Genomic DNA, 288,358 nt, shown 5'->3' with positions numbered 1-288,358 from the left:
TCACGGCCGAGGAAGGGAATTCCCGGCCAAAGAGCAGTCACTGGAAGTTTTAACTTCCGAATGGAGCGAGAGTAGGACCGGACGACATGGCCAACTTCGGGTGCGTGAGGGAATTTGACACCCACCATCCGGAGCGATGGCAGTCACACCTGGGGCAGGTCGAGGGCTTCCTCCTCGTCAGTAAAATTACCGACGACCGAGCAAAGGCCGCAGCCCTCCTGTACATCAGTGGGCCCCCGGTATACGACGACGCCGTCGGGCTGTTCAGCCCGGTGCCCATCACCGAAGTCTCCTACGTGGACCTGGTCGACCAGCTCAGCAAACATTATATGCCAGCCCGCTCAGAGCTGTATTGGCGAGTTCAATTCGCCCAAAAGAAGCAGCGGCCAGACGAGCCCGCAAACGACTTTATCGCAGGGGTCTGGCACGCCGCCCGCAACTGCAGCTTCCCAGATTTGGAAGACCGCATCCGGGACCAAGTGGTAATAGGCTTAAAGGATGAACGCCTCCAGAAAAAACTCACATCGAAGCCCGATATGAGCCTAGCCGAACTTACCCAAGAAATAATGGCCTACGAATACAACCATAAGAAAAAATCGACCACATCTACACCGGAAAGTCAAGCAACCGTGTACCAGGAAAACGCAACCTTTAGTGACGACGACGAGTCCGTAGACTTCACCGACGGGGACGCCCTACAACGCAGGATGGAGCGACGACAACACCAAAGAAATGACGCCTCAGACTGCCAAAAAACCAGAAACCCCCTGCCACCACGACACGATCAACGGCCCACCTGTGCCAGCTGCGGGGGCAACCATGCCAGGGGCAGCTGCCGGTTCAGAAACGCAAAATGCCACAATTGCGGTAAAACCGGCCACATCAAGCCAGTATGCCAAAGCCGTCCCCGCGACAACGTACACGAACTGGAGGCCAACCCCCCAGGTAGGAACACCACCCACGACAACAGGGGAGGAACACCGGGGGGCCTAGTGGAAACCATAGACAAAGTGCACAGTTTAAGCCCGAAAGTAAAAATCAGGGTAAAAATACAAGGAGTCACCTGCAACATGGAGGTTGACTCTGGGTCAGCAGTCTCCTTAATATCGTTTAAAACGTATCAGGAAATCTGCCAATGGAGTAACAGGGAAATCCCTCTTAAAAAAAACTAGGTCCACCTAGCAGACTTCCAAAAAAACCCCATTCCACTGGAAGGGAAGGCTAAGGTCACAGTAGAATACAAAAAATTTAAGGGACCCCTAGAAGTCCTAGTGACTCCAGGGAACCGCACCAATCTAATTGGGCTGAACTGGTTCAGCCCCCTGGGCATTGCCATTACCGGGGTAAACTTAGTGCAAGCCACAAGCCTCGAAGCCGTCTGCAACAAGTATGCAGACGTCTTTGACAGCACACTAGGGAAATACACCGGCCCACCCATCTCCCTAAAATTAAATCCAACCATCCAACCCATCAAGATAAGGGCTAGGAGGGTTCCATTCGCCCTCAAGGAAAAAATTGAGGACGAACTGGAACGCCTCGTAAAACTAGGGGTGCTGGAACCTACCGAAGGGGGAAGCTGGGAGACCCCAATAGTCACCCCGGTAAAGCCTAATGGGGAAATTAGACTATGTGCGGACTATAAAGCGACCCTTAACCTAGCTCTAAGCCCCCACGCTTACCCGGTTCCAGCGGTGAGAGACGTCCTCGCTTCCATCCGCTCCGGCGCCATCTTCGCAAAACTTGACCTCACGCAGGCGTACTTGCAATTGCCTGTAACCAATGAGACCGCGGAAGCCCAAACAATTGTCACGCACCGCGGGGCTTTTAAAGTAAAAAGACTTCAATTTGGCATTTCGGCAGCCCCGGGTATCTTCCAAGGTATCATGGAGAAAACCTTAAAGGGAATACCCGGGGTCTGCCCCTATTTCGACGATGTCCTCATCGCCGGAGAAAACGAGGCAAACTTAGCTGACAGACTGTCAGCTGTGCTGAACCGGCTCAGGGAAGCCGGTCTCAAATTAAAACGAGAAAAGTGCTCCATCGGAGTCACTTCCACAGAATTCCTAGGCTATAAAATAGATGCCCAGGGCATCCACCCCACTACAGAAAAATTAAAAGCTATTCAAACAGCCCCCAGTCCAAAAAATAAACAAGAACTCCAAGCCTTTTTGGGATTGCTAAACTTCTATCACGCCTTCCTCCCCCACAAAGCCACTATAGCAGAACCCCTCCACAGGCTCCTGGACAAGGGCACCGCCTGGTCTTGGACCAGGACGCACGAAAACAGTTTTCAGTCATTGAAAAAAATTATTTGTAACAGCTCAACTGTCACACTCTTTAGAGAAGACACACCAGTGTGCATCGCTTGCGATGCATCACCCTACGGAATTGGGGCGGTACTAAGCCACCTGTACAAGGATGGCACCCAAAGACCCATAGCCTTCTATTCCCGCACACTTTCAAAAGCTGAAAGAAACTACGCGCAGATTGACAGAGAAGCACTAGCAATAGTCGCAGGGGTAAAAAAGTTCCACGACTATCTCTATGGGAGACCCTTTACCATATTCACTGATCACAAGCCCCTGCTAGGAATATTCACCTGGGACAAAACAACCCCCCAAATTCTATCGCCAAGAATATTGCGCTGGTCCACCTTCTTGTCAGCGTATTCATACAAATTAATACACAAACCAGGGAAAGAATTGGGACACGCAGACTGCCTCAGCAGACTGCCCATTCAAACCAACGACACAGACCCAGCTCCTGCAGGGCTCATACTAGCAATATCCCAACTTCCAGACTGCCCCCTTTCCGCCAAAATCATAGCAAAAAATTCAGCCAAGGACAAAGTCCTAAGCAGGGTTCTCAGGTGGACAACCACGGGATGGCCAGCCAAAAACCCACACCCACATTTTCAGCCATTCTATAACAGACAAAACGAAATGTCATCACACTTGGGGTGCCTTCTGTGGGGGAACAGGGTAGTAATACCAGATAATAACATAGAACAAACCCTAGACACCCTCCATGAAGGACATCCAGGCATAGTTAAAATGAAAGCACTAGCCAGAAGTTATGTATGGTGGCCAGGGATAGATAAGGATATAGAAAGACATGTGGGAGGTTGCTACCCCTGCCAAGCAACAAGAAGCGAACTACCCCAGGCCCCAGTACATAGATGGTAAACAACAAAAAACCCATGGTCACGCATACACCTAGATTTTGCAGGACCAATCCAGGGACAAAGCTTCCTATTAATAGTTGACAGCTACTCAAAATGGCTAGAAGTACTTCCCCTTAGGAAAACCACTTCAGGAGCCACCATACAAGCCCTTAGAAAAGTCTTCGCCACCCATGGCCTTCCAGACACCATAGTCTCAGATAACGGACCACAATTCACTTCTCGTGAATTTCAGATGTTCGCTACGAGGAACTGTATTAGGCTGGTCACTTCAGCACCGTTCCACCCATCGACGAACGGGATGGCTGAAATCATGGTGCGCTCAACCAAAGAAGCATTAAAAAAGTTTGTAAAAGGGAACTGGCAGCGGCGACTCAGCCAGTTCCTGATGGCACAACACACAACACCTTGTACGGCGACCGGCAAAACACCAGTGGAGCTAAGGTGGGGAAGGAGGCTGATAACGTGGCTCGACAGACTGCATCCCGACACTTATACAGCAGAACCGGATCACCCCCCCCCACCCCGCAAATTTAAACCTGGGCAAATGGTCTGGGCCCGATCATACACGTCCAAAAACAAATGGGTCCAAGGGACAGTTTTACAGCAAACAGGACCCATTTCCTATTTAATACATACGGCAACGGAAGGCAACTTACAACGCCACATAGACCAGCTCAGACCAAGTCAACCAGAACACCACCCAGACCTTCCCCCACCAAACAGCCAACCCCCACCCCCCCTGGACATACTACCTGCACCACCACGGGAGGAAGGGGAACAAGAAAACATACCGCCCCTGGAACACGAAAACGCACCGCCCCCAAGACGATCTACCCGGAACAGAAGAGCACCAGCATACTTACAGGACTATGAATGGGCCGGCTCCAACAACCAACAACAAGGGGATAGAAACAATCCGGGGGAGGGGTGAGGGGTGTAATGTATATAAACATGTATGTATAAATGTTATTAACCAGTTATAACCGTTTAATACTGTGAGGTAACACCGCTGACAGGAGAACACACGGGAACTTTGACAGCTGTCAAAGTTCCCCGCCAGAGCGCAGGCGGCTTACCACGCGGAGAGAAGAGCTGTCAAGACGCAACGGCGGTGATTGGACCAACAAGACGCGGCACCAAAAGACACGAACCTGATTGGTCTAACCTGACAGCTATAAAAGCCGAACAAGTTGTACTGTTCTTTGCCTTTGCTCTAAATAAATCCCAGTTGGTAACCCTGTCGTCCTGCGTGGTCCTTCAGCCACTTCAGGGACCTTATACCATCCCACAGAAATGAAGGTCCAATCTTTTCCTGAAAATCTCCAGCCATGGAGCGCCCAGGATTCCAGGAGGCAAGTTGTCCCACTGATTAATTGTTCTCACAATCAGGAAATTCCTCCTTATTTCCAGGTTGGCTCCAATGAGCTTCCATCTGTTGCTTCTTGTCCTGCCCTCAGGTGCTTTGGAGAATAAGTTAACCATCTCATCTCAAGTGATGGAAGACAGCAGAATAACAGAATAGCAGAGTTGGAAGGGACCTTGGAGGTCTTCTAGTCCAACCCCCTGCTCTGGCAGGAGATCTTATACCCTTTCAGACAAATGATTGTCCAATCTCTTCCTAAAAACGTCCAGGGTTGGACCAGCCACAGTTTCAGGAGGCAAGTTATTTCCACTGATAATTGTTCTCAGGAGGTTTCTCCTTAATTCTAGGTTGCTCCTCTCCTTGATTAGTTTCCCTCCATTGCTTCTTGTCCTGCCTTCAGGTGCTTTGGAGAATAGGTTGACACCTTCCTCTTCTTTGTGGCAGTCCCTCAAATACTGAAAGACTGCTATCATGTCACCCCTGATCCTTCTTGTTATTATGCTAGATTACCAGAGATCTCACTATCTGTGTGTTGGGGGTCTCCCGATACTCCCATGTTACACCTCTGCTCCGTGAGCTGCATTGGATTCCAGTTGCCCTCCGGGTGAGATTCAAGGTGCTGGTGATGACCTATAAAGCCCTACATGGCATGGGTCCGGATTACCTACGGGAGCACCTGCTGCCGGCGTCAACCTCCCTTCATCCAGTGCGCTCCCACAGAGAGGGCCTCCTCAGGGTGCCACCGGTCAGAGAATGTCGACTGGTGACCCCCAGGGGGAGGGCGTTCTCTGTGGGTGCGCCAAACCTTTGGAACCGCTTACCGGTTGAGCTCCGGATGGCTCCCAACCTTCGCTCCTTCCGCCGTGATCTGAAAACTTATTTATTCGAACAAGCCGGCCGGGTCTGATGGGTTTGGGGTTTTAATATTGATTTTAATTATCTATTGCACTGGGCATAATTATTTAATTTTCTTTTAACTTTTGTACCTTGTATTTTCGATATTTATTGCCCTGTACACCGCCCTGAATCCTTCGGGAGAAGGGCGGTATATAAATCAAATAAATATATAAATAATATAAATATATATCTCCATGCCCCACATTTCAGAAGACCACCTCAGTTTGAAGGTATCCACTGTTTGAAGAGCAGTTCAGTCCAAACATGGTTTCAAGATCATTAATAAAGACTTCATCCATAATTAACTGTTCAAACCTAGAAAATGGATAAGATGAACATCTGGTCAAAGTTATCCTGTCACCCTGAGATGTAGTGCATTTCCTTCTAAGCATAACAAACCAATCTGTTTCGTACATATTCCAGAAACTAGTGGACATATTGTTGAAGATAAAATCATCAAACAGAAAAAAGTCCAAGTTTTTCTGCGGAACGAGAATCTACATGTTCTCCCTCCAATCCCAAAAGAAGTATCTGTCCTGCTCAACTGTGGAAGAGTTTGAATAGAACAGAGCTGGAAGGGACCTTGGAGGTCTTCTAGTCCGGCCCCCTGCGTTTAGTACAGGGGTCTTCCAACTTGGCTCTTTGATGACTTGTGGACTTCAACTCCCAGAATTCCTCAGCTGGGCACACTGGCTGAGGAATTCTGGGTGTTGAAGTCCACAAGTCATCAAAGGGCCAAGTTTGAAGACCCCAGCTTGTGGACTTCAACTCCCAGAATTCTTCAGCCAGGCCTGCTGGCTGAGGAATTCTGGGTGTTGAAGTCCACAAGTCATCAAAGGGCCAAGTTTGAAGACCCCAGCTTCTGGACTTCAACTTTCAGAATTCTTCAGCTAGTCCCGCTGGCTGAGGAATTCTGGGAGTTGAAGTCCACGAGTCATCAAAGGGCCAAGTTTGAAGACCCCTGGTTTAGTACATAGAACTGGTTCTATAAAGGTTGGTATGCTAAGTTTTCAATAGTTGAATACTATTGACCAAGACATTTGAGTAATCATGAGAGCTATGGAACGGAATTTTTTCCCAACTTGTTAAAATTTAAATAGGAGCAACCAGAGAATAGAATACAGAATAATAGAGTTGGAAGGGACCTTAGAGGTCATCTAGTCCAACCCCCTGCTCAGGCAGGAAACCCTATATCATTTCAGGCAAATGGCTGACCAGTCTCTTCTTAAAAACTTCCAGTGTTGGAGCATTCACAGCTTCTGGAGGCAGCTTGTTCCACTGGTTAATTCTTCTGACTGTCAGGAAATTTCTCCTTAGTTCTAGGTTGCTTCTCTCCTTGATCAGTTTCCATCCGTTGTTTCTTGCCAATTGCTGCTGCAACTGAAAGGAGAGATCTCAGGAAAAACAGAATGCAGAGGAGGCCTCAGATAGGATGTGTGAGTTTACTATCCGAATAAGAAACTGCGGAACAGAATCAACATTTTTATTATTATTATTTTCATTATCAAGGAAAGAGAGAAGGAAACGGAGTAATAAATATCCCTCTGGCACCTTGATAATTGAGTCAAAGTCCTTGAAGTGTGAGAAGAGACACATCACCAGAAGGAAAAAAAATAAGGATGGTGAAAGGCCTGTAATGAAACCACTTGCTTTGAATCATGCAAGGATTTTACTTCGTGGGAAGAAAATTACAGTAAAGCAAATGTGATGGGTGGCTATTTTTTTAAAAAAATGTTATAATCATTTAATGGCCCAACTATTGCTGATTTTCTCCAGATCTTGTTTCCCTCTTGAGTGGATCAAAGGGCAATGTTAGCAGCATGTTGGCTGGTGGTAACTATTGTACTCCAATCATAAGCCTTGGTGGAGCAGTGGGCTAATGCCTTCTTAAGTAACACCAGCTGCCTGCAATTAGTGCAGGTTCGAGTCCCACCAGGCTCAAGGTTGACTCAGCCTTCCATCCTTCCGAGGTAGGTAAAATGAGGACCCAGATTGTTGGGGGCAATTAAGATGACTTTGTAATAATGCCGCTTGGGGTGTGTGTGAAAGCCCTAATAAGCAGGCATATACATAGAATGAAGGCTACTGCTAAGCTTGTAAGCCGCCCTGAGTCTTCGGAGAAGGGCGGGATATAAATGGAATTTTTAAAAAAAGTAGTACTAAGGCTTCACATGATCTTGCTTCTATCCTTTGGTTAATGCACAGTCTAGGATTGCATTGGTTTGTTTGGGTTTTTTTGGCAGCTGCAGCACACACACAAAAATGTCAATGCAATTCCATCACAGACCCACCTGTTCTGCTGCCACAAAGAAGAGGGGGGGGACTTATTTTCCAAAACACCAGAAGGCAGGGGGGAAAAAAGAATGGATGGAAACACATCAAGGAGAGAAGCAACCTGAAATTAAGGAGAAACTTCCTTACAATGAGAACAATTAACCAGTGGAACAGCTGGCTACCAGAAGTTGCGGGTGCTTTCAACACTGGAAGTTTTTAAGGAATGACTGGACAGTCACTTGTCAGAAATGGCAAAGGGGTTGGACTAGAAGACCTCCAAGGTCCCTTCCAGCTCTGTTCTATTCTAAATCAATCTGCTGCTGATTTGATAGCTGTCGTCAACATGATGGACGAAATCTTCTGAATAGTTTCACCGTCCATCCTCAGCGCAGTTTATGTAGACGATCCATAAATAACATTTCCTACCTCTAGATGTGGGCAGAATGAGTTGGCAGCATGTTCCACCTGTTTCTAACAAAACCCAGAATACCATCACCTGCCCCAGGGTACCATCACGTACAGATTGCAAATTACATGTAGTCCTTGACTTATGACCATTTGTTTCATGACATTCAAACTTGTGTGCTTGTCTGTGAGTGCCTGAATGCCACAAGAGATGAGATGACAAACCTCAGTCAGTTGCTATGGTTATGACGGTTGTGAAGCAGCAAAATCTCTCTTCACATCTAATAGTTGTTTGCTTGCCTTTTCAGGACCCTGTTGTTTAATTTTATTATTATTATTATTATTTTCTTTCCAGCTCCGATGCACCATTTTAACAGAATAACAGAGTTGGAAGGGACCTTGGAGGTCATCTAGTCCAACCCCCTGCTCAGGCAGGAAACCCTATACCATTTGAGACAAATGGCTGTCCAGTCTCTTCTTGAAAACCTCCGGTGTTGGAGCATTCACAGCTTCTGGAGGCAGGTTGTTCCACTGGTTAATTCTTCTGACCATGAGGAAATTTCTCCTTAGTTCTAGATTGCCTATCTCTTTGATTATTTTCCATCTGTTGTTTCTTGTGCTTGCTTTCTGGTGCTTTGGAAAATAGGTTGACCCCCCACCCCCCTTCTTTGTGGCAGCCCCTCAAATATTGGAAGACTGCTATTTTGCCGCATTTAGACCTGCTCTTTGTTAGACTAAATATTCCCAGTTCCTGCAACCATTCCTCTTATGTTTTAGCCTCCAGTCCCCTAATCATCTTTGTTGCTCTTCTCTGCACCCTTTCTAGAATAAGAATAAGAATAACAGTAACAGTAACAGTAACAGCAACAGCAACAATAACAAGAACAGTGCTAGGCTGCATTAACAGATGGATAGAATCAAGATCACGTGAAGTGTTAATATCACTTTACAAAGCCTTGGTAAGGCCACCCTTGGAATACGGCATCCAGTTGTGGTCACCACGATGTAAAAAAAGATGTTGAGACTCTAGAAAGAGTGCAGAGAAGAGCTACAAAGATGATTAGGGGACTGGAGGCTAAAACATATAAGGAACGTTTGCTGGAAGTGGGTATGTGTAGTTTAATGAAAAGAAAGACGAAGGGGGACAGGATAGTAGTGTTCCAATGTCCCTCCCTATCTTTCTATCTCTCTCTCTCTTTAACTCCCTCTCTCTCCCTCTTTCCATCCATCCCTCTCTCTCTTCCTCCTCCCCCTCTCCCTCCCTCCAGCTCTCTCACTTCTTCCTCTCTCTCTCCCTTACTCTATCTCTATTTCCCTCTTTATCTCCCTCTCTCTCTCCATCTTTACATCCTTCCTTTTTTTCTCCCTCCTCCCTCTTTCCCTCTCTCCACTCTCCCTCTTTCTCTCCCTCTCTCTCTCTCTCTCTCTCTCTCTCGTCTTCCCTCTCTCTCCCCGTCCCTCTATATCCCTCTCTCCCTCCTTTTCTCTCTTCCTCTTTATCTCCCTCACTCTCTCCCTCTTTGCATCCCTCCCTTTCTCCCTCCTCCCTCTCTCTCTCCACTCTCCCTCTCTCCCTCTCTCTCATCTTCCCTCTCTCTCCCCCTCCCTCTCTATTTCCCTCTCTCGCTCCTCCCTCCCTCTCTCTCTCCCTCTTTGCATCCCTCCCTTTTTCCATCATCCCCCTCTGTTTCCCTCCACTCTCCCACCCTCTCTCTCTTTCTCTCCCTCTCTCCCTCTCTCTCATCTTCCATCTCTCCCCCTCCCTATTTCCCTCTCTCCCTCCTCCCTCCCTCTCTCTCTCTCCACTCTCCCTCTCTCCCTCTCTCTCATCTTCCCACTCTCTCCCCCTCCCTCTCTATTTCTCTCTCTCCCTCCTCCCTCCCTCTCTCTCTCTCTCCACTCTCCCTCCCGCTCTCTCTCCTTCTTTGCATCCCTCCCTTTCTCCCTCCTCCCTCTCTCTTTCTCTCCACTCTCTCTCCCTCTCTCTCTTTCTCTCCCTCTCTCCCTCTCTCATCTTCCCTCTCTCTCCCCCTCCCTCTCTATTTCCCTCTCCCCCTCCTCCCTCCCTCTCTCTCTTTCTCCACTCTCCCTCCCACTCTCTCTCCCTCTTTGCATCCCTCCCTTTCTCCCTCCTCCCCCTCTGTTTCTCTCCACTCTCCCTCCCTCTCTCTCTCTTTCTCTCCCTCTCTCCCTCTCTCTCATCTTCCATCTCTCCCCCTCCCTATTTCCCTCTCTCCCTCCTTTTCTCCCTTCCTCTTTATCCCCCTCCCTCTTTCTCTCTCTTTCTCTCCCACTATCCCTCTCTCCCTCCCTCTCCTTCACTTTCTTTTTTTGTACAAGATCCAGTCTTCCACTTTGGTTTTCTGCCTCCTCTATCACCGGTGGCTTTTATCTCCATCTGGATGTTGGAAGAGGCGGCATGATCCATTAAGAGGAAGTGCCGGGGTGCCAATGTGCATGTTTGTATCTGAGTTCCCTCCCAATGACGGTTATTAATGGCGGCTCTGCCCAAGCGGGCAAACAAGTCTGTCGCCCAGAAATTTGGAAGGATCACATGTTGTCACAGCCTAAGATAAGCTGTGCAAGGCCCCTGCAGGATGGTGACCTTTCCGTTCTTCTTCCAAAACGACTTGCTTTAGAAAAGTCTCCCAGCTCATAAATCACCGTCACTCAATTCCACTCGGAGAAAGCTGGATCCTTTTGCAGCATTTATCATGGTTTAAAGAATTTTGACACAGCGTTCTCTTCTGAACTTAAAGGTTCTTCAAGGCTTCCCTCCTCCGCCCACCCACCCAATCCCCAGAGGTCACATCTTCTCTTCCTCTGCTTTCCACCCCCCAAAAAAAAAAAAACTTTGCAGATAAGCGACACTTATCCCCAGATGCTTATGTGTGGATGGGAGGAACAGACCGTCCATCTTCCTGGCAGTAAAAACAGGCAGAGACATTCAGAAATCCTGATGTGGGCTTGTCGTGTTATGGTGGAGGACTATCGTGTTTGGCTGCCAGGAGAGGCAAGAAGCAATTTATTTCCCATGAAGTTCTGAGTTTTCCGGAGAGGAAAGATTGTCACTTAATGATGATTTATTGGGGGAAAAAAGCAAACCCATTTGCCATATTAAGAGGATTAGGACTCCTGCAACACTAAAAACTGGCACAGATGTGTCTTGATGCCTTGGAAAAATTCACTGGGTGACTTAGGGTGGCATGGAGAGTTCTTTATTTTCCAGGATTATTGCTTTGAAGTTAAAATGAAGGGAGCACCCCAGTTTGTAACGCCTGGAGAAAAGGCAAGACATGAATCCAAATTATGGTAGTCTAATCATAACAATAAGGGATGCGGTGGCTCAGTGGGTTAGGACGCTGAGCTTGTCGATCAGAAGGTCGGCAGTTTGCTGGGTCGAATCCCAAGTGCCGCGTAGCAGAGTGAGCGCCTGTTACTTGTCCCAGCTTCTGCCAACCTAGCAGTTCGAAAGCACGTAAAAATGCAAGTAGAAAAATAGGGACCACTACAGTGGGAAGGTAACAGCGTTCCGTGCGCCTTTGGCGTCTAGTCATGCCAGCCACATGACCACGGAGACGTCCTCGGACAAGCGCTGGCTCTTCGGCTTTGAAACGGAGATGAGCACCGGCCCCTAGAGTTGGAAACGACTAGCACGCATGTGCAGGGGAAACTTTACCTTTTTAATCATAACAATAACTCCGGCAAAAGAAATCAAAATAAAGGATAGGCGTCTTGGGAACAATCCCCAAACACCTGGAGCACCACTTGAATATCTTCAGCATTGACAAAGTCACCATCTGTCAGTTGCAAAAGGCAGCCTTATATTCAGAGGTATGTAACAGAATAACAGAGATGGAAGGGACCTTGGAGGTTGTCCAGTCCAGCCCCCCAGCTCAAGCAGGAGATCCTTTTCCATTTCAGAGAAATGGTTGTCCAATCTCTTCTTTAAAACATCCAGTGATGGAGCACCCACAACTTCTGGAGGCAAGCAGTTCCACTGATTAATTGTTCTAACCATCAGGAAGTTTCTCCTTAGTTCTAGGTTGCTTCTCTCCTTGACTAGTTTCCATCCGTTGCTTCTTGACCTGCTTTCAGGTGCTTTGGAGAATAGCTTGACTCCCTCTTGTCTATGGAAATTCTCAGTGATCCAGATCATGGTTTTTCCCAAGGGGCTTTTTCAGGAGGCAACCGGACTTTCGAAGACGTTTCGCTTCTCCTCCAAGAAGCTTCTTCAGCTCTGACTGAATGGTGGGGGGAATGGAAGGTTTTATACTCCTTGCAAAAAGCTGGTCATTTGCCTTCTTTGAGAGAATCCTTGCAGGTTTACCTGTGTCCTCGGGGTCACCTGAGTGGTGCAAATGGGTGTGGAGCCTTCTTGGAACTGATGAAAGGACGGTGCTGTCGACTGGAGATACATGGTGCATCTCCCCCCCCTCTGTTGAGGGAGGGCTGTTCAATTTTGACACGGGTGGCCTCTTTGACCCCTCTTTCAAACCAAACTTCCCGGGATGAGAAGCGAAACAAACAAGAAAGTCCAGCTGCCTTGTGAAAAAGCACCTTTGTGCTCTAATCGGTGACAGCTCCTTAAATGTTGGAAGACGGCTATCATGTCACCCCCTACTCCTTTGTTTCACTAGACTAAAAGGTAAAGGTAAAGGTTCCCCCACACATGCGTGCTAGTCATTTCCGACTCTAGGGGCTGGTGCTCATCTGCGTTTCAAAGCCAAAGAGCCAGCGCTTGTCCGAGGAAGTCTCTGTGGTCATGTGGCCGGCATGACTAGATGCCAAAGGCGCACAGAACGCTGTTACCTTCCCACCGTAGTGGTCCCTATTTTTCTACTTGCATTTTTTACGTGCTTTCGAACTGCTAGGTTGGCAGAAGCTGGGACGAGTAACAGGCGCTTACTCTGCTACGCAGCACTCGGGATTCGACCCGCCAAACTGCCGACCTTCTGATCGACAAGCTCAGCATCTTAACCCACTGAGCCACCGCGTCCCTTGGTTCACTAGACTAAACCAACCCAATTCCAGCAACCAGTCTTTTCCTATCTTTTAGCCTCCAGCGACAGTACTTTTAACACCATCAAACAACAACAGATTCGAGGGGAAGGCTCAATCGCTGGGCAAAATGGATAATTCCAGCCAGAACATCTGGCTGATTGTGTAACCAGCCACGGTAATAAAGCATCAGGAGCACAACCTGAACACCATTGACAAAATCCCCATCAATCCATTGCAAAAAGCAGTTTTACTCGGAACAGCTGACATTCTGCTAAGATACATTTAGCACCATCAAACAACAACATCTGCCTAGCCCAGATTCTTGGGAAGAGCTGGATGCACAGTTAAAATTTCAAATCCAGTCTGAACATCTGGCTATCTGTGCAACCAACAGTAAGAGCAACAACAGCCACCTCTGCCATTATCTGCAGCGCATCCGAAAGCAGAAGAGAAGAGAAAGCACGGGAGAAGATAACAAAGCACAAAGACCTGCAAATAGAAATAGAACGACTGGAGTTGTTGTTGTTGTTGTTGTTGTTGTTGTTGTTGTTGTTGTTGTTACAGATCTATGTTTGACATAGTCAAATATTTGGTTCTTATACTGAACATTAGATTAATTTGTGGGTCACTCCACCTCTTTTCTCAGGTGACATTGCAAGATCTCCCCTGTAATTTACCTATTTCAGTTATTAAATCTCTTTATTTTATGCTATTGTTTTTCAGGGTTCCACCCCCCCACCCCCCGAAATCTGCTTACCCTGATTATGGCTGTATCTAAGAAAATTAGCCTTTGCCTTTCAATTATTATTCATCATTCATTGGCTAGCACTGATGATGTTACTTAGTTGGGTAATGAAACGTCTGCAAGAAAACAGCCAAGCTCAGAGAGCACCAAGGACCCCACAGTCCTCCCCCCTCCTCCTCCTCCTCCTCCTCCTCCTCCTCCTCCCCCTCCTCCTCCTCCTCCTCCTCCTCCATAAACCCCACTCCCTTCTAGCATTGATTTATTTATTTATTTAATTAATTAAATTTTTATACCGCCCTTCTCCCGAAGGACTCAGGGCGGTGAACAGGGCATATCTTAAAACTACAAAAGTACAAAAGCTAAAAAAGAATTAAATTATTGCCCACAATAAAAACAATAAAAAATATATATAAATATTAAAACCCTAAGTAATTCCCCATCAGGCCAGGCCAGCTTGTTCAAATAAATGGGTCTTTAACCCGCGCCGGAAGGAGCGGAGATCCGGTGCCATCCGGAGCTCAACCGGCAGCTGATTCCACAAAGCCGGAGTGCCCACAGAGAAGGCCCTCCCCCTGGGGGCCACCAGTCGACATTCTCTGACTGGAGGCACCCTGAGGAGGCCCTCTCTGTGGGAACGCACGGGGCGGAGGGGAGTCGACGCCGGCAGCAGGTGGTCCCCGAGGTATTCCGGACCCATGCCATGTAAGGACTTAAAAACCATCACTAAGACCTTGAACCTCACCCGGAAGACAACTGGTAACCAATGCAGCTCGCGGAGCAAAGGTGTAACATGGGAGTACCGGGAAACTCCCAAGACAACTCTCGCGGCCGCATTCTGTACCAGTTGGAGCCTCCGAGTGGTCTTCAAGGGAAGCCCCATGTAGAGAGCATTGCAATAGTCAAGACGAGAGGTCACGAGCGCATGAGTGACCGTACACAGGGCATCCCGGTCTAGATAGGGCCGCAACTGCCGCACCAGGCGAACCTGTGCGAAAGCCCCCCTGGTCACGGCTACTACATGATCTTCTAAGGTAAGCCGTGCATCCAGGAGGACTCCCAAGTTGCGAGCCCTATCTACGGGGGGTAAAAACTCACCCCCCATAGAAAGTGATGGAACGTTTTGAATGTCCCGGGATGCCGGAATGTACAGCCACTCAGTCTTGAGGGTTGAGTTGAAGTCTGTTCCTCCCCATCCAGACCCGAACCGCCTCCAGGCAACGGGACATCACAGCGAGGGCATCACTGGGGTGGTTTGGGGTTGAAATGAAAAGTTGGGTATCATCAGCATATTGATGATACCCAACTCCAAAACCACGAATGATCTCACCCAGCGGTTTCATGTAGATGTTGAACAGGAGAGGCGAGAGAACCGAACCCTGAGGAACTCCACAAACGAGAGACCTAGGGGCCGATCTCTGCCCCCCTGCCAACACCGACTGCGAACGTCCCAGGAGATAGGAGGAGAACCACCGAAGAACTGTGCCTCCCACTCCCAATCCCCTGAGACGCCGCAGCAGGATACCATGGTCGATGGTATCGAAAGCCGCCGAGAGGTCTAATAGGACCAGGACAGAGGAATATCCCCTATCCCGGGCCCTCCAGAGATCATTCACCAGAGCGACCAATGCCGTCTCCGTGCTGTACCCGGGCCTGAAACCCGATTGGTACGGGTCTAGATAATCCGCTTCATCCAGGACGATGAAGATGTTACCTAGTTGGGTAATGAAACATCTGCAAGAAAAAACCAAGCTCAGAGAGCACCAAGGAACCCACAGTCCTCCCCCCCCTCCTCCTCCTCCTCCTCCTCTCCATAAACCCCACACCCTTCTAGCATTGATGATGTTCCCTAGTTGGGTCATGAAACATCTTCAAGAAAGCAACCCAGCTCAGAGAGCACCAAGGATCCCACAGTCCTCCCCCTCCTCCTCCTCCTCCTCCTCCTCTTCCTCCTCCTCTCCATAAACCCCACTCCCTTCTAGCATTGATGATGTTACCTAGTTGGGTAATGAAATATCTGCAAGAAAAAACCAAGCTCAGAGAGCACCAAGGATCCTACAGTCCTTCTTCTTCTCTTCCTCCTCCTCCTCCTCCTCCTCCTCCTCCTCCTCCTCCTCCTCCTCCTCCTCCTTTTTCTCCCCCCTTCCTCCCGGCAAATCCCACTCCCTTCCAATACTGATGATGGAATCTAGTTGGGTAATGAAACGTCTGCAAGAAAACAAACAAGCTCAGAGACCACCAAAGCCTACACAGTCTCCTCCTTCTCCCCCTTCTCCTTCTCCCCCCCCCACTTCTCCGCAGACCCCACTCCCTTCTAACACTGATGGTGTTGCCTAGTTGGGCAAGGAAACATCTGCAAGAAAACCATCTAGCTCAGAGAACACCAAAGATCCCACAATTGTATCATTCTATCCATTGTGTTGTATCATGCAAGTTGAACATTATTATTTCCAACTTTCTCAATTTTGTGATCCTGCCATATTTGGGAAACTTGGAGATTAAAGCTTTTGCACAGAAGCTAATGCATCAGTCACGGCATTATTTATAGTCAGTTTAAGCAATTTTGTCGCCTCCACTAATTATGGGGTCCATGGTTTCATTTTTTTTCCCCTTTATGAAGTCCATTTCAGCTGCTAAATCCTTGATCTCCTCACATTTGAGTTTTCTGCTGCCTCTTGAAGTGAAAAATTAATTCTACTCCTTCTTCCATCTGGTGCATGCCAGCTTGCAATGATTACTAGTTTTTGGTCTTGTCCATTTTATTTTTCAGCTTCCTGGCTTGTTAAATAATAATCTTTTGTTTTGGCATATATATATATACACACATATATATATATACACACATATATATATACACACATATATATATACACACACACATATATACCTAGCAAGGTAATCTAAATAGTTAACAAGCATTTAACACATACTGTATCTCCCTTGCTTCTCAGCTAACAAAGTGAGATAGAGCTTGTGGCCTAGAGGTTAAAACAACTGCCTAATGTGCAATCAGCCCAGGTTCATCAGGCTGACTGATGAAAACAAATAGAAGAAGAAGAAGAAGAAGAAGAAGAAGAAGAAGAAGAAGAAGAAGAAGAAGAAGAAGAAGAAGAAGAAGAAGAAGAAGAAGAAGAAGAAGAGGAAGAAGAAGAGGAAGAAGTTGGAAGGGACCTTGGAGGTCATCTAGTCCAACCCCCTGCTCAGGCAGGAAACCCTATACCATTTCAGACAGATGGCTGGCCAGTCTCTTCTTAAAAACTTCCAGTGTTGGAGCATTCACCACTTCTGGAAGCAGGTGGTTCCACTGGTTAATTGTTCTAACTGTCAGGAAGATTCTCCTTAGTTCTAGGTTGCTTCTCTCCTTGATCAGTTTCCATCCGTTGCTTCTTGTCCTGCCTTCAGGTGCTTTGGAGAATAGCTTGACTCCCTCTTCTTTGGGGCAGCCCCTGAGATACTGGAACACTGCTATCATGTCACCCCTCACCCTTCTCTTCATTAAACTAGACATACCCAATTCCAGCAACCGTTCCCTATATATTTTAGCCTCCAGTCCCCCAATCATCTTTGTTGCTCTTCTCTGTACTCTTTCTAGAGTCTCGACATCTTTTTTACATCGTGGTGACCAAAACTGGATGCCGTATTCCAAGTGTGGCCTTACCAAAGCATTGTAAAATGGTATTAGTACTTCACGCGATCTTGATTCTCTCCCTCTGTTAATGCAGCCTAGCACTGTGTTGGCTTTTTTGGCAGCTGCAGCACACAGCTGGCTCATATTTAAGTGATTGTCCACTAGGACTCTGAGATCTCTCTCACAGTTACTACTACTACAGTTACTTGTACTAAAGATACTTGCGTGTCACTGAATTGTCGATTAACTCAGCCGCCACGTTGCTTTTTAAATACTTACTGTAAATGTACAATTAGACAATCAATAAAACATTAAAAAAAAACAACAACAACAAACGAACAGGTATGCAAGCCCAGCTCTTACCCAGTCCATCACTTCTGCCTTCCAGCGAGGGAAGGAATTAAAGTCATCATCAATTCAAGGAGGAGGAAATGAAGGGGTCCCATCCAGGAGCCAGAAGCAAAGTCCTCTTAAGCGTGTTAGATCTGTGCTTTGCCCTAGCAAAATTCTCCTAGGAGAAGCCACTATGGAAAAGAAACATAAACTTTCCCGACACTCAGAAGCAGCCGTAAAGCACTAAGCAAAGGTCGACATTTCTGCCTCGGGCCCAAGGGTAAGCTTCAACGGTACATAAAACAAACAGCTTTATCTCCTGTTGCTTTCCAGATCCTCCTGAGAAAATTAAGCTGTCATCGTAAATCCGGAGGAACCGGACACGGAGTTAACTTTGAGAGGTGTTTGTTTAATGTTCGCTTCCTGCTTTCTCTGCTGCCATGGCGTATTCTGGTCCTCTCGGGTGGCTTGAGCCGAGCTCTGCAGATCCATTCAACTTTTCAAGCGAGGTGGTAGGCTGCTGAGATGTCTTAACAGAATAACAGAGTTGGAAGGGACCTTGGAGGTCTTCTAGTCCAACCCCCTGCTCAAGCAGGAGGCCCTGTTCCATGGCTATCTAGTCTCTTCTTGAAAACTCCCAGTGTATTATGAGCCAGGTCGTCAAAGCAAGGCAGGCTTCATTGCTTTATTTATCCTCTGTTGCTGTAAGGGAATGTTCCAAGAGACCGCCTTCCACCACAGGCTATCCTGAAGGCAGATGCCCTCCCCCAAACAACAGCCCGCACATAACAATGGAAGTCCACCAAGTAGGAGCATGCTCACAGGGCAAGGAGACACATGTGTCTACCTGCTATAGAAAAAACAGACCCAAGCAGAAGCCTAAAGTCTTTAGAAATGGAGATTTTGTAATCCATTCAGAAAGACTGGGCCACCCTATTCAAAATGCCTTCAGCCACAGCCCCCACAGAAGGCTGGAGCTGATAGGATTAGAAAAACAAAGACTCCTAAGATTCCCCACCCAGCTCCAAAGACAGGACAGGACATCCCTGCCACAATGGGAGTCAGGCAACAATAACTAGTACAGGGTTTTTCAACCAGTGGTACGGGTACCACCTGTGGTACATTGGCACCTGGCAGGTGGTATGCAACCATCCTAGAGAAGTGGTAGCGGGGGAGGGGAATGAGCTGAACCGGTGGCAGCACCGCACAAGCCTGAGCGAGAGACGGCTGGAGCTGCAGGGCTGTCGGGGCTCAGCGGAAGCGCCAGGATCAGCGCCAGGATCCAGCTGGAGCTCAATGCTGATCCCGGCACGTCTTCTGAGCCCAGAAGAAGCGCCGATCAGCTGGAATGTTGCAGCATCTCCAGGGTCTTGTGATTTACATTCAGACGCTTGGCAACTGATTCATATTTATGACGGTCACAGTGTCCCAGGGTCATGTGAAGTGACCAAAACCTGCTGCAACCACCCAGTGGGGGGGTAATAAAAACCAAACACCCCCCACCCCACCCCTACCCATCCTCAACAGAAATGCTGTCAACAATGAAAATCTCTGACAGGAGGAAGAGCGCCGCCGGGCGGGCAAGCAAGCAGGTGTCTTGCTCGGCTGTGGCTTGGGAGGGCACGTTTTTCAGTGCCACTGTAACTTCAAATACTCACTAAGTGAACTGCTGTAAGTCGAAGACTACCTGTACTTCATCACTTTTTTTCCTTTTTTCCCCCCCTTTGGTCATAGGTTTTGACACCTTGCTAGGCGACTGGTGGTACTCGGATGTTGCCAGAAAGTGGTAGAATGGGTGGGAAAGGTTGAAAAGCCCCTGAACTAGAATACCAAAAGGACACACTCAAGCACAGGCCAAAGTACATTTCACAGCAAACAGGCATCCCAATCCCAAAGCCCCCCCAAATGTATAAAAGCCCATCTATTCTCAACTCCATATTGTCGGCTTTCCCAGAACCACATGCTGCTCATCAGAACTGGGGTACTTGCGAGACCACCTGCTGCCAATGTCAACCTCCCATTGCCCGGTCCGCTCCCACAGAGTCGGCCTCCTCAGGGTTCCATCGGCCAGGCAATGCCGGCTGGCGACTCCCAGGGGGAAAGCCTTCTCTGTGGGCGCGCCGACCCTCTGGAATGAGTTGCCTCCGGAGCTGCGGATGGCCCCTGACCTTCGGTCCTTCCGCCGTGACCTGAAGACGTGGTTGTTCCAACAAGCGGGCCTGGACTGACTACGATTTTTAATTAGGCTTTTTATTGGGTTACTTTGAACTATGGTGCTGGAGAAGACTCCTGCGAGTCCCTTGGACTGCAAGGCGATCAAACTGGTCAGTCCTAGAGGAGATCAACCCTGACTGCTCCTTAGAAGGCCAGATCCTGAAGCTAAAACTCAAATACTTTGGCCACCTAATGAGAAGGAAGGACTCCCTGGAGAAGAGCCTAATGCTGGGAAAGATTGAGGGCGAGAGAAGAAGGGGACGACAGAGAAGGAGATGGTTGGATGGAGTCACTGAAGCAGGAGGCGTGAGCTTAAAGGGACTCCAGAAGATGGTAGAGGACAGGAAAGCCTGGAGGAACATTGTCCATAGGGTCGCGATGGGTCGGACATGACTTCGCAGCTAACAACAACAACAACAACATTGGGTTAAATTGTTTTGTAATTTTGCATTTATTGTTTAATTCTCTTTTAAATTTTTTACTCTATGTTTTTTTTAATTTTTATTGTTGTGAGCCGCCCTGAGTCCTCAGGGAGAAGGACAGCGTATAAATTTAATAAAATGAAATGAAATGAAATTAGCAGAGATCTTCTTTCCTAAGCAGCTAGACTCCATTTTATTGTTCAGCGTCTTTCTCCCGGCTTAGAACCGGACCTGGTTCTGATTCCCACACAAGCCTTCATGGCCAGGCTTCATTATCACTCCTGCACTATCAGACTGGTATAGCGTCTCCTGCTTGAGCTGGGGTTCGACTAGAGGACCTCCAAGGTTCCTTCCAGCTCTTTTATTCGGTAATTTTGTACTACTCCTAATTCCAACATGTAGGAAGCCCCTTCCGCTAGCCTTTGCAACGCCTCATAAAAATTCCCCGCTCCATTCTTGGCTCTGCTAATTAGACGGCTCAACCTCCAGAGAGCTCGTTAGTTGGATGGTTTGAACAGGAACGGAGGAAAACCGCTCCCTTCCCAAAGATGGAAATTCAGAGGCACTAAAGCATCTCATTAAAGTGTTTTCATCTGTTTGACCCAATACATCACAAGGAGCGTTTAAGGGCATTTAACAGCTGGCAAAGCTCTGTCTTGAACTCTAGAGCATCTTGAATGCACCCCCAATCCTAGGCTTTAAAGGATATTTTTATTATAATTTGCTCCCCAAGCGCTTACCTTTCAGCACCGCTATTAATGACAAAGCAGAGATCTTTTTTTAAAATGTTGTCTTCCATCCCAGGGCAGAAATGCCTTCTTTAGCCTCTTGTTTAGTACCTGTAAAGGGAGGGGAATGATATTGTCATGTTAATCTTGTTGGAAATCCATGAAGAAAGGAGCTGTAACAACCTTTGTGCCATCTGGACTGATAAAACACAACGGGGAGCGTTCAGCTCTGCTTTCTGGAAGGCATCAAAGCCATCGAAACAAGCAAACAAGACTTTTTTTTTTGGGGGGGGGGAAACAATTGAATACAGAACATAGAATCAAACGGTTGGAAGGGACCTTGGATATCTTTTGTCCAACTCCCTGTTCAAACATCAGACCCTATTCCATTCTGCACAGATGATTGCCCAATATCTTCTTAAAAACCACTAGTAATGGAGCACCCACAACTTCTGGAGGCAAGCTGTTCCACTGATCATCTCTTCTCACTATCAGGAAAGTTCTCCTTAATTTTAGGTTGGTTTTCTCTTTGATAAGCTTCCATCTGTTGCTTCTTGTCCTGCCCTCAGGGGCTTTGGAGAATAGGTTGACCCCTTCTTGTTTGTGACAGCCCCTCAAATACTGGAAGACTGCTATTAAATCACCCCCTAGTCCTTCTTTTCACTAGACTAGATATGGTTTATGTAGAAAAAGAAGAAGAAGAAGAAGAAGAAGAAGAAGAAGAAGAAGAAGAAGCTTGAACAATCCCTAATTAAAGTACAGTCCTTCTACTTGACCCATGGCTGCACACCCAAGAATTAGATCTGTCATGGGAGAAAAATGTTGTCTTTTCCTTCCAGGACCTTTTCTGACCTGTCACTGAGACCCAGAAGAAAAATCCCAGTACATATCAAGCTACAAAATAAACTACCAAATAGGTTTGCAAAAGGTGGTAGAATCTCATCTGTAGGAAATGTCAAAGGAGATAGTAAGGGCAAGGAGTGATGGATATAGTCCATCAACAGGGAGAGAAAAATAAGAAGCATGCTGACAATTGTCCATTTTATTTAGATTTGGGAGAGAGTTTTTTGAAATGAGTCCCTCAACTTCAGGAAAAGAAGAAAAAAAATCAAGACTCTGGGAGGCTCCCAAAACCAAGAAAACACACTGTGATTCTTCCAAGCAGTTTACTTTGTTGAAAGAAAAATCATCATCAGGGTCCAGTCCAAGCCGGGAATAAACAAAATGGAGACTGCTTTAGAAAGAAGGTTGTAGTTTATTGAAGATCAGAGCCGGACAGAAAGATGGCTGTGGGAAAAACAACTGACCACATGTAGCCGGGAGTGGTGGGTTTTTATACCTTCTTGGGCTTTTGTGTTTTGAGTTGTTTCCTGTTCCTCTGGCATGAACTTTGACCTGAGCTTTTGAGTGTGTCCTTTGGGGAATTCTGATGGTGGTGGGTTAATCCTACTACTATGTCCTAAAGGCCATGTCTTAAAAGTTTTTTGAGGGGGGATATAGATTTTAGGGGGGGGGTCTGTCTTTCTAATTTCATCAGCTCCAAGCTTCCTGGCCCCAGGTCTTCCTGAATGAATCACCAAATCTGCATTTCTACAAAGCTGGTTTCTGGCTGGAGGGAGGGAGGGGTTTCTGCCTGTTTAAAGATCTTCTCCATTATTCCTTTGGGGAAATATAACATTCTGCTTTTTAATATTCCCCAAAATATTTCTTTCTCTGGGGTGGGGGGGGTGCTGTCCTCATACGCTTTATTGCCCCTCACCTATAGACAGAATCTTGCCAAACTTAGGCAGACTACCATCTCCATAAAGCATATACCGGAGAGCCGGTTGGGAGCAGCAATTTAAATGCTAGCCTAGAAATCAAAAGACAGTACGCCCCTAGTCCTGCCTTAAGCATGAAACCCAGCTGGGTGATTTTGGGCCAATCACCAGGAGACAGGGAGTTCTAGTCCAGCCTTAGACATGAAAGTCAACTGGGTTGTTTTGGGCCCATCGTTGCTAAATTAATCAACAAGGTTTAAATTAGATAAACTGTATCAATTGTTCCTAGTCTTTGATTAGGGCCTAGAGCAGTGATGGCAAACCTTTTAAAGACTAAGTCCCCAAACGGCGACCCAAAACCCACTTATTTATCATTGGGTGCTGGCTGGGCATGGCCGATTGGGTGGGTGTGGCCCATAGGGTGGGTGTTGCCAATTGGGTGGGCGTGGCTGCGGTGGTAACGGCAGACTGGTGGGACTAAAAAGTTCAATCAATCAATTCCAACTTTGCGAGAAGTTGAAATTGATTAATTGATTGAACCTTTTTCTTTTTTTCTTTGCACATGGCGGCGGAGGCCTAAAGCAAAAAAGGGGGTTATAAAACCCAGCTGAAGGCGTAGGACTGGAGCGACGGTGCACGTGCCCACAGATAGGGCTCTGCGTGCCACCTGTGGCACGCGTGCCATAGGTTCGCCATCACGGACCTAGAGCCACTGCATACCTTGGATTGTCTGAATTGTTTCAGCTTTGGAGGGTCAACCAAAGAGGCACATTTTGTTATGGGGGAATTAAATGAGATTAAATTCTGAGATAATTTCCTAGAGAGACTGGGGAAATTTACAAGTGGTGAGCAAGAAAGTTATCCTTCCTTTGGCACCAACAAAATGTGTACAAATCTTTGCAAGTGCAGTCTCCCCGTTAGGAAGAGACAATTTAAAGATTCTGGGTCTCAGTGAGACTAGCGATGTGATTCTGCTAAAATGTGCCTCCTCGTGGATTTGCATAGGAAATTAGCTGTCCTATTATAAACTCCTTCCAAGCTAGCAGCACTTTGGAAATTAACAGTCCGAAGAACTCATTTGGGGCCATCACATTTAAAATGAAGAGGATCTACACAGCAACTTGGCTGTGAGTGTGTGTGTGTGTGTGTGTGTGTGTGTGTGCAGATCCTGCTGTTGGTTCAACCTGATATTTATTATTAATAAATTGTTCTCAGTTGTTGTAGACTTGCAAAATGTCATTTTATAACGAATTGGGCATAAACGCAACTGGACGTCAATGCCTCTCTCTGCCTTCTGTGCAGATAAGAATCTAGGAAAAATCTGCTGCCAGAGTCTATTTCTGCATCCAATTAAGTAGCACCAGGAAGCCCATTAAGTGGACATGAATGCAATAGCAAATTACACCAGAGGAACTATATAGCCATCATGGTTAATAGCTATGACTAACCTGATCACTCCATAAGTACTATTGTGACAATTGACAGAATAACAGAGCTGGAAGGGACCTTGGAGGTCTTCTAGTCCAGCCCAGCGCTCAAGCGGGCGGCCCTATACCATTTTAGATAAATAGCTGTCCAATCTCTTCTTGACAACTTCCGGTGTTGGAGCACCCACAACTTCTGAAGGCATTGTCTTCACTGGACCCAGTCCATGAGATTTGAGCTACTTCACTTTCAACGTTTTTCTCCCAAATAGAATTCTTCAGTTATGAACAAGAGAAATAAAATGGTTGGGGAAAGAAAAATAAAAGATGTTAATGTGTTTTAATCGTGACCACCCCCGCTAAATCGAGCTTCCAGCCTTAATCTGCACAGACTTCTTCTCACATTCTACTTCTTGGTCACGTTGTGGGGTAACTAGATCTTTCTCCTTTAAAATATTATATTTATTTGACCAGATGTCCCAAACGTGATTTTTTTTCAGGAGGCAACTGGACTTTCTTGTTTTTCCTTTGAAGACGTTTCCCTTCTCATCCAAGAAGCTTCTTCAGCTCTGACTGGATGGTGGGGAAGGGAAGGATTTATACTCCTTGCAGACAGCTGGTCATTTGCCTTCTTTGAGAGAGTCCTTGAGGCCAACTGGAGGTTTATCTGTGTCCTCAGGGTCACCTGAGTGGTGAAAATGGGTGTGGAGCCTTCATGGAACTGCTGAAAGGGCTGTGTTGTAGACTGGAGATAGACGGTGTCATATCCCTCCCCCTCTGTTGAGGGAGGGGTGTTCAATTTTGACAGAGTTGGCCTCTTTGACCCCTCTTTCAAACCAGCGGTCCTCTCTGTCCAGAATGTGGACTTTGCTGTCTTCGAAAGAGCGGCCTTTGTCTTTGAAAGGCAGATGGACGGCTGACTCTTGTCCTGATGGGTTTGTTCTGCTATGGTGTGCGATGCGCTTATGAAGTGGTTGTTTTGTTTCCCCAATGTACAGATCTGCATGTGGCTCACTGCGTTGTACAGCATATACCACGTTGCTCACTTTGCGGCCAGTCTCTCCGTCATTTTACCAGATGATATTATTTAAGGCTGAGATAAGTGCTGTCTCCAAGGACTCTCAAAAAATGTCCTAGTGGAGAAGAACACGTCCTCTTGTCAAGCTTGTCAGAGATGGTTCTCCTACACCCTTGGATTTCCCATCCTGTTTCTTTCCCCCCTCCCCCCTCTGGAAGCTTTCTCAGAAGACTGCTAGATGAATAAAACAAATAAAATTGCTGAGAAAAGATTGCCAGATGCTGTCACTGCAGTTGTGGATTAAACATTAGGAGAACCTTCCTAATATTGAAGGCTGCCTGAGGAGATGCGAGTTGTTCTTCCGTGAACATGTTGGAACCCATCTGTTAGGGATGTTTGAGTAGCACGCAGCCCTGCCCAAGGGATGTTGAAACAGAGCGGTCAATCAGTCCAAAGAATCGACAAGAAAATCTGAAGAGGACCAAGCAGTCAGAGGAAGTCAAGCGTGAAATGTAGCCAGGGGTTTGTTTAGCAATGATGAAGAAGTCGGGAGACAATCAACTCAGCAGGTAGGCAAAAGAATGGTTGGTCTGAGGAACAACAAGGCAGATGGATGTCAGTGTGGCTTTATTTAATTAATTTATACTCTGTGAGGTGGTGGATTGGGAGGGTTAGAGAGAGAGAGACGGAGGGAGGGAGGGAGGAACGTGAACAGGGCTGCTAGGGCCACACCAGTGTGCGTGGCTCTGTGTGCACACGTGTGCACCAATTTTAAATTTGCTCTTTTTTCCTCCGGTCCTCCAGCCTGGAAAGGTCGGGGACCTCTGCGGTAGAGAATACATCAAAGCAAATAGGAGAAATGTACTATGTGCTCTACAAGCCCTTGATCTCCTCACCCCAGGAGACTGTCGGAACCCGAACAGTGTAAGCCCAGAGAATGTGCGTGATTAATAATCAGTAATGAATAATCGAGGGTTCTGACACTAACTGCTGCCAATCACCTCATGACTAGTGCTATGAGCTCCACAGGACCTGGCCTTGTAATGATATTTTTCCTTTCCAGTCAATGCACCCGATCTTCATCTAAAGGCCCGGCCATCTTTTGCCAAGGATAGCTCAGATCCGTCGAACAGAGGGAAAAACTGGATTTCAGCTCCATACACAAACCCGGGTCTGTGGGAGCCAGGTTTTTTTTAACCCCACCCCACCCCCCCCTGCCCCACCCCCACCCCCAGTTCCGGTTTCCTCTCCTCTGAGTCTGGAGATCCCTGGCTGGCTATATTTTTGTGTGTTTGTGTGGGTTTTTATTTTCCTTCTCGTAATTCAATTTAATCTAATCTAAGGGAGATGGGAGGTTGAGAAATTGGATGGATGGATGGATGGATGGATGGATAAAGAAAGAAAGAAAGAAAGAAAGAAAGAAAGAAAGAAAGAAAGAAAGAAAGAAAGAAAGAAAGAAAGAAAGAAAGAAAGAAAGAAAGAAAGAAAGAAAGAAAGAAAGAAAGAAAGAAAGAAAATAAATCTTGATTTGCCTATAATAATTATTTGTAAGTCCTGCACACAGACATGGATAAGAAAAAAATTAATTCCTTCCTTCCTTTTTTTATTTCCTTCCTTCCTTCCTTCCTTCCTTTTTTCCTTCCTTCCTTCCCTTTCTCACTTTCTTTCTTTCTTCTTCCTCCCTTCCTGCCCTCCTTCCTTTTTTCCTTCTTTTTCCTTTTTTCCTTCCTTCCCTTTCTCTTTTTTTCTTTCTTCTTCCTCACTTTCTTCCTTCCCTCTCTCTCCTCTCCCCCTCTCCTCTTTTCCTCCTTCTCTTATCCTTCCTTCCCCCTCCCTCCTTTCCTCCCCTTCCTTCTTTCCTTTCTTCCTGCCCTCCTCCCTCCCTCCCTCCCTTTCCTGCCTTCCTTCTCTTTCCTTCTTTCCCTTCTCTCTCTCTCTCTTTCTCTTTTTTTCTTTCTTTCTGACTCAACTCTTTTTTTCAACACATGGAGAGTTTAAACTCTCCATCCCGCGCAGACCTTGTCTGCCTCTTGAATTCTATTTCTTTTCAGAATGCCACGTCTTAGAACTCATTAGAGACTCGTTAAAACTTAAACCTAGTCTGGATTTGCACTGGGCAATTGGATGGTGAAACGAAATCTCTTTGGCCAATGTCTATCATTATCCAAAAAAAGAAAAGAAAAGAAAAGAAAAAAGCAACAGTTTTGCTTTGACGAAGTCTATAGATTGCGGCGACAAATAAAATGGAAGAGGTGGAGATGGATTATTGTTATTATTGGTTGTTGTTGGGTTTTTTTGCAGTTAGAGCGTACAAATAGCCAGGACGTTGAGCCCCATCAATGGCACGTGTGGAATCGCTGGGAATTCTAGCAAACCCTATCAGGATGGCTCGGCTGCCAACAAGCCTTGATCAATATTTTCCGACAGTTGAAGTGTCACTTGAAAAGGCCTCTGGCAATTCCTCTTTAATATTGCAACGGATCCATGGTGTTACAAAGGAAAAGTAAAAGAGCCATTTGTTCCTTCAGATCTGATGAATGAGCTGGTCCCCTTGCGTGCAACTTACATATTGCTTTTCCCCGGCTGCATCATTTGCTATTAGGGTCTGAAGCGAGCGAGTAAAAAAACTGCTCTGTCAAGTAGAGCTGCGGAGATGTTTGCAAGACAAAATCTACTCAGAACCGAGCTTGTGCCCAGACAATCCAGCTTATTGCAATTGGGGGGGGGGGGTGGTGGTGGGGATTCTTCCATCCAAAGTAATTTAGAAGCTAACCCAGTGGTGGGATTCAGCCGGTTCGCACCACTTTGGCAGAACCGGTAGCTAATTTTTTGTTGCCCAGGCCCAGAATGGATTTCCGGAAGTGGCATTCATGCAGAGAACCGGTTGTTCACATACAGTATTTGAATCCCACCACTGTATCTATCTATCTATCCATCCATCCATCCATCCAGTGGTGGGATTCAGCCGGTTCGCACCACTTTGGCAGAACTGGTAGCTAATTTTTTGTCGCCCAGGCCCAGAATGGACTTCCAGAAGCAGCATCTACACAGAGTACCGGTTGTTCACATATTTGAATCACACCACTGAGGTCAACCTGCCAACAATCTCTCTCTGTGGCGGGGGGTTTCTATCATAAATAAGAAAGCACTTTGCCTTCACGCTTGTTTTGATTACTAGATACGAGTTCTGTCCTTGTGGGCTTCACAGTTGAATTTCTCTTGCCAAGTCCTAGTGGACAATCAACTATGAGCCAGCCGTGTGCGGCAACGGCCAAAAAAAGCCAGCACAGTCCTAGGCTGCATTGACAGAGGGACAGAATCAAGACATGGGGGACTTTTAAGAAGAGACTGGACAGCCACTTGTCTGGAATGGCATAGGCCCAAACTACAACCCCAAACCCACTTATGTATCGTCGGGTGCCGGGTAGACGTGGCCCATTGGGTGGGTGTGGCCTATTGGGTGGACGTGGCTGCGGTGGTACCAGCAGACTGGGTGGGACTAAAAAGTTCAATCAATCAATTCCAACTTTGCGAGATCTTTTTTTTCCCGCGAGAAGTTGAAATTGATTGATTGATTGAACCTTTTTTTTTTTTGCGCACAGCGGCGGAGGCCTAAAGTGAAAAGGTTTTATAAAACCCAGCTGAAGGCCTAGGACTGGGGCGACGGCGCGCGTGCCCACAGAGAGGGCTCTGCGTGCCACTCGTGGCATGCATGCCATAGGTTTGCCACCACGAGTATAGGGTTTCCTTCCTGAGCAGGTGGTTGGACTAGATGACCTCTGAGATCCCTTCCAACTTTATTATTATTATTATTATTATTATTATTATTATTATTATTATTATTATTATTATTATTGTTGTTGTTGTTGTTGTTGTTGTTGTTGTTGTTGTTGTTGTTTCTAAGATATGAGCAAATCTCCTTGTACCAGCAAACATATAACAAGCAGATACTGTAAACCAAAACTGTTCTCACAAGCATAAATAAAAATATAGTCAATAATAGATAATAATAATAATAATAATAATAATAATAATAATAATAATAAGAAGAAGAAGAAGAAGAAGAAGAAGAAGAAGAAGAAGAAGAAGAAGAAGAAGAAGAAGAAGAAGAAGAAGAAGAAGAAGAAGAAGAAGAAGAAGAAGAAGAAGTTGGAAGGGACCTTGGAGGTCATCTAGTCCAACCCCCTGCTCAGACAGGAAACCTTATACCATTTCAGACAAATGAGTGTCCAGTCTCTTCTTAAAAATGTCCAGTGTTGGAGCATTCACCACCTCTGGAGGCAGGTTGTTCCACTGGTCATCATTCTCACCTCCAGTTTGGGAGAACTTCTTTCCTTGCTATGTTTTTCAAGAGAAGGGGGAAAAAGCTAATGTAAAAGATAAATTATGATGTAATAGCTGGAGTTTTTCCACAGTGAATTCTTTCGTCATCTTAGTGTCATGGTGGTTAAGATCAGTTGCCTATGACTGAAGCTCAGGAGTGTCAGTGAAGAGATCATAAAAGGCAAAATAGTAGCCACGTGTCCACCTGATCAACCTCCTCCTTTTTTTTTAACATGTGATGGATGATTCTGGTGGCCATCTTGACTCTTGTGATGCCCCCTGTTGGCCAGACTCTACAGGTCTTTAGCCAGTGAAACAGGCTGTCCATGAAACGGTGAGATCTCCTTCACTAGAGATCCTGAAAGAAGAGAATCAGAATCAGAATAGAGCTGGAAGGGATCTTGGAGGTCTTCCAGTCCAACCCCCTGCTGAGGCAGGAAACCCTATACCATTTCAGACAAATGGCTGTCCAGTCTCTTCTTAAAAACTTCCAGTGACGAAGCACACAAAACCTCTTGTGGCAAGCTGTTCCACTGGTTAATTGTCCTCACTGTTAGGAACTTTCTCCTTAATTCCAGGTGGCTTCTCTCCTTGGTCAGTTTCCAACTGTTGTTTCTTATCCTGCCTTCTGGTGCTTCGGAAAATAAACTGACCACCACCACCCCCTCCTCTTTGTGGCACCCTCTCAAATACTGGAATACTGTTTGATTGAACAATCAGACGCCATAAATGCTGTACCAGATCCTGCATCAAGCAGGACTTAGAAGAAGAGGGAAGTAGGAAGGAAAGGAGAAAGAAAGTAGAGAAGAGGGAAGAGAGAGAAGGAGGGTGGATACAGTGAAAGGGAAAATAGACGAGCAGCACCCAAACTTACGAGTATGTATTTATGTATTGTGGTATATGTGTTGATTTGTTTGTGGAAGAAATGGAAAAATAAAAATGAGAAGAAAGAAAGAAAGAAAGAAAGAAAGAAAGAAAGAAAGAAAGAAAGAAAGAAAGAAAGAAAGAAAGAAAGAAAGAAAGAAAGAAGGAAGGAAGGAAGGACTTAGACTAGATCAGGGAGGTCCAATCTTGGCAAGTTTAAGACTTGTGGACTGCAGTTCCCAGAATTCCCCAGTCAACCAATTCTCTCAACCAATTCTGGAGGATGGCTGGCTGAGGAATTCTGGGAGTTGAAGGCCAGAGGTCCTAAAGTTGCCAAAGTTAGTTGGACACCCCTGGACTAGATGGTCTTTAAGCTTAATTTGAACTCTATGACTACATGATTCTGGACCTTACTTGAAGGGCGCCAAGCTAAAGAAAGCTGTGTGACAACTAGAATTTGCAACCCGAATGATTTAAACTTTTCACAAACAAGCACCTAAGGCAGAGGTCTTCAAACTCAGCCCTTTTATGACTTGTGGACTTCAACTCCCAGAATTCCTCAGCCAGAGTGCTGGCTGAGGAATTCTGGGAGTTGAAGTCCACAAGTCATAAAAGGGCCGAGTTTGAAGACCCCTGACCTAAGGCATGGGTAGGCAACCTCGGCTCTTTAATGACTCATGGACTTCAACTCCCAGAATTCCTGAGTCAGCATAGCCGAGGTTGCCTACCCCTGACCTAAGGAGACAAAATGGAAAAAAAAACCACATCTTCTTCTGAATGCTACTTTGTTTAAGCACTAGCGGTCTCCGAGTGTCTGGAGATTATTGGGTAGATTAGAATTTTATGCCCCTGCTCAATCCATCACTTGGTTAATGTCTTCCAAATTGTCGCCAGTAATGCGGTTTCTTTTCCGAAGGCACTCATCGCTCTGAATAACCTCTCAGCACGCGAACAAGGTCGCTGTGAGCGTTTCAGATGAACTAGAAAGTCAAGTATCTTTCCTTGATGCTGGCTGGTTATATCAACAGCAGTAAGTTCCCTCTCCGGAGCACTGGCTGAAAAACCCCATTATCGCAAATAATTGAATTGGAGAGCTGAACAGGAGGATGCTGAGAACTTAAAGTCCTCTAAAGCAACGGCTATTCAGGAATCCCTGGAGTCTGGAGTGCAAAGTTCACAAACTGACCTACTCAGTAACAAATTGAGATGTCCTTCTCTCAGTGTTTGAGGCTGTCCAGAAAGCAAGAAAAGATGGGGAAAGGAAAGCCTGTGGCTTCTTGGTTGAACCGTGGAGTCCTTGGTGCTCTCTGAACTTGGTTGTTTGCTTGCAGACTGAGTGTTTGGCTAGTCTAAAGAAAAGAAGACACAGGGGAGACACGATAGCAGTGTTCCAGTATTTGAGAGGCAGCCACAAAGAAGAGGAGGGGGTCACGTTATTCACCAAAGCACCAGACGGAAGGACAAGGAACAATGGTTGGAAACTGATCAAAGAGAGAAGCAACCCGGAATTAAGGAGAAACTTCCTGACAGTGAGAACAATTAACCAGTGGAACAGCCTGCCTCCAGAAGCTGTGAATGCTCCAACACTAGAAGATTTCAAGAGGAGATTGGACAGCCATTTGTCTGAAATGGTATAGGGTTTCCTGCCTGTGAGGACAATTAACTAGTGGAACAGCTTGCCTCCAGAAATTGTGGGTGCTCCATCACTGGAGATTTTCAAGAAGAGACTAGAGTCTAGACAATCACCTGTCTGAGATGGAATAGGTTCTTCTGCTTGAGCAGGGGGCTGGACTAGAAGACCTCCAAGGTCCCTTCCAGCTCTATTCTATTCTATTCTATTCTATTCTATTCTATTCTATTCTATTCTATTCTATTCTATTCTATTCTATTCTATTCTATTCTATTCTATTCTATTCTAGTTCTGTTCTACTCTGTTCTACTCTGTTCTACTCTGTTCTGTTCTATTTCAATATTATTCAGTTAAGTTGAGTTTGCGGGTTGGTTTCTGAACATTTCATTGCCAGGCTAAGTAATATCTTCAGTGGAGTTGAGGAGATGTCCACGTTGGTGTTCTTCTGCTTATAAGGGCTTTGGGTGTGGGTGTGTCAAGTGCGGGTCTTGTGATGGGTCAGGTGTGAGTCCTCAGTGGCAGGCTTGGGATGGGTCTTGGGATGGGGAAGGTCAGGGCCATTGGCAGGTGAACTGCTGGTTGGGGGGGGGGGTTGTGTGGGATGGCCGAGGGGCCAGTGTTGACCCTGGTGGGCTGTGGGGTTCATTTGGATCCTGAGGGGTTCATAGGCCAGTTGTGGGTCGATGTGTCTGTTGATAGAATTGTTGGTGGAGGGCCAGACTTCGAGGAAGTCACGAGTGTGGCGGGTGGTGGCGTGGCCGATGATTTTAGTGTTGCTCCAATCCAACTGGTCTTGTTTGGTGTCGGTGTGGGTCGAGCGTATTGTGTATTGTGCAGGACTGCTGCCATGGGTTCTTTCACCAGTTCTCCTTAATCTCACAACACATGGACAGACACAATCAGACACACCTAGAGGACGATTCCCTAGCTTCTGCCTGAAGTTATACAGGTAGTCCTCAACTCATGACCACAATGGAACCCAAAATTTCTGCTGCTAAGCGAGACATCGCTTAAGTGAGTTTCGCTCCACTTTGCGACCTTTCTTCCCACAGTTGTTCAGTGACTCACTGCCGTTGTGAAGTTAGTAACCCGGTTGTTAAGTGCATCAGGCTTCCCCTTTGACTTTGCTTGTCAGATGTTCACAAAAGGGGATCACATGACCCTGCAACCATCATAAGTACTAGTCAGTTTCCAAGCATCTGAACTTTGATCACGTGACCCTGGGGAGGCTGCAACGGACGTAAGCATGAAAAATGGTCATAAGCCAGTTTTTTCAGTGCCGTTGTCATTTCAAATGGCCACTAAGCAGAACTGTCATGTGATCTCCTTTTTGTGACCTTCTGACAAGCAAAATCCATGGGGAAGCCAGATTCACTTAACAACCCCGTGACTAGCCTAACGACGGCAGTGATTCATTTAGCAACTGTGGCAAGAAAGATTGTCAAAGGGGGCAAAACTCACTAATTTTTTTGTTGCCCAGGCCCAGAACAGACTTCCCGGAAGTGGCATCCACGCAGAGAACCGGTTGTTCACATATTTGAATCCCACCACTGCTTGCTTAAAGTGCGTATAGTCAAGGCCATGGTCTTCCCAGTTGCAATGTATGGCAGTGAAAGCTGGACCATAAGAAAGGCTGAGCGCCAAAGAATGGAGGCCTTTGAACTCTGGTGCTGGAGAAGACTCCTGCGAGTCCCTTGGACTGCAAGGCGATCAAACCGGTCAGTCCTAGAGGAGATCAACCCTGACTGCTCTTTAGAAGGCCAGATCCTGAAGCTAAAACTCAAATACTTTGGCCACCTAATGAGAAGGAGGGACTCACTGGAGAAGAGCCTAATGCTGGGAAAGATTGAGGGCAAGAGAAGAAGGGGACGACAGAGAAAGAGGTGGCTGGATGGAGTCACTGAAGCAGGAGGCGTGAGCTTAAATGGACTCCAGCAGATGGTAGAGGACAGGAAGGCCTGGAGGAACATTGTCCATAGGGTCGCGATGGGTCGGACACGACTTCGCAGCTAACAACAACAACTGCTTGCTTGCTTGCTTCTTTCCTTCCTTCCTTCCTTCCTTCCTTCCTTCCTTCCTTCCTTCCTTCCTTCCTTCCTTCTTTCCTTCCTTCCTTCTTTTCTCCTCTCCCTTACATCCATGCTCTCCTTTCTTCCTTCCTTCCAGTGGTGGGATTCAGCCAGTTCACACCACTTCGGCAGAACCGATAGCTAATTTTTTGTTGCCCAGGCCCAGAACGGACTTCCGGAAGTGACATCCATGCAGAGAACTGGTTGTTCACCTATCTGAATCCCACCACTGGCTCCATTGTGGTCATAAGCCAAGGATTACCCGTACTATGAAGGCAAAGTAGCTGTTATCAACTGGAAGGCCCTCATTTCGAAGGAAGATGGAATAAAAGGTTTTCCAATGTCTTGCAGATGTTTCTTACCAACTCGTGCCCTGGCCTCATAAGCCGAATTCTTCCAGACAACAAACCTCTCTCTCTGCAATCCATTTTCCGAAAATTGGTTGCAGCTGGCGCTATTGTGAAGCTGGGAGATAACCGAAAGCTACCAAAAACTATCATCCATTTAATTGGTTACATTAAAGAAACAAATTGACAGCAATCAAGCCGACATCTAAAAGGTAGAAGAACAACAAAGATGAAACATTGTGGAGAGCTAGATTAATTTTCACCGAGTGGAGGTGGGGGGGTAACAAAAGCCAGCCCCTCCTGTGATAGGCTCCTGATGAATTATGCATTCTTCATCAACTTTAATCAATTTAAAACTCATTTTCAATGGATTAAACTTTACTTGCTCGTTAATGACTGGAAATTATTCCACACGTCGGCTGCGCCAAAGAGACGAAAAATGTCACGCACCGATAAAAGTGGAAAGTGCTGCTCGAAAAGTGACTCTTTTACGATCAAGCTAATTCATTTTGTCTGTTTTCTTTGACCATGCTGAGAAGTTTAGTTTGGTCCTAAATACATCTGCCTAAGTGCAGGCTCTTAGTAAACTCTTCGTGTATTTTTATTTCAGGTAAATGTGTATGGAACTGAAGCCGTAACATCGCATTTAATAAACCTAGTTTGTTTGCATTTGAAACATGGTTTCTACCATCCAGATTATTCCGGGGGGAAAAAAAGAGTTTCAGGGCATGAAATGAATTCTGGGTGCTTTCTGAGCTTGGTTGTTTTCCTATGTACATTTTATTCCCAGTACAAGTAACACATTATCAGTGTGTTAAATTTAAATTTGCCGACAAAGAATTAAAGGGAGACTAGTATAGCTATTTTGAGCTCTCTAAGTTTATTGAAATTAGCTCTTTTCAAGTCCAAGACTCTAGTTTGGCTGTATTCTATTGCTTGTGCTTCCATAATGTTGAATTCCAATATTGCATGATCACTTCACCCCAAGGTTCCTGTGGCTTCAACACCTTCTATCATTTCATCTCTGTTAGTGAGAATTAAATCCAATATGGCTAATCCCCTAGTTCCCTTCTCTACTTTTGGGGAGACAAAGTTGTCTGCTAGGTTTGTCAGGAATCTGTCTGATCTTCCACTTGGTGCAGAGTTTGTCTCCCGGTTGATATCAGGGTAATTAAAGTCCCCCATTACTATTGTGATGCGCTTCCTACATACCTTAGTTAACTGACTAGCAAAAAGTTCATCTATTTCCTCTGCTTGGTTGGGCAGCCTATAGTATACACCTATGGCAATGTCATTTTTCCCCCTTTTATATTGACCCAAATACATTCAAGTTTACAGTTTTCATCATTGTTGTGCTCTATTTCTGTAGAGATAAAGTTATTTCTTATATATAGAGCGACTCCACCTCCTCTTTTGTTTAGTCTGTTTCTTTTAAATAATTTAAATCCCTCTAGCTGTGTGTTCCATTTGTGGGTTTTGTCCCACCATGTTTCCGTAATGGCAACAATATCATATCATGAGAGCTATTTAGCTCTCATCAGCTAGCCATACCCTTCATGAGATTCGAACCCAGGCCACTTGAGAGTGAAGTTTCCTGATTGTGTAATATGTAACAGCTTACCCTGCCTGTTTTAGCTGGAGTGTGCCTTCTTTCTTGATGAAGATATTGTCTCTTCCCTGATTGTTTGTCTGGTTTTAATCCCTGCTTATCTGGATGTTGGCTGATAAGAGTGGATTTACTTTTAGGTCAGGATCTCCGTCGTCGGCCTGGTACCTCGCTGGTGTCCTGCCATCAAAGGGGAAGGGAGGGTGGGCAGGCATTTGGAGAAATCCACGCCTGTGTATCTAATGGTGGGAAATGGGGAGGGGCAGCTGACATGTGAAGAAGACCAGAGCTGGTTACACTGGGCTCTGAAATTCCAGCAGCCTAAACAACCCAGAGTTTCCCACCACATGGGAAACTGGGATTGGGTGGCAGTGAACTGGACATTGGGGGGAGGGGGGAGGGGGAATGTTGGGTTTGGCTCTTTGTATTGGTGAACAGGAACTTCAGTTTCCGCCTTACCTTCCTGCAACCAACAACTTTAGTAAAAGTCCTTTTCACTTTAATCAATTGGAGTCGAGAGTCTGCTTTCCTAAATGATTGTTCTGGGGCAGCTCTGACATTGTCCCATTTAAATAGCGTGCAAACACGACCGATCTCTATGTGTCTGTTGGTATCTGCTCTGCTGAATGCCAAGCTTTCAGGAATTCCCCATCATTTTTGGATTTAGCTTGGTCTAAAATATTCAAAGTTTCCAAGTTGAAATTATGGTTGAGTCTGCCCCTAGACTGCAAGATTAAGACATTTTTGGCATAGAACATAGAGTAATAGAATTGGAAGGGACTCGGGGGTCATCTAGTCCAACCCACTTAAAAGGAGACCCTGTATACCATTTCAGGCAAATGGCTGTCCAGTCTCTTCTTAAAAACTTCCAGTGAGGGAGCATCCACAACTTCTGAAGGCAGGTTGTTCCTTTAGTTGATTGTTCTCACCGTTAGGAAATTTCTCCTTAGTTCCAGGTTGCTTCTCTCCTTGGTTAGTTTCCATCCATTGTTTCCTGTCTTGCCTTTTGGTGCTTCGGAAAATAGTTTCTTTGGGGAAAATAGTATGTTTTCTAACCCCCAGTTGGTATCCATAAATTGCAATAGGTCAGTCTTCTACTGTCTGTCCTATATAGTCCTTATATTGTGGATGAGTCCTAATTTTTCTTTTTTTAGCTATGGGATATTTTGGTGAACTTGTGATGCTCTTAGAGAACTTGGGTGTTTTGTTTGGGGAATGGTTGAAGTAGTATGTAGTTTCACCAAAATCTCAGAGATGTTTTTGGATATTTTGTTTAGACCTCTGGAAATTATGGTCAACCAAGAGAGATCTTCTCCATTTCAGTGACAATTTCTGTCAGGTAGACACTTTATACACACCTCTTTGTACTTATTGGTTAAATTGAATCAGATCAGATTAGTCCAAAGGTTTGAAAGGAGCCACCCTATTTTCTTAAGATATGCAGAAGACAATGGGTCTCTCTCATATTTCTTTATTAAAAAAAACATACCCAATTACAAACCTGGGACCTTTGAAGAATACAGGTGCTTTCCCTGACCCATAGCAGAATAAATGTGGTGATTATGTGGTGTTTAAAAAGAGTAGACTTTCCTATCATTTAAAGTAATGCGAGAAACTTTTTGCCACGTCGTCCATTTTAGAAAATTAAGCTCTCCCACTTTTTTTCGTCACGAGAGGATGTGTTTGAGGGTGGAAGAAGAAATAATTACACATTCTTAGTGTATTAAACCCATCGATGGTAGGAACAATGGTGGAGTCCTTGGTGCTCTCTGAGGTTGGTTGCTTTCTTGCAGACATTTCGTTGCCAAGCTAGGTAACATCATCAGTGCTAGAAGGGAGTGAGGTTTGTGGAGAGGAGGAGGAGGACAAGGACAAGGAGGACGATGAGGAGGAGGAGGAGGAGGAGGACGGTGGGGTCCTTGTTGGTCTCTGAGCTTGGTTGTTTTCTTGCAGACGTTTCATTGCCAAACTAGGTAACATCATCAGTGCTAGAAGGGAATGGGATTTGTGGAGAGGAGGAGGAGCAGGAGGAGCAGGAGCAGGAGGAGGAGGAGGAGGAGGAGGAGGAGGAGGAGGAGTAATGTGGGGTCCTTGGTGCTCTCTGAGCTTGGTTGTTTTCTTGCAGACGTTTCATTGCCAAACTAGGTAACATCATCAGTGCTAGAAGGGAGTGGGGTTTGCAGAGAGGAAGAGGAGGCCACCTGTGGGGTCCTTGGTGCTCTCTGAGCGTGGTGGTTTTCTTGAAGACATTTTGTGACCCAACTAGGTTACATCACCACTGCTAGATGGGAGTGGTTTGCAGGGAGGAGGAGGAGGAGGAGGAGGAGGAGGAGGAGTCTTTGTTGCTCTCTGAGTTGTTTGTTTATTTTTTCTGATAGACATTTCATTACCCAACTAGGTAACATCATCAGTGCTAGAAGGGAGTGGGGTTTGCTCTCTGTTTATTGGAGGGAGAGTTGGTGGGAATGGTCTCAGTGTTTCCTTTATTAGACTGTGGCTTACTGTTAGCTTGTTTGTCTGAGTTGGTAGTTCCTTGATTGGTGTACTGTTTCCTCCTGATTGTTGGTCCAGTGTTAATCTTGGTGTGAATCTCTGCTCATCTGGGTACTGTTTGCTGGTTAGGAGGTGTTTTGGTCTTTTTTGTTTCCTTTTTAATTTTTTGCTTAACTCTTTGGAATGGCATGTACATGTTTATCTCTATGTGCCTGTTGATGGCCAATTTGTCTGAGTGCCTGGCTTCCAGGAAGTCTCTAATGTTAACCTTAGACCAACAATCAAGAAGTAAATAATACTTCGTCAAGGAACTATCAAGTTAGACAAATAAGCTTACAGTAAAAAAAAAACAGCTTAATCAAGGAAGCACCAAGAATACTCCCACCAACACTGGCAGGGCAAGCCATAGTATATAAAAAAGAAAGCAAACCCCACTCTCTTCTAGCACTGATATTGTTAGCTAGTTGGGTAATGAAATGTCTGCAAGAAAACAACCAAACTCAGAGAACAACAAAAATTCCACATTTTCAACCTTGAACTAAAAATATTCTTTTTCATTGGTACAATATAATTGTCAGGCTGTACAATAGAATAGAATAGAATTGAATTGAATTGAATACAATGGAATAGAATTAGAATTAGAATTAGAATTAGAATTAGAATTAGAATTAGAATTAGAATTAGAATTAGAATTAGAATTAGAATTAGAATTAGAATTAGAATTAGAATTAGAATTAGAATTAGAATTAGAATTAGAATTAGAATTAGAATTAGAATTAGAATTAGAATTAGAATTAGAATTAGAATTAGAATTAGAATTAGAATGAATTAGAATTAGGAATAGAACAGAACAGTACAGTATAGAACAGAACAGAACAGAACAGAACAGAACAGAACAGAACAGAACAGAACAGAACAGAACAGAACAGAATAGAATAGAATAGAATAGAATAGAATAGAATAGAATAGAATAGAATAGAATAGAATAGAATAGAGCTGGAAGGGACCGTGGAGGTCTTCTAGTTCTGCTCAAGCAGAAAAACCTATACCATTTCAGACAAGTGACTGTCTAATCTCTTCTTAAAAACCTCCAGTGATGGAGCGCCCACAATTTCTGGTGGCAAGCTGTTCCACTGGTTGATTGTCCTCTGTCATGATTAAGGAAGTTTCTCCTTAATTCCAGGTTGCTTCTCTCCTTGACCAGTTTCCAACCATTATTTCTCGTCCTTCCCTCTGGTGCTCTGGTGAACAACCTGGCCCCCTCTGCCTTGTGGCAGCCCCTCAGATACCAGAATATTGGTATCATGTCTCCCCTTTTTCTTCTTTTCTTTAGAATAGCCAAACCCAAGTCCCACAGCCGTTCTTGGTACGTTTTGGTTTCCAGGCCTTTGATCATTTTAGTTGCTCTTCTCTGAACATCTTTTTCATAGTATAGTGACCAAAATTGGTTGCAGTATTCCAGGTGTGGTCTTACTAGGCTTTCATAAAGCGGTACTAATACTTAAAGTTGTGTAGATTATATCCAGCATCAAGGAATCCCATTAAAGACATCATTTCTTTCTTCTAGGGGCACATAGTACCTACAAGGTCCTGAGTAATTTTTTTTTTATCCAAAATTGTCTAAGGCTGTATCTTTTCCCAGATCAGAGTGTTGTACTTGATTACAATTCCCGTATGTTCTCTAGGTTTTATACAAGAGAAACTCACCGTAGAAATAATACAAATGTTATATTCAACCGAATCAAGTGGTAATTATTTTTCAACACGATTTGTGTAATGAGGGTGGAGAATTTAACTTCAAAAACTCATCTGCGCATTGCATCGTATACATCTGAGCACGTATTATTTCTGAGGTTTCTTTTTTTTAAAAAAAATAGCGTAACAAACTGATCTTTGGGGAAATAACAAACTGAGCAGAGTTAAAATTGACAAATTAGCTCGCGATGTCCCACAGAAGGTCCCATAAACGAATCCAGCATTCTGCGGGGGGGGGAGGGGGGAAGCTGGAGGGTTGAATTCTGCTATTGGTTTAAAATAAACAGCATGGGCCTGGCATGGACACTGTTTTCTGTCCCAGACTACGTGGGTCCTTGTTCTGCTCACAAGGAGAAAGCCCTCTTCCAAGAAACAGGCAGGGACCGCAAGAAAAAACCAACCCCTTTTATTCTCACAGACCTGAGTCAATGTCCAAGGCCAACAAACACAGTCCACAGAACCTCGATCCTCAACACCAACAGTTGCCTTCGACAACCAGCACCTCCTACACCTTCCCCTTTTATAATTCAGCCAAGGCGTGGCTTCCTAATGCCTTCTCCTTTGCCTTTGGAGCCGCCCCATTGTATTCCTCTGTCCTCCTCGCTTCTCTTGCTGGTGCTTTCATGCATGCTGGATATTTCTCAGCTGTTCTTCATCACTGTCCAACTCAGGCTCCCAGCACAGCTGTGTCTCAGCTTGAGCGCGAGTAGAGGGGCCAGGCTCCTCGTCCGACTGTAAGTCTTGGAGCTCCTCAGAGCCTTCCTCTGGCTCTGATGTCACTCCAGGCCCCTCCTCCTCCTCCTCCTCCTCTGATTCCTCAGGCTCAGCTGCCGGATCCACTGGTTGGTGAGGAATCGCAACAGAACCAGTGACAAGCAAGTGACTTGTAGTTAAGTGAAACTGGCTTTCCCCATTGACTTTGCTTGGTCAGAAGATCACAGGAGAGGAATCACGTGGGCCCGGAACACTGCAACCATCATAAATGTGAGTCAGTTGCCAAGGGTCTGAACTTTGATCAGGTGACCATGGGGTCATAAGTGTGAAAACTGTAACTTGAGACGGTCACTGTTGTAAGTCAAGAACTACAATACCTGTAAAAAAAAACTGGAAAGGAAGAGAACCGAGGAGGGCTATCTGAGCCTGAACAATGCATTAAAAGCCCAAGGTGAACAGAGATGGAAATATGGGCTCCTTATAAAGATTGCTCCATTTGTGCCAGGGGGCAACAAGAATGTCATCTTTTTATGCACTCTAATAAAAGCCTAGCCATAATTCTCTCTCGGCCGTCCTAGGGGTACCAGCCGGTCCGGAAGGCCTGTCCTCACAGTCGCCTTTAAGGAAGAGTGGAAGGAATTATGGCTGCTTTCTCGCATGTCCTTGGAGAGGCGTAAAGCTCACCGTGTCTAGAGGCTTTGGACAAGAGGAGATTTAAAGACCCACAAGGGCCAGTGTGTGTGTGTGTGTGTGCGTGTGCGGTGCCATTGTGTGGCCACTGAGAAGAGCTTGCCAGGAGCAACTGAAGGGGACATAATTGTGGGGCTTGGAAGTGAATCAGTAAAAGGATCCCCATCCTTTTAGACTCTCTCTCTCTCTCTCTCTCTCTCTCTCTTTTAGACTCTCTCTCTCTCTCTCTCTCTCTCTCTCTCTCTCTCTCTCTCTCTCTCTCTGTCTCCCTCTCTCTCTCTCTCTCTCTCTCTCTCTCTCTCTGTCTCCCTCTCTCTCTCTCCCCTTTCCCTTTCCCTTTCTTTCTCTTTCTGTATCTATCTATCCTCTATCTATCTGTCTATCTATCTACTGTATCTATCTACTATCATCTATCAACTATCTCCTATCTCTATCTCTCGTCTATCATCTATCTATCTATCATCTGTCATCTATCTATCTATCTATCTATCTATCTATCTATCTATCTATCTATCTATCTATCTATCACCTAACTAGCTACCTACCTATATTAGTGTATGTATGTATGTGTGTATATCTATCTATCTATCTGTCTGTCTGTCTGTCCGTCCGTCCGTCCGTCCACCCACCCACCCACCCACCAATCCATCCATCCATCCATCCATCCATCCATCCATCACCTACCTACCTACCTATATTGGTGTATGTATGTATGCGTGTATATCTATCTATCTATCTATCTATCTATCTATCTATCTATCTATCTATCTATCTTTTATCTATTATTTATCTATATCTTCTTAACCACCCATCTCCCACACAATGGGGCTCTGAGTGGCTTGATGATGGAATATATGTTGGAAGCTTAATTGGGGTGCCAGCTGTTCAGTGCTCATGCTTTTAATCGATTTGATACGGTATTCTGTAGTTTTAGGAGCGATGTGGTTTTCATCATTGATTGAGAGCTGTCCAGAGTTTGATATAAGATGAGTGGCTATACAAATGTTTTTTTAAAAAAAAGATGAAAGAAAGAAAGAAAGAAAGAAAGAAAGAAAGAAAGAAAGAAAGAAAGAAAGAAAGAAAGAAAGAAAGAAAGAAAGAAAGAAAGAAAGAAAAAAAAATACTTCTGGGTCTCCTTGAGCAGGGGGTTGGACTAGAAGACCTCCAAGGTCCCTTCCAACTCTATTATTCTATGTTGTATGAATGCAGGGCTCCTTTGAAGGATATTTGCCTTTTTATTTATTACAATACCCCTATTTAAAGAAGGGTGGCACAGTGGTTCAGTGGTTAAGGTTTTTCGGCTAGGCAGTTCAGGTTTGAGACCCAGGTCCCATGTGACAGGGTTAGCTCTCCTCCTGACCTCAGCTTCTGCCAACCTAGCAGTTCAAAAGCATGCAAATACCAATAGACAAACAGGTACTCCCTCAATGAGAAGGTAACAGTGCTCTGTGGCTCATGCTAGCCACATAACTGCAGAAATGTCTTCTGACAGAGCTAGCTCAAAGGCCTTGAAATGGAGATGAGCACCATCTGCTATAGTCAGCAATGACTAGCAGAGTCAAATTTGTAGGGACTCCTTTGCCTTTTACCTATTTAAAGAAAAGCCTATTTATTCCATTCTTCTTATTGAAAAACAGGTCCTCTTCACGGCTTCGACTCCTTTTCAGACTTGCAAAGGCAGGAACGTGGCAACTGGTGTCCACTCCTCCTCATCGTCCATCCTCAATATTTGTTATGCTGTTCGGGAAGAAAGAGAAGTGTCCAGGATGAAACTTTGGCAGCTACGTGCCTCTGTGTTTCAACTTGCCTTTAGATTAAGAGGGGGAGGTGTTACATTCAAGTGGGTAGATGGAGAAACGAAACTTCTTCAATTCGGCTGCACGCAGTGAGAGCCTGAAGCTTTGTCAAGGACACCAGAACAGGTGTGGATTTGAAGCAGACGGTTCCCATAAAAAAGCGGACTGGTTGATGTGGATTACGTAAGACGTTGGGGGTTTAGCTGGAAAAACTATTGCTTAAGTCTATGAATTGGTGTTGGAACCTCAGAGTTAGTTTTGCTTCAACATAACAAAGCTGTGTATTCAATAAACAGGAAGCTTTTTGGAAACAAAATGAACTTGGAGTTTTATTTGGATTCTCCAGCTGGATGTTGACAAGAGGGTTGGAAATTTAGCTGAAGGCCACTGCGAGGACTGTACTTGCCAAACACCGGAAAGAAAAAAGGGATGCCAACTGTCGAAGAATGGATATTGAAATTGACTGAATTAAGGGAGATGGCAAAATTAACTGCTTTGATTAGAGATAATGGACCAGACAGCTTTATAAGAGAATCTGGGCTTACTATGCGCTAAACATAATAACTGATGGTTAACAGAGGGACTGGAAGATTAGTGTAATGTTTAGCTCAACCTGTTGACTGCTTTTTCTTCTTTCTTCTTTTATATAAAGTCCACAGTATATATAAAAGAAGGGGGGATGTACAATTGTAAAAGCAAGGAGAATTTACTGCTTTTTCTTTTCTTTCGGCACCCAGCCAGGATGGATCCTACATGTGAAATGTGAAATTTAATTGATCACTTTTTCCTCTTTTTCTGCACGCTATTTTTTTTCTTTTTTGTTGATTGAATGTATAATAATAATAATAATAATAATAATAAGAAGAAGAAGAAGAAGAAGAAGAAGAAGAAGAAGAAGAAGAAGAAGAAGAAGAAGAAGAAGAAGAAGAAGAAGAAGAAGAAGAAGAAGAAGAAGAAGAAGAAGAAGAAGAAGAAGAAGAAGAAGAAGTTGGAAGGGACCTTGGAGGTCATCTAGTCCAACCCCCTGCTCAGGCAGGAAACCCTACAGCATTTCAGACAGATGGTTGTCCAGTCTCTTCTTAAAAACTTCCAGTGTTGGAGCATTCACCGCTTCTGGAGGCAAGTTGTTCCACTGGTTAATTGTTCTAACTGTTAGGAAGTTTCTTTTGCTTTTTTTTTATTAAAAAGTTTTACAATACATTTTATCTTTAACAAACAAAAAAAATAAAAAAACCCTCCCAACCCCCTCCCCTCCCACCCTCTTCCCCGTCCCCAACCCTCCCCAACCCCTCCCTCCCTTTCCCCTCCCCCCCCACTTCCCAGAGCAGAGTACAGGGTATGAAAATACAAACAATCATAATCTAACTTACACAAACAATCCTGAATTATTTAGACTATCTAGCTTTAACTCATATAGATAAACTCCAAACATATATATATATATATCATATCAATGATTATTCAAATACAAAATAATACTTTTCAATCTAATACCCAATAAAAACAATCGCAAATAAAACAATTTATATCAATTGTCTAAAGCTATTCTTCTTTCCAAGTAAGCTTTAAATTCATATTATCCTAATATATTATACAACTTAAAATACCATAGATTACTTTCCAAACTTAAATTTTTTTATATAATATTACCTACTCCAATGTTGCCCACAAAAATATTACAAATTAGCTTCAATCACACATAAAACAATTTATATCAGTTTTATAAAACTATTCTTCTATCCAACTAAGCTTTAACATACTAAAACCAAGTTTATACAACCTTCCCTTCTCCTAATATATTATACTAATTAAAATACCATACATTACCTTCCAAGCTTAAAATTTTCATCCAAATAACAAATCATAGCCTACAGAGTATCAATAAACACTACTGCAAATCTTCCCAATTAAATTTTCATAATCATCTTAAAACTAAAGCAACACAAAATATTACATAATTATATTATAAGGGTGAAAAATATATCCCCAAATATTTAATCCTTCTAACAACTCCAATTCCCATAATCCTTATTACATTATTATCTCTTGCAATTATGCAACTAAATCTTCAGGCTTGATTCATTCTTCCAGAAGCAGCACGCCTCTTCCAATTTCTGGCCTTCTCCAGTGGTGATGAAGTTTGACCCACTCCTGTAACTTTCACATCTGTCTGCATTAACCCTTCAGCATCTTGTGGATTCTCTCTGGAACGTTGAGACTCTCTGTCACCTTTTTTCTTTGTAGATTCCAAAGATGGTATGGGGACTGCTTTTAAAACATTATTGTAAAAATCACGTGCCTGAGTCACCGTGGTAAAACAATGCCTCGTACCTTCATAGGTCACCACCATACCCACTGGTATTTGCCATCTAAACTTGATATTACGTCTTCTCATTTCTTGTGTCAAAAAAGCAAATTCCTTCCTTTTTCTTAAAATTCTTGCAGGGATCTCTTTTAAAATCAGAACTTTTTGCTCAGCAATTACAAAATCAATATTGTAGGAGGCCTGGATAACTTCATTTCTAATCTTTCTCTTTGTAAAATAAACCACCACATCTCTGGGTAGTTTCCTTTGTCTTGCAATCCACGAATTAACACGGAAGATTTTATCTATATCTTCCATTATTTCATCTGCTGGTCGCTCCAACACCCCTTCCAAAGCCTCAGAAACCATTTTCTCCAAATTTTCCTTAGGATTTTCTTTTAGGCCTCTAATTCTTAAAGCAAACTCCATCTGATAATACTGTGTCGAAATCAAATCATAATCCATTGTCTCTATCACATTTTCAGTTTCTGTCATTTTGGCTTCCAGTCTAATATCATTTTGAGCAAGATCTCCCACTCTTTCATCCAAAATCTCAATGCTTTTAGCCATGCTTAACATTGCAGATGTGATGTCTGCTCTCATTTCTGTTAATTTCTCTGTAAACTTCTCCTCCAACTTTTTCTCCATTATCTCAACAAATTGTTGCATTTGCTTTTCCATAGTCTCTTGCAGCAGATTCTGCAAATCTTTTACTGTAAAAGCTGATGCAGATACGGATGCAGGGGACAATAAAGTTTTCACCGAAGACTGCTGCACCAAAGCAGAAACTTTAGAAGATATAGCCGCCATTTTCACCCACTATTGTTAGCTACGCACTTTCACTTACGAGTTCAGCAAAGTCCATTGAGTTAAAGATCAAAACACCATCTTCACCAAAATCTCCTGCATCGCTCTGCCTGCGTCCTCGTTCTCAAAGGCTCTTCCTTGCTAGCAGGGATGGTTGCGAACGCCCTGTTCTGCTCCAAAAAACCCGGAGCAGAGGCGCCTCGCAGGCCGGAGCATGCCCAGGCTTCGGGGGGGGCTCAATCCTTCTGCCGCAAAAACTCTAAGTTCTTGCGGCCCCGGAGAGCTCTACCCCTACCTGGACGCTCACCCCCTCCTCTTCTCCCGAGGTGGGGGCTTCCGAGCCGCCGAAACAGCTGATCGGCGCTGTTTTCGGCGGCTCTACGGAGCCGCGAGGCTGACAGCCGAAGAATGGCTGCCTCCGGCGACGCCTTGCCATCCAGAAGTCCTCTTCTTAAAAACTTCCAGTGTTGGAGCATTCACCGCTTCTGGAGGCAAGTTGTTCCACTGGTTAATTGTTCTAACTGTTAGGAAGTTTCTTTTGCTTTTGTTTTGTTTCATTTTGTTTGTTTTACTGTTTTGCATTTTATCTTTCAGGATAAAATAATAAATTGTGATTTTGTAAAAAAAGGAAATTTAGCTAAAGGCAACTCCTATCAGCAATTGCAATGTGTTGCATTAATATATATATATTATATATTAATTATAATATATATATTATATATATTAATTATATATATATATATATACTATATACCATATACCATATACCATACACTATATATATATATATATGGATCTTTGGTTATTCGGGTTTTTCCCCACATAGAACTAAAGGTGTAGGGGCGACGTTTCGACGGAATCCCATCGGTCATCATCAGGCTGGTAGCTTCAGCTTCCTTCTTCTGGGAGAAGCGCATGTGCTTCTCCCAGAAGAAGGAAGCTGAAGCTACCAGCCTGATGATGACGGATGGGATTCCGTCGAAACGTTGCTCCTACACCTTTAATTCTACGCGGGGAAAAACCCGAATGACCAAAGATCCATATATATATATATATATATATATATATATATATATATATATATATATATATGTATGTATGTATGTATGTATGTATGTATGTAGGTAGGTAGGTAGGTAGGTAGGTAGGTAGGTAGGTCTTGTCGTATTTGGGTCTTTTCCCGTGTAAGATTGAGGGTGTCTTGGCGACGTTTCCACGAGGTCCCACTCGTCATCTTCAGGCTGGTGTCTTTGGTTTCATGCTTGTGTGAGCAAAGCGTGATCGAAGCTTCCGTCTCTCTATAAATATTGGTGGGGTTGTGTGTGGTGCTGGCTTTGTTGCTGTAAGCGGGTTGGTTGGCTGTGTTGTTACATGTTGATTGGTTGATGGGGTTATTGTTTGTGGATTAGTCGGCTGTTTTGTAACATCCTGTGTGGCTGAGGTGTTGGCTGAGTGCCCATTAGTCTTTTGTGTTGTAACAACCTGGATAATGGGCTGTGTGATGACATCCTGAGCTCTAGTGTAGTGATATCCTGAGTTCTGTGTTGCAACATCCTGGTTGGTTGGCTGTGTTGTGACATCCCAAGCTTACTGTGACAAGGTGGCAACTGTGGGGCCTGGAACCCCAATTCTGCTGTCTGAAGACCAGCCTGAGCCCACTGGCAAGGGGCAAAATTTCTTAATCTTACTGTGAGTATGAGTGGGGGGGGGAAAGAGAGGGGAGAGGGGAGGGGGAAAGGAGAGGAGAGACAGAGGGAGGGAGGGAGGGAGGGAGGGAGGGAGGAAGGAAGGAAGGAAGGAAGGAAGAAAGGAAGGAAGGAAGGAAGGAAGGAAAGAAGGAAGGAAGGGAGGAAGGAAGGGAGGGAGGGAGGGAGAGAGAGGAAGGAAGGAAGGAAGGAAGGAAGGAAGGAAGGAAGGAAGGAAGGAAGGGAGAGAGAGGGAGGGAGGGAGGGACAGAGGAAGGAAGGAAGGAAGGAAGGAAGGAAGGAAGGAAGGAAGGAAGGAAGGGAGAGGAAGGGAGGGAGGGACAGAGGGAGGGAGTAAGGAAGGAAGGAAGGAAGGAAGGGAGAGAGAGGGAGGGAGGGAGGGACAGAGGAAGGAAGGAAGGAAGGAAGGGAGAGGAAGGGAGGGAGGGACAGAGGGAGGGAGTAAGGAAGGAAGGAAGGAAGGAGGGAGGGAGGGAGGGACAGAGGGAGGAAGGAAGGAAGGAAGGAAGAGAGAGGGAGGGAGGGAGGGAGGGAGGGACAGAGGGAGGAAGGAAGGAAGGAAGAGTGAGAGAGGGAGGGACAGAGGGAGGAAGGGAGAATGGGAAGGAAGGAAGGAATACAAAGGGATGGAGGAAGGAAGGAAAGAATACAAAGGAATAGAGGGAGGAAGGAGGAAGGAGGGAAAGAAGAAGACAGGAGGAGAGGAGAAAGAGGAGAGGCAGAGGGAGGGAGGGTGGGAAGGAAGGAAGGAAGGAAGATAGGAAGGGAGGAAGGGAGGAAAGGAAGTAGGGAAAGAAAGAGACATGAGGAGAGAAAGAAAAAGAACAGAGGGAGAGGGAGAAGAGAGGAAGGCTGCGAAGGGCCATCCATCAGGTGAAATGCTGGACTAGCTGCATCGGTCTGTCGGACGTTCTGCTGAGAGCAGAAGTGATCAGGGGCATCTTTCCTTATGTTTCCAGATGTGATGCTGAGCAGGGCCATCTGAAGCCAGGGGAGGATTCCCGGGGTAGCCTCCTGACAGATGGGAACCGCTCCATGTCACCCGCTGAAGACTCCCAAATCAAAGCCCCAGCCTCTTTTGTCAATGTGCTGTAACTTTGTTTACTTGGAGCCCCAGGCAGCCATCCTTCAAGGGATAATGATCTCCTGACAAGCACAAAACCACTGCAGGATAAAGTGATCCTGTCGTCCGATGTAACTCAGACTGACACAAACGGGGGGGGGGGGGAGTTGTACTCCAGAATAATGTAAGCATCTGTCTGACTGTTATGTATACAGGCACCTGCATAGCAACAGCCACCAGGGGGCGTTGGCCTGGACGGTTTTCGGCGGGAAACCCAGTTTCGGTGGGAAACCTAGGGCCAACCTCATTGGCTGTCCGCTTACCTGGCCAGGTATTTAAGGAGGCCAGGTAACCCTCAGTCCCTAGTTCACTACCCCCCTCCAATAAAGAGCTGAACTCACACACCGGCTGGCGTCTCTTCCTTGCGTCGGACCGTGTACATAAAATCTTTCCTCCATTTTCCTCATTCCTTCCCCTTCCCCCTCCCTTCCTTCCTGCCTTCCTGCCTTCCCATTTGTCTCTTTTCTTCCTTGCTACCCTCCCTCCTTCCTTTCTTTTCTCCTTCCTTTCCTCTCTTTCCTTCCTTCTTCCCATCTGTCTCTTTTCTTCATGGCTTCCCTCTCTCCTTCCTTTCTTTTCTTCTTTCTTCCTTCTCTTTCCTTGTTTCCTTCCTTCTTTTCATCTGTCTCTTTTCTTCCTGGCTTCTCTCTTCCCTTCCTTTCTCCCTTCCTCCCATCCATCCATCCATCCACCCATCCATCCAAGCACCATTTTCCCTACCTTGGATCCCATTTTTCCCCCCTCCAAACGGAAAACAGTTTAAATGTTGTGGCTTTCCCGCCACTTGACAAACGCATCGAAGGAAACAGCATGACTGGATGCTAGTCTGATTTCTAAGACGAGCAAGGATATATGCACTTTGGTAACTCTCCCAGAACGAGGGTCTATTTAAAATAAATGAATAAGTCTATCTTACAAAGTTTCCCCGTTTCTCACAACAGCTGAGAAACCAAATGGAGGGATTGGTGTGCCCAGAAAGAATGCCAAAACACAAATCACACATCTTGACTTTTTTTGACCATGTACTGCAGACATCCCTGCAGGCCTCTCCCTCCAAAAAATAAATCCAATATCCCAAGATGCACTAACTGTTTTCCTCTAGCAGATAAAAGAGAAATAACTAGGGGTGGAAAGATTGCTAATGTAGATAGACACAAATAAGCATATACAGCAATCTATATTAAATCTTCAAACTATTATGGATCCCCTGATGAAGCCTTGATGCTAGATAACAATTGTAGGTTCCATTAGAAACCTTATTAGTAAGCAGAACATTGATATAGAAACAATCTATAGGGACGAGGAGGAGGAGGAGGAGGACAACAATGATACCACAAAAAGGAGAAAGACAAGGAGGAGGAGGGGAGTGGGAGAAGAAGGAGAAGGAGACAGACAAGGGGGAGAAAGACAAGGAGGAGGAGGAGGAGGAGGAGGAGGAGAAGGAGAACGATGATACGACAAAGGGGAGAAAGACAAGGAGGAGGAGGGGAGTGGGAGGAGAAGGAGAAGAAGAAAAAGAAGAAGGAGACAGACAAGGGGGAGAAAGACAAGGAGGAGGAGGAGGAGGAGGAGGAGGAGGAGGAGAAGGAGAACGATGATACGACAAAGGGGAGAAAGACAAGGAGGAGGAGGGGAGTGGGAGGAGAAGGAGAAGAAGAAAAAGGAGAAGGAGACAGACAAGGGGGAGAAAGACAAGGAGGAGGAGGAGGAGGAAGAAGGAGCAGGAGGAGGAGGAGGAGGAGGAGGAGGAGGAGGAGGAGGAGGAGGAGGAAAACCTAAAACCTGCTGTGAAAAAGAAATATCTTCATCAGGGTCAAGTCCAAGCTGTGAATAAGCAAAATGGAGACTGCTTTAGAAAGAAGGTTGTAGTTTATTAAAGAGCAGAGCCAGAGAGAAATGTGGCTCTGGGAAAGCTGTGGGAAAACTGACCACATGTAGCTGGGAGTGGTGGGGTTTTTTATACCTTCTTGGGCTTTTGTGTTTGGGGTTGTTTCCTGTTCCCATGGCATGAACTTTGACCTGAGCTTTTGAGCATGTCCTTTTGGGATTTTGATGGTGGTGGGTTAATCCTATTATGTCTTATCTTGCGTCCCTGGGGCTGAGGCTGATGGCTATGTCCTGTGTTAGATTTTTTGGGGGTGAGGAGTTGTTGGTTCTAGGGATCTTTGTCTTTCTAATCCCATCAGCTCTAAGCTTCCTGGCTCCAATCTTTCTGAAAGGATTATCAGATCTGCATTTCTACAGACCTGGTTTCTGTTTTGGGGGAGGGAGACTCAGGACTGTCTTTGCCTAAGGCTTTTCATTATTCCTTTGGGGAAATATAATATTCTGTCCTTTTAACATCCCCCCAAAATATTTCCTTCTCTAGGAGGGTGGATGGGTGCTGACTTCCAATACTACCATAGAAAAGAGCATGTGTTATGCATTCTACCTTCAGTGTCCCACAACAGCAGATGCAATGGGTCATACAGCAGGGCTTTTCAACCAGTGGTACGGGTACCACCTGTGGTACATTGGCACCTGGCAGGTGGTACGCGACCATCCTAGAAAAGTGGAAGCCGCGGAGGGGCTGAACCGGTGGCAGCACTACACAAGCCTGAGCGAGAGATAGCTGGAGCTGCAGGGCTGTCAGGGCTCAGCGGAAGCACCAGGATCAGCGCCAGACTCCATCTGGAGCTCAGCGCTGATCCTGGCACTTCTGCTGAGCCCAGAAGAAGCACTGATCAGCTGGAATGTTGCAACATCTCCAGGGCCTTGTGATTTACATTCAGATGCTTAGCAACTGATTCATATTTATGACAGTTACAGTGTCCCAGGGTCATGTGAAGTGACCAAAACCTGCTGCCACCACCCAGTAGACAGAGGGGGGGAATAAAATCCAAACACCCCCCACCCCACCCCCACTGCCTATCCTCAACAGAAATGCTCACAACAATGAAAACCTCGGACAGGAGGAAGAGCACCACCGGGCGGGCAGGCAGGTGTCTTGCTCAGCTGTGGCTTGTGGGGCACTTTTTTCAGTACCATTGTAACCAAATAGTCACTAAATGAACTGTTGTAAGTCGAGAACTACCTGTACTTCATCACTTTTTTCCTTTTTTTTTTTTTTTTTGGTCATCAGGTTTTGGCCACCTTACTAGGCGGCTTGGGGTACTCGGTTGTGTTCTGTACCAGCCTGCTACCGGCCCTGCAGAAAAGGCAGGGATAACCCCTTTTACAAGAAGGCAAGAGGCTGGAACTAAGCCTGCCAAATTTATGGATACAAAAGCAAACAGAACAAGACACAAACCATGAATAGGAGCTATTCAAGCGGTTGCCTTCAGCAAACCAGCCCTCCCACGCATTCCCCTTTTATACAGTTCAGGGCGTGGCTTCTCTCTGCCTCCTTCCGAGGTGCCCCATTGCCTTCCTCTGTTTACTCCTGATTGACTGCCTCCTGCATCGGGCGTCCTTGAACAGGGCCAGCTGTGGGTCATCTTCATCCACGCTGTCAAGCTCACACAGCTGGGTCTGCGCCGTGACCAGGTGGGAGGGGCCTGGCTGAGGGCTCTCATCAACAAGCTCTCCAACCCCCTCAGCAAGCTCTTCAACACCCCCCTCCTCCTCTGAGTTGTCCGACCCAATGGCCGAACCCACAGGCTGACCCTGAATCACAACAGGTTGTTGCCTTATACTAAAAGTGGTACAATGGGTGAAAAGGTTGAAAAGCCCTGCCATAGAGAACATAATAATTAGATGCTCTGGGGAGAACACAGTGGACCAAAAGGAAAATCCAGGAGATATTCAAGTGGAGTAAAAACGCCTCTTTTAGCAGCTGATCTGGGGGTTGCAGACTTGTAGTAAGTTGCTATTTTTCTGGTGATAAACCAAGGAAACAAGCATTAAGCACTCTCTTCTCAGTGTTGCATCCCTCACTTGTTTTAACTAGATCACCAAAAAAAAACCTCCATCATCCAGATATCAGTCTAACAAATAATTAACTAGTCCATTAGGACTTAAACAAAACAGAGAATTAACTTTCACTTCTTACAAGACCGTTCCAAGGCCACTGTCAGACAGTTCCTTCTTTTATTTTATAGTCAGCAATGGTAGCTAGCAGAAGAAAAAGAAGGAAGGAAATTACATGAAGGTGCTTAAGGAAACCATAGCAGAGTTGGAAGGGACCTTGGAGGTCTTCTAGTCCAACCCCCTGCTCAGGCAGGGGACCTCCAGTGATGGAACAGCCGCAATTTCTGGTGGCAAGCCGTTCCACGGGTTAACTCTTCTCACTGTCAGGAAAGTTTTCCTTTATTGGTTTCCATCCAATGGTAGGGCAGTTTGATTGCAGAAGGGCTGCAAAAGTCGACAGACCTAGCAGAGATGGCTAAATTCACAGCTTTGATGGAAGACCAAAACACAGTTCCTTACTTCTCTTTCTACTTGTGCTTGAGGTGGGGAAGAAAAATGAAACTTGGATTTTGGGTTTGCTGTTACAGAAACGGCCAGTTTATTTTACTGTATAAAAGTAAAAAGTTGAGGTTTGGGCAGTATTATCTTATTCTACTGCACCAAAGGGAGGGAGACCTGAACGCCTTTTTTTTCTTTTTTCCCCCTTTTTCCTACCCTTTTCCCCTCCCTTACTGTCCCATTACTTCCTTTTGTATCTTTTTGTATTTTATAAAAAAGTAAAGGTAAAGGTTCCCCCGCACATGCGTGCTAGTCGTTTCCAACTCTAGGGGCTGGTGCTCATCTCCGTTTCAAAGCCGAAGAGCCAGCGCTTGTCCGAGGACGTCTCTGTGGTCATGTGACCGGCATGACTGGACGCCAAAGGCGCACGGAACGCTGTTACCTTCCCACCGGAGTGGTCCCTATTTGTCTACTTGCATTTTTACGTGCTTTCGAACTGCTAGGTTGGCAGAAGCTGGGACGAGTAACAGGCGTTCACTCTGTTATGCGGCACTCGGGATTCGACCCGCCAAACTGCCGACCTTCTGATCGACAAGCTCAGCGTCCTAACCCACTGAGCCACCGTGTCCCACTTTTGTGTTTTATATTATAACCTAATTTTTATATATTTTTTTGAAAACTCTAAACTATTTTTTAAAAAGGAACTTTCTCTTTAGTTCTAGTTCTAGTCCCCTTGATTAGTGTCCATCCGTTGCTTCTTGTCCCACCTTCAGGCACTTTGGAGAATAGCTTGAGCCCCTCTTCTTTGGAGCCGCCCCTGAGATATTGGAAGAGTGCTATCGTGTCACCCCTAGTCCTTCTTTTCATTAGATTGTCAGAATAACCCAAGTTGGAAGGGAGCTTGGAGTTCTTCTGGTCCAACCCCCTGCTCAAACAGGAGACCCTATTCCATTTCAGGAAAATGATTGTCCAATGACTTCTTGAAAGCCTCCAGTGATGGAGCACCCACAACTTCTGGAGGCAAGTGGTTCCACTGGTTAATTGTTCTCACTGTCAGTGAAATATTTCTCCTTAGTTCTAGGTTGCTGCTCTCCTTGATGAGTTTCCATCCGTTGCTTCTTCTCCTGCCTTCAGGTGCTTTGGAGAATACTCCCTCTTCTTTGGGGCAGCCCCTCAGATATTGGAAGACTGCTATCATGTCAAACTTAGTCCTTCTCTTCATTAGACTAGACATACCCAATTCCTGCAAACGTTCTTCGTATGTTTTAGCCTCTAGCTCCTTCATCATCTTTGTTTAAATGCTTTTACACAATGCAGAGCAAGTCAATAATGGAGGGAAAAAGCGAGAGACAACCAGTGTCAGCCTTTTCCACCCACTGCCCCAAAATGAACGAAGTTACCCTAGTCAAACGGCAAGAATGATATTATCCTATGTAAATAAAGTCGTGATAGCATTAATTAGTGGCATAAAACTTTCTCCTCTTGCTCATCACTCACGGAATAGCGGAGGTACACATTTGCCAAGGATTAATTTCTATTTTAATTAGAAATTTACATATGGTTGTCGGCAGCCATGGAAACGAGAGCCCTCCATTTCCAGTGGATCGTGAGGCTTCTTAGTTTAAATGAACAATGTTGGGGGTTTGTGGTGTCGTTGTTATTTTTGGAAAGCTGTTGGAGAATACCTTGTCACCTACCACAATCGGCAATGGCTCTTCAGCTTTCTTTGTTGTTGTTTTTTAACGGACTTGTTGTTTCTGGATTTTGTAAAAAAAAAAAATCCAGATAAGCTAGGAGCACTGTTGTTAAGGGAGAGAAGCAACCTAGAACTAAGGAGGAATTTCCTGACAGTTAGAACAATTAACCAGTGGAACAACCTGCCTCCAGAAGTGGTGAATGCTCCATTACTGGAGGTTTTTAAGAAGAGACTGGACAGCCATTTATGTGAAATGGTATAGGGCAGACATGTCAAACACAAGGCCCGGGGGCCAGATCCGGCCCGCGAAGTGGTTTCATGTGGCCCGCGAAGCCATCCTGGAAAGAGTGAGGGAACGGCCCCCTCTGCCTTGGCCCTGGCCCAGAGACCCTCCTTCTGCCAGAGACCCTCAGATCTGTCCCACTCCTGCCCAGGCCCCCCATAGGCACCCTTGATGCGAACGATGTAGAGCTGGCCACGCCCACCCAGTAGGCCATATGCACTCTAGCCACGCCCACCCAGTAGGCCATGCCGACCTGGTCCCCTGAGGGCAACCGCAATGCTGATGTGGCCCTCAATGAAGTTGAGTTTGACACCCCTGGTATAGGGTTTCCTGCCTGAGCAGGAGGTTGGACTAGATGACCTCCAAGGTCCCTTCCAACATCATCATCATCATCATCATCATCATCATCATCATCATCATCATAATTTAATTTGTATACCGCCCTTCTCCCGAGGGACTCAGGGCGGTGAACAGGGCAATACATAGTAAAAAACCGAATACAAAAATTAAAAGCGATTAAACTATTATGCCCATAATAATTAATACATCTTAAAATTAGAGCTATTTATAAAAACCCAACCCCATCCCATCAGACCAGGCCAGCTTGTTCGAAAAAGAAGGTTTTGAGATCGCGCCGGAAGGAGCGAAGGTCGGGGGCCATCCGGAGCTCAACCGGTAAGCGGTTCCAAAGGTCTGGCGTGCCCACAGAGAACGCTCTCCCCCTGGGGGCCACCAATCGGCATTCTTTGATCGGTGGCACCCTAAGGAGGCCCTCTCTGTGGGAGCGCACTGGACGGAGGGAAGTTGACGCCGGCCGCAGGTGTTGCCGTAGGTAATCCGGACCCATGCCATGAAGGGCTTTGTAAGTCATCACTAAGACCTTGAACCTCACCCGGAGAGCAACCGGTAGCCAATGCAGCTCGCGGAGCAAAGGTGTAACATGGGAGTATCGGGAAACCCCCAAGACAACTCGCGCGGCTGCATTCTGCACCAGTTGAAGTCTCCGGGTGGACCTCAAGGGCAGCCCCATGTAGAGAGCATTACAGTAGTCCAGACGAGAGGTCACGAGCGCATGAGTGACTGTACGCAAGGCATCCCGGTCTAGATAGGGCCGCAACTGGCGCACCAGGTGAACCTGGGCAAAGGCCCCCCTAGTCACAGCTCCAATATGCTCTTCCAAAGAGAGCTGTGAATCTAGAAGGACCCCCAAGTTGTAGGCCCTATCTACGGGGGGTAATAGCTCACCCCCCATGGCCAATGATGGAATAATCGGAATTTCCCGGGATGCCGGCAAGAACAGCCACTCAGTCTTGTCAGGGTTGAGTCGAAGCCTGTTCCTGTTCCAACATCATCATCATCATCATCATTATTATTATTATTATTATTATTATTATTATTATTATTATTATTATTATTATTATTATTATTATTATTATGTAAAGGTAAAGGTTCCCCCGCACATGCGTGCTAGTCGTTTCCGACTCTAGGGGCCGGTGCTCATCTCCGTTTCAAAGCCGAAGAGCCAGCGCTTGTCCGAGGTCATCTCCGTGGTCATGTGGCCGGCATCACTAGACGCCAAAGGCGCACGGAACGCTGTTACCTTCCCACCGGAGTGGTCCCTATTTTTCTACTTGCATTTTTACGTGCTTTCGAACTGCTAGGTTGGCAGAAGGTGGGACGAGTAACAGGCGCTCACTCTGTTACGCGGCACTCGGGATTCGACCCGCCAAACTGCCGACCTTCCGATCGACAAGCTCATTATTTATTATTATTATTATTATTATTATTATTATTATTATTATTATTATTATTATTATTATTATTATTATTATTATTATTATTATTATTATTATTATTATTATTATTATTATTATTATTATTATTATTATCTGGTTATGCCACTGACTTTGCTGGCCAGAAGATCGCAAAAGGGGATCACACGATCCCAGAACAGCGCAAAGGTCATGAAACGGAGTCAGTTGCCAAGGGTCTGAATTTTGATCATGTGACCACAGGGGGATGCTGCAACGGTCATAAGCGTGAGAAAAAGTCATTTTTTTTCCAGGGGTGTTGTAACTTTGAGCGGTCGCTAAATGAACTGTTGTAAGTTGAGGGATTGTCTGAAACGGTTGGGGTCTCCTGCTTGACACAGGGGACTAGACGACCTCCTTCCAACTGTGTTACTCTATTTATTTTTATTTTTTATTTTTATTCCATTTATATCCCGCCCTTCTCCGAAGACTCAGGGCGGCTTACAAGCTTAGCAGTAGCCTTCATTCTATGTATATGCCTGCTTATTAGGGCTTTCACACACACCCCAAGCGGCATTATTACAAAGTCAGCTTAATTGCCCCCAACAATCTGGGTCCTCATTATATTTCACATCCCATCCGCGCTTTTCGTAAAGGTGCGGTGCTGGAGCCCTGCAACTCATTAACGACCTTGTTCCAAAAGCGGAAAGCCAAGGAGCTGAGGGAGAAAAAAAAGGGGGGAACCAAGCAGATAAAAGGCCAGAGAAAAGAGTGAAATTAAACAGCCAGTTCTGTGGCTCATCCATCCCTAATCCCATTCTTTTAACAATAAGCGGACAAAACCCGTAAGACAATTAAGCCGACAAAAACGTATTACTTTTCGCTCTGCAAATGCCATGAAGATCAATTGTCCACCACGCGGGCGCCTTCATATCAAGGAGAAGGGGAGATGGCGGGTCAAGCTTGTTTCAAAATTTTCCCCTCTCTCCTTTTTCAGACACAAACGCTGTTTGCCAGGGGTGGGATTCAAATACCGGAAGAACCGGTTCTCTGCGTGGACGCCGCTTCCGGAAGTCCGTTCTGAGCCGGGGAGGCAGCCACAAGCCTAGAACGGCCCACCAGAAGTACGTGGATGCCACTTCCGGAAGTTGGTTCTGAGCCTCAGAGGCCTGGGGGAGGCCTCCCAGGCTCAGAACGGACTTCCAGAAGTGGCATCCATGAACATCTGGTGGGCCGTCCTGGGCCTGGACTGTCTCCCTGGCTCAGAACGGACTTCCAAGAGGGGCATCAAGCAGAGAACCAGTGGGCTGTATTGTGCCCGGAAGGCCTCCCCAGCTCAGAATGGACTTCCGGAAGTGGTGTCCGCACACTTCCGTTGGTCCATTCTAAGCCTGGGAAGCTTCCCTGGCTCAGAACGGACTTCCAGAAGTCCACACACTTCTGGCCGTCCATTCTGGGCCTTGTGAAAAAGGACTAGGGCATCAACCGATTTGCTGAAGTCAACAAAAAATTAACTACTGGTTCTACTGAACTGGTGCAAAACTGTCTGAATCCCAGCCTTGTTCTCTCCTTTGTTCCCTCTTTACTGTATGTTCGCTTCAGTTTCATTTCATTCAGCCAGGAGGAATTCTGGGAGTTGAAGTCCACAAGTCATAAAAGGGCCAAGTTTGAAGGCCCCTGTTCATGACACGCAAATATATTCACCACTTTAAATATTCATCAAAGTTAACCATTTATAGTAGCCCATATTGGTGTTTCTTAACCTTGGCAGATATAAGGTGTGTGGGCTTCAACTCCCAGAATTCCCCAGCAAATATTAGCTGGCTGGGGAATTCTGGGAGTTGGTCCACACATCTGAAAGTTGTCAAGGTTGAGAAACACTGGTCTACACCAGGGCTCTCCAAACCTGGGACCTTTAAGACCTGTGGACTTCAACTCCTAGCTTGGCTGGCTGAGAAATTCTGGGAGTTGAAGTCCACAAGTCTTAAAGGTGCCAAGTTGGAAGACCCATGGTCTGTACCAGGGGTAGGCAACCTTGGCTCTTTTATGACTTGTGGACTTCAACTCCCAGAATTCCTGAGCCAGCATGGCTCAGCTTGGAAACCTCTCCCTTTCCCCTCAGCGTGGCTGGCTCAGGAATTCTGGGAGTTGAAGTCCATGAGTCATCAAAGAGCCAAGGTTGCCTAACCCTGGTCTGTACTATAAGAGAGCCTGGTTGATCTAGTGGTTAAGGCAGGTCTCTTCAGACTTGGCCCTTTTATGACTTGTGGACTTCAACTCCCCGAATTCCTCAGCCAGGCACACTGGCTGAGGAATTCTGGGAGTTGAAGTCCACAAGTCATAAAAGGGCCAAGTTCGAAGACACCTGGCCTACTAGTTAAGGCACCAGGTTAGAAACCAGGCGATGGTGAGTTCTAGTCTCACCTTTAGTAGAAAGCCAGCTGGCAGACCTTGGGCCAGTCACTTCCTCTTAGCCCTTGGAAATAGACAATAGCATCCTCTTCTGGAAAACCTTGCCAGGAGAACTGCAGGGCAATCTCCACGAGTCAACCCTGACTCCCACTCACACAACGGCACACCCCGGCTACCATAAGCTTTGATCCTTTTAACCTTCCTCAAACCAGGTTCCTTCCACACCCTCTTATTTTGTGCCCTTCCCTTTTTTCCTTTGGAGGCGAGGAGGGGTACCATCTGTCAAAGTCTTTTTTTTTTTTTTGGTCTTCATCCCAACTGGAGACCATCAAAATGTATTTAATGGATTAAAGTGTATGAAGGGCGTGTTTTTTTTTAATTAAAAAGCTTGGTAATAATTAAAAAAAGCCCTCTAGTGTTGCCAGGGGAACAGCTTTATCAGAAGTGTGTTCTCTTTATCAAAGGCAAACACGCATAGGAGAAGAAAAGGGAAAGGCAGCCTAGACTGGGGAAAAAAAGGACAAGGGGAGGATTAGGGAAGGAGCAAAGGGACATTTCTACACACATACACAAACACACAGATACACACACCAAGGTCTCAGCACCTGAAAAACAAAGAGAAACGAGACATGGGAAACCACCGACGGAAGCTGAAGAGGCTCAAAAAGAAATTAGTCATTTGTCAGGAAAGCCGGCTGGATGACTTTGGGCCAATCAACAAGAGATTGCGAGTTCTAGTCCCGCCTTAGGCCTGAAAGACCGCTGGGTGACTTTGGGCCAATCAACAGGAGATGGTGAGTTCTAGTCCCGCCTTAGGCCTGAAAGCTGGCTAGGTGACTTTGGGCCAATCAACAAGCGATTGTGAGTTCTAGTCCCGCCTTAGGCATGAAAGACTACCGCTGGGTGACTTTGGGCCAATCACCAGGAGATTGTGAGTTCTAGTCCCGCCTTAGGCCTGAAAGCAGGCTAGGTGACTTTGGGCCAATCACCAGGAGATTGTGAGTTCTAGTCCCGCCTTAGGCCTGAAAGCTGGCTAGGTGACTGTGGGCCAATCAACAAGCGACTGTGAGTTCTAGTCCCGCCTTACACATGAAAGACCGCTGGGTAACTTTGGGCCAATCACCAGGAGATTGTGAGTTCTAGTCCTGCCTTAGGCCTGAAAGCCGGCTGGGTGACTTTGGGCCAATCAACAAGAGATTGTGAGTTCTAGTCCCGCCTTAGGCCTGAAAGCCAGCTAGGTGACTTTGGGCCAATCAACAAGCGATTGTGAGTTCTAGTCCCACCTTAGGTGTGAAAGACCACTGGGTGACTTTGGGCCAATCACCAGGAGATTGTGAGTTCTAGTCCCGCCTTAGGGGTGAAAGACCACTGGGTGACTTTGGGCCAATCAACAAGAGATTGTGAGTTCTAGTCCCGCCTTAGGCCTGAAAGCCGGCGAGGTGACTTTGGGCCAATCAACAAGCAATTGTGAGTTCTAGTCCCGCCTTAGGCATGAAAGACCACTGGGTGACTTTGGGCCAACCACCAGGAGATGGTGAGTTCTAGTCCCGCCTTAGGCATGAAAGCCGACTGGGTGATTTGGGGGCCCAGTCACTCCCTCTCAGCTCCACCCACCTGATAGGATTGTTGTTGTGCGGCAAAAAGGAGAAAGAGGGAGCCTTTTATTTGTTCATCCCCTTCAGTTACTTATAAAGTAATAAAGATGGGATAAAACTCAAATAAATCAATAATAAAGTATGTATTTCATTTGATTGAAAGGTGAACCCTCATGCGTTCTATTGCAGGCTCAGCGGAGTCTGAAACTAATAATGGAGATTATTTGGCCATCTCCTGCAGACAAAAAAAAAAAAACCAGAATTCCTTGCAACCTCTACCTGAACTGCCTGAGATCTCATTCAGCATTTCAAGTTGCTCATAAAATTTAATCTCTCTTTTCTCATCATCCGAAATAAAATTTATGCAGATGATGGGATGTGACCCTTAACTCGCTTTCTCTCTGTCTCTGTCTCTCTCTCTCTTAGTATCTGTCTCACTTTTCGTCTTTTAAAAAAAAATATCTCCCACTGTCCATTTATGGGCTGATAGTCCTTTAAATACGTTCATTCCAGAACTTTGTACAAATAACCTTGAGACTTTTTTTTTTAATCCACTGGCTAAAGATGAAAAAAAAACATGGCTATACAACTGGAGTGTGCTGAAGAAAAGCTATGGCTTTCTGTGACTTTAATAACTGGGAGGGAAGAAGATTTATTTGATTGAAGGAGATCTTTGCGTGATGCATTAGTCCATTTATGAAAACTTGCTGGCTGGTTACGGATAATAATCACCCTATGATTTAGTTAAGTCTTAATTTAGCCCTTGAAAACAACCAGCTAATTGGACACAGCCAGTTCTCCCCCATCAAAAGTGCATTCGCTTAGATGACAAGAGAGTAGATAAAATGGGTCATTCATTCATTCATCATAGCATTAGAGAATCGTTGAGTTGAAAGAGGACCAGGAGAGTTATCGCATCCAGTTCTCTGCGGTGTGCAGGAAAAATAGTTAAACCGTCCATAAGAGGTGACTGTTTTGCCTCTTTTTAAAGACCTGCAGAGTTGGAGGAACCATAAATGTACTACTCTACTTGACTTTGATCTACTCTACTCTATCTGTTGAGACTCTGGAAAGAGTGCAGAGAAGAGCAACAAAGATGATTAGGGGGCTGGAGGCTAAACTATATGAAGAACAGTTACATGAATTGGGCATGTTCTAGTTCACGAGTCGGCAACACGCGGCTCTGGAGCCCCATGCGGCTCTTTCTTCTGCGGTTCCAGTCTTCCGCCATTTGGAGAGAGAGAGAGAGAGAGAGAGAGAGAGAGAGAGAGAGGCACTTGCGCTTCCCTTCTCTCTCTCTCTCTCTCTCTCTCTCTCTCTCTCTCTCTCTCTCTCTCTCTCTCTCTCTGACTTGCCCCCTCACGGGGCTCCTGATTGGCCCTGCGCCTGGGCACCCCACCCTCTGGAAGAAGCGCAACCAGGAAGTCCCTTTCCCAGGCTGGCCCCATCTGAGATGCACATAGTTCCAAACAATGGTTGGAAACTGATCAAAGAGAGAAGCAACCTGGAATTAAGTAGGAATTTCCTAACAGTGAAGACAATTAACCAGTGGAACAGCTTGCCACCAGAAGTCATGGGCGCTCCATCACTGGAGATTTTCAAGAAGAGACTAGACAATCACCTGTCTGAGATGGTATAGGTTCTCCTGCTTGAGCAGGGGGCTGGACTAGAAGACCTCCAAGGTCCCTTCCAGCTCTATTCTATTCTATTCTACTCTGCTATATTCAATTTTGATCTACTGCTCTAGTATAGATCTTGGATTCCAACAGTGGTGGTAATAAGATGCCACCAACAGCTCTTCTTACCAACAGCAGGAAAAGGAAAAGAGGGTTCATGTGCCACTGGCTAACTGAGTGTGGAGTCTTGGCAGGGGTTTCTACAAGGTGTGATCCAAAAGTCAAGACAGCAGCCACAACAATACAATCAAATGGGGTGGGCGCGGTTTCAGCATGATGCATCCAGCCCATGGGCCGGCTGTTTGACATGCCTGCCCTTTACCATTCCAGACAAATGGCTGTCCAGTCTCTTCTTAAAAGCCTCCAGTGATGGAGCACCTACAACTTCTGGAGGCAAGCAGTTCCACCGGTTAATTGTCTTCACTGTTAGGGAATTTATTTAATTATCTCCTGGTGATTGGCCCAGAGTCATCCAGCTGGAGTTCATGGCTAAGGTGGGACTAGAACTCATAGTCTCCTGGTGATTGGCCCAGAGTCATCCAACTGGCGTTCATGGTTAAGGCGGGACTAGAACTCACAGTCTCCTGGTGATTGGCCCAGAGTCATCCAGCTGGCGTTCATGGCTAAGGCGGGACTAGAACTCACAGTCTCCTGGTGATTGGCCCAGAGTCATCCAGCTGGCATTCATGGTTAAGGCGGGACTAGAACTCACAGTCTCCTGGTGATTGGCCCAAAGTCACCCAGCTGGCCTTCTTCTCTAAAACAGGACTAGAATTCACAGTCTCTTGATTTCTAGTCTGCTTTTGTAACCGCTAGACTACTACAATGTACCGAAGCTAAAATCCCAACACGTGCAATTGCATTCTCTCCAAAGCCCCAGGTTTAATCAGGGGAACTTACAAACAGATCAGCAAAATGTCATTAGAGCCTAGGAATTGCTGTAGCGAACGGGGTGTCTTGGGGAGAAAACAAAAAAAACCTCTGTAATAGTTCATTGTATTTCATCTTCTCTCTGTTTCCGCTGGTAATTTCATCTTTTCCATCAAGGGACGGTGTAAACCCTAATTCCTTGCTCAACTCAGTGGCTTAATTGCACTTACGAACAATGATTATCTGGGCCTAGAATAATTCAGATTATCATTATGGCTAGTCCACCAGCATTGTAAGACTGAAGGCCTGCGAAGGGCTCCCATTATTTACTGCAACATCACCAAGTTAATATTAATCCTGTCGCACAAGGCAGCCGGCAGCCTCCAAATCAATATGGCACGAGGATATTTCTTCAGGCAAATTGGCTGAAGGCCTAGAGAGAGAGAGAGAGAGAAAGATCTGCATTTTTCCCGTTATTAAAGAGCCTGCAGTCCCTTACCAGTCATCCCGAAGCCTTTGATTTAACGCTTGCAATGATGTTTCTCTGCACCATTTATTAAAAGAGGCGCCCTCCTAAGGTGATATTAAAGGTAAAACTTCTTTTTTTTCTCCTTAAGGAACTTTGGATACGACGTCGTAAATAATTTGGGAGTGTAGGAAGCATCATTTTCCTGAACTGGGAAAATCCGGTTTCTCAAGCTTAATTTCTTTCTAGGCGGATTGCCAATCGGATTGCAGAGGATTCGGTCGCCGTGTCTTTTAGTTCATTCTTGGAGATTTCTAGAGCTTAAATCTTGTTCCTTCTGCAGGCAACGCAGGAGCGGTTCCATTGAGGTGTATTTCAGCTAGACTGAAGTCCAGGTAAGTGCTCAACTGTTGAGCTCAAAATTTCCATCACTAAACAAGACGTTGGTTAGGTGAGTTTTCCCCCATTTTATTTTAATTTAATTTAATTTAATAATATTTCTATACCGCCCTTCTCCCTGAGGACTCAGGGCGGTTCACAGGGCAAGAATAAAATACAAAGTTACAAATATTAAAAGGAAATTAAATAATTGCCCGATTTTAAAACAATTGATATGTTACAATTATAAAACCCCAAAGATACAATAATAAAAATACAAGAATAAAAAACCCCACCAATCCCCCATCAGGCTAGGCCGGCTTGTACAAACAAAAACGTCTTCAGATCGCGGCGAAAGGAGCGAAGATCGGGCGCCATCCGGAGCTCTACCGGTAACTGATTCCATAGTTCCGGGGCGCCCACAGAGAAGGATCTCCCCCTGGGGGCCACCAATCGACATTCTCTGATCGGTGGCACCCTGAGGAGTCCCTCTCTGTGGGAACGCACAGGGTGCCGGGAGATTGATGCCAGCAGCAGGTGTTCCCTGAGGTACTCCGGACCCCTGCCATGTAGGGCTTTAAACACCATTACTAGTACCTTGAATCTCATGACCTTTTTATGACCTTTCCTGCCGCAGTTCTTAAGTGAATCACCGCAGTTTCTAAGTTAGGAACGTGGTGGTTAAGGGAATCAGAATTCCCCATTGACTTTGCTTCTCAGAAGATCGCAAAAGGGGATCATGTGAGCTCGGGACAACCGTCACACTGGCTGAGGAATTCTAGGAATTGAAGTCCACAAGCAAGTCTTAAAGTTACCAAGTTTGGAGAGCCTTGCTCTAGAGTAGAGGAACACCAGTGCGAGTTATACTGCCACTACCTGTTTGTGAACATCTCAAGGGCATCTGGCTGGCCCGGAATGGGACAACTTGGTATGACCAAGTTGTTTGGAACATGGCTCAAGATCCCAAAACAAACAAACTCACTTGGAATTCCAGCAACAAAGTTTTATTTGAAAACAAGCCTTTGCAAAAGCTTGGTGAGCTGAAGCACACGTAGGAGTACAGCCACACCTTAAAGAGCTGTTTGACACATTTTTATACCCTACCCCCTAAAACCACTATCTCACCCCCCCCCCGCCCCCCGTGTTCCAGGAAGCCCCTTTGTGCACGTCTTATCTATCAGCATCTAATTTTCTGTTAATGTTGTGATTCAGGGTCAGCCTGTGGGTTCGGCAGTTGGGTCGGACGATTCAGAAGAGGAGGAGGGGGATGTTGGAGAGCCTCCAGAGGATAGCCCTGAGGCTCCGCAGAGCCCTCAGCCAGGCCCCTCCCATCTGGTTACGATGCAGACCCAGCTGTGTGAGCCTGACAGCGTGGATGAAGATGACCCACAGCTGGCCCTGTTCAAGGACGCCCGACGCAGGAGGCAGTCAATCAGGAGTAAACAGAGGAAGGCAATGGGGCACCTCGTAAGGAGGCAGAGAGAAGCCACGCCTTGAACTGTTTAAAAGGGGAATGTGTGGGAGGGCTGGTTTGCTGAAGGCAACCATTTGAATAGCTCCTGTTTCATGGTTCGTGTTTCTGTTTGCTCCGTTTGCTCTGTTTGCTCTGTTTTATGTTAATAAATTTGGCAGGCTTAGTTCCAGCCTCTTGCCTTCTTGTAAAGGGGTTGTCCCTGCCTTTTCTGCAGGGCCGGTAGTAGGCTGGTACAGAACAGTTAACAAAGCTCGGCTCCTATAGTTATTTCTATATTTCCTCTGCTTGCGGTTTCAGTTAGCCAGCAACATCTGCTTTGCTTATTGGTATATAGTTAACTTGTCTGAGTTTAGGACTTTCAGGTGGCTTCTCCTACAGACCTTTAGATTCATTAGAAATTTCTGATTAATAATCTACTCCTGTCAAAGTCACCGCAGCCAACGTGCACAGCCAACTCACCATGGCTAGCTCACCCCGGGGGCAACTTGTTAGGAGACAATTCAACAATTCCATTTAAGTATTTAAAACAATTTTAAAAATATTTTAATTTTGGGGTCCTTTACATTTCCTTTTGCATCCCTTCCTTACTGGTTCTGTTTCTTCGGCGTTAGTGTAACTCCTGTCGCACGGCGAATTGTTCCGCAATGACTTGACCACGCTGAATTGTCCTAGACCAGGGGTCTTCCAACTTGGCCCTTTGATGACTTGTGGACTTCAACTCCCAGAATTCCTCAGCCAGCGTGCCTGGCTGAGGCATTCTGGGAGTTGAAGTCCACGAGTCATAAAAGTGACATCATAAAAGGGCCAAGTTTGGAGACCCCTGCTTTAAAATTCCTTTCTCCTCCTCCTCTCCTCCTGGCTGAGGAATTCTGGGAGTTGAAGTCCACAAGTCATCAAAGGGCCAAGTCTGAAGACCCCTGTCCTAGACCTTGACTGACCAAGGGGAGAAACAACATTCTAGCTTAAGATGGAATTTGTCCCGATTCATCAGATCTAACCTGTCCTTCTAATTTGGGTCTGAGAGTGAATGTGTGTTTAATTCAATTTAATTTAATTAGTGAAATATTGGTGGGGCCCAAATCACATTTCTGCTTAGGATGCCTTGCAGGTCCCTGAAGAAACCCGAGACAACTGCCAATGTTTGTTTTCAACAATCCTGTTAATATTTAAACAACAAATCTGTCAACAGATTAATTGGTTTTCTTCCTTTCCAGCTGTTTCATGATCGCCTGAAGCTTTCCATCATGGATCCATAAATGGCCCCATGGAGGGCTTACATATGTACAGATGTGGCATGGCTTATAAACCAAGATATAAAAGTGGAATTCGCTGTTCCTCACTTCTGTTAGCCTGAGCAAGCTGTGGTTCTTTGGTAAAGCATTGCCAGAAAACCAGGGAACAAACAAAGGGATTCAGTTTAGAATCACGATGGTGTCATTATATTCCTTTCTTCATGTGAAATGTCTCTAAGAGTCACTTTAACCACTGTGATAGACAATAGTCCTTGACATAAAACCATGAGCCCAAAATTTCTGTTGCTAAGCGAGGCAGGTCTTAAGTGAGTTTTGCCCCACCGTACAACCTTTCTTGCTATACTTGTTACAGTAAGTGAATCACTGTAGTTGTTAAGCTAGAAACACAGTAGCAAATAATGAAGGAAGGAAGGAAGGAAGGAAGGAAGGAAGGAAGGAAGGAAGGAAGGAAGGAAGGAAGGAAGGAAGGAAGGAGGGAGGGAGGGAGGGAGGGAGGGAGGGAGGGAGGGAAGGAAGGAGGGAGGGAGGGAGGGAGGGAGGTGAGGAAGAGAGCAGAGGAATGTAGAGAGGGGAAGGAAGGAAGGAAGGAAGGAAGGAAGGAAGGAAGGAAGGAAGGAAGGAAGGAGAAGAGAACAGAGGAATGTAGAGGGGGTAGGGAAGGAAGGAAGGAAGGAAGGAAGGAAGGAAGGAAGGAAGGAAGGAGGGGGGGAAGAGAGCAGAGGAATGTAGAGAGGGTAAGGAAGGAAGGAAGGAAGAAGGAAGGAAGGAAAGAAGGAAGGAAGGGAGTAAGGAAGAAAAGAAGGAAGGAGGTGGAGAAGAGAGTGGAGGGATGTAGAGAGGGGGTAGGGAAGGAAGGAAGAAGGAAGGAAGGAAGGAAGAAAGGAAGGAAGGAAGGAAGGAAGGAAGGAAGGAAGGAAAGAAGGAAAGAAGGAAAGAAGGAAAGAAGGAAAGAAGGAAGAAGGTGGAGAAGAGAATGGAGGGATGTAGAGAGAGGGTAGGGAAGGAAGGAAGGAAGGAAGGAAGGAAGGAAGGAAGGAAGGAAGGAAGGAAGGAAGGAAGGAAGGAAGGAAGGAAGGAAGTGGGGAAGGGAGCGGAGGGATGTAGAGAGAGCAGAAAATTGTCTATCCTCAGGATCCTCACTTTGTGCAGCAACACACACAGGATACGCCACCATTCAGTCAAATGATCAGTTCCCACCAATTTTAGGGAACTCTGTTTCAGGGCTTCATCATTGGCTGAGAGACGTTCTCCATCCTCATTTGATTTCAAGTAGCTAAGCAGCATCAGACCTGGTTGGTTTTTGGATGGGAAACCAAAAGACATCTCAGATTGTCAACTAAACCGGGAAGCAGAAACCCTATCCTTGAAACAGGCAGAGGCAAACCATCTTTCTGCCCTCCTTAGAAACAATACATGAACAATAGTTTTAATGGTAGCCACTGTGACCTAGTTGTTAAGACACAAGTGTAGAAACTGGGACACCGTGAGTTCTAGTCCGGCCTTAGGCATGAAAGCTGGCCAGGTGACTTTGGGCCAATCACCAGGTGATTCAGAGTTCTAGTCCCACCTTAAATACAAAAGCTGGCTGAGTGACTTTGGGCCAATCACCAGGAGACAGTGAATTCTAGTCCCGCCTTAAGCATGAAAGCCAGTTGGGTGACTTTGGGCCAATCACCAGGAGACGGTGAGTTCTAGTCCCGCCTTAGGCATGAAAGCCAGTTGGGTGACTTTGGGCCAATCACCAGGAGACGGTGAGTTCTAGTCCCGCCTTAGGCATGAAAGCCAGTTGGGTGACTTTGGGCCAATCACCAGGAGACTCAGAGTTCCATCCCTCTGTCTCCCTTCCTTCCTTCCTTCCATCCCTACGCCCTCCTTTTTTCTTTCTTTTGTTCTTTCTTTTGTTTAAAATTGTATATTCCTCCCTCCCTCCTTCTTCCTTCCTTCCTTCCTTCCTTCCTTCTTTTCTTCTTTTGTTCTTTCTTTTGTTTAAATTTTGTATATCCCTCCCTCCCTCCTTCTTCCTTCCTTCCTTCCTTCTTTCTTTTCTTCTTTCTTTTCTTCTTTCTTTTTCTTTCTTTCTTCTTTTTTTCTTTTTTCTTTCCTCTTTAACTTTTGTAACTTCTGTTTCATTTTGTATTTCCTTCTTTCTTTCTTTCTTTCTTCTATCTTTTTTTCTTTCTTTCTCTTCTTTTTCTTTCTTTCTTCTTCTATCTCTCTTTCTTTCTTTCCCCCTCCTCTTTACTCTTCAACTTTTCTTACCCTTGTTTCGTTATGTATTTTTAATCTCAAGATAAACTTTAATAAAATGTTAAGGTTAAAAAGAAAAAGTAATGTGCATCTACCCTATCTAAGACCCAGCCTGCTTGTGTTTCTGCTGTAATGTCACCCAGCGAGCGACACGCTCCAGATAGGAACGGCTGTCCTGCCACTGAGGAATAAATGACATTTATCCAGTGCAGGAAAATCGCCTTGCAGCTGTGAACGCCGCATTCTGCCAAATGGGCCGCCTCGGTTAGCACCTCTTCTTATGGGTCTCCAGGGGTCAAAATTTCTAGCAGAAAGTTTTAAGGACAGAAACAAGCAATTAACACCTAAAATATGTCCTTGAGGGAACGATAGCAGGTGTTGGAAGAACTTCAGGAAATAGGTAGCGATCTTCTTTATTCGCTGCTGCAGTGGAAGTAGTTAAGAATAAACACAATCTCCAAAAAAAATTGGCTTCGGCTTGTGCCGATTATATAAGTTTGCTGTCAAAGGAATGGCTTAGCAGATATTGTAGGTAAAAAGTAAAGAAGTTGAGGTTATAATCTTACTATCTTATTCTATTGCACTAAAAAGAGTCAGAAGTCAGCGTTTCTTGTTCCTTTTTTTCCTCCACTTTTTTCTCTTCCCTTTTTCCTTCCTTATTTTCATCATGGTTCAGTCCAAGCCGGGAATAAACGACATGGCGACTGCTTTAGAAAGAAGGTTGCAGTTTATTGAAGAGGAGAGCCAGACAGGAAGATGGCTCTGGAAGAAAAGAGAGAGAGCACATGTAGGGAGTGGGGTTTTATACCCTCTGGGGCTCTTGAGGTTGTTTCCTGTTCCTGTTTGAGGCTTTGTATTTCCTGTGTCATGAACTTTGACCTGAGTCTGAGTGTGCCCCTTTGGCATCTGTGGCTTAATCCTATTATGTTCTGTCCTAGAGTTTGAGTGGGGTATGTAGATTTTAGGTGTCTTTATCTTCTTAATCTTCTAGCTGGAGGCCTCCAACCTTCGTGAATGGATTATCACATCTGCATTTCTACAGAGCTGGTTTCTGCACGGGGGAGGGAGACTTGGGGCTATTAAGAAAAAACTGGGCATGCTTTTCTGCCTCTTTAAGATCCTTTGAGGAAATATAATATTCTGCCCTGTTAATATTTCTTTCTCCGTGGAGGGGGCTGACTTCCCAGAGTTACTTTAGCAACCACTTGGAGCTACAAGGGCCCCGGAAAAAGTGACTTACGACCATTTTCACATTTACGACCGTTGCAGCCTCCGCACAGTCATGTCATCAAAATTCAGAGGCTTGAACCTGTGTTGGTTGCAGTGTCACCTTGTCACCTTCTGACAAGCAAAGTCAACGGGGAAGATTAACTTAACTGCATTACTAACTGAACAACTGCAAGGATTCACATGGCAAGAAAAGTCGTAACACGGGGCAAAACTCACTTCAGAAATGTCTTGTTTAGCAACAGGAATTTTGAGTTTGTGGTCGTAAGCTGAGGACTACCGATATTTCTTTCCACTAACCTCGAAATGCGTTGGACCAAACATCATACTGCGGCAGAGTCGTCTCAAATTTGCTTTTCATTTATCCATTCTAATTTATCTTGATTATAATAAGTCCCCCTTCACTCTTATTAATTTTCCGCGGTTCGTCAAATTTGCCCATCCCCTGTTCCCCCACCCCCTTTTTTTCATCACTTGCTACTTTAAGGTACAAAAAACGGAGCCGCATTCTTGCTCAATTAATTCCTCATCTCCAAATTTCAATAAAATCTATTTGGAGGAACCGGCGAGTCGTTTAAGCTGAATCATAACACGGCAATCAGAAGCCCCTTTCATCTTGGCGGTGCCTTTGAAGGTTTTGATTGCAATTAATTAAACTTGCCTGGCTTTCAAATGCAAAGGGGCTGAGGCATTGGAGATAAGAGAGAAAATGGGGGGAGGGGCTTCCTTGTAGAAAAGATATTCCCTCCCCAACTTTAATTTTTTTATTTTTATATTTTAACCAACTGCAGTTCAGCAAATTTGTCTATGGGACATGATGTTCCAGTTCTATATTTTGAAATAACTTTAGTATGCAAACAGGCCAGTCGTGATTTTTACAATGCTTCTGCAAATCGTATTTTTTAGCTGTAGGATACGATGGCACCTGTTTTCCCAGGCTGTGCCATGAAATAAAATATGTTTTTTTTTCCCTAATGGGAAAAAAAACTAGCTTTCATTTCAGGAGCCAACTTCTAAAGGTGTGTGCGCTCATTTACTCCATTTAGACACTGCCAAATGCAATAAGAGTAAAGTAGAGTAACCAACTGTTAAAACATCCACAGCATTACCTTTCTGAATTTTTAACAGGATAAAAGATTTGGAAGAGACCTTGGAGGTCTTCTAGTCTAGCCCCTTGCTCAAGCAGGAGAACCTATACCATTTTAGACAAATGACTGTCCAGTCTTTTCTTAAAAACTTCCAGTGTTGGAGCATTCACTGCTTCTGGAGGCAGGTTGTTCCGCTGGTTAATTGTTCTAAATGTCAGGATGTTTCTCCTTAGTTCTCCTAGGTTGCTTCTCTCTTTGGTTAGTCTCCATCTGTTGCTTCTTGCCCTGCCTTCAGGGGCTTTGGAGAATAGCTTGACTCCCTCTTCTTTGTGGCAACCCCTGAGATATTGGAACATTGCTATCATGTCACCCATAGGTCTTCTTTTCAATAAACTAGACATGTATTTATTTAATTATTTAATAATGATTATTATTGATTAGCAATCGATCTTCCTTGTTCTGCAATATTACTTTTCACCATGGGCACCTTCATAATTATTGGAGGTGCGTTGGGCTGAGAGACAATGACTGATCTAAAGTCACCCCAAAAGTCTCCAGTCCCAATCCATGTTCTTCACCACCACCTGACCCCATTCTAGATGCCTTCAAAGGATAGCAGTAACTAACTATCTATTGCCAAGAGGACAATAGACTTCTCTCTAAATTCCTTGCATTTGTCTCTGCTTCTCCTAAATCACTGCTGCCCTAGCTTGGGCCTAGGAAGATCCAGGCTAAGGCTGCGGTAATTTAGGAGAAACTGCCTCCAGTTTTGGTCGCCACAATCTTAGAAACATATTGAGACTCTAGAAAGAGTGCAGAGAAGAGCAACAAAGGTGATTAGGGGACTGGAGGCTAAAACATTGGAAGAACATTTGTAGGAATTGGGTTTGCCTAATCTAGTGAAAAGAAGGACTAGGAGTGGCATGACAGTCTTCCAATGTCTAAGGGGCTGTCACAAAGAAGAGTAAAAGGTAAAGGTAAAGGTTCCCCTACACATGCGTGCTAGTCGTTTCCGACTCTAGGGGCTGGTGCTCATCTCCGTTTCAAAGCCGAAGAGCCAGCGTTTGTCCGAGAACGTCTCCGTGGTCATGTGGCCGGCATGACTAGATGCCAAAGGCGCACGGAACACTGTTACCTTCCCACCGTAGTGATCCCTATTTTTCTACTTGCATTTTTACGTGCTTTCGAACTGCTAGGTTGGCAGAAGCTGGGACACATAACAGGAGCTCACTCTGTTATGTGGCACTCAGGATTCGACCCGCCAAACTGCCTACCTTCTGATCGACAAGCTCAGCGTCCTAACCCACTGAGCCACCGTGTCCCTTTTACGAAGAAGAGAGAGTCAACCTATTCTCCAAGGTATCTGAAGACAGAACAAGCAATGGGTGGAAACTAATGAAGGAGAGAAGCAATCTGGAACAAAAGAGAAATTTCCTGACTGTTAGAACAATCAATCAGTGGGACAACTTACCTCCAGAGGTTGTGGGTGCTCCATCACTGGAGGTCTTTAAGAAGAGATAAGACAGCCACTTGTCTAAAATGATATAGGGTTTCCTGCCTGAGCAGGGGGTTGGACTAGATGACCTCCAAGGTCCCTTCCAACTCTGTTACTCTGTTAAAACAAAATTCTTTCCTTCCTTCCTTCCTTCCTTCCTTCCTTCCTTCCTTCCTTCCTTCCTTCCTTCCTTCTTTCTTTCTTTCTTTCTTTCTTTCTTTCTTTCTTTCTTTCTTTCTTTCTTTCTTTCTTTCTTTCTTTCTTTCTTCCATATTTCCAATTCTTAACCGCACATCTCCCTCAGAGTCTGGGCAGTGCACAGTATACAAAATGCAAATAATTGTCCAGCCAGCAACTTTCTTCCTCGCACAGTGGGTTACAGTGGGAAAGCCACCTCTGTCGTCCAATAGTCATAATTCTCTTCCTGCTTGTTATTCTGCTAGCATTTTCAATTTTCCTGCCCCCGTGTACTGAATCACTTGGCTCATCAACCTGCCGTTGGCCTTCAAACGGAAAGGGAATTCCGAATACATTTTTACGTTCTATTTTCTTCCAGTCATCCATTTACCGTGACTACCACCTTCTCCTTTGTCTCCAGGTTTTGGAGGAAAACAAACAAGACACAAAAGAATGGAGTGTTGTAGGCCAACATACTTGCACAGCTGAGAAGGGAACGCCAAGCCACATCCTGACTCCAATTTGCAAGAAAAGAACATTTTATCAGCTCGGCCTGGTGTCAGTTATGGAATACCTGGGACTCTGTATTTCCTTGTAATTGAATGGGTCCGGAAAGATAGAATGGAGAACAGAGATGATGGTGAGCAAAGAGAGAAACATCTCTTCTTACAGGTAGAGAAGTTGGAGCTTGGAGCCAACCCAGGACATTGATCTGGGTTTATTTATTAATTAAATTTATGTCATTGGTGACAGTGTGATGGGTGGCCCAAGCAACGGCGCGACGGAGTAGCAACAACGGGACATTGGAAGATCTCAAGGCATACCATTTTCCTCCAAGCCAGAACAGGTGGGATGATAAAATAAAGTCACGGAAAGTGAGGAAGCTATAGTGCTCGGGGACTTTTGTTGTTGTTAGTTGTGAAGTCATGTCCGACCCATCGCGACCCCATGAACAACGTTCCTCCAGGCCTTCCTGTCCTCTACCATCTTCTGGAGTCCCTTTAAGCTCACGCCTATTGCTTCAGTGACTCCATCCAACCACCTCCTTCTCTGTCGTCCCCTTCTTCTCTTGCCCTCCACCTTTCCCAGCATGAGGCTCTTCTCCAGTGAGTCTTTCCATCTCATTAGGGGGCCAAAGTATTTGAGTTTTAGCTTCAGGATCTGGCCTTCTAAAGAGCAGTCAGGGTTGATCTCCTCTAGGACTGACTGGTTGGATCGCCTTGCAATCCAAGGGACTCGCAGGAGTCTTCTCCAGCACCATAGTTCAAAGGCCTCAATTCCTTGGCGCTCAGCCTTTCTTATGGTCCACCTTTCACAGCCATACATTGCAACTGGGAAGACCACAGCCTTGACTAAGCACACTTTTGTTGGCAGGGTGATGTCTCTGCTTTTTAGTGTACTGTCTAGATTTGCCATGGCTTTCCTCCCCAGGAGCAAGCGTCTTTTAATTTATTGGCTACAGTCCCCATCTGCAGTGATCTTGGAGCCCAGGAAAATAAAATCGGTCACTACCTCCATTTCTTCGGGGACTTTAGGATTCAAATAGATAGGCACCTGCTGCATAACACCCCAGGCTTAACAATTGTCAATAAGAAAGGCAGAAAAATCTGGATAGTTGATGTGGCAGGACCTGGAGACAGCAGAAGCGAAGAGAAAGAACTGGAGAAGATAACAAAATAACACCCGCCACACTCATGAGTTCCTCAAAGCCTGGCACTCCACAAGCAATTCCAACAACAATCCCAACAACCAAATGCACAGGTATAGTATAGGTCAGGGGTGTCAAACTCAATTTCATTGAGGACCACATCAGCATTGCGGTTGCCCTCAGGGGGCCGGGTGGGTGTGGCCTGGGTGGGCGTGGCCTACTGGGTGGGCATGGCTAAAGTGTGTATGGCCTACTGGGTGGGCATGGCCAGCTCTACATCGTTCGCATCAAGGGTGCCTATGGGGGCCTGGGCAGGAGTGGGACAGATCTGAGGGTCTCTGGCAGGAGAAGGGTCTCTGGGCCAAGGCAGTGGGGGCCGTTCCCTCACTGTTTCCAGGATGGCTTCACGGGCCACATGAAACCACTTCGCGGGCTGGATCTGGCCCCCGGGCCTTGTGTTTGACATGTCTGTTATAGGTGGTACCTTGCTCAATAGTAGTAACTGTGAGAGGGATCTCGGAGTCCCAGTGGACCATCACTTAAACATGAGCCAGCCGTGTGCTGCAGCTGCCAAAAAAGCCAACACAGTGCTAGGCTGCATTAACAGAGGGATAGAATCAAGATCACGTGAAGTTTTAATACCACTTTACAAGGCCTTGGTAAGGCCACACTTGGAATACAGCATCCAGTTTTGGTCACCACGATGAAGAAAAGATGTTGACACTCTGGAAAGAGTGCAGAGAAGAGCAACAAAGATGATTAGGGGACTGGAGCCTAAAACATATAAGGAACCATTGCTGGGATTGGGTATGTCTAGTTTAATGAGGGGGGCATGATAGCAGTGTTCCAATATCTCAGGGGCTACCCCAAAGAAGAGGGAGTCAAGCTATTCTCCAAAGCACCTGAAGGCAGGACAAGAAGCCACAGATGGAAACTCAACAAGGAGAGAAACAACCTAGAACTAAGGAGAAACTTCCTGAGAGTTAATACAATTAACCAGTGGAACATCCTGCCTCCAGAAGCTGTGAATGCTCCAACACTGGAAGTTTTTAAGAAGAGACTGGACAGCCATTTGTCTGAAATGGTATAGGGTTTCCTGCCTGAGCAGGGAGTTGGGGTAGATGACCTCCAAGGTCCCTTCCAACATCATCATCATCATCATCATCATCATCATCATCATCATCATCATCATTATTATTATTATTATTATTATTATTATTATTATTATTATTATTATTATTATTATTATTATTATTATTACATTGACCCACAATCAGCCTACAAACCCCTCAGGATCCAAATCAACCCCACATCCCACCAGAGTCAACACTGGCCCTCAACCATCCTGCGCAAATCCCCCGTCCCACCAGCACTTCGCCTCCCAATGACCCTGACCTGACGTGACCTCCCCATCACAAGACCCATCACCAGCCTCTTGCTGATGACTCACACCTGACCTGTCACAAGACCCATCACAAGACCCTCACTCGACACACCCACATCTGAAGACCTTAGAAACAGAAGAACAACGACGCTGACATTGTTACTTAGCCTGGTAACAAAATGTTCAGAAACCAACCCACAAGCTCAGAGAACGAACCTCCACTCTCAAAATACAAAGGCCAGCACACAGGAATAGAAGGACTGTGGCAAAAGAAAGCAGACATCGTTTGCAAATAGTAGTTGATGCCTTGGGTGCAATCCCAAAATATCTGGGGCACCCCTTGAACACCATCAGCAAGGACAAATTCGCCAATTGCAAAAGATGGCCTTGCTCAGATCAGCTGACATCCTGCAATGATACTTTTAACATCATCAAACATCAACATCGGCCTATCCCAGGTGCTTGGGAAGGGCTTGGATAAAAATGTCAAATCCAGTCTAAACCTCTGCCTGACTGTGCAACTGACCACAATCATAATAAACAACTGGAGCATCACTTGGACATTATTGGCATTGACAAATTCTCCATCAGTCAATTGCAAAAGGCAGCTTTACCCGGACCTGCTTACATCCTGTGATGAGACCTCTAAGACCATCAAACATCAACATCTGCCTATCTCAAGTCCTTGAGAAGGACTTAATAGGAGGGAACTCAAAATGCAAACTCCAATCTAAACATCTGGCTGATTGTGCAACGAACCAGAATAATAACATAGTGCTAAAGGCAATAAGTTCAAAAGGATACGTGCAATGAGAATCAAAAAGGCAGAATGTTCTTAATCCTTCCAAAGAAAAGAATTTGCATCTTCAACAAGTGTATTAAGAACTAAATAATTATAATATAAATGGAAAAATCCCATTTGCTCTGGAAGTCTTCCTGGATGCAAAAAAAAGTAATCATAAAGACAATTTCAGAATTTAAGGGGAAAGCAATCAACATAAGGACTGCAATCAAAAATAATTCTAATAAACATGTTGATATAATTACCAACCAACTACAAGAGGAGGGGATTTAAAACTATGTAATTTTTCAATATTGTTTTTCATTTGTGCTTTTTATAGCCATTTCATTTCTTCTTCTTCCTTAACCTGATTATGTGCATTTATCTTTGGAATAATGATAAATAGTGGCAATATTAATATGGTGTTCACAGTTACATAGAGATTTCCAGTTTCTTTTAAATGACACAATGAACTTAGCTCTCTACAATCAATCCATTAAGGAATTAATGAACTTCACAATTTATGATAATTGCAAACACACTGTATAGTTATTGATATTTTATTTTTGTCCATTACATTTCTTTTAACCTTGGCTTCTCCCCTTTGCCTCTATTTTGTTCCTTCAACTTTAATAATAAAAATGCAATTAATGCAATTATTTAGTGAATGCAATTTATTGCATTCTAACGCATGCAATTTATTGCATTCAAATGCGTGTGATTTATTGCATTTGAATGCATGCAGTTTATTGCATTTGAATACATGTGATTTATTGCATTCTAATACATGCAATTTATTGCATTTTAATAAACAAATTTTTTAATAAAAAAAATCTTAGGCCCAAAACCTTACTCGTTTTCCTAACCAATTGATAACACCAGATGCCACATTTTTTATGGCTTGCAAATTTCTTCCAAAGCCTTCCTTCTTTCCTGGTTCCTATCTTTATATCAATAATGCCATTATTTTTCCCCTGTATCCATCACCCCATTGCCTCTGTCGCATGAAATGAGTGGGTGTTCTTTCCTTGGTTATGCTGAATTTTTTCCATTCTTCCACAGCTGCGTCTAACGCTGAGCTTCATTTCCAGAAGCTCTGATGCTTTTGTCCAGCTCCGTCCCTTAAGTCAGCGGTGGTGAACCTTTCAGAGACCGAGTGCCCAAACTGCAACCCAAAACCCACTTATTTATCGCTGGGTGCCAGGTGGGCATGGCTTACTGAGTGGGTGTGGCTGTGGTGGTCATGGAAGATTGGGTGGGTGTGGCCAGGTTGGATGTGGTCACCTCAATGTCACCCATGGGGAGGGACACCTGTAGGGGGTGGGCAGGGTTGGGGGAGATCCAGGGGGTCTCTGGTAGGTGTGGCGGGAGGCAGGAGGCTCATCCTGCGGAATAAGGCAAGGCAGGGTGTGGGTGCCATTGCCATGGGGCAAGGCAAGGGCTGGGGCAGCTGCTGCCTGACACCATCGGCCCTCGCACACAGAAGCCAGCGAGCGCATGGGGGCCGATGGTGTCTATCAGTAGCCACAGCCTGCCAGCCCCTCAACTGGCGCACTCTGGGGCTCTGCAGCCCATCGCCAGCAGTTCAAAGAAGCCGCCTCCGAGATGGATGGTCGGCCAACAGCTGAGGAGGCGATGCAGTGGATCGTGCCTGGGAAAAGGAGAGCATGCGAGGCCAGGAGGGACGGAGTGTGGGGGGGGGAGGGAAACCACCCATGCTGGGATGCATTTGGCCACGTGGGACCTTGGCGAGTTAGCAGGTGGCTGGTTGAAGAAGGACAGTTGCCACCTCCGAGGCATGGCGCGGGTGCCCACAGAGAGGGCTCTGAGTGCCGCCTCTGGCACCCGTGCCATAGGTTCGCCACCACTGCCTTAAGTTATATTTCCAAGGCACTCTGTGAAAAGGGGCAAAAATGGATAATAAATGGCTTTTGACCCTACTGAACTCAAAAGGCAAACCTCTAATGCAGAGAGGAAAGTTGTCAGACCTGTCTTAAGTAGAGGCTCAAAGGAGACTTTTCACGTTGGTTCTGGGCAATCTTTTTCAGTGGGGAACTGCAACTACCTGCTAATACCGCAGAACCGTCACAGAGAAAAAGCTGGACGCTGTTGCGGAACGTCTCTGAAAAGCAGAGACCTACCAGCCAAAAGGCAGATAAATACAGGGCTATGAGAGACCCTCCCTGCTTTTGTATCAAAGGCGAAATTCAACTCGACAAAGCGGCAAGAAAAAGAGGGGTGGACTACTTCTTTCCGCATATATTCCTGACTTTTGTTGCCTCACCCAGGGGTCTCCAAACTTGGCAACTTTAAGGCTTGTGGACTTCAGTTCCCAGAAGTCGTCAGCCTGTATGGCTGTCTGAGGAATTCTGGGGGTTGAAGTCCATAAGACTTAAAGTTGCCAACTTGGAAATCCCAGGCTTGGCCCATCCTGTCCGAAGGGGGAGAAAGCAATTTCTTCCAATAGGAAAAAGAAATGAGAAATTTGGGTTTGGTGGAGGGAATAGAATAGAATAGAATAGAATAGAATAGAATAGAATAGAATAGAATAGAATAGAATAGAATAGAATAGAATAGAATAGAATAGAATAGAATAGAATAGAATAGAATAGAATAGAATAGAATAGAATAGAATAGAATAGAATAGAAAATATGGAATAGAATAGAATAGAATAGAATAGAATAGAATAGAATAGAATAGAATAGAATAGAATAGAATAGAATAGAATAGAATAGAATAGAATAGAATAGAATAGAATAGAATAGAATATATGGAATGGAATGGAATAGAATAGAATATATTGAATGGAATGAAAGGGAATAGAATAGAATAGAATAGAATAGAATAGAATAGAATAGAATAGAATAGAATAGAATAGAATAGAATAGAATAGAATAGAATCAGAGCAGAGCAGAGCAGAACAGAACAGAACAGAACAGAATAGAATAGAATAGAAAATATGGAATGGAATGGAATGGAATGGAAAGGAAAGGAAAGGAATGGAAGAGGCTAACAGCAAACAGCTGGCTCAGGAATTCTGGGAGTTGAAGTCCACGAGTCATAAAAGAGCCAAGGTTGCCTACCCCTGGATAGGGTTTCTTGCCTAAGCAGGAGGTTGGACTACAACACCTCCAAGGTCCCTTCCAGTTCTGTAATCTTGTGTTGCCATTCATCACAACTGAAATTAGAGGGTGGCAAATTACAGTTTCTCTTGCTTGATCCAGATGACTAATACTTGTCATTTAAAAAAAAATAACAGATGTTCTATTGGTGGACCTTTGCCAGCTCAATGCAGGAAGGATCAGGTGAGTAAACAGAATGCTTGCAGGCAATTCCCAGACACAGTGTGTTGCTGTCAGTCACCAGTGACAGCTATCCGCTGGGGACCCACTTAAGGTCAGATAGTGGGGAAATTATCCATCTGCTATTTTTTTTTATTCCCTCCAAAATAATTGGCTTTTCACCTGCATTTGTCTGGGGTAAATTGGGTGTCCAATTTCTTGGCGAAGCCAAGGATGTTTCCTCCAAATTGGTGACATATTCCTGCCTTGTTCTACCACAGGAGAACATTTGTTAACTGTTGGCTGAGTTACAGAATAACACAGATGGAAGGGACCTCAGAGGTCTTCTAGTCCAACCCTTGCTCAAGGAGAAAACCCTTTACCATTTCGAACAAATGGCTGCCTGATTTCTTCTTGAAAACCTCCAGTGATGGAGCATCCACTGCTTTTGAAAGCAAGCCATTCCACTGGTCAATTGTCCTCACTGTTAGGAAGTTTCTCCTTAGTTCCAGGTTGCTTCTGTCCTTGATTAGTTTCCATCCATTGCATCTGGTCTGGTCTTTTGGTGCTTTGAAGAGTAGGTTGACCTCTATTGAAGGACCACCGAACTTGAAAAACAGGATCATCTGAAAGCTGGGTTTTAACAATGAGCCAATGAGTTTTAATTAGACATGATCACTTAGATATGAGCCAGCCGTGTGCTGCAGCTGCCAAAAAAGCCAACACAGTGCTAGGCTGCATTAACAGAGGGATAGAATCAAGATCACATGAAGCATTAATACCACTTTACAATGCCTTGGTAAGGCCACACTTGGACTACTGCATCCAGTTTTGGTCACCACGATGTAAAAAAGATGTTGAGACTCTAGAAAGAGTACAGAGAAGAGCAACAAAGATGATTAGAGGACTGGAGGCTAAAACATATAAGGAACAGTTGCTGGAATTCGGTATGTCTAGTTTAATGAAGAGAAGGATGAGGGGGGACATGATAGCAGTGCTCCAGTATCTCAGGGGCTGCCCCAGAGAAGAGGGAGTCAAGCTATTCTCCAAAGTACCTGAAGGCAGGACAAGAAGCAACAGATGGAAACTAATCCAAGGAGAGAAGCAATCCCGACACTCCCATGTTACACCTCTGCTCCGTGAGCTGCATTGGCTTCCAGTTGTCTTCTGGGTGAGATTCAAGGTGTTGGTAATGACCCACAAAGCCCTACATGGCATGGGTCCGGAATACCTCAGGGAGCACCTGCGGCCAGCGTCAACTTCCCTCCGCCCTGTGCGCTCCCACAGAGAGGGCCTCCTCAGGGTGCCACCGGTCAAAGAATGCCGACTGGTGGCCCCCAGGGGGAGGGCATTCTCTGTGGGCGCACCGGATTTATGGAACCATCTTCCGGTCGAGCTCCGGATGGCGCCTGACCTCCGCTCCTTCCGGCGCGATCTCAAAACCTACCTTTTTGAACAAGCTGGCCTGGCCTGATGGGATGGTGTTGGGTTGTATTAATCTGTTTTAATCTATTTTTAATGTGTTTTAACTTATTCATGGGCATTTGTTTAATCGTTTTTAATTTTTGTATCTTGTTTTTTAATATGTATTGCCCTGTTCACCGCCCTGAGTCCTCTGGGAGAAGGGCGGTATACAAATAAAATTATTAATAATAATAATAATAATAATAATAATAATAATAATAATAATAATAATAATAATAACCTTTGTCTGAAATGGTATAGGGTTTCCTGCCTTAGCAGGGGGGTGGACTAGATGACCTCCAAGGTCCCTTCCAAATTATTATTATTATTATTATTATTATTATTATTATTATTATTATTATTATTATTATTATTATTATTATTATTATTATTATTATTATTATTATTATTATTATTCTAAGGAGAAACTTCCTGACAGTTAGAACAATTAACCAGTGGAACAACCTGCCTCCAGAAGCTGTGAATGCTCCAACACTGGAAGTTTTTAACAGACTGGACACCCATTTGTCCAAAATGGTATAGGGTTTCATGCCTGAGCAGGGGGTTGGACTAGATGACCTCCAAGGTCCCTTCCAAATTATTATTATTATTATTATTGTTGTTGTTGTTGTTGTTGTTGTTCTTGTTGTTGTTGTTGTCTCAATGACTCTCAGCATCAGTCACATTGTTGATTTTTCTTCTATTTTGTTCAATTTTTGAGTTTCTTTGATGTGCACTATTGCATTAAGTGCCCAGTCACTTATCCTGATTAGAACATACCTTACATGGATCAAAAGCCAAATTACTTAGAGGCTAAGAAAGGTACTCTTTTTAAAGCTATTTCTTGCTTTTCTCTCTCTCTCTCTCTCTCTCTCTCTCTCTCTCTCTCTCTCTCTCTCTCTCTCTCTCACACACACACACACACACACACACAATACACAAAAACTCATGCCCAACACCAAAATCCAAGCTAGGTTTGAGTTCTAGATGGATCAAGGTTGGATGGTTACCATGTAGGACAGACATGTCAAACACAAGGCCTGCGGGCCGGATGCGGCCCGACTTGTGGTTCCGTCCGGCCCAGGGACCTGCTCTGAAAAGAGTGAAGGACCGGCCCACCACACCTCGGACCGGCCCAGGCCGACCGGGCGCTGATCTACAACCTGGTTGCGTCCATCAAAGCCAGAACATGCTCAGCTTTAAATCCACGGAGCAGCCCCTCCCCATCTGCTGGGTGCACGCAAGTGGAGTCCAGTGTCCCTGCTGGCTGTCTTGTCCCTCAGGCTGACTTCACACAGGATGCCGGTGCTGGCCGTCTGCTGTGCACACACCCGGGGGACAGGGCAGAGGTGCAAGGCAGCTCCTTGTTGATTCCAGTGGATCTTAGGCTGAGCGCGTTCTGGCTTTGATGGATGCAACCAGTTTGTAGATCAGTGCCAACACCCCCCCCCAGCACCTCCAGCTTTGCAGCCACGAGGCTTTCCTTTCACTGGGACAGACCCCCCCCCCATGCAGGATAGCAAGACCAGCAGAGACATGGCAGTGCTGGCAATCTCTCCCCCTCCCATCACCCCTTCCTGAGCGTGGAGGAAGGAAAGAGATGAGAAGGAAGGAAGGAAGGAAGGAAGGAAGGAAGGAAGGAAGGAAGGAAGGAAGGAAGGAAGGAAGGAAGGGAGGGAGGGAGGGAGGGAGGGAGGGAGGGAGGGAGGTGTAGCAGAGAGGGGAATTGGGCGGGGATCGGTGCTGGCTGGGAGGCTTTGCCAGAGCTCTGAGGATTCAGCAGAGAGGTCTGGAGCTCCAGAGGCCTCCGCAGTGGCTGGGTGCAGGGCTCTTGGGGAGGGATTTTTAAAGGGGAAGAGAAGATTGACGGGGAAGAAGATTTTAGTTTCTCTTTTCCAGAGAGACAAGCCAGAAGGAGGGAGAGTGAAATAGGAAGTTTATTCTCTGGAGAGAGAATAAAAAGCCTTTTTGCCTTCCTACCTCACTCTCCCTCCTTCTGGCTTGTCTCTCCAGAAAAGAAAAACTAAAATCTTCTTCCCCCAATCAATTTTCTCTTCCCCTTTAAAAAATCCCTCCCCAAGAGCCCTGCCCTGCTCCCAGCCGCCATGGAGACCTCTGGAGCTCCCGACCTCTCTGCCGAATCCTCAGAGCTCTGGCAAAGCCTCCCAGCCAGCACCGATCCCCTAAAATAAAATAAAAATCTCTTTCCTTCCTCCATGCTCAGGAAGGGGTGATGGGAGGGGGAGAGATTGCCAGCACTGCCATAGTCGCTGCTGGTCTTGCTATCTCACATGGGGGGATTTGTTCCAGTGAAAGGAAAGCCTCGTGGCTGTGAGGCTGGAGGTGCTGGTGCGAGGCAGAGTTGGCACTGATCTACAACATGGTTGCGTCCATCAAAGCCAGAATGCACTCAGACTTAAATCCACGGGGCAGCCCCACCCCGTATCCTGGGTGCGCACGCAAGTAGAGTCTGGCATCCCTGCTGGCTGTCTTACCCTGCAGGCTGACTTCAGCCAGGCTGCTGGGACTGGCTGTCTCCTGTGTGCACACCCGGGGGGGGGCAGGAAAGAGGCGGCAGGGCCGCTCCTTGCTGGTTCCAGTAGATCTTAGACTGAGCACCACCTTCTGACTTTGATGGACGCAACCAGGTTGCAGATCAGTGCCACCCCACCTCCTCACCAGCACCTCCAGCCTCGCAGCCAGGAGGCATTCCTTTCAACGGGACCGCCCCTGCCCGCCCACATGCTATAGGAATGGCCGGTAGCAGCATATTACTGCTGGCAATCTCCCCCTCCCATCACCCCTTCCTGAGTGTGGGGGGAGGAAAGAGATGAGAAGGTGAAGGAAGGAAGGGAGGGAAGAAGGAAGGGAGGGTGAGAAGGAGGGAAGAAGGAAGGGAGGGAGGGAAAATGGAGGAAGGGAGGAAGAAACAGAGGGAGGAAGGGAGAGTGGGAGGGAGAGAGGGAAAAAGGGAGGAAGGAAGGAAGAGGGAGGAAGTAATGGAGAGTGGGAGGAAAGAAGGAAGGAACAGAGGAAGGAAGGGAAGAAGGAAGGAACAGAGGGAGGAAGGAATGGAGCGTGGGAGGAAAGAAGGAAGGAACAGAGGAAGGAAGGCATAGAGGGAGGAAGGAATGGAGGGTGGGAGAGAGGGAGGGAGGGTGGGAGGGACCATGTCCCAGCGCTCGCCCTGGTCCCATCTTCCTCCGCCAGAGACCCTCAGATCTGCCTCAGTCCTACCCAGGCACCCCTGAAACGAGTGATGTCGAGCTGGCCACGCCCACCCAGTAGGCCACACCCATCTCAGCCACACCCACCTGGCCCCCTGAGGGCAACCACAATGCTGATGTGGCCCTCAATGAAATTGAGTTTGACACCCCTGATGTAGGATATTTCAGTCTACAGTATGTGATAGCTGTAAAGTACTGCAGCTGCTATCTGTTTGTTTATCCTTATCCTCTCTGTTAAGAAGTTTCTCCTTAATTCCAAGTTGCTTCTCTCCTTCATTAGTTTCCATCCTTCTGGTCCTTTGGAAAATAAGTTGACCCCACCCTCTTCTTTGTGGCATCCCCTCAAATACTGGAAGACTGCTATCGTGTCCCCCCAGTCCTTCTCTTCTCCAGACTAACCGTACCCACTTCCTGCAATTTTTCTTCATATGTTTTTGTCTCCAGGCTTTTAATCACCCTAGTTGCTCTTCTCTGCACTTTTTGCAAAGTCCCAACATCTTTGAAGAATGTGGTGACCAAAACTGGATGCTGTATTCCAGTGGTGGCCTTACTAAGGCTTTATAAAATGGTACTAATACTTCATGTGATTTTGATTCTATACAACCAAGGATTGTATTAGCTTTGGTGGGTGCTGCCAAACACTGCTGGCTCATATTTTGTTCTGTACCAGCCTGCTACCGGCCCTGCAGAAAAGGCAGGGACAACCCCTTTTACAAGAAGGCAAGAGGCTGGAATTACGCCTGCCAAATTTATTGCTACAAAAACAAACGGAATAAGACAAACCAAGAAACAGGAGCTTTAAGAAACAGGAACTATCCAAGCGGTTGCCTTCAGCAAACCAGCCCTCCCACACATTCCCCTTATATAGAGTTCAGGGCGTGGCTTCTCTCTGCCTCCTTCCGAGGAGCCCCATTGCCTTCCTCTTTTTACTCCTAATTGACTGCCTCCTGCATCGGGCGTCCTTGAACAGGGCCAGCTGTGGGTCATCTTCATCCACGCTGTCAGGCTCACACAGCTGGGTCTCCGTGGTGACCAAGTGGGAGGGGCCTGGCTGAGGGCTCTCATCAGCAAGATCTTCAACCCCCTCAGCAAGCTCTTCAACACCCCCCTCCTCCTCCTCTGAGTCGTCCGACCCAACTGCCGAACCCACAGGCTGACCCTGAATCACAACATATTTAAGTAATCATCCACTAGGACTCCAAGGTCCCTCTCACCGCTGCTGTTTTTGAGTCAGGTTTCGCCTAATCTGTACTTGTACCTTTGGTTTTTTTTTCTGCCTAGGTGTAAAACTTTGCTTTTCTCCCCATTGAAGTTCGTGCTGTTGGGGAGGGCCCATTTTTCAAGTTTGTCAAGATCTTTTTTTGGATCCTGAACTTGTCTTCTGGGGTGTTGGCTACTCCTGCCAGCTTTGTGTCATCTGCAAATTTGATGAGTTCCCCTTCTATTCCCTCATCTAAGCCATTGATGAAGATATTGAAGAGTACTAGGCCCAAGACGGAGCCTTGTAGTACTGTGCTGTTACATCAGCTATAAAAGTATTATGCAGTGCATAGTTGGTTAATTTTCCTCTAGGGATTAGCATATTGTGCCAGTGGCGTAGCGTGGGGGGTGCAGGGGGGGCCGGCCGCACCGGGCGCAACATCTGGGGGGGCGCGACCGGCGGGCTAGGGCAAGGCTGCTCGCGAGCGAGGGGTATCTGTGCCTGCGCCGACACAGAAACGCTTCTCTCTCCGGGTGGGGGAAGGCTCGGCGGCTCTCTGGGTCTATATACGCCTCTGTATGCGCACGCCGCCGCGCGCTCCCGCGAACGAGAAAGAAAGAACGGCAGCGTCGGCGTCTGCGAGCCTCGCCAGCGGCGGCATTCCTCGGTGTGGGCGTGCCTGCGTCTTTGGGTGTGAGGCTTTCGGAGAGGCTGCCTTTGGCTCCTGGTACTTGCAGCCGGTGTAAAAGAACAAGTCTGTGAAAGCGGGCGAGAATTTCAGGGGGGTGGGGGGGACGGGAGATCGCGGGAGGCTCGATTCTTCTTACGCCAGGGGGGTGCCAGGCGTGCGGTGCGAGAGCGAGGGGGCGCAAATTACTTGCCTTGCCCCGGGTGCTGACAACCCACGCTACGCCACTGTATTGTGCTGCCACCATGTAACTACTGTTAATCTGTTCTGTTAATCTGTTATGTTAATCTGTTCAGTCAATCCCTCCCATTTTGTGACGTACTTCCTCCTGCTTCTTAACCTTGAATATTCTATCACTTCCTGGACACCATTACATGTGGTCTGCTCTCATGGTAGGACCATTACTGTCTTTGACCTTGAAATACCGTCCATTTCATCATCTGCCACATCTTGTTGTCTGCTGTAAAGTCTCCTGCATGCAATAAAGATCTTCGTGGATGATAAAAAAAGGTATTTAATGAGTTCAGCTATCTGATACAGACTGTCAGCAGTGATTATATCTACTTATACAGGCCAGGCACAGGGGTCTCAGCAAGGGGATATATCACTATACAACAGTTGGAGTCAGAATAGGTACCCCACTGCTTACTTCTCTCCATGTGGATGTAGTACCATTGAGGACTACTCACTGAGTGCTGTTTGTCAGCCAGCTACAGATCCATCTGATGGTGATGCTGTCCATCCCACATTTCTCTAGCTTTCCAAGAAGCAGGTTGTCATCTAGTTTGTCGAATGCCTTGCTAAAGTCTAAGTATACTGCGTCCACAGCATTTCACTGGCCTACAAATTTAGTCACTTTGTCAAAGAATGAAATAAGGTTTGGTTTGGCACGATCTGTTTTCAACAAACCCGTGCTGGCTTCTAGTTATAACTTTATTTCTCGATGTTCACAGATCTTCGTAGGTATTGGGTGAAAGTCACCATGATGTCAGCCACGTCACCACCCTGCCAATCACGAAAAATGATATAACAAGTCTCCAGCACGGATGCTGCAAATTCCCTTATTTGCATATGACATCACTTGCTCCCCTTCTCCATCCCATTTTTTTTTTAACACCCCTGTATCGCCAGAGCAACACTGGGCCAACTAAAACACTGATGCTTTGGGTAACAGATGAACAGAAAGGCCACGGACTCAATTCTTGTATTATAAGGCAGGGGGCCAACAATATTTCTATTTGCAACCTTGCAAACATGTTGACAGGCAGGACGATAATGTTGCTGAGTTAATTGGTGCTATTTCGATCTTCGGCAGACGGTCGTACCTTAACAGTTTCTGTGGGCTGATGTCATAAATTCTCCTGCAATTTTTTGTTGGGTTTTTTTTTTTGAAATAAATAAATGTGACTGCAAAAAAATGATAAGCCGTGACAGTTTCACACCAGCTCTCAAATCTTGGCTCCTGAAGTCCTGTCCTGTTCCAGTAAATGGATGCCCAGTTGGTCTCCCCGTAAACCCACGTCGGCCTCAATTTAGTCAGGTTGAAAGGTTATGTAAAAAAAACAAAAACCTTACAAATATCTGTGGTGTGCTACCATATCTTAACACTCTAATAAAGTAAAGATAAAGTTTCCCCCGCACATGCGTGCTAGTCGTTTCCGACTCTAGGGTCGGTGCTCATCTCCATTTCAAAGCCGAAGAGCCAGCGCTTGTCCGAGGACGTCTCCGTGGTCACGTGGCCGGCATGACTAGACGCCAAAGGTGCACAGAACGCTGTTACCTTCCCACCGGAGTGGTCCCTATTTTTCTACTTGCATTTGTACGTCCTTTCGAACTGCTAGGTTGGCAGAAGCTGGGATGAGTAACAGGCGCTCACTCTGTTACGCGGCACTCGGGAATCGACCCGCCAAACTGCCGACCTTCTGATGGACAAGCTCAGCGTCCTAACCCACTGAGCCACCACGTCCCTCTAATAGAAGATAATATTTGCAGCTCAGGGTTGAAATGAGGGCTCCTGGGTGCTCTCTGAGCTTGGTTGTTTGCTTGGAGACGTTTCGTTACCCTACTAGGTAACTTCATCATGGTGAGGGAAGGTGGGGTTTGCTCTCTGTTTATGTACAGTAGCTTGCTTCACCAGTGTTGGTGGGCTGTGGCTTTTCTTCTTAGTCGTTCCTTGATTGTGCTATTGTTTAATATCCTAATCAAGGAACTACCAGGGAGTAAACTACACCACCATCCATACTGACAGGGCAAACCTCACACTCCCTATCACTGATAGTGTTACCTAGTTGGGCAATGAAATGTCTGCAAGTAAGCAACGAAGTTCCCAGAGCACCAAGGACCTCACAGTCCTCCTCCTCCTCCTTCCTCTCCCCAAACCTTCCTCCCTTTTAGCACTCATGAAGTTACCTAGTTGGGTAATGAAACATCTCCAAGAAAACAACCCAGCTCAGAGAGCACCAAGGACCCCACTGTCCTCCTCCTCCTCCTCCTCCCTGCAAACCCAACTCCCTTTAGCACTGATGATGTTCCCTAGTTGGGTCATGAAACGTCTGCAAGAAAACAACCCAGCTCAGAGAGCACCAAGGATCCCACAGTGCTCCTCCTCCTCCTCCTCCTCCTCCTCCTCCTCCTCCTCCTCCTCCTCTCCACAAACCCCATTCCCTTCTACCACTGAGAAGGTTACCTAGTTGGGTCATGAGACGTCTGCAAGAAAACCAGCAAGCTCAGAGAGCACCAAGGATCCCACAGTCCTACTCCTCCTCCTCTTCCTCCTCCTCCTCCTCCTCCTCCTCCTCCTCCTCCTCCTCCTCCTCTTCTCCACAAACCCCACTCCCCTCTAGCATTGATGATGTTACAGAGTTGGGTAATGAAACATCTGCAAGAAAAAAACAAGCTCAGAGAACATCAAGGACTCCATAGTCCTCCTCCTCCTCCTCCTCCTCCTCCTCCTCCTCCTCCTCCTCCTCTCCACAAACCCCATTCCCTTCTACCACTGAGAAGGTTACCTAGTTGGGTCATGAGACATCTGCAAGAAAACCAGCAAGCTCAGAGAGCACCAAGGACCCTACAGTCCTCCCCCTCCTCCACTCCACAAACCTTACTCCCTTCTAACACTGATGATGTAAGCTAGTTAGGTAATAAAACATCTGCAGGTAAAACAACTGCCTCCAGAAGCGGTGAATGCTCCAACACTGGAAGTTTTTAAGAAGAAGCTGGACAGCCATTTGTCTGAAATGGTACAGGGTTTCCTGCCTGAGCAGGGGGTTGGACTAGATGACCTCCAATGTCGCTTCCATCATCATCATCATCATCATCATCGTTGTTGTTGTTGCTGTTGTTGTTATCATTGTCATTGTTGTTATTGTTATTTTATTATCAAGCTCAGAAAGCACCAAGGACTCCACAATCTTCCTTCTCCTCCTCCTAATACTTCTTCCTCCTCTCCACAATCCCCCCTCCCTTTTAGCACTGATGATGTTCCCTAGTTGGGTCATAAAACATCTGTAAGAAAACAACACAGCTCAGAGAACATCAAGGACCCCACAGTCCTTCTCCTCTTCCTCCTCCTCCTCCTCCTCCTCCTTCCTCCTGTCCACAAATCCCCCTCCATGTTAGCACTGATGATGTTACCTAGTTAGGTAATAAAACATCTGCTGGTACTCAGAGAGTACCAATGACCTCACAGTCCTCCTCCTCCTTCTTCTCTCCACAAACCCTTTTAACACTGATGATGTTACCTAGTTGGGTCATGAAATGTAAGAAAATAACAAAACTCAGAGAGCACTGGGGACCCTACAGTTCTCCTCCTCCAGTCCACAAACCCCACTCCCTTCTAGCACGGGTGATGTTACCTAGTTAGGTAATAAAACATCTTCAGGTAAAACAACCAAGCTCAGAAGGCACCATGGACTCCGTTCATCAATTCTGGGATACATCCATAAAGTCTCCTGGTTGAATTGATATTTTATGGGTCTCTTCTCCCACAGAGGTTATGCTCAGGTTTATTTCCTTGTCGGATGAAATATATAACTGCTTGAAGCAAGTATTCTAATGCTGTGTTTATTTTAAATTGGATTCTAAAAAAAACCCCCACAAAACTCAATATTGGGTTATGATATGGTCTGTGATTATTACTTCCTGCTCTGTGTTTTATAAATTGCTTTTATTGATTACACCGGGGAGAGACAAGCCGGTTGGAAAAAGTTTGATGGATGAAAAGTGGGAGAAAGCTAGCCTAATCTGAGACATTTATAACATATAATTTGTATTTTTCTGTCTATGGAATCTGGGAATCTGGAGACGTCTGTCTATTAGAGAAGAAGAAAGGAAAGAGGAGGTCAAAGGTGAGAGTCTTGGAGCTGCCACGGTTAGGAAACACTGGTACAGGGTCTCCCGCTTGAGCAGGGGGTTGGACTAGATGACCTCCAAGGTCCCTCCCAGCTCTGTTGTTCTGTTATTCTGCTATTTCTGTCCAGTTTCTTTCAACCTTGCCTCTTGTGATGAGGATAAAGGAAGATGTTCCTTATTTACATTTTTCTAAAACCAGATAAACACACCCCATCAACACAGCCCAATCAAGATCTGAAAAGCCACTTATAACAGACACTATAAATACCACACATGGAACAGCACAGAGGTTCCCTTGAGTTCCCAGCACGAGTCTGAATGTGAATAGAATAGAATAGAATAGAATAGAATAGAATAGAATAGAATAGAATAGAATAGAATAGAATAGAATAGAATAGAATAGAATAGAATAGAATAGAATAGAATAGAATAGAATAGAATAGAATAGAATAGAATAGAATAGAAAATATGGAATAGAATAGAATAGAATAGAATAGAATAGAATAGAATAGAATAGAATAGAATAGAATAGAATAGAATAGAATAGAAAATAGAATGGAGTGGAGTGGAGTGGAGTGGAGTGGAGTGGAGTGGAGTGGAGTGGAACGGAACGGAACGGAACGGAACGGAACAGAACAGAACAGAACAGAACAGAACAGAATAGAATAGAATAGAATAGAAAATAGAATGGAGTGGAGTAGAATAGAATAGAATAGAATAGAATAGAATAGAATAGAATAGAATAGAATAGAATAGAATAGAATAGAATAGAATAGAATAGAATAGAATAGAATAGAATAGAATAGAAAATAGAATGGAGTGGAGTAGAATAGAATAGAATAGAATAGAATAGAATAGAATAGAATAGAATAGAATAGAATAGAATAGAATAGAATAGAATAGAATAGAATAGAATAGAATAGAATAGAATAGAATAGAATAGAATAGAATAGAAAATAGAATGGAGTGGAGTGGTGTGGAGTGGAGAGGAGTGGAGTGGAGTGGAGTGGAATGGAGTGGAGTGGAGTGGAATGGAATAGAATAGAATAGAATAGAATAGAATAGAATAGAATAGAATAGAATAGAATAGAATAGAATAGAATAGAATAGAATAGAATAGAATAGAATAGAATAGAATAGAATAGAATAGAATAGAATAGAATAGAATAGAATAGAATAGAATAGAATAGAAGCTGGAAGGGACCTTGGAGATCTTCTAGTTCAACCCCCTACTCAAGCAGGAGAACCTACAATGTCTCAGAATACAGGCCTCAACTTACAACCACTTGTTTAGTGACCATTCTGTTGAAAGAAAAGTCTTCATCAGGGTCCAATCCAAGCCGGGAATAAACAACATGGAGACTGCTTTAGAAAGAAGGTTGTAGTTTATTGAAGAGGAGGGACAGTCAGAAAGATGGCTCTGGGAAAAAAGTGACCACGTGGAGCAGAGTGGTGGGTTTTTATACCTTCTGGGGCTCTTGAGGTTGTTTCCTGTTCCTGTTTGAGGCTTTGTATTTCCTGTGTCATTGACTTTGACCTGAGTCTGAGAGTGCCCCTTTGGCATTGGTGGGTTAATCCTATTATGTCTCTTGTCCTTAGAATTTGGGTGAAGGTATGTAGATTTTAAGGGACGCGGTGGCTCAGTAGGTTAGGACGCTGAGCTTGTCGATCAGAAGGTCGGCAGTTTGGCGGGTCGAATCCCGAGTGCCGCGTAACAGAGTGAGCGCCTGTTACTCGTCCCAGCTTCTGCCAACCTAGCAGTTTGAAAGCACGTAAAAATGCAAGTAGAAAAATAGGGACCACTCCGGTGGGAAGGTAACAGTGTTCCGTGCGCCTTTGGCGTCTAGTCATGCCGGCCACATGACCACGGAGTCATCCTCGGACAAGCGCTGGCTCTTCGGCTTTGAAACGGAGATGAGCACCGGCCCCTAGAGTCGGAAACGACTAGCACACATGTGCGGGGGAACCTTTACCTTTACCTTTTATGTAGATTTTAGGGGTCTTTGTCTTCCTAATTTCTTCAGTTTCTAGCTGGAACGCTCCAACTTTTCCGAAAGGATTATTGAATTTGCATTTTTCTAAAAGCTGGCCTCTGCTGAGTTTCCTGCTTGGGGGAGAGGGGCTGGGGCTGGGTTCTGTCTTATTCCTTTGCGGAAATATATTCTGCCTTTTTAATATTCCCCAAAATATTTCTTTCTCTGGATTCTTCCCACAGTTCGAAGTTATAGCGGCACTGAAAAAAAAGTGACCTTTGACCGTTTTTCACACTTGTAGCATCCCCCCCCTAGGATCACGTGATCAAAATTCAGCTGCTTGGCCACTGACTCATATTTATGACCACTGCAGTGTCTCGAGGTCATGCGATCCCCTTTTGTGGCCTTCTGAGAAGCAAAGTCAGAAGTGGAAAGCCGGATTCACCTCGTCACCGTCTTACTAACTGAAGAACTTCAGGGATTCCGTTAAACGACTGTGGCGAGGAAAGACGCAAAGTGGGGCAAAACTCACTTCCCCATGGGCTTGCTCGGCCACAGAAATTTAGAGATCCATTGCGGTTCATAAGAGGAAGGACTATTTGCACGGCAACTGTCTGTTCTGTACCAGCCTGCTACCGGCCCTGCAGAAAAGGCAGGGACAACCCCTTTTTCAAGAAGGCAAGAGGCTGGAATTACGCCTGCCAAATTTATTGCAACAAAAACAAACGGAACAAGACAAACCAAGAAACAGGAGCTTTAAGAAACATGAACTATCCGAGCGGTTGCCTTCAGCAAACTAGCCCTCCCCACACATTCCCCTTATATAGAGTTCAGGGCGTGGCTTCTCTCTGCCTCCTTCCGAGAAGCCCCATTGCCTTCCTCTGTTTACTCCTAAATGACTGCCTCCTGCGTCGGGCGTCCTTGAACAGGGCCAGCTGTGGGTCATCTTCATCCACGCTGTCAGGCTCACACAGCTGGGTCTCCGTGGTGACCAAGTGGGAGGGGCCTGGCTGAGGGCTCTCATCAGCAAGATCTTCAACCCCCTCAGCAAGGTCTTCAACACCCCCCTCCTCCTCCTCTGAGTCGTCCGACCCAACTGCCAAACACACAGGCTGACCCTGAATCACAACACTGTCGTAAGGGTGAGGATCAGCCATGGGTCGCTATTTTGGGGCCGTTGTAATGTCCAACAATCAACAAATGAATGGTTGTAAATCAAGGACCATTTGCAGGTGGATGTCGCCATCTCATCTTGTAAAAATGGCAGCCTTAGGTACACCTGAACCCCAACGAAAGTCGTGCTCTAAAAAGAGCCATGCAGTCCTCTGGTCATTAGTAGTCTCTCTGAGGATCGTTGAGGCCACTTGGAGGCTTATCTGTGTCCTCGGGGTCAACTGAATAGCGCAAATGGGTGCGGAGTCTTCTTGGAGCTGCCGAAAGGACTAAACAGGAGGAAAGTGGTGTCGTATCCCTTCTCACTTGACCAGTTGTCCGCAAGGAATATAAATCCTTCCATTCCCCACCCTTCAGTCAGAATTGAAGAAGCTTCTCGGATGAGAAGCAAAATGTCTTCAAAGAAAAACAAAAGAAAGTCCATCGCCTTTTGGGAAAAAAAGGACCTTTGGGAAAGCCATAACCTGGATGACAGAGAACCTCCACAGACGTTAATCTGAGGGACTTCTCGTCCCCTGTGTTCGAGTATTAAGAGAAAAGGAAAAAAAAGAAGGAATCGCTTTGTCAGATCTCACTTTTATTTCCAATTTCTCCAGACTCTTGCTTGAATACAGCAAGCCTGCAGCGACCCCTTCTGGCAAAAAAAGAAAGAAGCAGTTACTGCATTGTGCTTCCCGAAATTCTGCATAAACATACCAAGATGGCAAAAACATGCCTTGCTATCTGCTGGTAAGATATAAAAGGTCCATGAAACGAGCTATTTTTAAAATACTGGAGTGTGGAGGGAGGAAAGAGACAGCAGAAAAGCACATCTGTTCCCATCTAAAAAAAATAATAATCCCAACTAAAGGAGTTGGGGGAAACACAGATTGGTTTGCCGTCACACAAACTCACAGTAGCAAGATTTAGCTAGCTTGCTTGGTAGGGATTGCTGCAGAGGTTTTACCCACACAGTTTACACATACAAGTTGTTCCCCATCCTGCAAGAGGCTGTAGGAATGTTTCCTGACGTTTTCTCCTGGGACCTTGTTGATGCTGAGACTCTGGATGTGGAGAGTCTGCAGAGAAGAGCAATAAAGGAGATTAAGGAACTGGAGACTAAAACATACAATGGGCGGTTGCTCGAATTGGGTAGGTCTAATAGAGTGAAAAGAAGGATAAGGGGTGGCATGATAGCAGTGTCCCAGTATCTCAGGGACTGCCCCAAAGAAGAGGGAGTCAAGCTATTCTCCAAAGCAGCTGAAGGCAGGACAAGAAGCAATGGATGGAAACTCATCAAGGAGAGAAGCAACCTAGAACTGAGGAGGAATTTCCTGACAGAACAATTAACCAGTGGAACAAGCTGCCTCCCGAAGCTGTGAATGCTCCAACACTGGAGGTTTTTAAGAGGAGACTGGACATCCATTTGTCTGAAGTGGTATACTGTTTCCTGCTTGAGCAGGGGGTTGGACTAGATGACCTCCAAGGTCCCTTCCAACACTTTTATTCTGTTAAAACAAAATTCTTTTTGAAGGGTCCTTGATGCTCTCTGAGGTTGGGGTTGGAGGAGGAGGAGAAGGAGGAGGAGGAGGAGGAGGAGGACTATGGACTCCATGATGCTCTCTGAGCTGGGTTGTTTTCTTGCAGACATTTCATTACCCAACTAGGTAACATCACCAGTGCTAGAAGGGGTTGGAGGAGGAGGAGGAGGAGGAGGAGGAGGAGGAGGAGGAGGAGGAGGAGGACTATGGACTCCATGATGCTCTCTGAGCTGGGTTGTTTTCTTGCAGACATTTCATTACCCAACTAGGTTACATTACCAGCACTAGAAGGGAGTGGGGTTGGAGGAGGAGGAGGAGGAGGACGACAACGACTATGGAGTCCATGATGCTCTCTGAGCTGGGTTGTTTTCTTGCAGACGTTTCATTACCCAACTAGGTAACATCACCAGTGCTAGAAGGGGTTGGAGGAGGAGGAGGAGGAGGAGGAGGAGGAGGAGGAGGAGGAGGAGGAGGACTATGGAGTCCATGATGCTCTCTGAGCTGTGTTGTTTTCTTGCAGACGTTTCATTACCCAACTAGGTAACATCATCAGTGCTAGTAAAGAGTGAGGTCTTGCTTATCTGTGTGGGTGAGGTCGATCTTAGGGATTCTTTGCTTGGGCTGTTTACTAATGGCTCTTTGGCAGTTTCTTGATTGAGGTGTTGCTCACTTGATTGATGGACTGAAGTTGACCTTGGAGTTAATCTCTGCTGATCTGAGTGCTGATTACTGCGAGTGGAGAGGTGCTGGAGTCTTTTTTTCTCTTTGGGGCTGGATGATTGTAGAATAAAATAGAATAATAACTTCATTGTCACTTTGAATGTACACGAACCGGCATACATTAACATGAAATTTCATTGCAGAGAGCTCTCAAACGGTCGCCCCCTCCGATACACACCACAAAAGCGATTTTCTCTTTTGCATAGTCGATAGATATTGTTAATGTTGTTAAAGAAAAAATTCTTCCTTCCTTCCTTCCTTCTCTCTCTTTTTCTTCCTTCCTTCTCCTCCCTCCCTTCTCCCTCCCTTTTTCCTTCTCCCTTTTTTCCTTCCTTCCTTCCTTCCTTCCTTCCTCCGTCCCTCCCTCCCTCCCTCCCTTCCTTCCTTCCTCCCTCCCTTCCTTCCTTCCTTCCTTAGCTGAAGAAGCTTCCTGGATGAAAATTGAAGCATTTTCAAGGAAAAACCCCAGAAACTTCAGTTGCCTTTTAAACTGCCTCCTCCTCCTCCTCCTCCTCCTCCTCCTCCTCCTCCTCCTCCTCCTTCTTCTTCTTCTCTCTCTCTCTCTCTCTCTCTCTCTCTCTCTCTCTCTCTCTCTCTCTCTCTCTCTCTCTCTCTCTCTCTCTCTTCCACTCCACAAACCCCACTCTCTTCTAGCATTGATGATGTTCCCTAGTTGGGTCATGAAATGTCTGCAAGGAAACAGCCCAGCTCAGAGAGCACCAAACACACCACAGTCGTCGTCGTCGTCGTTGTCCTCCTCCTCCTCCTCCTCCTCCTCCTCCTCCTCCTCCTCCTCCCCCTCCTCCTCCTCCTCCTCCTCCTCCTCAACTCCCACTACCTTCCAGCACTGATGAGGCTACCTAGTTGGGTCATGAAATGTCTGCCAGAAAACAACCCAGCTCAGAGAGCACCGAGGACCCCCATGGTTATCATCCTCCTCCTCTTCTCCACCCACTCCACTCACCTCTAGCCCTGATAATACGACCTAGTTTAGTAATGATACATTTGCCTGAAAACGAACAAGCTCAGAGGGCACCAAGGACCCCACAACAATCCTCCTCCTCTTCCTCCTCCTTCCTCCACTCCCCAAACCCCACTCCTGTCTGGCACTGATAATGTGGCCTAGTTGGCTCATGAAACACCTACAAAACAACAACAACAACCCGTAGGCACTCTTTTTTCATTGCGTTTCCCTTGCTTTCCTGGGTCAGCTTAAATTCTGGGTGTCGGAAGTTGTCTCTTTCCGTGCACGCTCACAAGGGGAACATCTGAGGGTGTTTTTTTTAAAAAGAATTGAGAATCTTCTCACAAGTCATCTCAGTTACCAAGCAAAATTAGGAGTCTGAAAAACACTGCCAGCAGAACACGAAGAAATAGATGATTTGCCCAACGTGGAGAAAAATTAATTTTGCAGAGGGGGAGCTGACATTTGCTGGATGTGGGGAGGGGGGAGCAGGGGGGGGGCTGTTGTTGTCATCTGGCAACAGCACAACCAGGGACCAGCAGTGATGAAATAAGCAAGAAGCGCAAAGCTAATAAATCAGCTTGTCTGCCGAGGCACGGGCGGAGTAGAACTGAGAAGTTCCAGTGCCAGCAGGTGGCCGATATCTGGGAATCTTTAGCAAATCATGATTATCCTTTCCTGAGATGAGGTGGTGATTGGCAGCCCAGCTTGATATATAAAGGAAAATGGTTAGGTTTCGCTGCAAAGTCCCAAGCTCGGGTGACGCAAAAGCCTCGCTCTGTGTTTTTTATGCCAAGGCATTTCCAAAGAGGCTGTTTTGCTTTGCCAAGGCATCCAAGCCTTCTGCACCCCTGCTGATGTTGGGAAGCTGGATTTGCAAAACTGATCTTCTGTTCCTCTCAACCCTGGTCCTTTGGCAAAGGCTGTGAGGCTCTCTAGGCCAGGAATCACGGTTGGGCACCAGAATATATATTAAAAAAAATGTTTAGAAACAGCACAGAGAAGAACGACAAAGATGATCAGGGGACCAGAGGCTAAAACAAAAAGTAAATGGTTGCAGGAATTGGGGATGTTTAGTCGAATGAAGAGAAGGACGAGGGGGTGACAGGACAGCTATGTTCCAGTATCTCAGGGGCTGCCCCAAAGAAGAGGGAGTCCGGCTATTCTCCAAAGCACCTAAAGGCAAAGACAAGAAGCAACAGGTGGAGACCAATCAAGGAGAGAAGCAATCTAGAACTAAGGAGAAATTTCCTGACAGTTAGAATGATTAACCAGTAGAACAGCTTGCCTCCTGAAGTTATGGGTGCTGCATCACTGGAGGCTTTCAAAAGGAGACTGGACAACCATTTGTATGAAATAGTATAGGTCAGGGGTAGGCAACCTTGGCTCTTTTATGACTCGTGGACTTCAACTCCCAGAATTCCTGAGCCAGCATGGCTCAGCATGGCTGGCTCAGGAATTCTGGGAGTTGTGGTCCACGAGTCATAAAAGAGCCAAGGTTGCCTACCCCTGACCTAGACAATCACCTGTCTGAGATGGTATAGGTCCTCCTGCTTGAGCAGAGGGCTGGACTAGAAGACCTCCAAGGTTCCTTCCAGCTCTATTCTATTCTATTCTATTCTATTCTATTCTATTCTATTCTATTCTATTCTATTCTATTCTATTCTATTCTATTCTATTCTATTGACCCGCCAATTCTTATCATCTCTTATTTCAATAACCTTGGTTCTCACACTAGTTACAGTATTGTTATGTCTAGCTAAACTCTCATGCATATTCCTCCTCCTCCCCCCAGTATCATTTAATTCTAACTCTAAGAGTAAAACATAAGAAAGAAAATGGTTGCATCTCCATATGTTGCCAAAGCAACAACATCCGATTTTAGCAAGGGTTGACACTTATGACCGTTGCATGGTCATGTGATCGAAATTCAGATGCTTCTCAACTGGCAGATATTTATGATGGTTGCAGCGTCCCAAGGTGACAGGATCTCCTTTTGTGACCTTCTGACAAACAAAGTCAACGGGGAAGCCAGATTCACTCAACAACCATGTGACTAAATTAACAACTGCAGTGATTCACAGAACAGCTGTGGCAAGAAAGGTAATAACAGGGGGCAAAATTCATTTAACGGCTGTGACACTTAGCAACGTACAGTTTGGGCTCCATTGTGGTCGTCAGTCGAGGACTATCTGTATACCATGTGGTTCAAAGTGCTCTTCCATCTCCTTCTCCCCATAAAATGAGCCTCCAAAATTATTTAATTTCACTATTAAGCTCATTCTGTTCATAATGTTGTGGGAGAAATGCCCATTAGGTAAAAAATCAAAATGTTCCACAATAAAGCATCTTTTATTAGCACCCTTCAATTTTTAATTTAATTTAATTTAATAATATTTATATACCGCCCTTCTCCCTGAGGACTCAGGGCGGTTCACAGGGCAGAATAAAATACTAAATACAAACGTTAAAACAAGATTAAATAATTGCCCATATTAAAACAGTTGGAATCAAGTTCTAAAACACCAAGTTAAAATTAAAACACAAGACTAAAAACCCCACCAATCCCCATCAGGCTAGGCCGGCTTGAACAAACAGAAACGTCTTGAGATCGCGACGAAAGGAGCGAAGATCGGGCGCCATCCGGAGCTCTACCGGTAGCTGATTCCACAGCTCCGGAGCGCCCACAGAGAAGGATCTCCCCCTGGGGACCACCAATCGACATTCTCTGATCGGTGGCACCCTGAGGAGGCCCTCTCTGTGGGAACGCACAGGGCGCAGGGAGCTTGATGCCGGCAGCAGATGTTCCCTAAGGTACTCCGGCCCCATGCCATGAAGGGCTTTAAACACTGTTACCAGTACCTTGAATCTCACCCGGAAGACAACTGGCAACCAATGCAGCTCACGGAGCAACGGTGTAACGTGGGAGTATCGGGAGACTCCCAACACAACTCTCGCGGCTGCATTCTGTACCAGTTGGAGCTTCCGGGTGGTCCTCAAGGGCAGCCCCATGTAGAGAGCGTTGCAGTAGTCTAGACGAGAGGACACGAGCGCATGAGTGACCGTGCACAAATCATCCCGGCTAAGATAGGGCCGCAACTGGCGCACCAGGCGAACCTGGGCGAAGGCCCCCCTAGTCACAGCTCCTATATGGTCTTCCAGGGTGAGCCGTGAATCTAGGAGGACTCCCAAGTTGCGAGCCCTATCTACGGGGGGTAATAGTTCACCCCCCATAGCCAAAGGTGGAACATCCGAATAAACCCGGGATGAAGGTATGCAGAGCCACTCAGTCTTGTCGGGGTTGAGCTGGAGTCTGTTCCTCCCCATCCAGACCCGAACCGCCTCCAGGCACCGGGACATCACGTTGAGGGCATCACTGGGGTGGTTTGGGGTCGAAAGGAAAAGTTGGGTATCATCAGCGTACTGATGATACCCAACTCCAAAGCCACGAATGATCTCACCCAGCGGTTTCATGTAGATGTTGAACAGGAGAGGCGAGAGGACCGACCCCTGAGGAACTCCACAAATGAGAGACCTCGCGGTCGACCTCTGCCCTCCTGCCAACACCGACTGCGAACGTCCCCGGAGATAGGAGGAGAACCACTGTAAAACTGTGCCTCCCACTCCCAATCCCCTGAGACGCCGCAGCAAGATACCATGGTCGATGGTATCGAAAGCCGCCGAGAGGTCTAATAGGACTAGAACAGAGGAATATCCCCTGTCCCGAGCCCTCCAGAGATCATTCACCAGCGCGACCAATGCCGTCTCCGTGCTGTGCCCGGGCCTGAAACCCGATTGGTACGGGTCTAGATAATCCGCTTCATCCAGGACCAGAGGGAGCTGATGCGCCACCACACTCTCAACAACCTTCGCAAGAAAGCGAAGGTTGGAGACAGGACGAAAGTTGTTTAATACAGCTGGGTCCAAGGCAGGCTTCTTGAGGAGAGGCCTCACCACCGCCTCTTTCAAGACGGCGGGGAAGCAACCCTCACTCAGAGAAGCCGATATAACTGCCTGGAACCAGCTGCGTGTCCTCTCCCGGGCTGCATAGACCAGCCAGGAAGGGCACGGGTCCAATAAACACGTGGTGGTGCTCAGCCTCCCCATGATCCTGTCCACTTCCTCCGGAGTCACAGAATCAAACTCCTCCCAGATGATATCGACAAGACCGCCAGTGTCCTGATCGTCAGACTCTGCCCAGTCAGAGTCCAGACCGGTCCGAATCCGAGCGATTTTGTCCGACAGATGTTGGTTAAACTCCTCGGCACGACCCTGCAAGGGATCCTCCCTCACCTCCTGATTTAGGAGGGAGCGAGTCACCCTAAACAGGGCGGCCGGGCGATTATCTGCGGACGCGATAAGGGTGGCGAAGTGGTTAGACCTCGCCTCCCTTATCGCAGCGAGATAAGACCTAATGTAGGCTCTTAGTCGCAATCGGTCGGATTCGGATCGGCTGGACCTCCAACCGCTCTCTAGGCCCCGTCTCCGACGCTTCATCTCCCGAAGCTCCGCAGAGAACCATGGAGCTCGACGGGATCTGCACCGGGTCAGGGGCCGCAAGGGTACAACTCGGTCAAGAGCCTCAGTGGCCATCCTTTCCCAGGCTTCCACTAAGGCATCTGCCGAGCTGTGAGCAAGGGAGGCAGGTGGGGACCCCAGCGCTGCCTGGAACCTCTGGGGATCCATTAAGCGTCTGGGGCGGTACCATTTAATTGGTTCCAAGCACCCACGGCGGGGGGTGGTAAAACGGAAGACCAGCCGCAGGAGATGATGATCGGTCCATGACAGGGGCATAATAATTGGGGAGCCCCCACCAAGATCATCTAACCACCGTCCAGATAAAAAAACTAGGTCAAGGGTGTGGCCTCCCTCATGAGTCGGTCCCGAAATTACTTGCGTCAGGTCCATGGCCGTCATGGAAGCCATGAACTCCCGAGCCAACTCAGATGATCCTCCCAGCGATGGTAGGTTGAAGTCCCCCAAAACTATAAGTTTCGGGAACTCAACCACCAACCCAGAGAGGACATCGAGCAGCTCAGGCAGGGCTGCTGCTGCGTGACTAGGCGAAAGGTACACCAGCAGCAAGCCCAACTGCGCACCAGGGCCGCATCTCAAAAAGAGAGACTCACACCCGACTATCTGAGGAACAGTGGCCTCCCGCGGACACAAGGTCTCCCTCATAACAACAGCCACACCCCCACCCCTACCCTGAGCCCGAGGCCGGTGCAGCACCCGGAAATCTGGTGGGCAAAGGTCAACCAGAGGAATCCCGCCCTCTGGGCCCAACCAAGTCTCCGTGATGCAAGCCAGGTCCGCCTGCTCACCCTCGACCAGATCACGAACGAGAGGAGCCTTATTAGAGACGGACCTGGCATTCAAATACACCAGCCGGAGCTCAGGGGGCTGCACACCCTCACTCCTGGGACCTTGGGGTAGAGCCAATTATAATGATCTTGGGGGTCCTTGACTTAAACTCACAAGGCTGAAGGCTATTTATCCTCTGAAACGATACACCGGTTATAATTGACTAAGTGCCATCAAGTCTGTCCTGACTTTTGGCAACCACGTAGGCACATTTTTCTTCAAGTTGATCTCTCCCTAACTTGTTCTTTCATGTCTCCCAGTGGTACACCTTTGGGCCACTGTTACCAACACACATTTAAGAATCCTCTATGTAAGGACAGAAAATTATTTTTCCCCCAGAGCAGGGCTTTTCTACCAGTGGTATGGGTACCACCTGTGGTACATTGGCACCTGGCAGGTGGTACGCAACCATCCTAGAGAAGTGGTAGTGGGGGAGGGGAATGAGCTGAACTGGTGGCAGCACCGCACAAGCCGGAGCGAGAGACGGCTGGAGCTGCAGGGCTGTCAGGGCTCAGCCGAAGTGCCAGGATCAGCGCCAGGCTCCAGCTGGAGCTCAGCACTGATCCTGGCGCTTCTGCTGAGCCCAGAAGAAGTGCCAATCAGCTGGAATGTTGCAGCATCTCCAGGGTCTTGTGATTTACATTCCGATGCTTGGCAACTGATTCATATTTATGACGGTCACAGTGTCCCAGGGCCATGTGAAGTGACCAAAACCTGCTGCAACTACCCAGCAGACGGGGGGGGGGAATAAAAACCAAACACCCCCCCCTATCCCACCCCCGCTGCCAATCCTCAACAGAAATGCTGAAAACAATGAAAACCTCGGACAGGAGGAAGAGCGCCACCGGGCGGGCAGGCAGGTGTCTTGCTCGGCTGTGGCTTGGGGGGCACTTTTTCAGTGCCATTGTAAGTTTGAACAGTCACTAAGCAAACTGTTGTAAGTCGAGGACTACCTGTACTTCATTACTTTTTTTCTTTTTCTTTTTTTTTTTTTGGTCATCAAGTTTTTGACACCTTGCTAGGTGACTGGTGGTACTTGGACACTGCCATATCTTAAAAGCGGTATAATGGGTGAAAAGGTTGAAAAGCCCTGCCCCAGAGTAACAGGCAAACAGATAGATTGGTGCACCATTTTAATTTCGGAAGCCTTTCAAAACGTTTCAACTCTCAAAATCAGGTTCAAAACAGATAATTCCAGCTGCGGTGAAGAATCTGGAGACTGTTGCGGCTACTCAAGAATTATTTCAATTTTGAAACCTCATTTTGCTAATTATTTTAAGGCAGGAAGGAAGGATGAGGGAGGGAGGGAGGAAGGGAGGGAGGGAGGAAGGGAGGGAGGAAAGAAGGGAAGAAGGGAAGGAGGGAGGGAGGGAGGGAGGGAGGGAGGGAGGGAGGAAGGAAGGAAGGAAGGAAGGAAGGAAGGAAGGAAGGAAGGAAGGAAGGAAGGAAGGAAGGAAGGGGAGGGGAAGGGAGGGAAGGGAAGGGAGGGAGGGAAGGAAGGAGAGAGGGAGGAAGGAAGGAAGGAAGGAAGGAAGGAAGGAAGGAAGGAAGGAAGAAAGAAAGAAAGAAAGAAAGAAAGAAAGAAAGAAAGAAAGAAAGAAAGAAAGAAAGAAAGAAAGAAAGAAAGAAAGAAAGAAAGAAAGAAAGGGGAAGGGAAGGGAAGGGAAGGGAAGGGAAGGGAAGGGAAGAGAAGGGAAGGGAAGGAGGGAGAGAGGAAGGAAAGAAGGAAGGAAGAGAAAGAGAATGAGAGAGGGAGAGAGGGAGGGAGAAAGGAAGGAAGGCTGTCAAGATATGTTTTAAAATAGGGTGCAATGTCAAGAGATGAATTAATATCCCAAAATGAATAATGCAAAAGGGGGGCCATGCAAATCTATGCAATTTGCATAACGAGTCATAAATTGCAGTGTGCATAATTTATACAGCAGTTGTGCACAGGCTGTCCATTTGTGGAGCAAACTGACATGGCAGAATTCAGTCTGTCTTGAGACCCAGTTTTAAGCTTCGCCGTCCTGTCCCACCTACAAAAGCCTTATTCTGCTCAACATCAGGTGCCAGGAGGCTTAGCTGCTGAATGTCAGGAGCACAAGGAAAGGGGTTTAAGGGAATCAGGCAAAGGTCCTAGCTTAAAAAAAAGATCCCTTATCTGCAAATCACAACAAGAATTAAAAAAAGACCAAAACTCTATTGCGCAGCACTACGTCCCTGTTCCCACATCTTTGAAAAGCTTTGCAAAATCTATTCGGCTGAAGGTGTCCCATTATTTCCTCCTGCAGAAGTAAGACAGCCCGAGCAGAAATAAAATTTTAAATGAAATTTGAACGACCTATTGGGAAAACGAATTAGATACTGCACAAACCAGCTCCTCACTTCAATCAATTTGATCAGTCACTCAGAAGAGAGCTGGAAGGGGCCTTGGAGGTCATCTAGTCCAACCCCTTGCTCAGGCAGGAAACCCTATACCATGTCAGACAAATGGCTGTCCAGTCTCTTCTTAAAAACCTCCATTGTTGGAGCACCCAGAACTTCTGGAGGCAAGTTGTTCCACTGATTGATTGTTCTCACTATCAGGGAAATTCTCCTTGATTTCAGACTGTTTCTCTCCTTGATTAGTTTCCAACCATTGCTTCTCGTCCTGCCTTCAGGTGCTTTGGAATATAAATTGACCCAGTGGCGGGATTCAAATAGGTGACCAACCGGTTTTCTGTATGGATGCTGCTTCCGGAAGTCCATTCTGGGCCTGGGCAACAAAAAATTAGCTACCAGTTCTGTTGAACTGGTGCGAACTAGCTGAATCCCACCACTGAATTGAGCCCTTTTTCTTTCTGGCAGCCCCTCAAATACTGGAACACTGCTATTATGTCGCCCCGAGTCCTTCTTTTCTCTAGACTAGCCATGCCCGATTCCTGCAACCATACTTCAGATGTTTTTGTCTCTGGGCCCTTCATCCAGGCATTGGTCTGTCACAGGTGTATTTTAGTGTACGGCATAGTTTTTAGGAAAGCTATCCACTCTACATCATTCCAATTCCCAAATTCCCAGCCTGCCTCCCAAATTCCCAGCCTTGCCAACCTGTGGTAAGATAGGTGGCCAATAAATTAGATAGATAGATAGATAGATAGATAGATAGATAGATAGATAGATAGATAGATAGATAGATAGATAGATAGATAGATGATAGATAGATAGACAGACAGACACACAGTAGAGAGATAGAGAGAGACAGACAGACAGACAGACAGACACGGTAGATGATAGATAGATAGATAGATAGATAGATAGATAGATAGATAGATAGATAGATAGATAGATAGATAGATAGATAGATAGATAGATAGATAGATAGATAGACAGACAGACAGACACGGTAGATGATAGATAGATAGATAGATAGATAGATAGATAGATAGATAGATAGATAGATAGATAGATAGATAGATAGATAGATAGATAGATAGATAGATAGATAGATAGATAGATAGACAGACACAGACAGTAGAGAGAGAGAGAGACAGACAGACAGACAGACACAGTAGATAGATAGAGAGAGAGAGAGACAGACAGACAGACAGACAGACACACAGACACACAGTAGTTATAGATAGATAGATAGATAGATAGATAGATAGATAGATAGATAGATAGATAGATAGATAGATAGATAGATAGATAGATAGATAGATAGATAGATAGATAGATAGATAGATAGATAGATAGATAGATAGACAGACAGACAGACAGACAGACACAGTAGATAGATAGATAGATAGATAGATAGATAGATAGATAGATAGATAGATAGATAGATAGATAGATAGACAGACAGACAGACAGACAGACACAGTAGATACAGAGAGACAGACAGACAGACAGACACAGTAGATAGATAGATAGATAGATAGATAGATAGATAGATAGATAGATATAGATAGATAGATAGATAGATAGATAGATAGATAGATAGATAGATAGATAGATAGATAGATAGATAGATAGACAGACAGATAGACAGACAGACAGACAGACAGACAGACAGACAGACACAGTAGATAGATAGATAGATAGATAGATAGATAGATAGATAGATAGATAGATAGATAGATAGATAGATAGATAGATAGATAGATAGATAGATAGATAGATAGACAGACAGACAGACAGACAGACAGACAGACAGACAGACACAGTAGATAGATAGATAGATAGATAGATAGATAGATAGATAGATAGATAGATAGATAGATAGATAGATAGATAGATAGACCTACACCCAGTAGATAGATAGATAGATAGATAGATAGATAGATAGATAGATAGATAGATAGATAGATAGATAGATAGATAGATAGACAGACAGACAGACAGACAGACAGACACAGTAGATAGATAGATAGATAGATAGATAGATAGATAGATAGATAGATAGATAGATAGATAGACAGACAGACAGACAGACAGACAGACAGACAGACAGACAGACAGACAGACAGACAGATGGTAGATGGTAGATGACAGACAGACAGACAGATAAATTCTGCAAACAGGTTAATGGAGTTATGAGAATGCAACCACACCATACATTTCATATGGCCCCACAAAACTTTTATTTTTTTTATTTTTTTACCTATAGCGGAATAGATCCAACCTGAAATGCTCTAGGAGAGCTTTGCCAGGCTCTTATCCAAGGTTGTAAAAATAGCACAAACTGAAGGAGCAATTAATTGTTACACTTTCTGCTCTCCTTTTGGCATTTATATCTTTATGCTCTGCCCACTTCCAATTAATAGGAAATAAATTACTTCATTATTTATTAGATGGCTACCTCAATGTTCCTTTGGGAGTCAAAGTACATGGCAATTTGTCCTATTATTTTTTTTGTCCCACAACAACTTTGTGAGGGGACAGATTGATTGGCTTGAATCATCCAATGGCTGAGGGAGGTTAAAACCTAGAACCCTAGAATATAGAATCATAGGTTTGGCAGGGACCTTGGAGATCTTCAAGAACCTTGGAGGTCTTCAAGAACAGTACAAGAACTGGGCATGGCTAGTCTAGTGAAGAGAAGGACCAGGGGAGACATGATAGCAGTCTTCCAATATTTGAGGGGCTCCTACAAAGGGGTAAAACTATTTTCCAAAGCACTTGAATGCCAGACAAAGAACAATGGATGGAAACTGATAAAGGAGAGATTTAACCTAGAAATAAGAAGAGATTTTCTGACAGTGAGAACAATAACCCATGGAACAGTTTGCCTTCAGAAGTTGTAGGAGCTTTATCACTGGAGGCTTTCAAGAAGAGACTGGACAGACACTTGTCAGAAATGGGATAGAGTACAGAAATGGTATAAAGTACAGAGAAGAGCAACAAAGATGATCAGGGGACTGGAGGCTAAAACATATGAAGAACAGTTGCTGGAATTGGGTATGTCTGGTTTAATGAAGAGAAGGACGAGGGGGGACATGATAGCAGTCTTCCAATACCTCAGGGGCTGCCCCAAAGAAGAGGGAGTCAAGCTATTCTCCAAAGTGCCTGAAAGCAGGACCAGATGCAACGGATGGAAACTAGTCAAGGAGAGAAGCAACCTAGAACTAAGGAGAAACTTCCTGACAGTTAGAACAGTTAATCAGCGGAACAACCTGCCTCCAGAAGTTGTGAATGCTCCAACACTGGAAGTTTTTAAGAAGAGACTGGACAGCCATTTGTCTGAAATGGTATAGGCCAGGTTTCCTGCCTGAGCAGGGGGTTGGACTAGATGACCTCCAAGGTCCATTCCAACATCATCATCATCATCATCATCATCATCATCATCATCATCATCATCGTTGTTGTTGTTGTTTCCTGTTTAAGCAGAGGGTTGGACTAGAAGACCTCCAAGGTCCCTTCCAACTCTGTTATTCTGTATTGTTCTGTATTAACTCTCTGCTTCAGCAGAAGACCCCATTACATTCCAGACAAATGCTCTAGTCTAGAAGATGGCATTGCCAGACTATCTGATGTGAAAAGCAGAAGATTTTGCCGCTATAGATTCTGTGAGTGAACCCCCAAATGGGGAGCAATTTTGAGTTATAACGAGAAGAAGTAAACTACAGATGCTAATCCCCTGGACCCCATAACCTCGTCATATCCCAAACCAGTGTCTTCAAATGCCTCTCTTCCATGCTGGGGTTAAAGTAGGGAAGACGTCTAAAAAAAATGAAAAGATCTGTGGAGCCCACCCAAGCAGTTTGTTTGGTTTAATATTTAATGGGGGAGATAAAACCTGAGCTATATTCTAAACACCAGACTTGGGCAAGTGGGCATTGGAGACTGCAGACATATCCTCATTTTCTCTCTTCTTGGAAGACACCGTTAATTCCGCCAGATTTTTATATGTTATTGCAGAAGGGAAATGAATCTCCAATTTCCCGCATAGCAGAAAGATCCAAATATAGCTTTTCTGCCAGGAATCTGTGGCCTGGTTGAAAAAAACGGGCCGTGTCTTGTAAAAGACTTGCAGAATTGAAGACCCACACGGTTTTAACGAGAAGCGGCGGACCGTAACAGCGCAAGGAACATGAGCTGTGAAAAAGACAACGCTGCCCTACGTCAAAAACATCTCAGAAACCACCAACACACTCTTGCAACCACAGGGCATCACTGTAGCAGACAAATCAGCTGAAGCCTTCCCAAACATCCTAAGTAAAGCAAAAGGCCGAACAGCCTCAGAAGAAAAAAAAAACATGAGTAATCTACAATACACGGTGTAAAGATGGTAACAGCCACTAGGCAGGAGAAACAGAAGATTAGGGGAGCACAACCGCGTAGAGCAACTAGCAGTCAGAAGACTGGATGAAAACCCCTTAGTTGCAACAACACATCGACAGACTTCACCAACACTGAGCATCCTAGACCAAGCTAAGTCCAAGTTTGTGGACAGTGGAACAGTTTGCCTTCAGAAATCACGGGCGCTCCATCACCGGAGGTTTTTAAGAAGAGACTGGGCAGTTTCTGTTCTATTCTATTCTATTCTATTCTATTCTATTCTATTCTATTCTATTCTATTCTATTCTATTCTATTCTATTCTATTCTATTCTATTCTATTCCATTCCATTCCATTCCATTCCATTCCATTCCATTCCATTCCATATTTTCTATTCTATTCTATTCTATTCTATTCTATTCTATTCTATTCTATTCTATTCTATTCTATTCTATTCTATTCTATTCTATTCTATTCCATTCCATTCCATTCCATTCCATTCCATTCCATTCCATTCCATATTTTCTATTCTATTCTATTCTATTCTATTCTATTCTATTCTATTCTATTCTATTCTATTCTATTCTATTCTATTCCATTCCATTCCATTCCATTCCATTCCATTCCATTCCATATTTTCTATTCTATTCTATTCTATTCTATTCTATTCTATTCTATTCTATTCTATTCTATTCTATTCTATTCTATTCTATTCTATTCTATTTATTCTATTCTATTCTATTCTATTCTATTCTATTCTATTCTATTCTATTTATTCTATTCTATTCTATTCTATTCTATTCTATTCTATTCTATTCTAGTTCTGTTCTGTTCTGTTCTACTCTGTTCTGTTCTATTCTATTCTATTCTATTCTATTCCATTCTACTCTATTCTATTCTATTTAGCCAAATCAGACAAATCAGCCATCAACAGGTACATAGAGATAAACAGCATCTACATACCATTGAAAAGAGACCGTCAAAAAGCTAAAAAAAGGAAACAGAAAGAGCAAAGCATCTCCTCACCAGCCATCAACATCCAGATAAGATGGGGTTAACAGCAAGATTAATACTAGACCAACAACCAAGTAATAAACAACACCTCAATCAAGGAACTACCAAATTAAGACAAACTAACTTACAGTAAAAAATAGCAACCACCAAGAATTCTCTCACCAACACTGACAGGGCAAGCTATTTGTATATTTTTATTTATTTTTATTTTAATTCCATTTATATCCCGCCCTTCTCCGAAGACTCAGGGCGGCTTACAAACTTAGCAGTAAGTTTCGGACACTGAAGATGTTGTAATGTATTGGGATTTACTTGAATTGCTTTCACGTGTCTTTTGAATGCTGTTTAAGGTTGCTCTGTGTAACGGTCACTGACTTGCCAGACAAGCTGTCTCCAAGAAGATCATTGGAGGATTTGGGGCAGGAATGGGTTCCTTTAAACCTATTGACCACCACCTAGTGGCCAACCATATAAGTAGCTGCGCAGAAGCCTCTGTTTTCAGTTCTGTTCCTGTTTGCCTCAATAAAGCAATGTTCCTGTTTGCAACCTCTCGTCTCGCTTACTGCCTCCAAAGAACTCACTACACAACAGATGTTACCTAGATGGGTCATGAAATATCTACAAAAAACACAATCTAGCTCAAGGAGGACCAGCGATCTCGTGCTTGCCGAGGTCTTATAATATCAATTTCTCTATGTCTGGGGTCTTCAAACTTGGCTCTTTTATGACTTGTGGACTTCAACTCTCAGAATTCCTCAGCCAGGCACATGTACCTGGCTGAGGAATTCTGGGAGTTGAAGTCCACAAGTCATAAAAGGGCCAGGTTTGAAGACCCCTGCTCTACGTATATGTCCAAGTCAAATGGACACGTTTTCAATCAGGGAGTAGAACTCCCAGATCAACACAATCACAAATTGCAAAAAAAAAATGAGCACAGACTACAAGTCCCATCATCCATCAATGTCTGCCAGGCAGAGTAAAGCAGAAACAAACAAAATATTTTATTGATAACCTGCCCCAAACCGGAGCGCAAACCAACCCCAGTCCAAATTAACAAGTAAGAGCCAGCAGTTAAAATCACAGAAAAGCAATAAAATCAACACGCCCCCTGCTATATTTATAGTCACCGTAAAAATCTAGACTTAGACGACTATTAAATCCTAAGCCTATAAAGCTGAAAATTCCTGCTGTCCCAACTTTGGTAAGATTTATAAACCGAACCAGGTTGCCATCTCACTTTAGTAACCACCGTGCTAAACCGCCCAGCTTTCAGCTTTATGAAATATGCCGGCTTTCAGATCTTTCTTAAATACACCCAAAGACATGCAGAGCTGGAGAAGAAAATTCTAGAATTAGGAACATTAGGGTCCTGAAAAGCTAAAATATAAAAAAAGGTTGCTGGAACTGGGTATGTGTAGTTTAATGAAGAGAAGGACGAGGGGGGACATGATAGCAGTCTTCCATTATCTCAGGGGCTGCCCCAAAGAAGAGAACTAGAACTCACCGTCTCCTGGTGATTGGCCCAATGTCACCCAGCCAGTTTTCCTGCCTAAGGCGGAACTGGAATTCACAGTCTCCTGGATTCTAGGCCAAGAGCTTAACCACTACACCAAACTGCCTCTTGCTCTATAACTTCAGTGACCATCATCAGCCATTGCAATATTGGATGGACGGCAACGGCAATGAGCAGAGATCAGGCCAAACAGGTCAACAGCCTTGCAAAAGACATAAATTGCAGAAAACTCTTAATGAGGTGTGGCGAATTGCAAATCAGAAGTCACTTAGGAAAAAATATTGGATTGACTCCAATTATAAACAGGTCAGTGTTGGGCTTGCGAATCCAATTAAGCAATGTGTTGCTTCAGTTATGGTTTGTTGAATAAGCCCTGGTTGGCTCACACATAGTGGACCAACCACTAAACCAAGATTCGTGTGAGCAAAACTGGCACAGCTTGTTCTACGTTTCTCTTAGAGCTAGATAAATACCTTTTAAGATCTGTGGCCATCACACACACACACACCCCAACATGTATAAAACTGGAGTTAATCTAGCATGGTGTGATTTGATATTGATATGATCACTAAACTTGCTAGCCCCTGTGAGAATGTAGCTTAAACGTGGGGGGAACGCAGGATATTTGTACAAATCAGCCGTTTGTTTACTTCTGTGTATATGAGAAACGGAGTATAATAATCTTAGCGGATAACAAGCTAGGCAAGCAATAATAACAAGCTGACTGTGGATAACACCAGGTGAGTAAATAGCATAAATACAACACAATTGCTTCTCTTTACAGCAATACATGAATATAAGTCTACCTCTAGGCCTAATGAATATTTGTTCTACTCCAGAAGTCTACCCAAATCTTTTTTTTTTCTTTTATTTAAAATTAAAGCTAAAAATTCAGAGAAGAGCAATTAAAATGATCAAAGGCCTGGAGACTAAATAATAATAATAATAATAATAATAATAATAATAATAATAATAATAATAATAATAATGATGATGATGATGATGATGATGATGATGATGATGAAGAAGAAGAAGAAGAAGAAGGAGAAGAAGAAGAAGAAGAAGAAGAAGAAGAAGAAGAAGAAGAAGAAGAAGAAGAAGAAGAAGAAGAAGAAGAAGAAGAAGAAGAAGAAGAAGTTGGAAGGGACCTTGGAAGAATGAAGGCTATTGCTAAGCTTGTAAGCCGCCCTGAGTCTTCGGAGAAGGGCGGGATATAAATGGAATTAAAATAAATAAATAAAAAAATCTAGTCCAACCCCCTGCTCGGGCAGGAAACCCTAGACCATTTCAGGCAAATGGCTGTCCAGTCTCTTCTTAAAAACTTTCAGTGTTGGAGCATTCACCACCTCTGGAGGCAGGTTGTTCCACTGGTTAATTGTTCTAACTGTCAGGAAGTTTCTCCTTAGTTCTAGGTTGCTTCTCTCCTTGACTAGTTTCCATCCGTTGCTTCTTGTCCTGCCTTCAGGTGTTTTGGAGAAGAACAGCTGCAGGACTTGGGTTTGGCTAGTCAAAAGAAAAGAAGAAACAGGGGTGACATGATAGCAATGTTCCAGTATTTGAGGGGCTGCCACAAAGAAGAGGAGGGGGTCAACCTATTCTCCAAAGCACCTGAAGGCAAGACAGGAAACAACGAATGAAAGCTAATCAAGGAGAGAAGCAACCTGGAATTAAGGAGAAACTTCCTGACAGTGAGGACAATCAACCAGTGGAACAGCTTGCCTTCAGAAATTGTGGGCGCTCCATCACTGGAGGTTTTTAAGAAGAGACTGGAGAGTCACTTTTTCTGAGATGGTGTAGGTTCTCCTGCTTGAGCAGGGGGCTGGACTAGAAGACCTCCAAGGTCCCTTCCAGCTCTATTCTATTCTAAAATAGGCTATCACCCTTCAGTTCTCCTTTTTTTTCCATTTTTGATAGGATGTGGGGACTTCAACTCCCAGAATGCCCCAATCAGCACGACTTTACAAAACCTTAATAAGACCATACTTGGAATACTTCAACCAATTCTGGTCACCGCAATATAAAAAAGATGTCGAGACTCTAGAAAAAGTGCAGAGAAGAGCAACAAAGTTGTTGAGGGGACTGGAGGCTAAAACATGAAGAACGGTTGCAGGAATTGTGTATGTGTAGTTTAACGAAGAGAAGGACGAGGGGGGACATGATAGCAGAGTTCCAATATCTCAGGGGCTGCCCCAAAGAAGAGGGAGTCAAGCTATTCTCCAAAGCACCTGAAGGCAGGACAAGAAGCAGTGAATGGAAATTTATCAAGGAGAGAAGCAACCTAGAACTAAGGAGAAACTTCCTAACAGTGAGGACAATTAACCAGTGGAACAGAAGTTTCCTTCGGAAGTTGTGGGCGCTCCATCACTGGAGGTTTTCAAAACGTGACTGGACAACCATTGGTCTGAATTGGTATAGGGCAGGGGTCCCCAACCCCCAGTCTGTGGAGCGGTACCGGGCTGCAGTATACCAGCAACCGGTCCACACAAACAAGCAAAGCCCCATCCGTGGGATGCAGGCAGGACACAAAACCACTCGTTCTTCATTCTGCGGAGAAACCTTTCTCCACGGAACGGGTCCCTTTTGGCCAAAAGTTTGGGACCCTCTGGTATAGGGTCTTCTGCTCAAGCAGTGGGCTGGACTAGAAGACCTTCAAGGTGCCTTCCCACTCTATTATTCTATGTAATATGGAATTCTGGGTGTTGAAGCCCGTACATCTTAAAATCGCCAAGCTTGAAAAACACCGCTCTAATATTTAGCTGCTTTTGTTCAACCTCTTGTCAATTTCAGTGCTTATTTTGGCTTACAGCTAATCCTCATATCAAACATTTTGATCTAATGTTTCCCAGGAGGTCTCTCCATGGCGGATGGCAAAAAAAATCAAAAGTCTTCAGGCTTTGATAAATGGATATATTTTGGTCAATTTTCTTTAAACCGGATGGAATCCGGTTAGTTTTTTTAATAGATATGTGGAGGTGGGGGGGGGGGAATCACTTATTTGTTTTAAATCACAGGAGATGATGGATCACCAGTCACTGATGGTTCCTGAAATTTCCTGACAGTTAGAGCAATTAATCAGCGGAACAACCTGCCTCCAGAAGTTGTGGGTGCACCACCGCTGGAAGTTTTTAAGAAGAGATTGGACAACCATTTGTCTGAAAGGGTATAGGTTTTCCTGCCTGAGCAGGGGGTTGGACTAGATGACCTCCAAGGTCCCTTATTATTATTATTATTATTATTATTATTATTATTATTATTATTATTATTATTATTATTATTGTTGTTGTTGTTGTTGTTGTTGTTGTTGTTGTTGTTGTTGTTGTTGTTGTTATTCATCGCACAGTCAGCCAGATGTTCAGACTGGATCTGGCATTTTTGTCTACCTATCGAGTCCTTACCAAGGACCTGGGATAGGCAGATATGGATGTTTGATGGTATTACAGATATCGTCGCAGGATGGAAGCAGTTCCTAGTAAGGCCGCCCCTTTTGCAATTGACTAATGGCGAATTTGTCAATGCCGATGATGGTGTCCAAGTGGTGCTCCAGTTGTTTTGGGATTGCACCCAAGTCGCCTATTACTAATGGTACCACCCTTGGTTGCTTTTGCCACAGTCTTTCTATTTGTAGGTCTTTGTATTTTGTTATCTTCTCCAGTTCTTTCTTGTCTATTCTACTGTCTCCAGGCACTGCCATGTCCACTATCCAGACTTTTTTGTCTTTCTTATTGACAGGGCTTTTTTTCTCATAGAACGCTCAGAACGGAGTTCCGGCACCTTTTTTGGATGGAACCTCGGTAGGGTAGGCAAGGCGGGTTGTATGACATGTGTGAGTTCCGGCACCTTTTTCTTTTACAAAAAAAGCACTGGGCATAAGGTTTCCTGCCTAAGCAGGGGGTTGGACTAGAAGACCTCCAAGGTCCCTTCCAACTCTGTTATTCTATTCTATTCCTTCAGTTCTGTCATTTGAGGCTCAGCAGACAGATGGATTCCAGTCGGCCAGGTTTCAGATCAGCGTCAGATCACTTCCATGTCCTTTGTGGTGCAAGAGAGCTGGAGAGCTGGAGAAGGCAAAATTCATCTTGGCCAGTTGCTCTGATATGTCCATCAGCCTGTCCCAGAGGTGCTTTTGCAAAAGGCAACTCGGCCTTGTTTTTTCTTCAAGGAAAAACAAAGTCCAGTTGCCTTTTTAAAAAAGCACCTCTGGGACAACCACGAGCTGGATGAATGAGAATCTCCATAGACGTGTCCATCTGCCTGCAGGTCTCCGGAGAAAACTTACCAGTTCAACATGCCTGGCTGAACTCGAAAAGCCAAACAGGGCAAAACTTAGTATCCGGTACAACTTCTGAGGCCTAGAAAGTGTTCAGGGAAGAGCAACCAAGATGAGAAGGGATCTGGAGGCTAAATGGTTCAATGAATGGCTGAGGGAACTAGGTATGATTAGCCTAACAAAGAGAAGGCTTGCTGTTGTTAGTTGCGAAGTCATGTCCAACCCATCGCGACCCCATGGACCACGTTCTTCCAGGCCTTCCTGTCCTCTACCATCTTCTGGAGTCCATTTAAGCTCAGGCCTACTGCTTCAGTGACTCCATCCAGCCACCTCCTTCTCTGTCGTCCCCTTCTTCTATTGCCCTCAATCTTTCCCAGCATTAGGCTCTTCTCCAGTGAGTCCTTCCTTCTCATTAGGTGGCCAAAGTATTTGAGTTTCAAGAGAAGGCTTAGGGAAGACTTGATAGCATCTTACAATCCTTGAAGGCCTGTCACAGAGAAGACGGCCTCAATTTATTCTCCAGTGCACCTGAGCATCTGAAAATCTAGCCTTGGGGGTTTGTAAGTTGGCGCCAGGAGTATTACATCTAACTCACATTCCAGGACTCCGTGCTCCGTGATAAACTCTTATTTTTTAATAATATTTTGATTTTTAATCATGTGCATATTTTTACAGTATAATTATTGCTTTTGTAGTTGTGTGTGTGTGTGTGTGTGTGTGTGTGTGTGAGAGAGAGAGAGAGAGAGAGGAAGGAGTGGCAAAACCTGGGGGTGGAGTTAAAAGAGGGATCAGCCTAGAATCCCTACTTAGCTACAAGCAGATGAAATACAGCCTCATTTTAATTCTGATGACCCTTATCAGTCTGAACTGTCCCAAGCTGCATGCAAACCCTGCAGAGTCGGTCCCAAAGGAAAAGACTTTATGTTGGGACGTTGCGATGCCCATTTGTCAATGGGCCCTTCCCTCTCCCTCCTCCCCGATCCCTATGCCAGGGTAGGGAAGGGAAAATATTCAAGATGGCAGCCATAATGGTGCAATCAAAATTCCGCACTCAGCGTTCATAGAAAACAGGTAGACCTGCAATTACGCCAAGCCACCATCTTGAATATTTTGACCACACTCTGCAGATACACACACACACACACATACACACACACACACACACACACACTTCCAGCATAAATGGCTTCAAAATTCCATACGTGACGCATACGTGCACAATATTAGAGCACATCTGAGCCCACATTTGAGCCCAAAGTTTCTGTTGCCAAGTGAGATAAGCAAGCTTGCTCCATTTGATGACTTTTCTTGCCACAGTTATGAATTGAATCCCTGCAGTTGTTAAGTTAGCAACACGGTTGTTAAGTGAACCTGCCTGCCCCATTGGCTTTGTTTGTCAGAAAGTCGCAAAAGGGGATCCCATAACCCCGGGTCATTGCAACGTCATAAAAACGATGGATGGAAACTAATCAAGGAGAGAAGCAACCCGGAATTAAGGAGAAACTTCCTAATAGTGAGGACAATCAACCAGTGGAACAGCCTGCCACCAGAAATTGTGGGTGTTCCATCACTGGAGATTTTTAAGAAGAGACTAAACAATCACTTGTCTGAGATGGTTGGTATAGGTCCTCCTGCTTGAGCAGGGGGCTGGACTAGAAGACCTCCAAGGTCCCTTCCAGCTTCTATTCTATTCTATGCATTCTCTTAAACTACACCAAAGATAGGAGCTGGGGGGAGCTTTCTGCTTTTTAATCTCATTTTTTTCTTTTTCGGAGGGAAAAATCCAGCGCTACCTTATGCCAACTAAATTCAGCCATGTGTCTACAGCAGCCAGGCCCCTATTTGGAAAGTGTGCAAATATTCACTTGAAACGGATTCCATTTGACCCAAAATAAACATTCATTCGGCCAAAACCGTACCAGCTGGCACCTTGGGCAAACATTTCCCTCTTAATTTGATCTTTCTTGACGGAGAAAGCTGGCTGACGAGAGTCGGAAAGCCACTCATTAGCTTTGCAAGACGCTGATGGCATCAGAAATGGAGAGCAGAAGGGTGGGGGGGACAGAAAAAAGCATGCGGTATTAATAAAATCGAGGTCTAGAAGCCAGAGGGAGTTGAAAGAGCTTTTGATGGAAATGGGTTCGAAAGACGACAAGGTTTCATCATCCCCTTCTGGAAGAAGAAGGAGGAGGAGGAGGAGCAGGAGCAGGAGGAGGAGCAGGAGCAGGAGGAGGAGCAGGACAAGCAGGAGCAGGAGGAGGAGGAGGATGAGCAGGAGAAATTAGGAGAAGAAGAGGAAGAGGAGGAGCAGGAGGAGGAGGAGGAGGAGGAAGAGGAGGAGGAATAAGGAGAAGAAGAAGAGAAGGAGGAGGAGAAGGAGAAGAAGAGGAGGAGGAGGAGAAAGAGGAGGAGGAGGAGCAGGATGAAGAATTAGGAGAAGAAGAAGAGGAGGAGGAGGAAGAGGAGGAGGAGGAGAAGAAGAGGAGGAGGAGGAGGAAGAGGAGGAAGAAGAAGAATTAGGCGGCGGAGGAGGAGGAATTAGGAGGAGGAGGAGGAATTAGGAGAAGAAGATGAGGAGGAGGAGGAGCAGGAGGAGCAGGAGGAGCAGGAGGAGGAGGAGGAGGAGGAGGAGGAGAAGAGGAGGAGGAGGAGGAGGAGGAGGAGGAGGAGGAGAAAGAGGAGGAGGAGCATGAGGAGCAGGAGGAGGAATTAGGAGAAGAAGAAGAAGAGGAGGAGGAGGAGGAGGAGGAAGAAGAATTAGGCGGCGGCGGTGGAGGAATTAGGAGGAGGAGGAGGAATTAGGAGAAGAAGAAGAAGAGGAGGAGGAGGAGGAGGAGGAGGAGGAGGAGGAGGAGGAGAAGAAGAAGAAGAAGAAGAAGAAGAAGAAGAAGAAGAAGAAGAAGAAGAAGAAGAAGAAGAAGAAGAAGAGGAAGAAGAAGAAGAAGAAGAAGAAGAAGAAGAAGAAGAAGAAGAATCACCATCCACTACGTTTATGGAAAAACGTAGGCCTTTTGTTCCTTCTCACTCAGCTTTCCCATCCTTTCATTTTGCCACCTTAACATACCTGCCTGAACAACAATTTACTGCCAGCAGCTGCTAATTGAAATCCCAGGGGCGGCTTCCACCACAAGGCCCGTCCCCAAATGTTAATCAATCTGCCATTTGGGCAGCCCTCCGCCTTGGTAATCAAGCAGCAAGAGGTCTCCGGGGAGCCCTGCAAGAAGCCATCACTCCTGGAACATCAACATTAAAGTCAGAGTGTCCTGCTGGCTCAGGGATTTCGGATGCAAGCACAGCCCTCCCCCTCCCCCCCCCGCCCATGAGGGATGGAGGGGAGGGGAGCAACCAAGGGCTGCTGGCATCGGAAAGGCTGTCAATGCATCTGTGTCCTCGCTGGAGCACGCAGGAACAAAGCCCAGGTGCACCACGGATTCTTTCTACGCACAAGTTCGATCTGTTGTTTTATCTCTACCGCAGGGCTTTTCAACCTTTTCACCCGTTGTACCACTTTTAGGCAACATCCGAGTACCACCAGTCGCCTAGCAAGGGGCCAAAACCTTGATGACCAAAAAAAAAACGGAAAAAAGTGATGAAGTACAGGTAGTCCTCGACTTACAACAGTTCGCTTAGCGACTGTTCGAAGTTACAATGGCACTGAAAAAAGTGCCCCCCCAAGCCACAGCCGAGCAAGACACCTGCATGCCCGCCTGGTGGCGCTCTTCCTCTTGTCCGAGGTTTTCATTGTTGTCAGCATTTCTGTTGAAGATTGGCAGCTGGGGTGGGGAGGGGTGGGGTTTGGTTTTTATTCCCCCCCCCATCTGCTGGGTGGTTGCAGCAGGTTTTGGTCACTTCACATGACCCTGGGACATTGTGACCGTCATAAATATGAATCCGTTGCCAAGCATCTGAATGTAAATCACAAGACCCTGGAGATGCTGCAACATTCCAGCTGATCGGCGCTTCTTCTGGGCTCAGCAGAAGCGCCAGGATCAGCGCCGGGCTCCAGCTGGATCCTGGCGCCGATCCTGGCGCTTCCGCTGAGCCCTGACAGCCCCGAAGAAGCGCTGATCCTGGCGCTTCCGCTGAGCCCTGGCAGCCCTGCAGCTCCAGCCGTCACTCGCTCAGGCTGCTCTACTGGAATTGGATACGGTTGGTTCTTACCTGGGACCTAAATTAAACTTGCTTGCGTGGTGTCCAGTTCGGTTCTGCCCTGGCTGCGTCTCTCCGGGATCTTAGGCAAAACTCTCCCCTTTCATGAATAAACTGAATTGTGGACTGATTTAATCTCAGGTAAGGGCCGTCTTCTGTAATCTAAGGCCCTGGTTCTCTCTCAGCTCTACCAGGTAGGCCAGACAGGAAAGCGAGTCACAACGACAGCATTGGAAGGGACCTTGGAGGTCTTCTTAGTCCAACCCCCTGCTAGAAGCAGGAAACCCTAGACCATTTCAGAGAAATGCCTATCCAATCTCTTGTCAAAAACTTCCAGTATTGGAGCATCCACCGCTTCTGGAGGCTGGTCGTTCCACTGGTTAATTGTTCTAAGTTTCAGGAAATTTCTCCTTAGTTCTTGGTTGCTCCTCTCTTTGGTTAGTTTCCACCTGTTGCTTCTTGTCCTGCCTTCAGGCGCTTTGGAGAATACGTCAGCCCCCTCTTCTTTGTGACATCTCCTTAGCTAATGAAACACTGCTGTCATGTCCTTCTTTTAATTAAACTAGACCAGGGATAGGCCACCTTGGCTCTTTTATGACTCATGGACTTCAACTCCCAGAATTCCTGAGCCAGCGTGGCTCAGCTTGGAAACCTCTCCCTTTCCCCTCAGCGTGGCTGGCTCAGGAATTCTGGGAGTTGCAAGTCCACCAGTCATAAAGCGGCCTAGGCCTAGGTCAGGGGTAGACAACCCTGGCTCTTTCATGGCTTGTGGACTTCAACTCCCAGAATTCCTGAGCCAGCAGGGCTCAACTTGGAAACCTCTCCCTTTCCCCTCAGCGTGGCTGGCTCAGGAATTCTGGGAGTTGGTCCACGAGTCTTAAAGTTGCCAAGTTTGAAGACCCTTGGTATAGAGCAGGGGTGGGGAACCTTGGCTCTTTTAGCACCCGTGGACTTCAACTCCCAGAATTCCTGAGCCAGCCAGGCTGAGGGGAAAGGGAGTGGTTTCCGAGCTGAGCCATGCTGGCTCAGGAATTCTGGGAGTTGAAGTCCACAAGCCATGAAAGAGCCAGGGTTGCATACCCCTGGACTACACCTACCCAATTCCTGCAGCCATTCATATGCTTTATCCACCACTCTGCCCCAACCATCTTTGTTGCTCTTCTCTGCACCCTTTCTAGAGTCCCAACAGCTTTTTTTTACATTGCGGTGACCATAACTGGATGCCGTATTCCAAGTGTGGCCTTACCAAGGCCTTGTAAAGTGGTGCTAACCCTTTACACGATCTTGATTCTATCCCTCAGTGGATGCGGCCTATGACAATCAAATAAACTAATTCTAGTTTATGGTAAAGCTACGTTCACTGAATCTTGAGAGTCTGAAAGTACAAACCTTCTGCTGTTTCCTTATCAGCCTGAGAATTTTGGTAGGATCCCTTCTGCATCTGTTTCACTACCCATTAGACAGCTGTGGGTTATTTATTTTATTTATTTTATTTTAATCCCATTTATATCCCGCCCTTCTCCGAAGACTCAGGGCGGCTTACAATTTAAGCACAAACCAATGTTTGGGGGAGGAGGCGGAGGAGGAGGAGGAGGAGGAGGAGGAGGAGGAGGAGGAGGAGGAGGAGGAGGAGGAGGAAGAAGAAGAAGAAGAAGAAGAAGAAGAAGAAGAAGAAGAAGAAGAAGAAGAAGAAGAAGAAGAAGACGAAGACGACTGTGGGGTCCTTGCTGCTCTCTGAGCTTGCTTGTTTTCTTGCAGATGTTTCATTACCCAAACTAGGTAACATCCTCAGTGCTGGAAGGGAATGGAGTTTGGGGGGGGAGGAGGAGGAGGAGGAGGAGGAGGAGGAGGAGGAGGAGGAGGAGGAGGAAGAAGAAGAAGAAGAAGAAGAAGAAGAAGAAGAAGAAGAAGAAGAAGAAGAAGAAGAAGAAGAAGAAGAAGAAGACGACGACTGTGGGGTCCTTGCTGCTCTCTGAGCTTGCATGTTTTCTTGCAGATGTTTCATTACCCAAACTAGGTAACATCCTCAGTGCTAGAGGGTAGTGGGGTTTGCAGGGAGGGGGAGGAGGGGGAGGAGGAGGAGGAGAAGGAGGAAGAGGAGGACTATGGGGTCCTTGGTGTTTGCTTGTTTTCTTGCAGACGTTTCATTATCCAACTAGGTAACATCCTCAGTGCTAGTAAGGAGTGGGATTTGTTCTCAGTTTATATCCTGGCATCTTGGCTGTATGGGTGGGTGGGGGCTGGTCTTGGGGATTCTTTGGTGGGACTGTTTACTGATGGCTCTTTGGCCTTTTCTTGATTGGGGTGTTGCTTACTTGATTGCTGGTCTGAATTTGACCTTGGAGCTAATCTCTGCTGATCTGAGCGCTAATTATTGGTGGAGAGGTGCTGGAGTCCTTTTCTCTTGGGGGCTGGTCGATTGTCTCTTTTGCACAGATGTCGTTAATGTGTATGTATCTATCTATGGCTGATTTGTCAGAGTGCCCGGCTTCTAGGAATTCCCTGCCATTTTTGTATTTGGACTGGCCTAGGATGGTTCAGCTTTTCCCAACTGAATGTCTTTGCCTGTCTCCCAAGATCTTTTGCACATACCCCGTGCAAAATCAAGGAGAGGCACAACCTAGAAATAAGGAGAAATTTCCTGACAGTGAGAAGGGTTAGCCAGTGGAACGACCTGCGTTGTGGCTGCGCCATCACTGGAGGCTTTCAAGAAGAGATTGGACAATAATTTGTCTGGAAGGGTAGAGGGCCGTGGTGGCGAACCTATGGCACGCCCCAGTCCTAGGCCTTCAGCTGGGTTTTATAAAATCTTTTCGCTTTAGGCCTCTGCCGCCGCGTGCAAAAAAAAAAAAGGTTCAATCAATCCATTTCAGCTTCTCGTGGGAAAAAAAAAAGATCACGCAAAGTTGGAATTGAGTGATTGAACTTTTTAGTCCCACCCAGTCTGCCGTTACCACGGCAGCCACGCCCACCCAATGGGCCACACCCTCCCAAAGAGCCACGCCCACCCGTCACCCGATGATACGTAAGTGGGTTTGGGGTTGCAGTTTGGCCACTCGGTCTCCAAAAGGTTTGCCACCACTGGGATAGGGTCTCTTGCCACAAGCAGGGGATTGAACTAGAACAGGCCTTTTCAACCTTTTCACCCGTTGTACCACTTTTAGGATATGGCAACATCTGAGTACCACCAGTCGCCTAGCGTCAAAAACATGATGACCAAAAAAAAGAAGGGAAAAAAAAGTGAAGTACACGTAGTCCTCAACTTACAACAGTTTGCTTACTGACTGTTTGAAGTTACAATGGCACTGAAAAAAGTGCCCCCAAACCACAGCCGAGGAAGACAGCTGCCTGCCCGCCCGGCGGCGCTGTTCCTCCTGTCCGAGGTTTTCATTGTTGTGAGCATTTCTGTTGAGGATTGGCAGCAGGGGTGGGGTGGGGATGTTTGGTTTTTATTTTCCCCAGTCTGCTGGGTGGTTGCAGCAGGTTTTGGTCACTTCACATGGCCCTGGGACACTGTGACCGTCATAAATATGAATCAGTTGCCAAGCCTCTGTGTCAAGCCCCTCGGGCTCGACATCGCAACGGGACACAGGGGAGCACCTGGAGCAGTATTCAGCCACGCCCGCGCCCAACAGCTGCAAGGCAGCCGAGAACAACCCCGGGCGTCCACGCTGGAGCCGCGCCTGCCCAAACAGCTGTTCGGCGGCTAGAAGTGGTCCCGGCAGTCACGTAGGAGCCGCGCCAGCCTGATCAGCTGTGCGGCGGCCAGAAGCGGGTCCTGGCAGACACGCAGGAGCCGCGCCAGCCCGATCAGCTGTGCGGCGGCCAAAAGCGAGCCCCGGCAGTCGCGCAGGAGCCGCGCCAGCCCAGTCAGCGGAACAGCGGCCAGAAGCGGACCCCGGCAATCGCGCAAGACCTGCGCCTGGCCGATCAGCTGTGCGGCGGCCCGAGACCATAGTAAAGCGGCTGGAAACAAGACCTACGGAGCCTCAACCGCTACAGCCGGACGTTTCAGCCGTTTGCATACCGGCGGCGGTGCAGGGCGCTCTACAGCTGCGCTCGGACGATGGGGCCTGCCAGGGGGCTGCGGGTGTGGCACGGAATACTGAGTTGGTGGAGGGGAGCACAATGGGGACTTTAGAGTACGGGAGAGGGGGATGCTGGACTTACACCTTCCTTCGCGCTGTATGGACCTCGGCGTCAGGGGAAGAAGCAGGGCGTGGGGCGACAGGATAGGGGGGTGGGGTTTTTACGCAGTTCAGGCAGATGCTGGTCTGCGCGGGGAAGGGGTGGGGCTAACGGGTGGGGCTGTTGATCAATTATTGGCAACGTTTAAAAGACGCGTTGGGGGCGAGTGACTCCCAACGCTGACTTTGCAATTGCTTGGATATCCTGCTAGTAAAGGTACTCTCGCAGTCAACCGTACTACGTCGTCACTCTTGCTCGCATTCTCCGGCGTAGACGGGGATTTGACACTCTGAATGTAAATCACAAGACCCTGGAGATGCTGCAACATTCCAGCTGATTGGCGCTTCTTCTGGGCTCAGAAGCGCCAGGATCAACGCCGAACTCCAGCTGAAGCCCGGCGCCAATCCTGGCGCTTCCGCTGAGCCCTGACAGCCCTGCAGCTCCAGCCATCTCTCGCTCAGGTTTATTTATTTATTTATTTATTTTATTGAATTTGTATACCGCCCTATTCCCGTAAAATCAATTAAAACAATTAAATTAAATTCAAGCCCCAAGAGTAAATCTAAAACCCAGTTAAATTAACAACCCCACAGTCTGGACCAAACAGATCAAAGAGCCAGGTTTTCAGGTCCCGGCGAAATGAGCGAAGGTCGGGGGCAGTCCTAAGTTCCGTGGGTAGTTGGTTCCATAGGGCAGGCGCACCCACAGAGAACGCCCTTCCCCTGGGAATAACCTGCCGGCATTCATTAACTGGCGGTACCCTGAGAAGGCCCTCCCTGTGGGGGCGCACAGGACAATGGGAAGATGATGCCGGCCGGCAGCAGGTGTTCCCTTAGATAGTCCGGACCCAAGCCATTTAAGGCTTTATAGGTCATTATGCGGTGCTGCCACTGGTTCAGCTCATTCCCCTCCCCCACTACCACTTTTCTAGGATAGCCGCATACCACCTGCCAGGTGCCAATGTACCACAGGTGGTACCCGTACCACTGGTTGAACAGCCTTGAACTAGAAGACCTCCAAGGTCGCTTCTAATGCTATTTTTCTACGTTCTATATAACCAGCCGAAATTAATACTCCTCTGGAAAATTGTTCCTGAAAAATCAGTCTTCCAAGCCTATTTTTTCCCCTCCTGGTAAAGGTCACTCTAATTGGATCAGTTCCTGGATGGAAAAAGTCACTGAGCACTTTTCACAGGAGCAGTGAGAGTCCCAGTGCACAAATTACAGAATGTCTGGCTATCGTTCTGGGCAATTATCAACCGTGGTTGTTTTTTTTATTGATGAAGCTTTGTTTGCTCTGAATCATCAATGCTTCCTTTTCCCCAAGTCACTTTATTGATGAGAAGTTGGCATCTCGGGTGAACTATGAAGGTGGAAGCTCCTAATAAATCAAGTAAACTAATTAAATTGAATGCATTTCACATATACCTTCAAAGAGGAGCAGGTCTGGTGGAAGACAAAGCCATAAAAAGTAGCCAGATGAGCTGAAACAAAAAACTTGATTGATTGGTCGCTTCTAGGAGGGCCAGACAAAGCTCCCCAAGGTTCTAAGCTGACGTTTTTCCAGCCATTTCGGACTATTCTGGACATTGAACCAGTATTCTTTGATGCAGAATATGTGCTCCTGCTAACTAAGGAGAGGAGCAACCTAGAACTAAGTAGAAATTTCCTGACGATGAGAACAAATTCAGAGAAGAGCAAGTAAGATGATCAAAGTCCTGGAGACCAAAACGTAAGAAGAACGGCTGCAAGACTTGGGTTTGGCTAGTCCAGACATGTCAAACACAAGGCCCGGGGGCCGGATCCGGCCCGCAACGTGGTTTCATGTGGCCCACGAAGCCATCCTGGAAACAGTGAGGGAACGGCCCCCACTGCCTTGGCCCTGGCCCAGAGACCCTCCTTCTGCCAGAGACCCTCAGATCTGTCCCACTCCTGCCCAGGCCCCCATAGGCACCCTTGATGCAAATGATGTAGAGCTGGCCACGCCCACCCAGTAGGCCATACGCACTCTAGCCACGCCCACCCTGGCCATACCCACCCGGCCCCTTGAGGGCAACCACAATGCTGATGTGGCCCTCAATGAAATTGAGTTTGACACCCCTGGGCTAGTCTAAAGAAAAGAAGAAATAGGGGAGACATGATAGCAGTGTTCCAGTATCTGAGGGGCTGCCAGAAGGCAGAGCAACCTGGAATTAAGGAGAAACTTCCTTAATCATGACAGTGAGGACAATTAACCAGTGGAAGAGCTTGCCACCAGAAATCGTGGGTGCTCCACCACTGGAGACTTTTAAGAGGAGACCGGACAGTCACTTGTCTGAGACGATATAGGTTCTCCTGCTTTGAGCAGGGGGCTGGACTAGAAGACCTCCAAAGTCCCTTCCAGCTCTATTCTATTCTATTCTATTCTATTCTATTCTATTCTATTCTATTCTATTCTATTCTATTCTATTCTATTCTATTCTATTCTAATTCTATTCCATATTTTCTATTCTATTCTATTCTATTCTATTCTATTCTATTCTATTCTATTCTATTCTATTCTATTCTATTCTATTCTATTCTATTCTATTCTATTCTATTCTATTCTAATTCCATTCCATTCCATTCGTATTCTATTCTATTCCATTTTCTATTCTATTCCATTTTCTATTCCATTCCATTCCATTCCATTCTACTCTACTCTACTCTACTCTCAGTGCTTTTTTTGTAAAAGAAAAAGGTGCCGGAACTCACACGTGTCATACAACCCGCCTTGCCTACCCTACAAGGTTCCATCCAAAAAAGGTGCCGGAACTCCGTTCTGAGCATTCTATGAGAAAAAAAGCCCTGTCTACTCTAGTCTACTCTAATTATATTCTACTCTACTCTACTCTGCTCTAATTATATTCTACTCTACCCCATTCTATTCTATTCTACTCTACTCTACTCTACTCTAATTCTATTCTACTCTACTCTAATTCTATTCTATTCTATTCTATTCTATTCTATTCTATTCTATTCTATTCTATTCTATTCTATTCTATTCTATTCTATTCTATTCTATTCTATTCTATTCTATTCTACTCTACCCTACCCTACCCTACCCTACCCTACCCTACCCTACCCTACCCTACCCTACCCTACTCTAATTCTATTCTACTCTACTCTACTCTACTCTACTCTAATTCTGCTCTACTCTACTCTACTCTAATTCTATTCTACTCTACTCTGGTTCCATTCCATTCTATTCTATTCTATTCTATTCTATTCTATTCTATTCTATTCTATTCTATTCTATTCTATTCTATTCTATTCTATTCTAAATAATCAGTGGCACAGCTTGCCTTGGACTAGAAGACCTCCAAGGTCCCTTTCAACTCTGTTATTCTGCTATTCTGCTTAATAAGGCTTCCACCTTCTGCCCAGTCTTGGAGGTGGAAAGTGGGAACATAAAGAGAACATTATGGGGGTGACCTCCAATTCTCTTTTCCAGATCCTAAACAATGCCTAAAGAAGGAAAAGCAATTCACACAGTTTGTGTTGTTGTTGTTGTTGCTGTTGTTTTTAGAGAAAGGCTCTGAGTAAGCTATTGTCAAGGGGGTCTATGTTTTCTAGCCAGATTCATCATATTTTTCTTTAATGATCTGGGGTGTTTCATTGGTTCTGATCCCTTGGGGAGGATCACCAGCAGAATGTTGGGATTAAACCAACAGCTGCAATAAATAAACGGAATAAAATGATATGAAATAAATTGGGCAGACTGGTGACTCAACCGCCCCCACACAAGGGTTTTGCAGGGAAAACCTGGGTTTGAGTTAAAATGAGTTGCAGAAAGCTGATCACCAAGGAGGCAGGTTCAAACGTACCCTCTGATATTGAAGATTACTGAAAGGGCTCTAGGCCAGGGGGAGGTCTACCCTACAGACACTAAAAAAGGACGAGAGCTTTTGTGACACAGTTCAAACATGAAATTTACAGCTCCCATCTTGATTTCAGGCACACGTATACGCCTCTTTGGATCGATCCTCCCCTCTCAGCTCAACCTACTTCACAGGTTGCTGTTGTAAGAGAAAGTTGGAGTAGAAGACACTATGTCACCTTCAAGCTCTTGTTCGCAAGAGAAGAATCAACCCATAAGGACTTGATGAGGCATCCCACCTAGTCTCCCAAACATCGGAGGGCAGGACAAGAAGTAACAGATGGAAGCTCATCAAAGAGAGATACTGTTGTTGGAAGAAAAATCTGATCCTGTTCCAAGCCGGGAAGGCTCTGCAGAAACGAGCGGAAGGCGGGCTGCATTTTGGAAAGGAGATCTCTTTTTATTGTTAGCAAGAGACTCGTGACAACAGCATGTTTCTGGGGTGGCTGACAAAATGGAGTTGAGAGGAGGTGGGTTTTTATACCTTCTTAGTAATAATAGTAATAGTAATAATAATAAGCTGGAAGGGACCTTGGAGGTCATCTAGTCCAACCCCCTGCTCAAGCAGGAAACCTTATACCATTTCAGGCAAATGGCTGTCCAGTCACTTCTTAAAAACCTCCAGTGTTGGAGCATTCACCACCTCTGGAGGCAGGTTGTTCCACTGGTTAATTGTTCTAACTGTCAGGAAGTTTCTCCTTAGTTCAAGGTTGCTTCTCTCCTTGATTAGTTTCCATCCGTTGCTTCTTGTCCTGCCTTCAGGTGCTTTGGAGAATAGCTTGACTCCCTCTTCTTTGTGGCAGCCCCTGAGATATTGGAAGTCTGCTATCATGTCCCCCCTCGTCCTTCTCTTCGTTAAACTACACATACCCAATTCCAGCAACCGTTCCCTATATGTTTTGGCCTCCAGCCCCCTAATCATCTTTGTTGCTCTTCTCTGTACTCTTTCTAGAGTCTCGACATCTTTTTTACATCGTGGGGACCAAAACTGGATGCAGTGTTCCAGGTGTGGCCTTACCAAAACATTGTAAAGTGGTATTAGTACTTCACTTGATCTTGATTCTATCCCTCTGTTAATGCAGCCTAGCACTGTGTTGGCTTTTTTGGCAGCTGCAGCACACTGCTGGCTCATCTTTAAGGGATTGTCTACTAGGGGCTTTGTGTTTGAGATGCCTGTTCCTGTGCAAGAACATGTCCTTTAATATGCTAACGGCTGTTGCCAGATTCCTACGGGGTCATGTACGTAAGGGTCATGGCCGGCTCTACAGGCAAAAGGGGAAATGCAAATCCTAGGTGTTTGTCTGAGCTCATCTTGACAACTTTTGGCTTTCCTAATTGTGCTGCTTATCTCTTTGCTTATGAATAGAGTGGCCCAATCTTTCTGAATGGCTATAAAAACTCCTAAAAACTCATGTTTTTGCTTGAGGCTTTTCCCTATGGCAGGAAGCCTGGGGCTGCTTTCTGCCTTTGTTAAGATTTTTTTTTTCTCCTTTAGGGGAAATATTCTATCCTGCCTCTTTTAATATTCCTCAAAATATTTCATTCTCTAGGAGGAGGGAAGGTTGCCGACTTCCTCAACTGTTTAACCTAGAGCTAAGGAGAAATATCATGACTGTTAAAATGATTAATCAGTGGAACAGCTTGCCTCCAAAAGTTGTGGGTGCTCCATCACTGGAAGCTTTCAAAAAGAGATTGGACGTCTGTTTGTCTAGAATAGAATAGAATAGAATAGAATAGAATAGAATAGAATAGAATAGAATAGAATAGAATAGAATAGAATAGAATAGAATAGAATAGAATAGAATAGAATAGAATAGAATAGAATAGAATAGAATAGAATAGAATAGAATAGAATAGAATAGAAAATATGGAATGGAATGGAAGGGAATGGAATGGAAGGGAAGGGAAGGGAAGGGAAAAGAAGAGAAGAGAAGAGAAGAGAAGAGAAGAGAAGAGAAGAGAAGAGAAGAGAAGAGAAGAGAAGAGAAGAGAAGAGAAGTGATGGTGAACCTTTTAGAGACCAAGTGCCCAAACTGCAACCCAAAACCCACTTATGTATCGTCAGGTGCCAGGTGGGCGTGGCCCATTAGGTGGGTGTGGCCAATTGGGTGAGCGTGGCCATTTGGGTGGGCGTGGCTGCGTTGGTAACGGCAGACTGGGTGGGACTAAAAAGTTCAAGCAATTCCAACTTTGCGAGATCTTTTTTTTTCCCGCGAGAAGTTGAAATTGATTGATTGATTGAACTTTTTTATTTATTTATTTATTCTGCACACAGTGGCGGAGGCCTAAAGCAAAAAGGTTTTATAAAACCCGGCTAAAGGCCTAGGACTGGGATGACGGTGCGCGTGCCCACAGAGAGGGCTCTGGGTGCCATCTGTGGCATGTGTGCCACAGGTTCACCACCACCAGAATAGGAGCTGGAAGGGACCCTAGGGGTCATCTAGTCCAGCCCCCTTCTCAAGCAGGAGAACCTATGCCATCTCAGACAGGTGAATATCTAGTCTCTTCTTGAAAATCTCCAGTGATGGAGTGCCCACAATTTCTGATGGCAAGCTGTTCCACTGGTTGATTGTCCTCACTGTCAGGAAGTTTCTCCTTAATTCCAGGTTGCTTCTCTCTTTGATGAGTTTCTACCCATTGTTTCTCGTCCTGCCCTCTGGTGTTCTGGGGAATAGCTTGACTGCCTCTTCTTTGTGGCAGCCCCTCAGATACTGGAACACTGCTATCATGTCTCCCCTATTTCTTCTTTTCTTTAGACTAGCCAAACCCAAGTCCCAAACCCCATTGTCCGATAGGACTAAAGGATCCCTCTCACCTTTACTGCTATTGAGCCAGGTACCACCTATACCCGTGGTGGCAAACCTATGGCACAGGTGCCACAGGTGGCATGCAGAGCCCTCTCTGTGGGCATGTGCGCCGTCACCTAGTCCTAGTCCTAGGCCTTCAGCTGGGTTTTATAAAACCTTTTCGCTTTAGGCCTCTGCCACTATATGCAAAAAAAAAAGGTTCAATCAATCAATCAATTTCAACTTCTCGCAAAGTTGGAATTGATTGATTGAACTTTTTAGTCCCACCCAGTCTGCCATTACCACTGCAGCCACGCCCACCCAATGAGCCACGCCCACCGAATGAGCCACACCCACCCAAAGGGCCCCGCCCACCCAGCACCCAACAATACATAAGTGGGTTTTGGGGTTGCAGTTTGGGCACTCGGTCTCTAAAAGGTTCGCCATCACTGACCTATCCTATAACCTGTCTTGGTTTGTATGTTTTTCTTTTCCTTGCAAATGTTTCCCTTCTCACCCGAGAGGCTTCTACAAAACTCTTCTCGTTCAGAAGTCCAGCTGCCGTTTGGAAAAACACCTTCGGGACTCCTTTGAACCGCTATCCCTGCCCGGGCTTTTTGGTTTTGCTAGCAGCAGAAGTTCTCATGTTTGTCAATTCCCTTCCCCAGTTGAGAGACTTGTTTAATGGGAGCCGCAGTGATAATTGCAGCTAAAAAAGCCGCTCCTGCCATTAAAGTCTCATTAATCACCTCCCTCTGCCAAGTTGGAGAAGCATCTATCCCGACACCAAATGCACAGCCTGGACACCATTCAAAGTCAGGTGATAAGCAAAAAGAGGATGCAAGGAACATTCATCTCAATTAACAGCGCTGAGCTGTTAAATTATAGAAATTTGCCTTCGTCCTCCCCCCCCACCGGCAAGGTTGTTTTCTCCCCAATTCCTTTTCAAGCCACAATTTTTTCATTAAGAGGTTGACAACAAAGCCCGCCCTCTTCCGAGCAGGTTTAAGACACAGGACCCTCAAGCCAAAGGAGGGAGGGAGTGTTGGAACACCCAAAAAGCACCGGACCCATTGGGATGAATTATGGAGATGACATGCCACCGGAGAAGATGGACTCCAGATCCAGAGAGATCTCAAGAGACGTGATCAGCCTCCCACCAAATGCAATTCAAGGGTGACTATTTAGGGAGATTCTCCATCATCCACGTCCTGGTTGTCCCAAAAGTGTTTTTTTCAAAAGACAACTGGACTTTGTTTTTCCTTGAAGATCTTTTGCTTCTTGTCAAAGAAGCTTCTTGGGTAAGAATTGAATCGGTCAGAGCTGAAGAAGTTTCTTGGGTGAGAATCGAATCAGTCAAAACTGAAGAAGCTTCTTGAGTTAGAATTGAATCAGTCAAAACTGAAGAAGCTTCTTGGGTGAGAGTTGAATTGGTCAGAACTGAAGAAGCTTCTTGAGTTAGAATTGAATCGGTCAGAGCTGAAGAAGCTTCTTGAATGAGAATTTAATCAATCAGAACTGAAGAAGCTTCTTGAGTTAGAATTGAATCGGTCAGAGCTGAAGAAGCTTCTTGGATGAGAATTTAATCAATCAGAACTGAAGAAGCTTCTTGAGTTAGAATTGAATCGGTCAGAGCTGAAGAAGCTTCTTGAATGAGAATTTAATCAATCAGAAGCTTCTTGAGTTAGAACTGAATCGGTCAAAGCTGAAGAAGCTTCTTGGGTGAGAATTGAATCAGTCAGAACTGAAGAAGCTTCTTGAGTTAGAATTGAATCGGTCAGAGCTGAAGAAGCTTCTTAGGTGAGAATTGAATCAGTCAGAGCTGAAGAAGCTTCTTGGGTGACAATTGAATCAGTCAAAACTGAAGAAGCTTCTTGGGTGAGAGTTGAATCGGTCAGAACTGAAGAAGCTTCTTGGGTGAGAATTGAATCAGTCAGAACTGAAGAAGCTTCTTGAGTTAGAATTGAATCGGTCAGAGCTAAAGAAGCTTCTTAGGTGAGAATTGAATCAGTCAGAACTGAAGAAGCTTCTTGAGTTAGAATTGAATCGGTCAGAGCTAAAGAAACTTCTTAGGTGAGAATTGAATCAGTCAGAACTGAAGAAGCTTCTTGAGTTAGAATTGAATCGGTCAGAGCTGAAGAAGCTTCTTGAATAAGAATTTAATCAATCAGAAGCTTCTTGAGTTAGAACTGAATCGGTCAAAGCTGAAGAAGCTTCTTGGGTGAGAATTGAATCAGTCAGAACTGAAGAAGCTTCTTGAGTTAGAATTGAATCGGTCAGAGCTGAAGAAGCTTCTTGGGTGAGAATTGAATCAGTCAGAACTGAAGAAGCTTCTTGAGTTAGAATTGAATCGGTCAGAGCTAAAGAAGCTTCTTGAGTTAGAATTGAATTGATCAGAACTGAAGAAGCTTCTTGGGTGAGAAGCAAAATGTCTTCAAGGCAAAACATAGTCCAGCTGCCTTTTGAAAAAGCACCTTTGGGACAATTCAGGGGTGGGAAACATAAGGTCTTATGCATGGGCAATAAAAACCAAATGCACAGGTATAGAATAGGTGGTACCTGGGTCAAAAGCAGTAGCTGCGAGAAAGATCTAGGTGTCCTACTGGACAACTGAGGTTTGAGCCAACAGTGTGCTGCAGCTGCCAAAAAAGGCCAATGCAGTCCTAGGCTGCATCAACATAGGGATACCTTCAAGATCACATAGTACCTCTTAGATAACTCTTAGGAAATAGAACAAGACTATACTCAGATAGATAAGATGTGTATTTTGAATATTAGATTCTGTTGTGAATTGCGATAAGGGAAACTTTGGTTACCTAAAGCCTGGAAATTGTAAATATCAAATGTTAAATTTGAATATTGATGGGAAACTAAAAATTGTTGAAAAAAATCAGCAACGGGGCATTGTCTATAAAGACTGAATACAAAGGTAATTTATTTATTTATTTTATTTATTTTAATCCCATTTATATCCCGCCCTTCTCCGAAGACTCAGGGCGGCTTACAATCTAAGAGGCACAAATCAATGTGCTTAGCAATAGCCTTCATTCTATGTAAGATATGTATAAGCTAAAAATGTATTGATAAATGTAATAATGATGTTTTTACTTAGTTGATATAATAAGAACTGTATTAGCTTAAATACGAGATAGTAGATATTAAGGGGGAAAGACAGGAAATATTTGATATTGTAACGTGAGATTTGTACTAAAGATTTTTGCATGTTATTGAACTACTGATTAACGCAGCCACCACGCTGCTTTTTATTTATTATTGATTTATTTATTCGGTTTATATACCGCCCTACTCCCAAAGGACTCAGGGCGGTTTACAAGGCAAAATTTAAAAACAATACAATATAAAATTAAAATTAAATTAAATTAAGTCTAGCCGCAAAAAATTAAAATCACAATTTAAAAACATTAAACCCCTCAGTCCAGACCAGATAGCTCAAAGAGCCAGGTTTTTAGGTCCCGGCGAAACGAACGAAGGTCGGGGGCAGTCCGGAGTTCCATTGGCAGTTGATTCCATAGGGCAGGCGCGCCCACAGAGAACGCCCTCCCCCTGGGGATCGCCCGTCGGCAATCCTTGACCGGCGGTACCCTGAGGAGGCCCTCCCTGTGGGAGCGCACAGGACGAAGGGAGCTTGATGCCGGCAGCAGGTGTTCCCTCAGATATCCCGAACCCAAGCCATTTAGGGCTTTATAGGTCATCACCAGCACCTTGAATCTCACCCGGAGGGCAACCGGAAGCCAATGCAGCTCGCGGAGAAGAGGTGTTACATGGGAGTATCGGGAGACTCCCATCACAACTCGCGCGGCCGCATTCTGCACCAGCTGAAGCCTCCGAGTGGTCCTCAGGGGCAGCCCCATGTAGAGAGCATTGCAGTAGTCTAGCCGGGAGGTCATGAGCGCATGGGTGACTGTGCATAGGGCATTTTTAAATAGGTAAATGTAAAATTAGAAAATTAATAAAATATTATTTTAAAAAAAGAAGAGATTGGACAGCCACTTGTCTCAGATTGTATAGGGTCTCCTGTTTGAGCAGCGGGTTGGACTAGAAGACCTTCAAAATCCCTTCCAGCTCTGTTATTCTCTTTGCTGTGGGACACAGTAACCAAGAGTTCTTCATCTATCCATTTCCCCCCAAAATTTAAAGCTTGCATAATACTGCAGCTAAATTTGGCCACCATATCACACACAAAAAAAACCTGTTGAGAGTTTGGAAAAAAATTCAGAGAAGAGCAACTAAGATGATCCAAGACCTGGAGACTAAAACATACGAAGAACGGCTACGGGACTTGGGTTTGGCTATTCTAAAGAAAAGAAGAAATAGGGGAGACATGATAGCAACATTCCAGTATCTGGGGGGCTGCCACAAGGCAGAGGGGACCAGGTTGTTCACCAGAGCACCAGAGGGAAGGATGAGAAACAATGGTTGGAAACTGATCAAGGAGAGAAGCATCCTGGAATTAAAGAGAAACTTCCTGACAGTGAGAACAATTAACCAGTGGAAAAACCTGCCTTCAGAAATTGTAGACACTCCACCACTGGAGACTTTTAAGAAGAGACTAGACATTCACCTGTCTGAGATGGTGTAGGTTCTCCTGCTCGAGAGGGGGCTGGACTAGAAGACCTCCAAGGTCCCTTCCAGCTTCTATTCTATTCTATTCTATTCTATTCTATTCTATTCTATTCTATTCTATTCTATTCTATTCTATTCTATTCTATTCTACTCTACTCTACTCTACTCTACTCTACTCTACTCTACTCTACTCTAATTCCATTCTGTTCCATTCCACTCCATTCCATTCCATTCCATTCTATTATTCTATTCTATTCTATTCTATTCTATTCTATTCTATTCTATTCTATTCTATTCTATTCTATTCTATTCTATTCTATTCTATTATACTCTACTCTACTCTACTCTACTCTACTCTACTCTACTCTACTCTACTCTATTCCTCCATATTTTCAATTTCACAGACTTTTAGCTTTATTTTTCCCAGTCTAGGAGCTGGGAGGCACCTGTCTGAACTTTGCAGAAATTTTGCATCCTTCTAGCAAAGAGGAAGCCGTGACTACTTGTAAACGTGATGCCAATGGAAGGAGGGCAACATAATTGAGTACCTCCCAACTTTACAAAACTACAGTTCTTGCAATGTTGTAAGCGCGGAAACAATTGATCCAAAAGGCGGGCGTTAGCAAGAAAAAGTAACCCATTCGTCTATGGATTCCTGGAACTGGGACAGAGGTTAGATTTCAAGTTGTCCAAGAACTCTTCCATCTGTGAACAAACGCCTCTTCTTCAGAGCTGTCACTCCAGAAGAGAGTTGAGGAATTCTCAACTCTCCTTAGATTGAAAGGAATCGAAGTCCTTGACCTACGACCACTTGCTTAGCAAATGTTTGAAGGTATGATGGACCCCCCAAAAGGGGCTTGTGAACCAGATTTGAAAATGCATCTGCTGCCCCCTTTTGCTTACATATTTTGGATGCTTAGCAACCGGACCGCATTTATGACCATTTGCAGCATCCCAAGAACACAAGATCATGATTTATGACTTTTCCTAGAAACTGGAGTTGGTTTCGCTTAACAATGATGGCTCTTGCTGAACAACAATAATGTTTGCTTAACGACTACAGCAAAAATAAAAAAGGTTATAAAATTGGATTGGTCTCCTGATGACCCACTTAATGACCAACACAGATTACGACCATAATTCCAAGCTTAATTACAGTCGTAAGTGAAAGAGTGCCTATATTTGGTTATATCAGATCCCTTTCAGATGCTGTTCTTAACGTCTATTACTGGAATAAAAAAAAACCAACAATTTTCAATCAAGAAAAAAAAGGATCAAAAATCCCAGGACAGGGTGGGGTAGGGAATATTTTATGAATTTAATAAAAAGACCAATGTGTTTGGGCTTTAATAAAAGTGCTTTTGGAGCTGTGTGAGATAATAACCTTTCAATATCACGACAGAGATTGCCCTAACAGAAATGGGGAAATTATTGTCTCGGGTATCCCTGGAACCAGTTTTGTGATTAAACATTTTTAACCTCTCTTGCCCCTAAAAGAGGTTTTATTCAGGTCCCAAATCTTAATAAAAGCATTATTAATTCAATAACGTAAGTTAAAAGGGCTTCTTGCAATTTAATTTCTCAGGGCTTCCGCATGAAAAAGAAGTACTGTACAAGTAACTCCAGCACGTAGCCATGATGGGAAAATAGCAAAATGTCACTCCCGTCTTTATGGAAGAGTTGCGATAGATTTAGAACATAGAACAATAGGGTTGGAAGAGACCTTGGAGGTCATTTAGTCCAACCCCTCACTCGAGCAGGAGACCTTGTGACATCCAGGTCAAATAAGAAGAAGAAGAAGAAGAAGAAGAAGAAGAAGAAGAAGAAGAAGAAGAAGAAGAAGAAGAAGAAGAAGAAGAAGAAGAAGAAGAAGAAGAAGGAGGAGGAGGAGGAGGAGGAGGAGGAGGAGGAGGAGGAGGAGGAGGAGGAGGAGGAGGAGGAGAAGAAGAAGAAGAAGAAGAAGAAGAAGAAGAAGAAGAAGAAGAAGAAGAAGAAGAAGAAGAAGAAGAAGAAGAAGTAGTAGTAGTAGTTGGAAGGGACCTTGGAGGTCATCTAGTCCAACCCTCTGCTAAGGCAGGACACCCTATACCATTTCAGACAAATGGCTGTCCAGTCTCTTCTTAAAAACTTCCAGTGTTGGAGCATTCACCACTTCTGGATGGCTCCGCCATCTCTTCTTGGAAACCTCCACAACTTCTGGAGGCAAGCGGTTCCACAGGCTTAATTCTTTTCACTGTCAGGAATAACAGAGTGACAGGACCTTGGAGATCTTCTAGTCCAACCCCATTCGAGCAGGAGACCATATACCATTTCAGACAAATGATTGCCCAATAGCTTCGTGAAAACCTCCAGGGTTGGAGCACCCCACAACCTTTGGAGGCAAGTCATTAATTGTTCTAACTCTCTGGAAATTTCTCCTTAGTTCTAGGTTGGTTCTCTCCTTGCTTAGTTTCCATCCATTGCTTCTTGTCCTGCCTTCAGGTGCTCTGGAGAGTAGCTTGGACACCCACACCCTTCTCTGGGGCAGCCCCTCAGATACTGGAACAACTGCTATCATGTCTCCCCTCTTTCTTCTTTTCTTTAGACTAGCACTGTGGTGGCGAGCCTATGGCACGTATGCCACAGCTGGCACTCAGAGCCCTCTCTGTGGGCACGTGCACCATCGCCCCCCCAGTCCTAGGCCTTCAGCTGGGTTTTATAAAACCTTTTTGCTTTAGGCCTCTGACGCCGTGTACAAAAAAAAAGGTTCAATCAATCAATCAATCAATTTCAACTTCTCGCGGGGAAAAAAATAGTTCTCGCAAAGTTGGAATTGATTGCTTGAAAGTTTTAGTCCCACCCAGTCTGCCGTTACCACCGCAGCCACACCCACCCAATGGGCCATGCCCACAAAATTGGCCACACCCACCCAAAGGGCCACGCCCACCCGGCACCCGATGATACGTAAGTGGGTTTTGGGTTGCAGTTTGGGCACTCGGCCTCTAGCCAAACCCAAGCGTAATAATTCTTCGTATGTTTTAGCCTCCCTCCAGGAAATTTATCCTTAGTTCTAGACTGGATCTCTCCTTGATAACCTTACTTCTTCTCCTGCCCTCCGGTGCTTTGGGGAATAGGTCAACCTGTCCTTGCTCACCTGAGACACCCAGCTGGGCTTGCATAAGCCAGAACACCTGCACCGAGATCGTCCCAAAAGGCAACTTTTTCAAAAGGCAGCTGGACTCTGTTTTTCCTTGAAGACATTGCACTTTTCATCCAGGAAGCTTCTTCAGATGGCTGAGAAACTCCGTACACCTCTAAACGGAGACTTACGTCCCTCTCAAGGTCCCACTAATCTGATGCTTCTCCAGATAATTCCTCTTTGTCACAAGGAAGAGGCAGCAGCCTCCCAGCTCCGAGACTAGCCTTAGGTAATTCTTCTTGGAAATCTTTTTTTTTTTCCCTAAAGCCCTTCCAGTAATGAGAACATCCATCATTCGGACAACCATCGTCTTCTGACACCCTAAGAACCTCTACTGAGCAACAGCTTGAGCGGTAATGAATGTGTTCATCATTATGGTGCAAAAGACTGGCTGAGCTTCTTTTTTTTTTTTGCAAACGGGAGATTAACGGGCTTGGAAATTTACCATAAAATTATCCTTTCCTTCTCAGCCTGCCACCCCGACGTCCCTCAAGTTCTCCGTTGAGCGTTAACAGAAAGATAGGAAATATCACCTCAAGTAGACAAGCTTTCCTGAATGTGGCCCACAAGGGCCCCCTAGTGGGCGAAGGGAAGAACTGGGAGGAAAATGAGGGGGGAAAAATATTCTTTTTCCAAGGTATATTTTCTCCGATTGAGAGTTCTCATCTTAGCCAGAGAGCTGAAATTCAGCATATTTGAACAGAATAGGATCTGGAAGGGACCTTGGAGGTCTTCTAATCCAGCCCCCTGCTAGAGCAGGAGAACCTATACCATCTCAGACAAGTGACTGTCCAGTGAGTGCCCACGATTTCTGGTGGCAAGCTGTTCTATTGATTAATTGTCCTCACTGTTAGGAAGTTTCTCCTTAATTCCAGGTTGCTTCTCTCTTTGGTCAGTTTCCAACCATTGTTTCTTGTCTTTATTTCTGGTGCTTTGGAAAATAAGATGGCCCCCTCCTTCTTTGGGGCAGCCCCTCAAATACTGGAATATACTGCGATCATGCCTCCCCTGTTTCTTCTTTTCTTTAGACTAGCCCAGGGGTAGGCAGCCTTGGCTCTTTTATGACTCGTGGACTTCAACTCCCAGAATTCCTGAGTCAGCATGGCTGGTTGAAGAATTCTGGGAGTTGAAGTCCACAAGTCATAAAAGAGCCAAGGCTGCCTACCCCGGACCTATCTCTATCTGAATCCCTACACCTAGTCCAGGGGTAGGCAACCTTGGGTCTTTTATGACTTGTGGACTTCAACTCCCAGAATTCCTCAACTAGCCATGCTGACTCGGGAATTCTGGGAGTTGAAGTCCACAAGTCATAAAACAGCCAGGGTTGCCTACCCCTGGACTAGCCAAACCCAAGTCCTGCAGCCGTTCTTCGTATGTTTGAGTCTCCAGGCCTTGGATCATCTTAGTTGCTTCTTCTCTGAGGTACCAAATGAAGAAAGCCGAATTTGAGCACACTGAGAAGGATAAACATATCCATTCTATACAGGCAGTCCCCGACTTATGACCATAATTAAGCTCAACGTTTCTGCGGTTAAACAAGACAATTGTTGAGTGAATTTTGCCCCACTTTACAACCTTTCTTGCCACGATTGTTAAGTGAACCACTGCAGTCGTTCAATTAGTGACACGGTTATGAAGGAAATCTGGCTTCCCCCTCGATTTTGCTTGTTGTCAGAAGGTCCCAAAAGGGGATCACGTGACACACACACACACACACACCAGGACACTGAGATCGACATCCATAGGAGCCAGTTGACAAGCGTCTGACTTTTGATCCCATGATCGTGGAGATATTGTAACATTTGTAAGTGTGAAAAACAGTCATGTCACTTTTTCCAGTCCCGTTGAAAGTTTAAAGGTCACTAAACAAACTGTTATAAGTCAACCAGTTATAAGAGCAGGATCTCCTGAACATCTGGCCTTCTAGAGGCTTCTAAAGTTCTGGATGTTCCTGCAGACATTTGGACTTGGAAGTTAAACAAGCCCGTTTGTGGTTTTTTGTCTCTCTAGCTACTTATCTACCTATCTACCTATCTATCTATCTATCTATCTATCTATCTATCTATCTATCTATCTATCTATCTATCTATCTACCTATCCTCTATCTCTAACATCTCTATCATCTAATCATCTATCTCTTTCTATTATCTATCTTTCTATTTATCCATCCATCCATCAATCATCTATCTATCTATCTATCTATCTATCTATCTATCTATCTATCTATCTATCTATCTATCTATCATCTACTGCTAAGCTTGTAACCCGCCCTGAGTCTTCGGAGAAGGGCGGAATATAAATGGAATTAAAATAAATAAATAAATAAATAAAATCTATCTCTATCTATCTATCTAATCTACCTATCATCTATCTCTGACATCTCTATAATCTATCTACTTATCATCTATCTCTTCCTATTATCTGTCTCTTTCTATCTATCCATTATCTATCTATTTATCTATCTATTTATCTATCTAATCTACCTATCATCTATCTCTATCATCTCTATCATCTATCTATTTATCATCTATCTCTTTCTATTATCTATCTATCTTTCTATCTATCTATCCATCTATCTACCTATCTCTATCCATCTATCTACGTCCTTATCATTTATCTCTATCATCTCTATCAGCAAACACCTAGAGGCAAACAAACTCATTACCAAAACCCAACATGGGTTTGTCAAAAACAGATCATGCCAGACATATCTTATCACATTCTTTGACCAAGTGACAAGATTAGTGGACCAGACAAATGCTGTGGATATAATTTATTTGGACTTCAGTAAGGCATTTGATAAAGTAGATCACAACCTACTACTTAATAAGATAGAAAAATGTGGGTTAGACAGCATCACCACCAGATGGATTCGTAGCTGGCTGACAGGCCGTACTCAGCGTGTGGTCCTCAATGGAACCATATCTACATGGAAGGAAGTGTGTAGTGGGGTGCCCCAGGGCTCTGTTCTGGGTCCAGTGCTCTTCAACATCTTCATCAACCATTTGGATGAAGAGATAGATGGGGAACTCATCAAATTTGCAGACGACACCAAGCTGGCAGGAATAGCCAATACTCCAAAAGATAGGCTTAAGACACAGAAGGATCTGGACAGACTCGAACACTGGGTGCTATCTAACAAAGTGAAATTCAATGGTGAAAAAAGTAAGGTTCTACATTTAGGCAAAAAACCCCAAATGCACAGGTATAGTATAGGTGGCACCTTGCTCAATAGTAGTAACTGTGAGAGGGATCTCGGAGTCCTAGTGGACAATCACTTAAATATGAGCCAGCCGTGTGCTGCAGCTGCCAAAAAAGCCAACACAGTGCTAGGCTGCATTAATAGAGGGATAGAATCAAGCATGTGTAGTGTTAATTCCACTTTACAATGCCTTGATAAGGCTACACTTGGAATACTGCATCCAGTTTTGGTCACCATGATGTAAAAAAAGTGATGAGACTCTGGAAAGAGTCCAGAGAAGAGCAACAGAGATGATCAGGGGACTGGAGGCTAAAACATATAAGGAACGGTTGCTGGAATTGGGTACGCCTAGTTTAATGAAGAGAAGGACGAGGGGGGACATGATAGCAATGTTCCAGTATCCAGTATCTCAGGGGCTGCCCCAAAGAAGAGGGAGTCAAGCTATTCTCCAAAGAGCCTGAAGGCAGGACAAGAAGCAATGGATGGAAACTAACCAAAGAGAGAAGCAACCTAGAACTAAGGAGACACTTCCTGACAGTTAGAACAATTAACCAGCAGAACAACCTACCTCCAGAAGCTGCGAATGCTCCAACACTGGAAGTTTTTAAGAAGAGGCTGGACAGCCATTGGTCTGAAATGGTATGGGGTTTCCTGCCTGAGCAGGGGGTTGAACTAGATGATCTCCAAGGTCCCTTCCAACATTATTATTATTATTATTATTATTATTATTATTATTATTATTATTATTATTATTATTATTATTATTATTATTATTATTATTATTATTATTAAATCTACCCATCTATCTAATCTATGTACCTATCATCTATCTCTATCATTATCATCTATCTACTATCATCTATCTGTTTCTATTATCTATCTATCTATTTTTCTATCTACCTATCATCTACCTTTCCCTCATCTCTCATCTACCTATTCTATCTATCATCTACCTACCTGTTGTGTAGTGGGTTCTTTGGAAGCAGGAGGCGAGACAAGAGGGTTCAAACAGGAACATTGCTTTACTGAAGTAACAGGAACAGAACTGAATCACAGGCTTCTGCGCAGCTACTTATACGGTTGGCCACTAGGCGGCAGCCAATAGGTTTAAAGGAACCTATTCCCGCCCCCAGAGCCAACCAATGATCGTCCTGGAGACTGCATGTCTGGGCAGTCAGCGACTGTTACACAGACACCCTAATTAAGCAATCTTAAGCAGCATTCAAAAGACACGTGAAAACAGTTCAAGTAAAAGGCCCAATACATTACACTACCTATCCCTATAATCTATCTATCTATCTATCTATCTATCTATCTATCTATCTATCTATCTGCCTGCCTGCCTGCCTGTCTGTTTATCTACCTATCCATCATTCATCTCTCTATCTATTTATCTATCTAATTTTCACATTTCTGAAAAATATGAAACCACCCATCTTCCCTCAGAGAAGGATTTTTTTTGTTGTTGTTATTTCAGAGACTGAAGTGATTTTTTTCCCCCAAATCCAAGGATATAATGTAGGGGTTGTTGAAGATTTATGATTCGGTGGGGCGGGTGGTGGTGGTTGTCCAGTGGTTTTAATTCTTGTACGCAGTTGTTGTGACTCAGGGCCAGCCTGTGGGTCCGGCAGCCGGCTCAGATGTCTCGGATGACTCAGATGAGGGGGAGGAGGAGTGTGTGGAAGACGAACCGGCTGATGATGGTTTGGAGGCTTCGCAGAGCCCCCAGCCGGGGCCCTCTTCTCAGCTGCGTGAGCCCGATAGTGCGGAGGATGATGACCCACAGCTGGCCCTGTTCAAGGACGCCCGACGCAGGAGGCAGTCGAGCAGGACCAAACAGAGAAAGGCTGTGGGACTCCTCGGGAGGAGGCACAGGGAGGCCACGCCCTGAACTCTAAATAAAAGGAGTGTTTGGGGAAGGGCTGGTTGCTGAAAGCAACCCTTCCGTTTGAGGATTCAAGTTCCAGTGTTTTTGTTTCTTGTTCTGTTATTTGAGTAATAAATCTTGGCAGACGCTTTCCAGCCTTAGACGCTCTCCAGTCTCTACTGTTTGAACAGGGGTTTGCCTTATTGCAAGGCCGGTAGCAGGCTGGTTCAGAACAGCAGTCAGTGAGGGAGGTGGCTGTATGAATTGTTGAAGTAAATACAATTACGTATAAGTCGTCCCAACAGAAGAGAATATTGGAAGCTCTGAGGTTGAAGGTGCTACCTGTGGAATTCTGGGAGTTGAAGTCCATCCACCTTCAAGCTGCCGCGGTTGAGCAGCGCTGTTCTTTTTTTTTCTTTTTTATAAAAGTTTTTATTGAATTTTATAATTCAATAAATTATAAAAGGGAGGGGATATAACCAGGGTAGGAATCAGGGTTTGGGATGGGGTTAGGATCAGGATTGGGGTGGGAACGGGGTTGGGAACAACATTGGGGTTGCCTCCCCCCAATAACATGTTCAAGCTTTAGCAAACAGACTATTGCCCGGGTACATATGTTCAATTAACACTAAGTAATATAACATAAACAGCTGTAATTTATATGCTAAACGATAATCATAAATGGTATCAGTTGGTCAATACATATCATTCTCCTTACTAATATATATTCAAAATAACATATCACATTCATTTCTTGCTAGTTTGTTTTCCTAACCATTGGTAAAATTTATCCCATGTTTTAAAATAAATTGAATCCTCTTTCTCTTTAATCTCTAAGGTTAATCTGTCCATTTCTGCACACTCTTAACGTTTTCTTGATTAAAATCTCCTCAGTTGGTAGGTTTTCATTTTTCCAGCATTGGGCAAATGCTATTCTGGCTGCTGTCAATACATGCAATGTTAGATATTCATTCTCCTTCTCATACTTAGCTCCTAATATTCCTAACAGAAAAACAGTTCTGGTTTAAATTCAACCTGTCTTTTAGTCATCTTTTCCAACCATGTGTGTATCTTAGCGCTGTTCTGACCTGTGAAGATTATTTCAACATTCATTTCCGTCTTCCAGAGCATTAGGCATCCCACCCAATTTTGGGGTTATGTTCAAATCTTGATCCTGGCTCCCTCTTCTTAGTTATTCAGTCAAATTTAACATCATCTAAATGTTTCTGCTATTCTGCTTGCCTTTTGAAGAAAGGACACTAGGTGTCGCTAGTAACTAACTTTGCATTCACACACACAGAAAGAAAGAGAGAGAGAGAGAGAGAGAGAGAGAGAGAGAGAGAGAGAGAGAGAGAGAGAGAGAGAAATCCCAAATAATTTTCAGACTTTTTTTTTTTTTTGATCCAGACCAGATTCTCCGTGTTTAGTCTCACAAAGCAAGATTCGCAGAGTTGGAAGATACCTTAAGTTGCTTTAAGACAGGGGTGGCTTAGATGGCCTTCGAGCAACTAAGACGATCCAAGGCCTGGAGACTAAAACATACGAAGAACGGCTGCGGGACTTGGACCTGGCTAGTCTAAAAAAAAGAAGAAAAGGGAGAGACATGATAGAAGTGTTCCAGTATCTGAGGGGCTGCCACAAAGAAGAGGAGGGGGTCACGTTATTCTCCAAAGCACCAGAGGGCAGGGCGAGAAACAATGGTTGGAAGCTAATCAAGGAGAGAAGCAACCTGGAATTAAGGAGAAACTTCCTGACAGTGAGGACAATCAACCAGTGGAACAGAAGTTGCCTTCAGAAATCATGGGCGCTCCATCACTGGAGGTTTTTAAGAAGAGACTGGACAGTCATTTGTCTGAGATGGTATAGGTTCTCCTGCTTGAGCAGGGGGCTGGACTGGAAGACCTCCAAGGTCCCTTCCAGCTCCTATTCTATTCTATGTCTTGATGCACTAAACTTTAATTCTATGAATCTATACTCAGAAAGATGCCTAATTCGAAGTTTGCATAGGGAGAGTCTGGCGCTAGAATCACAGATCTGAAAGAAATGTTGGAGTTATTCTAATCCCAACCCCTATTCAAGACAGGAGTCCTTGCACCATTCCAGATAAGTGATTGTCAATCAATCTTTTCTTGAAAACCTCCAGGGATGGAGCACCTGCAACTTCAGGTGGCAAGCTGTTCCATTGCTTTATTTTTTTCACTGTCTGGAAATTTCTCCTGACTTCCAGCTTGGATCTCCCTCTGGTGAGCTTCCAGCCATTGGTTCATGTACTGAAAGGAGAAGAGAAGAGAAGAGAAGAGAAGAGAAGAGAAGAGAAGAGAAGAGAAGAGAAGAGAAGAGAAGAGAAGAGAAGAGAAGAGAAGAGAAGCGAAGAGAAGAGAAGAGAAAAGACTCCAGATCATGTCCCAGTGACTGGAGGTTGTGAACATCTGCATGGGGGAACAGAAGGCTGAGAGATTGAGAGAGAGATTGAGAGAGTTTGAGAGATTGAGAGAGAGAGTTTGAGAGATTGAAAAAGAGAGATTGAGAAAGAGAGATTGAGAGAGAGAAAGAGATTGAGAGAGAGTTTGAGAGAGATTGAGGAAAAGATTGAGAGAGAGATTGAAAGAGATTGAGAGAGACTGAGAGAGTTTGAGAGATTGAGAGAGTTTGAGAGATTGAAAAAGAGAGATTGAGAAAGAGTTTGAGAGAGAGAAAAAGATTGAGAGAGAGTTTGAGAGAGATTGAGGAAGAGATTGAGAGAGAGAGAGATTGAAAGAGATTGAGAGAGACAGAGAGATTGAGAGAGAGTTTGAGAGAGATTGAGAGAGAGAGAGATTGAAAGAGATTGAGAGATTGAGAGAGTGAGAGAGATTGAGGAAGAGATTGAGAGAAAGAGAGATTGAGAGAGAGAAAGAGATTGAGAGAGTTTGAGAGAGATTGAGGAAGAGATTGAGAGAGAGAGTTTGAGAGAGATTGAGGAAGAGATTGAGAGAGAGAGAGATTGAGAGAGAGAGTTTGAGAGAGATTGAGGAAGAGATTGAGAGAGAGATTGAAAGAAATTGAGAGAGAGAGAGACTGAAAGATTGAGAGAGAGAGATTGAGAGAGAGAGATTGAAAGAGATTGAGAGAGTGATATAGATTGAGAGAGAGAGATTGAAAGAGATTGAGAGATTGAGGAAGAGATTGAGAAACAGAGAGATTGAGAGAGTGATATAGATTGAGAGTTTGAGAGATTGAAGAAGAAATTGAGAAAGAGAGAGATTGAAAGAGATTGAGAGAGTGATATAGATTGAGAGAGAGAGAGAGATTGAGAGATTGAGGAAGAGATTGAGAAACAGAGAGAGACTGAGAGAGTGATATAGATTGAGAGAGAGTTTGAGAGATTGAAGAAGAAATTGAGAAAGAGAGAGATTGAAAGAGATTGAGAGAGATTGAGAGAGAGAGTTTGAGAGATTGAAAAAGAGAGAGACTGAGAGAGACTGAGAGAGAGAGATTGAGATCGAGAGAGATTGAGAGAGAGAGAGAGATCTTTCACTTCCTTCTGTGTTTCTACCAGGGTTTGGGGTTTTTTGCAAGGTATCTCAGGATGGAGAAGAGGCCCACTTGCTTGGTATTTCTAGCTTCTGCTGCACCTCCAAGAGCGCATTGCACATTGCAGTGAACAGACTCTCTCTGGGGAACCTCCGGCTATCACAACCGGTGAGAGGCCCAGCTCCGGTCCAAGAATGACGTCAGTCCAGCGTCCCCTGGGCTCCACAAGGAAGACCCAGCTGCTCGCTAATCTATCTTCCCATCCGGTGCTTTCTTGGGATAACCCACCCGAAGAATTCAGAAGGGGCCTTTAAATAAACTCTCTGTAACCTACAACTGTGAGAAGCTATTTTCTTTCTTTCTTTCTTTCTTTCTTTCTTTCTTTCTTTCTTTCTTTCTTTCTTTCTTTCTTTCTTTCTTTCTTTCTTTCTTTTTTCTTAATACATATAAAGCCTCCCTGTGTCAGTAGGCAGACAGTCATCCCATACTTTTTTTTCCCCTTTCTTTTCTGACTTTGAGAAACTCCTCTGAGTCAGAAGTTAATCCGGTGATAGAAGGGTGGGATTGGAAGGGATCGCGAAGATCATCTAGTCTGACTCTCTGGGGTGGGGCAGAAAAACCAGTTAAGCCATCCTTGCGGCTGTGCCAGCCTCCCCTCGAAAACGTCTCAAGCAGAACGGAGCTGGGAGGGACCTTGGAGGTCTTATAGTCCACCCCGCTGCTCAAGCAGGAGATCCTGTACCGTTTCAGACATGTTGGCCATCCAGACTTTCCTTAAAAACCTCCAGTGATGAAGCCCCAACAACTTCTGGAGGCAAGGAGTTCCACTGATTAATGGAATAAGAGAGTTGGAAGGTGTTCTGTACCAGCCTGCTACCGGCCCTGCAGAAAAGGCAGGGACAACCCCTTTACAAACGGCAAGAGGCTGGAATTAAGCCTGCCAAATTTAAAGCTACAAAAACAAACAAGACACAAACCAAGAAACAGGAGCTTTAAGAAACACGAACTATCCAAGCGGTTGCCTTCAGCAAACCAGCCCTCCCCACACATTCCCCTTATATAGAGTTCAGGGCGTGGCTTCTCTCTGCCTCCTTCCGAGAAGCCCCATTGCCTTCCCCTGTTTACTCCTAATTGACTGCCTCCTGCGTCGGGCGTCCTTGAACAGGGCCAGCTGTGGGTCATCTTCATCCACGCTGTCAGGCTCACACAGCTGGGTCTCCGTCGTGACCATGTGGGAGGGGCCTGGCTGGGGGCTCTCATCAGCAAGATCTTCAACCCCCTCAGCAAGCTCTTCAACACCCCCCTCCTCCTCTGAGTCGTCCGACCCAACTGCCGAACCCACAGGCTGACCCTGAATCACAACAGAAGGAACATTGGAGGTCTTCTAGTCCAACCCCCTGTCAAACAGGAGAACCTATACCATTCCAGAAAAGTGACTGTCCAGTCTCTTCTTAAAAGCCTCCAGTGTTGGAGCACCCACAACTTCTAGTGGCAAGCTGTTCCACCGGTTAATTGTCCTCACCATTAAGAAGTTTCTCCTTAATTCCAGGTTGCTTCTCTCCTTGATTAGTTTCCATCCATTTTTCTTGTCCTGCCCTTTAATGCTTTGGAGAATAATTTGTGGCAGCCCCTCAAATACTGGAATACTGCTATCATGTCACCCCTAGTTCTTTTCTCTAGACTGGCCAAACACGAATCTTCCAATCGTTCTTCATATGTCTTTTTGTGTCCAGGCCTTTAATCACCTTAGTTGCTCTTCTTTGTACTTTTTCCAAAATCTCAACATCCTTTTTTTGCAAACTGGGGACCACAACTGGGGACACCACAATCTTGATCGTTAGACTTTCCACTGATGTGAAAGTCTCACAGTTGAGATGTTTTTCTTTACAATTACATGAAATACGGCAATTTTCAACTCTTCTTCCTGGTCTCAAGTTTCTGTGGCAATGGAAAAGCAGATCCTAAACATCTTCTCCCACTTTTATGAACCCCGAACCCTAATATATCCTTAAGTATGAGCCAGCCGCATGCTGCAGCTGCTAAAAAAGCCAACACAGTGCTAGGCTGCATTAACAAAGGGATAGAATGAAGATCACGTGAAGTGTTAGTACTACTTTGTAGGACCTTGGTGAGGCCACACTTGCAATATGGCATCCAGTTTTGGTCACCACAGTGTAAAAAAAAAGATGAAAGTGTGCAGAGAAGAGCAACAAAGTGGATTAGGGGGCTGGAAGCTAAAACATATGAACAACGGTTGCAGGAAATGGGTATGTTTAATCTAGTGAAAAGGAGGACTAGGGGTGACATGATAGCAATGTTCCAATATTTGAGGGGCTGCCACAAGGAAGAGGGGGTGAATCCATTCTCCAAAGCACCCAAAGGCAGGAAAAGAAGCAATGGATGGAAATTGATCAAGGAGAGAAGCAACCTAGAATTAAGGAGAAATTTCCTGACAGTTAGAACAATCAACCAGTGGAACAACCTGCCTCCAGAAGTGGTGAATGCTCCAACACTGGAAGTTTTTAAGAAGAGACTGGACAGCCATTTGTCTGGAATGGTATAGGGTTTCCTGCCTGAGCAGGGGGTTGGACTAGATGACCTCCAAGGTCCCTTCCAACTTTACTATTATGATTAAGATTGATGTAGACTCTGTTTCTTTTTATTTCCCTCCAGTTTGGCAGAACGTAGTCCGATGTCTAAACACCGATTTGGAACCTCCTTACCTATCAGATTTGATGACGCCACCTTGCATTTTAGGGGTGATTTTTTTTAAGCCAAGGCAGGACCAATTTCTGCGGCTCCCTCTTGCCTCCCAAATCCTGGGATTAAAATACTTGGGCAATTATGGGCTATTAGAAAAATGCCTTCCCATATCTGGAAGACGCTGCACGTCTCTTGTGCTTTGTTATCGGCGCCGTTTACTTGGAAGAACCACCTTGCTTCTTGATAGGTCCGACGGACATAGCAATTTTTGGTCTGCGCCCAGTCATTGCCGGGGATGACAGAAAATTGGCAGGTCTGGCCAACCATCAAGGAGACAGAGAAAGATTGCAATCTAATCTAGAGAGCCGGGAGGACTGGGCCGAGAACAAAATGTCCCTCAAAGAGGAAGAATGTAAGGTATTAGAATGAGGGAGGAGAAATGTCAGGCAGATAGACAGGGTGGAGGATTCACGGCTTGGAAACGTTACCACGGAGAGAAGGTTGGATGCCATCCTTGAGAAGAAGAAGAAGTTGAACAGAAGCCAACAGCGGGAACAGCTGGTTGAAGGGCTGAAGCAGTTCTAGGTTGTGCACTAGGCAAAGTTGTGTGTCAAAGACACACAAAGTCTTCGTTCCTCTCTGCTTTGAGCGATGAGCCTATATTTGGATGATTTGGGGCGCCAAAATGAAGATGACTAAGGACATGCCTTGAAAGGACAGATTGAAGGATATTGGGATGTTCAGTTTCAAGAACAGAAGACTCAGGAGAAAAGATAACAGAATAACAGAGTTGGAAGGGACCTTGGAGGTCTTCTAGTCCAACCCCCTGTGAAAGCAGAAGACCCTATACCATGACGGACAAATGTCTGTCCAATCTCTTCTTAAAAACTTCCAGTCTTGGAGCATTCACAACTTCGGGAGGCAGGTGTTGAGGGTCATGTTGAGGGCCAGAGTTTCTGTGGACTGTGTTTTGTTTGCCTTGGACATTGACTCAGGTCTCTGAATAATAAAAGGGGTTGGTTTTTTTCTTGTGGTTCCTGCCCGCTTGTTGGAAGAGGCGGTTTCTTCTCGCGAGCATTACGAGGACTCACGTAGGCTGGGACAAAACAATGAGAAAGTCGCGAAAGATGATCACATGGCCCCAGGACACTGGAACCATCATCAGGCCAATTGCTAAACATCCAAATTTTGTTCACATGACCATGGGGATGCTGCAACGGTCGTGTGAAAAATGGTCATAAGTCACTTATTTCAGCGGCATTGTGAGTTCAAATGATCACTAAACGTATGGTGCTAAGTTGAAAAGCACCCTTAAAAAAGGCAACATAAACCACTTAAGTCCCAGTTTGGTGTACTGGCTTAAAGCTCTGGGCTAGAAATTTTGGAGACTTGAGTTCTAGTCTTGCTTTAGGCATGCAGCCAGTTAGGTCAACTGGGGCCAGTCACTCTCTCTCAGCCCCAGAAAGGAGGTAATGGCAAGCCATTTCTTAAAAATCCTTGCCAAGGAAGCTGCAGGGACTTCACACCAGCAGTTGCTATCAGTGAAGTGTGCCTTAAAGAGGCCTAGCAACATGGACATACAGAGAAACACACACCCAACCACATCTATATGACTGCCAGGAAAACTGTATGACTGTATATTCCATTTCAGACAAATGGCTGGCCAGTGTCTTCTTAAAACTTCCAGTGTTGGAGCATTCACCACTTCTGGAGGCAGGTTGTTCCGCTGGTCAGTTAGAACAACTAACCAGTGGAACAACCTGCCTCCAGAAGCGGTGAATGCTCCAACACTGGAAGTTTTTAAGAAGAGACTGGCCAGCCATTTGTCTGAAATGGTATAGCGTTTCCTGCCTGAGCAGGGGGTTGGACTAGATGACCTCCAAGGTCCCTTCCAACTTCTTCTTCTTCTTCTTCTTCTTCTTCTTCTTCTTCTTCTTCTTCTTCTTCTTCTTCTTCTTATTATTATTATTATTATTATTATTATTATTATTATTATTATTATTATTATTATTATTATTATTATTATTATTATTATTATTTTGTGTAACCACCAGGATTCACACTCGGCTCAAGAATGGAGTTTCCTGCCTGCGAGTGAAAATTAAAGAGGTGCAAATTAAGACACCAGAACGACACAAAATTGCTCAAATAGGAAAAGTAAAGTTGGTCTGGAGAACAAGTTTTTTTTAAAAGAGACTCTTGTTTGAAACAGAGCAGGCAAAGCCTTCTATGGCCCAATACATCTGTCGCAAACTTTTTATGTAAGAATATTTATGGCGACTCATTAAAATGTAGCCATCCTGTTCCAAGAATTCAGTCTTAACAGTATTGGCATGGGATAAAGGCTCTGTGGATTTTGGTTTCAAGCCGCAAAGGACATTTTAAATCTTTGCGATGCCAATAATCTTTTTTTTTTAACTGCTTTAACTGTTCCCAGCGAAGTCAGTAGTCACGGCGTGTTTTCCGAGCCTCGTAAATATTCCTCATTTGTTCACCCGATGTCCACGCTGCTAACATGGGATGTTTTTTCATCGACAACAGATGGCAATGTAGCCGTCTTTTTCCCTTTCGCTTTTAGAGTTAGATGATGCTGCGAGAGAGGGGGTGGGATGTGAATGAGAGTCCAGCCAGACATAACAACACTAAAATTAGCATGAGAATCAAGGTTACTGAGCTTTGGGCTCAGTAACGAATTTGCGGGCTGGAGAACTGGAGAGGAAGCCTGGGCTTCAAGCTAATTGGGGAATGTGATTTATGACTGTTCATTACAGGAGGGAATTGTGCTTTGATACTATGTGCTCGGGGGGGGGGAATTCAGTTTTTGGCTTCGATTATGTAAGTGCCGATGTTATGCTACTCGAATAAAAGATCCTTTAAGGTACACAATGCCTCGAGGTTCTTTTGAAGAGTTTCATCTGTCGGAACCATGACACCCAACTTTATGGCAAGCTAACTAGGAATCCTTAACGGATTTAATGTTACTTAGCAGCAAAGAAACTGCTATTCTTCATTTATCTGCTACATGTACGGCCTTTCCGTCAGATGGAAGCGAAGACAATCAGCAGCAGCAATAGCAGTGGCAATTACACTTGGTGGAGCAGTGGGCTAATGCCTCCTTAGGTAACACCAGCTGCCTGCAATTAGTGCAGGTTCGAGTCCCACCAGGCCCAAGGTTGACTCAGCTTTCCATCCTTCCGAGGTAGGTAAAATGAGGACCCAGATTGTTGGGGGCAATAAGCTGACTTTGTAATAATGCCGCTTGGGGGGGGGCAAAAGCCCTAATAAGCAGGCATATACATAGAATGAAGGCTATTGCTAAGCACATTTGATTTATGCTTAGATTGTAAGCCGCCCTGAGTCTTCGGAGAAGGGCGGGATATAAAGGGGATTAAAATAAATAAAAATAAAATAAAAATAATACACTTAAACTTATAGACAGGTAGTCCTCGGTTTACAACGGTTTATTTAATGATTTAATGAGTAGATGATCTCTAAGGTCTTCCGACTTTTTTATTATTTGTATTATTATTATTACTATTATTATTATCTTTTATTCATTAAACATTAACCTCAGTCAACTGAACATTTAAATTGACTGGTGTTGATGGTTGACGCGGGTTGCTGCCAGCAGCTATGATGATGATGATGATACTGATGATGATGATAATCATGATGTCAACAGGGAAGTCAGATTCACTTAACAACCGTGTCACTAACAACTGCAGTGATTCACTTAACACCTGTGGCTAGAAAGGTTGTAAAATGGGGCAAAATTGACCTACAAAATGTCTCCCTTAAGGACATAAATTTTGGGGTGAATTGTGGTTGAAAGTCAAGGACTGCCTGTATTTCTCTTTCTAAAATGAGGGACAAGCAAGAAACTATAGATAGTCCTCGACTTACGATTACAATTGAGACCAAAGTTTCTATTGCAACCCACATCAGAGACTGAGTTACACCCCATTTTATTTATTTTATTTATTTATTTATTAGTTTTTATAAACTGCCCTTCTCCCGAGGGACTCGGGGCGGTGTACAGAGGAAGGAATGTATACAGATTGAACAATAAAAATAATAAAAAACAATAGTGAAAACAAACTGGGACCCCAATTAACGCTATCATGCCAGGCCGGACACAGTTAAGCATGATAACTGTGACGACAGCAGCCTTCCAGTATCTCAGGGGCTGCCCCAAAGAAGAGGGAGTCAAGCTATCCTCCAAAGCCCCTGAAGGCAGGACAAGAAGCCACGGATGGAAACTAATCAAGGAGAGAAGCAACCTAGAACTAACTTCCTGACAGAACAATTAACCAGTGGAACCACCTGCCTCCAGAAGCTGTGAATGCTCCAACACTGGAAGTTTTTAAGAAGAGACTGGACAGCCATCTGTCTGAAATGGTCTAGGGTTTCCTGCCTGAGCAGGGGGTTGGACTAGATGACCTCCAAGGTCCCTTCCAAATCTGCTATTCTATTCTATTCTATTCTATTCTATTCTATTCTATTCTATTCTATTCTATTCTATTCTATTCTATTCTATTCTATTCTATTCTATTCCATATTTTCTATTCTATTCTATTCTATTCCATTCCATGTTTTCTATTCTATTGCTATTCTATTCTATATATTCTTTACTATCCTATCCTATCCTATCCTATCCTATCCTATCCTATCTATCCTATCCTATTCCATTCCATATTTTCTATTCTATTTCTATTCTATCCTATCCTATTCTATATATTCGTTACTATTCTATTCTATTCCATTCCATTCCATTCCATTCCATATTTTCTATTCTATTTCTATTCTATTCTATTCTATTCTATTCTATTCTATTCTATTCTATTCTATTCTATTCTATTCTATTCTATTCTATATATTCTTTACTATCTTATCCTATCCTATCCTATCCTATCCTATCCTATCCTATCCTATCCATTCCATTCCATTCCATTCCATTCCATTCCATTCCATTCCATTCTATTCCATTCTATTCTATTCTATTCTATTCTATTCTATTCTATTCCTCCCTCTTTCCTTAATTCCAGGCAAGCGGCATTTCTTCTCGATCAAAAACTCGCTAGGAGGGTACGCAGGTACTCCGGCTCTCAGCCACTAAGTCCAGGCAGGACACGGCTGGCCGCTCCTCGCCAAGCCAGACTCAAAAGGGGACTTCTTTCCCCAACCGGGAGCAGGCCGAGCCCCCTCCTCCGTCAAAGGCGCCCGCGAGCGCCCGCTTGCAAGACCCCGCCGCGCCGCTCCCCCCACCCCCACCCCCACGTGACCAGCCGCCGCCGCCGCCGCCGCCGGACTCGCTCCAGTCTGGCCGGCGGGCGACGAAAGGGGCGTGGCCGGGAGGGGAGGGGAGGGGAGGGGAAGAAGGTGTCGTCGTCACGGCCGCGCGAGCTCAGGGGCGGGGCCGAATCCCGGGCAGGAACGCGCGCGCGCGCGCTCCGATTGGCTGCTTCGCTTCGGCTCGCTCCGGCGCGCGCCCCGCGCTTGAAACGCCTTGCCTTGCCTTGCACGCGCGCGCTCCTTTTCTCTCTCTCTCTCTCTCTCTCTCTTTCTTTCTCTCTCTCTCTCTCTCTCTCTCTTTCTTTCTTTCCCTCCCTCCCACCTCCTGCCCGGGCTTTGCACGCGGGAGGCGCGAGGCTGCGCTGCTCCGGATTAGCCGAAACGGGTAAGGCGGTCGTGGGAACGGCACGGAAGGGTCTTTCTCCCCCACCTCCCCCATACACACACACACACACGCGTACACGCAGGCGCGCGTCTTCGAAGCGTGCGTTGCATTGCCGGTGAATCGCAGGGCCCCCGGGGGAGAGAAGGTCGTTCTGCTGCAAAAGGCGGGGGCTCGCGCGGCACGTGCGGTGCCGTGCCGTGCAAGGCCGGGAGGGCTTGCAAAAAGTCGGGGTAGGGCGTCAGCGTGTGTGTGTGTGTGTGTGTGTGTGTGTGCAGCCGGGCTGGGCTGGGCTGGGGGGAGGCTGATGATGGTGGTGGTGGTGCACCCCGAGAATGCACGGAAGGCTCCGGCGCGCCGCCTTGGCCTCGCCCCTCCCTCCCTGCGCGGGCTCGCAAGCGATCCCCGGGAGTTTTTTTTTTTTGCAAGCGGGGCAAGGGCGGTGTTGCCTTTGCGCGGTTGCAAAAAAAAAACAAAAACCCGACCGCCCCGTTTTTGTTGTTTTTTTTTTTGCACCGGGAGGCCTAACCCGGGTTTTCCATTTGAGCATACCGGCTCAGTTCTGCGGGATCGATCTGGAGCCAGGTCCCGGGTTGGGAAAGAAAGAAGGGAAAGAGGCCGGACCAGGGGGGCGGCAAAGCCGGATTTTGCAAGGGTCTGCTGCAGGGGTCTTCCAACTTGGCCCTTTTATGACTTGGGGACTTCAGCTCCCAGAATTCCTCAGCCAGGATGGGAACCTGGCCCTTTTATGACTTGTGGACTTCAGCTCCCAGAATTCCTCAGCCATCGTGCCTGGCTGAGGAATTCTGGGAGTTGAAGTCCAGAAGTCATCAAAGGGCCAAGTTGGAAGACCCCTGGTCTGCTGGGTGCACGTGGGCGCGTCCCAGCTTTGCAAACCAGCCCTGATCCCGGAGCCCATCAGCCCCAGGCTGAGCGGCAACCGCGGTTGAAGACTTTCTCCCACCATCAGAATAGAGCTGGAAGGGACCTTAGAGGTCATCTAGTCCAGCCCCCTGCTCAAGCAGGAGACCCCTAGATACCATTTCAGACCCTGTCGGGCTAAAGCGTGCATCCGGTCTCCAGGTGGTCCTCGACTTAACAGTTGTTCATTTAGTGACTCTTTGGAAGGACGAGGGAGGATATGATAGCAGTGTTGCAATATCTCAGGGGATGCCCCAAAGAAGAGGGAGTCAAGCTATTCTTCAAAGCGCCCCAAGGCAGGACAAGAAGCAACGGATGGGAACTAACCAAGGAGAGAAGCAGCCTAGAACTAAGGAGAAACTTCCTAACAGTTAGAACAATTAACCGGTGGAACAATCTGCCTCCAGAAGTGGTGAATGCTCCAACACTGGAAGTTTTTAAGAAGAGACTGGCCAGCCATTTGTCTGAAATGGTATAGGGTTTCCTGTCTGAGCAGGGGGTTGGACTAGATGACCTCCAAGGTCCCTTCCAACTTTCTTCTTCTTCTTCTTCTTCTCACCTGCCTCCAGAAGCGGTGAATGCTCCAACACTGGAAGTTTTTAAGAAGAGACTGGACAGCCATTTAACAAATCTCTCACTTAGCAACATAAATTCTGGGGTCGATTGCAGTCGTAGGTCGAGGACTACCTGTATGAGTCCGTCTGGGGCGATCCAAAAAGTGATTTTGCACAGCAGCAGTTTTTCTTTAAAGCGGGGGTCTTCAAACTTGGCCCTTTTATGACTCGCGGACTTCAACTCCCAGAATGCCTCAGCCAGCGTGCCTGGCTGAGGCATTCTGGGAGTTGAAGTCCGCGAGTCATAAAAGGGCCAAGTTTGAAGACCCCTGCTTTAAAATTCCAAGCTTGGCCACTTCTAAGATGGGTGGGGGAATTCTGGGAAATGGAGTCCACCCATCTTAAAAGTAGCCAAGCTTGTAAAACACTGCTCTAAATCTCCTTTTCTCTATGCTCTGGGCTGCAACCGGACTGGGGGAAAAGGCTGTGATTTAATTTAAAGTTTCCAGCTTTACATTTGGAGCTTTGCTAAGTGCACACAATTTCTCTCGCATTGCTGTAACTGGATTAAGATTGGTGCCCACTGTTGCGCCACAGACAGCCTGGCACCTTTCTTGACAGTCTGACCTACATACATGATGCACGGCAAACAGCAGCGGCGTCAGCCATTGCAAAAGCGTCCCCTAGTTTACGACATGCGTTTGGTAATGATTGTCAGCAGCCTTTCGACACACCGGAATTGCGGGCACCTTTAATGCATGAATGCACCAAACCTTCTTTGCAGAAGTGTGATGAAGGCACAAACGCTTCTTGCTTTGGCGGTTTTAGCCTTTAAAACTAAGAGTTTTGGGAGAGCCACACTTGGTGATCAAAAGCAGGAAATTGCTTGGGCTACACGTCTTCCTGAGATCAACCATCTGTTCCACATCTGTAGTGTTATCCTGGAGGAGGGGGGGAAACACACATTTGGCAACAGGTGGTATGCTTCCAGCCCAGGTGTCGAAAAGCACTTTTTTCAACCACTAAAGCCACCCTAAGCAGGCAGTCCTCAAGTTACAACTGCAACGGAGCTTGCCTAAAATGGTCAGTTATTGGTAGTAAGTTGCAATCGAGTCTCCCTAAGGAGTAACCTAATATTATGAGCCTGTTTGACAGGGTCATTAACCAATTGGATGGTTGGCTAGGACAGGGCTTTTCAACTTTTTCACCCATTGTACCACTTTTATTTATTTTTTTAATTTTAATTCCATTTATATCCCGCCCTTCTCCGAAGACAACATCCGAGTACCACCAGTCACCCAGCTAGGTGTCAAAAACTTTTAAAAAAAACGGGGGGAGTGATGAAGTACAGGTAGTCCTCGACTTACAACAGTTCGCTTAGTGACTGTTCGAAGTTACAGTGGCACTGAAAAAAGTGCCCCCCCCAAGCCACAGCCGAGCAAGACACCTGCCTGCCTGCCCGGCGGCGCTCTTCCTCCTGTCCGAGGTTTTCATTGTTGTCAGCATTTCTGTTGAGGATTGGCAGCGGGGGTGGGGTGGGGGGGTGTTTGGTTTCTATTCTCCCCCCCCCCCCCGTCTGCTGGGTGGTTGCAGCAGGTTTTGGTCACTTCACATGTCCCAGGGTCATGTGACTGTCATAAATATGAATCAGTTGCCAAGCATCTGAATGTAAATCACAAGACCCTGGAGATGGTCCAACATTCCAGCTGATCGGCACTTCTTCTGGGCTCAGCAGAAGCACCGGGATCAGCGCCGAGCTCCAGCTGGAGCCTGGCGCTGATCCTGGCGCTTCCGCTGAGCCCTGTGAGAGCCCTGCAGCTCCAGCCATCTCTCGTTCAGGTGGTGCTGCCACTGGTTCAGCTCATTCCCCTCCCCCGCTACCACTTTTCTAGGATGGCCGCGTACCACCTGCCAGGTGCCAATGTACCACAGGTGGTACCCGTACCACTGGTTGAAAAGCCCTGAGCTAGGAGACCATTATGCAAAGAACCCCAGGAGCAGTGCTGGGGTTTTGTGTGTATGGGGGGTGGGTTTGTTTTTGCAAAACCGTTATAAAATGCACAGTGGAACAGCTTACCCCCAGAAATCGTGGGCGCTCCATCGCCGGAGATTTTTAAGAGGAGACTGGACGTTCACCAGTCTGAGACAATATAGGTTCTCCTGCTTGAGCAGTGGGCTGGACTAGAAGACCTCCAAGGTCCCTTCCGGCTCTCTTCTCTCTCAACTATGATCATAAGTCGAGGATCACCTGTATAGACTTAGAACAGTTTGGAGTGTCTTCAGAAGGCTGTATCCTTGGCTGACAAATACAAATTTGAGCGAAGCATTCCCACTGCTGCCAAGACAGGTGAGCGTTACGATCTTTCTTGCCACAGGTTGTTAAGTGAATCGCTGCAGCTTCCCCATTGAACATGAGTCAATTGCCCAGCGTCTGAATTTTGATCATGTGACCACGGGCAACGGTCGTAAGTGTGAAAAATGGCGATAAGTCCCTTTTTCAGTGTCGTAACTTCGGACGGTCACTAACGGGCGTTGTTGTGTAAGTCGAGGACTACCAGTAAACACGTAGGTCCCCTCTATGTGCAATGCCACCGTGCTTTTGCGCAAGAGGCTTCAGCTGCAAAGTTTGATTTGTGCATCCAGCTTGTCTCTCAAATTAGCAGGCTAAAACCTTGATTCCTATCAGCAGGAATGTTGAGACACACACACGCCACAGTTCACTTCAAATGCCGATTTAAATTGTAGTGTGTCAATTCTTAATTATATTTAGGCACACACCTCTGAGGTCGGAATTGAGATCGGCGCAGGGCGAACTGGTTATGGTGATGGTGAAATGAGTCACACAAACAACAATTTCGACTGACCCAGAACCACACCTGGGAAAGGCCCAATTTTGAAGAGTTGTCACAGCTGACTTGGCGTGGATGTTGTAATCAAAACAAGCCTTCGTGGACCTAACCCTGCCCTATGTGATGTATTATTTATTCACTTTAACCAAGTGTGTCTTATCAACAATTTATCCACTGCACATAACAACTAGGGGGAAAAATTCGTGAAACGGGGCAAAACTCACTTAACAAATGTCTCTTTTAACAACAGACATGGTTGTGAATGGCAACTGACTGCCCGGGAAATTCAAGGCGATATCGCTAGCTGGGTTAATGCGTCATTGTTGATTTCAGAAAGAGCCGGCATAGCCATACTCCACTGAGTATCAAGGCTGCAGTTGTGAAGGTGGGCGACAGTGTTAACTACCTGGGGGTGCAGACAACTAACAATCTGACTTGGTCTCTTCACACATCACCGTTAGTGAAGCGTGCAAACCAGTGTTTGCATTTCTGGCATCAGATGAGAAGAGCACGCCTTTTTCCTCCTGTCCTGGCCACTTTTGACAGAGGCACGGTGGAGAGTGTCGTAACAAACTCCATCCCTGACTAGTTTGGGGGTAAGAGAGCCTCAGATAGAAGGTCCACACACCGAGTGGCGACGAGAGCTGGGAAGGTTATAGGACAGGGCTTTTCAACCAGTGGTACGGGTACCACCTGTGGTTCTTTGGCACCTGGCAGGTGGTATGCGACCATCCTAGAAAAGTGGCAGCTGGGGAGGGGAATGAGCTGAACCGGTGGCAGCACCGCACAAGCCTGAGCAAGAGACGGCTGGAGCTGCAGGGCTGTCAGGGCTCAGCGGAAGCGCCAAGATCAGTGCCAGGCTCCAGCTGGAGCTCTGCGCTGATCCCGGTGCTTCTGCTGAGCCCAGAAGAAGCACCGATCAGCTGGAATGTTGCAGCATCTCCAGGGTCTTGTGATTTACATTCAGAGGCTTGGCAACTGATTCATATTTATGACGGTCACAGTGTCCCAGGGTCATGGGAAGTGACCAAAACCTGCTGCAATCACCCAGCAGACGGGGGGAATAAAAACCAAATACCCCCCCACCCCACCCCTGCTGCCAATCCTCAACAGAAATGCTCACAACAATGATAGCCTCGGACAGGAGGAAGAGCGCCGCCGGGCAGGCAGCTGTCTTGCTCGGCTGTGGCTTGGGGGGGCCTTTTTTCAGTGCCGTTGTAACTTCGAACAGTCACTAAGCAAACTGTTGTAACTCGACTACCTGTACTTCATCACTTTTTTACTTTTTTCTTTTTCTTTCTTTTTTCTTTTTTTTTGGGGGGGTGATCAAGTTTTTGACACCTTGCTAGGCGACTGGTGGTACTCGGATGTTGCCATATGCTAAAAGTGGTACAATGGGTGAAAAGGTTGAAAAGCCCTGCTATATAGGAAGCTCGCTTCCCCCTATCCAGGACACGGCCTGCAAGCACTTACATGTGCTTAGAACTCGGAGCATTGTTAAGAGACCCACACAGACCACAGTGTGTTTCTGTTGCTCCCCTCTGAGAGGAGGTTTCAGAGTATTTATAGCAGGGCTAATAGATTCTGTAACAGCTTTGTTCCATCTGCCATGTGTCTGGTTTCGCAAGATATTTTTTTTTTTTGCCATGCATGTGTATACATTCGAACTAGACAGACGATTCTCTGTGTGATATATAGGTATGTGCAAAAGTATTTTTTTGAGAGCTGAATGCAAAAAAATTTCACTTTAATGTATGCTGATTAGCGTACCGTATTTTCTGGTGTATAAGACGACTTTTTAACCCATGAAAACCTTCTCAAAAGTCGGGGGTCGTCTTATACGCCGGGTGTTAGGGTTAGGGGCGGTTTTATTGTCCAATGTTACAAGAAAAACCAGAGGCAACACCCTTCCACACATACACACACGCAGGCAACCTCGGCAGCTCATTGATAGGGGGGGAGGAAGGGGGAGGGAATCACAAAATTGCTGTCCGTTGTCGAGCCCTGCGGGCCGACACTACGCAGGGGGTCTCGTTCCAAAAACAAGCCCTGCTTCACCTACTCACACCCCCCCACTGCACACGGCTCGCTCCATGACCCGGCGCTCCGACAAACAAGGGAGGAGGTCGCCCGTAATCAGTAAGCCCGACTATCAGCTGATCGTCAGTTCCTGGCTCTGCAAACCCGACGACCAGCTGCTTCACGGCGTTTGCACGCGCCTGCATCACAGGGCTTTGCTGAGGACCCCGCAGGCACTCAGGAGGACAGCCCAGTCTGCCTTGCCGTACAGGGAGCCTGGGCACTACAAAACATGCTAGCTGTTCCCTTGCCTGCTGACGGACCTGTGCCGGGACTGCATGCTATAGCCTGCGCGCTGGAGGCAAGGGCCGGCTGTTTTCCGTCGGTGTCAGATGGACCGGAGCCGGGGACTGCTGGAGGCGGCCCTGGGACGTGTGGACGAGCCCGCTGGAGCCAGATACGGATGAGGGGGGGGGGCAGTTGGTTGGAGAGGGATAGGCACACACTGGGAGCACGTTAGCGTTTTCACCCGGGTTGGGGTAGAGGGGGTTTGGAGAAGAGTCACCCAGGATACTAACAGCAGCAAGGTTTACAACGCTGAAGTTGTCGAGAGTCGGAAGCATGTGGAGGTTAAAGAAACGCAGGCAGGCTCTGGATGCCGGAAGTGTACTTTGTACATTGCTAAGCACATTGATTTGTGCTTTATATTGTAAGCTGCCCTGAGTCTTCGGAGAAGGGCAGGATATAAATGGGATTTTTTTTAAAAAAATTGTGTACTACCGCTCGGATCGTCTTGGAGACAGGGAGGGCTGGGCAGGCAGGCAGGGAGAGCTGACCCACCCAATCCAAGCAGTCTTTGTATGCAGTGGGGTAGTCTTATACGGCGAGTATAGCCCAAACCCTATAATTTAACAGGAAAAGTAGGGGGTCGTCTTATACGCCCAGTCGTCTTATACGCCGAAAAATACGGTACATCTAAAGTGACAATAAAGTTATTCCATCCATCCTGTCTGTCTGTCTGTCTATCATATCTATCTATCAGTATCTTAACTATCATATCTATCTAGGTATCTTAATTATCATATCTATCCATCTAGCCATACAGGCAGGCCTTGACGGAGACCAAAACTTCTGTTGTTAAGTGAGACATTTGTTCAGTTTCGCCCCACTTTACAGCTTTTCTTGCCATAGTTATGTGAATCACTGCAGTTGATAAGTTGGTAACACGGCTGTTGAATGAATCTGGCTTCCTCCATTTATTTTGCTTGTCAGTGCCAGCTTTGAAGGTCACAAATGATGATCGTGGGACGCTGCAACCATGGGAAATACATCCAGGTTGCCTAATGTCCAGATTCTCATCACATAACTGTGGGTCACAACGGTCATCAGCGCGAGAACCAGTCACAAGTCTTTTTTTTCCCCAGCGCTGTTGTAACTTTGAACGGTCGCTAAATGAATGGCTATAAGTCAAGGACTACTTGTATACTAAGTCACGAGGTGTCCTGTTTCAGCTTAGGGTGATCGGTTGAATTGTGGCTAGTATATTGATTCTGATTGGTGAGCCCAGGGAGTTGCGACTTATTTTATGAAACCGCGATTGAACACGGTGCAGTGTCTGCAAAATTGGGGTGCGTGCGCAGTCCTGCAATTCATTGCGTCGCTTTTTAAAAGAAGAGATTGGTTTCCAGGTTGGAAGGGCTGCTTTGAAATAGCGTGTCCAGTTTTCAGCAGCAGCCAACACCTTAACGTAAACGTGAACCCCATTTCTCTATTTTGCTCCTTTTGAGATGTCTCAGCCAGCGAATAATTTGGAAATTGTAACGTGAACCTATCTGGGAGGGCACATGTTTGAGGAATACTGACGCAACCAGGTTAGAGTGGCCTCAAGGAGAACAGTGGCAATGTAGAAACCCATCAGACAACTTCCAGAAAGAGCAGTTTACCCTTGAAGAGAAAAAACTATTGAGCAATTGATAATCACTGCCACTAAATTGGAGTCAACGCTTAAAGGCCGCAGAGAGAGATTTTCTCCTGGAAAAGTCGATGACAACACGAAACACCTTCTTGTGGGTGGGGATTCTCGGTCATCCAGCTCATGGTTGTCCCAAAGGTGCTTTTTCAGGAGGCAAGTGGACTTTCTTTGTTTTCTCTTTGAAGACGTTTCGCTTTTCATCCCAAGAAGCTTCTTCAGTTCTGACTGGATGGTGGGGAAGGGAAGGATTTACACTCCTTGGAGACAGCTGGTCTTTTGCATCCTTTTAGAGAGTCGTTGAGGCCACTGGGAGGTTTTACCTGCGTCCTCAGGGTCACCTGAGTAGTGCAAACGGGTGTGGAGGAGACATGCCAAACTCGTGACGTCATGTGATGCCGCGCGGCGTATTGGAGCTTTTCCCCTGTTGCCGGCAATGGGGTGGGCGCGATTTCGCTGTGACGCGTCCGGTTTGACGCCTCCGGTGTGGAGCCTTCTTGGAACTCTTGAAAGGACTGTGTTGTAGACAGAAAACAGATCAGGGGCCTTCAAACCTGGCCCTTTTATGACTTGTGGACTTCAGCTCCCAGAATTCCTCAGCCAGGTGGGAGTTGAAGTCCACAAGTCATAAAAGGGCCAAGTTTGAAGACCCCTGAGATAGATGATGTCGTATCCCTCCCCCTCTGTTGAGAGGGAGGGGAGGGGGGAACAAAAACACAGTCCTTTCAACAGTTCCAAAAAGGCTCCACACCCATTTGCACCACTCAGGTGACCGTGAGGACACAGGTAAAACCTCCAAGTGGCCTCAAGGACTCTCTAATACAGACATGTCAAACTCGCGACGTCAAGTGACTTTGCGAGACATATCAGGACTATTTTGCCATTGCCGGCAATGAGGTGGGCATGGCTTCCAGATGACACATCTGGCCCGTGGGCCGGCAGTTTGACACCCCTGCTCTAAAAGAAGGCAAATGACCAGCTGTCTGCAAGGAGTATAAATCCTTCCATTCCCCACCATCCAGTCAGAGCTGAAGAAGCTTCTTGGATGAGAAGTGAAATGTCTTCAAAGAAAAACAAGAAAGTCCACTTGCCTCATGAAAAAAAGCGTCTTTGGGACACTGAACGCCTTCGTTGTCCTCCACATAAGAAGATATGAATGCCACAGAAATGTATTCAGTAGGCTTAAATCAAAGGAGGATAAAGTCTTTATGGACCGACAGAGGAAATGTGCGGATGGGGAGAGCAGTTCAAGTATGGTGCATGACGATCTCGAAGACATGGTGTCCTTGCTGAAGATCTCCAGATGTTCGCCCGCAGGTTGGATATCTTACAGATCGCCTCTTCCCCCATCTCAGATTTCATTTAACGTGGGAATTGCCCAGTGGGTGCCCATATCTGCAATGCTGGTCACGTTTCACTGAGGACATCTCTGGATTTGGATCTATGCTTCCATGCAGAAGAATGCTGAGCATTAAGGAAAATCTCCCTCGGGCTCCAGCAAGCCCACATGTTTTTTCAGGACATTGTCCTGCAGCCAGATCACAATACTGAATAAGCTGCTCAAATGAGGCACATCGGACCCTGAGCTCTCATATCAGGATCTAACAAAAGGGACATTTTGTTAGAGAAGCAACCTGGAACTAAGGAGAAACTTCCTGACAGTGAGGACAATCAACCAGTGGAACAGCTTGCCTCCAGAAATTGTGGGCGCTCCATCACTGGAGATTTTTAAGAAGAGACTAGACAGTCATTTGTCTGAGAAGGAATAGGTTCTCCTGCTTGAGCAGGGGGCTGGACTAGAAGACCTCCAAGGTCCCTTCCAGCTCCTATTCTATTCTGTTCTATTCTTCTATCCACCAAAATGAAATTCAATGTGCAGAAAAGCAAACTCTGATACTTAGGCAAGAAAGAAAATGTACAGGTACAAATTAGGTGAAACCCAGTTCAAAAGCAGTAACTGCCAGAGAGTGTCCTAGTGGACAGTCACTTAAACATGAGTTAACCGTGTGTGGCAACCGCCAAAAAAAGCCAACCCAATCCTAGGCTGCCTTAACAGGGATAGAATCACCATCAGGTGAAGTGTGTTAATACCGCTTTGTAAGGCCTTGGTAAGACCAAACGACTGTCTCCTTTCTCGCCACAGTTTTTAAGTGAATCAGTGCAGGTGTTAAGGTAGTAACATGGTTTCCCCCTGGACATAGCTTGATTGCAAAATGGGATCACGTGATCCGAGGACACTGCAACCGCCACCAATTGTCAATTTGTCCATTGCCAAGCTAACTCTTGATCCCGTGGCCATGGAAACGCTGTAATGCAGGGGTCTTCAAACTTGGCAACTGTTAAGACTTGTGGACTTCAACTCCCAGAATTCCTCAGCCAGCCAGATATGGAATAGAAAATATAGGATGGAATATAAAATATGGAATAGAATATAAAATATAGAATAGAAAACATGGAATAGAATAGAATAGAAAATGTGGAGTAGAATAGAATAGAATAGAAAATATGGAATAGAATAGAAAATATAGAATAGAGTAGAAAATAGAATATAAAATATAGAATAGGATAGAAAATATAGAATAGAATAGAAACTGTATTACTCTAAATATGCATACATTAAAATGAAATTTCATTGAATTTTGCTGTCAAAAAAATAATAATACCACAAACCAGATTCAGTTAACAACGAGGTTATGAATTTACCAACTGCAGTGATTCAGTTAACAACTGTGGGAAGAAAGGTCCTAAAGTGGGGCGAAACTCACTTTGCAAATGTCTCCCTTAACAGAAACGTGGGGCTGCTTTGTGGTCGTAAGTGGAGCTCTAGGTATATGATGCTTACAGGTACGTCCTTGGCCTACGACCAATCGCTTTGTTCCGAAGGCAGATCTCCCAGGTGGGGAATTTGAACACGGGAGGGAAATAGGCTGCCGATAGCAGCTTGAGGCGCCGAAGCTGATTGGGTTTGGAAAGATGTGCTGGCCCCACAACAAAACATCTGTTTGCAGTGTGTTCAAGCAGCTGTTTCTTTTTGTGATAGCGTTGGCATTCACCATCTGGAGGCGGTTGAAAAGTCGAGCACTGCACAGTTCAATTAGTCCAGGAATAGGCAGCCTTGGCTCTTTTATGACTCGTGAACTTCAACTCCCAGAATTCTTGAGCCAGCCATGCTAAGGAGAAAGGGAGAGGTTTCCAAGCTGAGCCAGGCTGGCTCAGGAATTCTGGGAGTTGAAGTCCATGAGTCATAAAAGAGCCAAGGTTGCCTACCCCCCTGGCCTAGGCCACTTAATGACTCGTGGACTTCAACTCCCAGAATTCCTGAGCCAGCCACGCTGAGGGGAAAGGGAGAGGTTTCCAAGCTGAGCCAGGGTGGCTCAGGAATTCTGGGAGTTGAAGTCCACGAGTCATAAAAGAGCCAAGGTTGCCTACCCCCCTGGCCTACGCCACTTAATGACTCGTGGACTTCAACTCCCAGAATTCCTGAGCCAGCCACGCTGAGGGGAAAAGGAGAGGTTTCCAAGCTGAGACAGGCTGGCTCAGGAATTCTGGGAGTTGAAGTCCATGAGTCATAAAAGAGCCAAGGTTGCCTACCCCCCTGGCCTAGGCCACTTAATAACTCGTGGACTTCAACTCTCAGAATTCCTGAGCCAGCCACGCTGAGGGGAAAGGGAGAGGTTTCCAAGCTGAGCCAGGCTGGCTCAGGAATTCTGGGAGTTGAAGTCCACCAGTCATAAAAGAGCCAAGGTTGCCTACCCCTGAATTGAGACCATGCCAGCTATGCTTGGAAGCTCTCTGCAAAATCAACCCTGAGTTTGCTATTCATGGGCTGCCAGGTCGTCCTCGACTTAACAACAGTTCATTTAGTGATGGTTCAAAGTTACAGCACCACTTTTAAAAAAAGTGACTTATGACCATTTTTCCGGTCACATGATCAAAATTCAGACCTTTGGCAGTGGATTCATATTTATGACGGTCACAGCGTCCTGGGGTTCATGGGATCCCCTTTTGGTGACCTGACAAGCAAACTCAGTGGGGAAGCCAGATTCACTTAATGACCAGGTTACTAAACTTAATGGCTGCAGTGATTCACTTAACGCTGGCAAGAACAAAATGTAAACTGGGGCAAATGTTAAAGGGTCTCCTGCTCGAGTAGGGGGTTAGTCTAGAACTGGGGTCTTCAACTTGGCCTTTTGTCACTTGTGGACTTCAACTCCCAGAATTCCTCAGCCAGCGTGCCTGCCTGAGGAATTCTGGGAGTTGAAGTCCACAAGTTACAAAAGACCAAGTTTGAAGACCCCTGATCTAGAAGACCTCCAAGGTCCCTTCCTGCTCTTTTAAGAATGAATGAATGCATGGATCCACTAAATTTCATGTTTCATATGGATGTCCTTTTGGTCGATCCCGTAGTGCAGATCAGTTTCCTTGTTAGCTGCGAAGTCGTGTCCGACCCATCGCGACCCCATGGACAACGTTCCTCCAGGCCTTCCTGTCCTCTACCATCTTCTGGAGTCCATTTAAGCTCACGCCTACTGCTTCAGTGACTCCATCCAGCCACCTCCTTCTCTGTCGTCCCCTTCTTCTCTTGCCCTCAATCTTTCCCAGCATTAGGCTCTTCTCCAGTGAGTCTTTCCTTCTCATTAGGTGGCCAAAGTATTTGAGTTTTAGCTTCAGGATCTGGCCTTCTAAAGAGCAGTCAGGGTTGATCTCCTCTAGGACCGACCGGTTTGATCACCTTGCAGTCCAAGGGACTCACAGGAGTCTTCTCCAGCACCAGAGTTCAAAGGCCTCAATTCTTTGGCGCTCAGCCTTTCTTATGGTCCAACTTTCACTGCCATACATTGCAACTGGATCAGTTTCCTACTTTACTGGGGGGAAAAAGGAAGCGAGTCTTAAATCCATTTCAGAGGTTTTATTATGAAAAGTCTTCTCTGTCATGTAAGGAGCATTTTCAAGCTGTAAATAGGGTCTCCCCCCCTATTAACAGAGCTTCTAAATCTTCCCAGCAGGGCCAAGAAAATGCAAATTTCAAAAGCATCCCTGCCAATGTTGTCATGGTGGAATCTGTAGCAGTGGTGGAAAATTGGTAAAAATGACCTTTGCACCCAATTAATGATGTCCTGGATCTGCTATCTTCAAAAAAAATAGCCCGTTGTTTTTGTGCCTTTGAACACCCAGTCAAAAAAGAGTAGATTTGAGTTTGTTCTTCGTGGTAAGAGAAGGGGAGAAAAATGTTACAAATTACTTGCAAAATTCAGACTGAAATTGCTGGTGCAAGGCTCCGAGGGAGAGGGAAAAACAGGAAGAACAAACTTGTGGGCAGGAGATTTCTGCAACATGGTGGCATGCCAAACATACATGTTCCCTCTTTTGCATACCCTTTGAAAGTTTGCATGGATGCCTGTCTGCTCCCTCTTGATTCAGAACAGAACAGAATAACAGTCAGAAGGGACCTTGGAGGTCTTCTAGTCCAACCCCCTGCTCAGGCAGGAAACCCTATACCATTTCAGACAGATGGTTGTCCGGTCTCTTCTTAAAAGCGTCCAGTGTTGGAGCATTCACCGCTTCTGGAGGCAGGTTGTTCCACTGGTTGATTGTCCTCACTGTCAGGAAGTTTCTCCTTAGTTCTAGGTTGCTTCTCTCCTTGGTTAGTTTCCATCCGTTGCTTCTTGTCCTGCCTTCAGGCGCTTTGGAGAATAGCTTGGCTCCCTCTTCTTTGGGTCAACCCCTCAAATACTGGAATAACTGCTATCATGTCACCCTTAGTCCTTCATTTCATTAAACTAGACACACCCAGTTCCAGCAACCGTTCCTTTGAGTCCCCTAATCATCTTTTTTGCTCTTTTCTGCACCCTTTCTAGAGCCGGGGTCCCCAATCCCCGGTCCGTGGCATGGCAACAACTGGTCCACACAAACAAGCAAAGCCCCATCTGTGGGATGCAGGCAGCACACACAACCATGCACTCTCCGGTCCGTGGAAAAACTTTTCTCCCAAGGGACCGGTCCCTGGTGCCCAAAAGGTTGGCGACCTCTCTTCTGGAGTGTTCATTTGGTCTTGGAAGGACCTCACAACTGGTTCGGTTTTAGCAGAAATAACCAGGGCATGGTGCTATTTAGTGGAAGTCCTGTTGAGTTCCACAAATGTAGTAAATACCATTGAAATATAGAATCACAAGAGTTGGAAGGGACATTGGAAGTCTCTTGGTCCAGCGCCCTCCTTGAGTGGGAGACGCTATACTGTTCTGGACAAATGGCTGTCCAGTGTGTCTTTTTGAAAACCTCCTATATATATCATAAATAACGTATAAATATATAAAAACAAACAACTGGCCTGCAAAAAAAAAACTGCCTGCCTGCCTGCATAATGCATCTTTTGAGAATCGAACCCCAAGGTGTGCTATTTGGGGCTAATGTATGCGCCTGTTCCCATTTTGCTTGATTCTGTTCCTTGTCGAGATGTATTTTGGGCTTCCCAAATAAGCAAACAGCGGCTCTCCTTAAAATTTGGCCGCCGGCCGGTTCAAAAAAGGCCAGATTGTCAACTCCACTGACCCCTTTCGTGGGGAGTTGTCCTGTCCTTCTCCAGTTTGAGAAACTTGGTCCCTCTTATTAAATGAGGAGAAAAAAAAGAACACATTGCAGCTGGGAGTGATATTTTTGGATTCTTGTGTGAAAGGGCCAAAGAAACCCCACTGCCAATTTTCTTATTCCCAGGAAATTAATTCACCCCGGAGATGACTTCGGTTTTGGCTTTTTAACTCCTCGAGATAATGTTACATCTCTTTGAGGGCCTCTTAAATTTTGGGTTGATGGACAGCGCCATAATCTCGCCATCCCACATCTTCTGGAGAAATGTATGACCATTTGTTTTTTTAATCCGTTACAGATAGTCCCTGAGTTATAAGCATTCGTTTTAGTGACTGAAAATTACAACATCCCTCAAAAAAAGTGACTTATGATGATTGTTCACACTTAACAACCGTCGCAGCATCCCCATGATAAAAAATTACATGCTGTTGGTGATCAGCATGTATTTTACCTCACGTTCTGAAATCATAATCGCCGGTTGTGACTTTCCCACCTGGCTTTGGACAAGCAAAAATCAGATCCGCTTAACAACCAGATGATTCAATTAACAGCAGTGCTTTGCTTAACAACCATGGTTTTTTTTTAAAAAAAAAGTCTTACACTTGGGTTTGATGTTTAAAAATTGCTTGGCTCCAGCAGCCGAAAATCTGATCTCAAATGTGGTCATAAATCAAGGACTACCTGTTTACGATTAGAAATGATTTGGTTAATTGTGAACTGGGAGACGTTCTTTCCTGTCCTTTATATAAATTGGTATAATAATTCCAAAAAAAGTCTTTGAATGTTTTTGTTATCCATGTAAGTCTTATTCCCTTCTTAAAGCTTGGTCATCATCTTCTTTTCTGTAAATTTGTATGGCCAACAACGCCCTGGTTTATTTGCATGTTCAAAAAAAGATGTTGTTTTGTGTATTTAAGTTTCTTCTCAATATCTGAAACCGTCAACCAAGAAATTTGTCGATGCAATAATTTTTGTTGATTTAAGAATGTTAGGATCTTCTGGCGAATTCTGGGGTTCCTTCTCCTGTTTAATTCCTGGTAGCATATTGTGGATTTTTTTTTTGTCCCTCTTCCTCTGAATTGCTGTATTGTATTGAATAAAACGGGTCTACAAACTTGGCCCTCTTAATGACTTGTGGACTTCAACTCCCAGAATTCCTCAGCTGGCTGAGGAATTCTGGGAGTTGAAGTCCACAAGTCCCAGGTTTGAAGATCCCTGGTATAAAATGTCCTCCTATCACAGCCTTGCAAGCATCCCAGAGTGTGGCCAAATTGGTTCCCTTCCTTAAATTATTGTTGAAATAGTTTTGAAGTACCTGTTTACATTCTTTAAAAACCTGTGGTCTCTGCAAAACAGACTCATTTGATCTCCCTTTAAAAGACTTAAGACTCTTTCTTTCCTAACTGTCCTAGTTGGGATGGTTGACAGGTGCACTTGGAATTTAACCGGAGTTCTTATAAAAACTAAGCATCCATATTCAGTTGTGTGTTGCAGCATGAGCGAGTTGCAAGGAAGGAGCAAGGAAGACATTTGCAGATTTGATGTAAACAAGGCCTCAGGAAAAGGCCTTTTACCAATGTCTACCACGTTTTGTAGAACATCAAAAGTTGGTTGTGTTGATACACTCATGAACCTTACCCAGTTCATTTTTTTTTTAATATGGAGAGTCCCAAATGTGCTTTTTGAAGAGGCAACTGGACTTTGTCGGGTTTTTCTTGAAGACATTTTGCTTCTAATCCAAGAAGCTTCTTCAGCTCTGACTGGATGGTGGGAAATGGAAGGATTTATACTCCTTGCAGACAGCCGGTCGTTTGCCTTTTAGAGAGTCGTTGAGGACACTTGGGGGTTTATCTGTATCCTCAGGGTCACCTGAGTCGTGCAAAAGTGTAGCACAAGAATGCTCCACACCCATTTGCACCACTCAGGTGACACAGGTAAACCTCCAAGTGGCCTCAACGACTAGACTGCAGAGGACCAGCTGTCTGCAAGGAGTATAAATCTTTCCATTTCCCCACCGTCCAGTCAGAGCTGAGGAAGCTTCTGGGATGAGAAGCGAAAATGTCTTCAAAGAAAAACAATGAAAGTCCAGTTGTCTTTTGAAAAAGCACCTTTGGGAGAACCCTGACCTGGATATCTGAGAATCTCCGTAGACATGTTATGGAGAGGATCCTTTGAGAGATTTAAGACGTCCTGTGAAGTTCTGGCAACTCCAAGGAAAGATCAGCTTTTAAAAGGATCTTAATTTGCATTGATTTCTAAGGGACCGTAGAACAGAAGGACTGAATCTCTCCAGTTGGGAAGTAATGAGATGTCAAATTGCTTTAATCATTGGAACAACTTGCCTCCAGAATAATAGAATAACAGAATAATACAGTTGGGAGGGACCTTGAAGGCAAAGGAAAGGGGGTCAACCTATTCTCCAAAGCAGCAGAAGGCAGGATAAGAAGCAACAGATGGAAACTAACCAAGGAGAGAAGCAACCTAGAACTGAGGAGAAACTTCCTGACAGTTAGAACAATTAACCAGTGGAACAACCTGCCTCCAGAAGCTGTGAATGCTCCAACACTGGAAGTTTTTAAGAAGAGACTGGACAGCCATTTGTCTGAAATGGTATAATGTTTCCTGCCTGAGCAGGGGGTTGGACTAGATGACCTCCAAGGTCCCTTCCAACATTCTGTTATGACCCTTTCTCACGCTTACGACTGTTGCGGCATCCCCATGGTCACGGGATCAACACTCAGGACGTTTGGCAACTTGCATAGATTTACAATAGTTGCACTTTATCCCGGGGTCATGTAGTGACCGTTCAAACTTACAACGGCACTTTTTAAAAAAAGTGACATAGGACCATTTTTGTCACACAATGAACCGTTGCAGCATCCTCGTGGTCACGTGATCAAAATTCAGACCTTTGGCGGTTGATTCATAATCATGACAGTTGTCGCATCCTGGGAACCCTCTTCTGGCAACCTTCAACGAACTAAAGTCAATGGGGCATCCAGCTTCCCTTAGCGACCGTGTTACTAACTGGAACACCTGCAGCGATTCAGTTTGATTCAGTTCATGGCCGTGGCAAGCAAAGCTTGCAAAACTCAACTGTCTCGTTTAGCAACAGACACGTTGTGCTTCTTTCTGGATGTAAACAAAGGGATTAGCTGTAAAGTAATCCACCCCATTTTGGGGGACGAGCGGAGAAAGGGGAACTGCTGTCTCCAAAGAGGTTTGGGGTCCTCCTCCTCGGTTAACCTCGCCTCTTCCTGTCTTGAGTAAATCCCCCGCAGAGCAGTTTGTAAACCCGATCTCAGATGACCGCTCGGGGATTTGTAAACCGAGATGAGCTGCGGCAAGACTGATGCGTCCTGCAGGAACCCAATTTTTTTGCGTGACTCACAAAATCCCAGTTTCTGAGTGTAAATAGCCAAGCTTCGCTTGGTCAGCATTGAAGGGAGGGTGTTTATCCCGACACGAATAGCAATTCTTTTCTTAGCGTTATATTTACACATTACCTCTTCACCCTTGATCCCTGCGTTGTATGATTCAAGCATTGCACTGTTGTTTGCTGTTTTCTGATTTATTGACTGTTACGCAGTTGGTTTAGGAACCGTCACTGGAGGATTCTTGACATTGTAACTCGAGGACTACCTGCAGCAAAGCTCTCTCTTTCACCTTGCAATCCTTCATCACCTCGTTTCACGTTCGTTCAAAACAAAGATTTGGTTATTTGAGTTCTCGGCAACCGGCCGTAGGTGACAAGGTGTTCCTTGTTGCTCTCGAGAGTAAGAGAACTCCTACTCAACCCAGTGGGAAGGTTAGCTGGGGATAAATCTCTCCGCCCAATTGAGTCCAGTGAAACCAGTGGGCTGCGCAAAGATCCTTGTGACATCCTTGTGGCGTGTTAAGGATGCCCTTAAAATGCTTTCTGCCTCTGCAAACCATTAATAAGCAAACATTTCTTTTGAAAAAGGTCTTGGATAAAGTTGCATTGGCCGTGGCCTTATTCAACGGAGGGTGCTATAAAAGGTTTCACAATAATGATGGTGATGGTGGAAGGGACATTGGAGGTCATCTAGTCCAACCCCCTGCTCAGGCAGGAAAGCCTATACCATTTCAGACCAATGGTTGTGCAATCTCTTCTTAAAAAGCAACTGAGCTGAGCAGAAGGTCCTGGAAAGGCTGCAGCTGGGTCTTTTCTGTGTCTGCAGCCATACCACTTTCCTTAGGACTACCTCACAGGGCTGTTGTGAAGTCAAAAGCAGGGAAGACTGAAAGTCCGGTCTTGTAACTTTGAACGGTCACTCAATGAATCATTGTAAGTCAAGGACTATCTGTCGGGTCATTTGGCGAAAGGCACCCCTTGCAAACAAGTTGCAACCCTGAATTAAAGAGGGGAATAGAATAGAATATAGAATAGAGTAGAATAATAATAGAGTTTGAAGGTACCTTGGAGGTCATCTAGTCCAGCCCCCTGCTCAGGCAGGAAACCCTAGACCATTTCAGACAAATGGCTGTCCAGTCTCTTAAAAACTTCCAGTGTTGGAGCATTCACAGCTTCTGGAGGCAGGTCGTTCCACTGGTTAATTGTTCTAACTGTCAGGAAATTTATTTCGGTGCTAGATTGATTCAGAAAATATGAAACCAAAATTTAAGACATGATGACTACTGTGTACAGGTGGTCCTCAACTTATAACAGCTTGTTTAGTGGCCGTTCGAAGTTACAATGGCGCTGAAAAAAATAAACTTGGGGCCATTTTTTGCACTTACGACCGTTGCAGCATCCCCGTGGTTATGTCATGAAAATTCTGGTTCATATTTATGATGGGACGCAGTGTCCCGGGGATCACCCGATCTCTTTTGCGACCTTCTGACGAGCAAAGTCAATGGGGGAAGCCGGATTCACTTAACAACCGTGTAATTCACTTAACAACTGTGGCAAGAATGGTCGTAAAGCGGGGCAAAATTCCCTTATAACAAATACCTTTTCTTAGCCACAGAAACGTTGGGCTGAATTGTTTTCGTAAGTTGAAGCCTACCTGTATTTCTGTTGATATGACTCTAAACCTTCCGTTCAAAAGCTCAGTTTTGCCCCAGAAAAATTAGCAGAGCTAAATCTTCGGAAACTTTTCCGAAAGAAGAAAAGGACCCAGGTGGCTGCAGAGATTAGATCTTTTATTTTTAGTGGACTTCCTCGGTTGATTACATTAAAAAGAGCTTCATTAAATAGCAGGTTTGTGCAAATACTTGTTGAACTGCCAAGTTACTACCCAAACAACTGAACAACCACCAAGGTTGTTCTTGAGTCAGTCAGCCTGGCATCCTATTAAAGTTTCTGGTCGGAAGGCTAAAAATAATTAGATAATGAGCAGTACTTTTTTGGAAAGATTATTTTTGAAATCCAGCCGTGATCGTTTTCAGGGTAGAGCCGACACCTGTCTGGTTACTTGTCTGAATATTACTGCGTTGTATAGTGCAGGGGTTCCCAAGCTACAGGCCACGGACCAGAATTGGGCTGCAGACTCTTGGCCAGCGGCCAGTGTGCGTGCACATGGATGCGTGTTCCCCCCACATGCGCTAGTGCCTGTGGCCCTGTTGACGCATGCGCGGGGGTGCGAACAGAGCCGCTAGTAGAGCAGGTTGTGTGGCCCTTCGCACATACACAAATGGGGCTACTAGCCGCCATGGGGGGGGACCTTTCTTGCCACGGTCATTAGTGCCGCACCAGTGCACGCAGCTGTGTTTGCATGCACGCACCAATTTGGAAGTTGCTCTCCTTCTCTCCAGCCCGCGAGCCCCAAAAGGTTGGAGACCTCTTCTATAGTGGTTTATGTTCCAGGACCCAATCTGAGTTGGTCACCAGGACCAGTATTTTGTTTTCTGAGCTCTCAGACTCTGGTGTAGTCCATCTTAAGGGGACGTCTTGTGTGTTTTGGGCAGTCCCGGCTGTGGTATTTATATTGTGCCTGTTGCGTGTAGCTTTTTAGATGTAGATTGGGGTGTTGATGGCTGGGTATTAAGTCATTGGCTGTTGTTGCCTCCTAAGTACTTGATAAGCCGGGGATAAATCAGCCCCCCTGTGGACGGAATCTGATTTCTGCCACTGATTTTGCGTGTCAAGAGGATGGCTGGGAAGATCAGAAACATGGGTCACGTGATCTCAGGACACTACGTTGTAAATTTGTGCCAGTTGTCATGTGTCTGAAGTTCAATCAGGTGTGACCATGGAGGGTGCTGCAGTGTGAGGCCATAAGTCAGTTATTTTCAGGGTTGCAGTAACTTCAAATTGTCGCTAAACGAATGGTTGTAATTCAAGTACTCTCTGTAGTCAGTATTTTTCCCATTGTGAAGTGTGCTGAAGTTTTGTGAATTTGAACTGTTTGCCCTCCATGTTGTGAAAGTGGGCATCGTTGCCCATTTAGTGAAATATCAAAATTGTTTATGAAAATAAATTTGTGTGCACGCTATAACTCCTAAAAGGTTCCTTCCCTTTACAAGAATGTGTATACACACACACACACACACACACACACAGAGAGAGAGAGAGAGAGAGAGAGAGAGACAGATAGATAGGTAAAGGTTCCCCCTGCACATGCGTGCTAGTCGTTTCCAACTCTAGGGGCCGGTGCTCATCTCCATTTCAAAGCCGAAGAGCCAGCGCTTGTCCGAGGACGTCTCCGTGGTCATGTGGCCGGCATGACTAGACTCCAAAGGCGCACGGAACGCTGTGACCTTTCCCACCGGAGTGGTCCCTATTTTTCTACTTGCATTTTTATGTGCTTTCGAACTGCTAGGTTGGCAGAAGTTGGGACGAGTAACAGGCGCTCACTCTGTTACGCGGCACTCGGGATTCGACCCGCCAAACTGCCGACCTTCTGATCGACAAGCTCAGCGTCCTAACCCACTGAGCCACCGTGTCCCTTGTTATATATATATAACACACACATACATACACACATGTATACACACACACACACACATACACGGCTTTTTTTCTCATAGAACGCTCAGAACGGCGTTCCGGCACCTTTTTTTCCCACAAAAAAAAGCTCCCTCTATTGGCTTTAGGAGTACGCAATCTTGGCCCTTTTTTATGATTCATGGACTTCATCTCCCAGAATTCCTGAGCCAGCCACGCTGAGGGGAAAGAGGTTTCCAAGCTGAGCCATGCTGGCTCAGGAATCCTGGGAGTTGAAGTCCACAAGTCATAAAAGAGCCAATGTTGCCTACCCTGCACTAGAGGAGGACATTAGAATTATTTACAAGGTTACTTCTTTAGGAACTAAAATTTTACAATCTAAAACAGCTAATTCAAAAAAGCCAACAGGAAACAACCTCACATTTTTCATCTACTTCTGTCTTTTAGAAGGTAAAATTAGATAACAAAATAATCTATTTCCTATGTTAACATGTCTGCAATGAAATCAATAAAGGTAACAGGAAAGAAATGAGAAACATTTTTCTCAATGTAATATGTCTAATTTAGCTGATGCTAGAAAAAAATAGTATCTTTTGTACACTCCTGAAAACTATTTTGAATCTATAACCATCTATTACAACTAAACCACTTTAAATTAAACAATTCTTAAGAATGAAATATTCTTAACTTGGACTTTAATTTTACTGTTTGGACTGTTTTGAAAAATAGATTATTTAGAGTCTAGTTATGTTGCACTTCAGTCTTTAAATAATTAACCTAGTATATATATAACAATATAGGATGTTTTCCATGGTGAGCTTAACATCAATAACAACATTTATTAAAAAGGCTAAAATAATTTCTGGTGGTATTATCTGTACATTAAAATTTTGTTTAGTCACCATCTTTCACTTTTCACATTCTGGAAAAGCAGTGGTCATATATCCTAGCAAAAGATGTTACATATGTGCATAAGTATAGTCAGTAGCATGTGCGTTTTTAAAAATATCAAACATGCAAAGAAACAAAAATAAGTCCAAAATATCTGTATTACATCCAGAAATGCCACGTTTGCAACCAGTATTTCTCATCCATAACTATGGCACCGTAAGGATACTTGCATACCTGCAAATGCTTCTCTGGGATCAGTAACGCAGCAGGGATTGCTTTTTCCTTCCAGAAACAGATTGCTGGGAAATACCAAACACGGCCTTGAGAATTCCGATGTTTGTTTCAAATTTTTCTGGACATGGTTGGGAAGAGGCTGTTTGGCACCGGAGACCACTGCCACGAGGAACACAGCTCTGGGTCGGGATTCGGAGCACCTCGGGGTGGGGGCTCAGCACGGGCTGCGGCGTGGCAAGTGTGGGGAGGGGAATCTCCACTGCGGCTGTGGGGAGGGGAATCCCTGCTGCATGTGGCTCTGAGCCGCCTGGGCGCGGGTGCAAAGGACAGGCAGCGACGCCCTAGCAAGACCGGCATCGCTGCCAGTGGCAGCACGTCTGAGTTCCAACACCTTTTTTTTTTAAGAAAAAAAGCACTCTGTTTGTATGTGTGTATGTATATGTGTATGTATGTATGTATGTATATATATATATGTGTGTGTGTATCTATGTATACTCATATGTACATGTGTGTGTGTGTATATACACACACATATACCCAGGCACGTACATGTACACACACGGGACTTCTATATATCTGGGAAGGAAGAATGCATGAGTCAAAGTAACAGCAGCGGTCAATGATTTAATGAAATAAAAACAGGTAGCCCTTGAGTTATGACCACAACTGAGCGCAAAATTTTGAATTTTGCTCCATTTTACGACCTTACTTGCCACGGTCATTAAGTGAATCACTGCAGTTGTTGAGTTAGTCACACAGTTCTTAAGTGAATCTGTTGTCCCCCATTGACTTTGCTTGTCAGAAGATCACATGATCCCCGGGACACTGCAAGAATCCTAAAATACGAACCAGTTGCCAAGCGTTTTGAATTTAATTAATAATAATAATAATAATAATAATGCTGGAAAGAACCTTGGAGGTCATCTATTCCAAACCTCCACTCAGGCCGATAGCCCAACGTTTGCATAAATGAGCATTTTGAGCCGAATAATGGTTTTTCCTAAGGATTTTAGCCCTTAGTCCCTTTTTTCAGCCTCTTTGTAAATTTTCAACATCATTAAACGAATGGCTGTAATTTGAGGACCGTGTGCGTTAAGATTCAATTTGGTGGGTGTAGAATTTCAACACATCTCCTTTCCAGGTGAGGCTGGCGCACTGTAACTTGGAAACTCGTGCCAAGGATGGATATCTGGGAACAGAGATGAAGCGGCTTCATTGGCCACCGTTCTAGAAATCCGTGCCAGTTTAGGTAAGTGTGGTAGGGGTGGATTGTGGCAAACGGCGGGAAGCCGTGCGTAAATAGCTGCTTTGTTTTAGACACCCAGCCCCACGCTTCTGCTGGGAACGTTTCCATTCCATTCCATTTTCCATCGCTTAATGAATCCATCGCTGGTAGGTTGATGGGGGATTTTGCAGGTATTCAAAGTGTGGGGAAGGGGCTGAGTGGGTTAGGACGCTGAGCTTGTCGATCAGAAGGTCGGCAGTTTGGCGGGTCGAATCCCGAGTGCCGTGTAACAGAGTGAGCGCCTGTTACTCGTCCCAGCTTCTGCCAACCTAGCAGTTCGAAAGCACATAAAAAATGCAAGTAGAAAAATAGGGACCACTCCGGTGGGAAGGTCACAGCGTTCCGTGCGCCTTTGGCGTCTAGTCATGCCGGCCACATGACCACGGAGATGTCCTCGGACGAGCGCTGGCTCTTCGGCTTTGAAACGGAGATGAGCACCGGCCCCTAGAGTTGGAAACGACTAGCATGCATGTGCGGGGGAACCTTTACCTTTAACTTAAAGTGTGGAGAGCTGATCGCTGTTGCTCATTGGGGTTTCTGCAATACGAGAATCGAAAGGAGAGTTCAGGTGAAGGGATTAAAAGTGGGCCAGAAATTAGAAGAGTGGGAACAAATTTGGAAGAAAAATATAAAATTAATGTTAGCAACGGCATTTAAAGAAAATATGTACAAAACGTTGTATAGATGGTACTTAGCTCCCGCACGAATTTCAAAAATGTTTCCCAATGCAAATGACAAATGTTGGAAATGTGATTTTGCCAGGGGCACTTTCTACCATCAATGGTGGACTTGTCCAAAGGTTAGGCGTTACTGGACCAATATAAAAAATTGGTTATTTCAAATAACAGGATATGATTTTCAATTGGACCCAGCTATTTTCCTCTTGGGGATGAAGCCACAAGAAGTACCCAAAAATGTTTGGTATCTAGTAATACATATTACAACAGCGGTGCGTATGATTTATGCGCAATATTGGAAGACGATGGAAATCCCAACGGACTATCAAGTAATAGAGAAAGTATTACTATGCGCAGAGTCAGATCGAATGACATATATTCTCAAAGGGAAAAGTGAATCACTTTTCAATAAAAGTTGGGACTCCTGGTATTCATGGTTACAAAATAGAATATTTAATCTCAACGGGGGAAATACCAGATGATTGTGTATTATTATTTGAGGTATAGAATCTGGAGATATATACAATTATAGATTTCTAATATTTCGTAATTAAAGGTTACTTAGCCTGGGATGCACGAGAAAAAGAAACTAGGGGTAGTATTACACTCCCAGGTCCTGTCTAATGTTGTTGTTTTGGGGGGTTTTTTGGTGTCTAGGATCTTTTGGTGTTTTTCTATTTGATTTAATTTAATTTAATTTAATTTAATTTAATTTAATTTGTATACCGCCCTTCTCCCGAAGGACTCAGGGCGGTGGACAGGGCAATACATAATAAAAACTGGATACAAAAATTAAAAAGTAATTAAACAGCAATGTCCGTAAATAAATTAATACACATTAAAAGTTAAGACCAATTTATAAAACCCAACCCCATCCCATCAGGCCAGGCCGGATTGTTCAAAAAGAAAAGTTTTGAGATCGCGCCGGAAGGATGAACTTTTCAGTACTTTGTAATAATGTTCTTGTTTTTTTATTTAAAATTTGTTTAATAAAATTTATTAAAAAAAAAGTGGGCCAGAAAGGAAATCACAGCAGAAGGAGAGGCAGGGAGATTTGTTTCCTGAATCCAGCTGAACCCAGTCTTAGGTTAATTTTTGCTCCAAAAGATGCATTAGGATTTATTTTCCGGTTAGGGCTTATTTTCGGGAAAATACGGTACTAAATGTGTCCGTTTGACATCTTAACTGGTGCTTATTTTGGGGGTGGGGCTTATATTACGAGTGTCCTGAAAAAAACATGCTAGGGCTTATTTTCCGATTGGGTCCTATTTTCGGGGAAACACAGTATTACTGGCTTGTATTTTGGGGGATTTGAGATAAGATTCAAGGCTTTTAGCTCATAAACCTTTTGGAAGTTTTCCATCTTGAGTTGCAAAAAGTTGATAATTGGAAGTTGATGACTTGCAAGTTGGCAAACAGGTTCTTTTTCTGCGCGTGTGCATCAGGTATGGGTAGTCCTCCACTTATGGCCATTGCTAAGCGAAAGAGACATTAAGAGAGTTTTGCCCCATTTCGTGACTTCCTTTGCCACCGTCGTTAAGTGAATCACGGCCACTGTCAAGTTAGGAACACAGTCGTTAAGTGAATCTGGCTTCCCCTCCCCTTGGCTTTGCTTGTCAGAAGGCTGCAAAAAGGGGGCTCATATGGCCCCGGGACACTGCGACCGTCATAAATATGAGTCAGTTGCCAACCGTCTGAATTTGGATCATGTGACGATGGGGTGGATGTTGCAACGGTCGTAAGTGTGAAAAAAAACCAGTCACTAAATGAATGGTTGTAAGTCTGCCTGTAATACAGTAAGGTCTTTTGTGCAGTGTGGATGGAAATAGCCACAACATACACCCAACAAGTATTTTTCTGTCTCATCTTTACACCCATAGGAGACGACAAGTCCTCTGTGCTCTATGGACATTCCTTGGTGAAGGTAGTCCTCACTTACCGACCAGAGTCGAGCCTGAAATATTGGTTGCAAGTCATTGCGGGCATTAAGCTGGTCAACGTGGGAGATGACTTGATTTCACAACGGCCTTTATAGCTGTTGTAAAGCGAGATGCCATGGTCATTAATGGAATCACGTTTGTTAAGCGAACCCACCTGGTTTGTTGAGCAAATCCATTCTCCCGAACAGGTGTTGTTCACCAGAAACGGACAAAAACCCGCTGCTGGTGTGTGGCAACTGGCCGCAAATGTTAAGTCAGTTGCCAAGCCCTGCAAATAAATTCATGTAACTGGGGCGGCGGGGGAGAGGAGAATGTGATGTCAGTCATAGTTTCGAGGATGGGTCCGTCATAACTTGGAATGGCTGTTATGTCTCATCGTAGCAGTGATTTTATTTTTCAGTTGTGTTGGATTTTGACTGACAGCTGTTTAAAAATGTGTGGATCCTGCTGTCGATAGCTGTTAATGGTTGAGTTTGTTTTGGGGCCTTTGCCCAGGTTCGCCTGGTGCCCCAGTTGCGACCCTATCTGGACCGGGATGCCTTGCGTACAGTCACTCATGCGCTCGTGACCTCTCGTCTAGACTACTGTAATGCTCTCCACATGGGGCTGCCCTTGAAGACCACTCGGAGGCTCCAACCGGTGCAGAATGCAGCCGCGCGAGTTGTACTGGGAGTTTCCCGATACTCCCATGTTACAGCTTTGCTCCGCGAGCTGCATTGGCTCTCAGTTGTCTTCCGCGTGAGATTCAAGGTGCTGGTAATGACCTACAAAGCCCTTCATGGCATGGGTCCGGATTACCTCAGGGAGCACCTGCAGCCGGCGTCAACTTCCCTCCGTCCAGTGCGCTCCCACAGAGAGGGCCTCCTCAGGGTGCCACCGGTCAAAGAATGCCGACTGGCGGCCCCCAGGGGGAGAGCATTCTCTGTGGGTGCGCCAGACCTGTGGAACCGCTTGCCGGTTGAGCTCCGGATGGCTCCTGACCTTCGCTCCTTCCGGCACGATCTAAAAACGTATTTATTTGAGCAATCTGACCTGGTTTGATGGGTTAGGGCAGGGGTTTTAATATGTTTTTAATTATTGTTTTAAATTTGGGCATTATATTTAATCGTTTTTTAACTTTTGTATTTTGTTTTTTATATTTATTGCCCTGTACACCGCCCTGAGTCCTTTGGGAGAAGGGCGGTATAAAAATACAATAAATAAATAAATAACAATAAATGTTTTGTTTTGTTTTTTAACAAGGGTGAAATCCACCTGCTGTATTATGCAGACAAGTCTTTGACTTGCAGGGATTCATTTAGTGGCACCGAACAAACGGATTTAGGACCGTTTTTCACGCTTAAGACCGTTGCATCTTCCCCATTTTGGTCACATGATCCAAATTCGGCCGCTTTGGCAACTGACTCATATTTACGACGGTTGCGGCATCCCAGGAAATCACGGGATCCCCTTTCTGCGACTTTTTGACAAGCAAAGTCAAATGGGCAAGGTGGATTTACTTAGCAACCCTGTTACTAACTTAACAACTGCAGGGTTTCACGTAACAGTTGTGTCAAGGGAGGTCGTAAAACGGGTCAAAATTCACCTCACAAATGTCTCGCTTAGCGACATAAATTTTGGGCTCAGGTGAGGTGGTGAGTTGAGGACTGCCTGTAAATCATTTCCAGTAATTTGTTCCTAGGAAAAGAAGATAAAAATAATTCCTATCAGGTCCTTTATTATTGGGGAAATTAAAATCTGTTTCTAAGCACGGGTTATATCCTTTATTAAAAGTGACAGCTGCTAGAACTTCTGTAGCTATTGGGCAGAAAAAGCCGGGTTTTGGAGCAGTATTTGACGTTTCCTTTCTTTTTTTTGAACTTACGACTTATTGTCTTTATTTGATTTACGAGTTGGCAAAGCTTCAAGCCAGTAATGCAGGCCGCTGGATCCTTGCCAAACGACACTAAACCAGCTGAATGAAACAAGAAAAAGCGATATTCGAGGCCATTAAACCGTTTGTTCGGTGAAATGTTTTTCAAAGCATTAACTTTGTGATTATAACTTTAATCACCAAAGTCAGCCCGTCGAAGGTTTCCTAAGTAACACGACAGTGGTAAAACTCTGAAATCCGTTACTGAATTACTACTGCCACTTAAACGTGATAATGAATTGTGCTAAGTAACGGTTTTATGAATGGGAATAGTTTAGCGAACGTGTCTTTCCCTTTGGCGTTTATTCAGGAAAGTTAAAAGCTTTTAAAAGTGCAATTCCGAAAGGGAAGAATTCAAAAACATAAGGGTTCCTGGAGAAGGGGGGAAAAAACCCCAAACGTTTATTTTTATTTTTATTATTTTACAAAAGTGGATGTACAGATAAGTCCTTGGGTTATGAACCCTAATTGGGACTGGAATTTCTATCATTAGCAAAGTGGTCACTAAACAAAATGTGACAGGACTGCATTTCTTAGAGGCGGCAGTTCCAGCTATCCGGGTTGCTGTCATTAAGCGAGGACCTTTATGCTTCTCCTGCTGTGAGCAGCCTGCCTCTCCGCCTTGAACCCGGGTTAGCAATGGGAGGACGGAGATAGTAGTGGTCAGCTGCTGGAGGGGGGGGGCTACAGGGGTGGGTGGTCAACTTTGTTGTTGTTAGTTGCGAAGTCGTGTCCGACCCATCGCGACCCTATGGACAATGTTCCTCCAGGCCTTCCTGTCCTCTACCATCTTCTGGAGTCCATTTAAGCTCACGCCTCCTGCTTCAGTGACTCCATCCAGCCACCTCATTCTCTGTCGTCCCCTTCTTCTATTGCCCTCAATCTTTCCCAGCATTAGGCTCTTCTCCAGTGAGTCCTTCCTTCTCCTTAGGTGGCCAAAGTATTTGAGTTTGAGCTTCAGGATCTGGCCTTCTAAAGAGCAGTCGTGGTCAACTTTAGAGCAGCTAAAAGGACAATTGAGAGGAATTGAGGCAGAGGAAGTCCATGCGTCATAAAAGAGCCGAGGTTGCCTACCCCTGGGCTAGACAGTCACCTGTCTGAGATGGTGTAGGTTCTCCTGCTTGAGCATGGGGATGGACTAGAAGACCTCCAAGGTCCCTTCCAGCTCTCTTCTCTTATCTCCCTTATTCTCTTCTATCCCTATCCCTATCCTATTCCAAAGCTTCACCAGGAAGAACAGATTTTTCCTTAACCCATCGGAGGTCACATGGAAGCATTCAACGCTGACGGTCCATGAGGGATTCATTTTGCTACCCATTCTTCAGTGGAATTCCAACGTCCCAACCCAAGGGGTCCTTCCGTTTTCAAGCCCTTCTGATGTGGTTTGCTTTGAAATGCAGATCACCCAACCATTTACAAGGGTGGTCTTTCTCATTTCCTGCTCTCCGGTCTATTTCTTCCCCGTGTTGAAAAAAGTTTCCTCCCGCCCACATGGCTCAGGCGTCCCTGATGCGTTGGAGAGACCCTTGTCTTTCATCCCAAGGAACCTGGTTTACGTAACGTAGTCAGTCTAATCTACTAATCAGAATAGAGCTGGAAGGGTCCTTGGAGGTCTTCTAGTCCAGCCCCCTGCTCAAGCAGGAGAACCTATACCATTACAGTCTAAAGAAAAGAAGAAATAGGGGTGACATGATAGCAGTGTTCCAGCATTTGAGGGGCTGCCACAAAGAAGACGGGGGGGGGGGTCAAGTTGTTCACCAAAGCTCCAAGAATGCAGGACAAGAAACAACAGTTGGAAACTGACCAGAGAGAAGCAACCTGGAATTAAGGAGAAACCTCCCAACAGTGAGGACAATTAACCAGTGGAACAGCTTGCCACCAGAAATCGTGAGCACTCCATCACTGGAGGTTTTTAAGAAGAGGCTAGACCAGGGGTAGGCAACCTCGGCTCTTTTATGACTCATGGATTTCAACGCGTTCACATTGCCCAGTCGCATGCTTTCTGCTTGCGGTCCATTTCCCCGACAGACCCCTGCTTCCGATGACCTTGGGTCTCACGGTCCGTAGACGGCTTCTTGAAACTTCCCATTTCTTTGACACACTCTCGCTTCCCCCCCCCCATTTCTATGGCAAGTTGAGCAGCGACAGAGGTTATCCAGCCTCTCAGCCATTCAACCTTGACGGATAGGTTATTACAGACCTTGGTTTTCTAAAATGCAAATTTAAGCTGATTTGGGTAGAGAATAGATCTTCACACAGACAGACATGGAGTATTTTTGGAAATAGTCCCGCTGGGCAAATATCAAGCACAGAGGGTGGATTATCTATTAATTTATCTATTAGTTATCTATTAATAACCTTGCAGGTTGCGAGAGGCGGGGGCTGAATTCCCTCTCTCCCCCCCCCATCAAGGTATCTCCCGGGTTTTCAACAAACCGCAACGACCTAATTTGTCCCTTCAGTTTATGTCTGGCATTCAACCGCACGCAAATGCACAAAAGCCCATTGCATGCTACAATCTGAACGGACCACGATAAAGGACGTCCTCCACTTCACAACCGAGCCCCACGTTTCTGCTGCTAAGCGAGACATTCTCTAAGTCAGCTTGGCCCCCGTTTTATGACGTTGCTTTGCCGTATTGGGTTAAGTGGATAAACTGCAGTTGTTAAGTTAGCAACTCGGTTGTTAAGTGAATCCGGCTTTCCCCATGGACTTTGGCTGTCAGAAGGTCGCAAAAGGGTATTCTCCCCCCCCCAAGTCACACTGCAACCGTTGTAAATACGAGTCAGTTGCCAAGCGTCTGAATTTGGATCATGTAACCGTGATGATGCTGCAACGGCCGTAAGGGTGAAAACGGTCATAAGTGGCTTTTGTCAGGGCGGTTGTGACTTTGAACGGTCACTAAACAATGTGTTGTAAGTCGAGGACTAGCTGTATCTTGTGTTGTACCGAATGCTTTGTTAACTCTCTGTAAGATTGCTTGCTTTTTTCACTCCCTCTCCAAAAAAGATCCTAAACTGGACAGTTCTCTATGGCAGGGCTTTTCAACCTTATCACCCATTGTACCACTTTTAGCATATGGCAACATCCGAGTACCACCAGCAGACTAGCAAGGTGTCAAAAACTTGATGACCAAAAAAAAAAAAAGGAAAAAAGTGATGAAGTACAGGTAGTCCTCGACTTACGACAGTTCGCTTAGTGACTGCTCGAAGTTACAATGGCACTGAAAAAAGTGCCCCCCAAGCCACAGCCGAGCAAGACACCTGCCTGCCCGCCCGGCGGCGCTCTTCCTCCTGTCCGAGGTTTTCATGGTTGTGAGCATTTCTGTTGAGGATTGGCAGCGGGGGTGGGGTGGGGGGTGTTTGGTTTTTATTCCCCCCCACACTCTGCTGGGTGGTTGCAGCAGGTTTGGGTCATTTCACATGACCCTGGGACACTCTGACTGTCATAAATATGAATCAGTTGCCAGGCATCTGAATGTGAATCACAAGACCCTGGGGATGCTGCAACATTCCAGCTGATCGGCGCTTTTTCCGGGCTCAGAAGCACCAGGATTAGTGCCGAGCTCCAGCTGGATCCTGGCGCTGATCCTGGCACTTCCGCTGAGCCCTGACAGCCCTGCAGCTCCAGCCGTCTCTCGCTCAGGCTTGTGCGTTGCTGCCACCGGTTCAGCTCATTCCCCTCCCCCGCTACCACTTTTCTAGGATGGCCGCGTACCACCTGCCAGGTGACAATGTACCACAGGTGGTACCCGTACCACTGGTTGAAAAGCCCTGCTCTATGGGATGGATTGCAATCCGTGAAAATGTAAATTTTCACAGAATGCTTTGTCCTTGGGTCTAGGAGGAATCGTGGTGACCCAAACGGGATGCCGTATCATTCCAAGTGTGGTCCTCCCAGTGTAGTGGAGATCAAGACAGATAGTCCTCGACTTACGACAGTTTGTTTAGTGACCAAAGTTACCACAGCCATTTTTCACACTTATGACCGTGGCAGCCTCCCAGTGGTCAGTTGATCAAAATTCTGACACTTGGCAACCGGTTCCTATTTATGACGGTTGCAGTGTCCCGTGGGTCACGTGATCCCCTTTTGCGACCTGACAAGCAAAGTCAGATTCACTTAACAACCGTGTGACTAACTTAACAACTGCAGTGATTCCCTTAACAACCCTGTCGAGAAAAGTTGTAAAATGGGGCAAAACTCACTTAAAAATGTCTCACTTAGCAACACAAATTTGGGGTTCCGTTGTGGTCGTAAGTCGAGGACTATCCGTATTCCAGGTGTGGCCTTACCAACGCGGTGGAGATCATTACAGGGAGTCCTTGAGTTGCAACCATTTGTTTAATAAGCGTTCCAAATTGCAACAGCACTGGAAAAAGTGACTTACGACCATTTTTTCACACTTAACGACCATTGCAGCCTCCCCATGGTCGCGTGATCAGAATTCAGACGCTTGGCAACTGGCTCGTATTTTTGACGGCTGCAGTGTCCTGGGGTCAGGTGACCCCCTTTTGCGACCTTCTGACAAGCTCGTGGGGAAGCCAGATTCTCTTACCAACTGTGGCGAGAAAAGGTCATAAAATGCGGTGTGAGTACACTTAACCGTCTTGCTTAGCGACAGAAATTTGGGGCTCAATTATGGTCGTAAGTAGGGGACTGCCCGTATTTATACCTAATGAGTTACTGTAGGCTCTGGTTATTTTTATTTCACTTTCATAGAGGTCGATAGCTTTCAAGGTACTATTTGTATTTATATTGATTATGGGTGTTTGCACGCTCTGGAGCACCCTTCGGCATTGCTTGAAATACGTGCATGGTTATGTTTGATTTAAGTTATAAATATTGTTGGGTTGTGGTTTTTTTTTGACTCGGTTGACAATTGAGCCGTGAGCTGATTTTTGGGAAGGGAGAATTTTGCAACGGTTGTGTTTTGCTTTTGATCTGTACCACGCCTGCCTAAAGGTGTGTAAGAAAGACTCACTGCTGTTGTTATTCAAGTCTGCGGTTGTCTGCTTTTACATTCCGACCGAGATCTTGCAGAGTAGCTTCAAATGTTGTTGCTCAGTGTTGTCGCTTCACGTTACCCTGTGTGACTTAAGCTCTCCTTCTCCAACTTCTGGAGAACATCGAGATTTCAACCCTGCTTAAAAAAACTCAGCAATTTTCTTAGACCAGGGGTCCCCCAACACCCCCCGTCACACACACACACACACACCAGTCCGTAGCCTGGCACCGGTCCACGGTCCGCCCAGCACAGGTCCACACAAGTGAGCGAAACCCCAACCCACGTATGTGTGTGGGATATAGGCAACATGCAAAACCACGACACACACACACACACACACACACACACCGTTCTGCAGAAAAACAACTCTCCATGGAACCGGTCCTCAGGACTCAAAGGTTTTGGGGGTCATTGTCAGCCTAATGAGAGAAGGCCAAAGCTACTCAAGGCTTCAGTAGATCTGGTATCAATCTAGCTGTTGTGGGAATTGCTGGACTAACCGCTGATGGGGGAATTATTTATATTTTTTTATTTACAATTAAATTTATTGGCCAATTAGCATTTTACAAGGAGTCCCCAACTTACAACAAATTGTTTAGTGACTGTTACGGCGAAGTTACGAGAATAGTGGCTTATGACTTGTTTTTCACACGTCTCTTTGCAAGCATCCGTGTAGTCAGGTGATTCAGACGCCGGGCAACAGACTCCTGTTTATGACGGTTGCAAGTGTCCCAGGGCCACGTGGTCGCCTTTGGGGAGCCTCTTGACGAGCGGAGTCAGTGGGGAACCCAGATTCGTTTAACAACGGCGTGACCAGCTTAGCAACTACTCTGATTCATTTAACCACGGTGGCAAGAAAAGTTATAAAACTGGGGCAGAATTCACTTTAACAGCTGTCTCGCTTAGCAACCTAAATTTGGGGCCGATTCTAGTCGTAAGTTGAGGACTATCAGTATCCCTCAACATGAATGCAGCATGAACTCATCCTGCAGTGGACTTTATTCGAAGGCTATAGAGGAGAGGAGTTTGCGATTCATACGTCTTGATTGAAAAATTTTGCAGACCTACAACCAGGCCTTGTATTAAGAGCTGTCACAGAGCCACAGTGCTTATGGGATCAAAATTCAGGAGTTTGGCAACCAAGATGTGTTGACAACGATTGCAGCGTCCCGTGCTCTGATGCTCACCCTTTGCGACCCTCTTTGCCAGCTTTCGATGAGTCGGGGTGGGGGGGGTGGGAAGAAGGATTTGCTTAACAACCGCATGATTCGTTCAACAATTATGGCAGAAAAGATTGTAAAATTGGGTGCAACACTGGGAACAACGATCTCGTCCAGCGATGGAATTGATGTGGTCTATAAGTCAAGGATGACCTGTATGCAAACTCACCCACGTGCATGTCACAGGGAAGGAAGGAAAGGAAAAGGGAAAAGATAGGAAGAGAAAGGAGAGGAAGATAAAAAAGATAAGAAATATGGAGAGAAAAAGAGAGGAAAGAAAGAAAGAAAGAAAGAAAGAAAGAAAGAAAGAAAGAAAGAAAGAAAGAAAGAAAGAAAAGAAAGAAAGATCCCTTGCAGTGAGTTGGTTGGCAAATAAATAAATATAAAAGAAGTGATGGGAAAAACAGGAGGACGGGGGGGGGTTATCAATTTATTTATTTATTTATTTGTTTGTTTGATTGATTGATTTATATACCGCCCTTCTCCCGAAGGACTCAGGGCGGTGTACAGGGCAATAAAAATAAGAATACAGAATATAAGATTTAAAATTAAATGATTGTGCCCGATGCAGTAAATTAGTTAAAAACGGTGTTAAAACCCCAAACCCATCAGACCAGGCCGGCTTGTTCGAATAGATAAGTTTGAAGATACCCTAAAACCAAGGGTCCCCAACCTGTGGGCCGCAGCCCACTAAGCCCACTAAGCCGTGGCCTCTTAGAATCAGCTCATTACACACACCTGGAGGAAAGACTGGAGGATTACACCGAGTTGACTGGGTGAGCCAAAGGCTGGAGATCTTTGCTGACTGTCGAAATGGTGCAAGCTGGTGTTTAGCCTCCAGCTTGCAGCTGGTGCCAGCTGGAAAGGCAACCTTCTCATGCCCATGCTAGCCTTTGGCTTGCCCCGGGAGGGTAAAAAGTACCCAGGTTTTCCCCGGTGACTCCCACACCGACTCTCACGCTTTCTAAAATCCTCTCTGCCTTCTGCAGTTGTTAACGAAGTAGCTTTGCGATTTTTCTCACATTCAAACTCCCCATTTTTTTGGTTCGCTTCGGTCAAGCCAGCGGTCCAGATGTTACTGGGTTATCAGCCTCTGTAGGGAAATAAGCAATAACATGGATAGTCCTTGACTACCGGCCACAATTGAGCCCAACGTGCTTGTTGCTAAGCGAGAGCGTTGTTAAGTGAGTTTTCGCCCCGTTTTTTAACCAGCTTTTTTGCATTTAACAGTCGTTGCATCAGTAGACGAGATAAGAAAAGATAACCTTTATTGTCCTTTTTTTTACTGTGGGCACAACGACACGCATCAAAAATGAAATTTAGTTGCCCGCTCTCAAAGTGAACACATACGTGACACACCTAAACATACCATATACAACGTATGCATAGACCCACACCCCCACATATAGTAACGCAGCTGTGAAGTAATGGCTTCCCCATTGACTTTGCTTGTTAGAACAAGGGTCTCCAACCTATGATCCGCAGCCCGGGACTGGGCCGTGGGCTCTTGGCCAGCAGGCTGCGGAAATGGCTGGCTGGCGTGTGCACACCTGGGCACACATTTCCCCCCTCCCACTCGCGCTACTGCCCGCGGCCCTGTTTGCGTGTGCGTGTGAATGGGAATGCAAGCGTGGGGTGGGTGTCCGCAGCCCGTTTGCACATACGCAAAGGGGCCACTAGCCACTGTGGGGGATTTGCACATGCACATGGCGCCAGTGCATGCCGCACGCACAAAGGGGTCTGCTAATGTCGCACCAGTGTGCGCAGCCCCGTGCGTGCGCGCACACACACACACCAATCTTGAAGCTGCTCTCCTTCACTTCGGACCTCGAGTTTGGAAAGGTGGGAGACCTCTTTGTTAGAAGGTCGCAAAAGTGGATCACGCGATGGTGCAACCGTCTTAAGTGCATGCCAGTTTCCAACCGTCTGAATTTTGATCACGTCCCCATGGGGTGGGGAACACTGCAACCGTCGCAAGGGTGAAAAATGGTCACAAGTCACTTCAGTTGCCATTGCAACTTCGAATCTTGCTATAAGTAACTTCTCAGGCAGATCAGGAGTCACTTCAGATCACTTTCCTCTGAGGGAAATGGAGACGCTCCCCTCAAGATGGTGAAATCGCTTTAGGAGCGTCTGCTTACTAGGAAAGAGATGGTATCGCCGTTAACATATAGGTTAATCGTCTAAGATTCGAATCCAGCTCTGCTGCTCTGTCTTTAATTTTACCATTTTTTTTCCCCTGTCTCGTGTTTGGCTGTTTATTGTTCCTGGATTGTTTTTTCTTGTCAGGTGCTGGTTTTAGATTGCAACACGGGTAGTCCTTGAGTTACAACAGCTCATTTCAGTGACAGTTAACGGCAGTTTTGTTTTCGTGACCGTTCACAGTTACCGTGGCCTACGACCGTTTTTCACCCTTAACGACCCTTTCGGCCTCCCCACGGTCACATGCTCAAAACTCGAAACACTTGGCAACTGACGTGTACTTAATGTGTCCCGGGGTCACAAATGATCCCCCTTTTGCGACGTTCTGACAAGGCAAAGTCGGTGGGAAAGCCAGATTCACTTAACAGCCGTGTTATCCGCTTCAGGGCTGTCGTGATTCATTTAACAAGAAAAGTCGTAAAATGGGACAAAACTCCCTTAACCACTTGTCTCGATTAGCCACGGAAATTTTGGGCTCGGTCGTAAGTCGAGGACTTCCTGTGTCTTAACTTTCCAAGTCTTAAGGCCCTGCTGGGACTCATCTCCTTGGCGTTTTTAGCTGACCCAGAATTTTGAAAGAGCAAAAAGTCTGTGTGAGATGAAAACGGTGCGGGGCTTTACAGCTGTGGCAATACAGATGTTGTTTCTGCGGCCCTGATATCTTCCAGATACATTGCGGTTGCAACCCTTTGGCTCTGCTGACACATCTGGAGGACACCAATTGTATTATCTTCGGTTGTCTCAAAACCCGAAGGAGGGGCGCTTCCTTATTTTAATTTTCAGATTAATCCCTTGGGTGAGCTCCACATCCAGGATTCATTTTCGCTACTCTGCTGGTGAGAGGCCACCAATAGAGCAAATAAGAATTTTCTTCTTAAAACATTTAAGACTTATGTTAGAGGGGAAAAATCCTCTAAGATGGAAATATAACAAGAGGCCATAAGAAGGCAAAACAACGAGAAAACACGGGGGCCACATGGACTACCAGCGGAGTTATATCAACCCCCAGAAGATATACTAAGTCCGTGGTGGCCAACCTATGGCACGCGTGCCACAGGTGGCAAGCAGAGCCCTTTCTGTGGGCACACGCACTGTTGTGATTCAGGGTCAGCCTGTGGGTTCGGCAGTTGGGTCGGACGACTCAGAGGAGGAGGAGGAGGGGGGTGTTGAAGAGCTTGCTGAGGGGGTTGGAGAGCTTGATGAGAGCCCTCAGCCAGGCCCCTCCCACTTGGTCACGACGCAGACCCAGCTGTGTGAGCCTGACAGCGTGGATGAAGATGACCCACAGCTGGCCCTGTTCAAGGACGCCCGACGCAGGAGGCAGTCAATCAGGAGTAAACAGAGGAAGGCAATGGGGCACCTCGGAAGGAGGCAGAGAGAAGCCACGCCCTGAACTGTATAAAAGGGGAATGCGTGGGAGGGCTGGTTTGCTGAAGGCAACCGCTTGAAAAGCTCCTGTTTCTTGGTTCGTGTCTTGTTCTATTTGTTTTTGTATCAATAAATTTGGCAGGCGTAATTCCAGCCTCTTGCCTTCTTGTAAAAGGGGTTGTCCCTGCCTTTTCTGCAGGGCCGGTAGCAGGCTGGTACAGAACACGCACCGTCGCCCCAGTCCTAGGCCTTCAGCTGGGTTTTATAAAACCTTTTCGCTTTAGGCCTCCGCCGCTGTGTGCAAAAAAAAAAAGGATCAATCAATTTTAACTTCTCGTGGGGGAAAAAAAAGATCTTGCAAAGTTGGAATTGATTGATTGAACTTTTTAGTCCCAGTCTGCCGTTACCACCACAGCCACACCCACCCAATGGGCCACACCCACCCACCACCCAACGATACATAAGTGGGTTTTGGGTTGCAGTTTGGGCACTCGGCCTCTAAAAGGTTCGCCATCACTGGACTAAGTGAACCATTGAAAGACGTTTGCAGTGAACTTTTGTTGGAGGCTAACCTCCCAACCACATGGATGGAAGCAAATATTACTTTAATGCCAAAAGGAGATTCAGACTTGACACAGGTAAAAAAAAACTATAGACCGATCTCGTTACTGCGTGTGGATTATAAATTTTTTTCTTCGATAATGGCAGAGAGACTGAAAAAAATACCTGATTGAATTTATACATCCAGACCAAAATGGTTTTCTACGAAAGAGACAAAATAACAAAACAATTTACGAGAGTTTTCTGCTTAAGCCCGGCAGTTATTTTCCCGAGACTTTTCTGGCGCATCAAAGCATTAGATGAGGATATTTGAAGCTCGGGACTGAACTGTGGGGTGCTTAGTGCTTTCTGAGCTTGGTGGTTCTCATGCCGACGTTTCGTTACCCGACTAGGTAACATGAGCCAGGCAGTCGGTCAAATCAGCCATCAACTGGCCCGTAGAGATGAACAGTGTCTACATACCATTTAAAAGAGACAATCAAAAAGCGAAGAGGGGAAGGTTCGAGTCCCACCAGGCTCAAGGTTGAGTCAGCCTTCCATCCTTCCGATGTAGGTAAAATGAGGACCCAGATTGTTGGGGGCAATTAAGCTGACTTTGTAATAATGCTGCTTGGGGGGGGGGGGAAAGCCCTAATAAGCAGGCATATACATAGAATGAAGGCTATTTGCTAAGCACATTTGATTTGTGCTTAGATTGTAAGCCGCCCTGAGTCTTCGGAGAAGGGTGGGATATAAATGGGATTAAAAAAAAAAGACCGTTCCAGCCCTCAGATAAGCAGAGGTTAACACCAAGATGAATACTAGGCCAACAATGAAGAAGTAAATAATACTCCAGTTGAAGAATCACTGACTCACACAATCAGGCTCACAGTAAACAGCACTCCCAACGACACTGATGGGGTGAGCCACTTGTATTTAAAGAGAGCAAGCTCCACTCCGTTCTGACACGGATCACGTTCCCTGTTTGGGTAATGAAACGTCTGCAAGAAAACCGCCAAGCTCAGAGAGCACCAAGGACCCCACCTCCGCTTTGCATATGCCACACCCTTCTAGCACTGATGGTGTTACCTAGTTGGGTAATGAAACGTCTGCAAGAAAACAACCCAGCTCAGAGAGCATCAAGGAGTCCATAGTAATCATCCTCCTCCTCTTTCTCCTCCCCTCTCCTCCTCTTCCCCTCCACAAACCCCACTCCCTTCTGGCACTCATGATGTTACCCAGTTGGGTAATAAAACGTCTGCAAGAAAACAACCAAGCTCAGAGAGCATCAAGGAGTCCATAATCATTGTCATCCTCCTCCTTCTCCCCCCCTCCTCTTCCTTTCCACAAACCCCACTCATTTCTAGCACTGAGGATTTTACCTAGTTGGGTCATGAAATGTCTGCAAGAAAACTGCCAAGCTCAGAGAGCATCAAGGAGTCCATAATCATTGTCATCCTCCTCCTACTCCCCCCCCCTCCTCTTCCTCTCCACAAACCCCACTCATTTCTAGCACTGAGGATGTTACCTAGTTGGGTCATGAAACGTCTGCAAGAAAACCGCCAAGCTCAGAGAGCACCAAGGACCCCACCTCTGCTTCGCATATGCCACACCCTTCTAGCACTGATAATGTGATCTAGTTGGGTCGTGAAACGTCTGCAAGAAAACAACCAAGTTCAGAGAGTACCAAGCGCCCCACAGTCCTCTTCCTCCTCCTCCTCCTCCTCCTCCTCCTCTTCCATGCAAACCCCTCTCCCTTCTAGAACCGATGATGTTACCTAGTTGTGGTCCTGAAACGTCTGCAAGAAAGCCACCAAGCTCAGAGACCACCAAGGATCCCACCTCCACTTTGCACATCCCACACCCTTCTAGCACTGATGGTGTTACCTAGTTGGGTAATGAAATGCCTGCAGGAACACAACCAAGTTCAGAGAGCACCAAGGACCCCACAGTCCTCCTCCTCCACCACCCTGCAAACCCCACGCCCTTCTAAGCACTGATGATGTTACCTAGTTGGGTCATGAAATGTCTACAGGAAAACAACCAAGGAACCCCACACTCCTTAACTTCAAAATTGTAGTTAAGAGGCACTCAGAAACTACTACACTGCTCTCATTATCCTACATCTTTATCGCTCTTAGATACTTCAGTACTTAAGGTGGGAACACTCAAGGACGATCGGTACAGTAACTTCTCCAACGTTGGGGATCCTCTTTGACGGTGTATCTGCTCCTCTTTGCCATTCACATTTCTCTTTCCGTCTGTTGGATAAAGGCTTTAACTCACGCAGGACTAGTGACCTGGCAGGTTTCCCCTTTGTCTTTACTCATCCGGGTCCCATGTGGGTGCACGTAAATCATTGGGAATTTCCCCCCTGTTGCGTCAAGACATTTTCTGGCTTTGTGTAAACTTGCGGGATTGGCAACCTGTTGATAGTAGCTCGCCGGCCCATTGGCCCTCGTCCCAGACTTATTCTTTGGAGCGTATCTCTGACGTAGGTAAGGATGTTGTAATGGACAGAATTTACCGAAAGGATTGGCATTTCAAACATCAGTCAGTTTATCCTAATAATAATAATAATAATAATAATAATAATAATAATAATAATAATAATAATAATAATAATAATAATAATATACAGAACAACAGAGTTGGAAGGGACCTTGGAGGTCTTCTAGTCCAGCCTTCCTGCCCCAAGTTGGAGACCCTATAACATGGGTCTTCAAACTCGGCCCTTTTATGACTCATGGACTTCAACTCCCAAAATTCCTCAGTCAGGCACACTGGCTGAGGAATTCTGGGAGTTGAAGTCCATGAGTCATAAAAGGGCCGAGTTTGAAGACCCTTGCCCTATAACATTCTGAATAAATGACTCTCCAGTTTCTTCTTGAAAACCTCCAGTGATGGAGCACCCACAACTTCTGGAGGCAAGTGGTTCCACTGGTTAATTGTTCTCACTGTCAGGAAGTTTCTCCTTAGTTCCAGGTTGCTTCTCTCTTTAATAAATTTCCATCTGTTACTTCTTGTCTTACTTCTTCGTGAGATATTTACAAGCCACGAAACGTACTGCTCCTGAGCCTATGCTGTTTTTCACTTCCGTTTGCCTTTTATCCATATTAAGTCCTTCTACAAAAGGAGTGTACAAAAAACTGTTCGGAATAATAGAATAATAGAATTGGAAGGGACCTTGGAGGTCTTCTAGTCCAACCCCCTGCTCAGGTAGGAACCCCTACAGACAAATGGTTGTCCAATCTCTTTTTGAAAACCTCCAGTGTACGATCGTCCACAATTTCTGGAGGCAAATGGTTCCACTGATTAATTGTTTTCCTGAGTTTTAGATTGGTTTTCTCTGCTACCGGCATGTCTGAAGTCATAATTTTTTGTAAAGCAGCTAAAATGTAATATGGATTTTAGCGCCCCTTGTCCAACTTACTTTCCCGTAGCTACAATTTTGTTCTGAGAAAGATGGATAAGTTTCGGCTGGTACTACATCTCGCCACTTTGGAGAGTAGCTTGACTCCCTCTTCTTTGGGGCACCCCCTGAGATACTGGAATGCTGCTATCATGTCCCCCCTCGTCCTTCTCTTCGTTAGGCTAGACCAGGGGTCGGCAACCGGAAAAAGGAAAAGAGCCACTCAGAACCAGTTCCATCACACAAACAAAAAAGTGGGAGCCGCAAAAAGTGCGCGCGCGTGCGTCCACTCACGCGCATGCGCAAAAAACATTTTGCGCATGCGCAAAATGGGAGGCACCTGCGCAGCGACGGGTCTCCCCTTTGGAGAGGTGCGCGCCGTCCCGTCCGCAGACCTGCCGCGTTCGTCAAACATTGACGAACGCGGCAGCTGTGCAAACGGGATGGCGGCGGTTTGGAGAGTGCACACGCACCTCTCCCAAGCCGCCGCCGTCCGGAGACCTGCCGCGTTCGTCAAACATGGATGAAAGCGGCAGCTGTGCAAACGGGATGGCGGCGGTTTGGCGAGTGCGCGCGCACTTCTCCCAAGCCGTCGCAGTCCGTCGGCAGGTCTCCGGACGGCGGCGGCTTGGAAGAGGTGCGTGTGCACGAACGCAGCAGGTCTCCGGACGGGATGGCGGCGGCTTGGAGAGGTGCGCGCGCACCTCCGCCCTTCGGAAAGGTGCGCGCGCACCTCTCGGAACGGGCAGTGCCACTCTCCATTTGGAGAGGTGCGCACGCACCGGGCGGCTGGGAGCCGCAGGAGACGGCTCAAAGAGACATACCCAATTCCTGCAACCTGCAACCGTTCCTTATATCTTTTAGCCTCCAGTCCCCTGATCCTCTTTGTTGCTCTTCTCTGCTCTCTTTCCAGATGTCCTTTTTAAGACGAACAAGCCACTTTCCAAAAGTCTTTGAGTGAGTTTTCATAATTCTACTGATGTGAGTGGAACCATTAAGCGGAATTCTAAACTTTTGAATGCAAGTCCACTCTAGGTTTCCTGCCAGCTTCTTTCAGTGTAATGCAGCTGCCTCTTAAATTGGCAATTATAAGGCTTGGGGACTTCCAACTCCCAGAATTGGAATCGCCTGACTTGGCTGGCTGAGGAATTCTGGGAGTTGAAGTCCCCGAGTCTTAAAGTTGCCAAGCCTGGAGTCTTGTGTCCTAGAGGGAATGAGTCTTGCAAATATGTTATCCCACTTCCCAACTTCATCTATTTGTTGCTCTTTTTCTCCTTCTCGAAACTCCATGCATTTAATAATAAGTCTGAAAACAAACCCTTGCCGCTGGTGAGAGAAGAACTGGGTGTTTTCAATGGCAGTCACGCTACAATGCTTTGCAACACAAATACTGTAATGAGCATTGTGGCTTCTTATTGACAGACCCAATTATCTTTGCGTAAGTTTGGATGGGTTACAGCCACTTCTAGAAAGAAAGAATCTCTTGAAATAAGTATGTGTGTGTGTTGTAAAACAAGGCAGAATTCACTTAACAAATGTCTCCCTTGGCAACAGAAATTTTGGGCTCAACGGCGCTCGTAAGTTGAGGACTGCCAGCAGAGTCCCATCTGGAAGCCAGCTGTCAACCAGGGCACCTCCTGATGTGGCTGAGTCCAACAAATATCCCTTGCTTTTTTTTCCCTGTTCCCCAGTAACCATTTGCCATTCCTCTCTAATCTGGCATGCGCTTGATGCGTTGGCGGGCCGCCACGGAAGTAGCGTGATCCTAAACTTATCTGCAGGGCATCGAGGAAGCTTGTGTAACCTCCGTGGTGTGTCTCAAGAGGGCAACGAGGTTGATTCTCCTCTATGTGCCCGAGTTGCCACAAGGCATCTGGCAAACAAATTAATTTTAAAAAGGGATCTAACATCCACAAACATTGGAAACGGCTTGCATTTCGCTGTCTGGCAAAACTTCCGCAAAGCTCTTCAGAGACACCATTTAAACCAGGGGTGTCTAACCTTTGGCAACTTTTAAGACTTACGGACTTCGTCTCGCAGAATTACCCAGCCGGAATTCCCCGGCTGGGGAATTCTGGGAGTTGAATTCCACAAATCTTCAAGCTGCCAGAGTTGGGCAACCCTGATTTAAACCTGGGCCTATCAGCGTGGAAAAAACAAATAGAAGATTTGCTTCAACTGAAGCACCTTTGAAGTACGGGGACAGCAGTCCTTGACATATGACTGTAATTGAGCCCAAAATCACGGTCGTTTTAAGTTGTGCCGGTTGTTAAGAGGGTCGCCACATGACCAGGCCTGATTTTACAACCCTTTTTGCAGCAGTTGCTAAGTGAACCCTGCAGTCATTAACCAAATCCGTCGTCCACCGTGAGCGTTTTCTGCTGGAATCCGGAAATAAACCGCAATTTCCCCGCAAAAATATGACTGCCTTCATTCATTAAAAAAAACAATAAATCAAGGAGGGTGCAAATAGCCACGAATGTGGGCTTGTTGCGGAGCACCCAAATGCAATCAAAGGATGATGGTGGGACTGGCTGGAGGGAACTGTTGTAGCTCTGAATCTGGATGGTGAGTGGCCCTGGGGGTTTTTCGTCGTAACTTCGAACGGTAGCTAAGCAACCGGTTGTAAGTGAAGGACTGCCAGTATTGCCAATAAATAAATAAAATATCTTTCATTTCAGCTACAATCTCAACTGTGTTTGTAGTACACCTAGTTCTCAATGTACGGCTACAACTGAGCCCAAAATTTCTGTTGCTAAGTGAGACAGTTGTTAAGTGAGTTTTGTCCCATTTTACGACTTCTCTTGTCAAGGGGTTAAGTGAATCGCTGCATTTTTTTTTCAGATAAGTCACACGGTTGTTAAGTGAAGCTGGCCTTCCCCCGTAGACTTTGCTTGCCGGAAGGTCGCAAAAGGGGATGGTGTGAACCTGGGGCACTGTGACCGTCATAAATATGAGTCCATTGCCAAGCATCTGAGTTGTGATCACGTGACCCTGGGGCTGCTGCAACGGTTGTAAGGGTGAAAATTGGTCATAAGTGACTTTTTTCATCGTAACTTCAAACAGTCACTAAGCAAATGGTTGTAAGTCAAGGACTACCTGTGTGTGTGTGTGTGTGTGTGTGTGTAGGTAGGTAGGTAGGTAGGTAGGTAGGTAGATAGACAGACAGACAGACAGACAGACAGACAGACAGACAGACAGACGGTAAGAGATAGATGATAGATAGATAGATAGATAGATAGATAGATAGATAGATAGATAGATAGATAGATAGATAGATAGATAGATAGACAAACAGAAGGTAAGAGATAGATAGATAGATAGATAGATAGATAGATAGATAGATAGATAGATAGATAGATAGATAGATAGACAGAAGGTAAGAGATAGATAGATAGATAGATAGATAGATAGATAGATAGATAGATAGATAGATAGATAGATAGATAGATAGACAGACACAGACAGACAGACAGACAAAAGGTAAGAGATAGATAGATAGATATAGACAGAAGTTTAAGAGAGAGAGAGATAGAAGGTAAGAGATAGATAGATAGATAGATAGATAGATAGATAGATAGATAGATAGATAGACAGACAGACACAGACAGACAAAAGGTAAGAGATAGATAGATAGATATAGACAGAAGTTTAAGAGAGAGAGAGATAGAAGGTAAGAGATAGATAGATAGATAGATAGATAGATAGATAGATAGATAGATAGATAGATGATAGATAGATAGATTGATAGATAGATGATAGATAGACAAACAGAAGGTAAGAGATAGATAGACAGACAGACAGACAGACAAAAGGTAAGAGATAGATAGATAGATATAGACAGAAGTTTAAGAGAGAGAGAGATAGAAGGTAAGAGATAGATAGATAGATAGATTGATAGATTGATAGATTGATAGATTGATTGATTGATTTCAAAGAGATTCTTTCTTTCTAGAAGTGGCTGTAATCCATCCAAACTTACGCAAGGATAATTGGGTCTGTCAGTAAGATGCTCATTACAGTATTTGTGTTGCAAAACAAGTAGCGTGACTGCCTTTGAAAACATCCAGTTGTTCTCTCACCACCGGCAAAGTTTTATTTTCAGACTTATTATTAAATGCATGGAGTTTCAAGAAGGAGAAAAAGAGCAACAAATAGATCAAGTTGGGCAGTGGAGTAACATATTTGCAAGACTCATTCCCTCTAGGACACTGTCCGTGGAACAGTACCGGGCCACGGCAAGCTAGCAACCGGGCCGCACAAACAAGCAAAGCCCAATCCGCCGGATGCACCCACCCCTCCTCTCTATATAACCAGTCCCTGGTGGTTGGGGAACTCTGCTCTAGGACAGGGATCTGCAGACTTGGCAACTTTAAGATTTGGGGACTTCAACTCCCAGAATTCCTCAGCCAGCCAAGTCAGCCAGTTCCAATTCTGGGAGCTGAAGTCCCCAAGTCTTATAATTGCCAAGGTTAGACAGCCATGCTGGCTGAGGAATTCTGGGAGTTGAAGTCCCCAAGTCTTATAACTGCCAAGGTTAGAGAGCCATGCTGGCTGAGGAATTCTGGGAGTTGAAGTCCCCAAGTCTTAAAATTGCTGAGTTTGGAGAGCCATGCTCTAGGATTCTGTGAGTCACATCTGTTCTTGAAAGAAAGCGAAATCAACAGTTCCAGCCACTTTTGATAATTGCTTGTGCTGATTACCAGTGGAGACCCTAATTCCATCCTGAGGTTGGAGTCTACACATAGTTAGAAATAATTATTGCTGTCTATAATCATGTGTTCTTCCTTTATCAAGTGTCCATAAGAGTGCCTTAATTATTGCCGTAGCTGCTGCCTTCATTTTGTTTTAATTAACGGGCTCTGTGATTGGAGTTGTGCTCCAAATTGATTAAGATCCAGATTTGCACCCATATCTTTCTGCTTCCTGAATTCTTTCCCTCTGGGGTGGGGAGGCTTAATTGCTCTATCGCTGCAATTAATAATTCCCTAAGGACCACAGTTGATCCCATATTTATGTTGTTAAATGTTTCTTGAGTTTTGCTCCATTCTAGGATCTTTTTTGCCACAGTTGTTAAGGGAATCACTGCACTTGTTAAGGTAGAGACACGGTTGTTTCTGTGTGTCTGACTTTCCCCCCCCCCCATTGACTTTGCTTTTGACAAGGTCACAAAATGTCCCTAGGACACTGCAACCGTCTTAAGTATGAGTCAGTTGCCAAGCATCCGAATTTTGATCACGTGAGCACAGGAAAGGCTGCAACGGTCGTAAGTGTGAAAAACGGTCGTCAGTCGCTTTTATTCCGCGCCGTTGTAACTTCAAACGGTCCCTAAGTGAACTGTCGTATGTCAAAGGCAGTATTGCATCTCTCTGCTTTCCCGAGTTACTCCGGCTGATAGGCTGACCTGGGGACAAGTCACACATTTGCAGGTGATCCTTGACTTAACAGCAGCTTGTTTACTGACCGTTCAAAGTTAACGACGGTGCTGAAAAAAAGTGACTTACGTTCACCCTTCACGATCTTTGCAGCCTCACGTGATCAGAATTCAGGTATTTGATCAGTGACGTGTATCTATGACACTGGCACTGTCCTTGGGTCAGATCATCGGAGGGAGCTAATGAACGCACAGTTTGTTCAGCTGCAGTGATTCTTTTTACAACTGTGGCAAAAAGGTTGTAAAATGCGGCAGGACTCGCTTTACACCTGCCGTGCTTAGCAACAACAACAACAAAAAAAAAAAGGGTTCATTTGTGGTCGTAGCATCTTGTGATTCCTGGCCAGCCAATGGATCCGGCAGCTGAGTCTGAGGAATCACATGAGGATGAGGAAGGCCCTGGAGTGACATCAGAGTCAGAGGAAGGCTCTGAGGAGCTCCAAGACTTACAGTCGGACGAGGAGCCTGGCCCCCTCTACTCGCGCTCAGGCTGAGACACGGCTGTGCTGGGAGTCTGAGTTGGACAGGGATGAAATACAGCTGGGACAAATCCAGGATGCACGAAAGCGCCAGCAAGAGAAGCGGAGTAGGACAAGGCAATGGGGTGGTTCCAAAGGCAAAGGAGAAGGCATTAGGAAGCCACGCCGTGGCTGAATTAGAAAAGGGAAGGTATGGGAGGTGCTGGTCGCCGAAGGCAGCCATTTGTGTTGAGGATCGAGTTTCTGTGGAGTATGTTTGTTGGCCTTGGACATTGACTTGGGTCTGTGAGAATAAAAGGGGTTGGTTTTTTCTTGCGGTTCCTGCCTGTTTCTTGGAAGAGGGGTTTCTCCTTGTGAGCAGAACGAGGACTCACGTAGGCTGGGAGAGAACACATCTAGCCCAGGGGTCCCCAACCTTTCTGGGTTGGTGGCCCAGCGGGAAAGAGAGGGGCAGGCACCTTTATGCGTGCATGTGCACACAAGTGTTCTGTACCAGCCTGCTACCGGCCCTGCAGAAAAGGCAGGGACAACCCCTTTTACAAGTAGGCAAGAGGCTGGAATTACACCTGCCAAATTTATTGCTACAAAAACAAATAGAACAAGACACAAACCAAGAAACAGGAGCTATTCAAACGGTTGCCTTCAGCAAACCAGCCCTCCCACACATTCCCCTTTTATACAGTTCAGGGCGTGGCTTCTCTCTGCCTCCTTCCGAGGTGCCCCATTGCCTTCCTCTGTTTACTCCTGATTGACTGCCTCCTGCGTCGGGCGTCCTTGAACAGGGCCAGCTGTGGGTCATCTTCATCCACGCTGTCAGGCTCACACAGCTGGGTCTGCGTCGTGACCAGAGGAGAGGGGCCTGGCTGAGGACTCTCATCAAGCTCTTCAACATCCCCCTCCTCTCCTCTGAGTCATCCGACCCAACTGCCGAACCCACAGGCTGACCCTGAATCACAACAACAAGCAAATGTGTGGCTGTGCACGCGAACAGGACCACGAGCATGCACACTCTGCAAATGAGCGCGCGTACGCACGCCTGTGCACTGACCAGCCACTCAACATGGCTAGGTGGCTAAGAGGCCATGGCCCTGTAGTGGGCCCTGGGCCATAGATTGGGAACCTCTGATTTAGCTAAGTAGGATTGGCTCTGGTCAGAATTTGGATGGGAAGTTCACCTGGGAATTCCAGAGCTGATGGCCAGATTTGGTAGCCAAGGTAAACTCTTGCAGAAGAAGACAGCGGTCAGTCGCCTCCATAATACTGCGGTCACCTCAACTCAAGGAAGCCTATACTCACCATTGACCGGCAGTCCGGTGGAGTACTTAAGGTGCCAGCCTAGAAACCAGCGGATGTGAGTTCGAGTCCTACCTTAGGCATGAAAAGCTGGGTGGCTTTGAGCCAGCCCCTCGCTCTCAGCCCAACCCACCTCACAGGGTTGTTGTTTTGGGGGAAAACAGGAGAATGAAGGACGAGTACGAACATTTTCTGCCTTCAGTTACTTATAAAGTAATAAAGGCAAGAACAGGAGTGAAGGACGAGTACGAACATTTTCTGCCTTCAGTTACTTACAAAGTAATAAAGGCAGGATAGAAAAACATCAATAAATAAAAATTCCAAGTTTACTGCTAGCTTTCTTGGCTTCTTCCGACCCAGAACAAAGATCCCACTTTGATACCGAGTTGCATCATGGAGAAGTAATTAGGTTCTCTGGACCTCTTTAAGCTTTGGGAATTGTCAGAAGACAGAGGAGAGACTATTTTAAAGACTTTTGGCAAGCAATTGTTCTGTTAGGTTTGAGGTCTGAAGCTGGAGACTTTGTGAACGTGTAGTATTATTAGGGTTGGAAATACCCAGCAATTAAGAAACTCTGTTGCCTCTGAGCAATCAGAAATGTCTTTTTAAGTGTCAAACACTGAGTTATAAGTACACACAGAAACACACACACGAATAACAGAGCTGGAAGGGACCTTGGAGGCCATCTAGTCCAACCCCCTGCACAGGCAGGAAACCCTATACCATTTCGGACAAATGGCTGTCCAGTCTCTTCTTAAAAACTTCCAGTGTTGGAGCATTCGCAGCTTCTGGAGGCAGGTGGTTCCACTGGTTAATTGTTCAGGAAATTTCTCCTTCGTTCTAAGTTGCTTCTCTCCTTGATTAGTTTCCATCCATCGCTTCTTGTCCTGCCTTCGGGCGCTTTGGAGGATAGCTTGACTCCCTCTTCTTTGGGGCAGCCCCTGAAATACTGCCATCATGTCACCCCTTGTCCTTCTCTTCATTAAACTAGACATACCCAATTCCAGCAACTGTTCCTTGTATGTTTTAGCTCCAGTCCCCTAATCATCTTTCTTGCTCTTCTCTGCACCCTTTCTAGAGTCTCGATGTCAAATTCTTCTCTCCATCAACTTACTCGGCTGCAGCTTCCTAATCTGGAAGCCAACTACAGGTCATCCTCAACGACCACAATTGAGCCCAACTTTTACGTTGCTAACTGAGACCGTCGTTGAGCGGGCGTTGCCCCGTTTTACAACTTTGCTCGCCACTGTCGTTAAGCGAAGCACTGCGGTTGTTAAATTGGCCACGTGGTCGCTAAGCAAATCTGGCTTCCCCAACTAGACTTGGCTTGTCAGAAGGTCCCCAAAGGTGGTATCCCAGGACCCGCGGGACACCGCGACTGTCAAATGCGAGTCATCGATGTCGATCCCGTGACTCCTGGGGATGCTGCGACAGTCGTAAGTCACAAAACTGGTCATAAGTCCCTTTTTTTTTTTGTGCCGCCATAACTTGGAACAGTCACTAAGCGAACGTGTAAGTCGAGGATTGCCTGTTCTTTGTTGTTAACACAGATGCTCCTCGACTTAACGACCATTCGTTTAGTGACCATTCAGAGTTACGACGGCATTGGGGAAAAAAGTGACAAGTCTCTTTTTCAGATTTTTGACGGCTGCAACCTCCCTGTGGTCACGTGATCAAAATTCGGGCAACTGGCGTGTATTTATGACACTTGCCAGGGCGGGGGCGGGATCGTATGATTCCCCCTGTTGTGACTTTCTGACAACCAAATAGTTTAGAAAAAAGCCCCGGGCTTAGCTAGCAATCATTCATTGTTTATTCTTTGGTGGCACGGTGACCTTTCAGGCACGTCACCCTGATCCTGCTTTTGAAATTGTGAAGGTGTGTGACACAACTGCAGAGGGAAGGATTAGCGTGTATAACTTGGGCGGGTTTGAACCTGGCAGTTGAGGTGGCCAAGGCGATGGGCCCTGGGGTTTTCATGGTTTGCCTTGGCACGAGAGAGCTTTTTTCTAAAAAAAACCTTAAGAATTTGGAACAAGGAGCGTTAAAATTATTATCTGGCGTGTCGGGACACCATGAGAAGCTTGGAGATGTGAAATCTCATGTCAGAACTTATATATTGCTGAATTTATAAGACTACAGTTGCAAGAAAAAGTATGTGAACCCTTTGGGATTACGTGGAGTTTTGCATGAATTGGCCATAAAATGCGCTCTAAACGTCATGTAAGTCACAACAATAGAAAAACACAGTCTGCTTAAAATAATACTACACAAACATTAGCTGTTGTCATGTTTTAATTGAAGATAAGATGGAAACATTCACAGTGCAGGGTGGAAAAAGTATGTGAACCTTTGGACTTAATAACTGGTTGACCCTCCTTTGGCAGCAATAACCTCAACCAAATGTTTCCTGTAGTTGCACATCAGACCTGCACAACGATCTGGAGTAATTTTGGACCACTCCTCTGCACAAAACTGTTTCAGTGTAGCAATATTCTTGGGATGTCTGGTGTGAATCGCTCTCTTAAGGTCATGCCACAGCATTTCAATCGGGTTGAAGTCAGGACTCTGACTGGGCCACTCCAGAAGGCGTATTCTGTTCTGTTGAAGCCATTGTTTTGTTGAATTACTTGTATGGTTTGGGTCATTGTCCTGTTGCATCACCCATCCTCTGCGGAGCTTCAGTTGGCGGACAGATGGCCGTATGTTTTCCTGCAAAATGTCCTGATAAACTCTGGAATTCATTTTCCCATCAATGACAACAATCCGTTCAGGCCCTGAGGCAGCAAAGCAGCCCCAAACCATGATGCTCCCTCCGCCATGTTTTACAGTGGGGATGAGGTTTTGATTTTGGTGTGCTGTGCCTTTTTTTCTCCACACATAGTGTTGTGTGTTTTTCCCAAACAACTCAATTTTGGTTTCATCTGTCCACGGTATATTTTGCCAGTAGTGCTGTGGAACATCCAGGTGCTTTTTTGCAAACTTCAAACGTGCTGCAATATTTTTTTTGGACAGCAATGGCTTCCTCCATGGTGTCCTCCCATGTACTCCATTTTTGTTTAATGTTTTCCTTATCGTAGATGTGTCAACAAAAATGTTAGCATGTGCCAGAGATTTCTGTAGGTCTTTAGCTGACACTCTAGGATTCTTCTTTACCTCATTAAGCATTATGCTCTGTGCTCTTGCAGTCATTTTTACAGGATGACCACGCCTAGGGAGAGTAGCAACAGTGCTAAACTTTCTCCATTTGTAGACAGTCTGTCTTACTGTGGACACATGAACATCAAGGCTTTTGGAGATACTTTTGTAACCCTTTCCAGCTTCATGCAAGTAAACAATTCTTGATCGTAGGTCTTCTGAGAGCTCTTTTCTGTGAGGCATGGTTCACATCAGACAGTGCTTCTTGAGACCAGTAAACCCAAAACAGGTGTGTGTTTTTAAAGGGCAGGACAGCTGTCAGCAACACATCCAATATCATCACACTGGTTGGAGTCAAGGTTGGCTCACTCCTGGCTCCAATTAGCTCTTGGAGAAGTCATTAGACTAGGGGTGCACATACTTTTTCCACCCTGCACTGTGAATGTTTCCATCTTATGTTCAATTAAAACATGACAACAGCTAATGTTTGTGTAGTATTATTTTAAGCAGACTGTTTTTCTATTGTGACTTACATGACATTTAGAGCGCATTTTATGGCCAATTCATGCAAAACTCCACGTAATCCCAAAGGGTTCACATACTTTTTCTTGCAACTGTAGATCAGGGGTAGGCAGCCTTGGCTCTTTTACGACTCATGGACTTCAACTCCCAGAATTCCTGAGCCACCATGGCTCAGCTTGGAAACCTCTCCCTTTCCCCTCAGCATGGCTGGCTCAGGAATTCTGGGAGTTAATTTAATTTTAATTTTTTTTTTAATTTGATTTCTATACCGCCCTTCTCCCGAAGGACTCAGGGCGGTGAACAGGGCAATACACAATAAAAATCAGATACAAAAATTAAAAAACCATTAAAAACCAATTAAACATCATGCCCATAAAATCAATACATATTAAGTTAAAAACTAATTTTAAAAACCCAACCCCATCCCGTCAGACCAGGCCAGCTTGTTCGAAAAACAATGTTTTAAGATCGCGCCGGAAGGAGCGAAGGTCGGGGGCCGTCCGGAGCTCAACCGGTAAGCTGTTCCAAAGGTGTGGCGCGCCCACAGAGAACGCTCTCCCCCTGGGGGTCACCAATCGGCATTCTTTGATCGGCGGCACCCTGAGGAGGCCCTCTCTGTGGGAGCGCACTGGACGGAGGGACGTTGACGCCGGTCGCAGGTGTTGCCATAGGTAATCCGGACCCATTTAATTTAATTTAATAATTTGATTTCTATACCGCCCTTCTCCCAAAGGACTCAGGGCGGTGAACAGGGCAATACACAATAAAAATCGAATACAAAAATTAAAAAGCCATTAAACATCATGCCCATAAAATCAATACATATTAAAGTTAAAACTAGTTTTAAAAACCCAACCCCATCCCGTCAGACCAGGCCAGCTTGTTCAAAAAAGAATGTTTTGAGATCGCGCCGGAAGGAGCGAAGGTCGGGGGCCATCCGGAGCTCAACCGGTAAGCGGTTCCAAAGGTCTGGCGCGCCCACAGAGAACGCTCTCCCCCTGGGGGTCACCAATCGGCATTCTTTGATCGGCGGCACCCTGAGGAGGCCCTCTCTGTGGGAGCGCACTGGACGGAGGGAAGTTGACGCCGGCCGCAGGTGTTGCCGTAGGTAATCCGGACCCATGCCATGAAGGGCTTTGTAAGTCATAACTAACACCTTGAAGTCCACCAGTCATAAAGCAGCCTAGGCCAGGGGTAGGCAACCTTGGTTCTTTTACGACTCATGGACTTCAACTCCCAGAATTCCTGAGCCAGCATGGCTCATCTTGAAAACCTCTCCCTTTCCCCTCAGCATGGCTGGCTCAGGAATTCTGGGAGTTGAAGTCCACAAGTCATAAAGCGGCCTAGGCGTAGGCCAGGGGCAGGCAACCTTGGCTCTTTTACGACTCATGGACTTCAACTCCCAGAATTCCTGAGCCAGCATGGCTCAGCTTGGAAACCTCTCCCTTTCCCCTCAGCATGGTTGGCTCAGGAATTCTGGGAGTTGAAGTCCATGAGTCATAAAAGAGCCAAGGTTGCCTACCCCTGGACTAGATCATGGTCGATGGAGATTCTCTGCCATCCGGGTCACAGTTGTCCCAAAGGTGCTTTTTCAGGAGGCAGCTGGACTTTCTTGTTTTGCTTTGAAGACGTCTCTCTTCTCATCCAAGAAGCTTCTTCAGCTCTGACTGAAGGGTGGAGAATGGGAGGATTTATACTCCTTGCAGACAGCTGCTCATTTGCCTTCTTTTGGAGAGTCGTTGAGGCCACTTGGAGGTTTTACCTGTGTCCTCAGGGTCACCTAAGCGGTGCAAATGGGTGCGGAGCCTTCTTGGCTGCTGAATGTTTTCTGCCCTGGGTCCCTTCCCTGTTGAAGACGGGCGCAGGCTGGTGGGGATGAGTCTGTGCTGTCTGCTTCTCAAACTGAAGCGCAAATGGTTTCTGTAGTCTGCAGTGTTTTCTGGAAATCAATTCATCCTCCCTCACCATTTGAAGAGAGTTCATCCCAAAGTCCATGGCTAAATGTCTATGGAGATTCTCAGTCATTCAGGTCAGGTTTGCCCCCTGGATGAGAAGCGAAACGTCTTCAAGGAAAAACAAGAAAGTCCAGTTGCCTCCTGAAGAAAGCACCTTTGGGGCAACAAGGTCATTGGTTGTATACTAAATATCTCATTTGAGTTTTCTTCAACGATCATGGGCCTGGAAGGGACCTCAGAGGTCTTTCTGGTCCAACCCCATGGTCAAGACAGGAGACCGCCCCATTCTGGTCAAACGCTTGTCCCGTCTACTTCTGAAAGCCTCCAGTGATGGTGCACCCACAAGCTATTCCATTTGATTAATCGTTCCCACCGTCAGGAAATTTCTCCTTATTTCTAGGTTGGTTCTCTCTTTAACAAGCTTCTACCTATTGCTTCTTGTCCTTGCCTTCAGGTAGTTTGGAGAATAAATCCTTTCTTCTGTGTGAAAGCCTTCGCAGGCTCTAGAAGATCAGTTATCATGTCCCCCACAATCCTTCCTAATCCTTTGTTGAGTTCCTAGCGTTCCCATTCTGCCCCTAGATAGAGAATAGAATAGAGCTGGAAGGGACCTTGAAGGTCTTCTAGTCCAGCCCCCCTGCTCGAGCAGGAGAACCTGCACCATCTCAGACAAGTGACTGTCTAGCCTCTTTTTAAAAATCTCCAGTGACGGAGCGCCCATGATTTCTGGAGGCAAGCTGTTTCACTAGTTGATTGTCCTCACCGTCAGGAAGTGTCTCCTTAATTCCAGGTTGCTTCTCTCTTTGGTCAGTTTCCAACGGTTGTTTCTTATCCTGAATTCTGGAGCTTTGGTGAACGACCTGATCCCCCCCCCCTCTTCTTTGTGGCAGCCCCTCAGATACTGGAGCACTGCTTTCATGTCTCCCCTATTTCATCTTTTCTTTACACTAGCCAAAGCCAAGTCTCGCAGCCGTTCTTTGTATGTTTTAAGTCTCCATGCCTTGGATCATCTTAGTTGCTCTTCTCTGAATTTCTTCCAAACTCTCAACATCTATTTTATGATAGGGTGACCAAAATTGGCTGCAGTATTATTAGAAGGGTTTAACCACTGAGTCCTCGTTCACTGGGGCAAGACAAGATCAGCCAAGTCCCACCATGAGATCTGCTTAAAGGTTGAGTTTCTCCTCAAGCTTCCTTTAAGAGTTCAGAGAAGCAACAGCTAGGAGGTTGAACAGTTTGGAGGTGGCGTTCTTATTATATGGACCTTCAGTCTGCATTGATAATGCTTTCATTCTACTTTTGCGGAGATTACATTAGTAGCTGTGGATTCTTAGATTTTGGAGATTTTGGTCCAATGGACATGTTGGCTGAGAATGAATGGATTACCACAAACCTTTTGGGTCACCTCTTGGTCCCAACAGAACAGTATATTTGTAGCTCGGGGTTGAATTGTTGGCTCCTTGGTGCCCTCCGAGCTTGGTGGGGATTTCTTGCAGACGTTCCATCACCCAGCACTGATGATGTTCCCAAGTTGGGTCACGAAAAGCCTGCAAGAACGCCACCAAGCTCAGAGGGCACCAAGGACCCCACAGTCTTGCCCCTTTTCCTTGCAAACCCCACTCCCTTCTAGCATGGATGATTTTTAGATTTAGATTTAGATTTTTATTAGATTTATATACCGCCCTTTTCCCGTAGGACTCAGGGCGGTTTACAAGGTGTTTAAAACATCAATACAAAAATTAAAAAACGATTAAAAATGATTAAATTCAGTCCCTGAAGTAGAAATATAAAAACCCCAATTAAAACTCTCAGCCTGGGCTGGAAAGCTCAAAGAGCCAGGTCTTCAGGTCCCGGCGAAATGAGCGAAGGTCGGGGGCAGTCCTAAGCTCCACGGGCAGCTGGTTCCAGAGGGCAGGCGCACCCACAGAGAAGGCCCTCCCCCTGGGTGTTATCCGCCGGCAGTCTTTTACCGGCGGCACCCTGAGAAGGCCCTCCCTGTGGGAACGCACAAGACGAAGGGAACTTGATGCCGGCAGCAGGTGTTCCCTCAAATGATGATCCCAAGCTGGCTCACGAAACGTCTGCAAGAACGCCACCAAGCTCGGAAGGCACCAAGGATCCCACAATCATCATCCTCGTCAACCTCCTTTCTGCAAACCCCACTCCTCTCTAGCAATGATGGCGTTCCCTAGTTGGGTCGTGAAAGATCTGCAAGAATGCCACCAAACTCAAGAGGGCACCAAGGACACCACAGTCCTCCTCCTCCTCCTTTCTGCAAACCCCACTCCCCTCTAGCACTGATGATGTTCCCAAGTTGGGTCACGAGACGTCTGCAAGAACGCCACCAAGCTCAGAGGGCCCCCAGGACCGCCCACACCTCTCAGTCCAGACAAACTAGCAAGGGTGTTTTTCTGGCGGCTAGCCAGTGACTGTTTGGTGATTCCTACCAGCATCCTCCTGTCTCCTAGTTGATTGTGATTTCAAAGCTCCTCTCCGTCCAGCAACCTGTGTTCAGTGGAAAACAAACCAGCCAGTTTCTCTGCTTTCCAGCTGCCACCACCCCTCCGTTTTCCCTCTGTACACTACACTACACACACACACACACACTGCTTGTTGCTTGCTTTAGGGCTTGGCTTCCTGCCACGCGGGCTGGAGAGTCCCAATGCCTTGCAAAGCTGCCAGTTTAAATAATTATATTACGGTTCCCCCTAGACACACACTCTCTCTCTCTCTCTCTCTCTCTCTCTCTCTCTCTCTCTCTCTCTCTCTCTCTCTCTCTCTCTCTCTCTCTCTCTCTCTCTCTCTCTCTCTCTCTCTCTCTCTCTCTTCAAACTGGCATTTGAGATTTCTAATTGAAGGCAGACCCAGCTGTTTGCAAGGGGACACGGTTGTCTTGCTTGCGCGCGGCGTCTCTTCCAACGTTTAGATCTTCTTCTCCCCCCTCCTCTTTGCATTCGGGAGCAAAGCCAGGTGAGTCCTGCCAAGCTTCTTGTCCCCTCGCGGGGAGACACTTACTTTCAAAGGCCCCCCCCCGCCGAATATTAACTTTTTGCATTCTCCTTGGCTGAGCTTTTAACTCCCATCGTCCTCGCGGGGGACACCCCCCCCCGTCCCAAAGATTGTTTGGCCTTTTGCTGGGTTTTTAGGGACAGGAGAAAAGCCATTTGAAGACTTCCAGCTGTTGGTTTAAAGAGGCAGGAATGGCGCTTTAGAGGGGATAACCTGGGCTGTGACGCTGTTCGCTTGTGCTGTCTCCCCCCCCCCATTTCAGCCGGGGAGGGGCTGCCAAAAACATTTGGCTGAGAATGGGACAGGGGGGGGGGGCTGTATCCAGGGAAGCCAAACTTGTTGGGGAAATGAAGGGGAAAGACCTGGCATTCCTTCATCCCATCGCAGACAGAAATTTGAAATGGGCCTGTCCAGATTAATCCTAATTCTGGCAAGAGGAACTATTTGGAAGGATGCTCGGGGCCCTAGGCGATGGCCCTAACGAATTGCCCTGACAGAATTGGAAGGGGCCTTTGAGGTCTTCTAATCTAACCCCCTGCTGAAAACAGGAGAGCCTAGATCAGCGATGGCGAACCTTTTAGAGACCGAGTGCCCAAACTGCCACCCAAAACCCACTTACGTATCGTCGGGTACCGGGTGGGCGTGGCCCATTGGGTGGGTGTGACTGTGGTAGATTGGGTGGGACTAAAAAGTTCAATCAATCAATTCCAACTTCGCGAGATCTTTTTTTTTTCCCACAAGAAGAAATTGATCGATCGATTGAAGTTTATTTTATTTTATTTTGCACACGGCGGCGGAGGCCTAAAGCGAAAAGGTTGTATAAAACCCAGCTGTAGGCCTAGGACTGGGGCAACGGCATGCGTGTCCACAGGGCTCTGTGTGCCACCTGTGGCACGCATGCCATAGGTTCACCACCATGGCCCTATATCAACGTCAGACAAATGGTTGACCAAATACTTCCTTAAAACCTCCAGTGTTGGAGCACCCACAGCGTAGGGAGGCAAGCCGTTCCCCTGGTTAATTGTTCTAATTGTCAGGAAATTTCTTCTTAGTTTGAGATTGCTTTCCTCCTTGATTAGTTTCCCTCCGTTGCTTCTTGTCCTGCCTTCGGGCGCTTTGGAGAATAGCTTGACTCCCTCTTCTTTCTGGCAGCCCCCCAAATACTGGAACGCTGCTATCATGTCACCCTTAGTCCTTCTTTTCATTAAGCTAGACATACCCAATTCCTGCAACCGTTCTTGATATGTTTTAGTCTCCAGGCCTTTGACCATCCTAGTTGTTCTTCTCTGCACTTTTTCTAAAGTCTTCAACATCTCTTTTGTCATGTGGTGATTGCAGCATTACAGGTGTGGTCTTACTAAGGTTGTATAAAGCCCCTCTTGTTTAAAGCCCCCCCCCCCTCGGTGGCAGCCCGTTAAATAGTGGAAGACTGCTATCCTGTCACTCTTCATCCCTCTTTTCATTAAACCAGACGTACCCAATTCCTGCACCCCTACTCAGATGGTGATGTATGGGATGTTTTCCACCTTGCAAAAACTAAGCAAAAAAAAAGTGTGGTCTTTGCATAGATAGATAGATAGATAGATAGATAGATAGATAGATAGATAGATAGATAGATAGATAGATAGATAGATAGATAGATAGATAGATAGATAGATAGATAGATAGATAGATAGAGGAAAGGGTAGATGATATAAATGATGGATAGATAGATAATTGAGATAGATAGACAGACAGACAGATGTAGATGACTGATAGATGATAGATAGATAGACAGATGTAGATGACAGAGATGATAGATAGATAGATAGATAGATAGATAGATAGATAGATAGATAGATAGATAGATAGATATAGAAAGATGGATAGATAGATGAAAGAGAGATAGAAAGAGACAGATGTAGATTGCAGATAGATAGATGATAGATAGATAGATAGATAGATAGATAGATAGATAGATAGATAGATAGAAAGATGGATAGATAGATAGAAAGATAGAGATAGAAAGATAGATGTAGATTGCAGATAGATGATAGAGATAGAAAGAGAGAAAGATAGATAAAGATAGATAGATAGATAGATAGATAGATAGATAGATAGATAGATAGATAGATAGATAGATAGATAGATAATGGAAAGGGTAGATGATATAAATGATGGATAGATAGATAGGTAGACAGACAGACAGACAGACAGATGTAGATGACTGATAGATGATAGATAGACAGATGTAGATGACAGATAGAGATGATAGATAGATAGATATAGAAAGATGGATGGATAGATGAAAGAGAGATAGAAAGATAGACAGATGTAGATTGCAGATAGATAGATGATATAGAAAGAGATAGAAAGATAGATAGATAGATAGAGATAGAAAGATGGATAGATAGATAGATAGAAAGATAGAGATAGAAAGATAGATGTAGATTGCAGATAGATGATAGATAGAGATAGAAAGAGATAGAAAGATAGATAAAGATGATAGATAGATAGATAGATAGATAGATAGATAGATAGATAGATAGATAGATAGATAGATAGATAGATAGATAGATAGATAGATAGCCGAGATAGCAAAGCAGATTTTGGCATACGTGATAACATCACTATAAAAGATGCCAACTGCTTTTGCGCAAAGATTGGTCATAAAATTAACCCAACTTGCCGTAGGTCTTTAAGAAGGGCACAGCAGGATGTCTTCTCTCCTGGGATGTTCAGCTTTTGAAAAATTTTATTTCTTATTTCGCCAAGAAAATTACCCTGGCTTTGGGGCATGTTTCTCTTTCCCGCCCGTTAGCAAACTTCCGTTGAAAGCAGGAGAGAATTAAAAGCGTTAACAAGAAAGAGGTAGAAAATGAAGCAGTGAAGTGTGGTGCTCACCCCTTCCCTATCCTGAGACTCTCCTGGGGTCTCGAATCTTAACTTCTAGAATTCTCCAAACCATAACCATGGCTGAGAAATCTGGAGATTGAAGTCCACAGGTGGGACAATAAATACCCAGGCTATCTGGACAGAGTACATTGAGTAAAATTCAGTGCCAAGGAACTTTTGTTGTTGTTAGCTGCGAAGTTGTGTCCGACCCCTCGCGACCCCATGGACAAGGTTCCTCCAGGCCTTCCTGTCCTCTACCATCTTCTGGAGTCCCTTTAAGCTCACGCCTGCTGCTTCAGTGACTCCATCCAGCCACCTCGTTCTCTGTCGTCCCCTTCTTCTCTTGCCCTCCACCTTTCCCAGCATTAGGCTCTTCTCCAGTGAGTCCTTCCTTCTCCTTAGGTGGCCAAAGGATTTGAGTTTCAGCTTCAGGATCTGGCCTTCTAAAGAGCAGGCAGGGTTGATCTCCTCTAGGACTGACCGGTTGGATCGCCTTGCATTCCAAGGGACTCGCAGGAGTCTTCTCCAGCACCAGAGTTCAAAGGCCTCAATTCTTTGGCGCTCGGCCTTTCTTGTGGTCCAACTTTCACAGCCATACATTGCCACTGGGAAAACCACGGCCTTGACTATATGCACTTTTGTTGGCAGGGTGATGTGTCTGCTTTTTAGTGTGCTGTCTGCCAAAGAACTTACTATCTCCTTAACTAAGGTCTCAAACCAGGGATGTCCAACCTCAGGAACTTTTTAAGACCGGTGGACTTCCGCTCCCAGAATTCCCCAGCCAACGTGGCTGGCTGGGGAATTCTGGGAGTTGAAGTCAACAAGTCTTAAAAGTTTTCAAGGTTGGACATCCCTGGTTTAAGACCTTAGTTAAGGAGATAGTAAGTTCTTTGGCAGACAGCACACTAAAAAGCAGACACATCACCCTGCCAACAAAAGGGGAAAAAATTAACTCTGTGAAGCAGCAAAAAAGCGGGGCGGACATCTTCCTTCTGCAAATTGTCCTGATTTTTATTGCTTAAGCCAAGCTTGGCAATTTTAAGACTTGTGGACTTCAGCTCTCGGGGGTTCCCCAATCAGCAGGGCTTGGGGTAACATGATAGCAGTCTTCCACTATCTCAGCTCCAAAGCCCCAGAAGGCAGGACAAGAAGCAACGGATGGAAATTCATGAAGGAGAGGAGAAGCAACCTAGAACTAAGGAGAAACTTCCTGACAGTTAGAACAATTAACCAGTGGAACCACCTGCCTCCAGAAGCTGTGAATGCTCCAACACTGGAAGTTTTTAAGAAGAGACTGGACAGCCATTTGCCTGAAATGGTTTAGGGTTTCCTGCCTGAGCAGGGGGTTGGACTAGATGACCTCCAAGGTCCCTTCCAATTTTACTGCTATTATTATTATAAGTCCACAAGTGCTAAAGATGCCACGTTTGCAGAGCTGTGCTGGCTGAGGAATGATTGCAAAGAAGACCAGATGATTGCCAGGAGAGATGATCCTTCCAACCCCAGCCCCCCCCACCCCCGCCATCTTACCAGAACTAACCCCTCCGTAGCCCACACCATCCCGCCAGAACCAAGGAAGCTTCTTGCATGAGAAGCGAAATGTCTTCTTCCTCGGGGACAAAAATAGGGGGGGGGAAACCCAGTCCAGTTGCCTTTGAAAAAGTACCTTTGAGATGGCTGTGACCTGGATAACTGAGAATACAGTAGAGTAGAATAGACCTGGAAGGGACCTTGGAGGTCTTCTAGTCCAGCCCCCTGCTCACGCAGCCAAAGAAACTCCGCAGACGTCTAGAACCAGAGAAAGGGGAGACAGCTGCTCTTTGCCTACCTTATCCGCACTGTGCACCATTGTTGTACCCCTCAGTTCTGTGCTAAAATGACCCCCTGGTTGCGTAAAGAGGCATAGAATCCAAATCACGTGAAGTGTTAGCACCGCTTCGTAAAGGCTTAGTAAGGCCGCACCTGGAATACTGCGGCCAGTTTTGCTCACCACATTACAGAAAATAATGTTGAGAGTCTGGGAAAAAGTAGAATGAAGAGCAGCTAAGATGATTAAAGGCCTGGAGACTAAAACATACAAAGAACCATTGCAGGACTTGGGTTTGGCTGGTCTAGCTTGTCGATCAGAAGGTCAGCAGTTTGGCGGGTCGAATCCCGAGTGCCGCGTAGCAGAGTGAGCGCCTGTTACTCGTCCCAGCTTCTGCCAACCTAGCAGTTCGAAAGCACGTAAAAATGCAAGTAGAAAAATAGGGACCACTCCGGTGGGAAAGTAACAGCGCTCCGTGCGCCTTTGCCGTCTAGTCATGCCGGCCACATGACCACGGAGACGTCCTCGGACAAGCGCTGGCTCTTCGGCTTTGAAACGGAGATGAGCACCGGCCCCTAGAGTCGGGAACAACTAGCAGGCATGTGCGGGGGAACCTTTACCTTTACCTTTACCTTTTAGTCTAGACAAAAAAAAAAGGACTAGGCGGTGACATGATAGCAGTATTCCAGTATTTGAGGGGCTGCCACAAAGAAGAGTGGGGTGGGTCAACTTATTTTCCAAAGCACCAGAAGGCAAGACAAGAAACAATGGTTGGAAACTGACCAAAGAGAGAAGCAACCTGAAATTAAGGAAAAACTTCCTGACAGTTAGAACAATTAATCAGAGGAATAGGTTGCCTTCAGAAGTTCTAGGTGTTTTTATCACTGGAGGTTTTTAAGAAAAGGCCAGACAAGCCACCTGTCTGGAATGGTATAGGATCTCCTGCTTGAGCAGGGGGTTGGACTAGAAGACCTCCGGGGTCCCTTCCAGCTCTATTCTGATTGATTAATCAAGGAGAAAAGCGACCTGGAATTAAGGAGAAACTTGCTAACGGTGAGGACAATTAACCAGTGGAACAGCCTGCCACCAGAAGTTGTGGGTGCTCCATCACTTGAGGATTTTAAGAAGAGATTGGACAGCCACTTGTCTGAAATGGTGTATAGCGGGGGTCCTCAAGCCCCCCGTCCGTGGACCGGTACTGGGTTGCGGCATGCCAGCAATTGGGCCGCACAAACAAGCAAAGCCCCATCCGCGGTATGTAGGCAGCACGCACAGACCTACACCCCGTCTGGGGGAAGAAAGTATGAAGGTTGGAGGCGAAGATGAAGAGAAGTGAGGAGAAACGGAAGGGGAGCGGCGAAGAAAAGAGGAGAGGAGAGGAAGAAGAGGGAAGAAAGGTAGAGAAGAGGGAAGAGAGAGAAGGAGGGTGGGTACAGTAAAAGGGGAAATGGGCGAGCAACACCAAAATTTATGTCCATGTATTTATTTTTGTTTTTATTTTTTTTATTTTAATTCCATTTATATCCCGCCCTTCTCCGAAGACTCAGGGCGGCTTACAAGCTTAGCAGTAGCCTTCATTCTATGTATATGCCTGCTTATTAGGGCTTTCACACACACCCCCAAGCGGCATTATTACAAAGTCAGCTTAATTGCCCCCAACAATCTGGGTCCTCATTTTACCTACCTGGGAAGGATGGAAGGCTGAGTCAACCTTGAGCCTGGTGGGACTCGAACCTGCACTAATTGCAGGCAGCTGGTGTTACTTAAGGAGGCATTAGCCCACTGCTCCACCAAGGCTTTGTTAATTTATGTTATTAAGAGCATCTGATAGATAAAAGAATGTGAAAAGAATGCATGTTAATACTTGATAAAATAGTACAGTATATTTGTTGATATGTATGGGGGGAGAGTTGGGAAAAATAAAAAATAAAATGATTTTAAAAAGAAAGGGGGAAAAACCGCACACCAGTCCACGGAGAAACCTCTCTCCACGTAACCAGTCCCTGGTGCCCAAAAGGTTGGGAACCTCTGTTATATATAGGGTCTCTTGCTTGAGCAGGGGGTTGGACTAGAAGACCTCCAGGGTCCCTTCCAGCTCTATTCTGATTTTTAAAAAAAAACAACAACAACAACTCCCAAATATCTCAGCCTTTCCTCCTGGGGAAGCTGTCCCAACTCTTTGATCGTCCTCGTCCTCCTCTGAACCTTTTCTAGTTCTCCTAAATCAATTTGGACTGCTCCGTGCTCAGGCGCAAACAGTATTCCAGACGTGGTTGCATCCTTGCTTTCACGTAACGGCAGTATAAAACTGGCGTTCTCCATTTGCCTGTTTGAAATAAGCTCCTGCCTGCATTGGTGTAATAAAAGGGAGGGACGAGAGATTTTCCTGTCCTTTTCTGTCTCTTGCTCCTCTTCCCGGCATAGAGAGAGCGTGCGGAGGACTCTCGAGCGCGTGCAGACTGCCCATCCGAGCCCGGTTTTCCGAACGGAAGCCAGAGGAGTAAAGGGGAAAGGCGAGTCCGGAAGTGGACCCGTTTGAGCCACACGGCCATCCTTTTTATAGCCAGCTGCACTTCCTCTCACTTTCCGATTGCAGAAGACTTACTTCCACAGGGAATCTCTTATCCGTCTGGCTCTGCAAGTTTCCGGGCCCCGGAGCAGCAGATGTGCTGCAGCTCTCCCCTCCCCTCTGCGGCTTTTGTTCATTCAGGAAAAAACGCTTGCACCCCCTGATACCCGGTGCTTTTCCGCCCACCCGCTTAGCCAGCCTCTCTCCTCATCGTTTCCAAAGCAAGTGTATCTCTGCAGATGTTTGAGCTTGCTGCTTCCTCCTCGTCTCATCCCTGTAACCTTTCGCCTCGGCATCCTGTTCCTTTCCAGAGCCCTTCGGACCAGCGGGAAATGGGTGAACGCTGCTTTCTGGTGGCTGGTCTTGAACATCGAATCATATATGAGTTGGGAAGGGACCTCAGAGGTCTTCTAGTCCAGGGGTTCCCCAAAGCCCGCTCCATGGACCAGGACCGGGCCGCGGCATGCCAGCAACCCGTCCGCACAAACAAGGAAATCCCCATCCGCGGGATGCAGGAAGCACGCAAAAACACGCCCCCTCCGGTCCACGGAAAAAACCTCTCTCCACGGAACCGGTCCCTGGTGGCCGAAACGTTTGGGACCTCTGTTCTAGTCCAACCCCCCTGCTCGAGGCAGGAAACCTTATGCCATCTAGGTCAAACGGTTCTCCAGTCTAGTTTGGAAAACCTGCAGGGATGGAGAATCCACAATTTCAGGAGCCAAGGTGGTTCATTGATGAATAGAGTAGAGTAGAATAGAATGCAGAATAAGAATAGAATGTAGAATAGAATAGAACAGAACTGGAAGGGACCTTGGAGGTCTTCTAGTCCAGCCCCCCGCTCAAGCAGGACAACCTATATACCAGTCATGGCGAATCTTTTAGAGACCGAGTACCTAAACTGGAACCCAAAACCCATGTATGTATCGTCTAGTGCCAGGTGGGCGTGGCCCATTAGGTGGGCGTGGCTGCAGTGGTAATGGCAGACTGGGTGGGACTAAAAAGTTCAGTCAATCAATTCCAACTTTGTGAGATCTTTTTTTTCCCACGAGAAGTTGAAATTGATTGATTGATTGAACCTTTTTTTTTATGCACATGGCAACCCAGCTGAAAGCCTAGGACTGGGGCGACGGCATGCATGCCCACAGAGAGGGCTCTGCATGCCACCTGTGGCACGCGTGCCATAGGTTTGCCACCACGGACCTATACAATTTCAAACAAGTGACTGTACCGTCTCTTCTTTAAGTGATGGAGCACCCACAATTTCTGGAGGCCAGCTGTTCCACTGGTTAATTGTCCTCACTGTCAGGAAGTTTCTCCTTAATTCCAGGTTGATTCTCTCTTTGATCAGCTTCCAACCATTATTTCTCATCCTGCCCTCTGGTGCTTTGGAGAATAATGTAACCCCCCTCATCTTTGTGGCAGCCCCTCAAATACTGGAACACTGCTATCATGTCGCCGCTTTTTCTTCTTCTCTTTAGACTAGCCAAACCCAAATCCCGTAGCCGTTCTTCGTATTTTTTAGTCTCCAGGCCTTGGATCATCTTAGTTGCTCTTCTCTGAGCTTTTTCCAAAGAGTTCTCGCTGTCAGGAAATTTCTCCTTAGTTCTAGGTTGGATCTTTCTTTCACAAGCTTCCCACCCATTAGTTCTTCTCCTGCTGCCCTCTGGTGCTTTGGAGAATGGAGAACTGGCTTTCTGCCAGTTGCCAATTTTGCTCTAGAACAGCGTTTTTCAACCTTAGCAACTTTTGAAGACCTGTGGACTTCAACTCCCAGAATTTCCCAGCCAGCCGTGCTCCCTCCCAATTTTTCCTTGAAGAAACATTTTCAAGGGGGAAAAAAAAAAGAAAACAATCCAATTGCCTTTTTAAAAAAAAAAATCAAACACTTTTAGGACTCGCTCCAACTATTTTTAACCGCACTTTGTTGGAAAAGATGGAAGCATTGGACCAATTATTTTTCCTGGCGAAAATGAATTTCACGAGTTTTCCTACAGTTAGCTAGGATTGCAAGCAATTCCTTGAAGTTCTCCAAAGGCATCAATTTAGACCCAAGAAACAAAGCTGGATCTTCCATTGAGTTGTTCCAAATTAATAATAATTGTTGTTGTTATTATTCAGAATTCAAGCAGACAAGCACCTGCAACATAGCATCCCGGACTTAACAATTGTCGAGAAGAAAGACAAAAAAGTCTGGATAGTGGACGTGGCAGTCCCTGGAGACAGCAGAATAAAGAACTAGAGAAGATAACAAAATACAAAGACCTACAAATAGAAATGGAAAGACTGTGGCAAAGGCAAGCAAGGGTAGTACCAATAGTAATAGGCGCTTTGGGTGCAATCCCAAAACAATTGGAGCACCACTTGGACACCATCATCGGCATTGACAAATTCGCCATTGGTCAATTGCAAAAGGCGGCCTTACTAGGAACTGCTTCCATCCTGCAACGTTATCTGTAATACCATCAAACATCCACATCTGCCTATCCCAGGTCCTTGGTAAGGACGCGATAGGTAGACAAAAATGCCAAATCCAGTCTGAACATCTGGCTGACTGTGCAATGATCAATAATAATAAAGTTGGAAGGGACCTTGGAGGTCATCTAGTCCATCCTCCTGCTCAGGCAGGAAACCCTATGCCATTTCAGACAAATGGCTGGCCAATCTCTTCTTAAAAACTTCCAGTGTTGGAGCATTCACCACTTCTGGAGGCAGGTTGTTCCACTGGTTAGTTGTTCCAACTGTCAGGAAGTTTCTCCTTAGTTCTAGGTTGCTTCTCTCTTTGGTTAGTTTCCATCCATTGCTTCTTGTCCTGCCTTCAGGCCCTCTGGAGAATAGCTTGACTCCCTCTTCTTTGGGGCAGCCGCTGAGATACTGGAAGGCTGCTTTCATGTCCTCCCTCGCCCTTCTCTTCATTAAACTAGACATACCCAATTCCAGCAACCATTCCTTATATGTTTTAGCCTCCAGTCCCCCAATCATCTGTGTTGTTCTTCTCTGCACTCTTTCTAGAGACTCAACATCTTTTTTACATCGTGGTGACCAAAACTGGATGCAGGATTCCAAGTGTGGCCTTACCAAGGCATTGTAAAGTGGTATTAATACTTATTTATTTATTTTATTGAATTTATATACCGCCCTTTCACCTGATCTTGATTCTATCCCTCTGTTAATGCAGCCTAGCACTGTGTTGGCTTTTTTGGCAGCTGCGGCACACAGCTGGCTCATATTTTAAATGATTGTCCACTAGGAGTTGTCTTGTAGTTGGCTTCACGAGCAAATCCCCCTCTTAACAGAAATGCAAAATCGCTCCATTTATCCCCCAAACAGGTAGGAAAGCTGACTCAAAAAAAAAAAAGTCCCGGAGTCACGTGATCTCCTTTTGCGACCTTCCAACAAGCAGTCAGTGGGAGAAGCCAGATTCACTTAACAGCCATGTTACTAACTGAACAACTGCAGGGATTCACTTAACAACTGTGGTGAGAAAAATGGGGGGAAACTCACTGAACAAGTGTCTCACTTAGCAACAAATTTTGGGCTCCATTGTTGTCGTAAGTCGAGGGTGACCTGTAATGAGCAGGGTTTTTGTAGTGGAAATAAAACATAAATTGGCATTTTATTTCCATTACAATTATGTCATTGGGGTCCATTTCAGTAACAGCAACACTGCGCACGTGATGTATGTCGGAGCATGCACAGTCTTAGTGCTCTGAGATAACCCAGGAGTAAATACAGTAAACAGTGGCCTATATTAAATGGTGGTTTATCATGCACTATCCACAATATAATACACCAAGAACAATATACATACACGTAATACAGCAAACTCCAATGCACGGCAGTTACAGCAGGAAATGGACAAGAGAGAGAGAGAGAGAGACTCTAGCAAAGCCTTCCCTTTTATATTCAGGCTCTTAAAGGGATTCAGACCCTGCCTGCTCTTAAAAGAGACACAGACCTGCTGAATCATTCCTATCATTGCATCATCCACCTTATATTCCATTACATCATTAGCTGTTTAGCTATTAAATGATTACCCTGACAATGTAAGTTGATGCAAATAAATTAGGCGTTCTTTTTACAACTGATGCAAATTATTGTACGTGTATTTTCAGATTTAAGGGACATTTGAGAACAACAAGGGCACCCTCGCCCATTTAGTCTGCAAAATGGCGGATTTGTTGAAGAATATTTCTCAACTTCAGCAACCTTAAGATGCTTGGACTTCAACTCCCAGAATTCCGTACCCAGTAGGCTGGCTGGGGAACTCTGGGAGTTGAAGTCCATGTATTTTAAAATCATAAAGAGTTTTGAGGGGGGGGAATGCTTCCTAAGAATAGAACTTTCTCTGTTAACTCTGCAATGTTTGACTGCAATTTACAACAGCACTATCGAAAAGTGACTTTTGACTGTTTTTCAGACTTAACAACCATTGCAGCATCCCCATGGTCATGTGATCAAAATTCAACCCGCTTGGTGACCGACTCATATTTACGACGGTTGCAGTGTCCCACAACCATCACATAATCCCCTTTCGCAACTTTTCTGGCAAGCAAGGTCCACTTTACAAGTGTAAAGTGAACCAGATTCACTTTACAACCAGCGTTACTGACTTAACGGCCGCAGTTGATTCACTTAACCTCTGTGGGGTGTTAAGGTCGTAAAATGGGGCAAAACTCAGTGCAGGAACAGCTCAGTTAGCAACTATCGGGCCGAATTGTGGCCGTTAAGTCGAGCACTGCCTCAAAATGTTCTTAAGACAAATTCCTGTCAGGGATAACTCGGAGGGAACGAGAAGAGGTTTTCTTTCCCTCAGCAAAAAAAACAAACCACGAAACTTTACTTAAAGCGTAGGCACGAACCTAGTCCCCATGGAGGTATTGGGAAATCTGCCTTTGGCAATCTGTAAATAGTAAAGAAACAAGGATGGGGTATTCCTGGCTAGCGTGGTTTATTTTTATGCTGGAGACCAGAGGAAGGAAAATAAACTCTTTATTTCACAGTCTACAACCCACGAATCGATGTATGGCGATGCTGTCTTAATTCTGTGGCTCTCCACATGTGCCCACCGCATCGCAGATCGTAAGGTAATCCAAAAATAATTCTGGTTTTATGGGGAGACGTGGGTTTTACATTGGATACCGTGCAAAATCTGCCTCAAGTGTTTTATTGCTTTTTTTTAAAAAAAACTCATATTACAAGTTGTCTTCCAAATATAATGATGATGATGATGATGATGATGATGATGATGATGATGATGATGATGATGGAAGATACCTTGGAGGTCATCTAGTCTAACCCCCTGCTCAGGCAGGAAACCCTACCATTTCAGACAAATGTTTGTCCAGTCTTTTCTTTAAAACTTCCAGTGTTGGAGCATTCACAGCTTCTGGAGGCAGGTTGTTCCACTGGCTAATCGTTCTCATTGTCAAGAAATTTCTCCTTAGTTCTAGGCTGCTTTTCTCCTTGATCAATTTCCACTTCTTGTCCTGCCTTCAGGTGCTTTGGAGAATAGCTTGACTCCCTCTTCTTAGGGGCAGCCCTTGAGATATTGGAAGACTGCTATCATGTCCCCCCTCGTCCTTCTCTTCGTTAAACTAGACCTACCCAATTCCAGCAACCGTTCCTTATATGTTTTAGCCTCCAGTCCCCTGGATCATCTTGGTTGCTCTTCTCTGTACTTTTCAGAGTCTCAACATCTTTTTTACATCGTGGTGACCAAAACTGGATGCGGGATTCCAAGTGTGGACTCAGCAAAGCATTGTAAAGTGGCATTAACACTTCCTGTGATCTTGATTCTATCCCTCTGTTGATTCAGCCTAGCACTGTGTTGGCTTTTTTGGCAGCTGCAGCACACGGCTGGCTCACATTTAAGGGATTGTCCATTAGGTTGCTAATCTCCTTGATGAGTTTCCATCCGTTGCTTCTTCTCCTGCCTTCGGGCGCTTTGGAGAATAGCTTGACTCCCTCTTTTGGGGGGCAGCCCCTGAGATGCTGGAACGCTGCTATCATGTCCCCCCTCATCTTTCTCTTCATTAGATTAGACCTACCCAATTCCAGCAACTGTTCCCTTGCATGTTTTAGCCTCCAGTCCTCTAATCATCTTTGTTGCTCTTCTCTGCACCCTTTCTAGAGTCTCAACATCTTTTTTACACTTGCCTTTTGGAAAATAGTTTTACCCCTTTGTAGGAGCCCCTCAAATATTGGAAGACTGCTATCATGTCACCCCTGGTCCTTCTTTTCTCTAGACTCACCATACCCAAATTCTGCAAGGCTTCTTCATATGTTTTAGTCTCCAGGCCTTCATTCATCTTGGTTGCTCTTCTCTGCACTCATTCCAAGTTTCTTTATTCTATATAATAATAATAATAATAATAATAATAATAATAATAATAATAATAATAATAATAATAATAATAATAATAATAATAAACCTTTATTGTCAAAGTACATGTGTACATTGAGATTAGCTGAGCCTCCCCCTGTGCTCTCTCCCCCCAACACACAGTGACAACAAACCCTCCATCCCACCACACTATGTGAACCAACTACACCACACACCGGCCTCCCAAGTCAATTCTGCATAAGATTATGTCCCATTTAAAAGCCTAACAGCCCAAGGATAAAAGCTATTTTTCAGCCTGTTGGTACGGCTGGCTATACTCCTATATTTCCTACCCGATGGTAGGAGAGTAAAGAGATACCGTCCAGGGTGTGAGTCATCCCTGAGAATTTTCCTCACTCTTCCAAGGCAACGAGCCCTGGCGAGGTCATCCAGTGGGGTCAGGGGACAGCCCACAATGTCTTCTGCTGTGCTCACTACCCTCTGTAATGCTTTCCTGTCCGCGGCTGTCAGACCAGCATACCAAACCACAATACCATACGAGAGGACGCTCTCTATAGTAGACCGGTAAAAGAGGGTCATTAGCCGTTGTTCTACCCTGTTCTTCCGCAAGACCCTAATAAAGTGAAGCCTCTGTTGGGCCTTTCTAGCCACCTGAGTTGTGTTAACTTTCCAGGTCAGATCTTCACAGAGGTAGCCTCCCAGAAATTTAAAGGAGGAAACTCTCTCTACACAGTTCTGTCCGATGTGAAGTGGGGCAGGTTCCTCCTTTTTTCTCCGGAAGTCTAACACCATCTCTTTCGTCTTGCCGATGTTTAGGGGCAAGTTGTTACTACACCATATGGATAGTTTTTGTACCTCCGCCCTATATGCTGTCTCATCCCCACCTGTAATAAGACCCACCACAGTTGTATCATCTGCGAACTTGATTATCGCAGTGGATGGGTCAGATGATACACAATCATAAGTATAATATAACACCTTATTATAATGCATTGGGTGGTCCAGCCCATACAGGGAGTGCAGAATTATTAGGCAAATGAGTATTTTGACCACATCATCCTCTTTATGCATCCTCTTTACTCCAAGCTGTATAGGCTCGAAAGCCTACTACCAAGTAAGCATATTAGGTGATGTGCATCTCTGTAATGAGAAGGGGTGTGGTCTAATGACATCAACACCCTGTATCAGGTGTGCATAATTATTAGGCAACTTCCTTTCCTTTGGCAAAATGGGTCAAAAGAAGGACTTGACAGGCTCAGAAAAGTCAAAAATAGTGAGATATCTTGCAGAGGGATGCAGCACTCTTAAAATTGCAAAGCTTCTGAAGCGTGATCATCGAACAATCAAGCGTTTCATTCAAAATAGTCAACAGGGTCGCAAGAAGCGTGTGGAGAAACCAAGGTGCAAAATAACTGCCCATGAACTGAGAAAAGTCAAGCGTGCAGCTGCCAAGATGCCACTTGCCACCAGTTTGGCCATATTTCAGAGCTGCAACATCACTGGAGTGCCCAAAAGCACAAGGTGTGCAATACTCAGAGACATGGCCAAGGTAAGAAAGGCTGAAAGACGACCACCACTGAACAAGACACACAAGCTGAAACGTCAAGACTGGGCCAAGAAATATCTCAAGACTGATTTTTCTAAGGTTTTATGGACTGATGAAATGAGAGTGAGTCTTGATGGGCCAGATGGATGGGCCCGTGGCTGGATTGGTAAAGGGCAGAGAGCTCCAGTCCGACTCAGACGCCAGCAAGGTGGAGGTGGAGTACTGGTTTGGGCTGGTATCATCAAAGATGAGCTTGTGGGGCCTTTTCGGGTTGAGGATGGAGTCAAGCTCAACTCCCAGTCCTACTGCCAGTTTCTGGAAGACACCTTCTTCAAGCAGTGGTACAGGAAGAAGTCTGCATCCTTCAAGAGAAACATGATTTTCATGCAGGACAATGCTCCATCACACGCGTCCAAGTACTCCACAGCGTGGCTGGCAAGAAAGGGTATAAAAGAAGGAAATCTAATGACATGGCCTCCTTGTTCACCTGATCTGAACCCCATTGAGAACCTGTGGTCCATCATCAAATGTGAGATTTACAAGGAGGGAAAACAGTACACCTCTCTGAACAGTGTCTGGGAGGCTGTGGTTGCTGCTGCACGCAATGTTGATGGTGAACAGATCAAAACACTGGCAGAATCCATGGATGGCAGGCTTTTGAGTGTCCTTGCAAAGAAAGGTGGCTATATTGGTCACTGATTTGTTTTTGTTATGTTTTTGAATGACAGAAATGTATATTTGTGAATGTTGAGATGTTATATTGGTTTCACTGGTAAAAATAAATAATTGAAATGGGTATATATTTGTTTTTTGTTAAGTTGCCTACTAATTATGCACAGTAATAGTCACCTGCACACACAGATATCCCCCTAAAATAGCTATAACTAAAAACAAACTAAAAACTACTTCCAAAAATATTCAGCTTTGATATTAATGAGTTTTTTGGGTTCATTGAGAACATGGTTGTTGTTCAATAATAAAATTAATCCTCAAAAATACAACTTGCCTAATAATTCTGCACTCCCTGTATGGCTAGCTGAATCCCATACAATAACAACCTTGAAACTGGAATTTATTGGTGTGTCATTCTTGGATCTGATCAAAAAATCCTAGCTCGCTGGTCTTAACTGCCCTACTGACATGGCTCTGTTTATCTCGGCTGTCTGCAATATCCATGGAGAATAGAGTGGAAAAATACTCTACTGGCCTTTTTCTCCCTGTAAAGTTTTTTTTTAATCTTAAGTGCTTAATTTATCTGTAGAAAACTTTCCATTTCTCAAGTTCATTTATAATAATGAAATCGGTGCCAGCTTTCCTTAACGGGCAGATTTGGCAAGCTTCAAAGTTTTCGGCAATTATCCCAAATAAACGCACAAAGAGTAAATGTTACGATCAAGGTGTGTTGGATCTTTTTTCATATGGTCTAAATGAATTAGTGTAGGAGAATTTTCTTTTTGGTTCTGGAAAATTCGCACCTGTAATTGAGATCCTGCAAAAGATTATTTGTAGGTTACTTGTTCTTTCTGGATCGCTGTAGTTTTCGAAGCGGAATCCTGGTTTACGCTGAACAAACCATCTCCCCCATTTTTAGCTCGCATTTGCAAGAGAAGAATATAAGAAGAGGTAAACCTTATAATAATAATAATAAAGTTGGAAGGGAGCTTGGAGGTCATCTAGTCAAACCCCCTGCTCAGGTAGGAAACCCTATACCATTTCGGACAAATGGCTGTCCAGTCTCTTCTTAAAAACTTCTAGTGTTGGAGCATTCGCCGCTTCTGGAGGCAGGTTGTTCCACTGTTTAATTGTTCTAACTGTCAGGAAGTTTCTTCTTAGTTCTAGGTTGCTTCTCTCCTTGATGAGAATTGACGTGTGGAGCAGCCTGAGTAGGAACTCTTACAGTGCTAGGTTTCTGGAACAAAACTTTACAAGCAAACATCTGCCACCATCAAGCTGAAGAGGCACAACACTTTTCATGAAACTTGGGGTTTGCACAGTCTTGCTGGGACTTCTGTTTTAGGCAGAAGGTCTAGGAAGTCTTCTGAATAGAAACAGTGATGGCGAACCTTTTAGAGACCGAGTGCCCAAACTGCAACCCAAAACCCACGTACGTAATCTGAATACCGAGGTTTTAGTTTAGAAAAAACCACTCATACGTTCACATCTTTTGTCTTAAAAGAAGAACACAATAACAAAGCTTTCAACAATACAAACAGGTTTTTATTGAAAGGTAAAAGTTTGCCTTTGGCATGCTTTGGAACAATTAATGTGATTTTTGCAGTTGTACGCATGCTGGTATTTTGTCTAAGCTTGGCTCATACTTTGTAAGCTTGAGAGCAACGCGTGTAGCACTCAGGTCATCTGTTAGTCTGTTTCTGGTGTCAGATTTGATAGAATTCAAAGCTGAAAACAGCACGCTCACTCCGGAGGCTTGTTTTGGCTAGGAAGAGGGTTGAGAAATGGCTTTTTTCCTGCGAAAACGTAGCCAAAGAGCAAGGCACGCATGCCCCGCAGAGAGGGCTCCAAGTGCCCCCCCTGGCACGCGTGCCATAGGTTTACCACCACTGGAATAGAAGGTTGGGAATGTTCTACAAGGCAGAGAGGAGTCTCCTTTAAGGTGACTTGATGGTCACATCAACAAAGTCCAATCCGCCTCCCGTGACCTTCTTCCTGGATGTTTTTCCCATTCTAATCTCCACTCCTGGGGTTTTCTGAGCCCTCTTACCTAAGGGTTGACCCCACCTAATGTCCAAGGCACTAGAGGAAGGCCTTCAGGATGCGTCGATTGAGCACTCGAGTAGACCTGACCTGATCCAAGAAGCTTTCCCAGGAAGTTGCTTTATAGCTCAGTCCAGAAACCGTTTTTCTTTTCCCTCTGTACCATTTCTCTTCTTAGTGTAGAGTCCAGACAGACTTGTAGTGTGAGTTGTTGCTGCTGCTGCCGAGGACGTTTCCAGGGCGTGTGGACATCTGCCGTTGTCTGTCAGATGATTAACTTCCTGGTAGTCCTTGGAACTGCACCAAAAGCAGGAAATAGCATAGACTGGACTGACTTCCTACCCAGCTGTAAAAAAGGAAAATAAGAGATCAAAGAATCAGAGGGCTGGAAGGGAGCTTTGGAGGTCTTCTAGTCCAATCCCCTGCCCAAGGCAGAAGTCCTTAAACTATCCTGGACAAATGGTTGTCCAGTCTTGAGACTCTAGAAAGAGTGCAGAGAAGAGCAACCAAGATGATTAGGGGGCTGGAGGCTAAAACATACACGGAACGGTTGCTGGAATTGGGTATGTGTAGTTTAATGAAGAGAAGGACAAGGGGAGACATGACAGCACTCTTCCAGTATCTCAGGGGCTGCCCCAAAGAAGAGGGAGTCAAGCTATCCTCCAAAGCACCTGAAGGCAGGACAAGAAACAACGGATGGAAACTAACCAAGGAGAGAAGCAACCTGGAACTAAGGAGAAACTTCCTGACAGCCAGAAGCAGTGAATGCTCGAACAGTGGAGGTTTTTAAGAAGAGACTGGACAGCCATTTGTCTGAAATGGTATAGGGTATCCTGCCTGAGCAGAGGTTTGGACTAGATGACCTCCAAGGTCCCTTTCTTCTTCTTCTTCTTCTTCTTCTTCTTCTTCTTCTTCTTCTTCTTCTTCTTCTTCTTCTTCTTCTTCTTCTTCTTCATAATAATAATAATAATAATAATAATAATAATAATAATGATGATAATAATAATTTATTATTATTATTTTTATTATTATTATTATTATTATTATTATTATTATTATTATTATTATTATTATTATTATTATTATTATTATTATTATTATTAAGATCTCCAGTGATAGAGCACCCACAACTTCTGAAGGCATCTTCTCTTCCACTGATTAATTGTTCTCACTGTCAGGAAATTTCTCCTTAGTTCCAGGTTGCTTCTCTCCTCGATTAGTTTCCACCTGTTGCTTCTTGTTCTGGATTCAGGTGTTTTGGAGAATAGGTTGAGCCCCTCCTCCTAGCGACTGCTCCTCAAGTACTGGAAGGCAGCTGTCATGTCCACCCCCACCCCCATCCCCCCACCCTAATCCTTTTCTTCATTAGGCTAGAAATACCTAGTTCCCTTAACTCAGGGGTTCTTCAAACTTGGCCCCTTTTATGACTTGTGGACTTCAACTCCCAGAATTCCTCAGCCAGTGTGCCTGGCTGAGGAATTCTGGGAGTTGAAGTCCACAAGTCATAAAAGGGCCAAGGTTGAAGGCCCCTGCCTTAACCGTTCATCATAATAACAGCACTGTGGGTTCCTTGGTGCCCTCTGAGCGTGGCGTTTTTCTTGCAGACATTTCACGACCCAATTAGGTAACACCGTCAGTGCTAGATGGGAGGGGGGGTTGGCGAAGAGGAGGGAGGAAGGGGAAGAATGACTGTGAAGTCATTGTTCCTCTCTGAGCTTGGTGGTTTTCTTGCAGACGTTTTGCGACCCAACTAGGTAACATCGTCTGTGCTAGAAAGGAGTGGGGTTTGCGCCTTTTAGCATTCATGATGTTACCCAGTTTGGGTCATGAAACGTCTGCAAGAAAACCACCAAGCTTAAAGAACCAGGGACCCTTCATTTCAACCCTCAGCTACAAATATTCTCCCTTATTAATAACAGCATTTCTTGCCACGCAGGATTCAAGGCCTTTGTTTCGCAGGTGGACGCAAACTTGGAACCTGGGGTTGCAAAGCTCAAGTTGGGAGCTACCAAATAGCACATTGCATCAAAATCAGAATAGAGCTGGAAGGGACCTTGGAGGTCTTCTAGTCCAGCCCCCTGCTCAAGCAGGAGGCCTTCTCCCATCTCAGACAAGTAGCTGTCAAGTGTCTTCTTAAAGACCTCCAGTGATGGAGCACCCACAACATCTGAAGGCAAGCTGTTCCACTGTTTTAATTGTTCTCACTGTTAGGAAGGTTCTCCTTAATTCCAGGTTGCTTCTCTCCTTGATCAGTTTCCATCCATCTGGTGCTTTGGAAAATAAATTGAGCTCCTCCTCCTTGTGGCAGCCTCACAAATAGTAGAAGATTGCTATCGTGTCACCCCTAGTCCATCTTCTCTTTAGACTGGCCATACCCAATTCCTGCAACCGTTCTTCATATGTTTTAGTCTCCGGGCCTTTAATCATCTTAGTTGCTCTACTTTTGCATTGCTACCGTCACGCTACTTGTGATAACTGCATTGCTACTGTGATAATGGCTGGAGGGAAGGAAGAGAAAAGACTTGACCGGGGCTGTTGCAGATTGTTGTTGTTAGCTGCGAAGTCGTGTCCGACCCATTGCGACCCCATGGACCACGTTCCTCCAGGCCTTCCTGTCCTCTACCATCTTCTGGAGTCCATTTAAGCTCACGCCTACTGCTTCAGTGACTCCATCCAGCCACCTCCTTCTCTGTCGTCCCCTTCTTCTCTTGCCCTCAACCTTTCCCAGCATTAGGCTCTTCTCCAGTGAGTCCTTCCTTCTCATTAGGTGGCCAAAGGATTTGAGTTTCATCTTCAGGATCTGGCCTTCTAAAGAGCAGTCAGGGTTGATCTCCTCTAGGACTGACCGGTTTGATCGCCTTGCAGTCCAAGGGGCTCGCAGCAGTCTTCTCCAGCACCACAGCTCAAAGGCCTCCATTCTTTGGCGCTCAGCCTTTCTTACGGTCCAGCTTTCACAGCCATACATTGCAACTGGGAAGACCATAGCCTTGACTATACGCACTTTTGTTGACAGGGTGATGTCTCTGCTTTTTAGTGTGCTGTCTAGATTTGCCATGGCTTTCCTCCCCAGGAGCAAGCGTCTTTTAATTTCTTGGCTACAGTCCCCATCTGCAGTAATCTTGGAGCCCAGGAAAATAAAATCTCTTGCAGATTAAGCACCGGGTTTTAGCAGCTCGCTTCTTTGCCCTGTCTGTTCCCCGCAGGTCTAATCTCTAGGGCTGAATTGGAGGGCAGATTGGAAAGCGACAAGGTGCCGCGGAGCTCGCAGCGCAGAGCAGCCCTCCGCACCTCCCTTAAAGCAAATCCTGCTTATTCCCCGGGGGACACGCGGCAACTGCAGAGATCAGCCACGTGATCCGGACCTAAAGCTTGAGCAGCTCTCAGGTGTCCATGGCAGGCTGTTGTCCTCAATTGCAAAGCTCTCCTAATCCTGTCGGTAAGCCGGGAAGAAATTGCCACGCCGTGCCCGAAAGCCAGGGGTGGCTTTCTTCATTCCACAGCTCTGCCTGGGATGGATGAAAAGCACCTTTACATCAGCTGACAGCTCCTGTCTGGACAGGTACCTACCTGCCAAGGGTGAAATCCACAATTCGCCAGAGGGAAGGACGAGAAACAACGGTTGGAAGCTGATCCAGGAGAGAAGCAACCTGGAATTAAGGAGAAACTTCCTAACAGTGAGAACAATTAACCAGTGGAACAGCATTGCCTTCAGAAATCATGGGCACTCCATCACTGGAGGTTTTTAAGAAGAGACTGGACAGTCACTTGTCTGAGATGGTATAGGGTCTCCTGCTTGAAGACCTCCAAGGTCCCTTCCAGCTCTGCTCTATTCTATTCTATTCTATTCTATTCTATTCTATTCTATTCTATTCTATTCTATTCTATTCTGTTCTGTTCTGTTCTGTTCTGTTCTGTTCTGTTCTATTCTTTATTCTATTCTATTCTAATTCTTTCCTATTCTGTTCTGTTCTATTCTGTTCTGTTCTGTTCTATTCTATTCTATTCTAATTCTTTCCTATTCTGTTCTATTCTATTCTATTCTAATTCCTATTCTATTCTATTCTGTTCTACTCTATTCTTTCCATATTCTACTCTACTCTACTCTATTCTATTCTATTCTTCCATTTCATTCCACTCCATTCCATTCCATTCCATTTCATTCTCTCTTCATTCTATTCCATTCGTAATCCTTGACTCACAACAGGTCATTTAGTGACCAATCAAAGTTATAACGGCACTGGAAAAAGTGACTTGTGACCAATTGTCACACTTAACAACCGTCGCAGCGTCCTTATTCTATTCTATTCTGTTCTGTTCACAACTTATAACAGTTTGTTTATTGACCGGTCAAAGGTATAACCGAACTGAAAAAAAAAACCTGTGTCACCCTTTTTTACACCTGACGTCTGTTGCGGCCTCCCCATGGTCCACGTGATCAAAATTCAAGACGCTTGGCGACTGGCATGCACCTATGGCGGTTGCAGTGTCCGAGGGTCAGGTGATTCCCCCTTTGTGGACCTTCTGACAAGCAGAAGTCCACAGGGGACCCGGGTTCATTTAACAGTCGTGTGAACCAACTTAACAGCTGCAGGGATTCACTTAGCAGCTGTTGCTAGAAAGGTGATTAAAGGGGGCAAGACTCATTTATCAAATGTCTCGCTTAGCAACAGAAATATTGGGCTGAATTGTAGCCGTAGGTCAAGGACTACCTGTAGAGTTGGTTCTTTGCAGGATGTCTTGGCCAGTGTCTTCTCTGAGGGGTGGATGGAAGTACCCCTCTGTGGCTACAGGATGAGGCCTCTAATCCCGTTGTCCAGTGGGAGAAAGTTGCTTTTTCTTCATTAAAATAGAATAGAGCTGGAAGGGACCTTGGAGGTCTTCTAGTCCAGCCCCCTGCTCAAGCAGGAGAACCTATACCATTTCAGACAAGTGGCTGTCCAGTATCTTCTTAAAATCCTCCAGTGATGGAGCGCCCACGATTTCTGGTGGCCAGCTGTTCCACTGGTTAATTGTCTTCACTGTCAGGAGGTTTCTCCTTAATTCCAGGTCGCTTCTCTCCTTGGGTCAGTTTCCATCCGTTGTTTCTTGTCTTGCCTTCTGGTTCCTTGACCCCCTCCTCCTTGTGGCAGCCCCTCACATAACAACCATGGCAAGAAAAGTCCGTAAGACCTCCAGTGATGGAGTGCCCACGGTTTCTGGTGGCAAGCTGTTCCACTGGTTAATTGTCCTCACTTGTCAGGAAGTTTCTCTTTAATTCCAGGTTGCTTCTCTCTTTGATCAGATACATGTGGGGAGATAGATAGATAGATAGATAGATAGATAGATAGATAGATAGATAGATAGATAGATAGATAGATAGATAGATAGATAGATATCAATTAGATAATCTTTATTGTCATTTTTTCCTGTGGGCACAATGGCACACATTAAAAATGAAATTTAGTTGCTTCCTCTCAAAGTGTACACATACACAACACACATTTAAAGCATACTACATACAACATGCCAAGGGACGCGGTGGCTCAGTGGGTTAGGACACTGAGCTTGTCGATCGGAAGGTTGGCAGTTTGGCGGGTCGAGTGCCGCGTAGCAGAGTGAGTGCCTGTTACTCGTCCCAGCTTCTGCCAACCTAGCAGTTCGAAAGCACGTAAAAATGCAAGTAGAAACATAGGGACCACTCCGGTGGGAAGGTAACAGCGTTCCGTGCGCCTTTGGCGTCTAGTCATGCCGGCCACATGACCACGGAGATGTCCTCGGACAAGCGCTGGCTCTTCGGCTTTGAAACGGAGATGAGCACCGGCCCCTAGAGTCGGAAACGACTAGCACGCATGTGCGGGGGAACCTTTACCTTTACCTTACATACAACATACTTATAGAACTACACCCTTACATATAAGTAACGGATAGATATTAATCACTGTCCCATCTTGAATACATAACGGGAGGAGGAGCTTGAGAGTTCACAAGGTTAATGCTGTATGGAATGAAACTGTGGCTGAATCTGGATGTTCTGCTACGGGTACCACAAATCCCCCTCCTCCCAGAAGGTAACAAGGAAAACAGGTTGCGAAGAGGATGTGTAGCGTCCCAGACAATTTTGCGGACCCTGCTCAAGCATCGCTTCTGTGCCATGTCCTGGATGGGAGGGAGGGAGGGAACGGCTCATAATATTTTCTGCCATCCTCACCACTCTCTGCACCACTTTCCTGTCCGAAGCGGGGATGCTTCCAAAGCAGACTGTGATGCTGTATGACAGGATGCTCCCGATCGTCCCTCTGTAGAAAGTGGTCAGGACAGGGGAAGGAAGATGTGCTTTTCTCAGGCGACGCAGAAAATGCAGGTGCTCTTGTGCCTGGTACACCAGTGTCTCGCTTTTGAGCGACCAAGATAAAGAGATTGATAGATGATAATAAATGTGTATGAGAGAGATGAAAATAGTAATAATAATAATAACAACTACAACGTTGGAAGGGACTTTGGAGGTCATCTAGTCCAACCCCCTGCTCAAGCAGGAAACCCTTATACCATCTCGGACAAATGGCTGTCCAGTCTCTTCTTAAAAACTTCCAGTGTTGGAGCATTCACCGCTTCTGGAGGCAGGTTGTTCCACTGGTTAGTTGTTCTAACTGTCAGGAAGTATTGATAAATGATAATAGACAAATATCAGAGAGAGAGAGAAAGAAAGGCCAAATAGATGTTCTGAAGAAGACAAAATTTGTATAGTCCCACGCCCTTTGTTATGCAACACAGCCATCTTTTGTGTTGTGCTGGGCATGACTAGAAATGTCTTCCAAGCCCCTTCCCTCTGCATGCAAACGCGGGGCAGCCCCAATCTTCCCCCTCATCCCCTTTCTGGACTTTGATCCCCGAGGATTTTCATATTGGCACCCTCTCTCCTCTCTCGCCTGCATTCAAATTTGTCCCACTTCCCCCAGCCAAAAGTTGAATTCTCAGTCGCGCCTGGTTTGCTCTTCGGAGGAGCCGAAGAGAGAGGCTGGATCCGAGAACGTTTTCACAGCTCTTCAGGATAAAACACTTGGACACCGAGGTGGTGGCATGACCGCAGAATCTTCTTCCCTGCTACAGCAGTCCTCAACTTAACGACCATTCCTTTAGTGATTGTTAATGCGGCGATTTGCTTAATGACCGTGACAGGAAAGGTCGTAGAATTGAGCGCGATTTGCTTGAAACACCATCTTGCTTAGCCTTGGAAATTCTGGGCCCGACTATCGTCATAAATCGAAGTCTTTATCTGTAAGTCACCACCAAGGAGGGACTCCTTGTTGTTGTGTCAAATTCCTGATGGCCTCTTATAAATGCTGCACGTGCTGCTTTGGCTGTATGTCCTCTAATGTTGTCTACCTGATGATTGAAGCGTCTTGACGTTGTAGCTGAGCTGGCGTGGTGTTAGTGTGTTTGGGCGTGCCCCATGGTTGTTCAGACTGGAGAAATGATGTTCGCCAAAAGGGAGATGAGCGCAAAGGGTTTTGGATCTGGCAGGCATTGGAGGACATGTGGAAGAGATCCTTCAGTTGAACTGAACTGGCTTTCGGTTCTCGCGTCTTAGTGTGTGTAGCTTGCAGAGTGGGAATAATCTACACACACACACACACAACTATTGCACGGTGTGGTTTGTGTCTTGAAAACACAAAGCAGGTGCCAGGATAGTTGGCCGTGAGAAAACAGACCAGGGTGCAACCAGAAAAACAGCCCCCCCCCAAAACAAACCAGCACAGCGTTGCACAGGATATGTCTTTCAAAGCAACCTCAGCTAAGAGGTTGCATCCACATTGCAGACCAAGCTGCCCTGTGTAATGTGATTTTGTGGTTATAAATAGAGCAGAAGACGAGGAGAGCTGCTTTTCGTCCATCTAAGTAGATGATCCCGGTCTTTCTCGGCAAGCTAGCTTTCTTCCTGGATCTGCGGTTTAAAGCCTTGCCAAAACAGAAGGAGCATTCGTGCAGTTTTGAAAAACTGGAGCTTTTGAAAAAAAGACACACACACACACACACCAGCATCTCGGAAGAGCAAAGATATTCCGAGATAATGCCAGTGTCCTTATTATCTCCAGATAATGGCCAGCAGCTCAAGAGAGGTAACCTGAGATTCATAGAGGTTTATGTAATAAAGGTCAAGGAGAAGACCTGTTCTTCGTCATTCCGGACACAACAAAGAAAGCAGCTTCCCAAGTGTCGGATGACAAGGCCAGAGTTGTGTAAAAAGAGAAGGCAGTGGGCCAAAAAAACACGTGGTCTTCATACGGGACCCCCTTGGCCCAAAGTAGACTTGAGTGGGGGATAACGTGCTGCGTTAAGGCCCAAAATGGTGGATTTGGTTCTGTTTAAGGGTGTCACATGGCTTGCAAATTCCGCTTCACAACTTGGGTGTTGTATTTGTGCAGTGTGCCAGATGGAATCGAAACGGGGTAAAGTTGTGTCCAGGGCGTAGCATTTGGTGGGAGTCACAACTGTTATCTTATCCGGGCTAGTTGTTTCTCAACCTTAGTAAGGTTATGATATGTGGACTACAACTCCCAGAATTCCCCAGCCAGCCATGCTGGTGGGGAATTCTGGGAGTTGAAGTCCAGCCCTCATAACGTTGCTAAGGTTTTGAAATGCTGGCTTAGTCCCCCTTGGTTAAAGCGTCTTAGGCTTGATTTAGGCATCATTTAATTTCTGAATGTAGCAATTTTGTTAACTCACAAGAATATTGTGTGACCCCTGACAACATGCCACGTGAACAAATGCATCATATAAATAAATCTAGGTTGGGTTTTTGTAGGCCAGAGCGCTATAAAAAAAGTCAGTGATCCTCCCCAATGTGGTATGAATCAGACAGAAATGTTACAACCTTATTTTAGTTTTGTGTAGGTGATGATGCACACTTGTGTAAACATCCTAACGTCCCAAGAGACGTCAGATTTGTATTTTGCTCTTTTTTTTACACACCCCAGACTCGCTGTGTGAGGGAGATGAGCGGTTAATGTGACAGATAAATACAGATAGTCCTCGACTTAATGACCACAATTCAGCCCAACATTTCTTGCTGTAAAGTGAGACATTTGTTAAGTGAGTTTTGCCCCAATTTTACGACCTCTTTTGCGACCATTGTTAGTGAATCACTGCAGGTGTGAAATTACTAACCCAGTCGTTAAGTGAATCTGACTTGCCACAGTTGTTAAGTGAGTCACTGCAGTTGTTAAATTAGGAGCAGGTTGTTCAGTGAATCCGGCTTCCCCCATTGACATTGCTTGTCAGATGGTCTCAAAAGGGGATCGCATGATCCCGGGACACTGCAGTCGTTATAAATATGAGTCAGTTGTCAAGAGTCTTGAATTTGGGCCACGAGACCACGGGGGATGCTGCAAAGGTCGTAATTCTGAAAAACGGTCATAAGTCACATTTTTCAATGCTGTTGTAACTTCAAATGGCCACTAAACGGGCTGTTGTAAGTTCTGTGCTTTTGAGGGCCCCAAGTTTGCATAGCTCCCATTATGAGCTGAACAATGCTTTTCCATAAGTATTTAGGGTTTAAAATGGCTGTTTGCATTTCTCTATTTAATATTCCCCCTGTGCAATGGGAACAGGAACCCATCCTTGGGGAAAAGCTGGCATTAAACAGCTGGTGGGCTTTGAAAGAAATGGCACACAACCACTTCTGTGTCCATAGAGAACATAGAATAACAAAGGTGGAAGGGACCTTGGAGGTCTTCTAGTCCAACCCCCCTGCTCAGGCAGGAAACCCTATTCAGACAAATGGTCTCTTCTTAAAAACTTCCAGTGTCGGAGCATTCACCACTTCTGGAGGCAGGTCGTTCCACTGATTAATTGTTCTCTCTGTCAGGAAATTTCTCCTTAGTTTTAGGTTGCTCCTCTCTTTGATTAATTTCCATCCTGATTAGTTTCCATCCGTGGCTTCTGCCTTCTGGGGCTTTGGCGGGACCGAATGGGACGATTGCTATATATATTTTCAGCTATTTGATTGCTGAGTTGGGCTGTTGATAGGACGCATGAAGACTAAATTTCATGATTATCTGCAGTTCCCAAACTGCACGGCAGCATCCCGTAGTATATTTTACTACTAAATAAACATGATAGTCTTAACTACTCCAGGGGTGCCACAGTGCAGTGTTTGTGACATTAGGAGTGCCACAAAAAAAATGGCTGAGACATTGAGGATAACATTACCAAGGAAGTTGGGGGATCTATCTGTCTATCTTTCTTTCTTTCTTTCCTTCCTTCCTTCCTTCCTTTTCTCTTTCTTTCTTCTATTCTTTCTCTTTCTTCCTTCCCCTTTTTTCTTTCTTTCCTTTCTCCCTTCCATTCTTTCTCTCTTTTCTTTCACCCATTCTTTCTTTCTTTTTCTTTCCTTCTCTTTCTTTCTTCTTTCTATTCTTTCTTCCTTCCACTTACTTTCTTTTTCTTTCTTTCTTTCCTTTCTCTTCCATTCTTTCTCTTTTCTTCTTTTCTTTCTCCCTTTCATTCTTTTTCTTTCTTTCTTTCTCCCTTGCTTTCATACATCTTTCTTTCTATCTTTCTTTCTTTTGTTCTCTTTCTTTCTTCTATTCTTTCTCTCTTCCTTCCTTCCCCTTTCTTTTTCTTTCTTTCCTTTCTCTCTTCCTTCCATTCTTTCTTTCTCTCTTTTCTTTCCTTCTTTTCTTTCTCCCATTCTTTTTCTTTCCTTTTCTTTCTCTTTCTTCCTTCCTTCCACTTTCTTTCTTTCCTTTTCCTTCCATTGTTTCTTTCTTTCTTTTCTTTCCTTTTTTTCTTTCTCCCTTTCATACTTTCTTTCTTTCTCTTTTCTTTCTTTCTTTCTTTCTTTCTTTCTTTCTCTTTTCTTTCTTTCTTTCTTTCTTTCTTTCTTTCTTTCTCTTTTCTTTCTTTCTTTCTTTCTTTCTTTCTTTCTTTCTTTCTTTCTTTCTTTCTTTCTTTCTTTCTTTCTTTCTTTCTTTCTTTCTTTCTTTCCTGCCTCCCCTACAAGGTGACACTTCTCCAGTTTTGTAAAGGACCCTCTAAGCAACACTGGGTACAGCTGGTTTGCGATTCAGTTGTGTGGCATACAGTTACAACGACTTCCTTGTGCTTCGTGCTTCTGCGGGCTGCCGAAAACCTGCCCTCTTCTGCCTTTATTTACATGCTTATGTTCTATTTTGGGGCCGCGGCCACATAGCGCTTAGCAGCCTGTGACCCGGCGGAAGGTAAGCATTGCAGAACGAGCTTTTGAGCAGGTCACACCAGCAGCAGCTTAGCTTCTCTCGGAGGGGGAATCCAGCCAGGCAACAGCTGAAAAGCTGGCTGCAAAAGGCGCTCGGCCAGGCAGGAAGTCGTTTTCTCCATGCAAAAGGTAAAACCGAGGCAGGGGGAGACCGGAGCTGGCCCAGACGCTTTTAGCACGCTCGGTTTTGGGTCGGTTGGTTGGTTGGTTTTTTCAACCACCCCATCCGATTCCCTACTTGGCGTGTTTCACGTGGGTAGAAGCAAAGTTTTGCGCTCTCTCTCTCTCTCTCTCTCTCTCCGCTTTTTCCTCTCCCGTGGATCCTTTGCTGTCTTGATTTTGGCTCAGTTCTTGCAGATCTACAAGACGTTTTTAAGTTTTAAGGAAGGAAATTTTAAAAAGGTTGATTACAGCGTATTGCTTGCGTGTTGACAGGGTTAATAAGCTTTGCGCAGCTGTTAGGGATGCCTTTCTGCGCCGCTAGCGGTGCGGTTGTTTCCAACTTTTCTGTTGGTAGAAGCCAACAGTTTGGGCTAGAAACTGGGAGATAGTGAATTCTAGTCTCACCTTAGGCAGGAAAGCTGGCTGGGTGACTTTTGGGCCAATCACGGCGCGGCTGTGAGTTCTCGTCTTCCCTTAGGCAGGAAAACTGGTTGCATTTTTAGCCAATACACCAGGCGACAGTGAATTCTAGCCTTGCCTCTTAGGCCTGAAAGCCAGCTGGGTGACTTTGGCCTGGTCACTCTCAGCCCAAGTCACCTCACAGGGTTGTTGTTGCGGGGAAAACAGGTGGAGGAGGGAGGGTTAGGAAACTTCTCTGCCTTCGGTTGCTTATTAAAAACGAGGAAGGCAGGATGGTAAAAATAAAATTGAAAATAAATAAATAAATAAATAAGCCTAAATTGAAAGATGTGCCACAAACTTTGAATGCAAGACTGTCTTGCGTTTTGACCCAGTTCTGTTGAAGTGGACCAGGGGTCTTCCAACTTGGCCCTTTTTTATGACTCGTGGACTTCAACTTCCAGAATTCCTCAGCCGGGCACGCTGGCTGAGGAATTCTGGGAGTTGAAGTCCACGAGTCATAAAAAAAGGGCCGCGTTGGAAGACCCCTGGCCTAGTCCTTCAAGGACCATCCTGGTTGTTGTGCCTCCTGGTGTCCTGGGTCAGCCAGCTTCTCACGTGGGTTGGCTAAAGCCTCTTTGATTCGAGGGGTCCTTGGTGCTCTCTGAGCTTGCTTGTTTTCTCGCTGACGTTTCATGACCCAACTAGGGAACATCATCAGTGGAGGAAGGGAGTGAGGAAGAGGAGGAGGACTGTGTGGTCTTTGGTGCTCTCTGAGTCTGCTTGTTTTATCGCTGACGTTTCATGACCCAACTAGGGAACAACATCAGTGCTAGTCTGATGATTAGCTAGCACCGATGACAGTTCCCTAGTTTTCAGGTCATGAAAGGTCTGCAAGAAAACAAGCAAGCTTAAGAGATCACCAAGGAGCCACAAATATTCTCCTTTATCGGTGCCTCTTTGCTTCGTTAGCTTTCCGATCCGCGGACCTCTCTTCCTCTCAAGCGTGGATACTTTCAGGGTGGAAAAGGAAATCGTTGGGTGACCGTGCCCGGCGCACCCATCCTTCCTGGAGGAGGGAATCTCCCAAGCCCCGTCTTTGCCTCTGGCTGCTCCTTAAAAGTGTGGAAAGGTTTCGAGAGTTTTTGCACACGCAGGCATGTTCTTGTCGGTCCTCGTGTCACGCGCGGAACCGGTTTTCGACTGCAGCGAGGAGAGCGTCTCTCTCTCTCTCTCTCTCTCTCTCTCTCTTCCCGCGCAGAAAGGAAAGGTTGTACAAATTAGGAGGAGGAGGCAGCGTCTTCTGAGGAAATGAGCAAACCAGCTTTGCAGGAAGGAAAGGTGACCTCAGAAGGTTTCGACTAGTCTCTGTCCATAACCTTGCGCTCCTTGCAAAGCCCAAGACGTTGCGACTCGTTCTTTCTCTCTTTTTTTTTTCTCTCCCCTCACCCCCCCCCCCAAAAACCCTGGATGGTATTGTGGGATTTCAGATCTGTTGCGTGGGAAGCTGTGGACAAATTCAGGTAAGGTGTGTGTGGTGTGTGTGTGTGTGTGTGTTTGTTTCCCCCCCTCCCTTGCTTGCACATTCGGCGTCTCTAGCTTTTAATCTCTCTACCTGCTTTGCCAAGTTTGAGCGCCTTGTACCCAAAATAGCACAACCTATTTTAGAGGGATTTTTTTTCTCTCTCTCTCTCAAGCTTTGGGAGATGAACTTTCTCTCTGGACTCTTTCTGGGTCCTGAAAGTTGGTAGTTCCCTCCTGAATTAGCCGTTTTCTTAACGGGGGGTGGGGTTGTCCTCAATTTAACGACCACCGCCGAGCTCAAAATTGATGTTGCTAAGTCTTCCTTAGGTGTGAAAACTGGTTGCATTTTTTTTTAGCCGATCCACCAGGCGACGGTGAATTCTAGCCTTGCCTCTTAGGCGTGAAAGCCAGCTGGGTGACTTTGGCCGGTCACTCTCAGCCCAAGTCACCTCACAGGGTTGTTGTTGCGGGGGAAACAGGTGGAGGAGGGAAGGTTAGGAACGTTCTCTGCCTTCGGTTGCTTATTAAAAATGAGGAAGGCAGGATGGTAAAAAAATAAAATTGAAAAAAATAAATAAAAAAAGCCTAAATTGGAAGGATGTGCCACAAACGTTGAATGCAAGACTGTCTTGCGTTTTGACCCAGTTCTGTTGAGGTAGACCGGGGGGGGGTGTCTTCCAACTTGGCCCTTTTTTATGACTCGTGGACTTCAACTCCCAGAATTCCTCAGCCAGGCACGTGTACCTGGCTGAGGAATTCTGGGAGTTGAAGTCCCCGACTCATACAAGGGCCAAGTTGGAAGAGCCCTGAGGTAGAATTTTCAGAGGGCTCTTAACTAAAAGCCAAACAGTAAATCCAACGTAGACTCCGAAGGGTATGGCTGACTGATGAAAACTAATAAGTTTGAAATGCATATCAGTCTCCCTTAATTCTTTGTTAGCAATCTAAAATTTACACAAATATGAGCTGTCACCGGTGTGACTACTGCCTGTCGATGGCCTTCAGGTTAGGCTGACACAGGAAATAAAGATTTGTCCCATGTTTGGGGCCTAGCAAGGTAATCTAAAATAGTTAACAAGCATTTGACACACACACACACACACACACACACACACACACACACATATATATATACACACACACACACACACATTATATATAGAAGGGACGTGGTGGCTCAGCGGGTTAGGACACTGAGCTTGTCGATCAGAAGTTTGGCGGGTCGAATCCCGAGTGCCGCGTAACAGAGTGAGCGCCCGTTACTCGTCCCAGCTTCTGCCAACCTAGCAGTTCGAAAGCACGTAAAAAATACAAGTAGAAAAATAGGGACCTCTCCGGTGGGAAGGGAACAGCGTTCCGTGCGCCTTTGGCGTCTAGTCATGCCAGCCACATGACCACGGAGACGTCCTCGGACAAGCGCTGGCTCTTCGGCTTTGAAATGGAGATGAGCACCGGCCCCTAGAGTCGGAAACGACCAGCACGCGTGTGCGGGGGAACCTTTACCTTTACCTTTTTTACATTATATATTCTCAGTAGGTGAGAAAATGGTCAGGGGACGTTGGTCAGACCGAAAACTACCATGCTAGGGAGGAAGGGAGAGAAGAAGAAGGAAGGGAGGAAGGAGAAGGAGGGAAGAAAGAGAAAGGAAAAGGAGGGAGGGAGGGAAGAAGGAAGGAAGGAAAGGAGGAGAGACGAAAGAGGAGGGAGGGAGGGAAAAAAGGAGGAAGGAAGAAAACAGGTCACAGCTAAATTTGGGGTCCCACCAAGCTTCTTCCACAGAGTTTAGGCCAAAGAACCCAAAGTTCAAAGTAGCGTTGATAAATCCTTGGATGATCCCTCCTTGCACATGGCAGAGTCCGTGCTCAACTCCTGCCTTGCACGCCCCGTGCCCCGGGTTCAGAACAGGTGAGGAGAGACTTACAACACAGGATGATGTCATCTGCTCAGGCTTTACCAGCTGCAGTGGAAACCTCTTCCTACAGAGCGAGGTTTGCCCACCCGCTTTGCATTTGTCTCCTTGCTGGCTAGGCACACGGTGACAAATGTACACAGCCAGTCCCCGACTTATAACCACAATTGAGGGGCCCCCCAATCTATTTATTTATTTATTTATTTATTTATTTATTTATTTTAATGGCTTAGCAAAACGGTTGTTCAGTGAGGTTTGCCCCACTTTATGACCTCGCTTGACCCCCGGTGGTTAAGTAAGCACCGCCGCTAAAGCTAGTAACATGGTTGTTACGTACATGTGGCTTCCCCGATGCCTCGGTCTGCCAGAAAGTCGAAAAAAGTGTTCACACGATCCTGGGGCACTGAAACCGCCTTTAAGTACAAGTCCGTTGCCAAGCGTCCAAATTCTGATCACGTGACCAGGGAGACGCTGCAGCGGTCGTAAGTATGAAAAGCGGCCAGGACTGCCCGCCTGCACAAGGGTTGAATTTCGACCCGCAAAGTGGATCACAATGAAAGGTGTCGGCCTTCCGGGCGTTCCAACTCTGGAAGTTTTCACCTTAACCTTTCTGCAAAGTTACACCTAGATGGTAACCCAATACATAAAGTTGGCGATGATGAGGTAACATCCTCCGCGCTAGAAAAGCAATGGGGCTTGCAGGGCGGAAGAGGAAGACTGTGGGGTCCTTGGTGCTCTCTGAGCTTGGTGCGTTTTCACGCCGACTTTTCATGACCCAGCTAACATGTATGGTGGTTTTTTTCTCTTTGTTCGGATGGAGATGACACCCCAGCCCAGAGTCAAGCTGGGCGTTTTCTGAATTTTTGACACCCAGATCCTAAATGTATGTATGTAGTTGTTGTTGTTAGTTGCGAAGTCGTGTCCGACCCGTCGCGACCCCATGGACAACGTTCCTCCAGGCCTTCCTGTCCTCTACCATCTTCTGGGGTCCATTTAGGCTCACGCCTACTGCTTCAGTGACTCCATCCAGCCACCTCAATGTGTATAATGTATAAATGTATATAATTGCCTAAGGGACACAGTGGCTCAGTGGGTTACGACGCTGAGCTCGTCGATCAGAAGGTCGGCAGTTTGGCGGGTCGAATCCCGAGTGCCGCGTAACAGAGTGAGCGCCGGTTACGCGTCCCAGCTTCTGCCAACCTAGCAGTTCGAAAGCACGTAAAAAATGCAAGTAGAAAAATAGGGACCACTCCGGTGGGAAGGTAACAGCGTTCCGTGCACCTTTGGTGTCTAGTCATGCCGGCCACATGACCACGGAAGACGTCCTCGGACAAGCGCTGGCTCTTTGGCTTTGAAACGGAGATGAGCACCAGCCCCTAGAGTCGGAAACGACTAGCACGCATGTGCGGGGGAACCTTTACCTTTTATATAATTGCCTAATTTGCCCCTTCTGCTGGGTTTTGCGATCCCCACCCCACCCCCACCCCGGCTGGCGTTCTGACCGAGATGTCTCTTTTGTTCTTCCAGATTGTCCTGCATGCTGATCGCCTGTGGATTTATGGCGGGGGCTGGGCGCACTTTTGAGCACTGCCACGCACAACATCCTTCCTGTTGAAAGAGGACAGGGCCCTGTCCGAAGCCCGGCCCTGAGCCCTGGGTCTTCACCATTCAGAGACCCCGTGGATGGCTGTTCAAGTCAACGGAAAGCTTCTCCCAGCACTTGCTCTATCCTGAGCTGCCCCGGGCTCGTCTCCTTGCCCCCAAATATTTTACCTATCCAGATGGGGTAACGTGAGAACCCAAGAGATACGCCAGCGCGTTCGCGTGAATGCAGAGGCCTTTGTGAAGAGGAGGAGGAGGAGGAGGAGGAGGAGGAGGAGAGAACTAAGAAAGGGAAGCTGGGCGACGCGGAAGAGGACGGCTACTTAAAATTGCACACTATACGGATCTTTTTGTTTTATTTTTATTTTTGAAAGGAAAACGAAAAACAAAAAGTATTACTCCGCCTCAAGCACAGGGTTCCTTTTTCCTAAATTGGAGGATTTAGAGAATCCAACGTTATTAGCACAACGTTTGTGTTGATTGAGTGGGAAGAGAGTCTGGTCAGGATCTCGTCCCTTGGTTCTGCTTTTTTTTTTCTTTTTTGGCTTTGCAATTCGGTTTTTCTCTGGAGGCGGTTTGGTTTTTGTGACACGTTTTCTCCCCCCCCCCCTCGCCGGTCCACCTCGGTTGGTCTCCGCCATGGCGCGCATGAACAGGCCTGCCCCTGTGGAAGTATGCTACAAGAACATGAGATTCCTGATAACCCACAACCCAACCAACGCCACACTGAACACTTTCATTGAGGTAAGCTATACCGGTTTAGAACGGGCACCTCTGGCTGCTGGATAACAATAAGGTCACAGAGATCCTTGAACTTGTGAAGCTTCAGAACTAACCAGGTTCTCTATCCTGGTTGGAACTTTTGAGGAGAGAAGCATCCGAACATCGCAACATCATTGTAGGCTAGTTGTAACGGGTGGTCCTCAGCGAGCACAAAGGAGCCCAAAATTTATGTTTGTTAAACTGAGGAGTTCTTAAGCGATTTTTTTTTTTTTGCCCCTCATTTTAGGACATTTCTGGCCACGGTGGTTAACTGAATCACGGCAGAGGGGATAAGTTAGTAACCTGGTTGTTAAGGGAATCCAGCTTTGGTTGTCAAAAGGTCCCAAAAGGGGAAAATCATGAGACACCCCCCCTCTCCCCGGGGACGTTGCAACGGTCGTAGGTTTGAACCAGTTGGCCAAGCATCTGAATTTTCATCACATGATTGTGGGGAATGCTGCGAACGTTGTAACTGGGAAAAACAAACCGTAAGCCGCGTTTTTCAGGGCCCGTTGTAATTTCGAGCAATCGCTAAATGAACTGTTGTAAGTCGAGGACTTCCTGTAGGCTGGAAAGAGTGCAGAGAAGAGCCATAAAGAGGATCAGGGGACTGGAGGCTAAAACATACAAGGAAGGGCTGCTGGAATTGGGTATATGTAGTTTAATGAAGAGAAGGACGAGGGGGGACATGATAGCCATGTTCCGCTATATCAGGGGCTGCCCCAAAGAAGAGGGAGTCAAGCTACTCTCCAAAGCCCCTGAAGGCAGGACAAGAAGCAACGGATGGAAACTAACCAAAGAGAGAAGCAACCTGGAACTCAGGAGAAATTTCCTGACAGTGAGAACAATTAATCAGTGGAACAACTTTCCTCCAGAAGTGGTGGGCGCTCCATCACTGGAGGCCTTTAAGAAGAGACTGGACAGTCACTTGTCTGAAATGCTATAGGGTCACTAGCTTGAGCAGGGGGCTGGACTAGAAGACCTCCCAGGTCTCTTCCAGCTCTCATGATGTTCTACAGTATGTGAGTGTGGGAAGTTTGTATCCCTGAAAAGAAGATAGTATGAAACCACCTCAAGGCTCACCAAGAAATCACATCTTGGTGAGTCCTGGAGAATCAAGTTGTTGCGTATGCTCTTATCACTGGAGTTGTGTTTTGTTTTGTTTTTAAAAAATAGATTGGACAATTATTTGTCCACAATGGTCTTAGAGGCCTCCTGCCTTGGGCAGGGGTTTGGACTAAAAGACCTCCCAAGATCCCTATGATTCTAAGAAGGTCATCTCCACTTCCACTGATCCTTTTGGTAGAGATTGTCTTGATATCTAAAGCAGGGGTCTTCAAACTTGGCCCTTTTATGACTGGTGGACTTCAACTCCCAGAATTCTGGAAGTTGAAGTCCACCAGTCATCAAAAGGGCCAAGTTTGAAGACCCCTACTCTAAAGTAACACTTGCATGTAGACGGGGCTGTGGCTATGAAACTCTTTTGGCATTGATCACTTCGGGGTACCTTCTCCAGCATGGAAACCATTTCCAAGATGGAATAGCTAAACCCATCAACCAGAGAGAGCTATAGGCAGGCAGGTAGTCCTCAACGTAGGACCACAATTGAACTGCAGTCTTCCGTTAAGTGAGTTTTGCCCCATCTTTCTTGCCCCACTTTCTTGTTAAGCGAATCACTCACGGCAATTGTTAGTCACACAGTTGCCGAGTGAATCTGGCCTCCCCCTTGACTTTGCTTGTCAGAAGGTTGCAAAAGGCTACCGTATCTCTCTCTCTCTCTCTCTCTCTCTCTCTCTCTCTCTCTCTCTCTCTCTCTCTCTCTCTCTCTCTCTCTCTCTCTCTCTCTCTCTCTCTCTCTCACACACACACACACACACACACACACACACACACACACACACACAGGACACTGCAACCGTCATAACTGCAAGCCGGTTGCCAAGTGTCCCAGGTTTGATCCCGTAACCATGGGGATGCTGCAAAATCAGTGTGGGAAAAGAGGCCTCAGCTGCTTTTTTCAAGTGCCCCTGCATCTTTGAACGGTCACTAAACAAAGTGCTGTAAATCAAGGACTACCCGTGGGTAGAAACGGTTTTGAACTTTTTATCCACATTTTAATGGGGAAATGTTTCGTTGAGTTCAGTAGCAATTACTCTCAAGTAAATCGGCTTGAATGTCAGCCTTTTGCTCAAGATCAATCAGGATTAGAGATGGAAGGGACCCTGGAGGCCTTCTAGTCCAACCCCCTGCTCAAGCATGAGAGCCTATACCGGGGTAGGCAACTTTGGCTCTTTTATGACTCCTGGACTTCAACTCCCAGAATTCCTGAGCCAGCATGGCTCAGCTTGGAAACCTCTCCCTTTCCCCTCAGCGTGGCTGGCTGAGGAATTCTGGGAGTTGAAGTCCACAAGTCATAAAGCGGCCTAGGCCAGGAGTAGGCAACCTTGGCTCTTTTATGACTCCTGGACTTCAACTCCCAGAATTCCTGAGCCGGCATGGCTCAGCTTGGAAACCTCTCCCTTTCCCCTCAGCGTGGCTGGCTCAGGAATTCTGGGAGTTGAAGTCCACCAGTCATAAAAGAGCCAAGGTTGCCTACCCCTGCCCTGTACCATAGGTCACCAACCTTTGTCGGTTGGCGGACCAGAGGAAAAGGGACGGGGAAGCATTTTACGTACATGCGCACGGGCGTACACGGGGCTGCGAACACACGCGTGCCGCAAACGGGGCGGGGCTAGCGCCCGAGTGATAACTAGCCCTCCCCCATCCTTGCATGGCACAACATCTCGTTTCTCTGCGGCCGCTTTTTGTGCCCTGTGGTGTGGCGGTGCTCTGTTTTTGCGCCCCGTGGCACAGCGGCAACTCGTTTTTGTGCAGCATGGCGGCGGCCTGTTTTCGTACCCCAAGGCGCAGCGGCGGCCCGTTTTTACGCCCTGTGACACGGTGTCCTGTTTTTTTTTTTATTGAAAAGTTTTACAATGCATTTTTTGAAAAACATAAACTAACTCCCCCACCCTCCCCTCTCCCTTACCCTCCCTTACCCTCCTCCCCCCCCCCCCGACTTCCCAGAGCTGAATACAGGGTATAAAGTTTACAAACTTAAACTAAAATATGCTAACAAACTAAAAAAAAACACATAAAATTCTGTTGCACTTTAACTCCCCTTAAACATAACTAAATTGCTAACAAATAATGAATAGACTAATAATACATCATATAAAACTAATATGTATTCAAATGCTAAATGAAACTTTTTAGTCCCATATTTATTCTGAATATACTCGATCCATCTTCTCTATTTCACAATGTATCTCTGTTGCGATTGTTCTTTCAAGTATGCTGAAATCTTTGCCGTCTCCGCCAGGTTTGAAACTTTCAAAGTCCCCTCTTCTACAGTAGGCAGTTCCTCCTTCTTCCAATATTGGGCTACTAAAAGTCTTGCTGCCGTAATTAAATTCAACATCAATTTAGTATCTATGACAGTACAATCTGTAATAATACCCAACAGAAATAACTGTGGAGAAAACCTTATCTTTTTCTTAAATATCTTTTGCATATTCCACCAAATTTTAATCCAAAAAGCTTTTAACTTTTTTACAAGTCCACCATATATGATAATACGTTGCATCCTCACAACCACACCTCCAACATTTGGGCTGGCAGTTCGGATACATACTTGCTAATTTTTTGGGGTCGGTGTCCTGTTTTTTATGCCCCGCGAGTGTGGTGCGCGCGCAGTGGCCGGCCTTTCCTGCAGCCTGATAGCCATGAGCTGTGGCCCACATGTTGGGGGACCCCTGCTGTAATTCAAGACGAGTGACTGTCTAATCTCTTCTTTAAAATCTCCAGCGATGGGAACGTCCACGATTCCTGGAGGCAAAGCTGTTCCACCGATTAATTGTCCTCACTGTTTAGGAAGCTTCTCCTTAATTCCAGGTTGCTTCTCTCCTGGATCAGCTTCCATCCGTTGTAGAGGAACGGTCACTCAACGAACTCTTGTTAAGTCAAAGGCTTGCGTGTATCTTCCAGAAAGGCCCTGTGGAGCCTGCTCCTGACTTGAGAAGGTCTACACCAGTGATGGCAAACCTTTTAAGAGACCCGAGTGCCCTAACTGCAACCCAAAACCCACTTATGTATCGTCGGGTGCCGGGTGGGTGTGTCCAATTGGGTGGGCGTGGCTGCGATGGTAACGGCAGACTGGGTGGGACTAAAAAGTTCAATCAATCAATTCCAACTTTGCGAGATCTTTTTTTTCCCCGCGAGAAGTTGAAATTGATTGATTGATTGAACCTTTTTTTTTTTTGGCACACAGCAGCGGAGGCCTAAAGCGAAAAGGTTTTATAGAACCCAGCTGAAGGCCTAGGACTGGGGCGACGGTGCATGTGCCCACAGAGAGCGCTCTGCATGCCGCCCCCCCCCCCCCGTGGCACGCGTGCCGTAGGGTCACCACCACGGGTCTAGACGGAGCCCACTTGAGGGACCTTACAACGCAACTGTGTCTCTCGGGAAAACGGTTGCAAAGTTTCCTTCTCCTTGAACCGGGCTTGTCCTGATAGGTTTCGGGCGCAGCGTGATCCCCTGTAAAAGGAGACCAGTTGGTCTCGTCCTCCTCCTTTTTCCCAAGTGGATTTAGCCCAAAGGGCACCTCCCTTCCTGCGTTTTGACACCTTCCCACCCAATTTCGTTCCCTTCCTCGCCTTCCCTTGCTTTTTGGCTGGCGTATGACACTCTAATGGCAGAAAGTGAAGAGGAACTGAAGAGTCTCTTGTTGCGAGTGAAGAAGGAGAGTGCAAAGGTTGGGTTGAAACTTAACATTAAGAAAACCAAGATCATGGCATCCGGCCCTCTCAATTCCTGGCAAATAGATGGGGAAGAAATGGAGGTAGTGACAGATTTTATTTTCCTGGGCTCCAAGATCACTGCAGATGGAGACTGTAGCCAAGAAATTAAAAGACGCTTGCTCCTGGGGAGGAAAGCCATGGCAAATCTAGACAGCACACTAATAACCAGAGATATCACCCTGCCAACAAAAGTGCGTATAGTCAGGGCTGTGGGACTTCCCAGCTGCAATGTATGGCTGTGAAAGTTGGACCATAAGAAAGGCTGAGTGCCAAAGAATTGAGGCCTTTGAACTATAGTGCTGGAGAAGACTCTTGCAAGTCCCTTGGATTGCAAGGCGATCAAATCGGTCAGTCCTAGAGGAGATCAACCCTGACTGCTCTTTAGAAGGCCAGATCCTGAAGCTGAAACTCAAATACTTTGGCCACCTAATGAGAAGGAAGGAGTCACTGGAGAAGAGCCTCATGCTGGGAAAGATTGAGGGCAATAGAAGAAGGGGACGACAGAGAATGAGGTGGCTGGATGGAGTCACTGAAGCATTAGGCGTGAGCTTAAATGGACTCCAGAAGATGGTAGAGGACAGGAAGGCCTGGAGGAACGTTGTCCATAGGGTCGCAATGGGTCGGACACGACTTCGCAACTAACAACAACAACAACATGACACATGAGATACGTAGGGGGGGGTTGTGGGTTTTTTTTGTTGTTTTGATACCTGGGCTCTCGGCCAAGGTGCTGTTTATAGCCGTACCTTCCCCTGCCTTCCCTCCAATGGGATGCGTCTCACCCACAGATGTTGCTCTGGTTACACGGGCGACTTGCAGGAATGGTTGCATACCTGTGGGGATTAAAAATAAGTGCCCTTGTTAACTCTGGGATCATCAGCCAGTGATGGATTGCCGCTCGCGGGCCGGAATAAGTTTTCCCTCCAGATATACAGTGAAGGGACCGCTTTCCTTCCCCCCACCCCACCCCAGTGCCTGGGTACTTCGATCGATCCCGTGCCATATGGGTATTCCTTGCCTTAAAAAAAAAGGTAAAGGTTCCCCCGCACATGCGTGTTAGTCGTTTCCGACTCTAGGGGCTGGTGCTCATCTCTGTTTCAAAGCCGAAGAGCCAGCGCTTGTCCGAGGACGTCTCCGTGGTCATGTGGCCAGCATGACTAGACGCCAAAGGCGCACGGAACGCTGTTGCCTTCCCACCGGAGTGGTCCCTATTTTTCTACTTGCATTTTTACGTGCTTTCGAACTGCTAGGTTGGCAGAAGCTGGGACGAGTAACAGGCGCTCACTCTGTTACGCGGCACTCGGGATTCGACCCGCCAAACTGCCGATCTTCTGATTGACAAGCTCAGCGTCCTAACCCACTCAGCCACCGCGTCCCTTCGCCTTAAAAGGGCCACCCAATTGAGCCCAACATTTCTGTTGCAAAGTGAGACGGCCACTAAGCATGTTTCGCCCCCTTTTACCACCTTCTTGGCCACAGCTGTCCAAGTAAATCGCTGGGGATGGTAAGTTAGGAAGATGGTGGTTAACTGAATTCGGCTTCCCCAATGACTTAAGGACCGTAAGGGGGATCATGTGACACACACACACACACACACACAGGACCTTGCAACCATCCTAAATAAAGTGCCTTGCTTAACAACAGGAATTTGAGGCTGTGTTGTGGACATAAGTCAGATGTGACTTCAACTGCCTCTCACTCAATTCTAATAATAATAATAGTAATAGAATTGGAAGGGACCTTGGAGGTCATCTAGTCCAACCCGCTGCTCAGGCAGGAAACCCTAGACCATTTCAGACAAATGGCCTTCCAGTCTCTTCTTAAAAACTTAAAAGCCGCTTCTGGAGGCAGGTCGTTCCACTGGTTAATTGTTCTAACTGTCAGGAAGTTTCTCCTTAGTTTTAGGTTGCTTCTCTCTTTGGTTAGTTTCCATCCATTGCTTCTTGTCTTGCTTGTTATAATTTCATATTGCATACTCAGATATTTTCTCCTGTTTTTCTGCCTTGGAAGTGAAGACTCCTTTTAAGATTCCCAGATGGTCCACAGATCTCCTTGGCCTCAGGCACAAAACGGGCAGGCCTCAACATGTAACCATTCATTTAACGACGCTTCAAAGTTACCACGTCACTGCAAAACATGATTTATTTGCAATAGTGGTGAATATCTGTAACTTGGGTGTAGGGTGAGGGTGAAGGTTCATTCTCCGAGCAGCTGGCTGGGTTTACGAATGTTTCATTACCTGGCTGGGTAACATCTTCAAGTGGAGATTAGGGGATGTCAAAGTTGTTGTTCTTCTGTGTATAACGGCTTTGTGTGGTCAGTAGGTCTTGTGATGGGGAAGTCATGTCAGATAGAGAGAGAAGGAGAGAAGAAAGAGAGAGAGAGAGAGAGAATGGAAAAGGTAGATGATATAAATGATGGATAGATAGATGATAGATAGATAGATAGATAGATAGATAGATAGATAGATAGATAGATAGATAGATAGATAGATAGATAGATGAAAAGGTAGATGATATAAATGATGGATAGATAGATAATAAAGAGATGATACAGGTAGAAAGATTTATTTTATTTATTTATTTATTTAGTTACATTTATATACCGCCCTTTCCCTAAGGACTCAGGGCGGTTTACAGGGAATTAAAAAATCCAACATACAAAAGTTAAAACCGAATTAAAAAATATTAAATTGACCCTGTACACAATTAAAACCCCAATTAAAAATTTCTCCTCAGCCTGGGCCCGAGAGCTCAAAGAGCCAGGTCTTCAGGCCCCGGCGGAATGATCGGAGGTCGGGGGCAGTTCTCAGCTCCACCGGCAGCTGGTTCCAGAGGGCAGGCGCTCCCACTGAGAAGGCCCTATCCCTGGGTGTCACCCGCCGGCAATCTCTCACCGGCGGAACCCTGAGCAGACCCTCCCTGTGGGAGCGCACTGGGCGAAGGGCGTTTGATGCCGGCAGCAGGTGTTCCCTCAAATAACCTGGACCCAGGCCATGTAGGGCTTTATAGGTGATAACCAGCACCTTGAATTTCACCCGGAGGGCAACCGGAAGCCAATGCAGCTCGCGGAGTAGAGGTGTTACATGGGAGTATCGGGAGACCCCCATTACAACTCGCGCGGCCGCATTCTGCACCAGTTGAAGCCTCTGTGTGGTCTTCAAGGGCAGCCCCATGTAGAGAGCGTTACAGTAGTCCAAACGGGAGGTCACAAGCGCATGAGTAACTGTGCGTAGGGCGTCTCGGTCCAGATAGGGACGCAACTGGCGGACCAGGCGAACCTGTGCAAAAGCCCCCCTGGTCACGGCTCCTATATGGTCTTCAAAATTGAGCCGTGAATCCAGGAGGACGCCCAAATTGCGAGCCCTATCAACGGGGGGTAACACCTCACCCCCCCATCATTAAGGATGGAATAACTTGGTTAACCCGAGATGCCGATATGCACAGCCACTCAGTCTTGGCGGGATTGAGACGAAGCCTGTTTCTCCCCATCCAGACCTGAACCGCTTCCAGGCACCGGGACATCACGGAGAGGTATAGATAGATAGATGAAAAGGTAGATGATATAAATGATGAATAGAGAATAGAGATAGGATAGATAGATAGATAGATAGATAGATAGATAGATAGATAGATAGATAGATAGATAGATAGATAGATAGATAGATAGATAGATAGATAGATAGATGAAAAGGTAGATGATATAAATGATGGATAGATAGATAAAGATAGATGATATAGGTAGATTAGATAGATAGATAGATAGATGATAGATAGATAGATAGATAGATAGATAGATAGATAGATAGATAGATAGATAGATGAAAAGGTAGATGATATAAATGATGGATAGAGAATAGAGATAGATTAGATAGATAGATAGATAGATAGATAGATAGATAGATAGATAGATAGATAGATAGATAGATAGATAGATAGATAGATAGATAGATAATGGAAAAGGTAGAAGATATAGATGAATGGATAGATAATATACATGATAGATGAAGATGATGGGTGGATGGTTGGATAGATGATAGATATAGATAAGATAGATAGATAGATAGATAGATAGATAGATAGATAGATAGATAGATAATGGAAAAGGTAGAAGATATAGATGAATGGATAGATAATATACATGATAGATGAAAAGGTAGATGATGGGTGGATGGTTGGATAGATGATAGATAAGATAGATAGATGATTGATAGATAGATAGATAGATAGATAGATAGATAGATAGATAGATAGATAGATAGATAATGGAAAAGGTAGATGATCTAGATGCTAGAGAGAGATGATGATAGATGATAATGATAGTAGGTAGGCAGGCAGACAGATAGATAGGATAGATAGGTAGACAGATAGATGATAAATGAGTCACCAAATAGCTGCAGCAATTTACTTAACAACCGTGGCAGAAAAGGTCGTAAAACAGGACAAAACTCACTTAAACAGCCACCTCGCTTAGCAAATCAACATTTTGGCCTCAGCGGTCGTCGTGAGGCGAGGACAAACCCCCGCCTTGTCCAGATTGCTCCCAAAGTTGGCAGGTGTCGCAGAAAACCCGTCTCAATAGGCATTTGAAACTGGCCTAACTTGACCCACCTTGCAGACCAAGGGGGACTTGAGAACATTGTCCTGAAGACCTTCAGGTCTCTTCCGACTATGGCTGGTTAAGAATCTGACAACAGCAACTGCTTTGGGACCCTTTGGGAGCGGAAGTCCAAGGAAAGCATTGTGCAAGCTCTCAAGTGAGCGTGAGAGGTTGAAAAACAAAATTCTTCTCGCCCGGGAAACCCGAGACCGTCGGCCGCGCTCCTCCCCCTGTGGTCAGCCTCCCCACCCACATCGCTCGCTTACCCCATTTTGGCCGTTGAGAAGAATTCGTGCAGCCCTTAGGTACCAGAAATAGATCTGGAGCCTATCTCGGCCAAAGGGACTATGATTGGCAGGCTGTCCCTCTAAGCCTTCAATATCAGGGTATCCTCTGAACTTGGGTGGTTAACAGTAAGAGCACCTAGGTTTATACAGATTGTCCTCAAGTTACGACATTTTGTTTAGCAACTGGTCAGAGTTAACAAGGACGCTGAAAAAGGTGACTTAAGACGGTTGTTCACCGTTTACGGCCTTTGAAGCATCTCCGCCCGCCCGCCCCACGTGATCACGTGATCAAAATTGAGAAGCTTGGCGACTGGTTCACACTTAATGACCGTTGCTGGGTCCCGAGGTCAGGTGATTCCCCTTTTGCGACCTTCCGACAAAGCAAAGTCAGTGGGGGAAGCCAGATTCGCATAACAAGCAGGTCACTAACTTACCAGCTGCAAGTGATTCACTTCACGGCTGTGGTAAGAAAGGTTGTAAAGTGGGGCAAGCCTCACTTAACCACAGAAATCTTGGTCTCAATTGTGCTCGTAAGTTGAGGACTATTTATATATACCATTCCATATTTCTTTACCGCGCTCTCCGGGCTGTTTATGAAGGTGAGCATCTTGCCCCCAACAATCTGGGTCCTCATTTTACTGACCTCGGAAGGATGGAGGACTGAGTCAACCATGAGCCGGTCAGGAACAAACTGCTGGCAGTGGGCAGAGTGTAGCCTGTAATTCTGCATTCTAACCACTGCACCACCTGATATAGAATAGGTGATGATAGATAGATAGATAGATAGATAGATAGATAGATAGATAGATAGATAGATAGATAGATAGATAGATAGATAGATAGATAGATAGATAGATAGATAGATAGATGATAGATAGATAGATGATAGGTGGGTGGGTGGGTGGGTGGGTGGGTGGGTGGATCAATCATGATAGATGATGGATGGATCATGATGGATGTGTCATGATAGATGATGGATCATAATGATGGATGGATGGATGGATGGATGGATGGATGGATGGATGGATGGATGGATGGATCATAATGATAGATGATGGATATATGGATCATAATGATGGATGGATGGATCATGATGGATGGATGGATCATAATGATAGACAGGCAGACGCAGAGACAGATAGATAGATAGATAGATAGATAGATAGATAGATAGATAGATAGATAGATAGATAGATAGATAGATAGATAGATAGATAGACAGACAGACAGACAGACAGACAGACAGACAGATAGATAGATAGATAGATAGTAGGTAGATAGTAGGTAGATAGAGGATACATAGGTAGGTAGGTAGACAGACCGACAGATAATAGAGAGCAGGGATAAAGCAATAGCATATACCACGGGGTTGGATTGGAAGACCTCCAAGGTCCCTTCCAGCTGTATTCTGATTGGTTGACCTCCAAGATGCCTTCCAACTCTGTTATTCTGTATTCAGAGTCCATCAAATATTGGAAGTATTTGTCTTGTCTGCCGTAAGCTTTCTCTTTGTTAGGCCAAACATACTTAGTCCCCTCTAGCTAAAGCAATAGGAATGGCACTTAGATTTATATGCTGCTTCCTAGGGCTTTACAGCCCTAACTCGAAGCAGTTTACAGAGTCAGCCTGTTGCCCCCTCCCCCCCAACAATCTGGGTCCTCATTTTACCCATCTCGGAAGGATGGAAGTCTGAGTCAAACCTTGAGATGGTCAGGATCGAACTCGCAGCAGTGAGCAGAGGGCAGAGTTGGCCTGCAGTACTGCATTCTAACCGCTCCGCCATTGGGGCTCCTATAATTCTGCCTTATGGCATAGCTATTTTAGCCATCAACATCACTGGGTATAAGAGGGTAATTATCTTCAGCTCCAGATAATCCTCGACTTCAGCGAGCTTTGCCCCCATTTTACGCCCGCCCTTGCCACCGTTGTTAAGCGAATCACGGCAGTTGTTAACAGTAACCAAGTTGTTAAGTGAATCCCGCTTTCCCAATCGGCTTTGCCTGTAGGAAGGTTGCAGAAGGGATTTACATGACCCCGGGACGCTGTGACCGTCGTAAGCGTCAAAAAACGTTCCCAAGTGCCATTGTAACTTTTGAACCATCACCAAACGAACTGGGGTCTACCTCTATACTCCAGAAGCGCAAAGCCAAGAGAATTGCCCTGGCTGGAGTCTTCAGCGGAGAGTAAGGTAAATCTGAAATGTTTTGCCCTTTTTCTGGCAGGACCTGAAGAAATACGGCGCAACCACCGTTGTGAGGGTGTGTGAAGTGACCTACGACAAGACGCCCCTGGAAAAGGATGGCATTAAAGTGATGGTAAGTCTCTGCTTTTCGTTTTTTGGTTGTTGTTTTTTTTTTACTTCCTTAATCTTGGCTGAAGCAACCCAGAAAGATCAAGCATCACGAATGGAGCCAGTGAATTTCTTCTAAGGGAGTTAAAATGACCTGCCTGGGCTTGGGATGGCTCACGTCAGTTCCGCAAAATTGAGATAGAAATTCAATGGGTTTATTTGACCCCAGGCTCGGATCTCACATAGAACATCATCAGAGTTGGAAGGGACCTTGGAGGCCTTCTAGTCTAACCCCTTGCTCAAGCAGGAGACCCTAGACCAGAGGTAGGCAACCTTAGCTCTTTTATGACTCGTGGACTTCAACTCCCAGAATTCCTGAGCCAGCCTGGCTCAGCTTGGAAACCTCTCCCTTTCCCCTCAGCGTGGCTGGCTCAGGAATTCTGGGAGTTGAAGTCCATGAGTCATAAAGCGGCCTAGGCCAGGGGTAGGCAACCTTGGCTCTTTTATGACCGGTGGACTTCAACTCCCAGAATTCCTGAGCCAGCATGGCTCAGCTTGGAAACCTCTCCCTTTCCCCTCAGCATAGCTGGCTCAGGAATTCTGGGAGTTGAAGTCCACGAGTCATAAAGTGGCCTAGGCTAGGAGTAGGCCACCTTGGCTCTTTCATGACTCGTGGACTTCAACTCCCAGAATTCCTGAGCTGGCATGGCCCAGCTTGGAAACCTCTCCCTTTCCCCTCAGCGTGGCCGGCTCAGGAATTCTGGGAGTTGAAGTCTACCAGTCATAAAAGAGCCGAGGTTGCCTACCCCTGCCCTATACCATTTCAGACCAATGGCTGTCCAGTATCTTCTTAAAAACCTCCTCTGATGGAGCACCCACAACTTCTGAAGGCAAGCTGTTTCACTGGTTAATTGTCCTCACTGTTAGTTCCAGGTTGCTTCTCTCCTTGATTAGTTTCCATCCATTGCTTCTTGTCTTGCCTTCTGGTGCTTTGGAGAATAACGTGACCCCCTCTCCTTTGGGCCAGACCCTCAGATTTGGAACACTGCTATCATGTCCCTCCTCGTCCTTCTCTTCATTAAATTAGACATTACATCCACAATTTCTGGAGGCAGGTTGTTCCACTGATCAACTGTTCTCACTGTCGGGAAGTTTCTCCTTAGTTCTAGGTTGCTTCTCGCCTTGATGAGTTTCCATCCGTTGCTTCTTGTCCTGCCTTCAGGCGCTTTGGAGAATAGCTTGACTCTCTCTTCTTTGGGGCAGCCCCTGAGATATTGCAAGACTGCTATCATGTCACCCCTCGTCCTTCTTTTCACTAAATTAGACATACCCAATTCCCGCAACCGTTCCTTATATGTTTTAGCCTCCAGTCCCCTGATCCTCTTTGTGGCTCTTCTCTGCACTCTTCCCAGACTGCAGATAGTCCTTGACTTACAAACAGTTCATTTAGCGATACAACAGCACTAAAAACAAGTAACTTATGAGCAGGGGTTTTTTTTACAGTTAACAACCTCTGCAGGACCCCCCTCCCATGATCATGTGATCAAGATTCCAGAAAACGAGAAAACTCTTCACTTCTCAATATGTTTTTTCTCTTGGGAGTCCTCCAAGCTAGTCTGCGTGCTAATGAGTCGTGAGCAAGGCGGAAATTTGCCAGGGCTCCCTCGTTCTCTCGTGACCAGGAGACTGTTTTGCTCTGGAAACTGATATAAAAGGGAAATCCTCGGAAAGCTGGCTGATTTAAAGTACGACATCCGTTGGGAGCTTTGTGGGGGAGGTTGTTCATTGTAAAAAAAAAAACAGCTGCTGATGTGATGATCTCACTTAGAATGGGTGCTTTTTTTAAAAAAAAAGGGGCTTTATGCTAAAGCAGAGGTGGGGAACTTGGCCCCTTTACGACTTGTGTAGTTATAGAAAGGACTGTGGGGGTCTCAGCTTGGTGGTTTTCTTGCAGACGTTTCATGACCCAACTAGGCAACATCATCAGTGCTAGAAGGGAGTGGGGTTTCCATAGAGGAGAAGGAGGACTGTGGGGCCCTTGGTGCTCTCTTACCTTGGTGGTTTTCTTGCAGACGTTTCATGACCCAAATAGGCAGCATCATCAGTGCTAGAAGGGAGTGGGGTTTCCATAGAGGAGAAGGAGGACTGTGGGGTCCTTGATGCTCTCTGAGCTTGGTGGTTTTCTTGCAGACGTTTCATGACCCAACTAGGCAACATCATCAGTGCTAGAAGGGAGTGGGGTTTCCATAGAGGAGAAGGAGGACTGTGGGGTCCTTGGTGCTCTCTGAGCTTGGTGGTTTTCTTGCAGACGTTTCATGACCCAACTAGGCAACATCATCAGTGCTAGAAGGGAGTGGGGTTTCCATAGAGGAGAAGGAGGACTGTGGGGTCCTTGATGCTCTCTGAGCTTGGTGGTTTTCTTGCAGATGTTTCATGACCCAAATAGGCAACATCATCAGTGCTAGAAGGGAGTGTAGGAGGAGGAGGAACACGACTGTGGGGCCCTTGGTGCTCTCTGAGCTTGGTGGTTTTCTTGCAGACGTTTCATGACCCAACTAGGCAACATTATCAGTGCTAGAAGGGAGTGGAGTTTCCATAGAGGAGAAGGAGGACTGTGGGGCCCTTGGTGCTCTCTGAGCTTGGTGGTTTTCTTGCAGACGTTTCATGACCCAAATAGGCAACATCATCAGTGCTAGAAGGGAGTGTGGGAGGAGGAGGAGGAACACGACTGTGGGGTCTTTGGTGCTCTCTGAGCTTGGTGGTTTTCTTGCAGACGTTTCATGACCCAAATAGGCAACATCATCAGTGCTAGAAGGGAGTGGGGTTTCCATAGAGGAGGAGGACTGTGGGGTCCTTGGTGCTCTCTGAGCTTGGTGGTTTTCTTGCAGATGTTTCATTACCAAACTATAACCTTAATAGAGCTGGAAGGGACCTTTGAGGTCTTCTAGTCCAGCCCCCTGCTCAGGTAGGAAACCCTATACCATGTCAGACAAATGCCCGTCCAGTCTCTTTTTTTTTTGAATATATTTTTTTATTTTATTGAAATCATCCACAACTACATCATAACAATACATCGCAGTGCTTATTAAAATTCTTTTTAAAAAAATACAAAACGTAATAATAAGCATTCTAATGAATTTAGACAAGTTGCTGTTACATTGTATAATCAATCCTTCCCGTAACCATCCCTTTTTGTCAACCATTCATACCACGGTCTCCAAGATAAATAATAATCTGTATCCCCCTTTATCTTTCAACAGCATGGTCAAACAGTCCGATTCCGCACAATCAATAAATTTCTTGATTAACAGATCCTCGGGAGGACTAACAGAATTCTTCCAATATTGAGCCCATAATATCCGTGCCGCCGTTAACAAATGCGACATCGAATACCATGCAGATCTATTCAGATTGTCTGGTTTCAAGCCTAACAAAAACGTCTCGGGAGTCAATTTAACAGAATGTCCTAAAATCTCATTCAACCATATATGAAGCCGGTGCCAATACTTCCTCGCTTCGCCGCAGGTCCACCACTGGTGGTAATAGGTGCCCTCTCTTTCTCCACGCTTCCAACACGCTGGGGACACACCCAAAAAACATTTTATCCAATCTAGCTGGAGGGAGATGCCAACGAAACATCATCATATAAACATTCTCCTTATACGCAGTAGATTTCGTTAGCCTAACATTTTTCTCCCAAATGGACCGCCAATTATCACGGTCAATTTGGTAACCCAGATTCCTTTCCCAGGCGACCCTAAAGCCCTCTGTAAGCTCATTTAACCCATCCATATCCAATAGTAAGGAATAACATTTTGCCAGCAGCTTCTCACTTTTCCCAAAAAGAATCTTATCGAATCCTTGAGCTTCTCTAGTAATCCCTGGCACCACTCTCTCCTTCATAATGATAGTGATGCCCTCGCCGTGATGTCCCGTTGCCTGGAGGCGGTCCGGGTCTGGATGGGGAGAAACAGGCTTCGTCTCAATCCTGCCAAGACTGAGTGGCTGTACATACCGGCATCTCGGGTTACCCAGACTATTCCATATCTAATGATGGGGGGTGAGGTGTTACCCCCCCTTGATAGGGCTCGCAACTTGGGCATCCTCCTCGATTCACGGCTCAATTTTGAAGATCACATAGGAGCCGTGACCAGGGGGGCTTTTGCCCAGGTTCGCCTGGTGCGCCAGTTGCGACCCTACCTGGACCGAGATGCCCTACGCACAGTCACTCATGCGCTCGTGACCTCCCGTTTAGACTACTGCAACGCTCTCTACATGGGGCTGCCCTTGAGGACCACTCGGAGGCTTCAACTGGTGCAGAATGCGGCCGCGCGAGTTGTGATGGGGGCTTCCCGATACTCCCATGTAACACCTCTACTCCGCGAGCTGCATTGGCTTCCGGTTGCCCTTCGGGTGAGATTCAAGGTGCTGGTGAAATGGCTTGGGTCCGGGTTATCTGAGGGAACACCTGCTGCCGGCATCAAGCTCCCTTCGTCCCGTGCGCTCCCACAGCAAGGGCCTTCTCAGGATACCGCCGATTAGGGAATGCCGGCGGGTTATTCCCAGGGGAAGAGCGTTCTCTGTGGGCGCGCCAGCCCTATGGAACCTGCTTCCCATGGAACTTAGGACTGCCCCCGACCTTTGCTCATTCCGCAGGGACCTGAAAACTTGGCTCTTTGAGCTGTCTGGCCCAGGCTGAGGGGTTTTAATTTTTTATTAGGCTTTAGTTTTAAATTTTGGGGACTTCATTTAATTAATTGTTTTAATTTGATTTTAATTTTTGTATGTTTGTTTTAATCTTCCCTGTACACCGCCCTGAGTCCTCCGGGAATAGGGCGGTATATAAATTTAATAAAATAAAATAAAAAATGAATAAACCGACTGCGAAGCTGCATATACGCCCCAAGAGTGTTCTTGGAACCCCCCAAGAACACTCCCATCAACACTGATAGGACAAACCACTAGTATATACAAGTAAGAGCAAAGCCCCCTTTTGCACTGATGATGTTACCTAGTTAGGTTAGGAAATGTCTGCAAGAAAACCACCAAACCTAAGAGAACATCGACTCCGACTCCTCCTCTCCACAAACCCCACTCCCTTCTAGCACTGATGACGTTACCTAGTTAGGTAATGAAACGTCTGCAAGAAAGCAACCCAGCTTGTTGTGATTCAGGGTCAGCCTGTGGGTTCAGCAGTTGGGTCGGACGACTCAGAGGAGGAGGGGGGTGTTGAAGACCTTGCTGAGGGGGTTGAAGATCTTGCTGATGAGAGCCCTCAGCCAGGCCCCTCCCACCTGGTCACGACGGAGACCCAGCTGTGTGAGCCTGACAGCGTGGATGAAGATGACCCACAGCTGGCCCTGTTCAAGGACGCCCGACGCAGGAGGCAGTCAAGTAGGAGTAAACAGAGGAAGGCAATGGGGCTTCTCGGAAGGAGGCAGAGAGAAGCCACGCCCTGAACTCTATATAAGGGGAATGTGTGGGGAGGGCTGGTTTGCTGAAGGCAACCGCTTGGATAGTTCATGTTTCTTAAAGCTCCTGTTTCTTGGTTTGTCTTGTTCTGTTTGTTTTTGTGGTAATAAATTTGGCAGGCGTAATTCCAGCCTCTTGCCGTTTGTAAAGGGGTTGTCCCTGCTTTTGCTGCAGGGCCGGTAGCAGGCTGGTACAGAACACAGCTCAGAGAGCACCAAAAACTACACGTTCAATCCTGAGCTACAACTATTTTCTTCTATTGACAGAAATGAGTAAAGTTTTTGTCCCCAGTGCACAAATTGAAGTAGGATGGATGCGAGGCACCCATTTCTGACCATCTCAAGAGGCAGCTTTTAAAAAGATTTGGAAAAGGTTATTTTGCAACAGGAGAAGGAAATTCATCACCTCCAAAACTGTCCAAGGTTGCACAATCCCAAGTTTTCTTTTCTTTGGGCAGCAGCTGAAAGTCTTGGCAGGAAAAATAATAATAATAATAATAATTATATTATTTCTGGTCGCGTAGAAACTTAGCTCCCTGCAGTGAGATTGGCTGGGATTATTACGATAGTATATTAGTTCCTCCATCAGTTGGCACTGGGAAATAACCAAAGTCTCAGTCCCAACAATTAAAATTCTGCCTGTGGAACCTCTTTATTTCTTATGCAAACCTGGAGCCATTCCTGTTTTTATTTTTATTTTTTATTTTTTCCCAACTCAGTGCTGGGTTGGAAGGAAAGTATGTAAACGGACTTGAAATTCTGCCTTTCTGTCCTCAGGATAACTCTCCAAAAACCTAAGAGAAAGGGATTGAATTGCATGCAAACCATGACATTGCAAAAATAAAGGAGAATATTTGTATCTCAGGGTTGAAATGAGGGTGGGGGGTCAGCTTGGTGCTCTCCAAGCTTGCTTTTTTTTTTCCAGACGTTTCATGACCCAACCAGGGAACATCCTCAGTGCTAGAATATAATAGAATAATAACTTTATTGTCACTTTGAATGTACACTAATCGGCATACATTAAAATGAAATTTCGTGGCATTCATCTCTCCAAGGGTCACCACCTCCGATATACACTACATCAGGGGTCTTCAAACTTGGCCCTTTTGTGACTTACTTGTGGACTTCAACTCCCAGAATTCTTCAGCCAGGCACGCTGACCGAGGAATTCTGGGAGTTGAAGTCCACAAGTCATAAAAGGGCCAAGTTTGAAGACCCCTGCACTACATAAATAGGACAAAAATACATAAATGCAGAATAATGCATATACCCACATATATGACACAGAGAAAAACAACACAGTCTAGTTCGGGTTATGTATACATGCGCGTGGCGAGAGAAATGAATCTGGCGAGTTTACTAGACGGGTGGCATAGGAAATAAAGCTTTTACAGAATCAGGTAGTCCTGCTATAAATACTTCGAAACCTCCTCTCAGAGGGGAGCAACAGAAACAGAAGAAGGGAGGAGGAGGAGGAGAGTCTTGGTGCTCTCTGAGCTGGGTGGTTTCCTTGCAGACGTTTCATGACCCAAACTGGGAGCATCATCAGTGCTAGCATTGTTTGGGTAATGAAACGTCCGCAAGGAAACTGCCAAACTCGGAGAGCACCAAGGACCCCTCAAATTGCAAAAGAAAAAGTCCCAAAAGAGTCAGGGAATAAAGAAAAGAAAAATCCAGAAAATGTCTCCTCAGTGCTAGGAAATAGGGCAGTATTAAGCTATGGCTCATAATGTTGCCGATTCCTCCATTCTAATGCCCCCTCCTTCCCGGTCACATGATCCGGACGACACCTGCGCAGCCCTGTTTAGTGGCTGCTGACTTTTCGTTTAGTGACCATTTACAACAGCACCGAAAGAGGAGACTTGGGACCGTTTTGCGCGCTTCACGACCGTCGCAGCATCCCTGCGATCACGTGGTCCAAATTCAGACACTCAGCAACCGGCACGTGCTTACGACGGTTTCCGTGTGTCCCGGGGTCGTGGGATCCCCTTTTTTGCGACCTTCTGACAGGCCAAAAGTCAAGGGGGAAGCCAGATTCACTTAACAACGAGGTTACTAACTTTACAACCACATGAGTCACTCATCAACTGTGGCAAGGAAAGTCATAAAAATGGGAGTGGGGGAGACCTCACTTAACAAATGTCTCACTTAGCCATGGGAATTTGGGGCCCAGTTGTGGTCATAGGTTAAGGGCTACCTGCACAGGTAATCCTCAACTTAAGACCTATGGCTTAGCCACTGTCCAAAGTCACAGCCTACCTGAACAAGAGGTCTTGTGACCTGGATCCAAAGATCCCGCTGTTGGGTCCTGTAGACCACTGATGGCGAACCTTTTAGAGACCGAGTGCCCAAACTGCAACCCAAAACCCACTTACGTATCGTCAGGTGCCGGGTGGGCGTGGCCCATTGGATGGGTATGGCCAGTTGAGCAGGCGTGGCCCATTGGGTGGTAACGGCAGACTGGGTGGGACTAAAAAGTTCAATCAATCAATTCCAACTTTGCCAGATCTTTTTTTTTCCCTTGAGAAGTTGAAATAGATTGATTGGTTGAACCTTTTTTTTTTTTTTTTTTTGCACACATCAGCTGTGAGATGGCCTCACGAGGTCGATGGTTCGTTAAGGTGCTTCCAAGTAAAAGGCAGCACGCAGGGATGCAATCAGTCAAAGCTTTATTTAACGATAAAGTAAATAGAAAGAGTTCCCTGGCATGGAGGCATCCATGCCTGGATTGAGCTCATGGATCAGCAAGTAAGCAAGCAGAAGAGAGAACAAAGAGAGCAGAGGTTTTTATGGGGGTTCTCAGCCCCTCCCTTACCAATTAACTCTCTCCAATGGGGCTGCAGGGGCCGGGGATCCCTGACCCACCAGTGGGAGCAAAGAAGCCTCTTTGCTTCCATCTGATGACCTTTTTGGGGAACTGCCATGGCTGGCATAAAAACATCTAACATCAGCTGAGGCCTAAAGCGAAAAGGTTTTATAAAACCCAACCTGAAGGCGTAGGACTGGGGCTTTGCGTGCCACCTGTGGCACGCGTGGCATAGGTTTGCCACCATGGCTATAGACACTCAGCAATACAGCTGCATTGACGGCTGTTAGACTAGATCAGGTGTCCCCAACCCCCGGTCCGTGGACCAGTACTGGGCCGCGGCATGACAGCAACCGGTCCACACAAACAAGCTTAGCCCCATCCGTGGAATGCAGGCAGCACACGAAACCAGCTGCGGTGTTCACACTTTACAACTAGAGCCTTGGTGGAGCAGTGGGCTAATGCCTCCTTAAGTAACACCAGCTGCCTGCAATTAGTGCAGGTTCGAGTCCCACCAGGCTCAAGGTTGACTCAGCCTTCCATCCTTCCCAGGTAGGTAAAATGAGGACCCAGATTGTTGGGGGCAATTAAGCTGACTTTGTAATAATGCCGCTTGGGGGGGTGTGTGAAAGCCCTAATAAGCAGGCATATACATAGAATGAAGGCTACTGCTAAGCTTGTAAGCCGCCCTGAGTCTTCGGAGAAGGGCGGGATATAAATGGAATAAAAATAAAAATAAATAAATAAAACTGCTACCCTACGTTCACTTAATGAGCGCCGCAAACCTTTCAAATCAGGTTGGCCCCTTTTACGACCATGTCCCTTACGGCCACAACCCAAGGACTACCTGTAGGAAAGTGCTTTGGAGCCGTCCCCACGTGGGATGGGCTCCCATTGTAGTGCCAGGATGGATGATGGGAGTTGTAGTCTTGGACTTGGAGGAGAGGCACCACACTTGGGGAAAGCTGATCGAAGTCAACTGCTCTAATTGTGTAAAAGCCCGTATGAGATATCCATTTGTGCATTACCGTTTCCATGAGAGACAGCCGATTCTTAGGCACGGGGGGTCCGCCTCCATCAGAAGGTCTCCATCAGGCCCCCAGTTTTGGCTTCAGTGGGTTGTGTTGCGTGGTTTGTAAGGGAAAGGAGGATTTGGGCAGCCTCTCCATGGTTGCTTCCTGACTGCAGCCGAGGGCCAACTTAAGTTCAGGTGCAGGATGCAATCAAAGAACGCCTTGGATGCAGCTATTTTAATCTGGGCTTTTCCGTTTAAAACCAAAAAAAAAACATTCCAAAAAAGAAATGCACATTTTTGTTGGGGGGGGGGGAAATAAGCACAAGCCGCTTCATGTATCCTGCTTTGTTCTCATCCCAACTGTTGATCTGGAATGGCACCAATTCTTCCTTCATAGCACAACTTTCTAGCACAGGGCTTTTCAAGCAGTGGTACGGGTACCACCTGTGGTACATTGGCACCTGGCAGGTGGTACGCGGCCATCCTAGAAAAGTGGTAGCGGGGGAGGGGAATGAGCTGAACCGGTGGCAGCACCGCACAAGCCTGAGCAAGAGACGGCTGGAGCTGCAGGGCTGACAAGGCTCAGCGGAAGCGCTAGGATCAGCGCCAGGATCCAGCTGGAGTTCGATGCTGATCCTGAAGCTTCTGAGCCCAGAAGAAGCGCCGATCAGCTGGAATGTTGCAGCATCTCCAGGGTCTTGTGATTTACAGAGGCTTGGCAACTGATTCAGATTTATGACGGTCACAGTGTCCCAGGGTCATGTGAAGTGACCAAAACCTGCTGCAACCACCCAGCAGACGGGGGGGGGGAATAAAAACCAAACACACCCCACCCCACCCCCGCTGTCAATCCTCAACAGAAATGCTCACAACAATGAAAATTTTGGACAAGAGGAAGAACGCCGCCGGGCGGGGAGGCAGGTGGCTTGGGGGGGGGGCACTTTTTTCAGTGCCATTGTAACTTCAAACAGTCACTAAGCGAACTGTTGTAAGTCGAGGACTACCTGTACTTCATCAATTTATTTATTTATTTATTTATTTGGTCATCACGTTTTTGACACCTTGCTAAGGCAACTGGTGGTACTCGGATGTTGCCATATCCTAAAAGTGGTACCCTGGGTGAAAAGGTTGAAAACCCCTGTCCTAGGACTCTCTTCCGGGATCCAGAGATATCCTTTCCTGGGTTGTGTGAATGTGGGATTTCAAGGACTTCGCTTGGTCTCTGGTATCACGTAGGGCTCTTAAGGCCAAAGTGAATCTGGGTGTCCCTTGGACTTCGCTTGTCAGAAGGCCGCAAAAGGGGAATTCCCATGACTCCTGGGACACGGCAACCGTTGTAGCCAAGCGTCTGAATTTTGGCCACATGACCACAGGGAGGCTGCAACGGTCGTAAGGGTGAAAAATGGGCATAAGTCACTTTTTTGTGTGCCATCGTAACTTTGAATGGTCACTAAGTGAACTAACTGTTGTATGTCGAGGACTACCTGTATAACTTTGAGCAGTCACAAAACGGGTCGTTGTAAGTTGACAACTCCCCGTAGTCCATTTTGAGGGCTTATTTAACAAATAGGTGAAGCATTTCCTTAGACCGCTTCTTGTCAGTTGAAAATGTCCCACTTGGTCTCTGGTCTTCTGATGATCTTCAGACTAGCACTGATGATGTTACCTAGTTGGGTCATGAAACGTCTGCAAGAAAGCAAGCGAGCTCAGAGAGCATCAAGGAACCCAGAGTTGTCGTCGTCCTCCTCCTCCTCCTCTCCACAAACCCCACTCCCTTCTAGCACTGATGATGTTCCCTAGTTGGGTCATGAAACGTCTGCAAGCAAAACAACCAAGCTCCGAGACCACCAAAGATCCCACAGTCCTTCTCTTCCTCCTCTTCCTCTTCCTCCTCTTCAACTCTGCAAACCCTACTCCCTTCTAGCACTGATGATGTTCCCTAGTTGGGTCATGAAACATCTGCAAGAAAGCAAGTGAGCTCAGAGAGCATCAAGGACCCCACAGTCCTTCTCCTCCTCTTCCTCCTCCTCCTCCTCCTCTTCCTCCTCCTCCTCCTCCTTTCCACAAACCCCACTCCCTTCTAGCACTGATGATATTCCCTAGTTGGGTCATGAAATGTCTACAAGAAATCAAGCAAGCTCAGAGAGCACCAGGGATCCCACAGTCCTCCTCCTCCACTTCCACTCCACAATCCCCATTCTCTTCTAGCACTGATGATGTTCCCAAGTTGGATCATGAAACGTCTGCAAGAAAACAACCCAGCTCAAAGAGCACCAAGCCCACCACAGTCCTCCTCCTCCTCCTCCTCCTCCTCCTCTCCACAAACTCCACTCCCTTCTAGCACTGATGATGTTACCTAGTTGGGTCATGAAACGTCTATAAGTAAATAATCAAGCTCAAGAGAGCACCCAGTACCTCTCATCTCTGGTCTTCTTCTCCAGGACTGGCCCTTTGATGACGGAGCTCCACCACCCAACAAAATTGTGGACGACTGGCTCAACCTGCTGAAGACCAAATTCTGCGAAGATCCCGGGTGCTGCGTCGCTGTCCACTGTGTGGCTGGCCTGGGACGGTGAGTAGCCTCCTGGCAGATACTGACCCGGTAACATGCACTGTGTTGTTGTCGTTGTCGTTGTTTTTTTCCTTTGCACAAAACTCTGCAGTTATCCGTGGCCAAGAGTTTGACTACCTTCACTAACTTAGATGTACGTGGTAGAGAAATACTTGTAGGTTGGCACTCAGTTTAGGTCCAGCCTGGCAACCTTTAAGATGGATGGACTTCAACTCCCAGGATTCCCCAGGAAGTCCAGCCGTCTTAAAGTTGCCGAGTTTAGAAAACACGGGTCCATATGTTGACTTTTGCGTAACTGGATTTTTTTTTCCCTTCAGCCTTGGCATCCTGATTTATTATTCTTCAGCCATTTTGTTGTTGTTGTTGTTTTCAAATTGGAATAGAGAAATAATACCGCTTTGTGGGCCTGATCTCACTTCTGTCTTTTCCTGTCCAGGGCCCCTGTTCTGGTCGCGCTAGCCCTGATTGAGAGCGGAATGAAATACGAAGACGCCATCCAGTTCATTAGACAGTAAGTGCCTCCTCTGGAAACCTCTGTGCCGCCTGGCTCTGGTGGAGATGAACCACCACCACTCGGTGGGCCACTACTTGGCACTTCTTTAAAGAACACAAGAGTTGGCAGGACCCCGAGACTTCCTTGCTTTTCTTTGAAGACGTCTCGCTTCTCATCCAAGAAGCTTCTTCAGCTCTGACGGGATGGTGGGGAATGGAAGGATTTATACTCCTTGCAGACAGCTGGTCATTTGCCTTCTTTTGGAGAGTCGTTGAGGCCACTCGCAGGGTACAGCATAGGAGAACAAACCCATCAGGACAAGATTCAGCAGTCCACCTACATTTAAAAAAACAAAGGACACTCTTTATAAAGGATTTATACTTGCAGAGAGCTGGTCATTTGCAGGCTTTTACAGAGTCATTGAGGCCACTCGCAGGATACAGCATAGAACAAACCCATCAGGACAAGATTCAGCAGTCCACCTACATTTAAAAAACAAAGGCCACTCTATATTTATAAAGGATTTATGTTCCTTGCAGACAGCTGGTCATTTGCATTCTTTTAGATCAAGGGTAGGCAACCTTGGCTCTTTAATGACTCATGGACTTCAACTCCCAGAATTCCTGAGCCAGTCAGGAATTCTGGGAGTTGACGTCCATGAGTCATAAAAGAGCCAAGGTTGCCTACCCCTGTTTTAGATAGTCGTTGAGGCCACTTGCAGGGTACAGCATAGGAGAACAAACCCATCAGGACAAGATTTCAGCAGTCCATCTACATTTAAAAAACAAAAGCCACTCTTTATATTTATAAAGGATTTATATTCCTTGCAGAGAGCCGGTCATTTGCACTCTTTTAGAGAGTCATTGAGGCCACCTGGAGGTTTACCTATGTCTTCAGGGTCACCTGAGTAGTGAAAATGGGTGTGGAGCCTTCTTGCCTGCAGGATGTTTTCTGCCCTGGGTCCCTTCAGTGTTGAAGTGACCCTGAGGGCACAGGTAAACCTTCAGGTGGCCTCAACAACTCTCTAAAAGGATGCAAATGACCAGCTGTCGGCAAGGAGTATAAATCCTTCCATTCCCCAGCATCCAGTCAGAGCTGAAGAAGCTTCTTGAATGAGAAGCGAAACATTTTCAAAGAATAATACGAAAGTCCCAGGAGGATACAGATAAGCCTCCAAGTGGCCTCAACGACTCTCTAAAAGAATGCAAACGACCAGCTGTCGGCAAGGAGTATAAATCCTTCCATTTCCCCACCATCCAGTCAGAGCTGAAGAAGCTTCTTGGATGAGAAGCGAAAAGTCTTCCAAGAAGAACAATCACAACCTGAATGAATGAGAACCTCCATAGACAGTTGGCAGGAATCTTTCCCACTGAGTGGTACCACTTCAGAGTATAGATGTGGGGGGTGCTTCAAATCCCTCTTTCCCCAACTCTTAACAAAATTGCAGTAAATGCATTATCTTAAGCCCTGGAAGCTGCTTATAATCTTAATTCTCCAAGCAGGGTTGCTTCTAAGCTGGAAGCAGCGGAAGCGTTCCTTCTTGCACGCAAGAAGGGTCAAAAAAATATTGGCATCACAATAAGCTCTGTGGAGGCATACATGATGCAAAGAACAGGTAGTCCTCAACTTAACGACCAGTTGCTTAGTCACCGTTCTAAGTTACAATGGATCCTCCCCAAAGGGAGTTAACGACCTGGATTCAAAAGTTCCAACTCAAAAGAAAACACGGGTGGATCACTTTCGTATGCATGTCAAGAAATCCGCACGGAAGTGTCCATGCTGTTGCCTGGAATCAGTTTGTTCTAGTGATTCAGGCACCAGAGTCGAAACCAGGAGACTGTGAGTTATAGCCCCGGGTTAAGATGAAAGCCAGGTAGGTGATTTGATGACTTTGGGCTTCTTGGCAAGATAGGCTGGCAACAAGACTAATAAATAAATCACCAAGAGATGGTGAGTTCTAGTCCCGCCTTAAGCAGGAAGATCAGCTGGTTGATTGGAACTCCCCATCTCCTCGTGTGATTGGCCCAAAGTCACCCAGCCAGCTTTCATGACTAAGGTGGCACTAGAAGTCACAGTGTCCTGGTGATTGGCCCAAAGTCACTCAACTGGCTTTCAAGCATAAGGAGGGACTAGAATTCACCATTTCCCAGTTTCCAGCCTGGTGCCTTAACCCAGAGGCCCCCAACCTTTTGGGCACCAGGGACCGGTTCCGTGGAGAGAGCTTTTTCCGTGGACCGGAGGAGATGTGTGGTTTTGTGTGCTGCCTGCATCCGACGGATGGGATTTTGCTTGTTTGTGCGGACCGGTTGCTGGCATGCCGCGGCCCGGTACCGATCCACGGACCGGGGGGTTGGGGACCCCTGCCTTAACCCCTAGCCCAAAGTGGAAAGATGGTTCTCGCTTTCAGACATTTTCAGGAGCACCCAGCATGCTTCCTCTTCCTCTTTGCAGGAAACGCCGAGGCGCCATCAACAGCAAGCAGCTAACGTATCTGGAGAAATACCGGCCGAAGCAGCGCCTGCGTTTCAAAGATCCCCAGAACCACAAGAATAAATGCTGCATCATGTAACCTCCGTGGCGGTGTGTCCCCTCGCTGGATCCCACCCGTGGGGGGAAGACGAACCACAGAAAAACGCACAGGGCTTGACTTCTGAAGTTTGCAGAGGACGTTTTTAATCACAAGTTTCCTCCCCCCCCCCTTTTTTTTGGAGTTGTCCCAAGCCAGGGGAACTTGGAGGTGCCCCCTCCCTTTTTGTTGGTTTCAAAGGCTTGAAATAACGGCGGTCCACCCCACCCCACCCCTCTTCTTTCTTTTCCCAAATATGCGTCTCCTCACAAGCTCTTTGTAACAACGTCAACTTTCAGTGCAATAACTCCAGAGCATTCTCTTTTCTCTGGAGAACTGATGGGTGGGTGGGTGGGTGGATTAAGGAATGAACTAACTAAAGTAGATGCAATTGGGCTGGCAGGCCTGGAGTTAAGCCCGCTTATTCTGGGCGGAGATCAATCTAGGTCAGGGGTCTTCAAACGTGGCCCTTTTATGACTTGGGGGCTTCAGCTCCCAGAATTCCTCAGCCAGGATGGGAACTTGGCCCTTTTATGACTTGGGGACTTCAACTCCCAGAATTCCTCAGCCAGGATGGGAACTTGGCCCTTTTATGACTTGGGGACTTCAGCTCCCAGAATTCCTCAGCCAGGATGGGACCTTGGCCCTTTTATGACTTGGGGACTTCAGCTCCCAGAATTCCTCAGCCAGGATGGGAACTTGGCTCTTTTATGACTTGGGGACTTCAGCTCCCAGAATTCCTCAGCCAGGATGGGAACTTGGCCCTTTTATGACTTGGGGACTTCAGCTCCCAGAATTCCTCAGCCAGGATGGGAACCTGGCCCTTTTATGACTTGTGGACTTCAGCTCCCAGAATTCCTCAGCCAGCGTGCACGCTGGCTGAGGAATTCTGGGAGTTGAAGTCCACAAGTCATAAAAGGGCCACGTTTGAAGGCCCCTGATCTAGATACACCGCGGAGCTGAGTTAGTTGGGGTACGAGGGCTGTTGTGCTGTGCTGTGCTGTGCTTGGTTGGCGTCCATGTTTGAAAAGCTAGCTGGGTCGTCCTTTCTTGGCAAGGCTTGTGGGGATTGGACAGTAGACGAGACATCACCTGGTCTGTAGAGATGAATCCACCGATTCTGATGTATCTCGAACCCGTCACGATCTGTCCCCACCCCCACCCTGCCTCTCCAGTGAGTGGGCTGTTTCTCTTTGCACGGGTTCATGGTCCTAGCCCACAAAGTCATAAAATCCCCCTTCGATTTGATAACTGCAGCTTTTGGGATGTCTTGGGGAAGAAGGAGGGTTGATGTTGAAGTTGGAGAGAGAAAGGCGAGAGAACGGAGGGAGTTTAGGAAAGTGTGTGTGAAGGAGGTTTTTTTAGGGGAATTGGAAGCGGGAATGGGATGCGGGAATTACCGATGGTAAGGAATGGCACTTGATTTGGAAGTATTTTGTGGGGTCCCGGTATCGTTGGCTGCAATAGGTTCGGACGTTTTGACGTTTTTCTTTTTGTCTTGAGGAAGTGTCTGGCTGAGAGTCATTTTTCGTAAAAGTTCAGTATTGACTACGTGGAATTAATATTTTTAAATAAAGCCTCTCCACATTCCCAGTGATTTTATGGACCTAGAGCAGGGGTCTTCAAACTTGGCCCTTTTATGACTTGGGGACTTGCAACTCCCAGAATTCCTCAGCCAGGATGGGAACTTGGCCCTTTTATGACTTGGGGACTTCAGCTCCCAGAATTCCTCACCTGCAGAATATTGGGTTAGTTGAGTCAACCATAGAATCAGACACCATCGCTGGAAGTGACCTCGGAGGTCTTCTAGTTCATCCCTCTGCTCAAGGCAGGAGACCTTACACCAGAGGTCTTCAAACCTGGCCCTTTTATGACTTGTGGACTTCAACTCCCAGAATTCCTCAGCCAGGGCTGGCTGAGGAATTCTGGGAGTTGAAGTCCACAAGTCATAAAAGGGCCAGGTTTGAAGACCCCTGACCTAGAGCAAGGGTGGGGAATCATGGCCCTTTTACGACTTGTGGACTTCAATTCCCAGAATTCCTGAGCCAGCATGGCTGCCCCGTTGACTTTGCTTGTCAGAAGGTCTCAAAGGGTGGGGGGGAGACACCTGGCTGGCTCAGGAATTCTGGGAGTTGAAGTCCACAAGTCACAAAAGCCCATCCTGGGCTTCAATCCAGTTTTGTCAGCCGGTCTGATGTTCTTCCACAGTCATCTCTGGGGTCCTCCATGGAGAGAAAAAGGGAACCAGGGGATTGAAAGTGGAGAACCTTAAATTGATAAAATAAGGTGTCTTCCGTCAGCTTTGGGGTTATTAAAGGATGATCCGATTGTCCCAGAAAGAGACTTACGAGCTTAGATTCTGGATTCGTGCGGTTGGTGACGTTAAGAGGGCCAGTGAATAAGTGATGGAAGAGTTTTGACACCTACAAGGATCTGTTGTCATTTTAGAAGACAAGGATTCAGCAGTTGGGGAGAGGAGAACCTGGCTCATAACTTTGATTTAGCTCTTTGTAGGTTGCGAGACGTCTTAGAACACTCTCATCTGCATAAACTCTTAACTGACTTTTCTTTTTTAATAACATTGAGTTGTGCAGTAAAATGCAAACTACAGAGCGAATAGTAGGACCCAATGGGGAGGGAAAAGAGAAGAAAGGGAGGGGGAAGGGGGGGGAAGAGATTGGCTTCCGACATCCCCTATTGCAGTAGGCTAGAGCAGGGGTCTCCAACCTTGGCGACTTTTAAGACTTGTGGACTTCAACTCCCAGAATTCCTCAGCCAGCAAAGCTGAGCTGAAGTCCACAAGTCTTAAAAGTTGCCACGGTTAGAGACCCCTGGAATAGAGTATTAACGTCGAGCCTCCATTTTGTACTTTTTCACAACAGTAAAAACTAGCCATTTCTGTAACGACAAATCAATCTTAAATCAGTGGAACCCCAAATCCCAAGTTTCATTCTTTTCCACCTCAAGCACAAAGCCCAGAAGCGGTTTCCAGGTAGAAACGGAGGTACTTGCGTTCTTTTCTTTAATCGAAACAGTCAATCTCTGCCAGCTCCATCAACTTCTGTAGCCATCTGTCCGTAGTGGGCATCGAAATGTCCTTCCATTTTTGTCCACACAGTAGTCCTGCTGCCGTCGATATATATTGACTTGACTTTTCAAGATGCTTTCTAGATTTTGGAGAGTCCTTATGGTTCGCAGAGCTGCTTCACGTGGTCTCTTGTCTGGAACATCCAGCGAGTTGCTTTTACTAGCTTAGCTTTGGGACTTGTGGTTGGCTTCTAAGGAGGAACCATCCTATCTTGAAACTTCCACCGTTTTCCTGATCTTTTTTGCACACGCTGCTGTGCTCCGTGGATGTTCTCTCCAAATCGTGGCAAAGCCACAACCAGCGAAGCCCACTTAAGGTGGGGTGAACTAACGCAAGCCCTAAGGAGTTGGTTCGCCCTCCAGTTAAGATGCAGACTATGGTCAAGATTGCCTGTGGATCGTACTTCTGGGTAGAAAAATTCAGAAGGATTCTGTGGTAGCACTTTTTCCAGATTTTATATATATATATATATGTATAGGGACGCGGTGGCTCAGTGGGTTAGGACGCTGAGCTTGTCGATCGGAAGGTCGGCAGTTTGGCGGATCGAATCCCGAGTGCCGCGTAACAGAGTGAGCGCCTGTTACTCGTCCCAGCTTCTGCCAACCTAGCAGTTCGAAAGCACGTAAAAATGCCAGTAGAAAAATAGGGACCACTACGGTGGGAAGGTAACAGCGTTCCGTGCGCCTTTGGCGTCTAGTCATGCCGGCCACATGACCACGGAGACGTCCTTGGACAAGCGCTGGCTCTTCGGCTTTGAAACGGAGATGAGCACCGGCCCCTAGAGTCAGAAACGACTAGCACGCATGTGCGGGGGAACCTTTACCTTTACCTTTACCTATATATATGTATCAAAAGACATAAGTTTTAGTGAGCCCCCCTTCATCAGATGCCTAATTCTGGATCTTTTTGTCACTTAAGATAATGTAATGAGACTTACGAGGAATTGAGCTCTGGACTTTTTTACATGTATGACCCAACCTTTTTTTAATTGAGCTTTATGTGCTTCACCGTCAGCAGTGCACCAGAAAGGGAATCCTCCAGTCTTGTAAAAGAGATGGCTTCCTTGCACCTCACTGGAGGTGGCAGGAGTATTTTATTCTTTCTCCAAATTGCTGTAGAAGCTTCCAGCATCATTGTGTTCAGAACCAGGAACCAGCCTACCAAATCCGTCTTTCAGAGAAGCCGACTGAGGTCATAAATCCAGCTGTGTTTTGACACAGGAATCCAAATCGAAGCATCCCAGATAATTTGGTCCATCTTCACCAAAACTCAGCCACCACCACCACTCTTCCATTGATTTTCCTGGTGGGACATTTTTCTTCACCTTCCACCAGAATAGGAATAAGTTAAACCCTACGGATTTCATTTAGAGCTTTAGGCCACTGTTAAAATCTCCCACGAGCAGTCCTTAGCCCTTAAATAAAAATATAAATAAATAAAAATATAGAAGTGACCCTTCAAGTTAACTTCTCACCAGCCTTCTCAGAGTTGATACTTTGGCCTGGTTCTGTTGCCTGTTGATCAAAGGGAGGGGGAAAATATCTGAAAACCAGTTTTTGGGGTGTTTTTTAAGAATATGGTTCCCCAGATGTCTTGTGAGGAAGCAAGAGGTGGTCTAGATAACCACCATCTTACCTCTCCAGAACTGTTCTCCCTCCAGTCTTCCCTGATTAGGAAACCAGGATTTCCTGGTTTGGTAAGATTTTCTTCCGTTTTGGCTGGAACCCTTTTGGGCGTTGAGCATGCGTGAAATGAATCGTCTGCTTGATCCAAGCACATACATTGAAGAGACCTTCCAGCTCTTGTCAAGATATTAAGTTGTCTTACCAAGCACTGTAATCTCCTCATTGTCCAGACACTTCCTTCGAGATCATAAGATCTAGAAACTTGCAAAAAAAAGGGGGGGGGAGAAATTTAAGATACGGTCCTTGCGTCTTGTAGCCTGTTCCTCATTCGAAATACGGAACTACAACGTGAGCAAGCATTCTCTTTCTGCAAGGTTTAGGGGGCTGTCTCTTTCGATCCACTGGCACTGTTCCTAGCATGGGTGATCCAGTTGATTCTGGCTGATTCGTTGCTTGGGGAAACTTGTTTCCCGGGTGTTTCAGAAGACCGCTTTCATGTCGCAAGGTGGCCGTGCTTTGTGAAATAGCTTTGGCAGTTTAAAAAAAGATGTATGATGTCAACAAGTAGAGAATGCAGGCTTTTTTTTTTCCCCCAAAGAAGAACGGCCTGTTCCAAACTTGGCCTGTTTCAAGATGAAATGTACTGCTCAAAAAAATAAAGGGAACACTTAAACAACACAATGTACTGTATTTAATAGTAGGATGTCTTATCTTGTGTTCCCTTTATTTTATTTTTTTGAGCAGTATATTTTGCACACCCCTGTTCTTGGCTGCTTTGCGTACGGGCATCGAACTAAATGGAGGCAGGTAAGACTGTAGCATCTCTGTCATTTTGAGGAAGCATAGGAATACAGTTTTATCCAGAGCATTATTTTATCCTAAAATAACGGATAAAACGCTTTGTTCAAAAACGTGGCAATTTGGGGAAAGACGTTCCAGCAGGCTGAAAGCGGCTAAATTTGAGCAGTGCTGCAAAAAGAGCAGAAATCCTGTCCTTGCCGTGAAATTTCAGAACGATGGGCTTCCATCTCTTTTTAAAATAAAAGCTTCAATTCTTTCTCTAATAACCTGGAAAGAGATTTCACGTGACTTGGCAAATGACGCTTAGGGATCGTTTCGTTTGTTCTGTTTGGGAGTTGAATGCAAAACGCACGGTTGTCTTTGCGACGTTTTGGGTTTTGAGGACCTGCTCTTCTGGGTGCAGTGGACCCAGAAGGTCCTTAAAATAAGCAAATTGGTTTCTTGAGTTTGACTGGTCAAGATTTGGAGTTCTCCTGAAAGTTAAAAAAAACAGAGAAGGGGGAGGGAAAACCCACCCTATATTGAATAGCGTGAGTCTCCAATTACAATCTAGCGTGGTCATCTTTTGCTTCTGAACTAGAGCCGGTGCTAGTAGGAACTGCGCAAAATCTAGCAGGAAAGGTTTGAATTATTTCAGGGTATCTCCTGGAGGTCTGGACCACCCGTGAAAGCCACCTTGAGGAGACAGCTAGCGTGTTAGAGCTGATTCCACTGCTTCCTCTCGCTTTTCCCATCCTTTAGATCCGGGGTGTCAAACCTTGGCGACTGTCAATGCTGCAAACATTGACATGTTTTTGCACTGACAATGTAAGAGACAGCCTTTTGTTTAAACTGCTTCACCTTGAATCTTGAAGGGAGGGAATTTTTCTAATGTCTGTTTTGAGAAGATAAGAAGCCTGTGTACAGAATGGGAGGGAGAGACCTCATATGTGAAACTAACTGGATAATGTGATTTATGACGTGTAGATAAGGGCGGGGATTGTGTGTGTGTTACGATGGGTTTGGGGGGAGGAGATTTCAGATCCTGGCATCCCTCCATGAGTGCCAATGTTTCGTTCATCACTAAGACTTTTTAGATAAATACTGTAATTATGCCAGCAATTTGTTTGATTTGTCTCATTCATTGGAACCTTGACATCAACTGGTGGAGGGATGCCAGAATCTGAAACCTCCTCCCCCCCCCAAACCCATCGTAACACACACACACAATCCCCGCCCTTATCTACATGTCATAAATCACATTATCCAATTAGTTTCACATATGAGGTCTCTCCTCCCATTCTGTACCTGCGGGCTTTTCTAATCTTCTCAAAATAGATGTTAGAAAAATTCCCTCACTTCCAGATTGAAAGTGAAGCAGTTTAAACAAAAGGCTGTCTCTTACATTGCCATTGCAAAAACGTGTCAATGTTTGCAGCATTGACAGCGACTTTTAAGATTTCAACTCAACGTTGGCTGAGGAATTCTGGGAGTTGAAGTCCACAAGTCTTAAAAGTTGCCACGCTGGGACTCTCCTTTTGTAGATGATAGGAGTCTTGAATCCTCCTGCCTTCCCTTCTCAAAAAACCAGGTGAAACACTCCAGAACACCTTTAAGCTGGCCTTAGGAGCAGGTGGAGACTCCAAAACAATCAGAAGATTGTGGCCCACCAGAATTCAGTCATGGTCACAACCTCACTCCCAGACAGGGTGAGTTTGGCTGGTGGAGGAAATCTTTCAGGGCGAATCCATTCCCACGTGTGCCTCCTTCCACCAAACCCATTACCTCATGGCATAGGAGCAACTGGGGTAGGAACAAGCACATGGACCATTCATGCCCGGGCCTAGAATGAAGGACACTCAATGGATCTTGTCTTGATTCCATATGTTGAAAGTCAAAGAGAGGGTTTATGTTTATGTTTATTGGACTTATATACCGCCCTTCTCCCGTAGGACTCAGGGCGGTTCACAAGGAATTTAAAATAACAATACAAATTACAAAAGTTAAGAACAATTAAAATAATTAAATTTAGTCCTTGAATAAAATAAAACCCCTATTAAACTCCAATTAAAACCCAATTAAAATAAAATTAAAATTAAAATTCTCAGTCCTGGCCGGAAAGCTCAAAGAGCCAGGTCTTCAGGTCCCGGCGGAATGAACGAAGGTCAGGGGCAGTCCTGAGCTCTACGGGCAGCTGGTTCCAAAGGGCAGGCGCACCCACAGAGAAGGCCCTCCCCCTGGGTGTTACCCACCGGCAATCTTTTGCCGGCGGCACCCTGAGGAGGCCCTCCCTGTGGGAGCGCACAGGACGAAGGGAGCTTGATGCCGGCAGCAGGTGTTCCCTCAGATAACCCGGACCCACGCCATTTAGGGCTTTATAGGTCATCACCAGCACCTTGAATCTCACCCGGAGGGCAACCGGAAGCCAATGCAGCTCGCGGAGTAGAGGTGTTACATGGGAGTATCGGGAAGCCCCCATCACAACTCGCGTGGCCGCATTCTGCACCAGCTGAAGCCTCCGAGTGGTCCTCAAGGGCAGCCCCATGTAGAGAGCGTTGTAGTAGTCCAACCGGGAGGAGAGCGGAGGTAGAACAAAGATGAAGAATGTCTTTTCAAAGGCGCAACTCTGAATTTTTATAAAATACTGGGGCTTTTTTTGTTGTTTTGGTTTTTTTTTATGGTGATGGGTCTCCTCCCTCCAATCCTGCATCCCTTTGGAAAAACATTCTTGGCTTCTGGGGAAAACGAAAGCTAACGTCCAGAGCGCGTTGAAAGGTTTTCAGAGATTATTTGAGAAGACCCGCTTAGTCATTTACAGACATACCAGCATTTTTTTTAATAGCCTTATAGTGTGAAAACTTTGAATATAAAAATAAAAGCTTGTGTGTATCTTTAGCTGGAAGAAGTATGTATAGAAATGAACAACAACAAAAAAATACTACAATGCCTTTGTGTTTTGGGGTGGGGGGTGGGATGGGGTGTCTTCTCAACTGTTTGCAAAGGAAGACACGTTATAGACCTGCGCAGTTGTCAAGCCTTTGTACCTGGTTATTGAAATCAAACCTTAGGAAATAGAGGGGGGGGACCCCCATCCCAAATCTATTCTTGATCGTCTTTTGACGCAGCTTCTAATATGTCCACAATGTGAAATTTGCACTTAGCAAAACAACATTAGAATTATGGGCCTAAGCTGGCATTCCTTTCCATCCTCCACTCATGCACAAACCTATCTGGTGCAAGACCCAGAGGTTTTCCAGACGCATGGACTTGGGTCCTAGGAATCTTGCAAACGGATGTTATTTCTGGCTGAGAAATTGAATTGGAAGTCCATCCATCTGGAAGACCTTGGGGGGGTGTGGAGAAGGTTGGCTGTTAAAAGGACGAAGGCCCAAAGAGTTAACATCTCAGGAGAACATCAAGATCTTCTCCACAGCAAGTGCCCAACGTCAGTTGGCTTAAAGACGAGAGCCAATTTTGGTAGCATCTGAAGTGGCTCTGATTAAGACCATGGAAAATGAGAGATGTCTGTCTCTTCCTGTCACACCCAGTTCACACTTCGCCATCGATCAAAGTTGCTTTCTGTTGACTTCCCAACCTCTCTTGATGGAAATTCGGGAACGCGGCAGGCGGGGTAGTGATTCTGTGACACATTTCACCCGTTCTTTTTCTGACAAGATGGAGAGACAGGCCAAGGCAGGAAGGCGCTGGGCAGTGGGCGCCAATCTGCTTCTTGAAAAAACGAGGCCTTCGTGCGGTTGCCGGTCTCCTAAAAATGACGATTTGATGAATTTTAATGCTTCATGTCCATAAGTCATCCAGCAGTCAGAACCTGGCAGTCAGTCAGAGGAAAAATGAAAATTAGGAGCGTGCAGGAGATAGTGCTGGTTATTTTTATTCTTCTTAATTACGAATGATCACATTGCAATGGCCGTTGTTTCCTTCAGGGACTGCCCTGTTAATTGACTTCATCAGCCACACACTTTGACACGATGACACAACTCCTTGAGCCTCAGTAGTTCGCAAAATGAGGAATCGGTGCCGAGACTTTAAAGCAGGCCTATCCAACCTTGGCAATTTTTAAGACCTGTGGACTTCAGCTCCCAGAATTCTAGGAGTTGAAGTCCACAAGTCTTAAAAGTTGCCCACGTTCTGACATTCCTGCTTTTAAACCTTGTTTTTCTCTATTCTGAGCCCTGCTAAATTATGAGGGTGACGACTTTTCCCGGTGCTTTTTTTAATCAGGTAAATGTTCGTGTTAAGGTCTGCCAACGAGATCTAGAACCTTTATAATCATGACAAACCCTCCCGCCCCCAGTAAATAAAATGAAATGTACCTGTTTTTGCTCAAGTCCTGTATGAAAACTATGTCTTTTTTAATGATCCTTTTGTTCTGGAGTGGTGAGAGAAATCTTGAAAAGCATCCTAAGGTGATTTTTTTTTGGAGGCGGGGGGGGGCCTCCAGTCACCACAACAAAAAAATAAAAGGCTTCGCTGTTTTGTATGAGACTCTTTGTCTGGCAGTGGATTTTTCTCATTGGGCGTGTGGGTTGTCGGATGGGAGAGACGATAATTGTGTGATTCATTAATTAAATGTTTACCCACCTGTCATGCAGGTAAGTCCTCTACCTGCCCATTAAGGGTTGTAAGTCATGAGACTGGTAAAGAAGATTGTCACACGACTGACCCGATTTTATAAGTTGTTTGCGTGTGTGTGGAACCAAGAGCCTTGGTGGAGCAGTGGGCTAATGCCTCCTTAAGTAACACCAGCTGCCTGCAATTAGTGCAGGTTCGCATCCCACCAGGCTCAAGGTTGACTCAGCCTTCCATCCTTCCCAGGTAGGTAAAATGAGGACCCAGATTGTTGGGGGCAATAAGCTGACTTTGTAATAATGCCGCTTGGGTGTGTGAAAGCCCTAATAAGCAGGCATATACATAGAATGAAGGCTACTGCTAAGCTTGTAAGCCGCCCTGAGTCTTCGGAGAAGGGCGGGATATAAATGGAATTAAAAATTTTAAAAAAATTGTTTTCTGCAGGCATTTTTGCTGAAATCCAGCATTTAGCGATAAAA

At 45.8% G+C, this 288,358-nt stretch overlaps 1 protein-coding gene and 1 long non-coding RNA gene across 3 annotated transcripts; one reads left to right on the top strand and one right to left on the bottom strand.

The window, feature by feature from the left end:
- Positions 1–157,764: 157,764 nt before the first annotated feature.
- Positions 157,765–280,437, bottom strand: LOC308665274. Its single transcript, XR_014025850.1, has 3 exons — positions 279,449–280,437; positions 278,260–278,636; positions 157,765–157,846 (listed from the first exon to the last, which is right to left on the bottom strand). It is a non-coding gene; the product is annotated as an uncharacterized lncRNA (long non-coding RNA).
- Positions 181,202–278,100, top strand: PTP4A3 (protein tyrosine phosphatase 4A3). 2 transcript variants are annotated; one of them, XM_081323075.1, is made up of 6 exons: positions 181,202–181,290; positions 250,023–250,841; positions 262,806–262,898; positions 274,607–274,737; positions 275,174–275,248; positions 277,682–278,100. In XM_081323075.1, exons 2-6 carry the CDS (start codon positions 250,737–250,739, stop codon positions 277,797–277,799), a joined length of 522 nt encoding a protein of 173 aa, XP_081179201.1. In that variant the 5' UTR covers positions 181,202–181,290; positions 250,023–250,736; the 3' UTR covers positions 277,800–278,100. The 2 variants fall into 2 exon arrangements, with proteins under 2 accessions (XP_081179201.1, XP_081179200.1); XM_081323074.1 differs by lacking the exon at positions 181,202–181,290 and adding an exon at positions 243,116–244,630.
- Positions 280,438–288,358: the final 7,921 nt, after the last annotated feature.

This window comes from Vipera berus (assembly GCF_964194415.1).
Source record: "Vipera berus genome assembly, chromosome: 3".
NCBI classification, from domain to species: Eukaryota; Metazoa; Chordata; class Lepidosauria; order Squamata; family Viperidae; genus Vipera; species Vipera berus.
The sequence above is the reverse complement of the archived record's forward strand: the minus strand, read 5'-3'. Positions and strand labels throughout refer to the sequence as shown.

Bases quoted from the DNA above. Each gene is read 5' to 3' on its own strand.
- PTP4A3 (XM_081323075.1), top strand. From the start codon at position 250,737: ATGGCGCGCATGAACAGGCCTGCCCCTGTGGAAGTATGCTACAAGAAC. The intron at 250,842-262,805 runs GTAAGCTATACC...TTTTTCTGGCAG, and splicing joins CACTGAACACTTTCATTGAG to GACCTGAAGAAATACGGCGC. The intron at 275,249-277,681 runs GTAAGTGCCTCC...TCCTCTTTGCAG, and splicing joins GCCATCCAGTTCATTAGACA to GAAACGCCGAGGCGCCATCA.